The 260,111-nt window shown below is 33.4% G+C and overlaps 7 protein-coding genes across 14 annotated transcripts; 2 read left to right on the top strand and 5 right to left on the bottom strand.

The window, feature by feature from the left end:
• Nucleotides 1-1,911: 1,911 nt before the first annotated feature.
• LOC143250761 (uncharacterized) lies at nucleotides 1,912-13,691 on the bottom strand. 3 transcript variants are annotated; one of them, XM_076501722.1, is made up of 5 exons: nucleotides 13,547-13,597; nucleotides 11,231-11,270; nucleotides 10,004-10,044; nucleotides 8,259-8,296; nucleotides 1,912-2,630 (listed from the first exon to the last, which is right to left on the bottom strand). In XM_076501722.1, exons 3-5 carry the CDS (start codon nucleotides 10,023-10,025, stop codon nucleotides 2,142-2,144), a joined length of 549 nt encoding a protein of 182 aa, XP_076357837.1. In that variant the 5' UTR covers nucleotides 10,026-10,044; nucleotides 11,231-11,270; nucleotides 13,547-13,597; the 3' UTR covers nucleotides 1,912-2,141. The 3 variants fall into 3 exon arrangements, with proteins under 3 accessions (XP_076357837.1, XP_076357838.1, XP_076357836.1); XM_076501723.1 differs by lacking the exon at nucleotides 11,231-11,270 and having other exon boundaries at nucleotides 8,259-8,293; nucleotides 13,547-13,691; XM_076501721.1 differs by lacking the exon at nucleotides 11,231-11,270 and having other exon boundaries at nucleotides 13,547-13,690.
• A 12,453-nt stretch (nucleotides 13,692-26,144) lies between these two features.
• LOC143250759 (uncharacterized) lies at nucleotides 26,145-51,031 on the bottom strand. 2 transcript variants are annotated; one of them, XM_076501718.1, is made up of 4 exons: nucleotides 50,877-51,031; nucleotides 50,424-50,579; nucleotides 45,186-45,252; nucleotides 26,145-28,317 (listed from the first exon to the last, which is right to left on the bottom strand). In XM_076501718.1, exons 2-4 carry the CDS (start codon nucleotides 50,541-50,543, stop codon nucleotides 28,232-28,234), a joined length of 273 nt encoding a protein of 90 aa, XP_076357833.1. In that variant the 5' UTR covers nucleotides 50,544-50,579; nucleotides 50,877-51,031; the 3' UTR covers nucleotides 26,145-28,231. The 2 variants fall into 2 exon arrangements, with proteins under 2 accessions (XP_076357833.1, XP_076357834.1); XM_076501719.1 differs by lacking the exon at nucleotides 50,877-51,031 and adding an exon at nucleotides 50,710-50,817.
• A 14,503-nt stretch (nucleotides 51,032-65,534) lies between these two features.
• Dpm1 (Dolichyl-phosphate mannosyltransferase subunit 1) lies at nucleotides 65,535-98,339 on the top strand. Its single transcript, XM_076501720.1, has 8 exons — nucleotides 65,535-65,686; nucleotides 67,352-67,451; nucleotides 74,269-74,379; nucleotides 77,232-77,257; nucleotides 78,160-78,279; nucleotides 83,698-83,766; nucleotides 91,421-91,535; nucleotides 98,195-98,339. The coding sequence occupies exons 1-8, from the start codon at nucleotides 65,580-65,582 to the stop codon at nucleotides 98,297-98,299; spliced, it is 753 nt and encodes a 250-aa protein (XP_076357835.1). The 5' UTR covers nucleotides 65,535-65,579; the 3' UTR covers nucleotides 98,300-98,339.
• Nucleotides 98,336-113,633, bottom strand: RFeSP (Rieske iron-sulfur protein). The gene is made up of 3 exons (XM_076501717.1): nucleotides 113,308-113,633; nucleotides 103,451-103,594; nucleotides 98,336-98,944 (listed from the first exon to the last, which is right to left on the bottom strand). Exons 1-3 carry the CDS (start codon nucleotides 113,519-113,521, stop codon nucleotides 98,478-98,480), a joined length of 825 nt encoding a protein of 274 aa, XP_076357832.1. The 5' UTR covers nucleotides 113,522-113,633; the 3' UTR covers nucleotides 98,336-98,477.
• Nucleotides 113,634-124,245: 10,612 nt separating this feature from the next.
• LOC143251291 (protein spire homolog 2-like) lies at nucleotides 124,246-184,133 on the bottom strand. Its single transcript, XM_076502729.1, has 14 exons — nucleotides 182,986-184,133; nucleotides 173,374-173,408; nucleotides 161,282-161,521; nucleotides 154,807-154,932; nucleotides 149,947-150,018; nucleotides 147,779-147,934; nucleotides 140,166-140,252; nucleotides 139,080-139,203; nucleotides 138,389-138,477; nucleotides 135,807-135,921; nucleotides 131,556-131,731; nucleotides 131,062-131,163; nucleotides 129,700-129,854; nucleotides 124,246-125,002 (listed from the first exon to the last, which is right to left on the bottom strand). The coding sequence occupies exons 1-14, from the start codon at nucleotides 183,239-183,241 to the stop codon at nucleotides 124,246-124,248; spliced, it is 2,490 nt and encodes an 829-aa protein (XP_076358844.1). The 5' UTR covers nucleotides 183,242-184,133.
• Nucleotides 184,134-189,568: 5,435 nt separating this feature from the next.
• On the bottom strand, nucleotides 189,569-235,018 carry LOC143250757 (WD repeat-containing protein 89). Of its 5 annotated transcripts, none has more exons than XM_076501715.1 (14): nucleotides 234,699-235,018; nucleotides 230,059-230,233; nucleotides 226,711-226,802; nucleotides 225,724-225,808; nucleotides 225,014-225,063; nucleotides 213,071-213,182; nucleotides 211,170-211,233; nucleotides 207,703-207,834; nucleotides 204,017-204,109; nucleotides 201,845-201,895; nucleotides 198,748-198,830; nucleotides 198,367-198,469; nucleotides 193,076-193,153; nucleotides 189,569-189,967 (listed from the first exon to the last, which is right to left on the bottom strand). In XM_076501715.1, exons 2-14 carry the CDS (start codon nucleotides 230,163-230,165, stop codon nucleotides 189,914-189,916), a joined length of 1,104 nt encoding a protein of 367 aa, XP_076357830.1. In that variant the 5' UTR covers nucleotides 230,166-230,233; nucleotides 234,699-235,018; the 3' UTR covers nucleotides 189,569-189,913. The 5 variants fall into 5 exon arrangements, 3 of the variants coding, with proteins under 3 accessions (XP_076357830.1, XP_076357831.1, XP_076357829.1); XM_076501716.1 differs by lacking the exon at nucleotides 189,569-189,967 and adding an exon at nucleotides 190,245-190,374 and having other exon boundaries at nucleotides 234,699-235,013; XM_076501714.1 differs by lacking the exon at nucleotides 189,569-189,967 and adding an exon at nucleotides 192,444-192,542 and having other exon boundaries at nucleotides 234,699-235,013.
• A 3,770-nt stretch (nucleotides 235,019-238,788) lies between these two features.
• Nucleotides 238,789-256,774, top strand: LOC143251289 (tRNA-specific adenosine deaminase 1-like). The gene is made up of 8 exons (XM_076502728.1): nucleotides 238,789-238,877; nucleotides 241,857-242,038; nucleotides 242,691-242,762; nucleotides 242,963-243,017; nucleotides 251,783-251,913; nucleotides 252,842-253,229; nucleotides 255,038-255,262; nucleotides 256,618-256,774. Exons 2-8 carry the CDS (start codon nucleotides 241,882-241,884, stop codon nucleotides 256,772-256,774), a joined length of 1,185 nt encoding a protein of 394 aa, XP_076358843.1. The 5' UTR covers nucleotides 238,789-238,877; nucleotides 241,857-241,881.
• The last annotated feature ends 3,337 nt before the right edge of the window (nucleotides 256,775-260,111 follow it).

The raw sequence follows: 260,111 nt of genomic DNA, 5'->3' as shown, positions 1-260,111 counted from the left end.
AGCTTTGCGCGAAATTTAAAAACAAAACAAACCATCAAAAGTTTGAGAATGAAAATGAGCCGTGTCTTATAACCACGTGACCACTAGTTGAAAGTGGAGGATAAAAAAGAAACAAAAAAATAGCAAGAAAACATCAACAAACAGTAGATCTAATGTAAAAATCCATAAATATATTTATGGTTAAAAATGTAACCGCGGAAGAAATCAATATTATTATTCCTTGTGTATTTAATAAATTAAAGATGTGCAGGTGGAGAATATATTATTAATGATCAATGGTTATATGTGAAGAAAAAACAAACTTTGAATGTGGAAAAAATCCAAGACCTTATGCATTTAGATGTTTCAAATCCAAGATAATGTGTAATTAGATGTTTCAAATCCAAGATAATGTGTAATTAGATGTTTCAAATCCAAGATCATGTATAATTAGATCTTTCAAATCAAAGATCATGAGTTATTAAATGTTTCAAATCCAAGATCATGTGTATTTAGATGTTTCAAATCAAAGATCATGTGCATTTAGATGTTTCAAATCCAAGATAATGTGTAATTAGATGTTTCAACTCCAAGATCATATGTAATTAGATGTTTCAAATCAAAGATTATATGTAATTAGATGTTTCAAATCAAAGATCATGTGTAATTAGATGTTGCTAGTAAAGATTTTATAAACTTGAAGATTTAGCCAAGGAGAGTGTAGCATTACGAGTTCAAGATGATATATATTTAAAAGAGGTTACAGATGGGGAAGGGATGAAAGATATTAAGATTCTGAATTATGTGTAGTTACAAGATGTTACTGTTGTAAGATGCAATAATAAACACTCATGAATACATACACATGGTTGAAGGTACTGACGGAGGATTCACCATAACAAAAACAATATGGGGTATTGTTGCATCCTCCATCAGGAAGGTTATCTATGTGGGCACAGAGGTTTAGTAAGTTATATTCAAACGCTTTTGGAGCTTCATGCTCTATCTGGAAACTGTGCGTATTGACAATAGATCTGTAGCATAGTTCCCATTGCAAATCTCTGCTGTATCGATGTTATGTTCAGAATTCATTTCTATTTATCCTTGAGTGGTTCTCATATCCCACCTAGTAGAGGACAACCACGATTTCCCAGCGCTCTTTGTAGTGATCTGATGGTGCAGAAGTCCATAGGTTTTGTGTCCAGCAACTTCACCAGTTTATCTCTTGAGATGTCTGGTGATTGATAGGATATGTAGTAAAAGCCGCCATTTACCTACATGTGTTTTATGTCATTTTTCCAGACGAAGATCCTTCGTGATTATATTACCCGTGAACGACTTTTACCACCTACCTAGATATTCAAGGATTCACACCTGTTACAACCCGTTGCTTTTAGATTACCAGTGCTAGGGTTCTGATAGTTGCAAGACTTTTTCAGATGGTCATAGTTCCCCCACCCAGTTGATTCACAATCCTTTGTTTTCCAGGGCTAAATCCCCAATCGGAACAAACCTTCATGGCCGGAGTGTGTGTGAATATTTTGCATCGTTATATACCTTTCCCAGAAGCGATCAGTTATCGATATCACCACACTACGAAGAACCTCCAAACAATGCTGATATATGTGGTTCCATCGTGAATTTATATCCGCTATGGTTGCCACATTATGATAATGTGCTCAGCTATCTGCACGTGAATATTAATAATTTTACATTCTAAAATTTAATTAAATTCATTAAGTCTGGTGTTTTATTTTATACTAAATGACAAATTTCATTAAATTACTGCTGTTTTATAAAATGACCTCGTTGCCTAGTCCTTTGTAATGTTCTTTTGACTTTCTAGGTTTCATATTTGTTATTTCTTAACTTTAGTGAGTGTTGACGTTTATAAAGATGTTGTAACAACTGAAAGCAACATTAGGGTCTCAGTTTTCTATTCTGAATAAAGAAGATTTATTCACAATTCATAATCAAGCACGTGGTCGACATTATTGGGTATAATAATAAAACCAGTTAGTCAGCATGCTTCCTCTTTAACCGGGATTAATTTAATTAAAAAAATAAAACCCATTTATTGACATTTGCCTTCCCCCAAACCACCAAGCAGAGAAATCAAGCTTGTGTGATATATATTTCTTGTTCCATGTCTGCTTTTCTTTCTAACGTTTTTCTGGTCCTTTCTCGAGACGTAGTACGACTTCTGGATCTGCAAGAATACGTAAATCTGGAGGAAGAGCTGCAGGGGAAGAAATATCTATTTGAGACTTCCTGTTGACCAGAGGAAGTCTTCCTCCTGCTATCGAAGCTGCCTTTTCTATGTCCTGTTCTGTCAGAAAGAAAGTGTCTTCAAGACCAATGTTACCATTAACGTAAAAGAATTCTGGAGCTTTAGCACACGGTATCACTTCATCTTGAAATCCGCAGGTTAGAGTTAACTGGTTATAAAACGTAAGGTTTCCACACATGAAACTCCACTGCTGAACCTCAGATCGACCGTTACTATCAGTGACTGTGTGACAAACGTGGAATATTTTACAGTCGTTGTCTACGTCAGCATAATAACCATCTCCAGGGCACGAAAACGTAGTTTGAACGTTTCCAACAAGCAACTCTGCTCCATCTGGAAGCTCGTATGCTCGTCTCTTATACTACAAAGAAAAATATATTTACAAAAAAATACCTGATGAATTCTAGAGAGATCCAGTTTGTGAAATATACAACAAAGGTACAAATTCTACACCTTACAATTGAAATAATGAAAAACACGCTAAACTATTTTTAACTACCTTTACTTACGTTAAACATCCTATAAAGTAATCGACTAGGAGTTAGAAATATTCAACAAAGTTCAACAAGAAATTTTTAGCACCACAAACAGACCAAGAAAGAGCGAGTGGTATTTGAAATAAATTACAAAGAAACTTGCGGTGTATCGACAAGTTTAGAAGAGGCTAGTGGTGCTAAGAATATTTCAAAAAAGATTTAATTTGAAAAATATAAGCCAATAAGGAAACTGTGGTAAAATATAAACCAATAAGGAGACGGTGGTTTTACAAATAACAACAGGAAAGGATAGCATTGATAAACACAGATCACAAAGGGCTTTATGCAGCTACAAATAACCCAATAAAATGCCAATTGTTCTACAAACAGGATAAAAGGAGTCACTGGTGCTGCAAATAGGCCATCAATGGTTTAGCTGTGCAACAAGCAGATCACAAAAAATTAAATAGTTTTACGACAAGCCAGCAAAGGAACAATGGTGCTATAAACGTATCATAAAGGAGCAATTGATGATACGAACAGGTCGACAAAGGATAGTGAAAACGTGAATGCATGTGATTAACGAAAGTTAATAAGTAACAAAAATCTAGTCCTTACTAACCTTAAATAAAGGGAATAGTATTGTACTCTTAATCTTAATAGAAAATATTAAGAGGAGAAAGTGTTTAATATTTTATCAGCTTGTTTTATGTTTTGAATTAAGTACCAAGCTACACAATGAGCTGTCTGGGCGGACTCACAACGCTAAAAACCTGAAACATACAGCTGTTCCACTGGGGTGGGGCTATTTTATAATTTAATAACAAGTTTATCAAGATCTTACTAGTGATAGATAGTGACTAAGTTGCAAAACTAGAATCAGATTTTAGTTTTAACTGTGAAACCTAGGACCAGATGTCGAGAAAGTCTATCTGATTTAGAAGGTAGTAGTGACAACTTATTATTGTGTTTCCAAGAGAAGAATTAAAAAATATGACTATATGAATATACTATCACTTTAACTAATATGACATTTTAGCCACTTTCAAATCAGGAAGTTGTATCAGTGCTATATTCGAGATGCATTGGTTTAGAATATTGACAGAGATTTTAACGCTGGAATTTTTCAAAGAGCTAAAGAGAACGAAAAGTAATTTAAAAAAAAACTAGTTTCCTTAGTTAATATTGACAATTATATATTAGAATAATTTAATATGTCACCCACCTTATTCGACACTAATTTCCCAAAAAAGATACTGTTTACCATTGTTTTGCAATATGATGGGAAACGTGTGGTTAAATTTAAAATCAATTGTATGATATTAATTAGATACTTGTATTATCCACACTTATAATTAAGACGTATAACCAAATACTTTATTAAGATCAAATATTTACTTAAACTTACAGATGGTGTATTGAAAAAAAAAAGTCTAATAGTTATTTATAAATATCCATATTCATATTATGGTATTCAATATCTGCGTAGTTCACAATTACAAGAATAAAAGAAACGTCAGAATTTGGGAACATATCCACCATTGTTCATTACTTATCGATAATAGTGGTGATTGGGAACATATCCAGCATTGTTCATTACTTATCCATAATAGTGGTGATTGGGAACATGTCCACCATTGTTCATTACTTATCGATAATAGTGGTGATTGGGAACATATCCACCATTGTTCATTACTTATCGATAATAGTGGTGATTGGAAACATATCCACCATTGTTCATTACTTATCGATAATAGTGGTGATTGGGAACATATCCACCATTGTTCATTACTTATCGATGATAGTGGTGATTGGGAACATATCCACCATTGTTCATTACTTATCGATAATAGTGGCGATTGGGAACATATCCACCATTGTTCATTACTTATCGATAATAGTGGTGATTGGGAACATATCCAGCATTGTTCATTACTTATCGATAATAGTGGTGATTGGGAACATATCCACCATCGTTCATTACTTATCGATAATAGTGGTGATTGGGAACATATCCAGCATTGTTCATTACTTATCGATAATAGTAGTGATTGCAAACATATCCACCATTGTTCATTACTTATCGATAATAGTGGTGGTTGGGAACATATCCACCATTGTTCATTACTTATCCATAATAGTGGTGATTGGGAACATGTCCACCATTGTTCATTACTTATCGATAATAGTGGTGATTGGGAACATATCCACCATTGTTCATTACTTATCGATGATAGTGGTGATTGGGAACATATCCACCATTGTTCATTACTTATCGATGATAGTGGTGATTGGGAACATGTCCACCATTGTTCATTACTTATTGATAATAGTGGTGATTGGGAACATATCCACCATTGTTCATTACTTATCGATAATAGTCGTGATTGGGAACATATCCAGCATTGTTCATTACTTATCGATGATAGTGGTGATTGGGAACATATCCAGCATTGTTCATTACTTATCGATAATAGTGGTGATTGGGAACATATCCATCATTGTTCATTACTTATCGATGATAGTGGTGATTGGGAACATATCCACCATTGTTCATTACTTATCGATGATAGTGGTGATTGGGAACATATCCAGCATTGTTCATTACTTATCGATAATAGTGGTGATTGGGAACATATCCACCATTGTTCATTACTTATCGATGATAGTGGTGATTGGGAACATATCCACCATTGTTCATTACTTATCGATAATAGTGGTGATTGGGAACATATCCACCATTGTTCATTACTTATCGATGATAGTGGTGATTGGGAACATATCCACCATTGTTCATTACTTATCGATAATAGTGGCGATTGGGAACATATCCACCATTGTTCATTACTTATCGATAATAGTGGTGATTGGGAACATATCCACCATTGTTCATTACTTATCGATAATAGTGGTGATTGGGAACATATCCACCATTGTTCATTACTTATCGATAATAGTGGTGATTGGGAACATATCCACCATTGTTCATTACTTATCGATAATAGTGGTGATTGGGAACATATCCACCATTGTTCATTACTTATCGATAATAGTGGTGATTGGGAACATATCCACCATTGTTCATTACTTATCGATAATAGTGGTGATTGGGAACATATCCACCATTGTTCATTACTTATCGATAATAGTGGTGATTGGGAACATATCCACCATTGTTCATTACTTATCGATAATAGTGGTGATTGGGAACATATCCACCATTGTTCATTACTTATCGATAATAGTGGTGATTGGGAACATATCCACCATTGTTCATTACTTATCGATAATAGTGGTGATTGGGAACATATCCAGCATTGTTCATTACTTATCGATAATAGTGGTGATTGGGAACATATCCACCATTGTTCATTACTTATCGATAATAGTGGTGGTTGGGAACATATCCACCATTGTTCATTACTTATCGATAATAGTGGTGATTGGGAACATATCCACCATTGTTCATTACTTATCGATAATAGTGGTGATTGGGAACATATCCACCATTGTTCATTACTTATCGGTGATAGTGGTGATTGGGAACACATCCACCATTGTTCATTACTTATCGATAATAGTGGTGATTGGGAACATATCCACCATTGTTCATTACTTATCGATAATAGTGGTGATTGGGAACATATCCACCATTGTTCATTACTTATCGATAATAGTGGTGATTGGGAACATATCCACCATTGTTCATTACTTATCGATAATAGTGGTGATTGGGAACATATCCACCATTGTTCATTACTTATCGATAATAGTGGTGATTGGGAACATATCCACCATTGTTCATTACTTATCGATAATAGTGGTGATTGGGAACATATCCACCATTGTTCATTACTTATCGATAATAGTGGTGATTGGGAACATATCCACCATTGTTCATTACTTATCGGTGATAGTGGTGATTGGGAACATATCCACCATTGTTCATTACTTATCGATAATAGTGGTGATTGGGAACATATCCACCATTGTTCATTACTTATCGATAATAGTGGTGATTGGGAACATATCCACCATTGTTCATTACTTATCGGTGATAGTGGTGATTGGGAACATATCCACCATTGTTCATTACTTATCGGTGATAGTGGTGATTGGGAACATATCCACCATTGTTCATTACTTATTGGTAATAGTGGTGATTGGGAACATATCCACCATTGTTCATTACTTATCGGTGATAGTGGTGATTGGGAACATATCCAGCATTGTTCATTACTTATCGATGATAGTAATGATGTATAATGATTACTAACAGTCTTTTTAAGATTGTAAATAACGGTCAGAGGGAGAATTAGGATATTCTAATAGTCGGTTAAAATACTAGTGTGAACCAACAGGGATAGTCATCATTTAATTATTACAATTGTTATATAAGTTAACAAAGATAATGATGCTATAAACACATCTTTTAGAAAGATATAAGGATTCTAATATACAGACAAGAAGCTGCTGCAAATATCCTACTATAGAACTAGAGACGATCTCAGTAGATTGATAAAAGCTAGTTGTAATACCAACAGCTAAAAAAAAAAATGAGTTGGCGTTGCTACAAACAGATTGACTGGAAGCTAGTGGTGATACCAACATCTCTAAAAGAAGGGAGTTAGCGATGCTACAAACAGATTGACTGGAAGCTAGTGGTGATACCAACATCTCTCGATGCTACAAACAGATTGAGTAGAAAAGCAAAGGCTCAAAATGTAATGACGATCTATAAACAGATTGCTAATGGTAATATAAAAAAAAGGAGTTAGCGTTGCTACAAACAGATTGACTGGAAGCTAGTGGTGATACCAACATCTCTAAAAGAAGGGAGTTAGCGATGCTACAAACAGATTGAGTAGAAACTAATGGTGACACCAAAGGCTCAAAATAAGGTATTGACGATCTATAAACAGATTGACTAATGGTAATATAAACAGCTCAAAAAGGAGTTAGCTTTGCTACAACCATACTGACTGGAAGCTAGTGGTGATACCAACATCTCTAAAAGAAGGGAGATAGCGATGCTACAAACAGATTGAGTAGAAACTAATGGTGACACCAAAGGCTCAAAATAAGGTATTGACGATCTATAAACAGATTGACTAATGGTAATATAAACAGCTCAAAAAGGAGTTAGCTTTGCTACAACCATACTGACTGGAAGCTAGTGGTGATACCAACATCTCTAAAAGAAGGGAGATAGCGATGCTACAAACGGATTGATAAAAAAGAACTTATTCTGACAGAAATATATTAATAAAAAGGTTGGTCCTTCTAACATACGAGTTTTTTCTTGTGTACGAAAGTCTTGAATGAAAATAACAGAGCCTAAAGAAAAGATAATATTAACTAAAACAGACATTTTCACTTTTAAGCAATTTCTGTTAAAATAATAAATCAATGCTGCTTAGTAGCACAGTGCACTTTTGATAACAGATCGTATAACATTAGTAAACTGATCAATCACATTACAGCGTTTGAACAGAAATTGATATAAAACTTACCCGAGGGAAGGCGGTCACAGCGGCTATACTGCATGCTACTGTAAAACATACATTATTTATTACTACCTCAGTAAAATGTAAGAGTAATTACTGCTTTCTCATGGAGATGCAGTGATTACTATTTAATTCAACTGCATTATATTACTCTTTCATTCCAATGTAATTATTACTATCTCAGTCAATTTTAATTATTACTATCTCAGTCAATTTTAATTATTACTATCTCAGTCAATTTTAATTATTACTATCTCAGTCATTATTAATTATTGCTATCTCAGTCAATTTTAATCATTACTATCTCAGTCAATTTTAATTATTACTATCTCAGTCAATTTTAATTATTGCTATCTCACTGAAATGTAATTATTTTTCTCCAACTTAGTTTTAATTATTACTGCATCACTCAGACGTAATTACTACTATCAGATTCATCTATCAATATTACTGTATCACTCAATGTAATTATTACTATATCTATCTCATATAATAAATATCACTCAGTTGTAATTAATTTTACTTCGCTCAAATGTAGTTATTTTTGCCTCAAATACCATTACTGCTACCTTGCTCTTACAAAGTTATTAATATAACATTCAGATCTAATTATAAATATCTCACTAAACTTTAAATATCACAGCCTCATTGAAATATAATTATTACGATCTCACTTACATGTAGTCATATTATTTCCTTCTACACATAGCTGTAGAAATCAATTCACCAAAACTCACCCCAAAAGAAAGAGCACAACATTTGGATTTAGATATCAGTATAACTAATCAACTAAGAAAAAGCACAACATTTGGATTTAGATATCAGTATAACTAATCCAATATTGAAGTTTAATGTTTTTAATAGTTTTAGGTAAATTTTACAATAACAAAATTTGATAAACTGTATAGAGAGTTGTTTTAAAACAGAGTAATAATGGACTAATATAAATAAATAGCTACACTGTGGGCTTTGTCAGTCTTTATCACCAAGAAGTATTCTGTAAACTTAATAAATAATTAATAATGTATTGAATTAACATCCAGAAACACACTATGAGTCCACTAAAATCTCAGTGATGATTTACATTAACATCTGGCCCAGCATGGCCAAGCGTGTTAAGGCGTTAAGATATGCAATAGAACTGACCCTATTCAAGTGTTAATCGAAATCACAGCCAAGATACCAAGGAAATTATATACTTCTCAAGTTACTATTCTGCAACTTAGGTGGCCCGGCATGGCCAAGCGCGTTAAGACCCTCGACTCGTAATCCAAGGGTCGTGGGTTTGAATCCCTGTCGCGCCAAACATGCTCGCCCTAGCAGCCGTGGGGGCGTTATAATGTGACGGTCAATCCCACTATTCGTTGGTAAAAGAGTAGCCCAAGAGTTGGCGGTGGATGGTAATGACTAGTTGCCTTCCCTCCAGCCTTACACTGCTAAATTAGGGACGGCTAGCACAGATAGCCCTCGAGTAGTGCGAAATTCAAAAAACAAACAAACAAACTTCTTTCTAACAACCAGAACTTCAAAGTGATTTCAAATTTCTCTTTGTTTCTCTCTTTTTACCAAAAGGTTTCACTGTTTCAAAACGCTAGCCCAACACAGAGTTGCTATTGCTTTACGTACGCCTTGCATATTTAATACGTTTTATTATGTGTCTTTTTCTTTAGCAGTCTAGAGAGTGAATTTCAGCTGATAATTGAAGTAGCAGATGAAATAACATGTAGAAAGATAGTAGTGTTTTAACTTACCCAGAATAATCCACGTTCTCATCTCGTGTTTCAATCAATTCCTGTGAATAAATGCGTAACAAATTAACCTGATGAAAGTTAAGTAATTCAGAAAGACATAAATCATTTTCTTGACCCATGAGAACTGCTGTTGTAGAAACGGTTCAATCTTTTTTCTCGTAACAATTATAAAATACGTAAGGAACGTTCATTAGACACACCAAATTTTCTGAAAAGACTAAACATCTCCGTTTAGCTTGTTCTTAATAACTGTACAAATTATTTTTTATTAATTTGGTATCTGTAGTGTTACACAATAACTGATATTTTTTTTTTACTTATTTATCATAAAATAATCTTCTTTGGTCTTTCGAATATCGAATAGTGCACTAACACTCTCTACGTACAGAGTTATCTGGATTTTCTTCCCTAGATATCATCAGAAGCTAGATATGAAGAGCCACCTGGCACATTCGCTCTATCTTCGGTGGATGTGCCGCTTCTCAGATATGTAGAACGTCCCAAAATAAAAAACTGGCAAATAGCCAAAACCAAAATTTACTATTTTCGTTCATAATCGTCTTTCTTCAACGGCCTAACATCTATCTAGTTCCAGCATTAACTGTAATTATATCATCATTTGATGGAACAAAACAGTTTTCATGATATTTGACTAACTATTTTATTATTATTATTATATGCAAAGCTTACAAAGCTTTAGAATATACTTCATAACATAGTAATCAACGTGCGTCATCTTATAATAAAAGTAAACAAAAGTATTAGAAGAAGAAACATCTGAACTTGAAAAAACAAACAGACAACATAGATATGTAAGTGGACTTATTACTTGATGGGTTAATGTGATCACATAGTGGACTAAGATGTCTTGATCTTACATAGAGAGCACAATCCCTACAATACATGTAAAGATTTTATTTTTCATATCGTGGTCGAGACAGTTTAGTCCGCTATGTGATCATTAGCTGGATCAAGTAATAAGTCCACTTACATCCCGATCTTGTTTATTCATTTATTCAAGTTCGGAAGCCAGTCATAAATAACATTTTTATTTAGGGATAATTTCTAATACTTTATTATATTTACGTTACTATATAGTTTGTAACAGAAAAAGTAAAGTTAAATTTAACAGCTTGGTTGTTTTGCAATTAAACTCTAAGGATCTTTTTTTCTGCTCACTACGAGAATCCAAACTCAGTTTCCAGCAGTATAAATCCGCAGACATACCACTGTGTCACTGGGGAGCTAACTGCCTGGACGGGAACAACTGAAATAGTAAAAATATAGTTATTTTACTTTTACAATGTTTGCTATAAAGATGATCTCAAATGGACATTTATACGGACTAGTTTAATGTTCTCTTATGCCGTCTGATCTGTAGATTCAGATGTATACTGATAAAAGTAAATAAAGAATTCGTATACTCTACCATATGTTAAGTTTCCTTAAAAGTTACACTGTCTGCATCTCATGGTTAAAAATAATATTGATTCTAACAACCCTATAATGTTTAAAACCAGATTTTGCAAGAAACACCAATGCGAGCTAAAACACACAAGATACAGTTATAGAGAAAACACGGTATCTTTGTGGAATTCGGTTTACTCAGTGTGGAAGACAGAAAATAATAAGCTACACATTACAGGTTCTGTCTATTTTTTTACTACGAGATATTGATTTTAAAAGCAATGAATCCATACGTCGAGTCAAAATATTCAAGTTTTTCATTTAAAAAATAAAGCTCATTACACCAATATATTAAACGAATGTTGTGTACATATTTCTCTTTGGATAATTCACGTACAGAAAAGCAATATTATATATCGTTATTTTGCTTGGTTCAGAGGTACGAGCGTGGGATAATGGCTACCATGTTCTGAGGTTAAGTCTGTGGGTTTGTGGTTAGCGACCTCTTGCCGCAAAAAATGTGGTCTGTACTTTGAAGCTTTGGTGTGTTACAATAGTGACGGTCAAATCCTGCTACTCGATCAAACAAAGGTAGCCTAAGATATGCTGGAAGATGACATTGACTAGCTGTCAGCAGTAGACCCAAACTAGGCACAGCTATGCGCCGGTAGCCGTACTAAAAATATTCTAAAACAAAGTTCATATACATCTTGGATAAATAATTCCCTTAGCTGACAATGTTTAACATTTAGCAACTCATTTGAATCATAAACATAAATCTCAGCTGAAATATTTTCGTATCTTCGATGTATCTAGTATTGTTGTTGAGTTTTTTTTCAGCACTTCAAAGAAAACTGTAGGATGATAAAATGTTTAGGTAAAATATAAATATATTCTAGGGAAGCTTTTGACATATTTACTTAGCAAATTTAATATTATATCACTTCCATGGGTCAACATGGGTATCAGTCAGTGTGGAAAAAATTAGCGTATTAGTTGAACAAAATAAGATAAATTACTGTTCACACCAAATTAAGAATAATATTAGATTTCTATATCTGTCCAACTACTGGGATAATATCAACTATTATCATAATAGATGCATTTAAATTAGATATTTACTTACGCATCACAAGTCGTGGGGTAGACCTAAAGCTCTAGAATAATGCTAATTAATAATCTACCAATAGACACAACAGATATCTTTCTACTTAGTAGTAATGGATTCATGATGAGGAAACCGGAGTCTAATAATGAAGAAGGCTGAGAAAACATTTTATTTGCAAGATTCGAACGTTTCGGAACACACTTATTCCATCTTCAGAGAAATCTGAAACTCGTGTTACATAGATGATTGTTAATTAAAACTATAATATGATAATTAGTAGTTTACTTAGTTATTAACAGAAAGTGGTAAACGAAAGGATAAAACATAAGATTATAAACATATTGCAAAACAGTTGAGTTTTAAATGTGTAAAGTTAGAACAATTTTTTATCTAAAAAAGCTTTGTGAGTCATTAAGCGTCGAGCGGTTTCTAGTTATGAGTGAACTTTATTTAATGTAGAGTTCAAGGTCTTTAAACGATAGTCTGTGAACATTTAGGAATATCTAACAGAACCGACCGTTCACTACTTAAACCCGGCCGTTCACATATTAAAACCACAGATCACAATATTTCATATAATTATTTCTCTGTTATTACCACAGGATCTTCAGACCTTGAACTCTACATTAAATAAAGTTTACTCATAACTAAACATCGCTCGACCCTTAATGACTCACAAAGCTTTATTTATATCTAAAATTGTTCTAACTTTACACACTTAAAGCTCAACTGTTTTGCAGTATATCTATAATCCTATGTTTCATCTTTCCGTTTACCACTTCTATTAAAAACTACGCAAACTGGTGATTAATGATATTACAATTTTAGTTCATAATCACCTTTATAACATGTTTTTAAGATTTATCTGAAGATAGAATGAGTGCATTCCGAAACGTTTAAGTCTTGTAAATAAAATGTTGTTCGGTTTACAAACATCGTTATGTATATCAGGCCGTGAGATTAAAAACAAAACCTTGAGACATAGCTAGTTAATATTATATCAATAGACACACCAAATGTCTACTTACCTATTTCAAGTCGTGGGGATAAAACCGAAACTCTCAGAAACTCCCTCTGCTGTGACCAAACTGATGAATGTTCCCCATCGCATGTCTTTTTTATAACTGAACTCATCCTAGGGGGAAAGATGACGTCAGGGCGTTTTGGGCCAGCAATGAACTCAGAAATAGGTTGCTAAACATGAGAAAAAAAGAGCTACTATTAGGTGGTTATTATGTTGTGGACCTTTCCCTCAACTTAGACCAACGTGCTCACGATATTTGGTGGAACCTCCATTGTACACTTTCCACCAGATAAACAACATGCTGTTGACCTTTAACCTAATGAAACTCTGGCTGAAACCAAAAGCTAATAAAGTGGAAAACTGTACCTATCACTTATGCGTTTTAGGCCAAGTATGTCACACCTAAATATTTTTTTATGATGACACTTCAAAACTTTTACCTTCTTTACTGGTGATATTAAGGAAAAGCGAACTAAAGGACAATAACTCTGACTTGAGAACAGATAACTTTGTAGTCTTGATCAACCATAATTCTAGAATTTGATGTCCCACAAACTACTTTGTGCACTGGAACGGAGATAAGCAATTATAAGTAAAAAAGTATTAGGATTTTATAATATCAAATAAAGAGAAAAAATAATATAATAAACAATGCCCTTATTGTCTCTTAATGTGTGCTTTTGGTTTTAACTGACTAGTTTCAATTATAGTTCCAACTTTTAGATGTAACACTCATGCGCCAGATTTAATTAGATTGTAACAATTGAACGGTGTATTACCTTATTTATGTATAATACTTGAACGCCAGATCTAATAAGGTTGTACAAAATTAAAATTAAATTATGAACTCCACATATAACACTTTCCAGAACTAATAGGACTGTACGAAGTAAAGATAAGCTATAACCAACATATATACATACAAAAGTTAAAGACAAGATCTAGCACTATTGGTAAAAGGTAAGTTCGAATATTATTCCAGTGACTGTGAGCTAGAAATTACAGAACTGCACTGATCAAAAATTGAAGTACAATGTCAACATATGTAACAGTAAAACACTAAATCTATCATAAAATGATGAGCTGAATAATAAACAAAGACTTTCAAACATTACAGAAATTGTATACAGATATTTTATATTGTGAAAAAACAGCAAAACCTTTATATATATAAATTTGTAAGCTATAGGTTTGATGGTAAAGTAACAAATACACCCTAAATTCAAAGCTTTATATACAGTCGCTGCTACCTATATGTTTGGCAATACTGTAATAACTAAACAACAAATTTATGTCACTCAATGGGACGGCAATAAGTTTATGGAGTTATAGCATTAAAATTTGGATTTCGATTCCTACAACAGATGAAGCGAATAACCTAATGTGGATTTGTTCTAGAGAAAATAAACAAACGGATCTTTTTATACAATAGCAAAACACCACAATCGCAAACTAGTCAAACAGGCCCACCATGGCCAGGTGGTTAGGGCGCTCGACTCGTAATATGAGGCTCGCGGGTTTGAATCCCTGTCAAACCAAGGGTGCCCGCCCTTTAAACTGTGGGGAAAATATAATGTGACGGTCAATAGCACTATTTGTTGGTAAAAGAGTAGCCCAAGAGTTGGCGTTGGTTAGTGATGACTAGCTGCCTTCCATCTGATCTTATATTGCTAAATTATGGACGGATAACTGTATTCGTTAAACTTCAAGTTGAGACTTCTATATTTTACGTCTATAAGTTAGGTATGATAAAAATGCATCAACTAGACATTAAACTTAATCATATTAGTTGTTATCAAAAACTTAATTATAACTTTTGTAATCCAAATCTAATGACTCTTTAACGAATGGATTTTAAACTAAGACAAGTTATACGTGATAACGAGAAACCCACTTGAAGCAAAAATTTATCTCAAGACGGCTGGTGTGGATATTAAAACGACGTTATTCTCTACTTTATTTTAATAAAAGTTTGTATACCCATACCAACCGTCATAAGATACAAACATTACTACGATTCGTTAAACGTATTCGTGAAATACAGGTTGTTGTTTCCAAAAGTCTATTACAGTGTAAAAATATTGCACTCATTTTTTCTATTATGGGCCAAGGAATTGGCGGGTTCAAGATTAGAGCCCAATATGTCCAGGTTCTTCAGGACCCGTTTACAATTAAGGATTAGTTAGTTTTTACGTATACTAACGTACATTTATGAAGTGTAATAACTCTATACTATATGTGGATAGTATTTAAAGTACCACTTGCATCTAATACAATAGGTATATCAGTGTATTAAGCCTACTTACGAATCGTTAATGGTACAAAGAATGAAAGATCACAAATCAAATTATCTATCTTGTTTATATTAAGCTCAGAAATACTAGTTAGAAAGTCTAACATTCATTTATAACCACAACTTATGAAATGTGACAGATGTTTTACATATAGAAATACCAGCAGGACACTGAAGACGGAATCGTTTTATTTGAAGTGATACTTTGTATTTAGATAAAAAACACTCAGGTTCCAGAAAATGAATCACGTAACGTGGACTGATGCTTTACATTTAGGTGCAAAAATACTCTTACGACGAGAGACACTAGATTGCTTGATTGCTAGAAATGTGAAAACTATTCGTATTGTTAAAAAAAAAACCCATAAATGATGAAAACTTAAGTGTTGCATCGTAATTGGATATTAAAATTCTAATATGACTGTAGGAATTCAAGAGTAGCAATACTTTCATATCTCCATAATCTCCTCTCCAGTCTTCCAGTCAACCACTGTGACCTTTATTCCATCTTTTTCTATTCCCTCAGTATACATGTTATTTCAATTATGACAACATTCGATGATTTTATCAGGTTGCCCATGGGCTGTGTTTTATCAGTTATAGGTAGCCCGCTATCTCCTTCAATGATATTCCTTTATCTGTATACTGTAATATAGGTCATTATTTGATGAGCCTTCAAGTCTCTCAAGGTTTTGCCCGTTTCCCTTGGATGAAACTTGTCCCCAATCTTATGATAAGATTTCAGGGAGTCCGTCAGGCAATGCTATTCTCTCATGATCTTTCACTATTGCTAGTCGACCAAACAAGTTCGTCATCGTATGTTTCACAATATGTTCTGAATAAACAGGACCATCCAATTTTGGCAGCTGGTCATTCAAATATTAAATGTCTATCTCTCAACATGGCTTCTGCCATCTATTGCTGTTGTTTCTGTATGTTTGTTTCTGACATTTTCTCCCATGTGCTCTATACTGGGATGATAAAATTATAAAACGATTTTTGTAACAAAATTTGAGTATTACAATACTTTGTATTGGGATGTTACAAAACACTCATGCGACTGTGTAAACTGAACAATTTTATTCGTTGTGATACTTCTGTGTGAAGTATTGATACAGTTCTAGAAACTGGAATGGAGAGATGCTTTGTATTTGTGTATTGTTGAAGTTATTCATCACAAATATTACGTAATGTTTATCCTTCGCTTAACGTATATTTATTAGTCTTGGACACATTTTAATGTCCGCCTCGCAACAAACGGAAATGATTAATTTCTTTCTTTGGCTTTTTTATAAAATTGATATATTTCTAGTGTAATTTTGAATGACAAAAAATAATTTGATAAACTTTTTTTGTTTATAAATTGTTTAAACATTTATTCGTGTTGGTCGACAGTTTTTGTACACTTAGAAAAACCGAACTAATAAAAAATAAGATATATTACATATTTTGCTTCATTCCCTTTGGGTGTGGCCTGACATGCCCAAGTGGTTGAGGCCCTCAACTCGCAATCTGAGAGACGCGGGTTCGAATCCCCGTCGCACCAAACATGCTCGCACTTTAAGCCGTGGGGGCGTTATAACGTGACGCTCAATCCAACTATTTGTTGGTAAAAGAGTAGCCCAAGAGTTGGCGGTAGATGATGATGACTAGCTGCCTTCCCTCTAATCTTACACTATTAAATTAGGGACGACTAGCGCAGATAGCCCGCATGTAGCTTTGGCGTAATTCAAAACAAACAAACCAAATCTTTGTGTGATAAATTAGAATAGTAAAGAAAAAAACAAACTTTAAATGGTCTTTAGTACTCATTCTAGTGATGTATTTACAAGAAAAAGAGTTGCTGTGCTTACAGTAAAAAAAAAAAAGTTGTCATAATTATCATGAAATAATATTCTATTGTTTTCAGTTCACCAAAGGTTTTATAAGCTGCCCATACATAAGGGATCCAACATTAAAGCTGGTACATTCTTACATGTTGAGTTAAACGGATTCACATCCTTGTTGCTTGCCTTGTGTTATTAACCACTTTACCTTAGATAAGGATACAAACATAAACATACATATAGAAATCGGGTATTAATAGCATACATAATGTTGACTTGATTAAAATATATACCCTCAATTTCACCCTTTTTTTATTATTATTATTAAATTACGGCCTTTATCAACAACTCAATTCGTACTAGATGGCGCCTATGTTGTAACCAATAAGAACAATGTAACAAAACGAAGCGGTAAAAAACAAAGAAATTCGCCTTACTGAGGCACCTTTGTTCTTGCCCTCTCAAATAGAAGGCTTAATTTAAATATTCACCAAAAATAATGGAGCTTTTATAAAATGATGAGATCCCTTAATTTTAATCTAATTAATGCAACTTTATATACATTTTGATTTTCTAAATTTCTACAAATAGATTGTTTCTAAAGTCAGTCAAAATACGAATCTCCATTAAATATTTTTTGTTGAAAACGTAAAATAAAAAACACTCATGAAACAATGTGAACAATGACATAGTATGGCTTTGTTTCTTGCTCCTGTTAATAATCTAGCTACAAATAGATACGAAGGTTTCCTGCAAACTATACACTGAAAAATTGAAGACAGCGTAATTTTTTTGAAGCTACATCACTCGCAAAAGCCAAGCCTTAATCGATAATTAAAAAAAGTGAATTGCAGTAAATAGAAACACGAAAATATGTACAGGTAGTGCCAGTGTTAATTTTATTTCATAGGTGACGCTTTCGGTTACAGATCTTCTTCACACGGACCAATAAGTTATCCAAAATGTCATCTTTATACACAGATATCTCCGTAACTAAATCTTCAGATGTTGTTTTATCTGGTAAAAAACAACAACAACAAAAACTCAGTGATTTTTATTTTCTTCCAAATACCACCTTCTATGCTGACCCAGTTTAATGTCTGATCTTACCTTTATAAAGACTGCCACAGCGGTACAGCATATGCTACATGTTTAGTGGATTAACTGTTTTTGTTAAGCGCAAAACTACACAATGGGCAATTTATGCTGTGCTTACCATGGTAATTGAAATCCGATTTTTAACGTTACAAACAACCAGACTTTTGACACTGGTGGAGATGGGAGCGGAAAAACTATTAAATTTAAATTTAGTCTTATAACATTTAGCCTTTTGGGGCATGTGTTTGACGAAATAGACAAAATATATTTTTACTAATACAATTTTTACAATTTAGGTGCTTTTCATTTTAGTATGTTCCCTAATGGGACAGCATTAAGTTTACGGACTTACAGCACTAAAATCCGGGGGTCACATCTCTGCTGTAGACACAGCAGATAGACCAATGTGGCTTTGCTTTAAACGAAATAAACTCTTCATTTTGGAAAAAAAAATTGTGGTTTTTATAACTATAATGACTTCTGGACGTGGATAGTGGTTAGCGTGCTGAATCTATGAATTCGAGGACAAATATTTGGGCAAACATCAACACTTCACTCTATGCAATATTCAGGAAAAGTACACTTCATGTAATATTTGGGCGAAATGCAGTACTTGTTATAATAAATGCTTCAAGAATTACAGTACTTGATATAATATTTAGACGAAGTGTTTTACTTGGTATAACATTTTATCGGCATGCAGTACTTGGTTTAATACTTATGTTGACTATTTCTCAGTAACTGTGTTAATTACCTATTATTGTTGTATTAATAAGATGATATAAACATCGAAAATTTTCAGTAGCTATTTAGTTATACCTTAAAACTACTATTACACTTACAACTGTTTTAAAGCTACGACTGTTTATCGTATAAAACTTTCACTCTATCTGTTGTCACTTCTTTAAAGAATGCCATTGTTCAAAAGTTACTTGTTTATATTTATTATGCCTTGTCTAGTTGACTTAAGGCCTGTTGTAAAGCTCATTTCATATTCAAGTATTATTTCACTACATAATAGTACATAGTAATCAAGGGTTAATAATTGGCAGAAGTGTTGACTTTTGAAATGTGTATACTTTAGAAACGTTAATATTTAGTCCTTATAGATCCAGGACGTATTTTCGGGAGTTATTCCTTTAGAAATGGGACATATTTTAAAAGTTACTCCATTAAGTACTTTAACTGCTGGCAGATGTAATATTTTCCAAAAGTTATGTCATCATTCGTACCACATTAAAAGCGTCGGTTCTTGTCTGATCTCTCCGAAGCTAAGCAGCTGTGGGGCTGGTTAGTACTTGGGAGGGTGACCACCTGGGAATACCGGGTGATGCTGACATGGTCCGGCATGGCCAGCGGGTTAAAGCACTTGAGTCATAATCTCAGGGGCTCGGGTTCGAATCCCCATCACACCAAACATGCTCGGCCTTTCAGCCGTAGGGGCGTTTTAATTTTACGCTCACTTCCACTATTCGTTGGTAAAAGAGTAGCCCATGAGTTGGCGGTGAGTGGTGATAACTAGCTGCATTCCCTCTACCCTTGCACTGCTAAATTAAGGACGGCTAGTACAGATAGCCCTCGCATAGCTTTGCGCGAACTTCAAACCAAAAGTTATTTGGATGAGTTAAAGACTAGCCAAAAGAAAGAAATGACTTTCTCAAAGAAGCCACTTTAATACTAATCGGTGAATGCGAGAAAACCCACCTGTATGTTAGTAATTACCAAAAGGAGTAAAACGTTTTTAAAAAATACTGCTTTAGATGTCTAATAACTAACCCACAGTTTTCAAAAAGTTAGTTCTTTAAATGTATTGATGAATGTGGACGCAATGCTCTTTCAAAACTTACTTCCTTAGATAGGTTAATGGCGATCATGCATTTTTCCAGGAATCTATAACTTTCAATACGTTAATGACTATCTAAACAAAGTACTAGTACCTCGCCCCCAAAAAGAACATTTTCACAAAAGTCACTTCTTAAGTCGCGTACTCCACACAGAAACAGAATTTGTTTAGAGGTTACTTCTTTATGTTTACAATTAATGTAAGCCACCAAGTATTGTCTTTTGTATTCAGTTCTTTTAGAGATGATACTGTATTCATTTCTAACATTAACAAATTAAGAATTACATCTTTTGTACACCTTCCGGTAGAATTTTTGTATTCCATTCTTTTAAATGTCAACAAATTAAGAATTGCATTATTGTGCGACACCTTGTCTTATTCTTTGTATTTCATTCTTATGAAGAGAATAACGAATTCGTTTATAAGTTAACTGGCAAGAAGTTGCACTAACTGTGTTTTCTACAACTAAAGGTGATACTACATTTGTTTTTAATATTAGCTGATTGTGAACTACGCCTGAGATTAGTATCTATATTTTATTGTTATGAAGATAACAGTTCACTACGTTATTAAGAACTACATCTTTCTATATCACTTAATCTTGCTGTCTCTGTTGTTTCCTGTTAAAGATGTTAGCGCATTCGCTTTTAATTATAACTTATTAAGAATTATATCTTTGTATACCACATAATATTATCATTTTCGTATTTCTATATATTGTAGGTGATACAGCATTCCTTTTTTTTTCTTCAAGTCCCCCAATGGTATGTTTACAAACTTACACCGCTAAAAGCCGGGTTTCGATATTCGTGGTGAGCAAAACGGAGATAGCTCCATCTATATCTTTGTACTTAATTCCAAATAATCAAATTAAACCTTTTTTTAATGTTAACGTATTAGGAATTATATATTTACTGATTGTTTGTTTGTTTTGGAATTTCGCACAAGGCTATACGAGGACTATCTGTTTGTTTGTTGTAAATTTCGCGCAAAGCTACTCGAGGGCTATCTGCGCTAGCCGTCCCTAATTTAGCAGTTTAAGACTAGAGGGAAAGCAGCTAGTCATCACCACCCACCACCAAATCTTGGGCTACTCTTTTACCAACGAATAGTGGGATTGACCGTCACATCATAACGCCCCCACGGCTGAAAGGGCGAGCATGTTTGGTGCGACCGGGATTCGAACCTGCGACCCTTGGATTAAGAGTCGAACGTCTTAACACTCTTGACCATAGGACTATCTGCACTAACCGTCTCTAATTTAGCAGAGACAGAATAGAGAAAAGGCAGCTAGTCAACATCACACGGTTTCATATCATGATTTAAACCGTTGTTATATCTACTTTTTCTGTTTGTTTCGTTTTAAATATTTTACTTCCCAGGTCAGTATCACAGATTGCTTTAGATAAATGTTGTGTTGTAATTTCATGATTCATTATTTTGAGGGAATCAGAAATAAATTTGAGTTTAATATTTTGTCTTTCCTAAAATTTTGTCTGGAAATTTGGGCAGATAAGTGTGGCTACATGTTCCACAGTTTACTTCATATTGTTAACAAAATTAGACGTTTACCTTCAGGAGTGTTTTTTTAGCCGTGAGGGCAATATCAATGTGATGGTCAATCCCACTATTCGTTGGTAAAAGAGTTACCCACGAGTTGGCGATGGGTGGTGATGACTAGCTGCCTTCCCTCTAGTCTTACACTGCTAAATTAGGGGCAGCTAGCGCAGAGAGCCCTCGTGTAGCTTTGCGTGAAATTCAAAAGCAAAACAAACAACAAACATTCAGAAACTTTTTAGATTTATCAAAAATACGAAGTCAAGGTTTTGAGAAAAATGTTTGAAAGGAATGTTACCGTTTGAGTAAGATTGTTGCTGGAATATATTAGATTACTTGTGAAAGAGTAATGTATCAACAGAATTATACCGAAGTGTTTCCTTAATCCTTGTTTAAAGCTTTGAGAAAACGCTACTGGAAATTTATTGAACTAGTTACCATATCTCCTGTCTAGATATAATCGTTATTTAGGCTTGGTGTTCAGAGCCTTAAAATATCTCTTAATCTTTGCGTAATAAAACTTTAAGATAGACACGTATGAGAAGTCACAGCGGAAGAAACGCAGATAAGAACATGGACAAAAATATGTCAAGTTTTAAACAATTAACAGAAGTATCCAGAAGGTTGTAGATATTGTTCTAGAAGTAGTTAACCCAATGGAGACCAAATATGTTGATGTGCATAATTTAATTGATGACTTGTAGATGTTAAAAATTAAATATGTTATAGCTGAAAAAGTAAAAGTGGAGGCTTCTAAGCATTTGATTGTTTGAACTAAGTGCTGATTTCAAAATCAAATCATTCATCTCGGATTCACGAGGCGAACTTCCCACCCAGTGAATAAATTAACAATTTTTTGTTGTTTGAAATAATTACATTAGTGGGCAAACATAAATAAAAATCAAACACATGACTGAGCGAAATATCATTCATTGTATAATTGTTTTTCACGAATCATCATGTTCATTATTTGTCTGAACTCTTAAACTATTCCATATTTCCTGCAATTACAACTCTATAAGAAAAAAAAATCTGAGAGATCGATTCCTAAACGTAAAATGAAATATGCTTTAGATTTAAAAACCAGAAACACTACTAAATTATTTAGTGTATATAATTATACTACAAAGAAGGATAACCTGGTACTGGGTGTTCCTTTCCCTACCTAACTCTTTGTTTGTATTTTCCAATTAATACATGAAAACGCTTCTAAAATAAAAATACCAAAAGGTTATTTTAAACAACAAATTTAAAGCAAGAATAAATAAAAATTAACTGGTTAAACTTTCAATATTAAACGTAACTAAGTCATTTATGTATGTATGTCTATGGGTTTGTGTTCGTTGTTTGTATGAATTTCGGTTGTGGAAAAAAAATGAATAAGGTAACATTTTATATTTTCCATCTTTTTTTTCCGATTTTGACAGTAACAGAAAATACTTATTACTTTAACTTTAATAATTAATTATGTACGGTTAATGTCCAACAGTAAAATAATTAAGATTACCTTCACGTAGCTTTGTTATTTAGCTTCACTGATGTCCGAAATTAAATTATATGTATCTGTAATATATAGTAGTTTCAGAGAATACAGATAATAGATTGAGCGAAGCAAAAGTAAAAGACTTGAATACAACTGTAAAAGAATAAAATAAACCTTTATTATTACCAACATATATTTACCAAACTTCTGAGGCTACTGGATCTGGAGACAAACGTTAACACAGCCCACGATGGGCGAAATTGTCATTATTTTCGTTGCACAGTTAGATCAGAACGAAGGTTACTTGTGTGATACCCGATAAATGGTTCATCTACGCCACCAATCATTCCTATTATATATATTCGAGGAAAATAAGTTCAGCTCATATCAGTTTGTACATACTTCTAACACTCTTCAACTTGTGTCAATCACAATCCCAGAGAAACAATGATACAGAAATTCTTGATGATGAGAAACCCACTTGAAATAAAAATGTATCTCAGAACGTCTGGTATGGCTATTGATACTTTTATTTATAAGAAGAGAAGAACATTTCGACATCCCTAGGTCATCTTCAGGTTAAGAAAAGGTAATAATTCAAAAAACATTATACAGAAACTTGAATTGATTGTAATATGTAACATTTGTCGAAAATAGTTTTTAGCCCAAGAGTAGGACTTTTCACCATAGTGAAAGTAAACGATCGGCAGCATCAACCGACAACTACTGGGCTACTCTGTGCCAACGAAAAGTGGGGTTGACCATCACATTATAACGCCCACCCCAACATCTAAATGGGTGCGCAATTAAGCACAGTGTTTCGATCTAACGATCCACAGCATGCGAATTAAACACCCCTACCTAATACGAAGCCTGATGAGGACTCACAATATGCGGGTTCGAATCCACGTCTCATTAAACATGCTCACACTTTCAGCAGCAGGGAGTTTTATTGTGACGGTCAATCCCACTATTCGTTGATAAAGAGCAACCCAGTAGTTGGTGGCAATGACTAGCTGCCTTCCCTGTGGTCTTTCACTGCTATATTAGGGACGGCTAGCCCAGATGACCCTTGTGTAACTTTGAGCGAATTTCCAAACAAATCAAACCTAACACGAAAAACAATTGAAAGCTCCAAACTTGTGGTAGGTCACGAACCTAAGATTCGAAGAAGGGTAATTAAATGGAGAACAACAGAAGTTCAAATCAAATTTTTGAGTCAATATTAATTGTTATCATTTTTCATTAAATATATTACACTTGCTAGCATAAAAATTGACAAGTGCTGAAATATAATCACTTTGGACAGCGGTTAGAAATTCAAACTAACCCAACTTTAAAACAAGATGTGATCCCTACAACTGAGGTTAACATTTAACTTTGTCATAAATATTCTATGTGCTATCAATGAATAATGTAACCTGTGTTGTACACTGACGAAAATTTGATTTTATTTGGATGTGAGTTTTGGGTTTGATTGTTTTTTAATTTTGCGCAAAGTTACTCGAGGGCTATCTGCGCTAGCCGTCCCTAATTTAGCAGAGAGAAGGCAAATAGTCATCACCACCCACCGCCAACTCTTGGGTTACTCTTTTACCAACGAATAGTGGGATTTACCATAACATTATAATGTCCCCACAGCTGAAAGGGTGAGCATGTTTGATGTGACGGGGACTCGAACCCGCGACCCACAGATTACGAGTCGAGTGCTTTAACCACCTGACCATTCCAGACCATGTGAATTAAGGGTTTAAGTTCCATTGAAATCATAACATTGTATGACCTGAAAACGAGAATTAAAGTTAAAATTTGGGTAAATATTCCATAAGCTTACACACCAGTAATCTGATATAAGAAGCTAATGCAGCTAATCTCAGTTTGTTTTAATTACAGGTGTGTGTGTGTGTGTTTTCTTATAGGAAAGCCACATCAGGCTATATGCTTAGTCCACTGAATTACAGGTTCTAATTATTTTGAGTTAACAACATTGTACGATCTGAAAAACTGAATTTATTGTTTAAGTTTAGGATAAATAGAGTTTGTTCTACCTAGACATTAGTAGTTCAGTATAATACTTTGACAGTATGTTGAATTTTAATTCATTTGAATGGCAATTCAAGGTAAAAATACAAAACAAAAAACATCTTTCCAGTTGGTAATAAATCGAGATTGTAGCAAAAATTCGTTATTCCAGTTCCCAATTGAATGAACAGGGGACTGCTTTATTGTTACATTCCGAATAGTAGAATTAACTGTCAGTGATAATCGTATTAAGTGATATAATGGAGCTTGAACCTTGGACCTTCCTTCCACAGATCTTCACACTGAGTACTTAGCCGTGTTAGATCATGTGTTTCAATTGTCAAAGGAGACATCTGACCGTGTGTAGCAACATCACTGCCATCCTATACTGTTCGAAAATCAAATAATCCAGCAATGTTTCAAGTGCTGATATATTCTAAAATTTAATCGATTTATTACACATTATTACAGAACAAATCATATACAATAGCTTCCCCACATATTTATTTAGTAATTCACAAATATATAATACATGCAACACCTAAGACTCAAGATAGCAACAGTATATAAAGAGAAACAAACAGAAATATATATATATATATTATTAAACAATTACAGTTCGTATCCTCATTATGCTACGGTCGTACAATTAAAGCCAATTTCGATAAAACCTAAATAAATAGAAATGTCGTTGGCATAATTTTGTGGTTACGGAGGGCACGTATATTTACAATTGGTATGTATTGCTCTAGCATTATCACACGACAAGATAAAATTAAGCACTCGACAACATTATAAACTTCGTAATCGTGTTCCAACCTCCTGAGATTTATATACCTTTTAAAACCTCGATACAGTAAACCCCAATATTCTCATACTTACAAACAATATTGAATACTAGGAATTTGCTTCTCTTCTTAATAAAACTGTAGCGAATGGGAATCGTGTTAAGGGGATTAACATATTTAACGAGTTTCTCACTACCATTACGAAAAGTGGATAACACTTTTACTTGTTTTAGAATCATACATCGTAATAAAACTATTTAACCTCTCTTCCAGTTTAATTCTAATTAAAACTAAATGGTTAGTTTCCATTTATTAAAAATACAGTTAAATAATTTATAACTCGTAATAAATTCAGAGGAATGTTGGTGTTTATTAAAATCAATGTCAAGTCAATCATTTCATATTTACTGACGTAAGAGAAGTTAGTAAAAATATCATAGTCTCTTTTATTGTGTTTTTAATATATACATAAAAACCATCTATTACTCTAGTAATGTTATACAGAATGATTCATTGGAACCAGATGTGGAGTATTATAGATGTATAGCCCTATTATATTGTGAAGTGAGTAAACATGATTTGTTTTATTACAATTAATAACAACTACGCCAAGCCGATACAAAAGTGTGTGTTTTAAACACAGTAACATCTAAGCCTGTAAACAAGACATGTTTAATGTAGTGAATAACAAAGTGCATGTTTTGAACAAAATAACATCTGTATTTGTAAACACGACGTGTTTCATCTAGTTAATAACAAGTAGGTACACAAACACGTTTTATACAGAATAACGAACGTCTAAGCCTCTAAATAATACGTATTTCACACAGTGAAAAACAACAAGTCGGTACACAAAGTGGGTGTTTTAAACAGAGTAATGTCTAAGCCTAAATTTAAATAAGACGTTTCATATAGTGAATAACAAGTCGGTACACAAAAGTGTGTGTGTGTTTCACACAGCGAATAATGACTAATCCATTACAAAAAGTGCATGTTTTTCTCACAAAATTATTATTTCTTTAGCCTTACTGTGATGTCTCCTCGTCAGACCTAGTATCCTGAAGAATATGCTTTATGGAAAAAAAAAAGTCAATTAGAGGTCGTTTTTAGAATATCATGTGACAAACCAAGTACGAAAGAAGTTATCAAGTAGTAATGTAAACTAAACATTACAGTGACTAACTAAGAATGGAGTTATCAAGTAGAATGTGTAACTAAACATTACAGTGACTACCTAATAATGAAATTATCATGTCATAATGTGTAACCACAGTAAACTAAAATAGTATAGAACCACCATTTAGGAATTCTCAATAGTTACGTTTTCCTACTTCGAAACCGACTAAACACGTTTATCAATAACAACGAAAGGAAAACATTCTGAAATTTCCTAATAAACTCACAACACAACAATTGACCAAGGTCTATCACTTTAAAACTTATTTTTAGGTTTTTAGTCTTAAGTGTACGCCAAGAAAACCTATTAAAAATAAAATTCAGGTGAATCCAGTTATCAAGTGGCTACAGTAACAGTAATAACACGATGGCAGATGAATCGAGGAGATCTTTCTGCTATAAAGGTGCCAACTGATACAGCATGAATAATTATATCCGTTATCAAGGAACCTTCTAAAAACACGAATAAACATCATCTACTTATATGACTAACATTCAGTTTTGTTTTCATGTGGTTCTCGTTTTGAAACCACAATGGCCACCTGCATATGGTCCATATCCTTGCTCAACCCATCACTGTTCTAAATGTGTGGAGAAACAGGGTCATTTGCCAGTGTCCACACCGGTCTGAGTCATTAAGTCGGCGATGTTTTTCTCCAGGTCATCAATACGATGACCCATGTCATCTAGTATGGGGGTTAAGGTGAAAAAGTCACTGACATACTCGTTCAATAAATACATATTTGAACTCAAAACGTACTTTTATACACATAACACTTTTGACTTTGATACTGCGATATTTATAACACAAACAGTATATATATACACTTTATATTAGTGTAGCGTTATGTTGAATGGAAACAATGTGTATCAATATAACTTTTCTCCGAATGTTGCTATATACAAAACAGAAACAATATTTATACATACAACAGTTTCTCTTATTGTTACGATAGTTAGAATACAAACTGTATTAATATACTTGTCGCTGGGAGCCACGATAGTGCAATACAATTAAATCATGTGATATTCAACTCGGTATTCGGAGATTCACAACACAGCAGTTGATACATATCTATGTAATGATTACACAGCTTATCCAGTTTAAACTGGAGAAACTTATAACGCACGTGCACGAATTGAGAAATAAACATCATCTAAGCAACCTTCCGTAATATACTGATAAACACCACGCTCAGGTATACAGGTTATGATGTCTGATGTTTATTCTGAGAAACACAAATAATGGCATAGCCTGGTTTAATGTTTACCGTTTTTCATCATTCACGACTCAAGCTATGAAAATATTGAAAATTACTTCCTACTAAATTCCAATTGATTGTTATATGTAGAATATAAGTCCGTTTTGAATAATTTCACGACTGTAGCCACAATAAATTTATCCGAAAAGACTCGTATTTTGAACCTGATTCGTCATTGCCTTTGATGTCGTTCTCTCATGGAAAACCATGTGGTTACAGTCGTTAAATTATTCAAAACGGTTTAACTTACTTATATACTACATAAATACTATGTACATACTAGCAAAGTATTGTAAAATCGTACGTTATCTCAACACTAGATGAATTCAGTATAAAACTGTGATTTTTTTTATGTACTGATTTGAAGAATCATCATTTTATCACTCCTGTTTGGACCGCCATTTTGTCATACGTGAGCTGATTTTCTAAGTACCTTTCTTGGAAGATATACATTCATTTCTTTAGGGGAGGTCCATTCTTCTAGCTGTTTATTGAGGGTGCCTCATACTGAGAGCTTTCTCTCGCGGGAAAGATTCGTTTCACTACACAATACTCACTGTTAGTCACACGGGAGGGATAGGGGGTTATAAGGCCCCAGTAACATCGTCACTGACGAGCTGAGTGCCCCCTCCTTACCTCGGCCAGAGAACACCTGTCTCACACGTGGTTCCAAGAACAGTTTGTATGGCCTAAGGTTAGGATTACCACACAGAATTTACTTTTACTAGGCCATGGCCTTGATAAAAACACATACGTGTTATCCTTATGACCGTGAGTGTAGTTAAAGGTCAAGATCTTGATGAGAAACTTGCCCTTGGCCCCTTGTATGACTATCTTTCTTAATCTTAGATATATATATATATATATATATATTAAACATACACACATCTTTGTTCTTGTTTCATCAAACTGTACTTTCATTAAGCTTTTGATACATATTAGTTATTATTAAGTTCTTAAGCACAGAGCTACACAGTGGGATGTGCCCTGCCCACCGCAGGTATCAAAATTCAGTTTCTAGCGTTCTGAGCTTTCAAACATACTGCTGAGCCAAAGACTAAGAATAAAAAAAAAAAAGTTAAATCACATTTACATATTTATACATATGGTGAACTTTCTAATTTCGATAGGTCGTCTTATCTCTTCTTAAATTGTAAAAGACAGATACCCCTATCAAAAGAGATAGTGTCATTGTACCTTATTAACATACACACACACATCTAATTTAGAATATTTCCAAATTAGTTTGTTTCTTGAACTTACTAGAACTGACAATATAAATTATGACACTGACGCATTTCTGCAAAAACCATTTATTTCACGTGCCCATACTCCTTATTAACGTTAAAAGTACCAATAGATGTCGCATTTATTTATTTTTAATTATTTTTTCATATCATCTAGATATTCAATTGCTTTTGGATCTACGTTGGTTTAATTTTCTTTTTTCTTTTGGTTTCTTTAACACAAAGCTACAAAACGGTCTATCTACGCTGCACCCACCACAGGTATCTAATCCCGATTTTTAGCGTTATAACCCCTCAGACTTACCACTGAACCCCTGGAGGTATGTTGGTTAAAAGTTTTGTAATAATATACCAATAACACAGGATAAATATTAAAAATACCATCTGCATTACAAATACCCCCCCCCCCACTACCAATAGGATCCCGTTTGTATTTTACGCAGGAAATGGGGATTCTACAGAATTTTTGTTTCGCTTCTTTATATAGACAAGCATAAAATTACTAAAAATGATGAAGTATTTGCGCCCTTCTCCCCATCACTAACGGGTTTTCAACAATATAAAAACATGTTAGTAATTTCAAGGTTAAACACAGTCACGCTTATGAATATGCACCCCCTCCTCCAGACGCTATACTTAAAAACAGTATGTTTATTTATAACAGGCGGATCTAAACAGTATTTCATCTTTCACATGTATAAAGCGTCATCCAAACAAAATGCAGTAAACCGTTGAGGATAAGGTGGCACGTGTAGAATAGACTGACTTTCGAGATAAGGCCCACTGACACCGACGGAGATTAAATTGACAGGTACCGCTACTTCTCTGTTTCTAGTGGAAACAGAAATTCCGTTGTTTTAGAAAAGTGTCGAAGACAAACATGTGCATCCACAGATTTTTTTTTTCTGGGGTTGGGGGATTGAAAAAGTAACGTGAAATTGTGTTGTTGTTTTTTTTATAGCAAAACCACATTAGACCATCTGTTGTGTCCACCGAGATGAATCAAACGCCGGATTTTAACGTTGTAAGTCCGAAGACTTACCGCTGTCCCATCGGAGAGCTTCATATACATATTCTGAGTAAATAAAGAAAGAATTATGTTTTCTATTTTCCATACAACGACACGGTAAAGACTGGTGAAGGTGTTAATAATACGAAATCAACCACTCAACATTTTCCATCCTCGCGCGGCTTAGCAGTTGGTTTGTGGGACTAACTCGGTAAAATTCAATGTTTGATCCCTTTGGGGAAAGGCTCGGATATGTGATTAAAAAAAATGCTATTTTTTTTAAACTGATATACATTATTTTTGTTACTGAATAGTAACCAAAAGTTCCAGGTGACACGGATAAAATCACCAGACTACTTACTTACATATATATATATTAATAATCCAGGGCACAATACTTTTTAACAATATGCTACTAATGTCCAATGTTCATCTAACGAGTTTACTACGATGTGTTCAAAAAGATACTCAAAACTTCTGTCCCAACAGATGAATGTCCCCCTTCCCAATCCAGTGGCATGTCTGCAGACTTACAACGCTAAATATCGAGTTTCTATATCCGTAGTGAGCAGAGCAACAGAAATCCTATAGCGTAGCATAATGACTACACAAATAAAATAAAATATTTTAGTATTTAATATATTAATAAATTACTCAGTATACGTCATACTGTTACAGACACATTGTCAAATAGTATAGTGTAATTTACACAGTGCACTTCTCTGAGCCCACCTGTTTTGTTCCACAAAATATTTTATTATCTTGTAAATCAGCGATTCTCCACTGAAGGGCCGTGAGAAGCGCAGTTACGAGTCGCCAGGAGCCAAAAAATCTACGGATGCCCTAAATTAAAGTTTCATCAACTACATATGTGCCAAATAACTAAATGGGTCTCGGGGAGCGAATGGCTGAGAAACCAGGGTATAAACAATATCAAGTACCATATACTTGTATATGGTGCCTGATATGGAGAATAACACCTGCACATACTAAAAAACACACATCAAATTCATGGTTAGTTTGTTGTTTGATTGCTTTAGCGGAAAGGCACACAACAGACTATCTACACTGTTCGCCACTAAAGGAACTGCTCGAATTTCTGCACACACGAAACAAGAACAATGTGTATTTTGATATTAACAGCACTTTCGATAAATCAAATACACCGTGAGATACACAAAAGATAGAGCTAATAAACATATAAGCGTTTGGTTCGTTAGCAGAATTAATTTTATACGAAGGATAAAAACAACGATTTCCGACGTGTCCATACAAATGATTCAACCCTGACAGCATTTTGTTTTCTACTTTTAAGTTACTTCTTAACAATAATAAATCAAAAACGACACCCAATCAATAAAATGCTGTTAATTATCGTTTATCAAACTTAACGCATTACCGACAACTAATCCGGTTTCACTGTCATCTTATTCAACGTATTACCGACAACCAATCCGGATTCACTGTCATCTTGTTCAACGTATTACCAACAACTAATCCGGTTTCACTATCATATTGTTCATTTTTTTTTCCGTTTTAGGATATTTAGTTTATTCTAAAACACAAAACCACACAACTAGCTCTACGTTCTGTTGTCCACCACTGCTTTTAAACATTTTACGTCCTCATATTTACCGCTGAACCATCAAGGGAGGGTGATCTTTATATTCGTCACAATCAATCTGTATATACTGAATCAGAGGCGTCAGAATCTAGGTGCTAAATCCCCCCCAAAAGAAACACAAAGATATTACTAAATATATTTTGCCAGTTAACTCAACATACCGTGAGAAATAAGTTATTTTAATATCCTTCGCTTCAACAGTTAGAATTAGTATAACGTATTCATGGTTTACGTTGCCCAAACTGAAAACAAACGCGTAAAACACAAATTTAACAAGTTTATTTAAAATTCATAAGGGAATGGGAAATAAATGCAATCTCATGAGTATCGGGCCAAGTGACTTAATATATATATATATATATATATAGCAACTCTGTTCTACATATTGAAACTGTGGTGAAAATAAACAGTACTTGCTTTTTTTTTTGAAATGTTGTTAATATAAATCAGGAGATGTAGCTTATCTCTTTCCTTAGTGTCTTTCCTTGGTGTACTCTACAACAATCCTGCACATTTCTCCTACGTACTTTTGTTTCTTTGGAATTAAAAACTAAGCTACATAATGGGCTTCTGTGTTCTGCCCATCATGGGCATCGAAACCCGGTTTCTAGCGGTCTGAGTCCACAGACATAGCACTGTGCCAATGGGGGGACTACGTATTTATAACCACAACTTTTATTGAACAGTGGGAAGATTAAACGATATACGATCTTAACTGTTAGTATGGGCCCTTAACTTTCCATTTAAACTGTCTTTCTCTGTCTTTGGTGTGTGTTTTTCGTTTATATATATACAGGTAATGTTATCATTGGAAAAAACGTAGAAAATATTAGATATAGCTGAAATTCATTTACTTCCTTTTCATTATTTTGCTGTAGTAGTTTCGTTTCTAAAACAGCAAGGTGTGTAGTTATCACAATGTAACATAGCGCTAGCTTGCTGTGTCCTATTAGGCATCACTTTGGTGATACATAGACTGCTTTACTGAAAGGGATGAAGGTTTACTATATTTTATTAATGAAAAACCTTCATCAGAGACAAGTTTAATACTTACGGATGTGGAAAGTAGTAAGGTTTGTTTGTTTCTGAACTTCGCGCAAAGCTACTTAAGAACTATCTGCGCTAGCCGTTCCTAATTTAGTAGAGAGAAGGAAGCTAGTCATCACCACCCCCTGCTAACTCTTACACTACTCTTTTACCAATGAATAGTGGAACTGGCCATCACATTATAACGTCCTCACAGCCAAAATGACGAGCATGTTTGGTGTGACAGGGACTCGAACCTGAGACCCTCACATTACGAGTCGAGCGCCCTAACCACCTGGCCATGCCGGGCCAAGTAGTAAGGAGAACGTAAGACAAGGGCTTCCTGTTTCTAGTTTTGAAGGAACAAACTAAATAGAAATAGCTGCCATTCTGGGATTACACTAATTAAGTAACGGGTTTGACCGTCACTCTTTGTGACTAATTCAAGGCTCCAACGTGCGGAACACCATGTGTATATTTTTGTTTGTTTTTATTGTTGCAACATGAAGCCAACCGTGCAACTTACGATCCATAGTTCGAAACACGTTATAATCAGCTGCCCATGACGGCATCACAAGATAGAAGTTGCCTAGACTTCTTTTAACGGCTTTATTGAAAATTCTTAACTTTTTTTATAAGCTCTTACATAAGAAAAGAGGAAAAATCTATAGATAAATTGAATACCTAAATATACGGGGAACAGTGAGATCTTCCAAAAGCTTACCTATGATTGTACTAAGAGCCATCCCTCTCCTATAACATCCATATTTCCAGACATGACTTTACTTCGGGTTACACTTTCTTCAATCTTATTCAAAAGATTGTTTCCCATTTCATAACAAAACCCAAAGTTTCCCGTAACGTTGAAAGCGAGTGTTATACCCTGAGTGTAGCTTATGATATTAATGATATAGTCAGGCATGAAAATCATATACACACTTCAGGTTAAATGAAGAGGAGACTGAATTATTAAAATATGTAAATTTGTTCTTTCTCACAAAATAAGAACACACACACTTCACAAACAAGTATATCATTAATTGCCAGAACCCACAGTACAGATGAACTTCACAGTATTTGTCTCATGGAAGACTTTTCACTAAACTATTTCAACAGAACTGGTCTGAACATAGCCCAATGGTTAGCTTGCTGGACTATGGAGTTAACGTTCTACATTAGGTCTGAGTACAGACCAGTGGTTAGCTTGCTGGAGTATAGAACTGACGTTCTACTTTAGTTATGAGCGCGGTCCAGTGATTACCTTGATAGATTGTGGACTTAACGTTCTACACCAGGTATAAGTGCGGTACATTGGCTAGCTTGTCGGATTGTGGACCTGACTTTCTACGTAATTTTTATTTAGCTTATGATCGAGTTTATGGCGAATTTTGTCCCAGTGTGAATTTTTGTAACAGATTTCAAGGGAAAATGGTGATCTGTAATATTTTGAATAAATGGTAATTTGTTGTGTAATATTTTGTGGCTGGTTAATTAATCAGTACTTACATTGACCGTGAATTGTGAAGTATTTGTTGTGCGAGAGTTTTTTCAACAATAACTGAAAGAAATTATACCAATATCATTTATAATAAAATTCATAATAACTACCAAGAATTCTACAGGCAAGGAACTGGAAAATAGGATTCACTGAATGTTTAGAATCATAGTAACTAAAAAAACGTAGTATATCTATTAAAAACTGTAATTTCAAACAAAGAATGTAACATCAACAAACGTAAATTCAAAGGCGCCATCTTGATCACACAATAAGACCGTACTCTAAATCTACCCACTGTGATGCCAGGGTGCCTTTATGAAGCCGTGAGCTATCTCCGATGACATGATTTCATTGTTTCACCACTTTATATAACATCCTGTTACATGTCTAAGCAAACTATCTGTACGTCAGAAATAAAACATATTTTTATCAAAATATTAACAAAAAAAATACTAGAAACTAGTTTTAACACTTTCATGTCCTACAGTCTTTTGATAACAAATTTGCCTACACAGTTTAGGTTATACTTGATTGTTAAATTCTCTGTCTGATGACGACAAAACGTTGTTCTTGCACATTAACCTTGTTTATTACTCTCAAAGAACGTTCCTCATAACTCTTCCAATCCACCTACATTCCCATAACTGTATAAAGTAGATGAACTCACAAAATTCAGTGTGCTGACTAACCTAGTGCTTTACGATATAGAAACAGCACACACACACACACACACACACACACACGTACCAGGAGCAGTATTATTAAATACGTTCGTGATGCTATAAAATGAAGTTCATTAGAAGTTTCTAGATAAATAACCTAGTACAATTCTTTTAACTATAAATAAAATAATATAAAATATATATTATAGTATTTACGTAAAACATTACAAAGGACAAAAGAAAGTAAAAACTGACTTGATAATTAACAATAACAAAAATAAGTTCCATGTGCATACACATTACTCACTTAGACTGAAGGACCAATTGCTAAAAATAAATTTTGGTTTCCCAAAGCATTTAACCACAGAAAGAATAAATCATCGCCTTAAGCCTAATTCCTCTCTCATTCGTGACATCAGTTAAACATGCACAGAATGAAAACACGTTTAGGCTACACTAACGCCCCGAGTGTTGTGCTCACAGAAGATAATCAAAACTGAGATTTTAGTACTACAATTATATCCTCAAGCTTACCGCTGACCTAAAATAAAAATAAAAACACAATTAGTTAAACCTATTATACCGTAAAACAAAATATTTCACCATCTCATGCTGTTTTTTTTTCTCTTAAATTTATACAATAACTAATTTTCTTTCGCTACCTAAATTATATGTGAGGTTAGAAGAGGGAGTTTGCTTCAGGCGATGTTTCAACCTAGATTTTTTAAGTCGCTGACACATTGCTTTCTCTCTATTTATCATGTTTGGATACATACTGATCAATTTTTCATTAAAAATAAAATATGCGTCATTACATTATTCAAGACTTGTGTTCATAATTCACGAAGCTCGGCATGGCCAGGTGAATAACGCACTCGACTCGTAAACTGAGGGGCGTGGGTTCGCATCCCCGTCACGCCAAATATGCTCGCCCTCCCAGCCGTGGGGGTGTATAATGTGACGGTCAATCCCACTATTCGTTGGTAAAAGAGTAGCCCAAGAGTTGGCGGTGGGTGGTGATGACTAGTTGCCTTCCCTCTTGTCTTACACTGCTAAATTAGCGGCGGCTAGCGCAGACAGCCCTTAACTACTTTGGCGCGAAATTCATACCAAACAAACTTATCCACAAACATGTAAGAATATGCAACGCCACCTGTGCCATCTTTCTATCTCAGAAAAAAAAAACAACTTAAGAAATCCTGTGACATCTTGAACTATAATTTCAAATTTCATGAGAATCACCAAACCAAACTGAAGATATGCCATTTTTATTTACTTTAGCAATAACATCTCTTGTAAATAACATATACATGGTTTAAGTGAGAGTTGAACTATATTTACGTTTGTTACGGTGTAGCCCACTTTGACTCAGCGGTAAAACGCTAAAAACAGTTTCGATACTCACCAGGGTTACAGCACATTCTGTAGCTCCGTTATTAATAACAAACAAAGTAATAAGATTTTAGAATATAAATACTACACTGACAGTGAAACACACTATAAAAAATTGTTGTTATATTATAGCGTAAGTTATATTCATTTGTATAGAAATTCTCGCAAAGCTACTCGAAAATTATCTACACTAGCCACCCATAGTTCGGAAGTTATATACTAAAGGGAAAGCAACTTGTCATCACACCCACCGCCAACTCTTGGGCTATTCTTTTACCAACACATTGGGATTGAAAATCGCATTATAACAACAGGGCTAAATGATTAAGCATGTTCAGGAACAGATTCGAGCCTGAGACCATCAGATTGAGACTCGAGTGCTCTAGCCCCATAACGCCTTACAGCATAATCACGGGTTTTAATATAATATATATATGTGTGTGTATACCGTTCTTTGTTTGTTGTGGAATAACAGGACCATCAGCGTACATGAGAATACATCTTTAAGTTAATTTTAATGAAATAAATTGACAATTTTCATGAGATTATTCATTTTTACACCAACTACATTCCACCCCCTAACATACACACTGCTAGCCAAAATCTTAAGGCCAAAGAACATAAAGAAAAAATATGCATTTTACGTTGTTGGACTCAACCACTTATTTGAGTAGAGCTTCGAAAGATGAAAATAAGAAAAGGGAAAATAAAATAAAAAACTTTTTTAGCATTTAATAGGGGGAAATGCAAATATTATGAAATTAGCCTAAATACTAGCTGGTCAAAATTTTAAGACTATACTAAAAAGAAGTCCTAAAGAGGGTAGGAAATGCCCAACAAGAAGTCTCAATAGTGAGTTGCACGGCCGTCATTGCAAATAACTGCAAACATTCGCTTTCGCATGGTCAATATAAGCGTTTGCAGAAGGCTGGCTGGAATGTTATTCCACATGGTGAAGATGGCTTCACGAAGATCATGCACTGTTTGGAACTAACGTTCATTTCTATAGACTTCCCTTGCCATCCACCCCCAAAACATTTTCAATGGGGGTTCAGTTCGGGTAAACACGCTGAATGATCCTAAAGAATCACGTTATTCGCCATGAAAAAGTCCTTTGTCCTGTGGGCATTGTAGATTGCAGCATTGTCTTGCTGAAAGATCCAGTCATTTCCACACAAGCGAGGGCCTTCAGTCAACAAGGATGCTCTCTCCAACATGCCAATGTACCCAACTGCTATTTGACGCCCCTGTATAACCTGAAGCTCCATTGTTCCATGGAAGGAGAAAGTACCCCAGATCATGATGGAACCTCCTCCACTGTGTCGTGTATAAAATGTCTTCGGTGAAATATCCTTATCGTGCCAGTAAAGTTGGAAGCCACCTGGACCATCCAGGTTAAATTTATCTCATCAGAGAACAAAACCTTCGTCCACTTTTCTACGTCACATGTTTGGTGCTTCGCAGCAAAGTTTAACCGAGCTGTTTCGTGGTGTGGAAGGAGGCGTGGCCCTTGAAGACGTTTACGCTTTATAAAGCCTTTCTCTCGTAGATGCCGTCTTATTGTTCTTGAGCTGCATTCTGCGTTCGTAAGGGCCTTAAGCTGGGTCGACGATCAGCTGGTGTCTTGCTGGACAACTCGTCGAATCCTCCTGCTCAATGCCGGCGAAATTTTCTTTGACCGACCACTTGAAAGTCTCGTTCCGTATCCCTCAGTCTTTTAAAACATTTGCAACAGCAGTTTTACTTCGCGCAATCTCACCAGCGATGGCTCGTTAACAGAGACCTTGCTTTTGCAGCTCAACAATTCTGCCACGTTCAAACTCTGTCAACTTTTTAACCTTTGCCATGTTTTTACCCAATGTAACACAGGAGATGTTAGTGGGAGATGTTGACAACATTAATTCTTAACACAAATGACTAAATTTCGTTACGTGTTTACCGACTAACGCTTTGTTTCAGTATGGTTTTAAACTTTTGACCATCTAGTATTTAGGCTAATTTCATAGTGTTCACATTTTCCCTAATAAATGCTAAAGAAAGTTTATTTTTATTTTCCCTTCTCTTATTTTCATCTTTCGAAGCTCTACTCATATAAGTGGTTGAGTCTAACATCGCAAAATGTATTTTTTTCTTTATGTTTATTGGCATTAAGATCTTAGCCAGCAGTGTATATGCAACTACCATGTGAGTTCAGTTTACGAGTAGTGGCAATCGGGAATGGGTAAGGCATATTTTTTCCCATCCCAAACGCCATCTAGTTTCTTATCCTTTTCATCCCTATGTCTCAGTAAAGAGTAAAATTTTTGTTAAATAGTTTCTGCACTTTTTATAAGCCGAATTCCTGGCTGTCAGTGAGGCTGTTACTTCTAGATGCTTGAAAGTTTCGTGCACAGCCTATACAGAGGTTTACTGTTCGGACTGTAATTGATCCAACATATTCTTCAGGACTTCGTTATCAGTGAGGCTCTGGTTTGGGATTTCTTAAATATACACTTCCTGTTGGATTATAGACTATCAATGAGTTAATAAAGTTCCACGTAGTGCATATTACACAAGTAAGTATTTATGTGTGAATATATGGATAGGTTGTTATAAGTATTGGAAGTAATTTTTAGGGATGGGGTAAAAAGTTGGAAGAGAATCACGCTTGTCAGAAATGCGCATTTTACAATAAAATAAAGTAAGGAGATTTGCTAAGGCATGCACCCCCAAACAAATTTTTTTTTAAAAAATTGGTAATTCGAGTTTAATACAGTAAGGGGCACGATGTGTTGGAAATTAGGTACAAAACCAGAATCAAGGTTAATGGTGAAAATAAGTGTCTATACCCGTTTTATGTTCAAATACGCAAGAGTATTTACTCTTATATTAACTCGTCTTTCTCTGTAAAAGCGTTAAAAAAAAAATTGCTTACTTTTCTTGACAGTTTAACATCTATGTAAAAACGTGTAAAGGTGTTAATAAACCAATACAAAGGAACACCTTTATATTATATTATATAATAATTATTAAAATATTTAAAATAATACAATATTAAAAATAATATAATAATATAAAATTATATATTCAAACATCTAACACCGCCCTCTACATTCCGACACTCAGTTACACAACCCCTTTCAAACATATGGTCAGCTTCCAGTCAGTTACCTCTTTCTTTCTTTTTGAACCTGATGATGACCGAAGAAGGTCGAAACGTTGTTCGCTCCTCTACGTACAATATTTTCTTAACCCAAACGAGCCGTTTTACAAATAAAAATGGTATTTGCACACTTTTAATTCCTATTATATCGTGTTTTGTTTCACTAGGACGATATGCCTATCTGTATACATCAAAACTTGCAAATCTAAATCACCGTTTTGTTTTCACAGAAACAGGTGGTACTACAAACAAATTGTTGGGTTTAATCAGGAGTGACAAGCATGTATCGGATTTTCACAACAAACTCTAAACAACAGATTATCCAGAAGCGAGTATAAAAATATGGAGTGGAGGCGTTCTTCACGTATGCTCTGTTTGGTGCGGTAACATTCATTATCAAGAGATACTCGAGGGCTATTTACGCTAGCTGTCCCTAATTTAGCAAGGTAAAACTAGAAAGAAGGCAGCTAGTCATTACTACCCACCGCCAACTCTTGGGCTACTCTTTTACCAACAAATAATGGGATTGACCGTAACATTAGAACGCCCCATGGCTAAAAGGGCGAGCATGTTTGGTACGACGGGGATTCGAACCCGTGATCCTCAGATTACGAGTCGAACGCCTTAACCCACCTGGCAATGCCTGGCCGGTTTGAATATATATCCTCCTAAACGAGTTGTCCAAACTTGACATGCTAGTTTAGTAGTCCAAAATTAACCAAATTTATATTAAACTTTCCCCTTTAACGAAAAACTAAAATAATTTATGGAATAACTCTTTCAGTATATAACGGACTTACTATTACATATTTATTTTGATATCTCTGTTTGTTTCCGTTTAATGTATATTTAGAAATGCATGCAACTTATATTGCCAAATGTGTACTGAGAAAGTCTCATCTATTCCCTAAATTTGTAGAATATTCTCGAGTGTAGGAATTAACAATGTACGATGTGTGTGTGCGCGTTAAATATTAGTTATTGTCAGTATTATTGCCAACTGAAATTTTGAGAAGCTCGCCTAATGATTATAAAAGTTAGCCATCGCAACACGCGGAGAAACAGTCTTTTTATTGTTGGTTTGCTACAGTTAGTAATATTATACAACTCGGAAGCTATAACTGTGATAAACACTTATTAATCGGCAAAACTACAGATATCTGACAAAGAACGTTTAGAGACTTCGAACATTACAAACCGTTAAAGTTCACCTTTGTATTTCTACAAGGGCATTAAATATCTGCTTTGGTGAAAAGTCAGCTTGTAAACCGCATGAAGCCAGCCAAGAATAGAGCTAGCTAGATTCCCGTCAGGTTAATTGTAATTATGTATCAACATGATATTAATTCACTCATCATGAACCGTCGATAAAATGTTCAGTTCCAGACCAGACAGAAGACTCAGTATTGTTTGTTTATAATTTTTTTATATATGAACCATTATTTGTAACAACTATTTGTAATAAACAATGATAAATTATATTATTGTTTATATATTACCATATATGTGTTAAGAAAGAAAACTGTATCAATCTTATTGAATCTAAAACTTGATACATGTCAATATTCAATTAACTTCTAAATTAAAATTAAAATTTCAAATTATTTGAAATCGTAATACGTAACATAATACATTGGAGACTCATCCGAGATAAATTAAAATATGTAACAAGTAGCTATTGTAAATATTTGAGTTTAAACAAACTTCCCACCACAACGAAATTCTACAAAACAAAGATATTCCTGCTGTTTAAGTTCCCCTCTCTTATCTGATTCATACTATTTAACTTCCGGATCATACTAAGTTAAGAGTAAGCGTTTAAACCTTAATTAAAGAAGCAATTCATAATTAAAATATTTGTTTAAGAATTTTCTTGTTTTTTTTTAATGAAGGATACAGTTTTTCATATAACAAAATTCAAGTTTATTATTAAATTTAATGCACTGAATGTACCAAATTCAAACAGTATAAATCTTGAACACATCTCTACTGTGAAATGGGTTTCTATAAACAAAAAGTGACGCAACTGCTATACCTTCTCACTTTTAATCCACTTCTCGTCTTACAACAATTTTTTGAAAACCCTTTAAAATATTTTGATCATTTTAGCTAATTTCTTCATGTGTTCCGCATTTTCAAGGGAAAAAATAACGTTAAAAACCTTTTAAGATATTTAAAACATTAAAACGCAAGCCATCATGGAAGGAGAATTCACTTTTACTTATAGACTTTCACTAGCTTTGTCAAGTTTTCACTGGTACTTAAAAAAAATAATAATTTGCACATCAACTTAATTTTAAACCACCGTTCTCCATTTTATGTTTCATATAGTTAGTTTAATTTTAGGAGTGTCGCCTGGTTGATATGTAGTATGTTTACGGACTTATAACACTAAAATCTGCGAGTTTAACCTCCCATGGACTTTGTGTAGCTTTGCGCTAGAAGAAAAAGCTTTCAAAACCGTCTGCATAGCGCCATCTATTTACAAATTATTCACTGTATTCAGGTAACTCGTGTGTAAATTGTCGTTAGTTATGAACACCGCAGTTCACACGTGTAGTGATCTGCTGAACTTAAATACAATATATGCCCGAAAACTGTGACTGTAGTTTCCTAAAACTTCCGTCATAAACAATGTTACGTACATGCAGTTAATACTTGAAAATTAATTTTACGGAAATGGAATAAATCCGTGTAGTATTCAGGTCTTACCGTATGTACAACACAAAAAATATGCACTGGTTATGTCATACATTTTAACTCAATAGTCTAAGATGTGCAATAGAACTGACCATATTCAGGTATCAATCGAAACCACAGCCAAGAAACCAAGGAAATGATGTACTCTTCAAGTTACTATTCTGCAATTTAGGTGGCCCGGCATGGCCAAGCGCATTAAGGCCCTCGACTCGTAATCCGAGGGTCGCGGGTTCGAATCCTGGTCGCACCAAACATGCTCGCCCTTTCAGCCGTGGGGGCGTTATAATGTGACGGTCAGTCCCACCATTCGTTCCTAAAAAGAGCAGCCCAAGAGTTGGCGGTGGGTGGTGATGACTAGCTGCCTTCCCTCTAGTCTTACACTGCTAAATTAGGGACGGCCAGCGTAAATAGTAGCTTTGTGTGAAATTAAAAACAAACAAAGCAATTTAGGAACAACAAATCATGTATATGTGTGCTACTATACATGAATATGTATGCATATGGTTGTAAGCTATATTTTAATAATTTAAATGTTTGCTAAGGGATCTAATCATGATGATTATATAACTATATACACATTTACGTAACAAGAATGACATAAATATCAGTGACTAAATCAGTTAAGTATTCATGATGACGAGAAACCCACTTGAAGTAAAAATGTTCTGTACTTTATTCTAATTAAAGTTGTAATACCCATACCAGCCGTCTTGAGTATACAGTTAAGTATTCAGTTTATTTATAACGAATCCAATATTGATTCATCTAAATGTCTGTTAGTGTCTTAGGCAGTTATAGTTAATGTGTCTGTTTAGTCTGTCAACATGTTTATTATTTATAGATTGGTGAGAAAATTTAACCAGTAACTTTAAAAGTGTGTTAGGTTTATATTAGTTTTGTAGTTTCTGTTGAAACGTTGTTTGTGAATTAAGCCTACAAGTGAACATAGCACGTACTGTGTCAAACAATAATGAAGAAATAAATTAATTCATTAACATTATCTGGACTGTACTTGTCATTCATTTTACTACATATGGTGAAAGATTCCACCCAATGACAGAATTGTGTATAACGATGTGACTTAACAAATTTTATAAAAAAACGTGGTGTCCCCCTTACACTATCACAATACAGCTACCAAGCACTTAAAAAGTCATACAAAACGACTAATCTGAGATACCATAGTCTTAATGGTTTATACGTTACAATAAAAAAATTGATTTTTTTTTCATTTTGACTGTTGTTCCTCATGAGTGTCTTCTTAATAAAATATCTTAGAAACAGTTTTACAAACTTAACATTATAACACACGTGTCCAAAAAAACAAACAAAAAAGAAGGCAATCAGTGAATAATTGTGTATGATTTTAATACTTGTACAAAGCTACAAAAGGTATCTGCATTGGCCCTCCCTAATTTTCAACTAATCAGACAAGAGGGAAGGCAGCTAGTCAATGGCACCCACTAGCTAATGTAATCAAATGGCAACATTTGACTAACATATTTATAGTGTATGCACAACTGAGAAGTGTAGTGTGTGATTGTTCAAAAAAGGGATGTGAACCATGAACCTTTGGATTCAGTCTGGTATGATAACCACTACGCCTGGCACACACACACAGTCAATAAAGTTATCTTGGATTATAAATATACTCCAATTTAATTACAATGAGGACACAGTTAACTACTTTTTGTATCAGACAAAAACCCTAAAATGTTGATCTACAAGAATAATAAAGTATGGGAAGAATAAGAAATACATAAAAATGATAAACCTTTCAGGAAAGAAACGGCTTTCTGAAATCAATTACATTTTAATTATCATACATTAATTAATGGTCTTCAAGAAATAATTTAAAAAATATATTGATCTCCTTGAAGGGGGGGACTTCATTAGAAAGTTTAAGGTATGTATCTGGTTTATTGCATTATGATCCAAATAGTGATGTGGAGGTTAGAAACAAATACAGCAACTCTACTACAACACAAAGGATATTTCTTGCTAATATCTGGTCTGACATCACCTGAAACTTCTCTTGCAACTGATGCAGTAGGTCTTCTACCTAAAAATTTAAATAAATACATGTATACTAGTAAAGAGTTAGTTACATTTTTATTATGAATTAAATCACTTGTTTTTCAGAAAATAGTACAAAACTGAGAAGACATTTGATTCAGTACTGATGTAGTTAGTATGGTAATTATATTTTTATAAAAATTAATTTTTCAGTGTAAATTTATGAAGAAAATTGACACTGCTACCCAAAAACAATGACTTAAATACATTTCATAGCATAAATGGTGAGTGCAGATCACACATAAAAGAAATCAATAGTATTCATGTGAACATGTAGCAACAGCTTCAGAAATTTCTTCTTTTAAAATAATATAGATTCAATTTTTTTAATCCAATGTCTCTCACTAATGTACACATACACAAAAACAGTATATAAAGAAAACATTCATTTCAAGATAACACTCATTTTTCATGTCATGTCAGTCATTGTTATATCTACAATACCACATTTTTTTAAATATATGCATTAATTACATACTAATAATGCTATACATTTATTATCATATATATATAGACTTCAAGCACTACATTGTAAAAGCTGTTCATTGTAAACTGTCCGAAAGTATTGTATGATCACGTGCATCACATATGTAATGAACTGGCATTAGTATGAAGTAGAACACACTGAAATTTGATTGTTATATAGCAACATGCAGATTGTAAAGAAACACTTGTAAACTTTCTTAACTATGAGCCTGAAAAGTAAAAGAGGGGTTTGGAGTTTTCCTCTTCTCAAGAGTGTGTGTGCAAAAACAGCATTGTATGACCAATAGTCCTTTGTTGTTCATACCATATGTTACATTTAAGAGTGAGATAGACACAACAGACTCATCATCTGAGTCAGATAACCAATGGTGAACTTGTAATTTATGTTAAGTTTATGAACATGTTGCACATGACAATGATTTAGATGATATTTACAGTGCATTATGGGCATGTGGTGTTGTGAAACACATGGTCAGACTAAATGTAATGCCTTAAACATGAATGTTTCATTTAGCAAATAAAGCAAACTAATTAGTTAAGTGATTAATCAATAATTAATTTTGTTACTTATTTACATTCATCAACGATGGTAATTCTTTTTATAAACCAAGAACAGGGCTCAGTATATTTAATACCTTACATAACAGTTTATGACATGCTAAAAGTTAACTTACAATATCTTTGGAGGTGTTTATTGTTGTGCATGCCTAAAGAGAAAATGTGTTTCTTTTTAACAACACTTCCAAAAAAAACAACAATATTGAAACTATACCATAGTTCACAATTCAAGTGTTTTATATAATCTGTAGTTTTATGATTTTACGTCCATGAAGTGAAATAATTTGCTTGTTCAATATTTTAGTAAGTTCACTAATTTAATGCATGCACTTTGTTTGGATGTAATACCATGAAATCTTCAAGTTTCCTTGAGTCATAAGACCTAATGGCCAGTTGTTCTATGATCTATATGTCTAGAAAGGAATTGAAGCCCATCATCAACAAAAAGTGGAAGAACAACAGTCAAAGATTCTTCATACACTTTCAGTTTTTTCTTTAGATTAATGTTACTGTAGAAATGTTAGTTATCTTGACTTTCTGGTATGTTGATTCACAACACATTGGTTATCAAGTTAAACTGTTACAGTATTAGTGACAGTTTATTGGTCTACCTTATGTAAACAAAGGGTGATTGTAAGTGAATAATTTTTCAGACTAGATAAATGCAACCAATAATGTCTTTTAAAGATATGAATATTATATACCTTGTGTTACATTCACTATTACTGATAATACCAAAAACCATATTTGAAAAGTGAGTTCCAACATAAGAAAAATCAAAGTTATACAACTGGAGTGGAAGATATTGTGATTTAGTTGAAAGTGTATTAGTAATACTAAGGGAAAACAAGATTTGTGTTTTGCTGTGAATTTTACCAGTTTATGAGAAAAATAGTTGCTAAATTGAATCCTAGTCTTACCAGTGAAAACATGAGTAATGAATCTTTGTTCTCTGTATAATCCAGCAGCAGTAGAAAGAATCTTGTTTCTAAATGTTTAGGGTAATGGTGAATATAATTACTGGAAGCCTAGATACATGCTTACTCTCAGACAAAATTATTTCAGTCTTCAGATGGTAAATTTATTGAATGAAAAAGCTGAGTTATATCATAAGTTTTATTATATTTTTTCAAAGCTCTGTGCAATGACTGTACAGAGAAAAATCATTACACTTTATTTACTTGGTGTTTGAGGGTGACTAAAATAACTGGCCACCATCTTGTCCTTCTTATGTCCCATGCATTGATAAAATGGCACACCTCATACAAGAATATAAAATAATATGTTGGCCTTATAATCAATGGGATAATAATTATGATAGAAACAAACACTTGATGGCAAAGAGCTCTTCTCACTGGGAGAATGAAGTTATTATGATCTTTCATAAATCTGTTTTTGGCCTTTAATATTTTTTTATGTCAATGATTTAGATATTTTCTTAAGCTATAATAGTCCTAAATTTTCTGCTGACACTAAAATAATGGGAAAGGCTACTATTATTGAGAATTCTTAATGTGCAAGTCAAAATATGAGTACATAAAGATAAAAAGTATAATGTACTAAGGGTGTGGGAAGTTAAAACTAATTGTATAAAATAAGACATTTGTATTGTAGAAAGGAGCAAGAATTTAAGTATAATAACTGATATGAAAAACTTAAAAACATTTCAGTTAAGTATCTGCTGTGGTAAAATAAGCTAATAATTTCTATGTGCTTGTTTGTAAACTTTTTCTAGTATTTTGATGTTTTCTTCCTGTAGCAAAAAAATAAAGAAATTCATGCACCACACTTAAAATGTGGATTCTCCAGACACATAAGACTAATACCTTATTTTACCACAGCATATAAGCTAATAACATTATAAATAAGTCTGGTTAGACCACATTTAAGTGTGATGTATGAATTATGTTATTATTTTGCTACAGGAAAAACACCAAAATATTAGGAAAAGTTAACAAACAAGCACTTAGTAATTTACTTATTTTCTCTTAGTGTGTACAATTTAGAGGTAACTTGTGTGGATTTTTTTCTTGCCTATAAATAATCCATTTGTGACAAAATAAAAATATTTGATATTAAAAATTTAATATAGAGTAAAAAGAATAAGTTTTAAAAGCTCAAAATAGAGCTTGTTCTTCAGCAAAGTAATTTTGTGTTATAAAATTATAGATCAGCAAAGTAATTTTGTGTTATAAAATTATAGATCAGCAAAGTAATTTTGTGTTATAAAATTCTAGATCAGCAAAGTAATTTTGTGTTATAAAATTATAGAATATTTTTCCCAGTTATGTGGTTCATGCAGGGGCAGTTTATTTATTAGGCAGAGTGACTAGGACCTAGGAAAACTATGGATCCATGAAAATATTTCTTAATAGTTAATCTTTCGTTTACCTTTTACAGTTGATAAGGCCAATGAATAGAAGATGCCAAGGCCCTACTATCATCTTGATCCTGCACTGGGTACATGGATATGAACATGAAGGGTAACATTTAGTTTAGGTTATTTTTATTGTTTATTTTGGTACGGGAAGGGTTGACCTTAATGTGCCAATGCTCTTCTGTCACTTTGCTTGTTTGTTTGGTGTTATAGAAACTATTCCAGAGGTTAATAATTCAATGAGGTCTAGTATTGCATTAAACAATATATAGTTAGTCTATTCAATCCACTACCAAGCCAGAAAATCTATATGATAGCTCCAATTCCTCTACAATTTGCAAAAAACAAAAGCAACTGAACAAGCCTATTCTCACAATTTACTTTTTAAACCATAAATTATATTGACAGCCCCCTTTTTTTAGTTTCTCATATAATTAATATTCATCAGTCAGTCTTCCAAATGAGGTTAAATCAGTTTTATACCTGGTAACAACAACCTTCTCACTTTCAGTTTCAGTAGCTACATCTTCTAACATGCTATGCAGACAAGGAAACACTTGGTTCTTCAATGGTATCCTCCAAAAAAAATAGAAACCAACCCTTCATTTTCTAGAAAATAATGGACTCCCTTCTTGAACTTCTATAAAATGCTAGCCTCCACTAACAATGGCAACTTATTCTACAAGTGAATCATTCTGTTAGAAAAATAAAATGGTCTTAACTGGAGACTAGCCTGCCTTTTCAAAATCTTAAAACTTGTGTCCTTTTATCCTACTATCTTCAGAATATGGCACAAAAAATATGAAGACCTTTATCTTATCCATCCTCCAAAAACTTTGTAAGCTTCAATAATATTACCCTCTTACCCTTCTTTTCTCAAAAAAATACAAGAAATCATAATCTTTCCCAGTAACTTAACCCTTCTATCTCAGAAATGATTCTAGTCTTATAAACACACACTCATTTGAAGGTTTCATACTTTTCAACAATCAGACTCAAGATCTTCCCCTACAACAACACTAACACTCTTTCAAGTTTCATTATCTTGAATATCATTTTACAACTCTCAATACTGAAACAATTTTTTACACATTTCTACCCAGTCATTAAGTCCATCACATCTTTTAGAATATAAAATATTCTTCTTAGTATTGGTATTCTCAATAATTTATTCATCACACTTAAATCTAGCTAACTTAAAGCCCACGTTTCTATCAACACAAGACTCTAAAACATCAAAAAGAAAGGCTCTAATCAGACTGAACCGATCAGAAATTTATTTATTACCATCTACTGATCTCTAGTTCTAATCCAATGTTTAGAGTTTACATGTACTCCACAGAAATTTAACAAATTGCTTTTGTGTATAGCAGTTGTTGTTTTTTAAATTAAAAGTTATCAGTAACTTGACTTCATTCGCTCCACCTCCAAACCTTATGAAGAGACTCTTGACAGCTTCAACACATGTTATATATAATTGGGGCAGGTAGTTACACACTTGCTTCGTATACCATTTTGATATTAGTAGTCTGAATGACTCAATGCTACTTAGCACAACAAAATGAATACAAAAACCGGTCGCATTTAATTTTAGCACAGATAGTTAATAGTTAGGATTAAAACTTAATTTAAATTTTAAAAATTAAAATAAAAATTTTGAGGAACAGAATAAAATATCAATTATAAAACTGTCTTATAAAGGACAAACATCGTATAATTTAAATTATTTAACATACATATTGTGTTAAATCCTGTATGTTCTTTGGTTCTGTGAGCTGTTCTCCGGTTTTTGCGTTTTCATTAAGATCTGTTTTATTCAGCTCACTTCTTTGCGACGATCCCTTTTGTTCCGCCATGTTGATTACGAACTCTGCTTATAAAGTTACGAAGACCTACAGAAAGTAAACAAATATATTGAAAAGTTATATAACTTACAGAAATTAAGTTATTAACATATGTATATATTTGTTACGAAATACCAAAATTACGCTTAGGATTAAATTTCTTATCGCCAACACGCACAAAAGAATAATACAAAAAATGCTTTAGATATGTTGCGTTGCGAAATGGCGAAATTATTGAACTAACAAACCACTCGATAAAACCCACTATTCACTACTTCCAAAAAAACTCGTATATTTACTGTAAACTTTAAAATAATGTTATAAAATTATTAATTGCGTTCATACAGATGGTTTCGCGTTTTAAAAAAAGGGATTATTATGCATAATTTCATGAATGACTCAAATTGGTTTTTGTTGATGACAACTTCGATGGACTCGGAAGTGATCTAATGCAAGGGTTCCCAAACTTTTAAGACCTGCGGAACTTCACATCAGAGAGTAAAAAACATTCTGGAGCCTTAATAAAAAAATACACTAAAAATAGAAACAATCGGTCACTGGCACCAGATAAAGTTTATTTCAAGCTTTTATAATATAAATTTATTAACAACATCAATATTTAAAGAACAATTTTTACTTCTACTTGTTCAAAAATTTCTTCTTGCAAAATTTAAATCAGTAAAATTACAGTGTACTTATTTATTTATTAGTGGCTCGGATGGGCTTGCTTTTCTTCACAAAAGTAGTTCAATATTTGGAGTTATAGTTGATACCTGTAGGCGCAAATCATCTCAAATATTTATCCTGTTTCTAAATTTGATCTTTGTAGCTGTATATAGTGAAAGTGTTTGCTTAGAAAGATATGCTGTTAGAAAACACATTAAAAATTTCAAAGCTCTGTTACTTATTTCACGGTATTCTATAGCCATTTGAATCCAAAAATTGTGTAATTTCTTCCTGCTGAAATTTTGTTTTCAGTTGAAATTTCTATAAGCTGTTTTTTCTCTTTCAACGGCAAATCGTTGGTATTTGCAGAGTCAACAAAGGGATTTTGAACCCACAGTAATTTTTCTAAATGAGGAGGGAAGTAGTCCCTAACACTTGTACACAAATCACATACGTCCTGCAAGACTGAAACTTTTGCATCTTCACTTAAGGTAATTTCATTCGTAAGTAAAAACCACTGAGATTTTCAAAGCAATCAAGTTCTTCCATAACCACACATTCACCCCAAAGTTTTAACTTACGTTGAAGCCTTTCCATTTTACTCTGAGCTTTGAGGTACGTTACCCTGCATTGTAACATTCACTTCATTTATATAGGCAAATACGTCCGAAAGGTAAGCCCCTTTCTGTATCCAGTATTTGTCCCTTAATTTGTATGCAAATATAAAAATGGCATTCAGATAAAAAGAAACCTATCTTCTCACGCAGTTCATAAAACCGAGCAAGAACTTTTCCCCGAGAGAGCCATCGGACTTCAATATGAAGCAACAATTTTTTATGCAAACTTCCCATATCCTCAGAGAGTAAACTGAAGATACTTGCATTGAATGGTCTTGATTTGATAAAATTAACTATTTTTATGATATCACCCAATACCTCTTTTAAGCCTTCTAGCTTTCGTTTCATCGCAAGTGCGTGACGATTAAGACAGCAATGGATACTCTCGATGTTCTGGTTTTTCTTTTTTATTCGTGCCACTGCGCCTGGAAATTTTCCAATCGTAGCTGCAGTCCCATTAGTGCAAAAACTTGAGCAAACCTGCCATTAGATCTCATGTTCTTCCATAAATAAATCGACCAGTTTAAATATTTCTTCGCCTGTTGCTTGAGTAGGCAAAAGTTAGCAAATTAACGTGTCTTCTACAAAACTAGCTTCGTGAATATAGTGAACAAATACAAGCAACATCGCATAACCTGCGACACCTGTTGATTAATCCACCTGAAGTGAAAAAGTTGGATTCGTTTTTACTCGCCTTATTAACGCCGTTAACACTCCTACGAAAAGTGGAGCCTAATAGGCCCCAGAGCAACTTGAAAGGCTATTAATATTAGGCTAATAATTTTGTATTTAAATGAAATTGCCATTTAAATCCATTAATGAATGGATTAACGAGATTCCCACTGTCCCTATCTACTATCTAGCGAAACCACAGCCAGGGGAACGAGGCCCGGCATGGCCTAGCGCGTAAGGCGTGCGACTCGTAATCCGAGGGTCGCGGGTTCGCGCCCGCATCGCGCTAAACATGCTCGCCCTCCCAGCCGTGGGGGTGTATAATGTGACGGTCAATCCCACTATTCGTTGGTAAAAGAGTAGCCCAAGAGTTGGCGGTGGGTGGTGATGACTAGCTGCCTTCCCTCTAGTCTTACACTGCTAAATTAGGGACGGCTAGCACAGATAGCCCTCGAGTAGCTTTGTGCGAAATTTTCAAACAAACAAAAGCCAGGGGAACGGGCTTGGAGAAATCAGGACTAGAAACGTCTTTTCGTAGGAGTGTTAAGCAATTTGCTGGCATATCCTTAATTTTTCGAGAAACCGAGTTGTCAGAAATGGGGACAGAGTTAATGTTTTTAAGAAATTTCTCATTAGTCGTCCTCTCTACCAAATATTTTGTGCATGGTTTTATCAAATCTTCTGCAATTGTATGAGCTTCATCTGCTTTTGCAATAAGGTAACTAACACAATATGAAGCAATAAGAACACCTTTGTTGTTTTGATGAACAAACGAACGAAATGTAGCTTTCCTTGCATTTAATTGCAAACACTTTCTTTGGTATTCAATAAAACTTACATCATACTTTCTTTTCTTTCTTGTTACGGTACTTCTTGCATTATCCTGCGTTGAAATACGCCGATGAATTCGTATTAGGCCTAGGCCTAGGAAGATTTTTACTCGTATCAGATTTATATCTCAGAACGGCTGGTATGAGTATTAACACTTTTACTGAGAACAACGTTTCAACCTTCCCAGATCATCTTCAGGTTAAGAACGAGAAAGTGTTTAAATGTGACCGTTGACGGAAACGTCTTAGAGACGAGAGAGTATAAACGGATACCGGATTGTAAGGGGCGTTGCAGGTGGATGTTAGGTTATTAATTAGTATAGGTATAAAAATGTTCCTTTATATTGCTTTACTTTTCGTTTGAGTCGTTGTATAACTAGAGCTTCTTTGATTTTGCGTTTGTGTATATTTGTTTCCATATTTAATATATGGGTGTTTTCTATTATTACGTTGTGTTTATTTGATTTTAGTGTTCAAAAACGTGTGAAAGTGTTTTTTTTTTGTTCTTTGAATCTAGTTTCCATTTTTCTGCTTGTTTCTCCAATATAGAAGTTGTGGCAGTTGTTGCATTGTATTTTATAAATTATATTGGTGTTGTGTTTGTCAGTGTAAATTTTGCAAGGTATGGACTTGAGTTTTGTACATGGTTTTTGAATGAATTTGATGTTCACTGGAGTGTTGTGTTTTGTTATAAGTTGTTTTCCAAATATTGGTTATTTTTCGCCGATGTCGGGAACATATCGTATGCAGCAGTATAATGTTTTGTAGTTTGTTGCATCTTAGGATTTATTGTTTGTTTGTTGTTGGTCTAGGTGTGAGCGTATGATTTTGTCCACGGTTTTTTGAGGAAATTTGTTGATGCTAATGAAGTGTTGTTTTATTTTGTCGATTTCATCGTTAATTTTATCGGGTGAGCACAGCTTTGTGGCTGTGTTTATTTGGGTTCTTAATATGTTGAGTTTTTGTTTCGTTTCATGTGCTGAGTCCCAGGGAATGTATAATCCAGTATGGGTGATTTTTCTATAGATTTCTGTTTTGAATTGTGTGTCGGTTCTAGTTATTTTGAGGTTGAGAAATGTTATTTGGTTAGTTTTTCGTGTTCACAGGTGAACTAAATGTTGGGTTGTATCGAGTTAACGTGATTGAAAAAACTAAATGTGTGTTCTGTAGATGCGAATCCAGCAATTGTATCATCAACGTACCTGAACCAGTATAGTGGTGGATGTAAAGCTGAACTGATCACTTGTGATACAATCTATGTCATAAAAAATGTTGGCTAGAACTGGTGACACGGGGTTCCCCATACTTAGGCCATTTATTTGTAGGTAGTTTCGGTTATTGAACATGAAGTTAGTTTTGGTGGTAGTGAATTATATAATGGTTGCTAATTGGCTGCTGGGATGTGTATCAATGGGTTGGGGTCTTGGATATAAAGTTCTAAAGTTATCTTGCAGGTTTCCGTCGTTGGGACTTCTGTGAAGAGGGAGATTACATCAAAACTGGCCATTAAGGCTTTATGATTTAGTTGATTAAGAATATATTTAAAGTTAAAAGAGTCTTTGAAAAAGAAGCCGGCTGATGTTACATATTTAGAAAATGCTCACGCTATATATTTACCGAGATTGTAGTTAAATGATTCGTAGGTGGACATTATGGGTCATAGTGGATAATCAGGTTTGTGAGGTTTGGTGGTGTCGTATAGTTGTGGTGTGCGTGAGTTGGTGTCTTTCGTAGGTAAGAATAAATGTTTTCTGAGATTGTGTTGGTTTTTTAATTTGTAGTCGTATTTTGTTTAACTGGTTTCATGTATTTTTTATTGGATTTATGTTTAGTAGTTTAAATTTGTTTGTATCTGACAAGATGTTGTTCATATTTTAAATGTATTAAATTGTGTTCCTTATAATTTTATTTATTTCAAGTGGGTTTCTCGTCATCAAGAATCGTATCAGATTTATTACTGATATTCAGCCACTTATCCATTATAAGGGTAACAACAATTATTAATTTGTCTAAATACGAATTCTTATATCTTTGGCACTTTAAAGGCATTTTCACGGACACAAAATAGCTTCTTAATGAAAACTCGTTCAAGCGCTTGAATTTTATCATACAATGACATGGTGACCTAAGACCAGTGTTGCCATAACGATTTGTGGAAAAAGGCTAAACCGCTAGAATAATTTTATTTATAAAGGAAAAGGGTGACTTATTATATTTACATTTTTTTTTTTTTTTAACAGAATTTTAAAACCAGATCTGACGTGTGTCTAAATCTCGAACAAAGTGAAACGTGACGTCATGCGGGCGTATGACCTCATAGAGCTCATTGGTACCAAGTTTGTCTAATTAAACTACAACGAATCTAACATAACCTAACACTTATCAATTATAATTGTCATAAATATAATTATACTTTATATAAATATGCCTTGAAATTGAAACAATTGATACTGCATCTAATTGCATCGCAATGTTTCACATTTGGACAAGTTTCAGCTATGACTTTATGCTTCATTATGTTTCATTTCGTTCGAGATTTAGCCGCTAATCAAGACTTGCCTTTTAAGAGACAGTTGGCATCACGACCCAAGGTTGACTGATGTTTCATACGAAAATTACTAGGCTATCTTGCATCTCCAACAACGCATGCAATCTTGAAATGGTGCCATATCTACAAACAACCAGTGGTGCCACTGTCGAAGTTAATTGAAATTGTATTAACACTTTCACTGCGAGAACTTCCCCTAAGCTAAATAACATCGTCTGGTGTTAGGCAGAATAAAAGATTAAAAGGCTCATTACGCGAAAAACCTGTTTTATTAAAGATATATTTTACTTTTTTGTACAACGTATTCTGATTCAATTTAACAGTTTAAGAAAAAAATATTAGCATTCTAAAATTTCATCGCGGAGCCCAAGGGCTCTGAGGAAAATAACCATGATCCAATGGATGATATTTTTAAGATATTAAGAAGTCAAAGCTTTTTCTTTTTTCTTTTCTGTATTTATTTCTGGCTCTATCAACTAGAGATGTTATCACACATGAACGTATGGGGGAGGGGGTTAGGGTTCAGCTGAACCCCTATTTTTGTGATGTAAAATTGTGTTTATACAGTTATAGCGCAGTTATTATTTATTTTAAATATAATTTAAATTCTTCTAATAAAGCACTTTTTGGCTTGAAATAATCGTATTTCCCAACACCTTAGTTGTATCAGAATGATTTACATGCTGACTATGCCTCGCACAACATGTGCTGGCTTTTGATCTCACAAACTAATTAGAACCCATGTTTCAAACATTCTACGTACAGTCCTGGTTAGAGTCCAACTGTTTAGCAGCAAATATATTTATACTTACTGCCTTAAAGCTTTGGCTTTATTCATAAACAGTGTTGTATTTAAGTCATTGTTATAGCAAAAAATGTTAACATAGATAAGAGTGCTGGAGAAAGAGTTATAATGATATACTTCAACTTACACTTCCAACAAAGAAGGGGTAAAAACTGCGGATGATGTAATCCATATATTTCGTGGTGCATAAGGAATGATACCATGTGTGACTTCAGGAAAAAGCGCGAGGGGATATTTACCTTCTTCATTTTAACAGAAAATTGCTCGTATTATGATGTAAGCTAAATGTCATAGTTAAACTAGATATTTTAGCAATTTTTATCAAAACTAAATTTGTCCTTATGTTTAAACACACATGACACTTATTATTTTAGTCTATTGACTTACACCGTAAAAGCTGACCCCTTATATACATATACTTCCCCTTCTCGGAAATATTTGTTTGAGCTCTAATGAATGACATTAGGAAGTAACGTTTTTGTGGTTAAATATTACTATCACTTATATTTATAACGTTGAAATTTCTATAATCTAAATCTTTAATACAAGAGAGCAGTGAGTAATAAATTATGACGTTCAGTAGACTGCTCAGAAAGTCTAAGATTTGACGTCATGCATTGTCCTCTCACACTCCAACTCAGATTATGATTGTACGCCATTCCATAAAGCATTATTAGGTTACAAAGAAAGTAAGTTGAAAGATGGTCAAAGATTTATTAAGAGAGGATGGAGTTATTTCACGATAGAGAAAGATATGTAAACGACTTCAAGATACAGAGTCAGTCATTCAGCGTGTTAGCTGTGATAATTACTTTGTACAAGTGAATTTATTTCTTTTACCTCAGTTAACGTCCTTCGCGACGTAGACCTACAGCCTATTTACAGCAGTACAAGTATTCAGGTTGCAGAAACGTTAAAAAAGAATTAAAGTAACTTATTTTTTTTACACTAACTGGACCTTGAATTATTTGCACTAAATAACTTAAAAGAACCAACCTAATACACGTTACTACATTATTGTCAGGGGTGTCATTATTTGGTGAAAGTAAAATAAAGCTTTGACTAAACGTCAACAGTTGAAGTTGGCGACCAGGAGGTCAAGTATTAAGATCCTAGCTTCACTTGAGACAATGACATTATTAACAGCCATCGTATGAGCCAAGATAAGAATTTACTGACAGAAAACAAATCAAGTCATTCAGATATTGCCACTTTCAGTTTATAAATTTCATATGGAATTCCCTTTGAAAAAAAAGACGCTCACTTAGCTAAATTTTAACTTCTGGGTGCATCGAGATTTGGGAACGTCTCAGTCCTAGCACCTTGAGCTTCAAACGCTCAAGTTAGATGAAAAGTCAAAGCTCTTTTCCCTCCATATAAATATAAACAAAACAACACTATTAACTCTTTACCATACAAATGCAAAGTTAAACATTACAGTGACTGTATCTGTAGATTTTGTTTGTTTGTTTTGGAATTTCGCACAAAGCTACTCGAGGGCTATCTGTGCTAGCCGTCCCTAATTTAGCAGTGTAAGACTAGAGGGAAGGCAGCTAGTCATCACCACCCACCGCCAACTCTTGGGCTACTCTTTTACCAACGAATAGTGGGATTGACCGTCACATTATAACGCCTTCACGGCTGAAAGGATGAGCATGTTTGGCGCGACGCGGGCGCGAACCCGCGACCCTCGGATTACGAGTCGCACGCCTTACGCGCTCGGCCATGCGTATCTGTAGAAGTACATGTGCTGTGAATATGATGGATTGCCATTCAAAATGAAAGAGCGACGGACAAAAGGTGGGAGACAGCCAATCATGTCAATGTTTAAAAAATGAAAAGAAAGAGAGCTCCAAAAGTAGTGGTTTCTTAGGTGGGGTTGCTGAGCGAATACTTAGAAAATGACAATAATAAACATATGCATCAGATGGGAAGAGCTCAGAAACATTCATAACAATGTGATGACATTAAATAATATAGCTAAAGTTTGTGCAGTCACCCTGTCATTGATCCAAATTGTCCAAATTATTAACAAATGAATACAAAAAAAAAAAATCCAAGTTGAAAAGCGATGGAAAATTGCTGGGCAGGTCTGTAAAACATGATAATAGTCAGTAACTCCACATTTCTTGATGCTATAGATATAAATGCTATATATAGTCAGATACAGATAGTTTCATATTCAAATTCTATTATAATTTATATGCTTTTATTTTCACTGTCTTTCATTATTTTTGAAAATAAAAGCACTGACGATTTTCTATCAATATGAAAAATCTAGGTACACCTTAAAATGACCTTGTGATTGGGTTTTAGGTATTACTAAACTCAGGTTACTAACTGTTACCCTGACTCGTACAATGAGTGTTAAGACAAGATCAAATAAAGAAAGAGACAGAAAATTAAAAGAAGAGCAAGCATTTTGTGAACTAACTTCACGTAAAGATATGGATGTAAGGTCAGGCTAGCATCACGTATCTTCACAGTCTATAACCAGAAAATTATTGCACACTATGCAGCAGTCACAACACCAGAGGATGAAAGTTCAGTTCAAACAGAAGTGTTGTTCAATAGACACCAAGAACTGAAATATTCATATTAGGAGTTAATAGCAATAATTCTCTATCTAGTTACTGGAGTACAGTGGAAATGAATACTCCAACATGTCATGATGATAGGTGTTTGGAAGAGCTCTATTGGATGTGAAGAATAAAGATGTCATGCGTGGCCTTACCTCGGAAAAAGAAAAACTTGAATTGGATTGCGATAAAGCAAAAAGTAGCTGTGCTGTATATATTGATAAAATCGAATTCCATCAAGATGACATGGTACAGCTGAACGGTACTTGTTACAAGAGAGGCCAAAGTCGAAAGTTAAGTAGGTGTTCAGAGGAGAGGCAATCAAGTCAACAATTCAAACACCATGATATTTTTTGAAAGTGCATCAGTGAGAAAATGGACAACTGGGTAATTCTAGAGAAAAACATGCCAATGAAACCTCAACTGCAAAGGAGCCCAGAGCTCCTGTTAAGACTAATTCCAGAAGATCATTAAGGTTGAAGCTCCTCGTGGATTCATTTAACCAACTATCCAAGAAAACTTTCCCGAACAAAAGGGTAGCCAGTAACAACAATAAAAAAACAACCCATTCCTACCATAGGCTTTGGAAGAGAAATCCACCTAAAATACTGGGTGATTGGACAGGTTGGTGTTGTTTACTTTTTTATATTAGGACTTTCAAGGGATTTCAGAATCCAGAAAGGAGTCAGTATAGAGATGGCATTCTATAAAGTAATATTAGGTTAGTTAGAGAGTAAATTGAAAGGCAGTCAAATATATAATTAAGACAATGTTAAATTATGTGCAGGTATAGAGTAAACTAGTTAGTGTATTGGCTATTGTGGTTACTTTGTACAAGTAAGTTTTTGTTTTACGTTGTTTAAAATAATTTGTGATATAAGCCTACAGCAATTTACATAAGTGTACAAATATTCAAGTTTGTAGAAACATTGAAGGAGGAAATTAAGTAATTTACTATTGTTTCAAGGATTGAATGTTAAATTATTTTCATCAGATAAAAGAACTCACTAGTAATAAAACTATGCTACTACAAATTTATTTATTCCACAGAAATGTTATGAAAATTCATACTAAATACGATCTTAAGACTTACACAGTTTTCATCTCCTAACAAACATTTTTTAATAAGCTATATCTATAATTTTGTAATTTGTTTAATTCAAATGTTTGCTAAAGGGCACACGAATTTAAGATCAAGCAAGTTCTAAAAATATTTGCAGAGGATGGACAAAAAAAGTGCCTCCCCTTGAAAATCTTGCTAATTTGTTATATCTTTCATTAGATAACAGAAAAAAATATAAAACTGTATGTTTTTAGAACGCACTCTACGAGAGCTGTTCAAATGCGATCTTAAAATCCTAATTTAAACACCAGCTTTTGTAAATATCTGAACTTTTCATGATTTAGTTAAATATTCTCATAAAAAGTGTTGTGCACCTACTGTAGTTTCTTACATCTTGTTATTCTAACTAACCTACAAATTGATCAAAAAAGTTTCTCTGCGATAGTTTAACGTAAAAATGAAACTCAAAATAACACAAACCATTTTCACAAGTTAATATTTAGTCAATATTGCCTTGGATTTTAGTACTGTTTCACATCGATGTTACATGCTTTCAATGAGTTTGTGTAGATATTCCTGAGTGATTGACTGCCATCCTTCTTTGGGTACCCCCAAAAGTTCATCTTCAGTGTTTGGCTTGCGATCTTTCGTTAACTGGTTTAACTCAACCCATAAATTTTCAATCACATTGATATCAGGTGAATGGCATAGCCATTCCATTACATCAATTCTCTTATTTCTAAGATATGATATATTTTAACTACTCCACAAATAGCTAAGTAATTTCTGTATGGGTTGGTTAAGTGTTTGGGGTCATTATCTTTTTGATGGTAGAATTCTTTACATATAATACGCAAATCGCTGGGCATACTATGACGGACAAGTATCTGATGGTATTTGCGCTGGTCCATTATTTGCATCTATTTTGCAAATATATATTTTCCCCTCAACAGAAAAATACCCCAATCCATCACACTCAATGCTTCACGATAGGTGCTATGCATTGAGGTAAGTATCTTAAACATTTCTTCCGCCAGACGTAGAATACGCGCTTTGAACCAAATATTCCAAATTCCCTTTTCCAATTATCAATAGTCCATTTTTTACTTTTTAACAAATTACAGTCTCATGACAATATTTGGAGGTCAAAGTAAAAGTTTTTCAAACTACTACATAAACAAATATTTCATTCTCGTTGAGTCTTCTTGATTCTATAGATCTGGACACTCTTCTGTTATTTGGAACATTTTGGTTGTTTATCTCATGTTTTTCTGTCATTCGTATCTCGATATGAGCTCTAACCTCAAATGATAACGCATCACATGCCAACATTAATCCATTTTTTCATCATAGTGGGTCAGAACGTTGCCACTTGATAGAACTTCCTTTACATAACTAAATGTATTTTAACAGTCCACCCTCCATCTCCACGGAACTTCATCACACAGTAAGTTGTTGAGCGGTGCTAGATTTATTGAGATGTTCTGTACAAACCCTGGATAACACTTTACCATTTCTAAGAATATGTGCAGTTCTGAAATATCTTTGGCTCTTTAGCGTTTGCAACTACTTTTATTTTATCAGATAGAGGATGGCGTCCATTCATTTCATTAACAAGGCCGAAATAACTCACTTTGGAAGTTGTGAAGGAACAGCTGTCTTTCTTGGCATAAATATTATAATTCTGTAATCACTCCAATACCATTTCAAAATTTCGAAGATGTTTCTTGTTTGCCACTCGAAGCAATTATCAAAATATCATCAATAAAACAACACACAATTAGGATTTCCTCTAGAACTTGATCTAAGATGGAGGTAGATTAGAAAATATGTGGTGCTTGAATGTTTATGTTGAGATATCTTTTATATTTTTTTCTAACTTCACTTAAGCATATTCATTTGACAAGTCAATTTTACTTAACCGAGGACCTCCTACCAAAGTTGCAAATATTTCTTCAGCCATGAGAGGAGGGTAAGGCTGGTCCATTAATTAATTTTAACGGAAACTTTATAGTCACCATATCATTGAAGTCTGCTGTCTGCCTTGGGTACTACAACAATGACCAATCACTTTTTTTCTACTTTGGTGATCACTCGCTATCCTCTAACTTCTCTATATTTTTTCACTCCATCAGTAAGTGTATACAGTACAGAGCTAGCCTTATGGAACTTCGGGATTGCATCTTTCTTCAACTACATTCTGGCCTCAAATTCCTTCATTTCGCCTAGTTCGCCATAAAATACGAAGTGATACTTTTGTGGTACCTTCTGAAGTGTGCTCTTTCTTACTGATAATATACTCTCCCAGTTCAGGCGAATTTGTCTCATTCAGTTTCGTCCAAAAAATACTGTTCTCTGACCTCTACCAATGTCCAGTGACAGTGCCTTCTCTTGGTTTCAATATTTGACATTAATTTTAATTTGTTCAAGAAGATTAACTTTATGATTTGTGTAAGATTTTAGATTAATGTAGGTTCATCTAATGATAAATGCTAGACATATATGTGGTAAACACCTTTTGCTACAATAGAAACAGCTGATGCAGTATCATAAGTGAATGTCATATCATGCTTATAAACTTGTGTATCGACTTTGACCTCACCAGTAGTTCTCTCTTTTTACTTTACTTTATGGGGAGACGCATAACTCACTTTTTCTTTTGGTTTTCTTCATCAACATAATTTGTGTGACCTTTCCCTCGACCTAGGACTCTTTCTGGTTTCTCGCTTCCTCTGGCTGACCCATGAGGTTGATCTCTAGACTGGCTTTTACCTTGTTTATTTTTACAAGCCTTGTATTTTTCAATGCAAATTTCGGATCCCATCTGCGTCACTACCTTTTTTTTTTTGCGTATAAGTCATTTATTGATAGAGACATTTTTAGTAAAATACGGAGAACTAACAAAATGGGTGCTACCATCATGTGGATCATGCATATACTGCATTCATCCTTTAAAATTTAACTTTTACTTTCCAGCTAGATATTCTGCGGTGGTTCAACGCTAGGTTTGCAGACTTAGAATAATAAAATTTCTGGGTTCAATTTTCCAAGTTGAACAGAATATAGGCAGTTCATTTTATGACTTTTTGCGTCGACACAAACAGACCTAACTAAATAGCATTATCAGGTTAAATCACCCAGACCTCACGCTTTTATGAATAATAATAACACCAAGACACTGCCTTTTCTTTATAATATAAGCACCTTTCGTCCGAAAATAAGAAAACCATTTTCTAGTTTTTGTATCATAGCGCATAACTTAACACTTCTCAATATTGAAACACTTTCTTTGTTCTTAATTTGCCCCCCGCTAGTACAGCGGTATGTCTCCGGATTTACAACGCTAAAATCAGGGGTTCGATTCCCCTCTGTGGGCTGAGCAGATAGCCCTTTGTGGCTTTGCTATACGAAAAACACACACACTGTTCTTAATTTAAGCGTTTCAAAATAAAACAACAATCCTTCCACTTTTGCTTTCCTCCACAAACTGGCATAACATTAATGTTTTGGTTTTTCAAATGTAAACCTAAACAACTGGGTAAGATAATATTAACAACTTAATATTTTGTTTCATTATTTGATGTTTTAATAGTCTATTCTGTTATGCGCTGTATGTATATATAATGCTGGCCAAAATCGTAAGGCCAATGAATTTAAAGAAAAAATATGCATTTTGCGTTGTTAGACTCAGCCACTTATTTGAGTAGAGCTTGAAAAGATGAAAATAAGAAAAGGTAAAATAAAATAAAAAAACCTTTTTTAGCATTTAATAGGGAAAATGTGAACACTATGAAATTAGGCTAAATATTAGCTGGTCAAAAGTTTAAGACCATACCAAAAAGAAGTCCTATACAAAGTAGGAAATGCCCAACAAGAGGTCTCAGTAGTGAGTTGCACGGCCGTCATTGCAAATAACTGCAAACATTCGCTTTCACATGGTCAATATAATCGTTCGCAGAAGGCTGGCTGGAATGTTATTCCACATGGTGAAGATGGCTTCACGAAGATCATACACTGTTTGGAACTAACGCCCATTTCTATAGACTTCCCTTGCCATCCACCCCCAAACATTTTCAATGGGGGTTCAGTTCGGGTAAACACGCTGGAAGGTCCAAAAGAATCACGTTATTCGCCATGAAAAAGTCCTTTGTCCTGTGGGCATTGTAGATTGCAGCGTTGTCTTGCTGAAAGATCCAGTCATTTCCACACAAGCGAGGGCCCTCAGTCAACAAGGATGCTCTCTCCAACATGCCAATGTACCCAACTGCTATTTGACGCCCCTGTATAACCTGAAGCTCCATTGTTCCATGGAAGGAGAAAGCACCCCAGATCATGATGGAACCTCCTCCACTGTGTCGTGTAGAAAATGTCTTCGGTGAAATATCCTTATCGTGCCAGTAATGTTGGAAGCCACCTGGACCATCCAGGTTAAATTTATCTCATCAGAGAACAAAACCTTCGTCCACTTTTCTACGTCCCATGTTTGGTGCTTCGCAGCAAAGTTTAACCGAGCTGTTTCATGGTGTGGAAGGAGGCGTGGCCTTTGAAAACGTTTACGCTTTATAAAGCCTTTCTCTCGTAGATGCCGTCTTATTGTTCTTGAGCTGCATTCTACGTCTGTAAGAGCCTTAATCTGGTTCGACGATCGGCTGGTGTCTGGCCAGACAATCCGTCGATCCTCCCGCTCAACGCCGGCGAAATTTTCTTGGACCGACCACTTGAAATTCTCGTTCCGTACCCCTCAGAGTCTTTTAAGACATTTGCAACAGCAGTTTTACTTCGCGCAATCTCACCAGCGATGGCTCATTTACAGAGACCTCACTGTTGCAGCTCAACAATTTGCCACGTTCAAATTTTGTCAACTTTTTAGCCTTTGCCATATCTTTACCCAATGTAACACAGGAGATGTCAGTGAGAGATGTTGACAACATTAATACTTTACACAAATGACTAAATTTCGTTACGTGTTTACCGATTAACGCTTCGTTTTAGCATGGTCTTAAACTTTTGACTAGCTAGTATTTAGGCTAATTTCATAGTGTTCACATTTTACCTATTAAATGCTAAAAACGTTTTTTTTTATTTTCCTTTTTCCTATTTTCATTTTTCGAAGCTCTACTCAAATAAGTGGTTGAGTCTAACAACGCAAAATGCATATTTTTTTTTATGTTCATTGGCCCTAAGTTTTAGCCAGCATTATATATATCAACCGAAAAGGTGAGGTTATGATAATTTAGATATATATATTTAGAGGGTGTTAAAGTTGCTATGGAGGTCGGTGAAACTGATAAGTATTCAATTTTGCTTCCAACGTATAACGAAAAAGAGAACTTACCTTTAATTGTGTGGCTTATTTTAAAGTATATGGATGAATGGTAAGTGCTGTAATTGTAGTTAACGGCTTATATTCCATATTGGATTTTCGGGCATGAAGTCACAGTGTTACCGCTAAAGAAGATATAATTATAAGTTACTAGTACGAGCAAAAAGCCGCCATACGAGTAGTTGTTTATACTAGTAATTACTAATCGTAGTATTCATACCTTTTTTAAAAAAAATAGCAAAAAAGTGAACATTTTCTAAAAAAGGATTCGTTGTGGGAAGTACTGCACGGGAAAAGTATTCGGATTGTGATTATTAGTCACATGCAACTCGCTGCAATTCACAGGAAAATGATTCAATGTACAGAGCTAAACAATTTCATAATTTTATTGATATGTAGTGTAATGTTTTATATATACTGAAAATGAAATCCTTTACTAAAAAATAATAGTTGTTTTAAGAACTCTAGTTTTTCAGTATTACATTTTGAAAATTACATCAATAGATATAATCAAACCCTGATGTACATATATATGAAGTGTACAACGTATTTTAACTTAATTAGGCAAATTTTAAGTACTGTAGCTATTAATTAATTTCTATGACATTATGAACATGTTTATTGTTTAGTATAATACAAAGTTGTACAGAGCTTTTAAATCTAGTGGTACTGTATTAGAGTGAGATGTTTTATTCGTCTTTTGTTTTAATAGTTTAGTTGCAATTTAAGGTTATCAAAAATTCAAGGAGCTTCAAGCAAAACATTGCATTTGAATTACCAAAAGTTTGAAAAATAGAATCTGATAAAATTAGACTTGAATATTGGTTTTCACTAGCAATATTTAGTATGTTTTTTGTTTTTTTATTTATGAAAAAAATAATTAAAATACTGTAGGCTTAAATTATATTTGTAATAAGTTTAAATGTAACAGTTATTTACTACATTCACAAACAGTTAGGCACAAGATAGTTGCAGGAATTTACATTTATTATGTAGTGATGTGAGTTATCTAGTCCTTCAAAACAGTATTTAAAATATATTTTTCTTTACGTGCTTCCATATGTGTAAACAACTAGTGAACATGATCACATTACATCTACGATGGAAAGTTAATAATGTAGATAATGAATAAAAATGCTAAAGTGATCTTGCCATATTATCAAACTAACTTGTTAACCCTGCTTTGCCTTAAGAAATAGCATCTTTGTGTGGATTGGATGTTAGTAAGGTATAAATCTGTGATAACCTCATTTTTGCATCACCTGCATGTGGTATCAAATTTGATACTCTTGCACACATATATTCTCTACCATACCACTTGAGATAAAGAGTAACTTCTCCAGATATCATTAGTAAGGTACTATATCATATGCAGATATCTTCCATAGATATGTGTCCTTAAACTTGCATCCATGCATGAATGATCCTTGGAAAGAATTTGAAGAGTGGGGGGGGGGGGCATTGTCATCAGTGTATTACACAAAAACCTTTATGATGCAGGACAGTGGACTGTATCGATGACCTACACTTGAAGACCTTTAGTGAAAGAATATTGTGTAGTGAGATACAGACACTTATCTTTTTATCCCTACCATAAATTGTAAACATCCATCTTTATTATGGTATTAGAAATTATATTTAACTAAATTATGGCAAAGAACAACAACAATTAATTTAGGACTTTCTTTTAAGAATATTCATGCGTTTCTTTTCATAGTGGCTATGACTTTGAAATAATTATCATTGATGATGGAAGTCCAGATGGTACTCTTGAAGTAGCCCAGCAACTTGAGAAGATCTATGGGAAAGATAAAATTGTATGTTGTTTGGATGTTAATGATTCTTTGTATTGAAGAAACATTGTTTTTGGTTCAAAGTAGTAAATAACAAGATGTATTAGTCTTAAAGCTGTTTTTGTGTGTATATGTTTTAAATAAGAAATTTCTATTCTGTCTAAAAGAAGAAATTGTTGAGAAGACACTTGATAAAGAATATAGTAACAACTATGTCACTATACTTGAGATGAGAATCCTTTCTTTGCTATTAATATAATTAGGATCACATTTTACCTCAGTGTGAAAGACCTTTAACCAAAGGTGTACAGGCTTGGTTAGTTGGTTTGCTCTCTATTGGGGAAGGAATATTGACTACAATCCCAAATTTACTAAATGTATCCATATGAAATGTAGCAAACATTTATTAAAATGTAGAAGTATACAAAAATCATACGAGTTACAAAGGTACTGGTGTCAAGATATGTCTGTGAATTGATTACATTGGTCTCACTCAGATTTTGACAAGCTGGTAGTGCAAGATGACGCTCGTACAAAGAATAAAGATGCTTTTGTCCATCATGTAGTGTCCGGCATGGCCGGGTGGGGTAAGGAGTTTGACTTGTAATCTGAGGGATGTGGGTTTGAATCCCCATTGCACAAAACATGCTCACCCTTTCAGCTGTGGGGGCATTATAATGTGATGGTCAATCCCACTATTCATTGGTAAAAGAGTAGCCCAAGAGCTGGCAGTGGGTGGTGATGACTAGCTGTCTTCCCTCTAGTCCTACACTGCTAAATTAGGGACAGCTAGCACAGAAGTTTTGCATGAAATTTCAAAACAAGCAAACCATCATGTAGATGCATGTTTTACTTTCATAACCTCTAGAACCTCTGAATTACATATCTACAGCTTTTTTTTCATATTTCTGTTTGTTGTATCTAATCCTCCTCTATTATGAACTGTCACTAAATCAACAATGTAGAGTAAAATTAATTTTTGATAAACCTGGCATCAACTGCATAATGTCATGTTGAATGGTGTTTTGTAAAAAGTTGTGGCTTGTGCACCTTTACTCCCTAACCTACCAGTCCATATGCACATGGTTAATGTTGAACAAATAATCAGCCAGAGCTGTGCTCTTGATTTGAAGCTTAACCTGTTTTTTGAGTACTGCTTTCTACAAATTCTGACACATTGTTTTGAATTGTAAATCAGTAAAATTGTCTCATACTTATGAACCACCTTGATAGTACTCCAACAAATATGTATATTAAACTGATCTTTTTAAAATCAAATTCATGATATTCTCTGTAGGTCAATTCTTATTTGTATTTCCATAGCAGTATGAACATGTATTAGTATACTTTTATCAAAATCTTACCTTAACAGTTAAGCAACACCTGAAGTTTTTCAATGTGGTAAAATGTGTAAGTAGATACATTGACTGAAGTGCTGTTCTTGCCAGTAGTAACACTACAGTTATTTATTCTATTTACTATACTTTGAACATATAAGTTAAAAATAGTGAACAACACATATTTATATTAAAAACAACAAGCCTTGTAAAACTAGCAATAGTTTAGAATCTTACTGTATTCTGGATTAAAACAAAGCAAAAGAAATGTGCTCTAAATAGTATTTGTATTTTGTTAGTTGACCACTCCAAAGTATACTGATAAAGCTACAGAGACAGGGAAAGAAAACACTAGTATATGTATCAGTTTTTTTTGTATACTTTAAAAATATTTGTTCTGTTTGTAACTCGTGGGTACTCAAAATATAACTCTATTTAAGTCAGTTTATGCATGTATTTATTCTTGGCATAGGTATCAAGTAATGGTTCAAAGAATAATTTATGTTTTTATTGTGCATCTAGCCAAGTAAAAAGGAAAGTTCTTTCTTAAAATAATTCTCACAACATTACATTCATTGAGTATGATCTCTAACACACTAAATAACCCCTGTTTTAAATTAGTCCTTACTTTATACTTGTCATAGTTATTCTGGTAATAATTTAAACTGTAATGCATATCATTTTAACTCATATAGTTTTATAAGTTTATTTTTATTACAGTAAATAATTATAAGAAAGTGTAGTATCTTTTATATTGAATTTACTGGTTCATTTTTATTTTATTGTTTGACTCTTCAATATGAAGACTGTTTATACTTTGATAAAAAGGTATCTTGATTTAGAGAGAGACTTGCTACTAATTCTACAGAGTGCATCTTAGTCACAAAAATTGCACACGTTTAGATTTCTGTACTTAATTACATAAAAAAATAAATTTGCAGGATTTATTTATTTTTTGCAGTTGACAAATAAAGTATCCATAAAACACACAACAGGTAAAATCTGTAGTATAGGATGCTGCTCCAAATGACCACTATTTAGAAAGTTTAGGTGTTCCTGGAACATTCTAGTTTCATTTACTCTCTCATCATATTGTTTTCTGTCTGGCTATGCTGCTGTTGTGTACTACAGTTTTAAAGAATTATGATCAACAACAACAAAGAATAAATTGTAAGAGCAGTCTTTTTACTTGTACAAAATGGTTATCTGGTAATTCTCAGCTTTCATGATTGTTTTAAGACATTTTCAAGTAATAAAACCCAATTTTATTTCAAATTAAAATCTTGTATCATATTTATCACTTTTAGTGTTTATTAACCCAACCAAGATGTGTCTTCTTATGGTGATGGGCACGTCATCACATTCGTAGACTTGTATTCCAAATTTTACTGAACTATGAATTAATGAACATAATGCAATAAGTACGTTATCAACTTATAGATAATATTCCAAATTTTTTAGCATTATATCTTAGTTAATTTCTTAATTTAAAAGTAAATAATAAAAAAACCTAATTATTAATTTTTGTATATCTTATGGTATGTTCAGTGCAGTATTGGTTCAGATTAGATGCTTGTCTAAATACAAAATTTCAAGTTTCTTACAAACTTGAAACCCAAGTTACCAATATTGAAAACCTAGAATATATAAGCATCTTCTACCTTTTCTATTTTCTGAGATGTTATTATTTTTAGTGAATCAACCAAGATGACTCCACCCACCTCTTTCATTTTTGAAAATGCTTATGTATGCCTAATTTTCCCAGTGATGTGTAAATAACTAATTAAAAGCTCAGAATGCTTATGTGGTTTTCTGACTCTCTGAAAAGTATTTACACAGGAAATTCTTACTTCTCATGGTAGATTCCAAGTGATAAAAGAATTTGATATTGAGCTGAAAAATCATTTTCTTTAGACCCAAATGTAGCTTGGGTACTAAGCCTGATAAATTAGTAGATAAATTAATAAATGAAGTGATAAATTATAGTAATCTGATTTTTTTTTTTTTATTTCAAAATGCATATATAAAATCTGAGAATTTTGTTTTATGTCTGACACATGAAAAATTTGATTGGGGCTTAGCAAATTATGGTGCACAATGAATTGAGTACAAAGTTTGTAATAATTAGAAGGGATAATTGTTTTCTGCACCTCTTTTAAGAAGAGTAACTGAAACTTAAGAACTTATTTCTCTCTCTCTCTCTCTCTCTCACACACACACACACACACACACACACACACACACACACACTCATTATAACAAATGAGAATGCAGTTTACAAAATACTGCTCAACTATAACAAAGGGAAAACAGGTTACCTTGTAAAGGCCAGTTTTGTATTAAGTACAGTAACATGAGTATACATGTGCTGTGCTGTATTATTCAACTTCTATAATGTTAGTCAGACACTACTGAAAGGTCAATAAAATAAAAATATTAAATTTTTTATTTATAAATGATATTTTGAGATTTAAGCTATTTAGAATAAACATTTGTGTTTTTGTATTGTAATTGTAGTAATTCTAGAACAAAAGTGTAATATCTATTTCCTTTTTTTTTTTTTTTATGGTGGTTACCAGGTTGGATAAAATATAGTAACTTTATTTATTTGGTCTTCTAAGTATTAGTTGAGTTTCTTTATCTGTTTCACTGCATAATTGTATTTCATGGCCAGTCCCCAATCAATTTTATTTCTCCATCAAAAACATTGTAAGATAGCAGACTTTTTCTCTATTATTCATTTTGATATATAAGACACACTGATTATATTGGCATTATGACATCAATAACTTAAACTGATAAAAACACAAATATAATCAGCTGCTGTCTCTGTGGGTAGATTATGTGGATGACTTGTTTTGCCTCATGGCTGGGACCCCAACTGAAATTTTTTATACTGCTTATTCTCATAAATATCAACACACCTGTTGTCTAGCAGCAGTTTGTGGAGTGTTGTCATTTTCCATTGTAGAGGCAAAAATGTTTTGATGGTCATGGAGGAAGGTTAACCTCTGCTGTTAATGATGGTTAATCTTCTAACAACCATAGTTGTTTTCTGCACTGAAATTCTCACCACAATTAGAACAGCTTTATTCCCATTTCAATGTAAGGTTAAATGTCAGTTTTAGTTGTCTGGATCTTCTTATCCTTTGCATTCCTGGATGTAACACCTTGGTTGACTAAAGTGATGAGAATCATCCTTCAGCTCCCTTCACGGTTTTTTGATGTCTGATAACCAAAAATCCTTTGCTTCCAATTTCCAGATTTATCCTATATTTTCTTACCTAAAGCTTCAAGTTTTGTCCATGGGGGTACTATATAATGTGTGTGTGTATATTTTTGACTTTCCACATGTGCTGAATAATGTACAATAGAAGATCAGTCTATTTTGTACATTCTAATGATTTCAGTCTTGAGCATGAGTATTTGCAACTTATCTGTGGTCTTGAGTAATGTGAACAGCTTCTCTGGAAGGTTTGCTTCTGTTGTTTTGGTTTAAAATATATTGTCCCCTCAGTTCAAATAATTAACTGATTGCATGCTAGTTAAACTAAATTTTCTGGCCAGAAACACTCCAGAATTTTAGTCAGCTGTGTAGTTGTTTTTTCATTTTTCATGGATCAACTGGTTCATTTGACTTGTAACATTATCTTTTCCCAAGACTTTTAGACTTGACCTAATTTTTTCCAAAAATGTAATTATGATTAATTATACACAAACATTAATTTGAAAAATAAAATTGAAATGATTAAAAATAAACACTCAATATGAAAAAGAAAGTGAGGATCCCGTGTCTTGTAGAGAGAGCTTTGGTTACATAGCAAATAACAAAGTGGTTCCAGTATACAAGGGAGATGAATTTGAGTATCAACTGTGTAAGAATGTCAGAATTTTGTCAATAGTAAAATTGTAAAAATATGTATTTGAACATTGTAAAAAGCATTACAATCCACATCTCCTACAAGTTATGATTTTTCACTATTTTTAAGTGGATAATTTCTTGGTTTAGTATGACTGCAGGTTTAACATTGATTACACAGTGATATGAACATCTTTAGAATTCAGATGGACTATCTTAAGTTGCAGCTTGATGAAGATTAATAACAGATGAATTATGAAAGTATTTCATTCTTATTTATTCAGTATCTTCTGAGAATAGCAGATCTATTTGCTGTAATTTCCCTTTTTCCGAGCAATGAAGTAAGTTTTACACATTCAGAATTTTACTTTGTTTTTAGGCCCATTTTAATTATAAAACATAAAGGTGTTGGTATCTCCATACAACTGACATAAAATTTCTTGGTGTTCAAACAGTAGTTTATTAAATTTCTAAATAGCTAAGTTTCTTAAGTTCTATGGTAATATAATCCAAACACCAGGTTCTTTTAAATATCATTCCTGTGTGGATAGTTTAAAATTTGCTAGAAAATTTCACTTCAGTGTATTGATATTCATACAGTAAATAATCTAGAAAAGAAAGCTTTAATCAAAAAATTAGTATCAGTAAGAAGTAATTATGCTTATACTGAAATATGGTTATTATCAGTATTTTTTTTTTTTTCTGTGACAAAGATCTAGGGCATGAGCTATGAAACAAATACATTATTATTAAAAATAAGTTGTCTTCCATTATTTTGATAGCTAAATGTAACTAGAGTATTGTTCTACACTTTAGACCTTCATGCACAAACATCTTAATTTTGAACTATTGGTGAGGAGATTAATTTATCTTACACCTTACTTGGAAATAAAAAATTATGGATTTTAAATTTTAATTTCTTCTCAAATTTTAAAATTTTAATAAATAAGGAAGTTTAACTGTGGAAGTAGAAGGACTGGGGGAGACAAGTATAAATTTTGGAAGGGTAGGAGACATCATGTAATTTTATTTTTCTAACAGGGTGTTTGTCATTTTGAATGGGTGGCCTTCAGATGTTGTAGAGGCAGTAAATTTAAATAATTTTAAGGAAAAGCTTGATACGTATATAAGTAATAAGGGCTGGCTTTGTGGTTGTTAATTTAGTAAAGCGTATGGAACAGCCATGATGGACCATTAGGCCCCATGTTGTACCAAAATGTTAAGAAGTATTTCTTATCCTCTTCTAAGATACAATCATGACAGTACAAATATACAATACTTTAATACCCATAAATGCTGAATTATGTTCTGTGTTTTCTCTAAAGTAGTTTTTAAAACCATGAAATAGGCTGGCTTTGCATTGCATACCGTATTAATGATGATTGTGTTAAATGGAATTTTGAGTTACAGAAAATAATTATCAATCTAATTATAATAACCTTAAATTATATACTGTATTTTAGTTAGTTATGTGTTGCATTATTTTAACCAAGTGGGATGAATCACCGAGAAACAGTTGTGACATAAACGTGATATGGATTCTTAAATAAAATAAACTGTTTCATTGTGTGCCATTAGTAAAGAGCCACTGAAGTGATTTGTTTAATACAGTATTTAAATTAAAACAAAAGATTATGCCTTATAGGTTTTAAGGCCACGAGAGAAGAAGCTTGGACTGGGAACAGCCTACATTCATGGAATTAATCATGCAAGTGGTAATTTTGTAATTATCATGGATGCTGATCTGTCTCATCATGTGAGTTAATACACTATCACCCTGTGTTCCATTTTTATAAAAGTTTATTAAACTGGAGTATCTAAAGTTTGTAATTGATGTATATAAATTCACTACTACTGTTTGTTATATTTCATCATTAATTTTATTAAGCTGGGATTGTTTGCTGCTTAGTATTGATAACATGCAGTAAATTGAGTGCTGTGTTCTTTTCATTTATGCATATAGATCATTCATGTGGAATTATTTTGTTTTAAATAATATAATGGTAACTTCATTGCCTCTCTGTTTAATTTATATATAAATCATTCATCTATAAATGTTTCAAGCATATGTGAGTAATTTATTTCCACTCTGTTAAGTTTTGTGTAGAGGCCATTAACTGGGATTGTAATGTAGAACATACATATCAGTATGGTCTCTGTCACCCAGTATTCTGTTTTGTTCTGTTTACTTAAACTTCAACACTATCTATCACAAGGGTGGTTTATTCATCTCTACTGACGAACAATCACCAGATACAAAGAAATAAAGTAAATAATTTAATAACTTTATGATACAACTGTTGTCAAACTAAATAAATCTTACTACCCAGTTTATACTGGACACACACACACACACACACACGCCTTTTCGCTGATTCTCACGTGCTTCTTTTATAGTCTTGCACAAAATATAAATGACTTCGTTTCACAAGAAAACTGATGTTAGTGTAAACACTTCAACATGGAGTTTAAGTTGCATATCTGTCTTCAATCCACACTATTTAATGTACATTTCTTTCACATGAAGAATGCATATACATAGTCTTTACTTTGTAACACGATGCTATGAAATCATTTGGTTCCTTGTTTTAATGTTCTTACACTGTCAGGCTAGATGTATCTAGCCCACATGGTGAATGAGATTATGCAAGCCCACATATATAATTGTTGGGATTGTCTTGCCTATACAGCAGATGAGACAATTTTAAGTCATATTGCTAATGGTTAGACTGTCTTGTTCACTTGGCTTATTTAGTTTGTTCTGCACATGCTGTACAAAACCTGCTTAGTGAAGATCACCTTGTGAATGTTGTTTGTACTTAACTACTGATATAACAACTAATATTATCACACTGTAACACAATAACCAATCTTAATATATGGCACCTATGCTTCAGAGAAAGCTCAAACAGACGAGAGAATATTTGAAAAGCATTGTTAACAGACTGCATATGTCTAGGGAGTTTTAACATTTTTTTGGATAAAAATCTGCACAAACAGCTCAATATATCACCCAGGAAACTTCCTAGATAGAAACTTCCTAGACAGACGCAGTCCATTATCAACATCTTTCAAATATATGACAGTCATGTTGTATGTAAACCAGTTTAGTCTTTTTTTTCTTTTTTCATTTACATATTTTCTCCATATTGTACTGTAAATGCATTTACTAATCTACAACTGTTTTAATGTCATCAATATTCATTACTCATGCATGACAGGTTAGTCTTCTTATTGTACACATTTTCAATTTTATAATGTAAATGCATATAGTAATTTTTAACACTTACTTAAAAGTCAACAATATTCATTACACAAATTCCACAGTTTAGTCCTTTTTGTTAATTATTCTTGATTTTGATAGTATTACTGCATTTACTAATACATAAGATTTATTTCACTATGCTATTCATTTTACATGGCTGACACTATAATTTTATGTTTGAAACACTAGCAGCCAATCCAGTCTTTCTCTCCTCTCTCATGTATATATATCTTAATTTTTGCAACCAACTATAATAATACCCAGTTTCTTGCATTCATATTTGTTTTGTGTACAGTACCAATGACAGTGTAAGGAGTAGGTGACCTAGGTAACTTTCTAAAGTGGCACATTGCAGTGGAAGAGAGTTGTACAAATTGTAGGTCAGAAGGAATGTTGAGGACAAACGACATTATTTTGCATAAAATAAGGCAAAAAGAATGAGACACAACACTCCCTTTGCAGAGAATGAAAAACTTAGAAAATAACACACACTCTTTAATGAAAATTTTTTGAACACTGAATACAACAATTTATACTGAAAGTGTAATGACATTCTACCACCTTGTACCTCAAACAGGAACCATGTGGTATTCTGTCCTGCAAAATATGTAATGAATTGTCACATGCTCTGGAATGCGAGTTTTTATCCACTCAATCACATTCACATGTGATGCCATCAGGATTGCCAGATATCCATAAATAATCAGATAGTAGAAAGGTGAAAAAAGCCACATTTTAACAATGTCAGTAGAAACAAAACTGTGTGCCTTTTACACCTGTGCATTGAAAGCCATTGTTTCAAATAATCATATGACTTGCTCTGTGGACTTAATTTACCTGTATTAACCTGACTTTATTGTGCTATCAAGTGTTAAAATACAGTGTTTATATTTGCTGTTTCTTCATAATTAGTTTTATATATTTATAATATGTTTGACAGTATGACATTGATTTACTATTATTATTATTATTAGATATCTTCCTCATATGATCTGAATTGAAACTCTTACTTTTAATGAAAGTTAGTATTGTTTATATACTGCATATTGAGTTTTTTAAAAGCTTGTCTATCTGTGAATTACCTTGTGGTGCAGAGTTTTGTACCATTTGTTTTGTTTTTAAACAATTACTATAATGTGTCACAAATCATCATACAAACAGTAGTTCAAAGTACAGTTAATACAAACATAACTGATTTTTTTTTTTACACTTCATTAAAAGATATTTATTTTTGTCAGATAAAGCATTATTAAAGGTAATTGTTTTATATTCATTAATGCAGTACAGTTGATAAGAATGATGTTTAATTTTGATTAGATATTTTTATATTTTTGTACTTGCAGCCAAAATTCATTCCAGAATTTATCAGGTATGAATTTTATTTAAACTGTATTTTATCTTGCATATCAAATTAAAATAATATTAATTATTTTTATTAAAGTAACTAACATAATTAAGTAGTTAGTTTGAGTTAAAAGTTCAAAATAATGTATGCGAAAGAAAGATATTTTGTATCAAAGGCATAAATGTATCTTTCAAATTTATGCAAAGGAAACCACTTTTAAAGAGAAAGTACCTGTGAATGAAACATCAGAAAAATACTCAGTAATGAACTGTATTGATATATTAAATTGATTTTCATTCTATCTTTTTTTACTTTGAGTAGGAATATTAATACCTTTATCTGGTTGAGTAATTATCATTGCTAGATAAAATAATGACTTGTGTTTCATGCCTTGAAAATTAAAGCTGTTCGGGAAGTGGGATTGTTAATAGTATTTATGCATATATTCAATAATATATATCATTCAACTTCATGAACTTGCAGCTCAAGTATTGGAAAAAAACACTTGATGTTCACAGGAAAAGTGTATTAGAAATTCACTAAAAAGATTAAATTTCCAGGAATTAAAAACAGTGTTTTTTGGAAGAAAAGTGAAATAATTAATTAATTTATAAACATGTTGCATTGTTTAAAACTTATTTTTAATATTCTCTTCTTTAATCCAGAAAAATTCTTTGTGTGATACTTTGTAAAGTTTATTAAATAAAAACATATTATTTTTATCAGTCATGAGAGAATTTTTAGTGCTAGGAACCTTTTTTGTCAGACTGTTTTATGGTAAAATAACTCCAAAATAATAAAAACCTATAAATCACTGTAACAGTAGTTCTTTAGAACTACATGAAAAGTGTGCCATCTAGCATCTGTAACCAGAAAAGTTTCCTTTTGACAGTAATTTTTCATCATTTTATTTCACATTCTTAAAGCTATGTTTACTTGTTTCTTGTAGAAAACAACAAGAAAAAAGATTTTGATATTGTGTCAGGCACACGATATTTAGGTAATGGTGGTGTGTATGGATGGGACTTGAAGAGAAAGGTCATAAGGTATTTACTATATTTAAGTATCATAATCACAATACTTTCTAGTTCTGGAAATATGAAATTTTTTTTGTTCCATATTATACAAAACTCTTTTTTTTCTGTTTAGAAACTGGATTTTGGTATATTGAATTGCTTTAAAAATGATGTAATGAAATGTGACTTTTGTAAACACAATTTGTAAATGTAGGACTTTATCTATACTTATCACATTGTACACCACATTCAAAGAACAAAACCATAATGTTAGAAAAATAACCTTCATTCTAAAATTTCTTTCTGTTACACTTTTGATTTAATCCAGCAGTTACTGTCTGTTAGTGTCATATAATTACATTCAGTTGACCTGAAAATGGTCCTAGGAGTAACACCAAATTTTCCTATAAAAATGTTTGTGACATTGTACTTGCCTCTCTATACTTGTAAGATAAGCTATTTTTGTTCAGTACTGCTCTCTATATGCAAACTTTTTCATCACACATGCCACAAGTCTTTCACCTCCCCTGTGAAATTACTATGTTCCACCATGTCTCATGTAAATCATATGTCAGCTTCTAACCAATAGTAACATTTATATGCTCACATGATGCATGTGACTCCTCTGCTGAATCTTCATTTTGCATTCAGCAGCATTTGAGCTAAGAGAAAATCTTGTGCTTCCAGTGTGATAACTAAATTTTTTTTCACATGAAGTGATTCCTTTTAACTTTATTTTATACTAGTTAATTCTTGTTGTTATATTTCTCTACTCAAATTTTGTGAACATTTTCTTGTTATGAATTCCGAAATTCACACCATTGGCCAGTGTATTTTCTCAGGCTTCAGGTGTGGGCAACCTGATGGTGGATCTTTCTGTTTTTATGTATCGGGAGATGGAGCAATACATGAGTCAACTGTTGTCCTAGACATTGCTGAGGCTCCTCCTGAGACTGCTGAACTTGTTCAAAATGACGAGATTTTTATTGTCTTTTCTTGCCTCCTAAGTATTCTGTTCCTTACCAGTTTTAACTAGAAGAATCACCCAGCCATAATTTGGTCTTCACAAATTGTGTTTTAGGTTTAAAATTTTCTTTTCCATATACCTTGCTCATTTCATTGTTTATTACCTGAACACCCTTCCCAACTATTTTTGGTTTTTCTTCCTTCTCTGATATTTGGGTACATGAGAATCAGTTTGTGAGGGATCAGCATGCTGTGCTCCTTGAAGACTTCTGATCAGTTTGCCTTTTCTTGTCATTGTGCAGACTGTTTTTAGATCAGAAGTTGTTAGGCTCATTGTCACCTGTCAGTATCTTTCTTCCATACATCTATCAGAGACTCTCCACAAAAGTCCTTGGTAATTTTCATCTCCACTTTAGCCTGCATTTTGTTTTTGGTTCTGGTGTTACATACATGGTTTCTTTGTTAAGGACTTTAGTAAGTGTACCTATAACATCTTGTAGATTTATACCTTTTGCATCTTTTCTGAAATGTTGCATCTCTGATTCCATCCTAGAAACTGTTAGTCCCCTTGTGACAGTGGTCCACCAGCAATTAACTCATGCTTTTATAAACAGTTTGTCTCACTCGGACCCTCATGTTCATCCTTTATTTTCACAATCCTTATCCATTCCTTCTGATCAAGGTACATCTTGTTGATTTCCTTGATGACACAACCTCCATCACCAGCAGTACTAGTGACTACTGGTGGAAACTCAGCTGTTAGTTTCTTACTCACTGGAATCCCTTCATTGATAATTGATGGGTAATACTGGTTCCATCAGAAGGATTCATTATTCAATTTCATTTCATTCCCCATCTATCATTTCTCCTTGATCTGTTTTCTTCCCTTCTCTTTGAGATCATAGGGCCTGACAGTTCTATCGGAAGTTATTCAAGAAATATTTTTGTAGCAGGCAGTTGAACTAGTTCATAATTCTTTTGGGGGTTTTAATTCACTTCATTTTTCATCCCCAAGAAAACCAGGAATTGTTAGGTGGTTATTTATTTTATTTCAGCCACTTCATTGCACAACAACTGACCATGGAGTCTTTCTCATCCTAAAATGGGTATTTTCCTTAGGGTGGTGGATGATAAATATAAATGTCTCTAAGGCTTACCTTCACATCCTGATAGCATGTCAATCTTGCCCTTACCTTTTGGTTTGTACATCTGAGTGTTACTTACTTTGGACACTCCCTTTCTGACTTGCCTTGTCTTGTTACGTGTTTTTTTGCATAGTCCAAGCTTTTACAAATCATCTTCATGCTCTAGGGATGTAATTTCATTAATATATAAATAATTGACTCGTTCTAAGCAGAATTCAACCACTTGTACTTATCACCTCTTTTCTGTGGTGGCTAGAGTGGGTTGGTTTGTGAGATTGGAGAAGTCATTCCTTCCACCCACTCATTATTTTGTCCATTTGGGATCTTTTTCAATACAAATGGCAGTCATGCTCTGCCTTCTCCTTTATGTTGTTGTTCAATGAAATGTTTTGTTCACCATACTCTCTCAGCTCAGTCAGTTACTGTTTGAGGTTCTGTTGCTTTTGGGAAATGATCTTCCATGACAGCAGTGGTCCCTCATAATTATGTCCACATGAGATCCCTTCAACAGACATTTCACAAACAGTGGCACCTTGTTTGAGATCCTCTCCACCCCCCTTTATTTCCCTTCCTCCTTCCCTGCAAGACAATCTGCATTGGTGACTGGACAGAGCCCATGCATCAGCAGATGTGATACTTCCTCTCCTGCACCTGTATCAACATCTTTTCAGACACATCCCTTCAGGAATAGAGGACATATGTCAATCACCAGGAATCTTCGAGCCATTGGTTTGCAAACAAAAGTCTTGAATGTAAACATTTTCAAACTTCTGGCAGTATGTTGAACATTGCATCACTTCCTTCTTGCCCATCTCATGGTGATTTTTTATTTGAACAATTATGGTGGTGGCTGACATCAACCATCAGGGATTCCCAGAGATATTTTTTCAAACATTGGATCTATTATTCTGGTCCCACACAACACATTTGCCTTATCACATGTGTTGTGCCAAGTGCTTTCAATCTAGTTGCAAATCATCTTTCACACCATGACCAAATATGTCAAAAGTCAGTGGGCATCATATCCAGTCCTCTTGTTTTAATGAAAATTTACCATCAGTAGAATTTTTTTCAGTTGGATGTCTTTCCCACAGACATTTGGCAGTCAATGCCTTTTAGCTGAGATTAATTACCTAAACATTTCTTTGTGTACCCTTCCATCCACTTGCTTCATAGAATTCCTCTTGTCCACTTTACTCCTCTTCAGATCCATCTGATTGCTCCAAACTGGTTACCTCAACCTGGGTTTCCAAGGTTACATAGTCTGCTTCTATCACCACCTGTCTCTCTTCCATTTTCTCCCTCCTTTCTTTATTAACCTAAGTCTCACATTCTGCATCCTATTCTCCATGTCCCATATCTTTATGCCTGGCTTTCCTCATGTCTTTGGCTAGATGATACTGTCTCTCACATTGAGTTGCCTTCATGCTATCTTCATACAGCCATTTTCCACAGAAGTATACAAAGCCAAGTGATAGGTCTTCTGCTGTATTAGTTTGTTCACAAGGGTTTCCTGCTAACAAGTCTTTTGTGACAATTTCTCACCTATCTCTTTGTTCTCCTTGCTTTGTGGACATCAAATGGTCCTATCCTGCACCTTCCATTTCTTTACATTGTAAGGATTTTTTTTTATTTCCACTGTTCCTACCATGCTCGAGCATTTCTTCCAGACACCCTGACCTCCCAGGTGTCCTGCCCTTCTAGATTTAGACATTAATTTGGTCATCCATACCCTTACTTTACTTCCTTGGAACCACTTTCCTCATCTTAACCTGTGGTTGTTAATGGTGGGATTTTTAATAAATAGCCTTTGTTTGTTGTGTCCTTTGTATTTTTTTTTTAATGTTTAAAATTTACAAATCACTGTCACTTTTCTTAAAAATGTTATACTTAATGAGCTAAGATTTCTGCTACTAGTGTCATGACTTTTAAAGCATAAGATTCTCAGATTCGAGATGTAGCATTGAACCATTGTTTTTTTTTCCAACTTTGTTAATAGTAAAGAGTTTCCTGAGTGTTGTGCACATAAGGTATGTTAAGGTTTTGCTCAGATCCAAAATCACCTCAAACTATCATTGGCCACCTTGCACTGAGTCATGGTATCCATGGTCCTTATCAGGTCTTGGTATCTATACTAACAATTATGCCCCTAAAAGACATGTATTATGACAATAATTAAAGAATGTTTTGTTAGTGTAAGTACAAAAGCAGTATTTTTTAATAAAAATTACATTATTTATCATTACCTCATCTTTATTTTCACCCACGTGTTGAGTAAAGAATGACATGCATAGGTTTCACTGCTGTGTTTGAGAAGTGATCTTGAGGTTCTTACCTGTTTAAGGCCTTACTGATGACACCTTTACTATCAAATAACAATTTTCTATTCAGCCTTAGTAAAGAAACCTCACTTGTTCAGTTCCCTTGTCTGGCAGTGTATTAGATTTAACCATTGAACTTATCACAAGAGTTTATCACATGATAATATGATAAAGGCTTTGGGTAGTTATTAATTATTATTCTGACTTAATGAACTTTTTGAACCTTCAAATTACTAACTTATTTCTATACCTTTCACCATTGGTGGGATCTTCATATTGCTTGTGAAGAACATCCCCGGAAAAGTGTGTGAAGTCTCTTCTTTTTTTGCTCTCCCTTCCTCTTCTCAGTAGCTTAGCAGTAAATCTTAAGGCTTATAATGCCCAAATCTTTGTTTTGATATCTGTGGTGGGCACAGCACAAATAGCCCTTTGTGTAGTCTTGTGCTTAACTACAAATAAGCAAACAAATAAATCCTCATTTTGTTTAAAATGCACAAAATTAGTTTGATTGATTGTAATATTGATAGCATTTAACTTTTTGTGCAATTCATGTTATTAGGGGCCCTGTAACCAACAAAGGAGAGAGCTCGCTATGACCTGATTATTCAGCCTTTACTAGTATTTAGTAACTATGTAGCATTTTATCTTGGCTTGTCTTTATTAACAAATAGTGTCATATATCTGCCAGGTTCATGGTATTATTCTATGTCTGTATTAGCATTGGGTAGATTCACTATGGCAGTTATACCTCCTTTAAGAAATTTACTTGGTACACTGTTATATTTCAGTTTTTATTTAACATGTTTAGAAATTTCATTTTATTAATTGTACATCAGTTGTTCACATTTTAGTTAATTACTTGCCAATATCAGTGATTATAAGCTTTTAAGTTAATCATGACTTACACTCATGCAATAGTTTTAAAGATTTAGTAGATGTTTTCATGATAAAAATTGTTTTGAAATAAGAATTTATTAAATAAATTCCTCCTAAACTAGTCATTTGTGACCTTTTAGCCGAGGAGCCAACCTTCTCACTCAGATTCTTCTTCGCCCAGGAGTGTCAGATCTGACTGGTAGCTTTAGGTAATCAAATTTCTTATTTGTTTTAAAATATATATATTATTCAGTTAAATGTGGTGTGTCTTCAAGTATTGGTTTATCTTTCATCTTATGCATAGAAGTGCTGTAAATACTGCTCTAGGTTACAAATGATACATATCATATTAAGGTAGAAGGTACTTGTTTGTGAATTATCTTGTTTTAAATTCATGATCATTACTGTAACTGAGAGTTTTATAATAAACATAAAAGAAAATTAAATAGGCCAGTAGATATTACCATACATGATGGTCTCAGCACAACATACTCTCATAAGTTTATTTGGCCTCATATCATATGGATATAAATGTCTTATTTGGGCTCAGTTTGGAAGTCTACAGTCTTAAAGGCTTATTTCCTTGTAACATACACAGCAGTATAATTTATTGATCTAATCTTCTGTAACATCAGATTACACTAGCATTTAATTTCTGGCTTTAACTTTTGTTAACTCAAGCAAAGAATGGTATTTAAGTTTGTATATCTGGTTTCAGTACATATCATAGTTTCATTTTATTAAGGTTTAATTTTGTTGTATTGCATCATAATTTGTTTTGAAGTGATCACATCACACACATTAGAGAAAATATGTGAATCAAGTTCATACCAGGATTATGCATATTGTACTCTAGTGTGTGGTTTACTAACCTTACACAGTTGTTATAGTGCAGGGGTGTGCAACAGGCGGCCCGCGGGCCACAACCCGGCCCGCCAAGCCATTTAGTGTGGCCCTAGTTGTTGTAATCTAACCATGTGGCCTGATCTGTAATCCAACGCAAATGGAATATTTTTAAAAGCATCGATCCTACGGGATTCCCAGGCTTCGACTCGACAAACTTCTAAAATTATCTTTGCTAGAGAGGAGCAGGCCGAATTCGATTGGTCGGCCTCCTTAGGGCATGAATAGGTGACGTGCACTAGCACTATTGTCTACGACTCAACGTCATGTCCTGAACCTCGCCTTCGCCCGCTGGCGACAATTTTCCCTAACCTCTGCTGTCCGTCATTCATTATTGGTGAAAATTTTATTACCTTTTACAGTTACTACAAGAGATTGAAGGTAAATTGATTATTATTTAGCATATTGTTGTGACTTTACTGAATTTATTAAAATTTTGCTTTCAGATGCATCTGATTCTATGTACAGTGTGACCTCGTTATTCGCGGGGTTACGTTCTTTACCCTCCCGCGAATAGCGAAAACCGCGAATATTGGACGCAGTTTTAAAACGTATATGTATGCGATTATATACTATATGAAATGCTTCCCAAACACTAATGATACTTATACTCATTGATGCAGTAATAATGTAGCAATATTGCATACTGTTATGTATTTCACTAAATTGTACCGTGCGTTACCGGGCTGTGCTTTGCCGTTTGCGTTGTTGGGGAAGTTGAGGCAGTCAGCAAATAGCAGTCCAATCTTGTTTGGTGAAGACGACAATTGATAAAACGGCTTGATTGAGTAAATACAACAGAAATCTCCTCGAAAAGCCCTTTCAGTCTCTGTGACCTACAAAACGCAGTTCGCGCATAACCCGCGAATGGCGAACCGCGAATAGGCGAGGTCACACTGTATTTTGCTATTCTCAATTAATTTAAGTACCGGAAGGCTATGATCGGGATGCCAATTTAGAAACATGTGTTTCTGTCCATAAGAGGTTCCATGTGTAAATAAATTCTATGTTTTTTCTACTTTGCTATTTTCGTGAGAATAATTTTTGTTTTGATTTCAGGGCTAGTAAAATGTCAGCAGTTAAGAAACGAAAAATTGATGATGAGGGAAGGTTATTCAACAGTGAATGGTGCACAAAATATCTTGTTGTCCCACATAATCAAGGTGTTGTCTGCCTCGTCTGTCAAACTACAATTGCAGTCATGAAAGAGTACAATATTAAGCGACATTACGCAACTAAGCACTCCTCCCAGTTTGATGAAATTGTTGGTCAGGCACGAAAGGACAAAATTGAACATTTAAAACATCCATTGAAAAGCAACAAGGTGTTTTACCACTTTCAAGAAAAATTCAGAACTGGTGACAAACTGAGTTTTAAGCTTTGTGAATGTATGGCAGAAAAGGAAAGCCTTTCAGTGATGGAGAATTTATTAAAATTGTTTAACAATATTCACAGAATATGCATGTCCAGAGAAAAAATATTTGGTGGAGCAAACTAGCCTTTCCCGCTTTACTGTCTCACGCGGGACAAAAAATCTTTCAGAGGACATCAAAGAAACTTTGAAAGAGAGATTGAATTCGTGTGAAGCTTTCAGTCTGGCTTTGGATGAAAGCACTGATATCAATGACACATCCCAACTTGTCATTTTCATCAGAGCTGTTACTGCAGGCTTTGATGTTTTCAAGAGTTTTAGATATGGCAAGTCTTTCCTCCACAACCACAGGACAGGATATTTGTGAACAAGTGCTTAATGTTGTAGAAAAGTTTGAACTGAATCCTTATAAATTATGTGGTGTTACAACAGATGGTGCTCCTTTCATGACAGGTAGGACAAATGGATTCACCAAGAAATTTCTAACTGCAATTGGAGCACAAGACGTAGTTGTAAGCCATTGCATTATTCACCAAGAGAGCTTGTGCACCAAAGTTCTGGATTTTGCAGAAGTCATGAAAAATGTCGTCCAATGCGTAAATTATATTCGAACACGAGGATTAAATCACCGACAATTTAAAACTTTTTTAGATGAGCTGGACAGTGAGTATTCAGATGTTTTGTACTTCTCTGCTGTACGTTGGCTTAGTAGAGCTGCTACTTTGAAGAGATTTTGGAATCTGCGAGAGGAGATTAAGTTCTTCATGGAGAGCAAGCGTCAGAATGTGGACTTCTTGAGCAATGAGAACTGGCTGAATGACTTAGCATTCCTCACAGACATTACACAGCATCTGTCTGATTTAAACTTAAAACTACAAGGGAAAAGTCAACTTGTGAATAAGTCGTTTGAGCATATTTGTGCTTTTGAGAAGAAATTGGAACTTTTCCAGGTTCAGTTGAGAAGAGCCATATTGACCCATTTTACATGTCTTGCAACCAGGAAACTGGAATTTCCTAATCTGGATTGCACCAAATATGGAACCAGTGTACAAAAGCTGTGATGAGTTTGCAAACAGATTTCCAGATTTCAGACAAACTGAAATTAGATTGAAATTGTTCACTCAACCTTTGATTTGGCAGTGGAAGACAGTCCTGATGATTGCCAAATGGAACTCATTGAACTGCAGGCTGACATGGACACTAAAAGGAAATTCTCTGAAAACAGTTTGCTAGACTTTTACAAACTCTGTGTAATGCGTGAAAAGTTTCCCAATTTGTCCCGTCATGCACAAAGAATTGCCTCCCTTTTTGGTAGCACCTACTGCTGTGAGCAATTTTTCTCCAAAATGAAGCTCATCAAAGCCAAATGTAGAAGTCAGCTGACTGATGAACATTTGACCAGTCAGTTAAGAGTGGCAACCACTTCTGTCAAAGCTGATATTGACAAGCTCTGCAAGGACTCTAAATTTCAAGTGTCGCACTAAAATGATCACTCATGCAAAAATATAAAATATTATTGCTTGCATTTTGAGAATTTTTTTTAATTTATTGTGCATGTACACGAATAAGCTTGTTTTTTTAAGTGGCCCCGCTTGATTGATGAAGTTGGTTATATGGCCCACCGACGAAAAATGTTGCACACCCCTGTTATAGTGTGATACTTACAAAAAACAAACAAACTGGCATAGCCAGTGATTGGATTGCTGGAGTTTGTGCAGTAACTTTGTATAGGTAGTTTTATATTCCTTCTCAATAAGGTTTTAACAGTTAATTATATAACACTGGTCATCTACATGCTGAAACTGGCCAAACATTCTAACACTATTGTAAAAGAACAACAATAAACAGGATGGTGAAAGAGCATTACAGTTCCTTCTTATGATTTGTTGATGACAACATAATTTTAAATAGAAACTGGAAATTATCTTGCATATATCAGTTAAAATTTGTATTGTACATACTGGAAGTAAATACTGTCTGAAAATCTGTTTCACATATGGTACTTTTTCTAAATGAGGCTCAGCCCTACTCAGAATGTAGTATCATATATTAACTAATACATGTGTTGTCACATTGAAGATGAAGATACACACAAGTGACATAGAATTATTAAAGGTAAATTTTAAAGGAATGGTTCTTATCTGGAGAAACGTATCAGATTGAAATAATAATGTGCTTAAAATAATTAAATGTTCTGTTTTTTTTATTGTTATTAGTGCACGTATATAGCAGCTTTACAGTATAGAAGCAATTATATTAAATACGACTCATTTATAGACAGCACTGTGTTCTCTATTAACCTCCAGATATTTTCAGTCTGAACTATTCTCATCCATTATCACTGCATATACATTTTACCTGGTAACTTCAGCTTAACAAATAAAATAAAAGCTGTATTACTAATTCTTACTCTAAAAAATGTAAGTTGCTTGAATGAAATTAATAATTACAATTTACTCAGGGCTTAATTGTGAGATTTCCAGGTTTTCTATTGGATGAGTGACCTGTACAAGAGATTGTCCAGAAGGCTTTATTGGTTGTGTGAAAAAAACGAAACCAATGTGTAAATTCTGAAAAGAAATGATCCACTTACAATAGTATTAATGTACAAAGACCTTAAAGGAAACAAAAAAACAACCAATTGTAGGGATATTTAAGTTTTTACATCTTATTTCCAAAACGTACAATAAATTTTTAATTGGCAGTTTTGCATTTTTATTCAACTAGTTTTTGATACCTTATTTCCTGAGAAGTATATTTACTTTGGGAAATATAAGTTCCAACCATGCAAATGATACATAGTATTTTAAGAAAATGCACAGTCAATGAGCTGTGAAACATTTAAACAGAACAGCAACTTTGGTTTGGCCGATCACATGCAATGTTTTCATTGTAACCAGCTTAGGCTGCTTGCCAAGTACAACCTGTGGTAAGACTAGAATTGTATCAGAACTCTCACATACTACTATACCATTATATATACATAATGCTCGAGTACTGCACATGTACATGCATTCACACCACTAATATGCATTGTTGTTTATGCTCGGTTTTATTGACCTGGAGAGATGCACAAGTAACCTCATTTTATTTATTATTGTTCTGTTTTGTACTGATCAAGATATTCATAAACATTTTTCTACAGTTATTATTTTGTTCTGTTTAAGTTGTGGATTTTTTTGTATTTCTCCTGGTAGCTAGGCCTTCCATATTTCCTAGACTTAATTGGTAATATTTGTCTGACATTAGCCTTAAGCTTATACAGGGCTAATCGGAAGGTGAGGGTCATTGTTTCAACTGCGATTATTAATTAATAATAAAAATTCTGAATTTAATTTTGTAAGCTTGATAATTTTAATTTGCTTTCATTGCAAATTCTCACCTTCCCCAAGTGCACATATAAACATTGTGCAATACAATGTGTTGTAATGTAACTAATTGAGCTGTATACACTGTACTGTGTTACTATTCAGATCCATTGACACCCAGTTGAACTCTATACAAAATTTACATGCATAAAGCAGCACAGAGGTGCAGCTTGTCTACAACAAAGTATAGTGACTAAACCACCATTATTAACCAATCACAAAGGAAACTTTACCTCTCATTTTCAACCCTTTTGTAAATTCTACCAACATTTCTCTTGTACAAAGCACAATTTGTTTAAAATAAAAAAAAATTTTGTTGAGGTTCCTATTTTCAAGTTCATAGTTGAGGAATTAACTGATGACTTTGTTTGAGGATTAAATTCCACATTACATGTATAGTGTAAGCATGGATAAGTGTACAGTAGACTGTGATACTGTTATGAGTAAGAGTCTGTTCCAAGGTGCTTTTGTTCATTGGACAATACAGGGGTTTAAGTTGGTTCCCCAAAGAAGTTTTTACTCATCTCGCACAGCCATTAAAATTGAGCTGTCACATAATTAATCTGGTTCCCACCATAAATCTTTGTTCACGAAAATTGATGATATATGTAACACCTAGACCATTTTGTCTGTAATATCCTAACTAGTCTGAATCTTGGTATTGGGCAGAAGATCTCGTCAGAACTGTATATAGTATGATTGACGTAATATATTCGCTTTTGCTTTCACTCGTGGTTTCTTAGAATTCTATTAAGTGCATTTACCACCTCTGTTTTGTAAAATGAGAGGTTAATAATGTCAGATTTAGTTGTTAGACATACCTTATATTGAACTTAGTTTATTATTTTTCTTTTAATTACATTTGATTATAATTAGCTTATCAGTGATTCTTTTATTCATTATTTGTTTTTCTAACCTCATTAACATTAATTTTTAAATCTGAACTCTCCTGCTACCCAACTCTAGTTATACATGTTGTTATTTATCTCTCATATCATACAACTCAAAATGTGAGTGTCAGAATCATTTATTGAGCTTTCACTGGTCAAAAGACATTATTAGGTAGGGTCCTGCTAAGTTTCCATAAGCTAACATCATATTCTTTAAAAAGAAACTGTGTAATAATGCAGGAAGGAAACTTCTTGTGTTTTTATTTTATTTGTTAGATTATCTTTTGCTTTAGTTATGCTCTTATTAATATTTTTTACAACTTTTAACATGTATTATTTTTAATATATGATTATCTTTGTTATAAGGCTTATTTTTATTGTTAGCTTTGTATCTGAACCTAGTGCATGAAGGAAACTGTCAATGTTCATATTGTTTTGTTAGATATATATTTCTTTAATGTTGCTTTTATTAATAGTATTGGTTAGAACTTAATTTAAGGCTTATTTTGCATTGTTAGCTTAATACTTGGGCTTAAAATATCTTTAGAAAATCTCCTAATTTAGCCATACTTTACAGGATATTGTTGGGATTATAAATGAATACACTGCTAACTGCAAGGATACCCCACTGATAATACAATACATTACAATCAGTATAATTGTGAACAGTGCATAAAGTGAAATATATTCAGTACAAGGTTTATTTTAGTCCTGATCTATGAATGTAGTTCACTCTGATCAGAAGTTGTGTTAATCAGACAGCAACTGAGATTTTTAATGTTACTTCTACCTTTTTAGATAGACTAATTTGAGAAAGTGCTAATAAATTCGTAGTAGGGGCCTTTATTGCAATATGTTAGATGTTATAACTAAATTCCACATAAGTAAGAACTAGGTTTTCAGCATGGATACTCTTAGATCAGCTTACTATTTTCCTTACATAATTTGTTTTATAAGGTCAATGACAGCATCTTAAACACTAGTTTTTTTGTCATGTCTTGATACATACATAACATACCTGGTCACTTAATGACTTATGTTTTTCTTAATTAGCTTGTGATATAAATGTGTTTGTGAAAATACAGCTAGATGAATGGAATTGTATAACTTTATTTGTAGTGTTGTGATTAGTTATTTTATTAATTAACTAAAATTTATTTACCCAAAACTATCATTCTTCTCACTAAATATATTTTGTTAAAAAAAACAGGCTTGTGAATGTAAACTGAGGTTATTAAAATCTAAGCTGTAGCGAAATAGAATATTTTCTGTGGAATTTTGATAACACCAAGTGTTTTATTAACTTACCTCAGTCACCCTTTATTAACAGACTGTACAAGAAGGATGTTCTACGAAAGCTAGTAGACTCATGCATATCAAAAGGTTACGTGTTTCAGATGGAAATGATTGTCAGGGCAAGACAACGTGGTTATTCAATTGGAGAGGTATGTTTATTTTCTACCAAGTTAAATCTTAAGCTTTCATATAATGTGGAGAATAACTATAAACACTCAGCCATTCTGTTATTTTCAAGGTTTTCTGCAGAAATATAATTAAAATTAAAAACTAGTGTTTTGAACTAGTTGCACCATTGTTCTAAAAAATTTAATAATTCTACTGTTAAAAATCTTTGACACAGATAAATAATAACCTGAACTCAGTATTAAATCATACTTATCTAAAAGTATATAGTTTAAGAATAAGGAACATAAGCAAAATTATAAATTTTATAAACTTTTTGTAAAATATTTACTTAAGATCTCAAATCAGTTTTAATTGGTGGCTTTGGTACACATTCAACTCAAAACTACAAGTAACCTCTATTATAAATTAAGTTTTTTGTTTATATTGCCAAAATATACCTTGTCATACAAGCTGTTTTGATCAATACCAGCCACTAAAATGAAAGGTATTCAGTAACCATACTTCTTTATAAAGTGAGCCAAAATAATTGGCAGTGAAGTGCCATATTGTGCTTGTCTTGCACATTTTGTGAATGCTTTAAGAACTGCAGAACTAACGGTTATAACCTATTTTCTGTATCATTCATTCCCCCCCCCCTCACTGTGGATTCCTATATGTGGTGAGTGGGACCTCCCAGGGAAGGTTCTCTTTTTTTCGGTTTACTTCCTCTGGGATCTAAACATCCACCAACGTGTTTGCTGTGCATGGTGATCCGTGAAGGGGAAAAGATCCTGGTGGTGTAGGGGTCCAACCCTAACACACCACTTTGGCCTTGAATTCCTAAATACAGGCAGCCTTGGGGTGGCACCCCTAGGGTCAGTCGGCTGGTCCACTCAGGCTAGGCATAACCAAGTACCAGTGTTGGAAGTTCTCAACAGGTGTTGTGGACATTGTATCTGATGCTTGTGTTTGGGTATTGTGCTCATGAAACTCTGGCATTGCTGCAGTGTCCTTGTTTGGCATTGTAGTGCATCCTCTCATAGGGCTCCAAGGTGGCACCAAAATATTCCTTTTTTTTTTTATTATGGATCCTCCAAATAAAAATTTAAATAAAATAGTGAAAACTCAGTCCATGGGTAAACGACCTCATCTTGAAGATTCTGAGCAGCAATCTTCAATATCTGTAACACTTGTACCTCATTTTCTTATCCTACATTCTCTTTCAGACAAACCTTTTAGAGCAAATATCTCCCTTTTTCATTCAGAAGGGACTAGAAGGACTTGCTGGATCTCCAAAGTCAGTCAAAAAGCATCACTCTGGTGAAGTATTGGTGGAAACATCCACATTTCAACACAGTGAACTCTTCTTGCATTCAAAGGCAATTGGGGATATACCTATTGAGGTTACACCTCATGCTACTTTGAATTTGTCACAAGGAGTTATTGTTGAGAGAGATTTGAAGAAACATCCCTGAGTCGGATATTATCGCTGGTGTCTTAACCCAAAGAGTTTCTGCAGTGAGGCATATTTCCACTCAAACATGGAATTATGATGCTGACCAGTGTCTTTGTTTTAACATTTACATTACTGTGTCCACCTGCCACCATCAAGGCAGGTAATCTTAGTTGCAAGGTATGGCCATACGTTCCAAATCCTCTCAGATGTTTCCAATGTCAGCGGTTCGGTCACTTAAAGATGTTATGTCATGGTTCCCTGACATGTGCTTATTGAGGTGGCAAGGACCATGATGCCTATGAATGTAAAACAGACCCTTATTGCATTAGTTGCAATGGCTCTCGCCCATTCTACTTTCATTCTTGTCCTAAATGGTTGGAAGAAAAAGAGGTGCAGTGTTTGAAAACACTGTGTTTGAAGGCTTCTTATACAACATCTTAAACCCAAAATAAACCAATATAAAGGAACGCCTTTATACCTATACTAATATAATAAAATAAATAAAAATTATATATTCAAACATCTAATACTGCCCTCTACATTTCGACACACAGTTACACAACCCCTTTCAAACATGTGGTCAGCTTCCGGTCAGTTACCTCTTTCTTTGTGAACCTGACGATGACCGAAGAAGGTCGAAACGTTGTTCGCTCTTCTATGTAAAATATTTTCTCAACCCAAACGAGCCGTTTTTGCATATAAATTTCTCAACAAGTGGGTTTCTCGACATCACTGAATTCAAAACATTACTTATCCATGGCTCGAAAGTTGCTGTCCACCACTTCATCTTGGTATGCTGCTGCACTTCGTTCCACAACTACAGTGGGAGTGCAGACGGATGTCTGTGCCTTCCAAAAGAATTGTTCTCAAACAAAATGAATTTTTTTTACCTCCATGGTTAAAGAAAATAATGAATCACCATCACCACCCATCTCTGTCCCTAACATACATTCCAGCAAACCCCAAGATCCACTTCCTGTCGGTTTACATTCTAATCTGGATGATATCAAAACACTGATTGCTTCCTACCATCCTGCATGTCTTTCTTCACAGAAAACATTTCTGAAACCTGCTGATACAGTCACCTCTTGGCAGTTTTCTTTGTACAGAAATGGCAGGTTGTGCAATGAATGAGTGCATGGAGGGGTGACACTGTTGGTTGATCAGCATATGCCCACCCTGTCTTTGCCACTGAACACACCCTTGGAGGCTGTAGCCATCTGTGTCTCCTTTAGTCATACCATCACTGTTTGTTCTCTGTTTCCTGAAGAGACCTGTGATCAATCAGACCTTGATGCTCTCACTGAATGGTTGCTGTCTCCCTTTTTAATCCTGGGGGACTTTAATGGACATCATCCCCTCTGGGGAATTGCTGATATTGATGGGAGGGGTCACTCTGTAGAGTGTATGTTCTCAGATCACAACCTTTCTCTTTTCAATACTTGTTCTTATACTTATTTTCATGCACCTAGTCAATCCTTTACTGCTGTTGATCTCTGTTCCCCTTCACTGTTCTCCCACTTTTCATGGAGGGTTGACAATAACCCACAAGCCAGTGACTATTTTCCTATAATTTTGAGAGACTGGCCATGATTGATGCCATCTGACCTGCATGAGCTGGATCAAGCAAACTGGCTCTCTTTCACTGCTCTCACAGAACTTCATTCTGCCTGCCACATGGCACGGAAGGCTCAAAAACAGGCCTGGGATACTTTTTGTAGGCATTTCACACTCTCAACACCACATCGATTTCCAGCAAACCCATGCACATGCTTGGTGAGTAAGACATCAAAGCCAGAAGGACTCTTGGATTAAGTACACAACCAGCATATCTTCTACCACCAGTTCCAAAGTCATATGGGACAAGAATCAAAAGGTCAGTGGCCAATATGATTGTTCCCCTCTCGATAGCTGATACCCGAAGCATCACAGATACTCTAGGTGAAAACATTTGCTGAATATCTAGCACTACTGCTTCATCCTCCACCTTAGCCATCAAGACTTTGGCAGAGCAATCACCTCTTTCCTTTTGAGCTCATTGTCTCTATGACTGTAGTTGTCACTTTACACTAGTAGAACTCAAACTGGCCCTTAATCAGTTTGGCAGTACCTCGGTCGGACCTGATGATGTACACTATGAAACGTTGCACCATCTATGTCCTACTTCTCTTGCTATTCTACTGATTGTTTTTAACTGGATCTGGCAGGAGAATGTTTTTCCTGATGCCAGGCTATTGTCTTATCTTTCTCTAAGCCTGGGAAGGATCCCATGATTCCTTCAAATTACCATCCAGTTACTTTGACAAGCTGTCTCTGTAAGACCTTAGAGGATGGTTAATGCTCGCCTTGTTTGGTTTTATGAATCAAATGACCTCCTCTTGCCTGCCCAGTGTGGGTTCCAATGACAGAGCTCTACTATGGACCATCTGATTTGACTTGATGTTAATCAAAGAAGCTTTTCTCAAACATCTTGTATCAACATTCTTTGACATTGAGAAGGCTTATGACACGACATGGAGGTATGGCATTTTGCAAGATCTCCATTTATGTGAGTTACTGTTACAAACAGACTCTTATGCTGATGACTTCACATCTCATGTTAGTCGTCGAACATGAGGTTTATTGAGTGGCAGCTACAGAATGCCCTCAATTGTTTACTGAAGTGAACCACAGCAAACAATTTTAACTTCTCTCTTTCTTTTTTGTAGTATATTTAGTAATTTAAGTATGTGTGTTGGGCTAAACTTCTTCTATACTAGGTACTTGTTTTTTTAATTTTGCACAAAGCTACACAAGGGCTAGGTGCACCAGCTGTCCCCAATTTTGGAGTGTAAGACTAGAGGAAAGAGAGCTAGTTATCACCACCCACTGCCACCTCTTGGGCTACTCATTTACCAACAAATACTGAGATTGACTGTCACATTATAACACCCCACAGCTGAAAGGGTGAGCATGTTTGTGACAGGGACTATAGTAAGTGTCTGACTTGTTGGCAATAAATTAACAGCACACTTTCCACTTTTTTTTTTAAATAATATATATATACATTTCAAATGAGTTTGCACTTAAGTATAAAAATTCTTTGCACCATGAAGATCATAATTGTATCTTAAATGCTATATAGTTCTATCTTTGTCTAAAGTACATTTTATGCCAATTTAATTGCTTTAGAATTCAGTCTATTTTTTGTCTATTTGCATGCCAATAGTATCCACGTATAATTCATTTATACTGTCATAAGTTATTGCAGTTGTATCCTCAATTTTCAATAACTGTCTGCCTTTTATCAAAATCCACACGGGCAGGTCCAGTTAGTTTAGAACACCTTTTGACAAGACACATTATTCTGTTTTTCTTCAGAGTGTTAATACCACTCTAATATATCAACTACTAGGTCATTGTCTCTCATGATGGTTAACTTTGCATTTTCTGATTTTTTTCTGACCAAACTTCTCTTTCATGTGACTACTTTTACTCTGCTTTCACTTGTCTGGTTACAAGCTAATTATGTTTATCATTTAGGCCTTCTAGAAATCTTCAGTCTGAACATCAGTGGATTGCAAACACAATATTCAATAGCTTTAACAGCAATGAATTACAAACACATGATAAATTAATTATTGACTTTCCTACACTAAAGTCTTTCATATCTGTCAACCTATTTTGTCTTATTATATGGATATAAGCAATGAAAAGCTCAGGATGTTTCCCCTATTGGTTTTCTCAGCCTTTTGCAAAATCTTTAAATGACAAATTTTCTCTTCATGCTAGATTTCAAGCTGTAAGGTAAGACACTGATGAACTCAAACATTATTTAACAGATTCAAGTACAACTTGAAATAAATTCTAGTTGAATTGTGTTGTTTTTGTATATTTGATTTTTGTTACTTCAAAATTAATACATGAAATCTAAAACATAATTTTGCTTCACATCTTCCATGTCCAAATTTTGACAGGGCTTGGCAACCTCTGGCAAACAGCGAATAAGTAGAGTTCCTAACTATAAGAGAACTGGTTGCTGTACTTCTTTATTTACTGTTCTGAATTTTGTTTTTTTAAAAACTTCTTTGTAAATAGTAATGTATATACATCTGTGTTATAACTGAAATGTGACTGTATTTTACAATATAAGTCTATTAAAATACAGGTCACCTTATTAATTTGATACGGTAATAGTGAGTGCATGTATGTTATATGGTTGCAATAACTTTAATTTTAGCCAGGTATGGCTGAAAGGTTAATATAATAATAAAAAAAAATTTATATATGTATCAAGTGACAAGATTTAAGCTATTTAGACTATACATACATATTTATGCATTATAGTTTGTAGTAATACTAAAGTGAAAAGTTTAATTTATATGTATTTTCTAATTTTTATTGTGGTTACAAGGTTAGTCATATTGCCCCAACCTGTACAAACTTTCAGTAGTGAAAGTAACAGAACAAAGTATTTTCTAAAAATCACTAACTATTGGGAGATTATAAATATTTTGCAAACGAAATTTTAATCTTAGAATTACTTTTGCATTTTGGATTGTCAACGTTTAAAGAGAAAAGGCATGCAAAAAAAAATTTTTTAATCTTAATAAACATTTCCATACAAAAGCCTTACAATGTTTACTGATAATATGCAAAATTTTACGGATGTAATTATATCATGAAAACTAAAACGAGAACAGTCCCTGAACCTAATCCCATGCTAACAAAAGTTAATGAACTAAAAGTTTAGTTGAATGTTTTACCTCTGCTTTCAGATCAAATGTATTTAAAAATCCTGGTTTATTTTATCACATTGTTAGAATCCTGAAAAAGTATTAATTTTGTATATTTTAAAAACGTAGTTTTGAATTATGGATCAAAGGTGGGAGTTATAGATTAGTGACCACCATAATAGGCTTAAACTGGATATGTTTTAGGTTTTTGGTATGTTTTGGTATGTCCCGAGGTATTTATGATATTGTGGTATTTTATTTTAGAAATAAGATGAGGATGAGATGGAGCTGAATGTTTAAACATTGAAAAACAACCCTCAGTACTGTTTGAAAGTGAATAAAGATAATGTACTTGCCATAATTTCTCATACACTGTAGCACTGAGAAAAGCATACTAATTAACAAAGTACTTTCATTTCATATCAGTGTTTTAAGTCTTACACCCAATATGCGAACTTTCAACATTTAGTTCATTTTTACAGATATCTTATTAATTGGAATTTTTTACATTATTTTTCTTATCTTGCAGGTTCCCATTAGTTTTGTTGATCGAGTTTACGGAGAATCCAAGCTTGGAGGGAGTGAAATTGCCCAGTTTCTTTCTGGACTTCTGTATTTGTTTGCCACCACATAGACTCAATGAAATATTGTAAATAAAAACATTATGAACTTCATGTTTACAAGTTTTATTCTTGCATATACATCAATTACTTCACATCCTATTTAATGAAACTGGAAATTTAAATACTCTACTTTTTATTTCCACAAGAACCAACTCGTTTTAAATTTACACTAAATTATTACTATTCCAATCAGCCTACAACTAAGGTTGTATCATCTGTAAATTCATAATAAGGTATCTCAAGGTTTAAAGGGGCTGGACCTTTTCGGATCCGACCAGAAGCATCATAGTGAGATCCATGGCACGGGCAATAATAACCTCCATAATCTCCAGCATTAGCAATGGGAACACAACCAAGGTGGGTACAAACACCAACCAGCACCAGCCACTCTGGGTTCTGAGCACGTTCTCGGTCATGCTGTGGATCTCTGAGTGTGGACAGATCAACACTACCTTCTCTTTCTATCTCCTCTGCAGCTCTATGCCGAATAAACAAGGGCTTGCCTCGCCACTTAAAGGTCATGTTCTTACCCTCTGGAATATCCGAGAGTTTGATTTCTATCTTGGCTAAAGCCAAGACATCAGCAGAAGCACTCATTGTGCTGATGAACTGAGTCACCAAACTTTTAGCTCCATACGTGGCTCCTACACTTCCACCTGTTAATAACACAGTTCTGTCTTTACATATGCTAAACTTGTATATTTTTCTAACATACAAATGACTGAAATTCATGATGATAACTCATAGTTTAAAATTTAAGTTCCAAATCACCATTATTCAAAGTAAAATAGAAAGGGAGGACTCTTACTGAGCTTAGAATCGTGCAGTAGCGCGTAAGCCAATTTATCTGTAATGCCACAGAAAGCCATATGATAAATGTAATACTAAAACCTTGAAGGTGTCTTTTACCCTAAAGTTTCTTGTGTGATTCATGCTTCAAGATCCACTTAACTACTCTGAAAACTGTGTAGGAATGATGAATTAAAACTTTTTTATGAACTGTTTTCATGCCAGATATACGTACATGCAGTGGTAATTTTTTCAACTTTAAATGTAACAGGTAGGACATGCACTTTTGACTCACTGAACAGAAATGAATCAATTATATAAAAATTTTATTTTGACCCAATGCTCATTCAAGTTTATTATTAATTAGGTTTAGTAATGATTCAAAGTACTAACTTAATGACTTCACTCCACTCTATACAACACAACTATTTAAAAGCTATATATTCACAATACTATCTTATTTTGGTTTAACCATTTTTAACTTGCATTACTTATTTTGATTAGTTATGAACTGCTTCAAAAAAGCCTGCAGGTTTGGCATTGGGTAAATGATAACTCCAGCAGTGTTTTTTCATTCTAAAATAATGCTGTAAAAATTACAATTAATAGAATCGTGATCTATGCGAAATAGACAATGTATCTGGTAATCAAATATTTATCTGGAAATATTTGTAATTGCCAGTGTGTGCTCTAAACAGAGCACAACCTGCAGTCTCAAATGAAGGGAATATTACATCAATATTCTTTCTCAAACTGTACATTCAGAGCTCCCCAACCCTCTGATATTCTGGTAGCATTAAATTACACTTAGCTCATCAATCTCGCAAGTAGTCTCCAGATAATTCATTACATTTCAAAAGGTTTCTCTTTCTGCATCACACTCACCTTCTCACACATACAGCCAAATAATTATCTAAACTTGCAACTTCTGTATGTAAAGCACTGGTTGCCGTAAGCTCTCAACATTCATGAGGAAGCAAGATTATCATCTCCATTTTATTTCTCTTCAATCAGCAGCAACAGCAAGACTGTCCCACAACTCCAGCCTTAAATACAGCACCCACCATGTGAACAGCATCTAATACATGGGTACTCAAGTAGAGACATCTGTAATGTCACGTTGGTAGTCAAACTCTGAGTAATTCAAAGTTTCTTGGTAACTTTCCATGTTATAGGAAGATAATTTGCCTTAGTGATTCAAAAACCTGATCAAATCTGCCTTAAATACTGATTTACAGAATTAGTTATTCTCTACTTTTAACATAAATTCCACCTCTGAACTGTCAATATTTTGTCTAGCAGACTGATAAAAGACCCTAAGTTTGTTCCTTTGGTAACTATAACAGGACACAACTAGCAACTTATCAGTCCAATCTTTCATAGTACCTTCTGAAACACTAGGAGTTTTTTCCACACTGTTGAGAATTAAATAAGCTCTGATGACTAGTGGACGTTTCAGGAATACCAACTCAGAAGCATTTACCAAAGCCACTTCATTCAGCACAAGCCTAACACTGGCATATCTTGAATTTGAATATTTTATTGGAGAAAGAACACAATTTCTGTCCTTTCCTTCATTAGGCTCGTGTCCCTTCAAGACTTATTCTTTTCACTCTAAACCTGGTGTTTTTTCTACTCCAAATAAGTTTGGGCTGCCACTGACTTTACCTAACTCTTTATTAAAGCTACCTTATCTTTCAAAACTTTTGTACTCTGTTGTTAGGCTTCAATAATGGTCATTGTCCTCTCATACTGTTTAAGTTATTGTGCAATGGCATTCACAGGTGATGAACTGTTTCTGCAATTGCTATGATGAAATGAGAAATCAATAAAAACTACTGCACAGTTATATTTTACTGGCCATAACTTGTAATAGGGGATTTGGTCTTCTTATCATAGTGTATACACTGCTTTTCACTGAAAGAAAAATTTGCTTCTTTAAAATTTTATGAAGATACATCTGTTATGTTTATAGCTTTTGATTCATTTTTCTCATGCCACTTTATATTTCAAATATGCTATTCAAACCTCAATGATATTAATGGACCATTGCCACCATTTGGAAAAGAAAATGATTTGGTTATAAACATTCTATTGTCAATATAATCAAAGTTAAAATAATTATACTATCAAAACAAAGCAACAGTTTTATAAATTATTCCTGTACATGTAATCATTTTACTTTAAATAATGAGAAACTAACATTAAAATGAAGTTTCAATTGAAGATACTTTCTTTTCATAAAACAAAACTCAAACCATTACTACATTACTGAGCTGAAGTTGAAAAATGTGAGGCTAAAACATTTAAGGTTAAGGATGCTAAACAAACTAGTTACATTCATTTGTGTTGTATATGAAAATGGAAAGTCTGCTGTTCATATTTAACACATTATACGTCATGATTAATTACCAGACTTTCAAAGCATAAGAGACCATGTCAACATACTGATTCAATAGATTTTTTGATAAAAAAATTACAGATTATAGTGAAAACTGATAAAACAAGGATTTAAATTAAAGTTGCTTAACTACATTCACATGGTTCTTTATCCCACATAACTTACACATGTAAAAATATTTTTAGTCACAGTTTCTTACATTCTCTTTCTCAATCTTCATTTTACCTATTACTGCTATATCTTCAATTTTTTATACCTATTCTGATCATTCGTAGAAAAAACATTACTGAATATATTATGTAAAGAATTCTACATGCAAAACTACCTAAATGGCTTTAAATATGAATGTCTCTCTCAAGAAATAAACCTGAAATACATTAGTGAACAATGACAAAATTAATGATCATTATCACTGCACATGAAAGTTTGATCAGCAACCAACACTAACTTGTCTTTGGTGTAAAAAACTTTGGCAGATACCTTCTTACTGCAAATTAACATTAAAATAAAAGCAAGTAGGTGCTCAATTTCACTAAAAATATACAAGGAAAATATTCTACACTGACCTAACCAGCAATACAAAATTTAAATGAACTACACAATAATTTCAATTAATGTTCAGTTACATTTCTGTCTTACTTGTACCAAAAATTTGTGCAGTTGCAGAAGCAAAAAAGTGGGCAGTACTGTTGAAACAGATGTGTGTGTGTATATATGTAGACATACACACCAATCTGAGTGTATTATTCTTTTTTGAAGTAGCTTGTGTTACAAATACTTGTCTTTGAGAAAGAGTACTGTGTGTGTTCAGTGTCCAATGGTACAAAAAATGATTTGTAATTAAAACAGTATGCAGAACATCATCATGTTAATATCTTATGTAATCAATTTTCAGTTTTGGGTTTTAGCATCAGTTTTTTATTAAGAATGTGTGTTTAAATAGATATATAGCACAGTAGGGAAAGTTTTTGGTAGCCTTGTTGTCTCTTCAGTAAGACAAGACTTCTGATATGAAAGGAATAATTTGTGTAGCCTAAAAACTGGGGGGGTTAGACCCATGCCTAATAACATCTGAAAAAGTGAATTATTTGTACAAATTAGATTTTAAACCAGTTTAAATTGAAACAATATAAAAGAAACATACATACTCACATATATCTATCTATAAAAAATTGATACTTAAATAGTCAAGCAAAACCAAACCAAGAGGAAGGACTGCATTAAAAACAGCAAATCTAAACTTGTGATAAATGACATTTAAATGAACAGAACAAACCCAAACAAAAAAATGCTTCATAAGTTACAATAATCCCCAGGGTACAGGCTATAACATGGGATATAAAATACGTCCTGGGTTTTGGAGGGGAAACAGAACCCACACTGTGACGTGGATAACATTTTCTGTGAGTCTTAACCTCCATTCTTACAGTCTCAGATGAAGAAACACAAAAATAAATAAAAACATTTAAAAAAAGGCAAGTTTTAATTTAAGCAGCATTTTAAATTCAGTTTTGTTTGGCTTGTTTTGTTCTTTAATAAATATAAAATAAGTAATAAAACTTGTTCACCACAGAAAAATGTACACTAAAACTAACTGATTCCATTCACAAATGCCACTGACCAGCTTCAACCATTTAACCCAAGGTTTTATCCAGCTCTGCATTAGTGGCAGATTCAACAGTATTGTGAGTTCAGTCTGATGTGTCTAACCCTAACAGCTCATATATAAAAAAAGAGGGAACTTTATTCATGTTTATTTGTATTAAATACAAGTGCATTCCACAAACAAGTAACAACCATTAGGTAACTAAGCCTTAAAGTGTGAGACATTATAAAGAGGTTTATTTTTAGCTTCACTTTCAATGTATTTTTGCATGGTGGTTGATATGCTGATCACAACAGCCTTACAAGTTACTAGTTGGACATATCTACACTAAATCGATGAAAGTAAAACACGAAAACCAATACCCACCAGCCACCAATAAGTAACTAAACATTTTTCTTGATTCATCAGTATTTAATGAACTTTTGCACGGATCCTTGACACTATTCCTTCGGTATTCTGTGAAATCTGGGACTTTGATATCCGTGTGAGCTAGTCGGATCTGGGCAGGAACTACAGAAAAACAGCAATAAATATTTGAAATGCTTAGCTCAATCATCTCTTATGCAAGTTGTTAATTTACAAAGAATACTCAGCACAATTATTAGTATCATTTCAGTATACACGAAATTCTGAAGTATTTGTATAAAAATGTTTCTTTTTTTAAAAAAGAAAAGTACAATAACACAACTTTTTCTTAACACAATAAATATCACAAGTTAAGAACAACTCAGCAAGTGTTAACTTTATCACAAGTTAAGAACAACTCAGCAAGTGTTAACTTTATCACAAGTTAAGAACTTTATCACAAGTTAAGAACAACTCAGCAAGTGTTAACTTTATCACAAGTTAAGAACAACTCAGCAAGTGTTAACTTTATCACAAGTTAAAACAACTCAGCAAGTGTTAACTTTATCACAAGTTAAGAACAACTCAGCAAGTGTTAACTTTATCACAAGTTAAAAACAACTCAGCAAGTGTTAACTTTATCACAAGTTAAGAACAACTCAGCAAGTGTTAACTTTATCACAAGTTAAGAACAACTCAGCAAGTGTTAACTTTATCACAAGTTAAGAACTACTCAGCAAGTGCTAACTTTATCACAAGTTAAGAACAACTCAGCAAGTGTTAACTTTATCACAAGTTAAGAACAACTCAGCAAGTGTTAACTTTATCACAAGTTAAGAACAACTCAGCAAGTGTTAACTTTATCACAAGTTAAGAACAACTCAGCAAGTGCTAACTTTATCACAAGTTAAGAACAACTCAGCAAGTGTTAACTTTATCACAAGTTAAAAACAACTCAGCAAGTGCTAACTTTATCACAAGTTAAGAACTACTCATCAAGTGCTAACTTTATCACAAGTTAAGAACTTCTCAGCAAGTGCTAACTTTATCACAAGTTAAGAACTTCTCAGCAAGTGCTAACTTTACTAATCCAAAGCATTACACTCAAACTGCTTAGTAAAATGTTAATTATTGTTTGGGTTCTCTTAATATACATATATCAGTATAGGCAATACAAACTATGTATAATTTACAAACAACAACAGGACCCACAGCATATTATTTGTGTGATCTATAAAACTTCCTAAATACATTTCAAACATTTGTTTTCAGTAAGACTGTATTTTATGTTATTTTCTATATACCTTAACTATGTGGGGTCTGTCACTTGACCACCCTCATAAACATCATAAAGAAATCAGGAAATAAAAATTATGCTTTTTGTCGTGCTAAAATGACTACATATTATAAGTTTAATTGGAGTGACTTGAGTCTCATAATGCTATATATTTATTATTTTTTTATTATATTGACCTTCCACTTACGTCTGGGTAACATTACGAGTTGCATTAATGCAGTGCATATGCACTCATGTTACATATTCACTAATATAAAACTGAACTTTCCTATGTTTTAGTGGACTAGTACTTTGTAATATACAGTCACATTTCAATTATACATTATATATGTATGTAAAATTATTACTATTTAAAAATACTTGTTTTTCTTAAAATGTAGAACAATAAATCAATACGTGAAACAAACAATTGTTTTATCACAGTATAACCTTTGAACTTGGTTGGTGCTGAACACAGTTTACTAAGCCATTTAAAATTTCCTACATGGAGGATATCACACAAATTTTTGTAGGTTTTATTTATACACAGTTGAATAACCAAAAAAATCATAAAAAACCATACTGATACCATAGAATTTCACTATAATTTATTAAGCTTAGTAACTAAGATGTATTTAGATCTTATAAAATATCAAACTTCAAGCAGACTAAAGACACAACCCACCTTCTTGAAATCTTCATTTGAAAAAAAGGTGGTAGCTTTTTCACAGATTAAAATGGCTGGAAGAAAAACCTCTTAAGGGATACTCTAAGCTGTTTAGTTATTCATATGAAGTGTATATAAGGAACTTTCCAAAAATGGAACCACTGTGTTTAATTCAGTACATTAGCCATATATCAGCAAAATAAACAAATAATGAAGTTTTTATTTTATATTTTAGCTTATTAATATTAGTAATATGAGTTCCTAACTTGTTTAAAACTATAGACTTAGTATTTGAACATCACAAGCATCTAATTTTAAACAGAGCTGTATTTAACATACCATGTGGCTCACTGAAATCTATATTTAAATGTGTTATTTTAATAATTACTTTTAAATTAAGAAATTAATGTGTATATAATATTAAAGTTTGAATTATAATCTACAATTTGATTCCAAACCAACTGGCACAAATTTATAAAACAGTAGTTTAATAAAACAAATGCATTGACATGGCCGTTGACCCCTGATCCATCACCAAAGGGGTTAAAAATTCAGCAATTTTAGTACAGTAGTCTTGAGGAAATTTGTTATTAATTTTATTTTCAGGTTGTTAAAGGGTTTGTACTAGTTTGCATATTGGATACATTTCACTGTGTAACAATTTTAACAAAGTAAATTACTTTAATTCATTGTACCTAAAGACCAGATGTACTCCAGTTTCTCATATTGTTTTTGGTACACATTCCAATACTCAACTTGTATGCCAATTCTAAATCTGTTTCAACAATTTTAACTCAGTAATATTTTAAAATCAATACTTTATCAGTCTAATAATTAGTTAGTGTAATTTAAAAAGGAAACTGGAAAGTTCAGATATCCATTTCTACACAGTTCTATAGAATTTAATCTTTAAACAGGAAACTTGTAATATTTTTTCTTTCTATCCTATAGAATAACATTTTGCTAAGAAACTATCACTCACTGAAAGTATACTATTTATTTCTTGATTTTCAAGCATTTTCCTTGTATATTCTTGTCTGTTTTCATAGCCTTAACATCTTTGAGTAAAGATAAGTTTTGTAATGCAATATTTTCCTTTAGTAAATCTATACTGGCTTTCAGTTATGACAATTTTTCATTAGATCATTTCACAAAGTTCATTTTTCCAACTCTACAATTTTTCACAATACAGAAATAAAACTAACTAGCCTATAACTTACAGAGCAACACCTACTACACACTTTATAAATAGAAATAAAAATAGAAACTCTCTAATCCTCATGCACCTGCCTACTATCTACATACCTACCCAAAATGAATAAAGCTCACATGTATGATCTTTGACAACTTTTAAAACTCCACGGAAAGCCATGTCTGGTTTTGGAAATGACAGATGAACTCAATTGATTAAAAGTTATTTTCCTAAATTGAAAATATAATTCCAGCAATACTCACCTTTGCTGACACTTATAGCTATTACTTGACTGCCAGGTTTCTTATCTTTGCTCATCTTAGCAGTGGTCTGATTTTATCTCACTTTCTTCAATGTTTTATACCTCACTAAATTGTCCTTGGTAATATACATCTTGTGATGCTCTCCACCTATGTGAATGTGCCCTCTATCCTAGTACTGTATACAAGCAGCTCAAATAATCTGATTTCCTTCAGGGCTGATATTATTCCACCATCTCTTAGGTGGACAGTATCAGTGGAACTAAGTATTATGGAAATACATTTTCAATTTAGGAAAATGTTAACTTCCAAAACATACTTTTTCTGACACTTATACCTACAATCCCACACTGAGAAGGTGGAAGGGCCTGTGAGGACATTATCTGATAGGGGGAATCTCACCCTATCCAGAACAGGTATGCTCTTCACCCTGAACTTTGTTCCTGTATCCAGGATGGAATTGTACAAGAGTAACCATTACTACAGGCCAGCCCCTACCAGACAGCTGAGGTTCAACTACTCAGGGTTGGAATTAAGGGGCCTTGGTGGCTAAGAAAACTGGAGCACAATTTACATACAGATGTACTTTGGATTGGATCACAACCTATAGCCATGAGGTGATGTGTTCTGAACCACCAGAATCATGACCAAAAAATAAGCAACACCACAGTGCACAAACCTCCTCCTCCACCTGAAGAAGACAATAAAGCAACATGCCAGGAACATGTATGCCTTACTCAACCAAAGGAACAGAACACATCCAGTCTGGAATTATGAACATTCATCCTTCCACTTGTCCCAAATATTTTGTAGAGGATATGGAATAACTGTGCTCAACTAAGGACCCAGAATGAAACCACTCCACATTCAGAATTATGACAAGATAGTGGATCTCCTTCCATGAACAATATACCAAACCAATAATGATAAAAAAGAAGGGCCATACGTATCCCAAATGGACAGCCAAGCATCAAGTCTGAAACAGTGTTATAAGTAAGCACCCACATAGGCTGGTACCACTCCTAAAGACATGCAAATAAAAATATCCAGTGACTCAATTAGAAGGTAATGTGCCTTATTGAGTCCCGAGTAACAATGTTATGGAAAAGTGCAATAGGTAAACCAAGTTCCCTGACTTTTTAAATACAAAAAGACTAATGATCAGCAGGGATGGGCAGAATCCTCTTTAGCTTTACTCATTATAGTCTTTAAGTGTCAGTCAAGCACACCATGGTAATACCACCTTGTGAGTTCCCAGGTGGTCTTATGTAACATTTCAGCAGAGCCAGTCAGAACCAGTAGTAATTACAGCAAAATAGTTGCTTGTGTGGAATTGGTTTGATAAAAACACACCTACTGGAAAACTTTCCACAGAGTGGAATCCTGTAAAAACAAGATAAGCGACCCTGAAAGTAGAAATAAATATACTCACAGCTTTGTAGTCTAGAAAAAGTAATGAAAATAAATACAGAGCATAGCCAAAAACCATAAGATGAAGAGAGTGCCAGATCAGCAAATAATGTCAGATCCAAATACCAGTCTGCACAATGAGTTCCAGTGGAAAATTTAACCAGACTAGCAGTCTGGATACAAAAAAATCTCATTAGATGTGACTCACAAAAAGATACCTTATCTTCAAAGGCCCAGAATAAAGTGTTGTCTAGTATTTCTAATAGTGTAGGTGCAGGCAACCAAACAAGACCAAGATCGAAATCTGACTGAACACAGGAAGAAAATATGAGTAGATGCATCTGAGAATAGAAATGAATCCCTTTCCAATCTGATAGACTGTTGGGTAAGAAAAACCAGTAGCAAAAATGAGAAAGCAGTCTCTGCACAAACAGCACAAATTTCTCTGACTGGTGATGTCTGTAGGTCCACAGCCATGATAAATAAACCTTCAGCTAAAAGGAATGCATTGCATATGAGAATCAGTTCACAAACAGGTAGAGAGAAAGAACATGCAACCTTAATCTACCTGCTATGCCACTTGAATTATCCAAAACAATGAGAGAAACCTGGAGAGCATTGGAGACTCAAAATAATATGTTGTTGCAATATTAAAATGGTATTCAATAAAGTGCCATAAAGAATGGTGATTGTGAAGATGTAAAAACCTCTATCAAAGAGCCAAGTCAATAAACAAATTATAGTTGACACAACTGACTGAGAAGGGTTCAACCTCTTCTCAATACAATATTACTGATATACATTTCATTACTGTTAAGAAAAGTGCCTTTCAAACTAAAGCAGAAAATGTGACATGTGTCAACCTTAGAAAATTAAACCCTAATGCCATGTGAAATACAGTTCAACTTCTATACAGGTAGACTGAGCTTCTGAATAGCAAAGTGTACCATATCCAATCATGGCTGCCTCTGCAGAGAGAGCCTAAAAAGAAGTGGAAGAGTTTGAATGAATGTACTGTAAGGATCTACAGAAGCAGAAACTCAAGTGTAGCTGCCAATCTGGTGTTGTCAACAGAATCTAAAAATGGAATGGAGCAAATCATATTTGATGCCCTGGATAACAACATATAAAGAGTAGAAAAGGGTGATATTGGTAATCTCATCCCACCTACACAGAAAGTACCTACTGCCAGATCCAAAAATGAAGCACTAAAGACCAAACTGCCAGTAGATAGGTGATCCAGTGAGAGGCCAATCTGCCAATTAGTTGCAAAATAAGAGGCAGTCCAACCAAACTGTGCACTGCAACATCTATTCTGTCAGAAAAATCTGTTATGATTGAGACAATGTCCTACTTCTACAGGCATCACTCATCGAACATGAGAAGCTACAAAAGTGAGAAGACTAGTTTCACAATTTGAAAATAAGAAGTTCTAGACTACATGCCTACTTGATAAGAAACATAAGACATCACCATGGAATAGTCAGAGCAAAGCCTGGCAATGTACCCCCTTAAGAAGCTCCAAAAGCTCTGCAGCTCCTTGGAACCAAGCCCCTACAGCCCTTGAAGTTGTACAATACTCACTGATGCTGCTGGCAATCCAACTGAGCAGTGGGATTCTGTAGATATAGACAGAAATTATTCTGAGTACCAATATAACAAGGAGCTGATGTTGTGGGTCAGTACTCACAAACTGTAATGAAACTACGATATCCCTTGTAGAATCCAATAAAATTCAAGATGCCAACTACCATGAGAAGGAATGTAGAAGCCAAACACTGAGCCAGTCCACATGGTAAAAAGGAACCCAGCTCATCCTAAATGAAGCTGGTGATCCTGACAGTCTTCTAACAAAGTTAAGAGAAAGGAAAAAGTGGTGAAGATGCAAGTCTGTTCATTTACTCTGTCCTACAAGGGAACATAAACCTATATAAGTGAACTATAAACTCTCCCTCAGAACCCTAATATTTAAGGAACAAATGTAATATTGGATAGTTGGACAAATGACTCCACCTCTTGGTGGTAGACAAAATTTAAAAAAATGTCCACCAACATATTCAGATAAGACCTAATTGTTCCTTCATATAACTGAGAAGTAAAACTTCAAGCACAAACCACAAATATCTGTATATGGAGAAAAGAAAGACTAAAAATTCACTCCCAGACCTTTCAGTCATCAAGTACCATGCAGGATCAAAATAAAAACTAATCAAAGGCAGATTATCCAAAAGTAACCTCCTTTTCATTTTTCACAGGTCATTTAAAGAACATGGTGACAATCACTGACTGGAATGGCATTTTGAGAGTTAAAGTATTATCCTGTTAGGGCAAAGCAACTTTAGTTCATCTGCCATGTCCACCTTAGAGGATTGAACCATAAACTTACCATTGACCCATGGGAGGGAGGAGGGGTATAAACAATACAAGAAACTAAAAATATGTACACAAAAAAGTAAATTAATCTCTTGAAAATGTTGAGAATTGTCCTCAATTGCAGCCTTAGAGCCAAAAGACCACCACACATTTCAATATACAATAAAGATCAAACAATCTCAACTGAGATTGATCCTCCCTCCCTCAACTGTTGTGCAATGAGATATCAGGATAGAAACCCAATTTGCCTCTGTACCAGAAACAATAATCTAGAAATTCATACCACAATTGACTTGCCAATAGGAGGAAAAAACGTATTATTACAAAATCAACTAAGTAACACAATAACATTCAAAGTATCTCCAAAATACAGTAATACTGGAAAGCCTGTTAGTGATACTTTGCTAAGAAAAAGTGACAAAAATATGAATTAGGTGCTCCTTTACACTAACAGAACAGAAGGCACACTGATGTAGGTGTAGTGTTTCAAGACATACATCACCAAAGGCAAGTGAGAGGGGTATAAAAGACTAGAAAAAGTGAAAAAAATCATATCACTGATTAGATGAGCAAAGATGAAATGCTGGCAGTTGAGTAATAGCTACAACTGGCAGCTGAATTAAGAATGTATTAGAATAATAAATCACTTAAGAGCTTTGATTAATGTCACGTAAAATAATCTCCTATTGTTATTTCCAAAAGTGAATAATGAAACCATCCATTTAAAGAAAGTTTACTGATGCGGTAAACATCAATACTATAACAGTTATGATAGAACTAAAAGAGTGTTAAAAACAATGTTTTGATCATTTCTGAGAGATACCATAATGGTATCTAGATTCAAGATTTATAATGTTTATTTTAAGCTGCTGTTCTAGACTAATAATCCTTATTATTATCAGGGTTGGAAATCTGACCAATTACAAAAATTGATCAAACTTTTTTTTAAATCTTAACTGCAAATATTGAATATTACTTAATGTAAATTCCCAGAGTACAATTTGACACCAATCATACCACAACAACAAAATTAGTGCCACAATTTTGACATTGTGTTTATTAAGTAATGCTACTGTCATTGTAACAATTAACTTTTTTTTAATAATATTCCATTGTTATGAAAATATACATAACAAATTTAAAAAATCAAGTTTTCTGATTATTTGACTCAATTTGACCAGGCTAACAAACAACCAGAACCAAGAAGTCAGTTATGTTGGTTATCAATGCTAAGAGGGAAATTTTCACATAGGAAGAAATCTATTATATATTGTAAACCAATTTTAACTTAAGCAAGAATTGTAAATTTTGTACTTATATACTTATATTAGTGAAAATGTAATTATTTTTTTTCCCCCTTAAGACCTTATATATGTATCAAGATGTTTTGTTTCAACTGCATCAGTGCTAAACTTCAAGTTCTAATGCATATCAGATACACAAATATAAAAATATATAAACTGATCTGCAGTTTGGCATCCTACAAATAATTTCCTGTTACTATCCATTAGAACTTTTGAGTTCACTTCAACTACCAATAAAATATTACTAAAAGTTGATAACTAGCATACTGACATAATTTTATGCACCATATACCAAGAAACCAGCACAAATATCTGTCATACTAATTACAGGTAGTATCAGGCAGTCTATAATTACAGTCAAGTACCACCTTACGCAGGGGATACACATTATCCAGATACTATGTCTCTCAGAACCTTTGAATCTTACTAACTAAATATTAGTTAACCTAAATTTAAGTCTCAAGTAGTAATTTTAGGTTATGATTATTTTATTTGTTTAAAATTAAGCATAAAGCTACACACTAGGCTATCTGTGCTCTGTCCACCATGGGTATTGAAACCTGGTTTTTACTAATGTAAGTCTGCAGTCATACTGCTGTGCAACTGGAGTCAGGTTCTGATAAATATCCAGCTTTTTAAAGATTGATCATAACTGATAAGTGTAGTTCACCATCACTTGACAAAATTCTGGGTCAAACCCACACACACGACGTTTGAAGTTGGTTTCAATTTGCAGGGTTGATAGCCAACACATTGTGAAAAGCATAAAATTGCTTTCAGATTAAATCTCATTGTACCCCTATTTATTACAATGAAATGTATCTTAAACAATTGCATGGCTGTTCACATAAAGTCCAGAAACATCCAATGAAAAGTCAACAAATCATCATTCCATTGTAACACTGTATGGGGAGCTAGAGTTAAATTAGCATTTCTTTTTTTACATGACAAAAAAGGGGACTTGGCTGAACCCCTCCTGCATACATGCAGGTGTGCGATTTCTTACAATTTACAAACAACTGGACAAACTCTCACCAAACCAGGAATTTACTCTCCAAAACTTTCAAGAGGAAGCATGGGGTGAGGGTTGACACCAGTATCCAGCCCTGGCACGTACCATTAGGAAGTTTCATTGGGTTAGCATTCGAAAATTACCCTTCTACCACCCTCAGAGAAATATACCTTTTATGTGCATTGAATGGTACATAAGCTAAGCTAGTAAATATACTTTATACAATAAAACTCGGGGCAGTGAATTTATGTAAGAAAAAATAAATCTAATGAAAAAATGTAAAGGTAGACCATAAAACCCAATTAAATTTATATTAAGTCAAAGTTTTATCTCAAAATGTTTCTGTAAGGTTACACATATTAACAATGTTACATATACACAGACCTCCTATGCCTCCTGATTGGGCAAACAGCTCATGTTTTGGGAGAGACTGCGCAAGACTGTAATGGCTTTTATGTTTATCTGGAAAGGATGGGAAGGCTTTCTCAGAAGATAAAACTACAGGTGGAACAATAGGTTGCACTTGGGAAGCAACAGCTTGTGACGTCGCTTTTAAGTAGGTAGAAAATCCTGAAGATCGTGCAATAAAACTCATCATTTTCCTTCCAGTTGGTCAACAAAACCAAAGGCTGTCGAAAACACCGTTGCAGGTTCTATACCTACTCGCCTCGCAGCCTAACTAGTACGAGTCGAATTGTTAAGGTCAGCTTGTGACGGCACTCTGTCGGCGAAATTCAGAGACTTAGCAATGGAAAAAAAATCTGCGAGAATATATTTTTTATTCGAATATGTGGATTATACTCGTAAAAGCTCCACCTCCCAATAGCTCACTTTTAAGCCTGCACGCTTATAATTATGAAAACTGCGTTTTGATACTCTGAGTAAACAAATCACAGACAGCCGATCGTTTTAGCTTAGGCCGGGCATAGCCAAGCGCGTTAAGGCGTGCGACTCGTAATCTGAGGGTCGCGGGTTCGCATCCGAGTCGCGCCAAACATGCTTGCCCTTTCAGCCATGGTGGCGTTATAATTGACGGTCAATCCCACTATTCGTTGGTAAAAGAGTAGCCCAAGAGTTGGCGGTGGGTGGTGATGACTAGCTGCCTTCCCTCTAGTCTTACACTGCTAAATTAGGGACGGCTAGCACAGATAGCCCTTGAGTAGCTATGTGAGAATTTCAAAAACAAAACAATCGTTTTAGCTTTGCGCTTAACAAAAACGAAATCATAGTAAAGTAATACTCATGAAAACGAAACAACAACTTCACATCGCGATCACAACATGGCTGATAATCTACATTAGTAAATTATTGTAACCGGACAGTACTATTCAAATGAAAAAATGTCGATTGCTATTTGTTTAATTTTTCTGCAAAACTATTAAAGGGCTGTCTGCGATAGCTATTCCTAATTTTGAACTAATTAACAAATTTATTTGTTGTTGTTTTTTTTTAATTTCGCGCAAAGCTACTCGAGGGCTATCTGTGCTAGCCGTCCCTAATTTAGTAGTGTAAGACTCGAGGGAAAGCAGCTCGTCATCACCACCCATCGCCAACTCTTGGGCTACTCTTTTACCAACGAATAGTGGGATTGACCGTAACATTATAACGCCCCCACGGCTGGAAGGGCGAGCATGTTTGGCGCGACGGGAATGCGAACCCGCGACCCTCAGATTACGAGTCGCCCGCCTTAACACGCTTGGCCATGCCGGGCCTACAAGAGCAAAGCAAATTCGTCAAGTTAAAAAAAAGACTATAGCGATAAGGCAAGCAAAATCGTTTAGGTTTGTGATGAGGCAAGAAAGCTTGGCGAATTTTGGCATTATTGATAAGATTGAGGAAGAGAAATTAAAGGAGATGATGAAGTGGGTATATGGACAGCATGTTTAGATTGGTTCGTTCATAAGGATCGACAAAGTGCTGCATGCTACGAGAAACGTGGGACATAAGAAGTTAAAAATTCAAGACTGTCGTCTCGAAGATCAGAGATGATGACACCTGATGCTGATTTAAAAGAGTTATGTCGTCCTTCTTCGTGCACAGAAAATTAATCACATTTGAACTTGAACATTCTAACACTTTTTTTCAGGGAGGGCATTGTTAACTTAATTAATAACACATGTACGTCTAAATAAGCCGTGTGCCATAAGCAATTGAATACATGGTCCATTGAAAGGTTTATGCCAGATTGAAAATATATATATATATATATAAGAAAACAAATGAGGTCGTGAATATAAAACTATAACGCCATCTTAGGTCATTTTTCTGTTTTTTATTGCACCCTATTTAATTTCCCTGAACATCAAAACACCGTTCAAGTTGTTGTTGTATTGAATTAAGCACAAAGCTACACAATGGGCTACCTGTGCTCTGCCCACCACGGGTATCAAAACTCGATTTTTAGTGTTGTAAATCCGCAGACATACCGCTGTGCCACTGGGAGGATATTCAAGTTGAGAAGGAAGATCATGTGTACACAAACTACACACATGTGACATTTCTTCCTCTCGATTAATACATACAGAAAGGTCGTATAGGTATTCACAAAATGGATTTCACAGCTACATATTATTTAGAAACCCTTACTGAGGAAGAAGAAACTATATCACATAATTTTAAATATTCGTTGCTTCGAAAACACTGTAATAACACAAGCTGAAAAAGTAAAAGCAGAAGTTGTTTAGAAAAAAAAACACTTTAGTAAACACATCAATAATTGTCAGACCAATCATTATGATACTCGACTCATGACTGTCAGACCAATCATTATGTGCTTCTTGTGAGAACGCTCCTCTTCATGAATATCAACAGACTTTCCATACTATATTGTATCTTCTCCCTAAAATACACAACCCAGTAAATCTTGGTAGACCCACAGTTATTTTGCTTCCATCACAACATTCTTTGACTTGTAATCTGAGGGTCGCAGGTTCGAATCCCCGTCGCACCAAACATGCTCACCCTTTCAGCATTATAATGGGACAATCAATCCCATTTTTTGTTGGTAAAAGAGTAGCCCAAGAGTTGGCAGTGGGTGGTAATGACGAGCTGCCTTCCCTCTAGTTTTACACAACTAAATTAGGGACGGCTAGCGCAGATAGCTCTCGAGTACTTTTGCACTAAATTCAAACCAAACCCGACAATTTTAGCTCATCTACTTTTTGATTACGTTCACAATACCAGTGACGATCTACAAGAAACTACGAATTTGCAACTCGGATACAGATTAATTATTTTACTTACACTTAGCATAACATTGCTATATATCACATGAAGATAAGGTACAAAACTATTTTTAAGAATTATTTCGTAAACCACTCCTATATACTAAAACTTTGATACTATTTTATCATTTTGTTCAATTAATACAAAATCGCTTTATATTTTTATTTCACATAGAAGTGGATTGAAAACTGTAAAACAATACCTTGACAAAAGAAATCATCTAGATTCACCTATTGAAAGTCTGATCAGATTAGCTAAACTAATTCTATCGTTTAATGCCTTTTCTTCTGACAACAATTTTCATAAACAAGTGAAGGACATAGCCATAAAAACCAAAATGGATCTCTTTTATGCTAGTCTTTTGTTGGTGTACTGAAGATTGAATGTTTTGTAACTATATAGATGCCCGCTAAGTTTTACATTGTAGGCATATCATTAATGTCTTCTGGCACAGCTACATACATTAGTGATGAACTTGAGCTTTTTAAAATCCTTTTACCCCTCATTCCGATACACTTTTGTCTTCAGTTTCATTCTAAACCATCTTATTTACTGATTTAAATATTTCCATAATTAATGGTTGTCATCTCGCAAAAATCTAACAGACACATATAGTTACTTACATTTCTACTCCAGTCATTCTCCATACTTTATTGAAACCATTCTTAAATCACAACTAATCAATCAAGTAGTCTCCACAGTAATGATAATGACCAACATTATAATAATAAATCTATTGAAATTCGTATAAAAAACACATAACTATCCTACTCCTCTTCTTCATCAAATTAAAGATAATTTACACAAACACAATAAATGTTCAATTCACTTTTACAGATGCTGCCTGGATGTTGACCTCCCAACATTGCTACAAATATCTATGACTGTTTTTTCTAACATACACAGATTCGGAAAGGGAAACTGTTAACAGCTAATACACCCAGAACTGTAAAACAGGGTTTCCCTGAGGATTAATGACAGTATACAGAAGTGAACACCCAAAAGAGACTAGAGATACCAATAGTAGTCTCTCAACTGGTGAAGTAATGGCTACCAACTAGCAAGGAAAATGTTCCAATAGGCAGTTGTGATTCCCTCTCTGTTGGAAAATGTGCTGTATGTTCCAATGAACAGTTGTGATTCCCTCTCTGTTGGAAAATGTGCTGTATGTTCTACTAGGCAGTTGTGATTCCCTCTCTGTTGAAAAATGTGCTGTATGTTCTAATAGGCAGTTGTGATTCCTTCTCTGTTGAAAAATGTACTGTATGTTCCAATAGGCAGTTGTGATTCCTTCTCTGTTGAAAAATGTGCTGCAAGTTCGACTACGAATCATAGAGAAGCCTCGACATTTAGTGGGCAATCTGCACACAGCAACTCATCATTATGCAACGAAGGGGCAAAAATCTTACATCAGTTAAACTTAAAGATCCCTGAAGAACCTGCAATCCCACATCTCTGATGCAAGGGACGTCTCAGCTTGGTGTTGGTTGATGTTCTTTGGAGAAAAGCTAGTGTTGCTACCATAATGGTGTATGGTTGGGCATATTACATCATCAACATTTAAAGGTTATCTAAAGAAGATTTGGACCATATCTTGAAGAATTTCAAGCAGATAAATGCTTGGAATATTTGGACTTCGTGGCAAGCAATGCAATAGTTTATTATGAGTTTAAATGCTCATCCAAGCACTTTAATGAAGAGCAACCTTGTGACTGGGATACAGTAAGGATGAGTTGTGATGATATATTTTCTGAGAATAGAGCTGTCTAGTGGGCTGAGTTCAAGGTTAAAAAAAAGGTCCCACTGAGAGCTTGGATGTCGAAACACATTATTTGTGTCCTGCAATGAAGGTCATAACGATATCATTATAGATAAGTTTACTGAGAGACTGCCAAACAAGGCAAAGCAGTATCGACTTGGTGTGAGAGACATTCTCACTCTAACAGAAGCAGTATCTTTGATGACTAGGTTAAGACTATAACTTTCAACAAGATGAAACAAGCACAGATTATCAGCTCCAATGATTATACTTCATTCACAACACCCTCTTAAAGTTGCAGTACTATAGCAGACTTGTCGTTTGCCAAGCTGAATTTGCCATCAATACAACCTTGTGCTGTGTTATAGTCCTTATGAATGAGCGTAACTCTCTTAGCTCTCCCATGAACGTTTGCTGCAACCAATCCAAAAACTTTCTCTACATAGGTATCACATTCGCTGAAAGGACCAAAGTATATGCTTTGTTTGTAAGCTGGGAAGTAACTTCAAAGTGGATCGTTAAATATCTTGAAAGATAGGCAAAAGTTCACATTTTGTAAAACTGTCCAGTAGATGTAGTTGGGCGTCACTAGGTTATGGCAGTTGGTGTTTTGCCCATGAAAAACAAATGTGGCCAAAATTGTGTTTGACCATTAATTTTAAGATGCACAATAGCTTGCCTTTGTCAAACAATTTTGTACTTAGCCTAGTTCTCGGTGTCATCAGGATGAGTGAAACTTTAGGTGGATAAACATGGCTCGAATTTCACGTTCATTTTTGAGCCTCCATAAATCTGCTGGTCGCTGAGGTATTTCCTGAAGACTTTAAAGCACAGTTCAAAGTACCTGAAGAAATTCACATAAACCAACCATTTACTTTCAACAGCCAGTTATTTTCCTAGTTGTTGTCTTGTGTTTTCTTAGAGCAAAGCCACATCAGGCTATCTGCTGAGCCCATCGAGGGGAAGCGAACTCCTGATTTTAGCGTTGTAAATCCTGAGACATACCGATGTACTAGCGGGGGACTCTTTCCTAGTTGTGTAAAGAGTTGGATATGGTAAAGATGCCCACTTCACCATATTACCCCAGAGTGAGTAATCCAGACTATCACCAAATTTTGCTAATTTTTTAACTTCCAATAAAACCAACTGAGATTGACACTTATCATAACATCACAACAGTGTAATGTTCAGGAACAAAACACTTATCATAACATCACGACAGTGTAATGTACAGGAACAAAACACTTATCATAACATCACGACAGTGTAATGTACAGGAACAAAACACTTATCATAACACCACGACGGTGTAATGTACAGGAACAAAACACTTATCATAACATCACGACAGTGTAATGTACAGGAACAAAACACTTATCATAACATCACGACGGTGTAATGTACAGGAACAAAACACTTATCATAACATCACGACACAGGAACAAAACACTTATCATAACATCAAAACAGTGTAATGTACAGGAACAAAACACTTATCATAACATCACGACGGTGTAATGTACAGGAACAAAACACTTATCATAACATCACGACGGTGTAATGTACAGGAACAAAACACTTATCATAACATCACGACGGTGTAATGTACAGGAACAAAACACTTATCATAACACCACGACGGTGTAATGTACAGGAACAAAACACTTATCATAACATCACGACAGTGTAATGTACAGGAACAAAACACTTACAAAACACTGTAATACAGGAACAAAACACTTATCATAACATCACGACAGTGTAATGTACAGGAACAAAACACTTATCATAACATCACGACAGTGTAATGTACAGGAACAAAACACTTATCATAAAATCACGACAGTGTAATGTACAGGGACAAAAGTTAACTGTTTATTTCCTGTTCTCTGATCATGTTCATGTTTGGCTGAGAAATATAATTTCTCACGGATGTTACATATGGACTACCAATACAGCAGACGTATATGTGGTATATAAAAATACCATACATTTTCTATCTTGTATCAATACAGTGTTGTACTAAATACATCAGTTATTTCCAAGTATGTACACTTTTCATGCTTTTTATGCTTTGACACTGCACATTGTGGAAGAATATAGATATGTAGCAGTGTACATTAGTGTTAAGTTAGGTGGTATCTTGAGGTCATGGCTTTCCTTGTGTTTGAATTAGAATGATCAGTTACATGGATAGTACTAGTCACTACAGATAATCTAGTGCCATCTTTGAAGTGAGAAATGTTGAACTTAAGCAGTCTAGTAAATTATCTAAACTGATTATTTGGGGAAGAAAATATATTTAATCCAGTTAATCCAGAACAAGTGACAATTGACCATCTGTAGGAAATATTTTTATTTTTCTGTTATGTAATTTTTTATTTTACATTGTATTCAGTGTCTTTATTTCATTCTTATGATCTCAGTTATTCACAGAAATATGGTATTACATGGTAAAAATATTTAGTTGAATATCCTGAAGACCTATTTCAACACTCTAGGGGAAATCAGTGTAACCCTAACACACCACAGTTTTACAATATCCACAAAAATATGTAGAGTTGTTGAGGTCTCTGTTTAGTTGACACTTGAATTTGCATGTGAACAAGTAGGAAAGGCTGTCATATGATAGAAGATATACTATGATAAAGTGCTAAAGGAACAAGTATATAAATTTGAAAATTGGGTGTGACTTTGGCATAGTCAATGATTACTCTGTTCTGGTTGGACAGGTCTTTATGCTGTCCTCCTGAACAACATCCAATGAAATTGCAGCAGCCATGTGTCATGCCCAACATTCTTGAAACACATCAACAAACTAATGCCACATACAACCAAAACACTTCCTTTGCAATGATTAGAGCAGAAATCATAAAATGAGGCAAGTGAGTCAGAAGATAGTGAGAGCACTATTTTTATCTTCTTGATTCAGCTGATGAGAAATAAGATGCTTTTCTGGCTGTTTGAGATGAGTCATATGAGTAAGTACACATAAAGGAGGCACAAGATAGTTCCAGTGGTCAGCTACAATTCCAGTGATGACTTCATGATTAGTATGGTTAGGAGTAACTACAATAACACAAGTTAGGACAGTCACTTAATTATAAGATAAATAATTGAAAGGTGTCCTTGCTTTAAATGTTGTGTCTTTATGAAGGGCAGCTTTTTGATAAAAGATTAATGAGAACTAAAAGTCATGTGATCCTGTTTTTTAAGCTACCAAACAGAGGTCCACTGAAAAATAGCTACAAAATATCACATAATAGCTAGCTGATTACCACACACTTAGGATGGTCGATGTTAACAAATACAAAACCTAGACCATCATTGTTTTGCACAATTGAAGATGGTTAGTAGAAGTCTTTGCATAAATGGCATTGAGACCATTATTTTCTGAGCTATCAAGTGATTTTCTCAGATGGCATACTTGTACAACATCTTATGACAATTGCTTACACTAGTTAGCTGAGTACTAGTGACATTTCTCCAGAGAAGGCTGTGTAATATTTCCTAGACACATCCAGTACACATATAACTTCCATATGCATAATGAGGTATTTGTTTTCTAAGTTAATGCAGAAGATTAATCAGGCAGTTATGAATCTAAGTTAAAAAGTCTTTGTTTCACTGAATTTGTTCTACATTTATTTTCTATAATATCACCTTTACTGACGGAATCTACTTGGATGGTTTAGCTACATGTGTTAGAGTCTGTCTAGGTCAGTAAATCTATTTTATTGAAGAATAATGTACTTAGCAAGTGTTGATATATAATTTAGTGACAGTATGAATATTAATCTTGGCTAGAGAACTTTAGATGGAAATAACTGAGTAGCTTTAATACTGGCAATCTCTGGATAATACTGTTATTTTTTTAAAAACATAACTTTTAATTAGTGCAATGACAGGAATTTTAAACGAATGAAAAACTTGTATCTTTCATCAACATATGTTTAAAGCTTGTTAGTTGTTAAAAATCTTAAAAAATAAGATTTATTGTAGTTGCTTTATTAGTTTTTGTGAGAAAAGAGTATTTCAAAATCTGAGAGCTAATGTTAAAATTCTTGTAATTTAAAATAAAGATGCTTTCAAAACTAAAAATATAATTGTTAGTGTGTGTGATGTGTCAATAAATATTCACCAGTTAATGTACATCATAATGTTAATCTAATAAGAAGAGTATTATGGGTGATATCTGACAGGTATCAACTTAAATTAAGTGATATACATTAATCTAAATAGTATAAAGGTACATTAAATTTTTATGGCAAATTGAAATAATGTTACAGAAGGTTTTACAAGAAATACTTAATGTGCTGAAAATTACTAATGAGTATGAAACAATATTAATTAACTTTCAATAAAAGTAAGCTACCTATTTGGATCTAGAATAAAAATAAACATAGCTAATTAAATATAACGTTCTTACTTATAAAGATTACAGTGCATTGTTTCATCCATTGTTAAACACTTCTAAGCAAGTCCCCATGTTACATTTAAATCCCTTATTTTAAGAGAAATCTTTAAAAACCCCACTAGAATTTGTCACGTGACCCATGTGCCATTAATTATCTCATATTTGTCATTATTAATCTTGTTCAAGATAATAATAGTCATGCACTTACACATCTAGACAGTAAGTTTGATTACTTAACTTATTGACAAGTTCTTTGCATGAATGAAACAAGTAATAAATTTTCTCAACCTGTGACAGTGCCATGCCCACCTTTTATACATTTTTTTGGGCTTTTTTACCTGCATGTAGAGGTTACACATGCTGATGTAGAGTTATTAGAAATAGCTCCGTTTATACTATAATCTACCAAAAGTTATTTTGAAATTGGTTCCCAGCTGTCATCTGGTAAATGTAACTGCCTGTTGTATTGTTGTCTGCTTGGTTCCTAATAGAACTTAATAGTTTTTTCTTAGCTAAATATGTTATAGTTAGAGAAAAAGAGAGAGATTTAAACTGTATTTAGGTTTTACTTTTACATTTCAGTGAATTATATACAATTTGTTTTAGAATGTATAATTGAAAGTTTTAAATGTTTTTAAATATTCATAATACTTTGTGTCAGTTCTCAAGGCTTAAATTTTTGCACAAAGAGAAAGTAATTTTGCAGAAGGTTTGTGCACATCTGCTAAAGATATTGTAATTATTCCCCCAGTACACTGTTGACTTGTGCAGATATGAGTAATATCGGAAAGGAAAATGAAACGTTAAAAATTAATCATATGTGAAAAGACCTGAAGTTACAAATATAACCAAACAAAGATCTTTTAAAGTATGCTACAACAAATTAAAACGTATATGCATTACATATACAGTTATTGTTATGGTAGAAGAAATGAAAAATAAAATATAAACATTTATCTTAATAAAACTTTTGATATTTATTTATGAGGTTCTAGAGCTTATGAAATGAAAGAAAGCAAAAAAATAAATTAGGTATTAATAATTTTATGAATCATTTAAAAGTTTTAAAATGGAGATAAGTCTCTGGCAAAAACAGGAACTTCAAATAAAAAGTTAGAACAGATGAAAATTTCTTTAATTATTTGTAAGTTTCTTTGGCAAACGTACCAGTGGTTGAAAAGAGTGCAAAAGTTAAAACTTTTAAGAAAGGAATTCATTTCAGTAGTATAAATATTTGAATATTAAGAAAGGAATTCATTTCAGTAGTATAAATATTTGAAAATTTATGTTGACATTTTGAGACATTTTTATAGAATTATCATACTATATGGAAGTTTAGTCTCTAATGATGAAATAACAGATTTTACTGTAAAGCAAAATAATGTTTATTATTAGTTTCCCAATATCAGAAAATTAGAAATTTGTTGTACTGATTTTAAGGGAAGAAATACTCAAAATTATAGAGTTACTTTATTATCAAGTTTTTCAAATTATTAACCCACGATCTGTGAAACAAAATTTTTAATTGGTATAGTGATAAAAATTCTAATTAAATAAAAATAATTTGGCATATATATATACAGGGGGTAAAACAAAAAAAAGGGGCCCCTCTTGAAAATGTTAATTTGTTATGCCTTTTATTAGATAACAGAAAAATATGTAAAACTATATATTTTTAGAATGCACTCAATGAGATTTGTTAAAACATGATATAAAATCCTAATTTTAACACTGGCTTGTGTAAATATCTGAAATTTTTATGATTTCAGTTACATATTCTGATGAAAAAGTGTTGTATACCAACTGTAGTGTTTTAGATCTTGTTCCAATTAGCCTAGAAAACGATCAAACAAGTTACTTTGACATCCTATTTTTTAAAATCTTATTTCAGATGTTTCTTCTAGTTTGCACAATTATTATACTAAGAATACTTTGGCTTAAAGTCTTCTACATTTTTCCGACAAATAGCAGCATGATTTTCTCCAGCTAACACGACAGCACAAAATGTTTTGCAAGCATCACAAACAACTTCATATCGAGTTCTGTAATCATCTGTCAGTGCTTTAGATCCAAACGTCCAAGATCGTCTTAATTTTTTTTTTCTTGAGTTGCAACTACTCCTGTCACTTGGTAGCTTTTCACAAAGAACTACTGAAGTAACTTTCCTTGAATATGTTTCACTAATGTTTGCCATAACAAAATCATTTTGGTTTTTTGAAGATCCAACATTGCATAAGTTTTCTGATGATACTGCTGTTGTGATTAACTCTTTAGAAATATTTGTATTTTTTTTTGGTGTTTCACAAATTTTTCTTAAGTTATTAGTTGATCCAGAAGTTCTATGTACTTCCTTCATAAAACTTGATGAAACTGTTTCCTTTTCACTGCTTGTTATTGTTGCAGACTCAGGAACAGCTACTGTTTCCACAAATGATCCTTGAAAAGATGCTTCGTCTGTTAATGTCAGTGCAGATTTAGATCTTTTAGACATGGTTATGGTATTAAGAAAGGAAGGTTCTAATGAAAAAGGTGAAGTGGAATTAGTGTCTTGCTGAGCGACTGGTTGAAGATTATTTCCAAGGAAGGATGTTTCTGATGATACATTACTTGTTCTGTGAGCATAAATGTAATGAGAGTTTGCAGGCAATGTTGAACTCTGTTTATTAGTTTCATAACACCTGAAAAATAAGATAAAATAATTAATCTGCTAAAAATATTTTGAATAGTAATTTTCAGTATTTTAAGTCCCAAATTACAGGTTTGTTTTTATACTACTCATTATTGGTGGGGTCAACATGTTACATGATATTGAGTAATTTCTATGTTTTTGTTGTCACAGCACTCAGTATAAAGAACATACCACAAACATTCAGTAATATTACTCACTTTCTAAGGTAAATACATATGGAATCCCAGCAAGTAGTAATTACAAGGATTAATATTAGTATTGTTGATATTTATATACTTTTGTTTGGCTCGTATATTTTTGGCAACTCTGTAATCAACAGTCACAGACAACTACCAAGTTGATACAAGAACAGTTTAGAAACATGTATTTAAAACAAATTGATGAGGTTCACATATACCATATCAGTAATTATAGAATTAACCCAGTTTTTCATAACAAAACAGCTAAACTCCAATATAATATTTTCACATGTAAATGAATACAATTTATAATTTCATATCTTAAGTAGTATCTGTTCTTCACAGCCTTTAAAATAACAGCTAAATTTGACAAATTATAGGCTAAAAGTCTTAAAGGAAAATCTCTGTTTCAGACATACTATATTATAATACATTAAGTCCTGTGGGTTTTATATGAATATCAAACAGTTGTTTCCCATTTTCTACCTGACAACTGAGGGTAATTTTTCATTCCTTGTAACTTAGAACATTCATGAGTCATTATAAACAATGAATGTCTGCTTCAGAGTGCATGTATCACATGTGCAATGAAAAACTGAATTTTACATATTTTATAAGAAGCAAATATTCTATTTCTGTAAATATGCATATTTTATTGTCTAAATCATTAAAAATACATTATTATGGGTATTACAGATTTCAAAGCTTCAAGCTTCTAAAAAAAACAGGTTTTAAATGTTCACTAGAAGTCCTGTAAGTACATTTTAAAATAATTCTAGGTGATAATATCTAAAAGTACATCTAGTTGTAATAAATACATATTATTATACAATCCCTTTATATATATTAGTATATAAATTTTATTAAAAACATATATATGTTAATAATATATAATTCTAAATGTATGCAAGTATGAATAGTTTTTTCATATGTAATAGCCAATATCTAAGTGAAATACAAATTACACAACCTTTTTGTAATCAGTTAGAAAGTAAGACTCCTATACTGAGATCATCCTCCAATTGATCGTCCCAACTGTATTTGGTTTTAGTTATCAGGACTTCTGTTACTCTTCATTCTGATTTACTGTTATACCTTTATTATTCAATAGTGATTCAGTCTTACTTTCATTAATATAAGATTAAAACCTCATATAACTTTCAAACTTTTTCAGGACACCCAAAGGTTACTGATCTCTATTCTTCCACCAGGTGTTATACTCTAACTAGTGAATAGATGAAGTCCAGGATGGTAGTTAATCAAAAAACACTACAGATAGTTTTTCTGAAAAATTGTAATGTATTTTTGAAGAATGTAAAAGGATTTGTAAGAGAGCAGTAGGATATGTTCCCCAAGCTTATGCTGTGTCATGTCAACACTGCTGTTAGGGCCACTAATAAGTCATCATATTGACAGGTAACACATGACTTATTAAAAAACCTTTTCAAAGGTTCTGTTGAGTGATGTGACAATAAATGATATTACTGTAAGTTCTCCTTGGAATGTAGCAGAAAAGAGCTCAGATTTTTTAGTTAGGAATTGTTCATCTACTAATTGTTTTTTACTTATTTCTTTATTCGTTTGTTGTTAAGCACAAAGTTAATTAATGGGTGTAAAATTATGATTTCTAGCATTATAAACCCTCAGGCTTGCAGCTGAGCTACTGGGAACTGAATAGACTGTCTGATCACCTGTGATCATAGAGGTCCACAGTTTGCCATATTACTGTTAAAAATAAAATGAAATAGTTCTATGTTAGACTAAATTAAAATAACGTTTTATTTTAAAATTTCTAAAACACACATACTTACTTACATCAGTACAAATTTTATACACTGTAGAACCAGCTTCTACAGATAGCCCATAAGGAGTCCACAAAATTGTTTTTGGTGAATCAAGGGGGTACATAGTGAAAAGGTTGAGAGCCATTTCTCCAGAGTGTAATAAGATGTAGTCCATTAAATATCTTTTAAGCAAATATGAAGGTTGAATAAGCTGAAGAAAGTTAACCAAAAACTGCATTTAACAGTATTGGCTGTCTCTAGAAGTTCAAAGTAATGTTATTCAGCTTCAAACCATGCCTATAACCTCGAAAAATCAATTCTAAAAAAGTTAAGGTTAGCCCTCAAAAGACAAAGGCAAGTTTGTCTGCAACTCTACCACTGTGGAAGTCAACTGGAATGAGAAGTTACTTGGAACAATCCATTCCAGTCTATAATACAAATAATTAAATGTTGAAATCAAACCATGTTTTATATTTGACATGAATGGTACTGGCACCAGAAAAGAAGAAAGTGTTATAACTTTAGAGAGGTATGGATAGTTTGGTACAATACACCAGCAACTCTCTCACTATCTTGCAACATAATAACTGTACTACTGTGAAAGAGCTGCTTGTTGTGATAACGACACCACTAAACATTTCTCTGGCAATCCAACTATGCATCACTCTAATAAATCTTTAAAACTCTAAATTTTAAAATTATAATAGCACATTAAATCAATACACAGAAGTAAAGTGTAGAAAGAACAGATTACTATGACTATCACTGAAGCACCAGTGGAACAACATAGAAACCACAGGAAGTCAACCTATTTGAATTTCATTGAGGGGTCCTACAATTGAAGTAGAAGAGTGAAGCATGGCACTTTCAGCATCACCGAGTTACACAGAACTGATTACCACATCTTTAGATGCAGTGTGGAAAGTCAAGAGATAGTACTATTACATTGATAACTGAGTTGAAGAATCTGAAGATAACTTTAAAACATCAAAATAAAAAGATGCCTAAAAACTCTTATAATTAAAACTCTTGATAATCTTTAGATGCAAAAGTCAAGAGATAGTTGATAACTGAGTTGAAGAATCTGAAGATAACTTTAAAACATCAAAATAAAAAGACACCTAAAAACTCTTATAATTAAAACAAGTTGAAACACAGATTCTACTTGCAAAAAACACTGTTGTTGTAAGAGAATACAAAAGAAAAAAAATCAGTTCAGTTTCTGTTAATATGTACCCACAAGAGTACTATAACATTAAACAATTGTGGATAACTATGAATATGTAGGATAGCTACTAAAGAAATAACCACTGTGTAAAAGTAGAAATGATATAACAAAGCATTAAAGATGGACCAAGCTTGCTTAAGAAGAGTACCATGGATGATGTCCGGAAGCACCTGATTACATCCTAAAATATAAGACAATATTTCAAGAGACTGACTACAGAATTACAAAACACAGGTCACTGTTTCTAATAGACAGCATTAACTGATAAGAACTTGGATAAATAAAACAATTAAACAACTACCACTACACCACAACACCATCACATGCAATTGTAACCTGCCTAAAATTCTTAATCAAGGCTACTCTCTCCATTTGATAGTTACTGCACAGGTTTACCATACCACCCACTAGGTACATATTATTTACATATAATATCATCATTAACTGGTACTACATTCATATTAAGAATTAAGTTCACTTTTTAATTTAACAACAATAACCTCATAAAACTGAATTATGAGGTTCAATATATCCAATCTATTCATTAACACATTAACCTTTGAAACTCTATAAAAACACTGCCAACAATGTAAGAATGATAAGAATTCTCAAGAATGACATACCCAATAAGAGAAAACATAACTTTCTTATCAACACAACTTACTCTTAATATGAAGATAAATACTGCCAATGATAACCAAAAGGTTTAACCACAGACTCACTCCTACCACTAATATTCAGTAACCTCAATCAAGATGGAACAGTTTGAAGACTCAAATTCAAATACACTTAACACACAGAATTTGCCCCAGATATATTGACAATACATTATAGACATGATATCAGAATTTATGAACCACACAAACAAACAACAACAAGTTCAAAAAACAAAAAAGTAAGAATTCAGGAGAATAATAAACATGAAAGAATGTAATATTTACTATCTGCAACAGCTCCCTCTACCAAGGAAGAAGAAACAAAAAGTTGGAATTGTATGAAAATAATGAAGAAAGAACCACACACAAGAAAAAAATTATAAAAAAAATCTTCTACATCCATCTAAAAGATAGAATATTTAGTTTACCTTCAAGTTTAAATAATACACCAGTTTTTTAACAAGGAGATCCAGGATCAAATCCCAGCCCCTATCATCACAAATAGTCCCTTAGGACTTCTTTGAAAGAAATAGCAGATTATTAGCTGAAACACAGGATACAAATTAGTAAGTAGTCAGTTTCTACTAATAAACAAATTTGTAATCAGTGAATAATCACTCACAATTGTATAGGCTGTTACCATGATGGTGATAAATATACACATTGCATAACTATTTCATATTATTTACACAAACATTTCATATACTGTTATAAATTTTTAATAATAAAGTACAGATCTTTATGTACATTTCATATAACTAATAAACAAAACCACTCACCAAATATATGTACATATTCATAAATGTGTATATTCAATCCAACCCAAGAAGAAAACTTACGTAGTCAGTCTCATTTGAGAAGATTCCCTGCTTGACATGTCATGTGACAGTGATTCAGATAACGTCCACCTTGATTTTTGATTGCTGAGAGGTACAAAATTAAGCCATAGTTTGCAGATTTGTATTGTGGCCAAATTTCCTTCTGGAAACTCCATCTAATGTAAGAAAACAATAAATAGAATGTTCAGAAAGGGTGGAGATTCAAAGAATTTTATTTGAAACATTTATTTGTATGAAAATTACCTTAATGAAATAGAAAGTGGATAAAACAGTATATATAATTAACTGAAAGGCAAAGCAAAGTATCATGTTATTCAGTTAAAGTAGACCTATACAGTTATAAAAAACCACAGTTAAATTTTAGTCAGTCAGTAGTCAGTTAAATTTTGTTACATGGTTGTTTATTAGTAACTTAGCTTATCAATGCTGAAAAGAAAGTGTTAGCTAGTGAAAATTGAAAATAGCACAGTAAGAGTATAGAAAATGGTAATTTGGAACTATGGGAGGAATACTTTCTGATAACAACTGTTCTACATATTGACCCAGTAAGTGAACTCTTGTCTACAAAATAGTAGTTAAGGCAGACCACAGTGCTAGTTCTTCAGATTTGTAAGTGTAGAGTTAGAATTTTATCCTAATTTTTAAAAATAACTTAACAACAAGTCCTTTCAATATCATTATAGATTAAATCAAGGATCTGAGAGATTAGTTAACAATCAAATTAAAAGATGGCACATCTACAGCAACAAGCTGCCTCAGCTTTTCATTACAACTGAAAATTTTTAACATCCATGAAATAAATTCAAAGTTAGAATTCTGATATAAAATTAAAAACTAATTCACAAATAGTGCAAGAAAGAAATGTCACTGAGCAAGGGAAAGAAAAACAGATGAATGGCATAACAAAACTAAGAATGCTTTAAAAAATTAGGATAACTAAGTAGGGGGAAAACAATGAAACTCTTACACAAACAAAGCAAAAACGACAAAGTTATTCTGAAATACAAGCTACCCCAATGCTTTTCCTTTATGTTGAATGGGTACATCAGAAAGCATCTTACAGCAAAAAGAGAACACCCCTATTCAAAATTTACTTAAACAAAATGACTAGGCCAATTAGATTTATATGAGTTTAAGAATAAATTATTTTTCTGTAAGTATTTTTAAAATTTCTTTCCTATCTAAATTTTATAAGGTAATAATTAAGAGAAATTGTTGTTTAATTAAGATGGCCTTTAATTTTCTTCTTAAATGTGAAAGGGTTAAACAAATGATGCTAAATAACTAAACTGTAGTTTTTGTTATTCAACTGAAGTTTATTAAACTTTAATACAGGATTTAAAAAACAAGCTTTATATTTACCTTATGACAACACTTACGACACACTATTTGTTCACATAGTCTACACTTCGCTTTTCGTAAGCCCAAAATGGAAAATTTTGTTCTTCTGCACATAAAGCATATCTGAAATAAAATCATATAGCAATGAGGAAAATTGTTAATTTACTACATAACATAAATAGATGTTGAAAATAATTATGAAATATACCCAATCAGGCAAGATTATCTACTAAGTACCAGACTAATAGAGACTGCACAATAATTATCATGAATATTTTAGTAGAGGAACGTAACTTGGTCTTGATTCTAAGAAATATAACTTAGATTTACCATAGGGATATTAATATTCATAATAAATTATTTATGATTTAATCTTCTTCAAAATTTTGCTTATTTTCCCTCTAACTTATACAACAAAACTTATGTTTCATAGTTTAGATTGATTTTTCATAAGTTTTATTGATTTTTAAATGATTAAAAATTACATATTAACTAATTAACTATCATGTCTTCACCTTGCCCTCTGCTACTTCTTTATACAAGGGTTGGTTCACTAATAAGCAGTCCAGGTCTATCTTGGTTAGTACTTTTCGAATGTGGATTACCTCTCCGAGAGTCAATAAAGCATGCTTCCTTTGTGGTGAGCAACTGCAGCTGTAACTTTCTTTTTCCAATGATGATAATTCCAAACCTTGTTTTTAAATGCAATACTTACTGTTATACTTTTATTGAAAATAATACTTTGTAATTAAAAACAATATAACATAAAACTTATTAAAGACAACAAAGAGTTTGTTAGTAATCTAATCTGTCTCATCCATTAAATAAACCTAGAAGTCAGCTCTTATCATTCAAACTTTTATCAAGCTATCCCTTAAAATTACCTGTTTCATGAAATCTGAAGACAACCGCTTCCAAAGGCTAATTACCCTGTTAGAAAATGCAAAATATCTTAAAATTTAAACTTTATATTTGTGCCCTCTATACCTCTCATTTTCACCAGCAAGCATGAAAAAGAATGATGCATCAACATTATAAATTTGTTTAAAAATATTAAATATCTCAGTCAAATCCCCTCTAACTCTTCTTTTTTTTCAAGAACAGTTTCAATGATTTTTAACCTATCCTATTCTTTTCATCCCAAAAATCATCCTAATAGCCCTCCTCTAAACCCTTTCTAACAGTTCAGTATCTTTCCTAAGGTAATTAGAGAGCCCAGACATTAACTCTACAAGACGTAGTTTCAGTTTTGTCTGCTGGCATATATAAGCTTTAATACATAAGGGAACAATTATAATTTAGCATTCCCTGTTAATTACTGGTATAATACAAGATAAAATTATACATTTCTAGAGGATCACATTCATTAAAAGGAGTCTCTCTTTTTGGCATTTAAGGATAGGATATTTACATATAAAAACATAAATTTTGTTCTTTGAAAAGTTACTAATCTTGAATATTTTTATGTAAGTTCAATTACTCTTATTTCTATAAACCAATAGGAGGTAAATACGTTTTAAAATAAAAAGGTAACATGAACTAAAGTTTCTGAAGACAAATATGAAATGGCATAACAGTATGACATAAGAACTAGTGAACTACTAATTCATGTTTCTTGCTACAAGTATATTATTGTTTACTGCATATATTATACATTACACTATGTAATAAAATTTCTACCTTTCTTGTTCCTGAGCAGAAAGTGTTATTTCCCAATTGCTTATGCCTAAAATAAATGGAAAAGACCCATTTTTCTCTTCAAACCTTGTTTTTGTGACCTAGGAGCATATAACAAAAACATGATGGCAGACTATATTTGTAGGCTCATACTTGAAAGTGATTTACATTACAGTCCTAAATCTCTAAAAACTACTCACTTCTAAACATTTTTGTATAACTTTAGTATAAATACATGCAAATCTTGATTCATATATTGTTTTATTCAGCCCTTATGTAAATGAAAATGTGCAAATTTGTCCATTTTTACATAGAAAATAGGTTAATTTCTAAATTTCATTATCCAGGTCACAGAAGCAAAGTTTGAAGGGAATAATGGCCATTTTCTGTAATTTTACAACATAAGCAATTAAGAAATAGCACATACTATCCAGGAATGAAATTTGTGTTACATAGCGTTATCAAACAGCATGAACACAGCCACGTTGGCATCAGGGAATTAATAAGCTAAATAGATACACATTACTAATAACCAAAAAAGTAAATTAATTTATATCCAGGAAACTCATGAAAGAAAGTTTGCAATATACACTGAACTTAGATATACCTGTGATGACAGAGGATGGAAACAAGTATGCTATTTGCTTCATGAATTGCTGCAAGGTTTCGGATTTAAAAGAAGTGCAGTGGGAGGACTGTGGAGAAGTGCAGCTGAATCAGGTTTATGGTTAAAGTATGTTCAGAAGAGCAGGTAGACTACAGAGGAATTGAAGAAAGCACTGTCTGGAAAGTAGAGAAAAACTACCAGCAGGAGACACAGTACACTGCTGGTTCACCACCCTGAGGAAGTGCTTAGTTTTAAATGGTTGACACTTCCATTAACAAGTGGCACACAGCTGATGATCAAGCTAGTGTTAGCAATAAAAGCAACTAAAACCTTTAATTTTTGTGTATTAAATTTTAATATGTAGAAAAAATCCTTAATAGATTGATCAAGCTCTTCCATTATTCTAATTAATTCAGTAGCTACACTAAGGAGCAGGGAAGGTCTGACATTAAAAACAACCCTGTTAGGAAACCTGCCCCACAGAACCAGAGCTAGTGTGCCAAGGTTGGTTCTGCTAGCTTTTGAGTGAAGGTATGAAAACATATATTTAAAAAATTACAATTTAGGACCTTGATGAAGTTGGAGGACATATAATTCAATGCTAGGTTTGATCTTGGCAACCCTGCAGATGCACTCATAGACCCAATTCATACCTTGGAGTTATTCTTGATACATTTTAGCCCTCTTGATATTCCAAGTAAATAACAGTATGGAAGTTATACCACAGTCTGCTTGCTAAGTTTTGTTTGTAAATGTTATATATCCATGTAAAATTGAGTCAACCTTTAAACTTTGGATAGATTCATTTAATAACTATAAATATAATCAAAGTATTAATCACAAAGTAATACTAAATCTCCTACTAATTGAGTCATGTCATTAAAAGAGAATAATGAGATAGATATAAAATAGAATACAAAATGAGCACTTGGTATCACAATAAAACCCTGTTACTTAAGTGGGACAATCCTTTTAACCAGAATTCTGTATCCAACTGTTGTAGTTGAATCCATGTTACAGACTACTTTCCACACACAAAAAAATTCTAATCTGTAGCATTACAGTATTTGTTCTGAATTTATTCTTTGTTCTGCATATGTGCATGTTTCAGATAATTGTCACCAGGTTGATTTAATTCTAGTTTCTTCTGTTCTTGAGCAGACAATACCTGCTTTGTCCAAAGGGGCAGTGAAGCATTACTGCGATACTCATATTGTACAAGGCCATCAAAAGCAGTATTTTTGAATGGTTATTCAATTGATATCCAGAGGTTTCATATACAGAAATATTTTCTCAGTATATTCCAAGCAAAATATACATCTAATGTAACATTTCTAAGTTAAATTCCCCTCCAAGACTTACAGAGAGTAGAAAAGGTACCATCAAATTAAAAAAGGCATTCAATAATACCACTTCACTATAACAACACTTAACTACAATACTACCATTTAACTACAACATACTACAGTAATACCACTTAACTACAACATACGACAATACTACCACTTAACTACAACATACTTTAGTAATACCATTCCACTATGACATACTACAATAATAATACTAACTACAACATACTACAATAATACCATTCCATTACGACACACTACAATAATACCACTAACTACAACATACTACAATAACAATAATACCACTCAACTACAACATACTATAATACTACCACTTAACTACAACACACTGCAATAATACCATTCCACTATGACATACTACAATAATACCATTTCACTATGACATACTACAATAATAACACTTAACTACAACATACTACAATAATACCATTTAACTACAATATATTACAATAATACCATTCCACTACGACATACTACAATAATATCACTCCATTACAACGTACCACAATAATACCACTCCACTACAACGTACTACAATAATACCACTCCACTACAACATACTACAATACTACCACTTAACTACAGCATACTACAATAACACCATTCCTCTATAACATACTACAATACTACCATTTAACTACAACATACAACAATAATACCATTCCTCTATGACATACTACAATAATAGCACTTAACTAGAACATACTACAATAATAATAATACCACTCAACTACAACTTACTACAATACTACCACTTAACTACAACATACTGCAATAAAACTATTCCACTATGACATACTACTATAATAACACTTAACTACAATATACTACAATAATACCATTACACTACGACATACTACAATAATAATACTTAACTACAACATACTACAATAATTTCACTCCACTACAACATACTACAATAACACCATTTCACTACAACAATACCACATAACTGTGACACACTACAATAATACCATTTCACAATGACATACTACAATAATACCACTTAACTACATTATACTACAAAATAATACCACTTATCTACAAACTAAGTTTCTACTATTAAGTCACATGAAGTAACAAATGGAACAAAAAGTTATTTAGAAACTTACTTGATTTCCACCGTTTACTTGGTGAATTATACTGGCTTGAAACACACTCAATTGTTTTCCTGGTAGGTGTTGCCAGCAAGGTATAATCTTCATCATCACCTCCTTCCACCATATTCTACAAATTTTTAAAAAGTCACACTCAAAATATTATTATCATACTGCAATCTATATGTTCCTTCATGGCTCTCTTTGATTTTGTCAGAAAATGTGAAACAGGATTAAATTAGATTTTGCTTTTCACCTATGAGTGTATGAATGTTGCTAAATCATTCACAATAACTTATGTGCAGTTAAATTAATGCTATCACTGAATCAATCATCTTTCTTTGTTATTAACATCACCAAAATAACTATGACATGTCATATGTAGTTATTATTTATAACTAAACTGATTAGACCTCATGAATCATTAACTGTTCTCAGTGAATCTGTTATACCTTTTGTATAATTATTACTTTACCTAATTTTTCACATTTTGAGTATAAATTGGTGATTTGCAAGTATCCCATATCTTATTCTCCTATAGCAAATACTATATTCATTTTTCTAAAGTTCTACTTCAAAACACCCTAAGTCTGTTAGAGATAATGTTCTAAATGCAGCCTTAGCTCCAATCATGGAATTTGCCTATTGTTTCATGGGGCAGATGTACTGTGTCCTGTTTTATGTTCCATATGTGGGGCTTTTCTATCTCAAGGAATAGATATTTTTGAATCTTTGCAGCTAATTTTCTGTTTGGTCATACATAGAAAGAAGGTGATTTTAAATGTGCCTTTTGACAGTGATAGATTCAAACATTTATTTCTAAGTTGCTAGCGAACCCTGTCATTATTTCACTGTTTCTCCCAGTGCATAGATTATCATGAAATTTCATAAAATTTATCCTTTTATAAGTACAGTTTTCTTTTATTGAGTTCTATATATGTATAAACATATTTCAAATAAGTGGATCTGTTAGTCTTCAATGAAAAATAAAGATCCAAATGGCACTGTGACTAAGATGATGATGAAGGACTGTGTCCACCAATGCAGATACCACGATGGATAAACTAAGAAAAAAAATGAACTAATAATTGTGATAAGAGTATCTTTAGCTGTAAATGCAGACATTTTTATTTTTCATATTATTATAGAGAAATTATAGAATTTCCTAGTAGTTGAAAGAGACCATGGATTAAAGGAACCTGAAAACTACAAGATTCTCCACCTATCAGTTTTATATAATCTTTTATGGTTCTAATGAAATTGTAGTTAAACTTGTATGTCTTAAACACTAATGTTTTCAGATTTTGAACATTAGTGAAATAATTTAGTGTTACCCAGAGAATAAAAGAGTTCTTAACTTACTTACATTTTATATAAACATCAATTTCATATGAATTATCTCCTACAAAAATTGTGTTAATTAGAACTCAGAACTGTTGTATCCATAACTGGAACAACTAACTTTAAAATTAAGTTCTATTATCTTTAATTAAACTTAGAACTGTAATTAAAACCTAGTATTAAAGTCAATTAACTAAATTATTATTAATTTATCAAGTATATCACATTATTTTTTGCAGAGTTTAACAAAAGTGATGTAAAAATGATTTAACTGTTTTGCTTTGTAAGAAATAAAACACAGATAAAATATAAAGTAACTCCTAAGTAATTAATTTATTGTCGACATGTGAGGTTTTTTCTATAATTGTAAAGAATACTGTTTTTATCACTGCTTTATTTTTCTTCTGAATATGTGGTTATAACCATTACGATAGATTAGATAGAAATGTACCTACGTATTATATCTCACCTAGCTTAGTGGACAATCCTTAAGCTAATATCAGGAAAATCCCTGAAGGTAGAAATATACAAAGATATACTGATATAAGTTCCATGGTGTATTAAAGTACCATAAAATGAATTCTTTATTCTGAATATGTCCAAGTTTAACATAATGAGTTTGAGAAAATCATTAAAGTGATCAATGTTTCTCTGTTTTTCTTCAGAATGAATAATATCTGTTACTGACTTGGAAGGGACTGCTCCATCAAACATGTTTGTAAGGATATTGGCAGTAGCATCCTTCAAGTTGTTCAGGCAAAATCTAGAGATTATGGCCCTACCTATGTTGTGACCAGAATAACTAGTCATGTAGGTAATGCAAGCCACTCTGGATAAATACAATATTCCTGATGAATTAAGGAACATTGTATTCAGTCAGTCTGATATAGAACACAGTTTAAATAGTACTATGTGGCACTCCATCTTCAACAGTCAGTCCTGTGATCTAAAAATAATGTTATCCTGTGCAAGTTAGAGCAAATACACATACTGCATTTGTTTTTGGTGTTCAATAAAGACTGTTCATTTTGTAAAATATTTTGTTTCTAGTCTTGTTACTAAGTTAGAAAGAGATTTAGTACCATTCTGTAAGCAATATCTTGAGTAAATCTCCTATTATCTTGTAGATCTATCAGATATAGATCTAAAGTTAAACCTCTTATACTTCGTAAAGTGATGTAATATTTTACAGATAATTTTACTGTATTTATGAAACATAACATAGTTACCTTTAAGAAATAAAAAATCCAACTTACACTGAATCCAAACCAACTTCTTGGTCTTCCACAAGTTCTGCTCCTTAAATTTGAGCTGGTGTCATACATTTCTTTTCTGAATTGTTCAACTATGAGATAGAGAACCTCGTCTCATTCTGAATTAAGACTTTTGATAATTATTCACTTTAGCATTTAAAATACAAAACCTTTCCACTTCTGTAAGAAAAATATGATTCATTTTAACCTTAAAACCTTTTTATCTTATGAATGATAAGGTTTTGAAGACATGCAATTAAAATACTTAATATAATTTTTTCCCTTTGAATTGAAACATAAAGATTTAAATTATCTTGTTGCATTGCAAATAACGTTTTAAATAGCTCATTTTAATAGTTCTGGTTCACTGTGTAGAATCATAAATCCTTGAAATAAACACTATAAACGATGTGGATAAAGCTATAAAACACACGCAAAATATTCTGTTTATCCCATATCTGCTCTATAATCATTTCTCTAATATATTTGTTTTGGACATGATTTTAAAGTCAAACAGTTTATAAATACTTTCCTGACCAGGATTTTTACTTGGGTTAGTAAACATTGGTGGTTAAAATATATATGTAGATAACATAATTCTTTAAAATTGTATTTAATGCTGAAACCATTCGAGTCACATAGTTGTTTAACATTACAAGCAATAATTAGAACAACAGTAAAGAGAGATTCAAACCTATATCTTGTTTTGGACGAGTTGGCGTTATTTTCAGTTTTGGTGGCTCTCGTATGGAAGCCATGAGCTTTTCATGTGGACTGGTTATTTTTGGTACTGTAATGTATAACTTTCTTCTGCTAACCTGTAAAAAAATCTGAAATCTAAAACTAAAATATCAATAACTAAATTGTAAATGTGATGTGTCCAAAATATAAACAAACAATGAAATTAGTACCTACAAGGTTTAAAGATTGTGCTTACAGAGTTTAAACAGAAAATAATAAATCAGTAATAATTAATTTTAAATGTAATTTTTCTAAGATATATATTTAAATGACATGTTATGATCCATGTTTTATAGATGATGTATCTGATAAATGCATTAAGAAAAAAAAAAACAGAATCAAAATATTTTTAAACTAGTGCATAGGTACACACATTAAAAAGTAAATGACAGACATTGTTCAATGGCTTGGCATGGCTAAGTGGTTATGGCACTCAACTTGCAATATGAAAGTCATGAGTTCAAATCTGTGTCCCACCAAACATGCTTGCCTTTTCATCTATAGGGATGTTATAATGTGATGGTCAATATTGCTATTTGTTGATAAAAGAGTGGCCCAAGAGTTGGTGGTGATGACTAGTTGCCTTCCCTCTAGTCTTTCATTACTAAACTAGGAACAGTTAACACAGATAGCTTTTGCAGAGCTTTTCACAAACTTCCCAATAAATCAATGTTCAAAGGTTTTTAAGCTCTGCTTATAAAAAAACAAATAAAAATACTTGTTGACTTTAAAGTCTGAAATATATATAGCATTAAATAAAAACAAAGATGCAATATTTGAACATTCTTGATGCTATTTTGTAAAAATGTGATGACACTAATGTGGGTTAAGATTGTATTATAAAGTTTAATAGTTACTAAGAAATAATTTATACTCACAGAAGTTTATAGCATTAAAAAAATATAAATATGAACTACAAACAAACAACCAGTACTCGCAGAAATTAATTGGGAGTACTTCAAATGTTGATTAATAAGTTGATATCTATTCACTAAAATGATATAATTTTAAAATTAGTTTAAATATAGTTACTACTCACAGGTTTTAAGGGTGGTTTGGAGCGGATGAGTTCAAGTATTATGTCATGAGGATCTTTTTTCCTACTGTGAACAGTTTTTTCATTTACCTAGCAAAAAGTATAAACCAGTTCTGAATATAAATATGTACAAAACAATTTAAAACATCTCAATGTATATGTGCTACAGATAACAACAATAACCTTTAAAACTAAAAGACTTCTGATAAATATTCAACATGAATGAATCTAGGAAGAGATTTAACTACCTGAGATGAATTGAGAAAAAACAACATATTAATAGCACAAATAGTGATCTACCCCATGAACAAGTCATTTCTACAGACCTTGTACTCGTGTTGTAAAAAACGTGTTTAATGACAGATGTATCTCCTGCCCCTGTTGTAATAAAAATGGACAGAAAAAAAAGCAATGTGCTTGTATCAAGTTTTGCACAAAAATGGTAAAAGAGGAACAGAAATCCTTGAAATGTTAAGAACTGCCTTTAATGATGACTGCTTAAGTAAGGCTGCCATTTATTAGTGAATAAAACACTTCCAAAAATCAAAATTAAGTTGAAAGGAAAGAGATTTGATGACATTCCAACCATCCATAACAATGTGAAAGCAGAACTTAGTTACATAACAGTTGAAGACTTCCAGCATTGCTTTTGAAAAAAGTAGAAACACTGGGACAATTGTGTATTAGCTGGAAGAGATTACTTTGAAGGTGATAACATATAATACTGATGTAAGTACATTATTATTCAGAATAAAAGAGAAGTTTTAGAAGTTTTTGATCACACCTCACTATTATAAGATTAAAGTGCAGGGAAACTAAAGTAATTATTCGTTATGCAGACACAGCATTTGTTATCTTCAACAAACTTGATATTATTGAACTGAATGAATATAATTTAATATCAGATCATGAAACATGACAGAATCAATAAAATATGGATTACAACACAAATAAAGAAAAATTCAGAAAAAGGATATAATCAAACATTTGACAAAAGTATTGATATATATTAAAACATAGGATAAGTAATTGGATATAATACATTATGGTCATTCCATGTCAAATCATCCAGATTTTGGAAAATTTTCCAGGTGACCCCCTCAGAATGTCTTGAAAAAAATTCACATGTGCTCATCTACCCATATAATGAAAAACTGCAAACACTAGATCAATATCTCTAATAGTTTCTGGTTTACAGCTCTGTACAATTTTGAAAAAAATTATGAATCCCATTGAAATATTCTAATCAGCCTTTACCATATATTCTTACATCTCTGAACATGATCTTCAAAAAAATCAAGGTTATGAAAAATAATAAATTAACAGGAAGCCTAAATAAAATAATTGATTTATTTGAATTACACATTTGTAAAAAAAACCCAAAAAACACTGGTTGTTTGGGATTGTTGAGATCTTATTTCTGCAGTTAGTGTAGGAAACCATGGTCCTATTGATTGCTTCAGTTTTACTCAATTAATGTTTTACACAAAAATTCACTTCTGGTAAATACTTTCATTTCAACTGAATATATAAATGCAACAAAGCTCAATGGGGAAAAGCACCAAAAGTATTTGTCTATTTCTCAGCAAGTTGATATTAGTTTAACTTCAGATAAACAATACATCTGCAATATTTATTTAATTAATTATCACATACTGTATGACCTGTGACGTTTTTTCTTACATCATCCTGAAACATTAGAAATCTGTCCAAACACATTTGGTTACATTGCACAAGAATGACTAGATTCTTTTAATAATTGAAGAGGCTGGTGGCTTAAGCAAGCCTTCAATTGCCTATAAATAATCAAATTTTAAGTGTCTCTGATATGTACCTTGGGCAAAGGACCACATTCAGGGCATTCAGTTCTTTCTTGTCAATCAGGAATCAGTCCTGCAGAATTGTGTAAAGTTTGATCTACTTGAGTGCTTTGAAAAATGCAAAACTGTGGCAGGTATCAGGTCACATCATAACTTTATTCTACCAACAAATTGTATATGAGAAGGCTATCAGATGATGATGTGTACACAGTTGTAACTGTTGGTAGTAGCAGTGAAAGTGATGCTGCAGCAGCTCAAATAGAGTCTAATGATAACAATGACAATTATCAGCCAGGGAAATATGTGGCATGCATATACAATCATGAATGGTATGTGGGAAACATAAAAGATAGATCAGATAAACATTCCGATGTGTTGGTGTAATTTATGAAGAAATCAAGAAACGAACTCTTCTCATGGCCTGCAAGGTCACATAAAGATGAAAGCTGGATTCCTTTCCAACATATTCTTTGTCTGATAAGTGCACCTACTGTGCAAGGCAGTAGTGCTCACCACTATGTTCTAAGTCAAAGTGATCTCAATATAATCAAACTCAAATTTCAGGAATTTATTCAAGCTGTCTCAACAAATAAACAAATGTTTATTTGATGTTGTTCAGACTAATTTATTGCCAAAGCAGTTTTTGAAACATTTCATTTTCATGATTATTTCAGTTTGGCGTGACTATAATCTTTCTCAGTTGAAAATGAGAAAATGAAATATATAAATAAGGCAGCTATGCACATGTATATACACAATGTTTCGTTAAAATATTTCCATATAAATAATGAAGGAAAAAACAAAAATGAAAGAATAATTTTCAATAAATATTTACAAAATTCACATCAATATTAATCCTTAAACAGCATCAATTGATGATAATTGCCATTTAAGGGTAAATAATGGGACTTCTGAATGGGTACTTGGTACAAACCTATCCATGAAAGTGGACTTTGGGTTTTACATCCAGAATCTACTTCACTGGTTTGGAGGTGAAGAAGCTAATATCTAGCTAATATCACTATATATCATCACATATTCTAATAGCTTACAGCAAGCTGTCTCCAGCTGGTGCAGAAATTACTTCACGATTGTCTTGGGTTAATGTTTGAAGCTACTGATCAGTAGCTTCAGTATAGTAAATTATTGCCATCTAGGAGCTGTCAACTTGGGATGTTTTTCAAAAATCATAAAATATATAATTATTGACAGAATTTAGCTAACCTAACATTTTCTAGCTAAAATTATCATAAGTTAGAAATAATATTTGTGCTGTTATTAGAGTATACTTTACATACATTCTGATAAATCATAATTCCCTCACTGTATGTGCAGAAGTTATATGGCTTTCAACTTTTCTGGAAAAGATTATGAGCTATTTTCCATAGAGTTGTAAAAATTAAGCTAGATCAGGTAAGTGATTCTTGGAACACATATTAAATGTTTTATTTCTAGCAAAATCACTCAGTAGTTCAGAGGGTTGCATCAGCCTTGTTGAATGAACAGCTACCATCTGATGTCTTATGTAAGTTTATTGCAGTGACAATCTGTTCATTAGCTGGGAAAGTAAGGACTGTTAAGACCTTTGGACCCATTAATCTTTCATCAATAGATTGTCTTAATCAAGTAGTATTCATACAACACAGTTAAGACATTATAACTTACAATACCATTTTATTGCTCAGAAATACTATGCTTAGGTTATATGTAAGGCAAAGCAGGTTGGTTGGTTGGAGTTATGAGATCAGTTCAATGGGAAAAGGAATTTTCTGAAATACATGATTTACATTTGAATACAGTACAGGCTCACTTGTTTGCAGGTGCTATTAACTCAACTGTATTGAACAATGATTAGAAAGTAAAGGGGGCTACAACAATGAAAAGAAAGTAAGATGTATAGAGCAGTATAGTGTGGGAACAACGTAGTTTTAATGTTACGTTAAACATTAATATAATGCTATAAATTAAAGAAATAAAATGAAAGACTGCTAGCTGTGAGGTGGATACTACTGATTTATTAAGAGATTTGGATTATTTGATGAGCTGGGTGAATAAATGGCAGATGACTTTATTATAATAAATGCAAGGTAATGCATATGGAATATCACAAGTATAATATTGAAGAAAATAACCTTGAAAGTGCCATGAAAGAAAAATATCTTGGTTTTCTGGTTGATTTATCTCTTAAGGCATTCAAACAATGTGTTTTGCTAGTGGTAGGACAACTAACATCTTAGGTTGTATCAACAAAAATATTTAATACAAGTCTAAAAAATGTTATAGTATCATTAGTTAAGTCACACTTGGAGTTTTGCACTCAGCTGTGAGCTCCTAACCTCAGAAGGTACATTGAATTGTTGGAAAAGGTTCACAGGATGTTACTAAGATGATTCCTTGAATGGAAAGGTTAACATATTAATGCTAGGTAAAGACTGCTGAAGAGTTAGAAAGGATCTGATTAGTGCATTATCTTTTTTCATATTTAATGATGAGAATGATAGAAACAGGAAACAAAAATATAAATTTCAGCAGCTTCTTTTTTTCTAACAGAGTGGTTGGTTTTGGAACATGTCACCTTCAGATGTTGTGCATGCAGTTAATTTAAAGTACTTTTGAAAAAAAGACTGATAACTATTTGAATGATAAGGGCTGTTTTAAGATTTTATTTACAGTATCTGCATTCAGGAAATGTGAGCACACAACCAGTATATGCAATAACACATTCTTCTCCATCCTACTTCTCAGCCACAAACTTGAATGTGTGACAAAACACTAAGACATCATTAACATACATCAGGCATTTTTTTCCAATTGCTGCCCTTTCAGTATAAGACCCCTTAGCTTCTCAAAAGTGGTGGGCTCATTACACAGATCAAATGCCATTCATGCTAAAAGTAGTCTCAGGTCAGCTTGTGTCATATAGCATGACTTGGCAATATCTGGATACCACATTTAACATATTAAACCAATGGATTCCTTTCAGCATATCCATATATTCATCTGTAATGAAAAGGTATCAATGTGAGTTATCGCATTCACCCATTAATATCAATGCAAAACCTGATCATACCTTTCTTTTTCTGACCATCACTATCAGAGGCAGCCAAGCACTCTCTAAAGGTTGTATAATCTCATCTTGTATTTCAGATCTGGCTAAATCCTTAATGCTCTAGGAATGCCTTTGCAGCAACTGTTTAGTATAAAATCCATCACTTGTCTCTATGTAATGTTGTATGACTGTTGTTTGGCCCAACTGATCACTTTGTCTCATAAGTTCACTGACCAACTAGTCACTGAATTACTGCCACTGCATTACGCATAGACTGTATATACAATTCTTAACTAGTGATCTCAGTAGTGTTGACATCTGTGTATTTACTTTTGAACCCAGAATAATGGATGAAAGTCAAACCATTAGCATGGGTTACTTCCATTTTGTCTATTGTGTCAATGACTGTTTCAACTAGATAATTAATAATTCATATCAATGGAACAACACTTGGATTTCATCCTCATCAGCCAATGCTGCTTACTCTGTGAACAGGTGAAAGACCAGTTTATGTATGAGCCCAATAACTATATTAGTTGGTACCAATACAGTAAGCTTTCTCTGAAATAAGTCATGAAGCACCATTTGTGTATTTCATCTCCCACATACACTTGTGCAATCCAACGTTATTAGGCTTTTTTTGGTTGAAATTGAATAAGTATTCCATGAAACATCAGTTCACTTACCATACATAGTTGGTGATTGACATCTCTATTTACCAAGACAAACAAACATTGGTATTCCTCTTCCAAATCTTGAATTTGGCCTGATGAAGTGTTCCACCAGGTTGAACATCCAGCAGAACTCAGTAATGACTGTCTCACAGTCCCATAGTTGCTCTTCATTTAAATGCTCGACACATTCCTGAAATGTTTCAAAATAATCCAAATCCTCCTTCATTATATCTTTGAAAGCTGGTGGAGTGACCTGTTCCACCTCATTCATGGGAAAATTGTGATCATCACTAGACAACCTCATTTCCAGCCATCATCTGACTGTGATGTCCTTCATATCATAAGTATAGTATTGTAGGAGCTCTTATGAACCCACATACTCTGATTAGTAGTTTTGTTCTAAAGTGGCAAAATAATTAGGTGCACTTTGCAGCTCATCCATCAGTTATATTTGACCCTGGTTCATCTGTGATCCATGACTATTTAGGCAGTATACATCTCAGCTTGGAGAGGCTCACCACTCTGTCATGTGGCTGAATTGGTACCTCCAGTCACTTTCCAATGTTCTTGAGCAACTTTGATAAGAACTGAGGTTGAATCACTCTGATTGGCATAAACCATGGAGTCCTATACAATCCACCTTGATTGATTTAAAACTCAAAACACACCACCACAAGAATCTTCAATGCTTTGTTTTTCCCTCACTCTGAAACTGATCCTTGGGATAAGAGCATGGACATAAATTCTGGGACTCCTGAACATCGGCAGTTCTTCTTTCTGAATCCTTAGCTGTAGAAGACAAAAGTCATAAATCTTTACAGCATTGGCAAAAGTATAATGCTCAGGAGAGGATTTCTTCTAACTCCAAATACTCTCTTTAAGAATCAACTACCCTTAGTGACTAATGCTTTCTCTTGATACAAAGACTTTCCAACTGTGGAAAATGCTACTTCCCTTAACCAAGAAGCTTTTTTAAGTTTAATATCAAAGTGTTTAAGTAAAAGGCAGTACACATTTCAGTAGAAACAGTGAATGACACTACACAATATCCTATGGTCAAGGTACCAATATTTTATCTTTTCTATCTACTAAGTTGTATATCCTGATCAAACTTAATTAATCTTAGAAGAAAAATGGGATCAAAAATGTTTAATAAAATTAAATTTGATCAAGATATCAACTACAAAATGATTCTATGTCCCTGATTATCTGAGTTGTGAAAATGGATGAAAGAAAACATAACTGGACACAAAGTGAAACAAGAAATTGATAATCTTTATTTACTTTATACTGAAAACACAAACAAAGTGTGTGTAATTTCTCCTGACATTGAACAATCACTTCTTCTGGATTTTATATATTCGACTTTTCAGGCTGGATCCATGCACCAGATTGACTAAATCTTGTGTTCCTTACTTTACAAAAAACATTCCATTTACTATGTGTGACTAATTGTTTCTACATGGCTGGTAGTTTTGATTTGATGAGTTCATAACCTCTAGATATTACCTGAACTATCACTGAAGAACACTGCTGTTACATCATTACACAGTGTACAGAATTGAGTAGTGTCATCCACTGGCAGAACAGGTATTATACACTGAAGAATAACAATGAAACAAAGGCAGCTACAATGAAATCCAAGCTTTCTTGACTATATGTTATGTGAAACGTGCACAGATACAGAATAAATACTACAGTACTGAAAGAACACAGAAATGTATGAGATATTCATATATCACACATATATCAAATCAGAAACTGAATTCAATCAAATATTGAGTGAAATTATATCATATAGTAGATACAACATATTTTTATTATAATTAACTAACTTTTTAAAAAGAGAAAAGGATTAAATCATCATAAAAAAAAGAACAGAAGCAATTATAAAGAACATCACATAAATGAACATATCAACTGTCTTGTAAGGAAAACATATATTATCAATTTTAGGATATGAACCAAATGGTCAAAACTAATATTTATATTAAAACATCACCTAATAATTTCAGAAACAAAAGATACTTAAAAAACTGACTGAACAATTCAAATAAAATAAAACTATCCTACCTTAACTTTCTTTAGCTTGTACCGCTGAGTGCATATGTCTTCCAGCAACATTTCAAATGGAGTCAAATCATATTTTACAGGATGAAAGAGTAACTTAATCTTTTTCAGTTGAACACCTTGTTTCAATTCTTGTATAACATGCATCCATAATCTAGCCTAGACATAACATTTGGACAGAATCCTTTCAGTTAGTATTCTGAATTTTAAAAAATTTAAATGTACATTAGTCCAAAAGCAGAATATTAATTGAAAAGCAAAATTACAGGAAACATGTGTGATAACACTAAACTGTGCTTTCACAATGGTTTGCTTGCTCGAAGTTAAGTGCAAAGCAGCGCAATGGGCTGTCTGTGCTCTGCCTACCATGGGTATCAAAACTGAAATTCTAGTGCTGTAAGTCCAAAGACATACCTCTGTGCCACTGAGGGCTTCCATAATGAAACCTACATTTTGAAACTTTTGTTGCTTTGGTTGAGTGTACAATAATTCTGTTCTGCTTAAAATTATTGAACTGATCACTAACATAAAAATGTTGGTAGTTTTAAACATTAAAAGGGCAAATAGGAGCATTTAAAAATTGAGTTAGGGATCTGATATATTGGGTTGAGGAATAATTCGTGAGCGTTTTTTCAAGTTAAAAAAATATATTCATAAATGAAATGCTTTCGCAAAATATTTCATGTCATTTGGTAGATAATTTTTTGCTCTAATAGATGGTGTGTTTGATTTTCATATGTCTTTAATTTTTGCTTTCATTTTCAGCTCATTAAATGGACTGTCAAGTGGACAAAATCGAGCATTTTCGACACCATCTGCTTTTTGCATTTAATTTCTTGCAATTTCGTTTGAAACAATGCATACTATATACCTAGGTATTAAATGAAATAAAGTATCATAATAACTGTTTTGGGTGTAATGTGTTCATGCATTGAAGTATTGTATAGTCTTGCATGTAATGCTTGAATGAAATTATTTAAAAATGCTCACGAATTATTCCTCAACCTAATACATAAAAATCAGACCAGAAATCAGGTGCAGCTAAACAAGTCAAAAAGTAAAATTATTACATCAGAAAAAAGAAAAAACATATATTTAATAGATGTATTTATTTCATCCTATATTAACAAAAATTAATACCGATTCTGATACAAAATTAATAATTTATTATCATACAATATTATATTCATATAATTGATACAGATATTTAAATTATGACATTATTTAATAATAGTTAAATAACACAGACCTGCAGATTTAAACTTCATAAAAGTTATTCTGGTTTTAATGATGGATTTTCCATAATTCAGCTAAGCAGATTTTTATAATAACATTTTTTTTTCTATGATATAATGATTTTTTTTCAGAAATCAGGAAGAAAAATTCTTACTTAGTTCAAATTATTATTTCATTTACCACAATGAATAATTATTATTATTACATTTGGGTTTTAGTATAATTGATAAGACTCTCACATTATGATTGGTCTAGTGAAATGTATAGCAAGTGGTTGTCAACAATTTAAGCATAATAAAATGTGACCCGATTTAAATGATAATCATTCACTTATATAAAAATGTATATGACTTTTGTAAAAAATCTGTATGTGATAGAAAAAAATGGATATAATTTTTGGACTTAGCATGCAGGAATTACCATAGAACATGTAAAAATTGAAGAGAATAAAACCATCACAGGCCTGTGTAATTACTCTGATGCAAATAGTTGGTACATATGTATATCTTTTACTTTAGCTGTTACATATTTTAACAATTAAGATTATAATCTCTCTTAATAATTAAAGTACTGTACTGTTTTTTCTGGTGATAGTTAAATTATTACAATGTCTAAGAGTACTTTGGTCACTGCATTATTTTGTAGTACAGGGTACTTAAGTAACTATACTAAGGCAATTCTGATGTGATTTCTAACTGACTTAAATTTTAATAAGAATATGTACTTGTACCTAAGATTATGGTTTTAATTTTTTAAGCCATGAAATACTTATGTTGTTAAAATATATACATGCAAACCAGTTGTTTATATACGGTGGACTAATATTTTACAACATGGGACTTCAAATTCATAAAAACCCTATACTGGACTACCACTAATGAAGTATGGATGGAAGTGTTGAAATATTAATTCCATATTATCTTGAAAATACTTACCCAATTTTGAAGATGAAAATGTGCTGGCAATAGAGCCTTTCCTACTGTGTCAAAACTGTCACATCCGTTTCCCTGTTGATGGTAAATTTTGCAATTGAATAATTATCTTACAAGTTCAAATCTCAATTAACTTCAATTCCCTATTTATTCAACAAATCTGCTTTTATATTTCCATTTTTTCTCATTTTTGTTGTGCTTCAAAAATCCAAGTATTTATTTTTTTATTTTGAGTGGACTCATAAAAATATAATATACATATGATGATTTCCGGTGCTGTTATTTCACTACCTTTCTTTTTTGACAAAGATCTGGTTCTTAAAAATATTTTTACTGGTATCATATTTTGAAATTACCAGCATCACTTGTAATATAATACCATATTTACATTTGTCTATATTCACCAGCATTACTTATGCTGCCATGGTTGACTAGTCCTTGGTGGTATTACTCCACCCAGCACCTTATAGCTGTACGATTATTAACCTTCTTAGTTAGACTCCCAGTTTGTAAATTTTTGGTTCTTTCTAGCACCCCTTCTACCACAGTTATTACAAAAGGGTGGTTCTTACCATTTTTATATCATATCTTAAACTTTTATCTGCGTTATCTTTAACTTTCCTATCATGTTTACAAAAACATGCTTTTATTTAACCATCATATTTTTATTATACATGCTGCTTTGGTTCTTATCATTGATTCTAGCTTCTACTTTCACAAAATGTAATAACTAGTTCTTACTGGTCTTACTGCTATCTAAATTTACATTTATCTATTTGATAAGAAAGTAAATAAAAGATTAGTACTTAGTGTAACTTATGTGTAGAAACAGTCTTGTTCTTACGAGTACTATAATCATGTCATAATCACCATAATGTTAGTAAATATCTGATACATGTTATTTTAGATTTTAAGCACCATATTTTCAGATATTGCTTTTTACCAATTTATACTACTGTATACTCACTTGGTAATTCTTTATGGTAACATTCAGTAAACAGTGCTGTGCAAAAGTGTTATAACAAAGAATATTTTATCATTCTTTCCATTTCATAGGGCTAAGTCTTCCATGCCATTCCAGAATGTAAATTTCAACACTACAGTAATGCTTCACTGATCTCTGTTAACAACTGAATGAGCCAGGGTGAGAATACTTATCATTCAGTAGAATTTTCATATACTTCTACCAAGATTGTGCCATGAGGGTTTTGCTTGAATGAACATACTGATCAAATATAGGACCTAAAATAACTTTCATAATACCCCATTTGGTGTCTTAACTGTACAGAAAGAAGCTAGTATAAAGTACTGGTATATGATAGAAAAAAAATGCATTCAATAACACGTCACACATAAACCATGATAAAAAATACGTTTAACACTATATATTAAGTTTTCTTGTCATGTCATGGCCCAAAAAGCACAGAGTATTATTAGTAGAGCAGAGAGTTTTCATACGGGCTTTACCTGATGTTGGTTAGACTCTCTGACAAATTGCTGCAGACTTGAAATGCTTTCCAAACTCTATCAACTATACCCAAGATTGTGAGATCGAGACAAGCATATTGAAAATACAAATGGAAGTGGCAGAACACTGAAATCAATAACACTAATATTAAGAATCTTTCGTTTATGCAGCCTTCAAGACAGAAGGAAGATTGTCAGTGATATCAAGCGCCATAAACAACCATGTATCAAATGACAAAAAAGTGTCTAGATCTAGAGTATAAAAAAGACTCAACAAGAATGAAATATTTGGTAGTATAGCAGTTTAAAAAACCTTTAATTTGGTCTCCAACTTGTAATCCGAGGGTCACGGATTCGAATTCCCATCACACCAAATATTCTCGCCCTTTCAGCAGTGGAGGCATTATAATGTGACTGTCAATTCCACTATTTGTTGGTAAAAGAGTAGTCCAAGAGTTGGCAGTGGGTGGTGACGACTAGTTGCCTTCCCTCTAGTCTTACACTGCTAAATTAGGGAGGCTAGCACAGATAGTCCTCATGTAGCTTTGCGCAAAGTTAAAAAACAACAACTTAAATACCCTTTAAATCACTGGATGATACTTTATTGTAGGGCTCTTTACAGGTTTACACAGCTTGTAAAACACCATTGACATTTTACAGTAAGACTTCTTACATGGCTTGATTAACATTAGTACAACACTCTTTATATATTTTTTAATAAAGCACTCAGTGTCACAATGAAGAAAAAAAATGTATTACTCTACCTTTAGTCATTTTTGTGGAAACTATAGCAAAACCTTTTACTTAACTAGTGAAATATTTAAGGCTTCATACAACAAAATCCATTGAAGAACTTGAGAAATGTTTGAGTACTACTAATAACAACATTTCTTAAATACCTTTAAAAAGGCAATACAGAAATTTATTAAATCTCCTCACAAGAAAAATGTTTTACTAATTATGTAAGTAGTACCTCTGGTGCATAAATTCAAATATTATATATTGTTTACAAGAAAAACTGTGGTATTACATGCTCAAAAGTTTCACAAATTATGTAAATAATTGATACTGCACTACTTTAGAACTCTTTGTATGATTTATAAATCAAGTGAAGTTGGACATCAAAGTTATGTGCTTTAAACCAAGAGCTGCTGTTGGGGACACCATCAGATTTCAAATAATTTTATAAATTATTAATGTACGAAGCTTCTTGGGGAAGGCAATGAGTTTGTTGGTTTCGTGATCCTAGATAACATATGAGTACGAAATAAGAAAAACATGCTGAATGCAATTAATCCCACAATACTGACGTTTCGGCAGGAAAAACTAAAATTATTGAACGTATGGGTTTCACCGTCAATGAAAGATATGAAAGCAAGTTCGTACTTTAAAAATTGAAACAGATAACAGAATACTTTAATAAGAAAGGTCAAATATTTTATAACTTAGCTAACATAAACAACTATGTAGGTACCATACAAGAAAGATGAGGGGTCCACATCAGCAAGACGTTCTATCTGTTGTCATAGCTGAAATAGCTAGTTACAAATATTGTTATTCAAGTGTACTGAAATAATTTCTGTAAATTTCCATGATATTTTAGCATGTATATTGTTACGAAATTCTTACACTGACTTCATATATCACTAATGAATGTCAAACATTCCCTTCTGATAATCAACAGTAATTCATATTAATTAAAGATCCTACAAAATTTTACGGTCTCTCAATGGCGTGAAAATCACCGTTGTTAACCTGTTGACTGCCAAGTATTTCAGTAATACAACTCTAATGCTTCTTCATTTTGTAACCTTTTTCGTGACGCCATTTTGGATCGAATGTGAAACAATTTGTAAGTAAGTCAAACGCATGTAAGTTGCTGACATCTAGCGTTGAAGTTAGGTATTATTGAGAACGAATTAACTCGTCCTTGGCACTGTGTTACCGATCGGCTTGGACGAGTTATCTCGTCTACGGCACCGAACAGGTTAAAGATATGGTTCTAAACTTTAGAGCTATTCAGTTTCTCGATGTATCTTTCACTATGTGCATCGCTAAGATGATTTACAATGTCAGATAATATGATAATAGAAGGTAAGTTTGTTTGTTTTTTCATCTATGACTAGTGTAAGCTCTTCCAATATGATGGAGTAAACTGTAGACAGGGTGACGTTAGTGCAAGACGTCTATATCAGCTATCGGAAGGTCGTAATCTTTTTTATACAGGGAAAGGATGCATATTGCAAATTATGTCTCAAGCTAGCACGCGTGAATTTCTGTACGGCTCTTCTATGAATATACTATTAACAACGGTGATACAGTAACCAATACAAACTGGATAAAGATGGTTAGAATTACAAATGCATATGTGGAACTACAGTACGTGATCTAATAAACTGTGTGATAATCCATCTGACCATTTAAGTGCAACATCCACACAGCTACGTATACTCTTTGTTGATTTTTTTTTGTCTTGGTTTCTTTCTAACTCTGTGCGTAAATTCTGAAAATCCCCTTCACTCCAGAAGCCAATGGAGGCCACGAAAGAAAGTGAGCAGCCGGAGAGTAAATAAGAATTCATTTTATTTGTTTAACTGTGGTTGCATTCGATTCATACCAAAGTTAGAGTTTTTTCTGAATCTGTGTTCTATGGATTCTTTAAACTTTTCTACTGGATATAACTGTACCTAATAAATTGTTTAAGTATCATATAAACATAGCTGAAGATACACATAAACAAAACTGTTTTTCGCTCTTTTATTTTTCAAGAATTTAAACGGAACCAACCAAATCGTTTAAAACAGCTGAAAGTATACACCACTAAGTTTATTCCATATTTTGTAATTCAATAACATAATCGAATGTTTAGTATATCGTGATTCGATATCGAGTATTAATTGTGAAGCCCGGCATGGCCAGATGAGTTAAGGCGTTCAGCTCGTAATCTGAGGGTCGCGGGTTCGAATCCACGTCACACCAAACGTGCTTGCCTTTTCAGCCGTGGGGGCGTTATAATGTACGGTCAATCCCACTATTCGTTGGTAAAAGAGTAGCCCAAGAGTTGGCATAAAGAGAATTCAAACCCGGCATCCCCAGATAATGAGCCGAGCGTCCTAACCACACTGGGCCTATAAAGCACTCTAAGACTACAATGTTGGGTTTATATCAAAAATATGTGGTATTAAACTGCTGGCTAATATCTCCGATCACTTAAAAAACTCCCTAAACATTGCAAAAAAAAGATTAAAACCAGGAAAAGGTTGAACGTTTAAAACTAAACATTTGTAATAAATTATAACTGTATTAAAAATGTTTCATTCTCGTAATGCTTGATATTTTTAGTGTTAATATATTTTTTTATAATACTGTTATTCCTATGTATGTTTACTGTCGTACCTTTGAGTCATTGGATATTTTATGAAGGAAAGAAATTAGTTCCAGAGCTTCTTCCACTAGAGTGCGACACACAGCCGTATAATGAGCGTCAGCTTTGGAGGAGGACAAAAAGTGGCAGCTGCAAATCTGTAAAACACCGCAGTTTTCTTTAATAAAACACAATTTTGAATTTTTGTTGTTGCAACTTGAACAGAAATATTACCTTAACATTTTTAATACATTAACACTAATACTTCTGATATTATAAAAAAATATGAATGCTCTTTTTTTAAATTATGGATGACATGTTTTAACCTAGGGAACAGTGAAGCTTGGTTGGTTAGGACTATGAATTCTTAATAAAAATGTTTGGAGTAATAGACGATAGCCAAACTACAATGCACTGGCGTTGCATCTAGGGGCAACATATCATAATTCTCGCTCGTATAAGCCGTCCCTAATTTTGCACTGTAAGATTAGACGAAAAGCAGCTAGTCATCGCCACCCACCGAATAGTGGGATTGACCGTCACTATATAACGCCCCAACGACTTGAAGAGCGAGCATGTTTGATGTGACGGGGATTCGAACCCGCTACCCGTGTCGAGTGCCTTAACCACCTGGCCATACCGGGCCACCAATCATGGTGTCTCAGCTAATTCTACAGTCTGACACGTTAACAACTAGCCCTCATTTGGCCCATCAAACGAAATACAATGAATATCATATAAAATAAACTGTTTAAATACAGAAAATGGAATTTTCTGAACAATAACAACAAGCGAAGATGTATAGAACAAAGGTCTGTGTTATTATTATTATTTTGAAACAATGTTCAAAACAAAATTTCGGAAATTTCCAAATCTAATAAATAATCTAAAATCTTGTACAAATAATTAGTCATATTATATGATTTTAAGACAAATTATATGCTACGTGAAATACAAAAATCCACTTTTGTTAAGTGCGAGAAAAAAAATTGAAATAAGAGATATGCAGCCAGTCACTGATATCCCATGTTCTTTACGTCATTTTGTAGTGATATACAACCAATTATTGGCATCTCCTATTCATCACGTCACTTATTTGGTTAACTTTGTTAATGGTCAGATACTCAACCAACACGCGTATTAGCCCATTTCATTATGATCTTATTGTAAAGTACTATCAAAACGCAATTAACCGGTCATTCAACCCAATAACAAATTAAGTTTAAAGTTACTAACCATAGAAACCAGTTAAATTAGGTGGTAAAAAAATCACTGCTTAACTAAAAAGTTAACATATACAGCTATTCTTTCTCATTGAAAGAGCATAAGTGTTTGTTGTTGTTGTTTTTCAGTGAAATATCTTTGAACACAAAATGCAAATTTCGACAATTTGCATTTTGTGTTCTACAACCAATGAAACGAAGCTGGCCACTTTCACATTTTAGAAAGCTCGATTGGCTTTATTTAATCGAATAGTGGAATTTAATATCACAATTAAAACACTCCTAAAGAGCGAAGTGTATATAGCAGCTCGAACTTTGGGCCTTAATGTCAGTAGATCGATAGTTTAACCACTAATTCACGCACGTGCCAGTTACTAAAATACTCAAGTAGATTATTATTATAAGTAATTGAGCTCATTACAAAGCTCAATATAAGAAAATAACTATAACTTAACATTAAACAATACAAAAACATTATATGGTTGGATGATTCTGATCACAAATCACACGAATATCAGGATTCAACCGTCTAACCTTAGCATGTACAAAAGATTAGTCATTCAAGTAATTTCTGTAATCAGAGATACTAGCTTGTTTACCTGACCTAAGTGTAGATCAGGGGGTTCCCAACCGGTGGGTTCGCGAAGCCTTGGCAGGAGGGTCGCAAAGCCTTGGCAGGGGAGTCGCGTAGCCTTGTTAGAAGTAGCTTGGGATAACATTAATTTTATTTCATCAATTACATTTTCATGCTCTTACATTTTTTTGTTTCGGTGCAAAGCAAAACGTGTGCTACGTTAGTTCAATGTCATTAGGTGATATTATGGGTGTATGTATGCGTGCCTGTGTGAATGTGTATGTGTCTGCAACTGTATGTATGTGTGTACTAGTGAGTAGCGAGTATGTGAGTGCACGCGCATGTACGTATGCTTGTGTGTCTTTTTAGCTGTGATTAAGTGTGTGTGTGCTCGCTGTCGACACGTGAGTCACATGTCCGTTACTGATTGGTGGATGACGAATCGCGCGACTGGCCACGCTCCATTCCCTCCCAATACTTACCCCATCATTACTCTACCTGCACCCCCCACAAGCAGTCAGTGTAAGATCTATAGTTGCCAAAGCGTTCATTATTCAACATTTTTATTTTATTTTAACAAGGAGATAAGTAAGCAGTAGAGGTGAGTTGTGTCCATGGCTAAACGGCGCAGATACTCAGAATGCTACCTCAATATTGGCTTTACCACTGTGCTCGCCAACGACGGCATCGAGAAACCACAGTGTGTTTTGTGCCATGCTGTCCCGAGTGCAGAGTCAATGAAACCATCAAAACTCAAGCGTCATCTCAAGACGAAACATCCAGAACACGCAAAGAAGGGTTTGGATTTCTTTAAACGGCAGGAACGGTGTCTTAAAAGCCAAAGAATCGATAGAAGTGGGTCGTTTCACCAGCAGAGTGCAGCCGTAGTGGAAGCTTCATATGAGATTGCATTCGAAATTGCTAAACAAAAAAAGCCTCACACGATTGGAGAAACACTTCTTAAACCCTGCATGATGAAAGCAGTAAATCTTATTCTTGGAGAAGCCAGTGCAAAGAAGATGCAGCAAGTATCCCTGTCAAATAATACTATACAGAGGCGCCTTTCTAAAATGTCTATGGATGTGAAGGAACAGATTTTGACTGAAATCAAGGGTTCCCCTTTGTTCTCCATTTAGCTCGACAAGTCAACAGATGTAAGTTCATGTTCTCAGTTGCTTGTCTTCGTGAGATACATTAATTCAGGTGACATCAAAGACGAATTCTTATTCTGCAGTGCACTTGAAACCACAACAAAAAGCTGATGATGTCATGGAAAAAGTTTCAACTTTTTTTTCAAGACGAAGATCTTCAATGGGAAAACGTGTGTGAGGTTTGTATGGATGGGGCACCGGCTATGCTGGGATCGAAATCAGGATTTCAGTCGAGAGTGAAGAAGCTAGCACCTCACGCAAAGGGCATGATTCACCGATATGCTCTCGCCAGTAAGACTCTCCCCGCCTCTCTGCAGGAAGTGCTTGAATCTGTAATCAAAATTGTAAATTATGTGAAGACTCAAGCACTCAACACTCGCCTATTCAAAGAACTATGCAAACACATGAATGCTGACCACGAAGTCCTTCTCTTCTACACAGCAGTACGTTGGTTGTTGAAAGGAAACGTTATTAATCGTGTCTTTGAAATGAAAGATGAAATAAAGCTATTCCTGGAGACTCAAGAAAGGAAAGATCTTGTAGCTCACTTCGAAGACGAAGCATGGAATAAAAGGGTTGCGTACCTAGCCGACACTTTTGACCAGCTGAACAAGCTCAATTTGAAGCTTCAAGGAAGGGAAACACATGTTCTCCTTTTTCAAGATAGTCTTCGGGCCTTTGTTTTCAAACTGCAGAACTGGCGTCGGAAAACCAATCTTGGAAACATCGCTATGTTTGAACAACTTTGTGGAGTGACGGATGAGTCTCAGATCCCACTGGATCAGTTCCTCAAGGATGAGATTACCGAACATCTTCAGTCTCTAGAAAAGGAAGTCGAGCGTTACTTCCCTGAGCTACCACAGGAACAGGAGGCCCTGGTAAGGAACTTATTTTGTACTGAACTTGATGTATCCAGCATCCCAGATGATATCCAAGATGAATTTCTGGATCTAAGGAACGACTATTCAGCTCGTGATCTCTTCAAGATGAAATCCGTGACTCAGTTCTGGTGCGCTATGTATCAGTCATACTCCAAAGTCAGCATGATAGCTTTACGTGTTCTTATTCCATTTGCTTCTACCTACTTGTGTGAGGCAGGATTTTCCACTCTTGTCAATATAAAAACAAAGAATAGGAACAGATTGGATGTTGGAGATGACATGAGACTGACTCTAACAAACGCTCGGCCACAAATTTCAAAGCTTGCTGCTGAAATGCAACATCAGGCATCTCACTAGCTGGGTTGAATAGCTGTTCAAACCTATGTTAATATTATTTTAAGAAATATATGTTCTTTTTGTGAATTCAGGTTGGACGAATGTGATTTAATTTGCTAATAAATAATTACAGAATGTTTAAATATATTTTTTTAGATGTTTCTTTCCCTCTCCTTCACAGAAAATAAAAGAAAAATTAAGCTGCTGATAGTAAGCCCTAAGTAGGGGGTCACATGGGTTTCAAACTTTTAGGTAAGGGGTCGCGAGTGCCAAAAGGTTGGGAACCCCTGGTGTAGATGGATATGAAGTTTTGTTTCGACAGTTTTTATCCGAACTCAACCCCAATGTGCTTTGTTGAACGTAACAAATTAACAAACATCTAGCGTAAACTTCTGATACATAATGTTTGACGTCACTTTACGTAACAAAACTTTGTCAATTAGTTACTGAGAAAAATATTGTATGGCCTGGAATTGTGACAGCAACGGAGACCGCACCTATGCAAACTAGCACATGATAAGCTGTACTTTTGATCAGAAAAGACAATAAGTTCTAAGTTCACTCTTATCACCTGTATACAATGATATTAACTCTAACCAAATTATTAGCTGCATTTTAAAAATCCAGTTGTATTTCATTTTTAAAAAAGTTGGAAAACCGAATACTGCTTTACTTTATGATTCATGTTGCTTCAGTTATTACTGCTGGAATTTAAAAAGTAAGCAAACAAAAAGATTGTACTATTTGTTTGTTTGTTTTTTAATTTCGCGCAAAGCTACTCGAGGACTATCTGCGCTCGTCGTCCCTAATTTAGCAGTGTAAGACTAGAGGGAAGGCAGGTGGTCATCATCACCCACCGCCAACTCTTTTACCAACGAATAGTCGATGTGATCGTTACGTTATAACGCCCCCACGGCTGAAAGGGGAGCATGTTTGGTGCGACGAGGATTCGAACCCGAGACCCTCAGATTACGAGTCGAATGCCTTAACCCACCTGACCATATCAAGCCAAAGACTGTACTGCAAAAATAAATTTAATGTAAAAATACAAAGAAGCTTTAAAGGAAAAAAAAATATATATATATATACAGTTACACAACACCAGGACTGCTGAATAAAGAAGGAAAATTGTTGAAACAACGTATATTTGCAAAGGAAGATGTACTGGGGGAAACAGTTTTGCGCGAAAATGCAAAACAACCAATGCTCGTGACATTGCTACTCTGCCCTTGAACAAGTCACTTTACCTCCGAATTAACCTGTTAGCTCAGTTACTTTACCCAGTTTTTCAGCACGGTTTATAAATACCATCTCAGCATAGAAGATATTTTACCTTGACTTTGATACACTGTTATAAATGCCACGATTATCTTGAGAGAAAATAAAAGATGTCCATTTTTATTAATTCTTGGATGCTGCCAGTTAAACAGAAGTAAAGGAAGAATGGCTAATTTAAACTGTTTATTTCTCTTTGGTAGTTAATCTGTGCAAGTTCTATGTGAACTAAACGTGTTTTTGCGGTTATCAGCATGTTATGTATTTGCGTTCGTATACACGTGTATATATTTGTAAATCCATGTCCAAAGATTATTCCTGGTCGACTAATGTGTTTGAAGTGTGTTTGCATTTGTATATTTTAGATGCATATGTAAGCGCATATAAATATATACTTCTATTATTATACTCACTGCTTTAGTTCTATAACACTGAAAAAGTAAATAACATGTATTAACTTGGAAACTAAATACCACTAAAAAAGGCACCCACAACAAGTCTTACTCCACCTAACCCTGCCAGTAATATCCGCAGCATAATAAATATTATCCTTTTAGAAAAGTGATACAAGTCTCGTGTACACAAGTTCCATCCATACTCAACCATCGCATACCTCAAGCAGTTAGATAATGAAATGGGTATTCATGCTGTTATACACAAAGACATACCAGACAAGCCGTCGGACACAGCACCTATGGATTTCTGTGTGATCAGAACTATCAAAGCAGGTGCTGGAAAACTGTAACCCTCGTACCCTAGATAATTTAAGGAAGACAAACTAACAGTGTGCTTTGGACTTTATAGCCTTTTGGAATAGAAACTACGCTGTAGGGCTATTGTCAAGATGGATAGCTGTCAAATAAAACATGACAGGACGAGGTGACATGTACTGTAACGACGTGGTAATGTCCCAAAACCGTTTTTAACCTCTGTAAGCACAAATATATTATTAAACAAAAAGAATAAATTTTTAACAATCCGTTTCATCTTCATCATATCATACGATGGTGACGTTACACACAAATTTTTCGTATACTGTTTACTTGTATTCTAATTCCAATATTTACCTGCAGTACTTTGTCTAATGTCATTTTATCACAATCTTCAACTTCTGAATCAACCATATCATCTTCGTAATCATTTTCGATTCCTTCGTCAGCTTGTTTGGATTCTGTCACCTTCTCAACATCTGCTGAAGTCATTCTATCTAGTAGTTTCTCAAGATTGGGCGAGAGAGCTCGTTCCTCATCGGCTGCTAGGCCATAGTCCAAAGCATGAAAGACAACGAGACCCAACGAAGTTAAAAGCTATAAAAGTCGATTTTGAAAAAAGAAAAACTAATATATTAAACAATATAAATGACATAATCATATATCAAAATTTCAAACAAACAGATGTATGAATAAATAACATAGATTGAATAATAGAACTTTTAGCCATACTTACGTCAACCAAACATTGCCTCGAAGAATAATAAACCCAGGAAAACTTTAAACACAATGACTAAACAATGAATGATTATGTTACATCAGAAACACTGCAGAACAGTGCAGTGCAAAGAAGACATGAAAAACAAATAATAATAATTAAGCTGCACTTCAGATCAATTGGTTTGATTTGTTTTGAATTTCGCGCAAAGCTACATGAGAGCTATCTGAGCTTTTTGTTTGTTTGTTTGTTTTTGAATTTCGCACAAAGCTACTCGAGGGCTATCTGTGCTAGCCGTCCATAATTTAGTAGTGTAAGACTAGAGGGAAGGCAGCTAGTCATCACCACCCACCGCCAACTCTTGGGCTACTCTTTTACCAACGAATAGTGGGATTGACCGTCACATTATAACACCCCCACGGCTGAAAGGGCAAGCATGTTTGGCGCGACGGGGATGCGAACCCGCGACCCTCAGATTACGAGTCGCACGTCTTAACACGCTTGGCCATGCCGGGCCACTATCTGAGCTAGTCATCCCTAAGTTAGCAATGTAAGACTAGAGGGAAGTCAGCTAGTCATCATCGCCCACCATCAATTCTTGGGATACTCTTTTACCAACGAATAGTGGGATTGACAGCCACATTATACCGTCCCACGGCTGAAAGGGCGAGTATGTTTGGTGCGACGGGGATTCGAACCCGCGAACCTCAGATTACGAGTCGCACGCCTTAACATGCTTGGCCATGCCGGGCCCTTTCTGTAGCATAACTGTAATTATCATAACTCGTCAGGAAGACTAACAGGTAAGTACAAAAGACCACCGTCAGGCACCTGAAGTTGGCCTTTCCAGCCCTGGTTCCGAGTTATTTCACGTTATGGCCATTTTCAAAAAAGTAAAGTATTAAAAGTTTTAAAAGACTTGAAGCAAAATTTTAATAATAACTCACAAGGATAACTAACGGGTAGCTCAAAGAGCTGTGTTAGTCACCTGAAGTTGGCCTTTCCAGTCCTGGTTTCAAATTACTAAACGTTACGACCATTTTCTAATTTCAAATCGAACTAGATGGACTTTGATTCTTAACAGGGAATCACAATGAAAAAAGGTCTAATATATAAATTAAAAACATAAATGGCATTAAAAAGATTAATGGCCTTTAAAAACTAAAAACATTACCAAGGTGGACAGTGTCACCATCACCAATAACACTGTCTCATGTTATGGACAAACCTTGGGACAAAACATGTTTAAAATGGTGATGTCGTTGAGAGTCGTAACGACAGCAAGGAAGTAAAATGTGGCTTATTGTGACATGAGTGTTACACAGACTACACACTGGTGCATCAGTTCCAGATAAAAGAAAACGATAAGTTAAAAAACTGTGACCAATGCGTAGTCTAGTTGGAACAACTTCCTCTTTTCGATCCTTACAGAAGCAAGACGGCCAAAGTCCAATATAAGGTTTTATTTCGAAAAGTTTGTTTTCGCGTTGCTCACTCCCAAGTCAACTACCAGCTGGCACGGAGCCGAGCCTTGAATACAGGACCATAACCCATGTATGGAACAGGCACAGCGGTGATAGTGCCAGAGCAGATAGATTTAGCTGCCGTGTCGGCGAGCTCGTTCCTGCGAATATCAACGTGGTAGATGTTAAAGAGAAATCGGCCAGTCGGTTTTGAATATCGGCAAGAACAAGGTGTGAACTAACGTGAATCGATTCCAGGGCCAGTAGAGAACTAAGCGAGTCAGTATAAATAGTGCAGTTTGAGTACTGCTCAGCTTCTATGTGATTCAGGGCAAGAGAAATGGCGCAGAGTTCAACAGTGAACACAGAAGCTGTAGAGGGAATTATGCATGCAACCACCGAACCACAAAATACTATGGCAGAGCCCACACAGTCACCTGATTTTGAACCATCTGTATAAATAGGAATGGAAGAATGGTTCAAAAGATGTTCAGCAAATAACAGACAGTATTTCCAATCAAAAGTATCTGCTCTTCTCAGATGACTTAAAGATAGGTCACATTTGGGGACTGTAAGAAGCCATGGTGGGATGGGCTGACCAGTGGATTCAGCAATGTTATGCAAGGACAGACCCAATTTATCCAAATGCACCTGCATATGAAGGCCGAGAGGAGCAGTGGCAGATCGTCTGTTCTGGAAAAGCATAGCCCACCGAGGAAGAAAAATACAAATCCAGGTGGGATGCTTTGGTAAGGAATGAAGTTTCGAAACATATAGTAAAGACACTTGCAAACGGCGGAGGTGTAAAGAAGGTTCATGAAACTCTATGTATAAGCTTTGAATTGGGGAAGTGTGGAAAGTCCAGTGCAGAGCTGAAGACCTTGATGATGAATGGGGTCCAGCATCTTTAAGGCCGAGGGTCTGGCAGAGCCATAGACCAGTGGTCCATAGAGTTTCGACCGAATAAGAGCACGATATATCTTTAGCATAGAACATCGATCTGCTCCCCAAGTGGTGGAAGAGAGGACACAGAGGATGTTCAGTGCTCTTGTACATTTGACCCTTAGTTGCTTGATGTGTGGTATAAAGGTCAGATTATGGTCAAAGATAAGCCCAAGAACTTTGTCTCAGGGACCACAGGAAGCACAACTTCACCGTTGGCGGCAAAAGTGCACGCAAATGGTTTTGGAGAGAGAGAAATTACAGCCGTTCGCTGTGGTCCACTTCAGTAAAAGATTGAGGGCAGTCTGTAGCTGCTGCTCAATATACCTCATGCTAGACTACTGACATGAGATGTGAAAGTCGTCGACATAGAACCCGTTTGTAACAGCGATAGGGAGTTGTTAATTGATGGCATTAATCTTTATACTGAAAAGTGTGACACTCAAAACACAGCCCTGAGGGACTCCAAATTCCTGTATAAAAGAACGGGAATGTGTTGAAACCAAATGAACTTGGACTCTCCTGTCTATTTTTTTTTTAATGGGCAAATGGCAACGTAACCCATATATATGGAGGTTTTGCAAAATGCCATACCTCCATGTTGTATAATAAGCCTTCTCAATGTCAAAGAATGTTGATACAAAACTGTGGGATATCTATGAAAAGTATCTCATGCCCGTTCATGAGCCTTCCGTGCCGTGTGGCAGGCAAGATTCCACCACGAACGAGGATATCGTGGAAAACGTGTCGAAGTTTTAGGAATACATTGAGCAGTTGCTTGTATAATAGAGTCAGCTCCTGCTGCAACACAGTTGTCCATTGATGGCTTACAGATGGTAGGATCAAGTTCTGCAAGAGCAGTGAAAGAAGGCCAGTTTCCGTGATCCAGCTTCCACTGGGGTACTCGGGTCACGTAGCATCGACCACGGCAAGTCTTTCTCAAAATTGCAGGAAAATGATCATTACCTCGTGGATTATTGTCAACTCTCCAAGAAAAATGGGAAAATAGTGAAGGGGAGCAAACCGAGAGATCAATAGCAGTAAAGGACTGACTAGGTGTATTAAAATAACTATAAAAACCAGTATTGAAAAGAGAAAGGTTGTGATCAGAGAGTATACACTCTACAGAGCGACCCCTCCTATCAATATCATCACTTCCCCAGAGGTGATGATGTCCATTAAAGTCTTTCAAGATTAAAAGGGAAAACGGCAATTTTTCAATGAGAGCATCAAGGTCTGATTGATCATATGTCTCTCCAGGCGACAGGTAGAGAGAACAAATAGTGATGGTATGACCCAAGGAAACATGGATGGCTACGGTCTCCAAGGGTGTGGCAAAGACAGGGTGGGCATATGCTGATCAACCAACAGAGCCACCCTTCCATGCACTCGTCTATCACACAGCCTAACTTTCTGTACAAAGAAAACCGCCGAAAGGTGAATGTTTCGGCAGGTTTCAGAAATGTTTCCTGTAAGGAAAGACACACAGGATGGTAGGAAGCAATCAGTGTTTTGATGTCATCATTAGAGCGTAAATCTCGACAGTTCCATTGTATCAAGGTATGTAGGCGAATTGGGTGGAGAACTCTTCTGTTTATGACCACGTCTTTTTCCTCATTGTCCTTATTTGAGGGAGGTCTACTGACCTCCATGGGTCCTGCCCTGGGTGGATTGGGCAGGTCTTTGCTGTTGGAAGGGGATTCCAGTAACTGGGGACGTCGAGGACTTCATCTTGGGTTGGGAGAAGAAGATGTATCCAAGGAAATGCCTGTACCCAGAACCAAAGGTAGTGGATTTTGAGATTTGTTGGAATGTATATAAGGGACAGAGATGGATGTTGAAGTTGATTCATCAACTTTTTTAACCATGGAGGTCAAATGACTTTTCATTTGTTTTTAGAACGATTATTTTGGAGACACAGAGATCCGTCTGCACTCCCACTGTAGTTGTGGAACGAAGTGCAGCAGCATACGTCCGAGATGAAATGGTGGACAGCAACTTTCGAGCCTCAGGATAAGTAATGTTATGAATTGTTTTCAAACGCTGCACCTCTTTTTCTTCCAACCATTTAGAGCAAGAAGGAAAGTAGGACGATTGAGAGCCATTTCAATTGACGCAATGAGGGTCTGTTTCACACTCATAGGCATCATGGTCCTTTCCACCACAACGAGCACACGTCAAGAAACCACGGCATGACATCTTTGAGTGACTGAACTGCTGACACTGGAAACATTGGAGAGGGTTTGGAATGTGTGGCTGTATCCTGCAATTAAGATAACCTGCCCTGATGGTGCCAGGTGGACGTGGTAATGTAAATGTCAGAACAAGGATATTGGTCGGCATCGTAATTCCATCTTTGTGAGAGAAAATAGCCTCACTGCAGAAACACCTTGAGTGGAGAAACCAGCGAGAATCTCTGACTCAGATATGTTCTTCCAATCCCTCCCTACAATAAGTCGTCGTGATGAATTCAAAGTAGAATGAGGTGTAACCTCAATGGGTGTATCCCCAATTGCCTTCGAATGCAAGAGGAGTTCACTGTGTTGAAATGTGGATGTTGCCACCAATATATCACCAGAGTGAAGCTTCTTTACTTACTTTGGGAGCCAGAAAGCCCCCTAGTCCCTTCTGAATGAAAATGGAAGATATTTGCCATAAAGGTTTGTCTAAAAGAGAATGTAGTATAAGAAAATGAGGTACAACAGATGTTGAAGATTGCTGCTCAGAATCTTCAAGACGTGGTCGTTTACATATGGACTGTTTTTTCACTATTTTATTTAAGTTTTTATTTGGAGAATCCATAACAAAAAAGGGAAATTTCGCTGCCCACTGATCCCACCCACCATGGAGTCCTACGAGAGGACACACTACAATGTCAAACAAGGACACTGCAGCAACGCCAGGGATTCGTGAGCACTATACTCAAACACCAGCATCAGATACAATCTCCCCAACACCTGTTGAGAACATCCAACACTGGTACTTGGTTGACCCTAGCCCTAGTGGACTAGCTGAATGACCCAAGGGGGCCATCCCAAGGCCGCCCGTCTACAGGAATTCAAGGCCAACGTGGTGTGTTAGGATTGGACCCCTCAACCACCAGGATCCTCTCCTCCTCTTCACGGGTCGCCACGCACGACAAACACGTGGATGGATGTTTAGACCCTAGAAGAGATAATTATCGAAAAACGGCTTAAGTAAAACAAAGATAATAGGGAAATTAATCAAGTTTGTAAAATATCGGAAACGTTGATTGAGGATAATATCACTGATTGTTACAAATTCTAATCTTTACTTTTGATACAATGCTATCTAGACGTTCACAATCATTATCTATCGATATTTCAGTGTATCTTTATACAACTAATCGTGATTTACTTTCTTTTTAAGCACGATGTAAGAATCTATGTGGAAAAAATAACCATTTTTACAGCATGTAATCACTAGGAACACCATCTGTAGCCTACTGGTGCGATGGTAGCACATCTGTAACAGATACATGTTAAATCAGAGGGAATTCTCAATAACCATGGCACTTGAAATTACTTCAGGCAGGATTAAATAAGATTAATGAATAAGACCTTTTATTTCTCTTTTTTGTTTTTATTTGGTACATTTTTGTGTTCCAGCAATACCACGTGTGGAGCGTGCGTATATCCTATTCGGATTTAATACTCATCAGGATCTCTACAAACCTACTCTTAAATTGAAAGTATTCTAAGCAGGATTGGAGAAATTTAATCTGTGAGACCTTCGACACAGTCAAAAACATTGATCGAAATGGTTTGACCTTCTGAGTCCAGAATTGCAATTAGATATCAAATAGATGACGCAGCTGAAAGGCTGTACTCGAAAAAGTTAGAGCCATTCTATAAGTCGTGAGCCCGGCATGGCCAGATGGTTAAGGCACTCGACTCGTAATCCCATGCTCACTCTTTCAGCTGTGGTGGCGTTATAATGTGACGGTCAATACTACTATTCGTTGGTAAAAGAGTAGCCCACCAGGTGGTTGTAGGTGGTGATGGCTAGCTGCTTTCCCTCTAGTTTTACACTGCTAAATTAGGGATGGCTAGCGCAGATAGCTTTCGTGTAGCTTTGCCAGAAAATTCAAAACAAACCAAACTTTGAGTCGTGGTGTCGCAGCTAATAAAAAAATAATGCGATTCTCTCAAAACATCATGCCTATTTTATTCCGATATGCTAGCTATCTGAAGCACTGTTGTAATACTAAATTATAGTATTTCGAGACAAGAGAATGTGTTAATTACCTCGAAAATGATGTTTCCAGAGAGCATGAGCCTTTCAAAGTATTCATGTTCCTGTAGCATTTTAGCCCTCTTGTGGGCAACTACTTTTTTTATTCCCAGAAACCAGGGAAATGCGATAACTTTTACATTTGACTGATTTACTGTATATCTCGTTGAAGAAAAGCCCTATAAACCATTTATCATTGGCTTCAATGCGAAAAGCCCTTATCACGGTACACCCCCATACAGCATTTAGGAATAGGAAAATACACTGTTGTTCCAAAAACCAAATATGAATTTTAGGGAACTACCCTTTTATTTTTATTTGAAATTTTTAGATATGGTATAGGCCCGGCAAGGTCAGGTTGGTTAAGGCATGCGATTCATAATCTGAGGATCGCGGGTTCGCATCCCCGTCACACTAAACATGCTCGCCTTTTCAATCGTGGTGGCGTAATAATGTGATGGCCAATCCCATTATTCGTTGGTAAAAGAGTAGCCCAAGAGTTGGCGGTGGGTGGTAATGACTAGTTGCCTTCCTTCTAGTCTTCCACTGCAAAATTAGGGACGGCTAGCGCAGATAGCCCTCGAGTAGCTTTGCACGAAATTCAAAAACAAAACAGATATAGTATTTTATAGAATATATGACAATCCACAAATAATAACTTACCGGCTACCTGAATTTATATTTTAAAGAAAAGAAAATTTAGTTCCCTGAAATCGAGTATCTTTCTGTACTCACTTCTTTTCAATTCCTCAAAAATATTTACAACATTATTTTCAAGAAGCATGTTATTTTCTAAAAATATGTGAGTATTATTTTTCATGTAACTCCGCAGTTTCCGACTGAACAGATTAGCGAATACTGAATTTCAGGAAAATGTTATGTTTGTTTCAATAAAACTGCTATTCGCAATTTTTCGAATACCACCATGTACGGTATTATTTAATAGTATGAATCGTGAGGAAACAAAATTGCGGTTATAAAAATAGTTTAAAACCACCTTTAAATTGTCTGAATATTGACAATGACTATTTTACAATATTGACTACACAAAACTAAAGCTTAATGTACTTATAAATATATATATATACACACGCATGTTTACGGAGTGAAATTATTTTTTTCAATAAATTTTCATCTAAATAACGAAGTGACTTCTCCAGTCAAGCGTACAGAAAATAAAATGAAACGAATCTTACTGCCCTAATTATTTCACAGAACTCTTCAGTCTGGGGTCCAAGTGGTTCTTTTCTTGTACAGAAAATGATACAAGGATATAACAGAAGATGCGCTATGTTGGGCATATGACTATATTTGAGGGTAGATAGGTAAATATTATTACGAGTAATAAAATCGAATTGGTTATACGTACGCCCCACGCTTAGTATTGTTGGCGCACAAAAATATATCTTACAAAAAGGAAGGAAAGATGTATAATAAAAATATGCCCCTCCCCCGCTAGTACAACGGTATGTCTCTGGATTTACAACGCTAAAATGAGGGGTTCGATTCCCCTCGGTAGGCTCAGCAGATTGCCCGATGTGGCTTTGCTATAAGAAAATACACACACAATAAAAATATAAAGATAAATAGGCTTCGATAAATTCGTATGCTAGCAAGCTTATGAATATATGAAGTTTTAATGCTACAAAAACTGGGACACTGTCGCTCAGATTAGCACAATTAGTGATCTGCCAAAGTAGAAACAAAACTGTTAAGTTAAACCTGTTACCAGTTTGACTTTCTTGTTTCAATATTTTCATTGCATTAAAACTTTCTATATTATTATAGCTAGCTAGGTCACATATATATATCGATCCATGCTTGTCACTATGAAATGTAAGTTGTTTTTTTATTATATTTGCACATGCTATTAGCAATGACTTCTCATCAAAGCAAGGTAACTCAATAGATCAAATCTAAACCTTAACCCAGTAAATAATGTAGCTAATATAATAAAGCGTCTACTATCTATGAAGTAGCTCTCAAACTTGAAAGTCAACTCTCAAATAAGTGTCTTTTGAAAGTAATTTTAGTCCGGCTAAACAGCCAGTTCAGAGAGACCCAGAGATTCGGCCACAGCCATTTGTTATTCAGAACTGCTGACGAGAGGGTGGCCAAGCAGTTAAAACCACCTTACACATACAGTGATACTCATAACTACACATACAGTGGTACTCATAACTACACATACAGTGAGTGATACTCAGAACTACACATACAATGATACTCATAAATAGGCATTGATTGCTATACTTATGAAAAGTCTCACAACTGCAAGTTCAGGGTCTTCAGAAGTTTACCACTGCTCGAACTTTGAGCTTTATGAGTCACGCTACCCACTGTCATCTGAACTACACACAGTCTCTGAATGCTGAAAGAAGCCTAGATTATTGATTAATATATTTAAAACAAACTTCTCTTTAAGTTACTACAAAGTGGAAATATTTATATAAAAATAAAAAGCGCATATAGCCCTTCTATATCTTTGTATGAATTAAAAAAGCAATAATATGTAAAAAACAGCCAAAAAAATAGCACGTAGCGGATGAATATGTGTATACCAGAGGAAAGGCGTCGTAATTTTCCACGTTATCTTTACTTTCTGATGTTTTTTCTTCATTTTCAATTCTTTAGTTGGCTTTCAAATAAGTATCTGCTTCTAGTCAGCTCCTCTGCTCATGTTTGTTCAATTATCATTTAGGATGCTTTAACGTTTAAAGATTTGTTGTTTTAATTTTTTAAAAACCAGTGAATTTGTATAAACAGTGTAAATATTGCTTCTTTCATATATCTCACCATCAAGATGATTCTTTACGATAATCGAAAAACAAACTATTTTAATGTAAAATACATCATGTGTAATATTCATCCCAAATGTAACAGATCCTAAACGGCTCAGTGGTAAATTTGAAGGCTTATAACGCTGAAAACCAAGTTTCGGTACTTGTGATAGGTACAGCACAAATAGTCCATTGTGTAGCTTTGTGCTTAAAAACAAACAAAATCAACTAAATATTGCTCTGCACGAAACACAATCGTATAAAAGCGAGTTTATAAATTATCAAGGGGCTGTGTGTGGCCTAGTAGTTGGCGTTCCGTATCACAAATACGAGGGTTCATGGTTTCAGTCTCGTTTTCCATAAAATCATGTTCCATAGTTTTGGATTGTACTTGCATTATAAGAGTGATAATTAAACACGAATATTCGATGAAAATAGCTAAAGAGAATAAGCGCTGAATGCCAGTTGCCTTCCTTGGCAGGTCCGGTTACGAATGGCTACTGCAGTTAGCCCTTGAATAACTGTGAATAACACATGTTCTACGCCGGATATTGAGAATGAATATTTGACAACAGAATATATTTTTTTTTGTAACTTTAACTTTATTCATGGATTATAATCGTCATAAATCTCTTAACTGATCAAAACTAACGAAAGGAAGAGATATAAACATACTTGTTTCCTTTGTTACCATTCAAGTAAAAAACAATGACAGCGAGTATGAATCTGATGCATTCAGATGTACTTAAATTTACAAATATCTTGATGACTTCGTATCACTGAGAAATTACAATTATCAATCAGAACTGTATAATTTTGTACACAGTAATGCTCAAATATATCATCGTATATAGTACTACTTATAACTAGGTGTTAAGTCCAAAGTTTATCATTTCTAAAGGTTTAATCATACAATAAATATTAGTTGTTAATATTTGATCATGCACACTACACATTATTTCTCGATGTTTAAACGTAAAATATATCTTAACTGAGTTTTTAATTACGTGGTACACGTTAATTCTAGACCTTTAGCCAAGGAATGTACGTTATTTCTACTTTTGGTTACTTATCCATCTACAGTGCAAGAAATTTCTAAATATTTTCTTAACAGTTTTTAGATGTTAACTATACAAGTTGCAAATAGTTTTTAATCACCGTTACAAGTTATATCTGGATGTTTTATCACGTGCTATAAGTTGTATCTAGATGTTTTATCACGTGTTACAAGCTGTATCGAGATTCTCGATGTTTTATCAAGTGTTACAAGTTGTATCTAGATGTCTTGTCACGTGTTATATAAGTTATACCTGGACGTTTAATTACGTGTTACAAGTTAAATGTTGATGTTTAATGATGTGTTACAAGTTATTTCTAGAAAACACATTTACTTTTTATGTTTCAGAATGGCGCTCAAATTCTGTTGTATGGCTTAATTATACACAACTAGATATTTTAAACAATTACACGTTTCTAAGTGTTTACGCATACAAAACTCAATTGTTTTAGGCGTTTTAGTACACATTATCGTTGTTGCTGTGTTTATTAATAAAAAAGTACTCTCTATTAATTTAATCTATGTATATTCTTTATAGCAAACTGAACAGAATAAATTATCTGTAGATACTTATTCATGCTTCAGAAGTTAGTTACAGATGTTTACTTGTGTAGTTTCTAGTTATTAGTTTATACAGGAAAAGTTCTTTTTTTACCTTTCTGTATTTACCGGTGGGAAATGAAAGTTTCAACCTGAACGACAACTTACGTCACTAATGTGGCACATTATAACTAAATTACAATGCATATTATATATCTGGGTATCATGTACTGTTGTACATGTTATATCTACATTACACTAATCTAGTACTCATTATATCTAAGTGTTACTAAATGATAGAAATCTACTACATGTTACATGTACGTGTTACTAACCCATGCGCCTAATACCTAAATGTTAATATTCCCGTACGCGTTAGGCCTACAATTTACTATTTCACAACACATCATAATTTACAATACATTGATGTCACTAATCTAGAACATGTTACATCTAGGTCATAACGTAATAACGTTGATTAAAATTAGTTACTTATCAATATCAGTTATCTCTATTTGCTTAAATAGAAAATTGTTAGTCAAGGTTATACGCATGAGTAGTATATTCCTTCACTTACGAATGACCTTCTACTCACTTAAAATCATGGAGTGATAAAATATACCGCCAACAGATAAAATATAAGAGTGATAAAATATACCGCCAACAGATAAAATATAAGAGTGATAAATTCATACCTGACATTCATTCCTGGCTAAAGGTCTAGGACCGTCTGAAAAAGAACAATAACAAAACACATTGTCAAAACAATCTATGATAACTTACGTGAGTCAAAAAAATGTATTTTTTTTACATTACAAAATTAGTTTATCTTTCTAAAAAGTATTTTAAATTGAAATGTAAGTAGTAACTTACAAGCACTGTGAATATTTTAATCAGTTTTACAGTTATTATATTATGTTTATTGTAAATTCAAATATTTTCCTAAAATTATACAAATTCCACTTTCAATTTTAGTGTTTAATGTTTAGAAACAGTGCACGTTTATTGAGCAAAACCTAAACTTTTAACATTTATTGTACATCTTAAATGTAAATATATTGTTCCATTACTTAAAGGTTTGGGTTCAGTTTGTTTGGAATTTCGCGCAAAGCTACACGAAGGCTATCTGCATTAGTCGTCCCTCATTTAGCTATGTAAGACTAGAGGGAAGGCTAATGACTAGTCATCACCATCCACTGCCAACTCTTGGGCTACTCTTTTACCAACAAACAGTGGGATTGACAGCCACATTATAACGCCCCAAAGGCTGAAAGGGCGAGCATTTTTGGTGCGATGGGGATTTGAACCCGCGACCCTTAGATTACGAGTCGAGTGCCTTAACCACCAGGCCATGCAAAGTCTATACTTAAGGGAATCCACACATTGAGAAGAAAAAGACCTTTCTCATACTGCTCTAGTGGTTCTACAGCTTCAAATAAATTCTCTATTAAATTTGTGATATTATGTATTCAGAAGGTAATCTTCTCTCGTTGCTCCAGTGATACAGAACATTCGAAAAGTAAGTTTTCTTAACTAATTTAACAACGTCACACTTGCAGAACGTTGATGCACCAAATTACTGTAGTGATACTATATTCAGCAGGATGAATATCTAAATTATTTCATATTCAGTGTGGTAAAAGTCTTCAAATTATTGCTGTGGTATTTCAATTAGAAGATAAAATATCTTCACTGTTCTTGGGTTCAGTATGGTCTGGTAGTTAGTGTATCAGGCCGTGGACCTTAGAGTCCGTATTTCACGTCCCATTGCTGCAAAATTGCGCTCCGCAATTTGGAGCCATGCATGTGCTATAAAGAGTGATGGTCAAATCCCATCATTTAATTACAGTAGTCCAAGAGGTGGCAGTAGGCGTTGTTGACAAGCAATTTAGTCTGCCCGTTAAAATTTCGTTTTGTAGTTTTATGCGAACTTCCGAAAATAAATAAATTAGTATTTTATCGACTTTATGCACTCAAAGGCTAAAACATCCGTATTATTCTAGTTATTCACAAATCTAGAAGATTAAGCCTCTTAATTACAATTATCCATTATATGCTAGTATTTATAAATATTGAGAAGGATAAATAATTCTCCATTATATTCTAGCGTTCCTGTGTTTCTATATTGTAAAAAAATGAAATTTTTTGAGCATTCTGTGTCATTCTACAGTGGCTCCGTTAGCCAATAAAATTAGAATGATTATCTGTAACTTATACATATTAATATAAATTCTAAAATCAATTTTACTGAAATACCAGTAGTTACTCTAACGCATCACCCTATCTTCAAAATACACCGGTCTGGGTTAATTGCAGCATAACTATAAACCTGTATCACCTCCCCCCCCCTTTTTTTGTATCAGATTTTTATTTCTTGTGAAACACGAAGCTGTGTGTTGTGTTCACCATGGGTATCAAAAACTGTTTTTAGTGTTCCAGGTTCTCAGACCTAGGGTTGAGTCACTAAGAAGGGGGATGGTGGTGGTGAAATGAGCCTTGTCACTATTGTATCATTCTCGTCTTAACCTGAAGATGATCTAGGAAGGTCAAAATGTTGTTCTTTCCATATCAGTAAAATTCACATCTTTCATCTGCTTGAAGTTAAGCACAAAGCTACACAATGAGCAATCTGAGCTCTGCCCACAACGGATATTAAAACCAGATTTCTAGCGTTGTAAGTCCGAAGATATAACGCTATGCCACTGGGCAGCAAGAATTCTTTTGTCAATGAAAGATTTGTTAAACAGGCCTCATTAACAATAATAGATGAACCAGTGTCACAACATTTCTGCGACGATAAATATTATTTTTTACATTTATTTTCAGTTGTTTTTGAAGGCTTATTTCCATTAATACCACTTCTCACATTAACCAGTAAAACAGCCCTTACTCTCCCCTACTAAGTTTAAATGAAAGAAAGAAAAAAAGAGAGGTTTATTTCATGTAATGTTTTGTTCCACCTATTCCTCACCATATCATACTTTTCTATTTTATTTTTTGTTGTTTTATTTTATATATTTATTTTAAGGCCAGATATACTTTGATCTTTCCATTTTTATTCTCATTGTTTATATAACGTTTCTACTTTTTCTTTATAAGTTTTCCTTTCAATTTAACCATTTTGACTCTTAAATTTCAATAATGTTTATATTTTTATAATTTTTATATATTTCAAATTACAACTAACTTATGTTTGTTGACATTAATATATAATGAACTTAATCAGTGATGTCGAGAAAATCCACTTGTAGAGAAATATATATGCAAAAACGGCTCGTTTGGGTTGAGAAAATATTTTACGTATAAGAGCGAACCTGACGATGACCGAAGAAGGTCGAAACGTTGTTCGCTCTTCTACGTAAAATATTTTCTCAACCCAAACGAGCCGTTTTTGCATATATATAATGAACTTAATGTCTTTCTCGTAAAATCTTTTCTTACCCTCGAATAAAGTATTGCATCTATTTATTTTATATAAGTTTTTAATCCAGCTTTTATTTAACCTGTTGTCGTGTAAAGTGTCTTAACATAAAGAAAATGCTGAATCCCCTTTTCACGAAACCAATACATGAATATTCGTTAATAATTAACAAACAGTATGATACAAGTTAAAAAGCAAGTATTTTCATGTATTTTTACATTATTAAACAGATATGAATAATGTTTTTAACGTTATTGGTATATTTATGTGTGTAATATGCACTATTAGGAGGGTGGTAATTCTCGTGTACGAGGGTTAAACTGAGCATTAAACCATAACAATAGAGTGATTGACATATTGTGTAATACAGAATGTGAATAAATTGTATTCTACTCAGGAATAAACAGCTTTCATTAAAGAAAACAAGTTATAGCAAACGAATAAAATAATACCAGCAAGTGATCTCCATCTTAGGACAAAGACTTTGTCTGAGAACAAAAGCACATTTTTATTACAGCGTCTATTGACCTATTGTGCTATTTGTCACAGAGTATTGTGTGATATGTGGAAGAAAACAGATACAACTGTAGTAAATTCCCAACAGCAGAGCCAACTGAATGGTAAAGTTATGCTTCCAGGAAATATAAAGTCAGCACAAACCTGAAGAGGAATACTTTATTGATAGCAAGTGTTCATCAATGAAATAAATAGATCAATGGAAATTCTTCTGAACCAAAATAGAAATGAACAGCTACCACAAAACTAGGCTAAGAAAATGCGTCAAAAGAAAAACTACCAAACATGTATCCAGTGAAATTATTTGGTAGCTCTGACAGACATTCCATCATCTACTGGGTTTGTTTGACGCGGGCTTGAGACCCATGCCATTTATTTTTGTTAATGATAAGGACAAGAGTCCCAAATATTCTTTTTAAAATGACTGCTTGTGGATAAATATAACACTATGTAACAAAATTTTTACTTTTTCTTGTTCCTGGACAGAAAGTGTTATTTCCTAATTGCTTATGCCTAAAGTAAATGGAAAAAACCTATTTTTTCTCTTCAAACTTTGTTTTTGTGACCTGGAAGCATATAACGAAAACATGATAGGGGACTATATGTGGGGGCTGATACGTGAAAGTGATTTACATTACAGTCCTAAATCTCTAAAAACTACCCACTTCTAAACATTTTTGTATAACTTTAGTATAAATACATGTAAATCTTGATTTATATGTTGTTTTATTCAGCCCTTATGTAAGTGAAAATGTGCAAATTTGCCCGTTTTTACATAGAAAATAGGTTAATTTCTAAATTTAATTATCCAGGTCACAGAAGCAAAGTTTGAATGGAATAATGGCCATTTTCTGTACTTTTACAACAAAAGCTGTTAAGAAATAACACATACTATCCAGGAACAAAATTTGTGTTACATAGTATTATTTAATGTGTATTTAATTGCAGTTGCATTAGATAAAGAACGCCGTTTAGAGAAACCCGTGAATGAATATATTGAGAAGAGTGGCTAACTGTACCTATTATTGAAACTCTGAAGTAAAATTTGTTTACATGTTCAAGAATGACAGCTTCTGCCTAATCATTCATATCATAGGAGATACCTAAGTCATAGTCCCCTGCTGGTACAGCGTCAAGTTCACGGATTTACAACGCTAAAATCAGGGGCTCGATTCCTTCGGTGGACTCAGCAGCAAAGCCACATCGGGCTATCTATGACAAAACACACACACATTTAAGTAATTCAGAAGTTAAACAATGTCTGGTATCTTTTCATGGCTGTTGATGCCAGACTGCTAATCTTCCTTTTAGTAACATCAAAAGTCCTCCTATCAAATTACTATCAGCAACATTTTATGCACTGAAGAAACAGAGAAAGGTAACTTTAAAGAACCAAGCCACATTCCCTAATGTGTATTTCAAATTCAAAGCTACATGAAAAAACAACCATAATGACTTCTAAGCTTGGTAACTTATATTAAGTTGCCAAAATGTAATTTTTATAAATCGTTTATAAATCAGAATTAGGATAACTAATGAAACATTATTTATTTATTTTAACACCAATTATTATTAATTAACCAGAGCATTAACATCACACAAAACTATGGGTCTTTTGCCCAATACCAGGACTCATCATGGCGGGCGGAAAAGACTTTTTAGGTCAAATCACAGTCCTAGGGCGATATCTCACAAATTTAGACAATGGCCATAATAAATAAGCATGTACCAGAGAGAGGCCCCCTTCTAATACCAACCTCTACAAGCTTCTTTCTTATCCCTTAAAATAAGCTTATGGAAGCTGATACAGAAAATGTAACCAAACAAGGCACAATATTTATAAGATAATCGTTTTAGTATTTAACTTCTTCCTAGCCAAAAGGATAAGTTTAAATTCACGTCATTAGTATATTCAGTTTATCATGATTATGCCTGGTAGGTGCACATGCAGAACACGTACACCAAACTTTACAATAAAATGTATGGATATATCTAAGTAAAGAAACATTCCATCCTAGTTGTAGAAGGATTTTTTTTCAAGCGTGATATGTACGTCATATATTATGTTTATGTATAATCATTTAATGCATTTACTTTTCTAGTTAATCATCCGTAATTATAACCGAACAAAACTTGTGGTAACAGTACCCAAGAAAGCTTGAGGATATCCCATCTATCAAGCAAGATTCTAAACCCTAATTTTAAACAAGTTAACCATCATGGAAAATCAACGCAAGGGTGAGGAGGTGAATGTTTAAACCCACAACGTCTGTTAAAGGCAGTAGGAAGTGAGACGTTGTGTACATATGGAAGTACAATGTAATCTGTATAAATGTTCAGTAAAACACTTAACTTTATATGTAAAATATGCGTAATATAAAAACAAAGGTAAACTTCATAACCTTTCTAATTTTGACATCTTAAATTTTTCGGCACTTTTTGTTTGAAATTAAGTACAAAACTACACAATGGGCTATCTGTGTTATGCCCACCACAGGTATAGAAAAACCGGTTTCTAGCGGTGTGAGTTCGCAGATATACCATTATGCCACTGAAAGGGGGGTCACTTCTAATGTTGTACTCTAACCAAAGTAAATCATATAATGCATTTACAGGATTTTTATGTTCAGAAATAAAATATAATTTTCTTCTGGATCATAACATGTGAATTTATTAAGAATGAATATAATTATAAAATAAAAAAACAAGAAAGCAAGATTTACGAGGAAAATAAACTTTCCACTAAAGCTGAAGATGTTTTTCATTCTGTTGACGTTATATTCAGCAAGGACTTTGTGAGCTGAAAACGATTCTCCATGCTATTTTGTACTTCTGATGGTTGACCTCTCGTTATATCAATTTTGGGGTCTGCTTCCTGCTTGTATTAAGTCTTCAAGGCTTCACTTTACTTTGCATACCGGACTTTACATTATACTTCTGTTATGTCAAGTCCTCAAGTGCCAGATGAAGGAGAATGGAGGTTGAGAGTTTAACTGATTGAGTTTTCATCTGACCACCAGCTGAGGTTGAACTAAAATGGCTGCCATGGCATGAAGAAAATGGTGAACTATTGGTTTTGGAACTTTATTATTCTTCCAGAGATGGATGTTTCTCCTCTTTGAATCCACTACTCTCCTCTCAAACATAACAAAAATTAACACACCATGTAGAGTTCATGTTTCTTTCTTCTGAGAGAGTGATAATAGTAATAGCAGACATGATGGTAATACTGTGGATAGGACTTGTGTTAGCACCATAGCTAGATCAATGAGGATGGATTGGGTTATTCGGCAGATGTGATTGGTTGGTCAATGCTGCCTCTGATACTATCAGTTCCAGCAACAAATCACGAAATTACTTATCATCTGCATGATCAAAGTTGATCTCCTTTTACACCAAGATTATAAGGTTATTGCAGAAAATTCAAAGAACAAACGACATAAAATTCACCATTTAGTTTCACTCGCTAGTAGCAAGACAGCAGATGTAGTGTTGACGAAATTCGCCAACACATCCATACTTTCATCTGTGTATAGCAACAGATTTACAGCTATATTACATGCCTGGTCTGGTATTATCTAAAAACTGATCAGGAGTGATTTTTTTTTTTAAAACTGTAATTACTTGAACGCTGCAGAAAATGAGAAGGCACACAGTGGGAGCTTTCAAAGACCAGCGATTAAGATACTCGTATCACAAAAGCGCCAATTCTTAACGACTGGTAACGCTAGCATCCTCAACTCCCGCAGTTTATATACAATACAACATTATGATTTGAAATCTAAAATGAATTACTTAATACAAATTTTAAAAGAAAATAACAACAACAAAACATATGCAATGTATCTAGGCTTTTATTTCGAAAATTTGACCTGTTGGTCTCTATTGCTATGCCACCCTTCAAGACGTTTAACATCGTAACATTAAACTTCTCATCATGAACATAAATTAATAACTAATGTCATCTCTTAACATCAAAAGTGTGCCAGAAGTCGTTACACGGTAAGCTTCTTATATCACAATAATTTGATTGACACAGCTTTCAAAATATTCCAACAGCTGATAATCCTTTAGGGTTCTTTTTATTTGCAACTATATTCTTATCTCCTGTCGCTTCTCATTTTGTAACATTATCTACATTAGTTAGCTGATAAAATGTTGTAACTCTCTATAAATCATTAAATGTCACCTATAAGAAAACTATATGAATAGTTTTAACTCTTACATTTTTTAATGAAGTGAAATTTTTAAGCTATTTTTACACTATGATTTTTCAAAACGTCTCAAAAATTTTCACTGATTGCTGTATGATAATACATTTTATAGCGTAATGGAATAAATTAATACACTCGAACAGACTAAATACGGAGCTGAAAATAGTTGACTATTTTTCTTCTTTTGTCCTCCTACGAGTTGATGGTAGGCCTACGATTTCTCCAGTGGCACAGCGGTATGTCTACCGATTCCCACTACTAAAAACCGGGTTTCGATACCTGTGGTGGGCAGAGTACAGATATCCCATTGTGTAGTTTTATGCTTGATTCTAAACAAACAAACAATAGGCTTACGAACGTACAACGATAACTTCGAACTACAAAAGAACAAAAGCCTGTATTGCAGCTGTTTTAGAGTTGTCTTATTAAATGCTTGTGGATTAAAACTTTAAAGGGTGTTAATAATATACAGTAAAGATTCTCGGAAATAAATAATACATAATTACCAGCTTATGTGAGTAAAATGATTTACACTAGGCAATACTACCTTTAGAATATACAAATCATTTCATCAGATACTTTTTTCATTTTTTGAGTTTAATTAATGATTTTTTTTCTCAAATCCACATGTTAACTTGATTTTGTTTTGTTGATCGGAACATCGTACCTTGTTATTTTGGTTTGCTTTTTTTGGTGAACGAAACATCGTACTAGACCAGAATGTGTCGATCACCTGGATATGATTTCACTGTAATATGTGATTTGTAGCCCAATTGGCCGTTAAGCCTAATAACAAATTGACCTGATAAGTAAAAACAAACTAATCTATTTTCATCAGATAAGCATCCTAGTTAGGCCCGGCATAGCCAGGTGGGTTAAGGCGTTCGACTCGTAATTTAAGGGTCGCGGGTTCGAATCCCCATCGCACCAAACATGCTCGTCCTTTCAACCGCGGGGGCGTTATAATGTGCGGTCAATCCCACTATTCTTTGGTGGTGATGACTGGCTGCCTTCTCTCTAGTCTTACGTTGCTAAATTAGGGACGGCCAGCGCAGATAGCCCTCGTGTAGCTTTGCGCGAAATTAAAAAAAACAAACAAAAACACCCTAGTGGAATAAGAACATTTTGCTTATTCTTTCTCTTTGAAAACACATCATTTTTATTTTTATTTTAGAAATTTCTTTTAATATTATTTTAAAATTTGATTATATTCAAGCGTATTCCACAACAAGGATAACGAAACTGACCACTAGAAATATTTAGTAAGCTTTTATGGTGTATTTAATTAATTTTTTTTCGAAATTTTTGTATAACGCTGCTGAAAGGTCTGTGCAAACACAGACGTGGCTGGTTTTGAGCCGATTAATTGGAGAGAAGGCAGCTGTTCAAACAGTTTAACTGCTTTCTTATAGCGCACCTGTGGTCTCAAAGAGCACAGCACGTTTTTGCGAAAACAGGCTGAGAAACGTGTGTGCTTTTTCTTATAGCAAAGCCACATCGGGCTATCTGCTGTATCTACCGAGTGGAATCAAATCCCTGATTATAGCGTTATAAATCCGTAGACTTACCACTGTCCCAGAGGGGGGAGACGGGTTGGGAGACATGAATCATTGGATTCACAATCCAAGCACACCAATCGATTGGCCACTTTCGGCACCCTTATTTAACGACCACTATTGAACATACGAATAACATAATACTTTTCGAACCTAAGTAATTTTTTATTATTATATGTATGAGAATATTGATGTTATCATTGGTCAGTTTGTTTATCACTTTATTTTTTAGAACAAAACGATATCGGACGGTCTTTTATACCCGCCCCAGGTAATCAAACCGAGATTTTAACATTGTTAAGTCCGTAAACTTACCGCTGTCCCGCCTAGGATCTTATTGCTTAGACAAAATGTCAAACTGATAGTGTTATTATTTTTAGGAAATACTCGGTGAAAAAATAACAAGAGCGTAACAAATTGTTGGATACATGCTGAGTGGCCAACATGCAAACAGGCAGTATTAATATAAAAACTAAACACACATACATATGTAGTTCTCTCTAGCACTAGCAAATTAGTCTACACACACAGAAAAGAAAAATTAGCAACATAGATTTTTAACAATACACAAAGACGTAGTAATTTGACACGATAACTTACTTGGTGGATCAGACCATTGGTCAGTAGACTTATGTATGGATCCGTCAACAGCTAGTTGAAGCTGTGACACGTTCGTTATACAGAAAACGTTACTCCCTGGGGTATTCCACCTCGTTATAAGAAACTTTACTGCTTGATAAAGCACTGCCCAGGCTTGTTCCTCACTCAAGGGTGCATTGAAAGCATGAAGAATGGACGACAACTTAACGCTGCGATGCTGGGCAATGTCTGATTCCAACCTCTTACTTTCCGCCATCAGAAAAAAAAATATTTTTGCGAGATTTGAAGGTGATTCGTATTCACATACTGATTTGTTAAGTTATCCTACTTCTCAGTATCTGCTTCGAAATTCTGGTTTACTCGTAGGTTATACCTTTTCAACCTTTCTCTTTGAACGACTGAACGTGAGATATTTAGGCCAATAATTGATAATAAAACCCAATTAAATTAATTAATGTAAAAGCAAAGAGGACGCACGCCTCTTATACCTTGTAGCTCATGGCTAAAGTTCCTTCCATCATAAAATAAAAATAGCGCTAACCACGTGAAAGGAGTGCTATGTGTAGGCTGTAAAACAGATAAGATTAAGAGCCCTTGTGGAATATTTTTGAAGTGGCTTAAACATACATTTCAAAATAGAAACAAATATCTAAATTCCCACACAAAACCTCTTTTTCACAAAGTTTATAATACAAAATATAGTTCAGTCACACACACACGCAAAGAGATACTTTTATTTGTCGAAAATTATCGTTAATATTATTTGTTGGTTTAGAAATAAGAATTTATAACTCAGTTAAGTTTACTTTAAAGAAGGGCCATAGTGGCTTACCTGCTGCGTCTACCTCAGACAATCAAAAAATGGATTTTAGCGTTGTAAGCTTACAAACCTCCCACTGACCGACTTGAAACAACTAGGGTAAAAAAGAGCCTTAGGTAATTGTTGCAAAAAATAATAACAAACTTGAAAAAATAGTTAAGTATTTAAACTAACAATTACATAAAGAGTATAGTTTAAGATTATCGTAATAAATGTTATTTAAACCTAATCTTTAAATAAGGGAATAAAAATAAGTTAAAAATAATTTTATGAGCTTTGCTTTATATATTATTATTTGTATTTTTGGCCAAGCATAAAATAAAAGCTTCCTCTCAGGTTCACGATGGCTGCAAAATAAAATATTTATCGCCCCATCTTTTGACAGTTTTGAAAATAAAATCCAGTGTTAAAATAACATAAAAAATATATTTTGTCAGTAATCGTCATTCACACTGGTTAATCAGTTTTTAATAGGTGTATTAAATTAATAAGCTAAAATAGCACTGCTAAAAAATCTGGTTTCGATATCCATGGTGGGCACCTCATTATGACTGTTTAAGCTTAACAACAAAGAAACAAAACAAAATACCTACAAACATCTCATCGTCATTGACAGAATGTAGAACTACTTACAAATTGATGATACAGTTACATAAATACTTGTGCGTTTGAAGTGTACCTGTTCCAAAAAGTAATCAGATGTTTAGTCACAGTATCAGCTTGTATGTAGACGCCATTAGGGTGCATCCGTTTACAGCAAGACACAAAACACTCCACTTGTAGTGGGTCCAAAATGTTTCGAATTTACCTCCGAGAGATGAGTTTTTTTTTGTTTTTTTTAGAAGTTAATCATGTTTCACACTGTCGCAAATAGGACATGCATACTTGTTTGTGAAAAATCTGGAACCACATCCAACTTCATTCATATGAAATACAGTGCATATTACAATAGTGAATTGTATTATAGACAGGAATAAACCATAAAGACCTTACTGTCCTCTGTATCTGGTAGAATGCCACAATTGCTAATGATCACTTATAAGAATCATATCATGCTTGGGGCCTCACGTTGGCGTAATTGATCCAACATGTTTCTACGAAAATGAGGAATTGTCTGCACTTTCACTTGACCTCAATCTCACACATGTATGAGATGTTCTTTATGAATACGTGTCGCATATCATCAAGTGACGTTCGGTACTATAGATGACCTGGAAACAGCTCTTCGAAACTTTTACAGAAGTGATCTAAAATTCTGTACTACCTTATAAATACTCTGGGTTTTAGTACACATTACTGACGTCAGGCTTTTCTAGACGTTCGTAGTAATCGTATCTTATGATAGAATACTATCATACTATCAGCGATGGTGACTCGTGAATTATAAAGATGCAAACCCACTTCTGATCAAGTATGAGCATTTGCTTTTCAGATATTCAGTTTACATTGAAAAAAACGTAAACTGAGGGATGATTTTCGTTATTTTATACCAGAAGTTTCGCCTTGTGATAACTAAAATAATAAAATCTAAATTGTCCTTTAACTGTTTTATGAAAACGGTATTAAGCATTTGCAAAACACAAGTTTTAGAAATGGTATGCAAGGAGCGAGAGTCAAAATGAACTAAAGAAATAAAAATGAACAGTTAAAACAGAGTTCTTCATCACTGATAAAGGGTATGTTTTTATTTAATTAGCAAGCTTATAATTTAGTTGTGAGACTTCAAATGATGCTGGAACAAAAAACAGGAAAATATCAGGTCTACATAGGACAAAGACGAATGCAAGAATAATACATGTTGCTGTAATTGGATAAGACAAAAAGCAATTGATTACCATATTGCTAATTCAACCAAGCTTCTAGTATGGTGTCATCCAAGCCCTTTCAGAGGTTCAGAGAGGCCTCTTACTATTATAATAATAAATGATGGCACATGAAAACAAAATAAGACAATCATTAGCCTACGATAAAGGTGAAACATAATTTGAATATTTAATTTGCAGCTCTAAGCTGATTGGAAAGTACACAAAATTAGTTGAGAAACTTAACAAACATCAAAAAACAAGTGTCTAAATTTGAGTCCCGGACGAAATGGCTCTTTTGGTACGTATCTAATTAGCTTTCTTATTACCCAATCTTTAGATCTTTTATTTTGATAATCATTTACTTCAAATATTCAAGGGTGATAATAACTCACACGATCTTGTACAAGTCTCTCTGCCACCCACTTTATTGAATATAGGTTCATACCAGTAAAACACGACACAGAAAAAAAGCCAAAACTAGAAGTATGTAACCTTTCTTTAATGTAGAAGATAACTGCAAGTTTATGGTCTTTGCATATCTGATATACAAGAGTATCGTCAACAACACGTAGAACACCTTCATGAAAATTAAAAAACTAAATATTTAAATAACTAAAATGTATTATGATGTTTCATATTATTTTAACAGTCTTAATCTATGTTTAAAGAACGGTCTTATATTGTTTGTTTTGAATTTCGCGCAAAGCTACTCAAAGGCTATCTGCGCTAGCCGTCCCCAATTTAGTAGTGTAAGACTAGAGGGAAGGCAGTTAGTCATCACCACCCACCGCCAACTCTTGGGCTATTCTTTTACCAACGAATAGTGGGATTGACCGTTACATTATAACGCCCCCACAGCTGAAAGGGCGAGTATGTTTGGCGCGGCCGGGATTCGAACCCGCAAACCTCAGATTACGAGTCAAACGCCTTAACACGCTTATATACTAGATTCTCATACTCAGAGAATAACTGTCGCACAAAGATATAATTCATGAGAATACAGTTTATCAGCTTGTTTTCGTAGTTATTGGTTATTTGAACTTATTTTTAAATAAAGGATTTTATTTTTTGAAATTTTGTAACACCTTTAGGGTAGTTTCATGAGTATTTATTTCTACAACGATAATTAATATACATTCGACAACAAAATAATGTTATTTCACCATACCCATAGAACAAATAATTAGTTTATACAATTATTCTAATACATTTTAATAATGTATTAATAATAATGTATTATTTAATATTTTTTTAAAGTTTTTCTCATCAATGCGATTTATCTGCACCTCCACAGAGCAATAACCAGTTAACCAAGACGACTTATTATTTTTATCTTCTCTGAATTTACTAGTTTAAAATTGTAAGGTTAATTTTATTTTTCGAAATGTGGATGTTAATAGACTATGTTAAGATTCGATTTTAAACCAAGGTTAAGGTTAAAGCAACATTTTATATAAAAGATGAGGGGGCTTGGAATCAGCGTTCCTGTGTTACCTTGCAATCATTTCACTCTTCATGTAAAATAATCTATGTAGTTTAACTATGAACTATCTGTTCATATTAAAATAAACTGTTTGTGTTTCTTTCTGTATGTATCAAACCCATCATACCCAGGTGGTTAGGGCGCTCGACTCCCAGTCCGAGAGTCGAAAGTTCAAATCTCCGTCACACCAAACATGTCTGCCCTTTCAGTTGTGGGCGCGTTATATTGTGACAGTTAATTTTACTATCCGTTGGTAAAAAGAGTAGCCCAAGAATTGGTAGTGGTTGATGATGACTGGCTGCCTTCCCTCTTATACTGCTAAATTAGCGACGGCTAGCGCAGATAACCGTTTTGTAACTTTGTGCGAAATTCAAAAAACAAAAACAAATTGCATGTAACAGTTACAAAATGTAACTGCTAAAAAATTATTGTAATTGGACTAAATGTGAGCTGACAGGTACAAAAATTCCACGCGATCATTTTCAAGAACGAGAGATTGTGACGTCATAAGTTGTAATGAATGAATGAAAAAGAGTAAGAGGTATAATTAAATAAAGTATTATAGAGCAAAACAGGTTTAGATTTTCGCACTCACTTTATAGTGTTTTAAGTCTTTTACATGTACTACTTGTTTCAAACGCAAAGGGCGTTTTTGAGGCAACAGGTCATGAAATTGGAAGTTATTAAACGACTTGCACTGATAAGTGGGGAAGCCTAATAGTTTTCCACGTTGTGCTTAACGAATTTTAGTACAGAATGATATCTACTGGAATATGAAGTCAAAGACAATGGGCATACGAAGAACTTTTGCCAGGAGGGGTGGGGGGATTTAAATGGAAATCAAGGCGACGGAACCGCTTTGAAAGTCTTATCATTACAGTCAAGAAAACAATCTCCACATCCACAACGTTTCCGAATATCTTCAGGCGACTTCAAAGTTTAACTCAACATTATTATTCATGATTAAAAACTCTTGGTTAATTTAAATCCCTTATAACCTAGTACCATTTTGCCGCTATCTGTAAAACCCATATTGCTCACTAAGTATAATATTAAGCCTGAATTACGAGAGCAATTATTTCTGAGAGCCCCTGGTTGTCTGTCAAGCCTGTTAGATTTCAATCAAAACACTAATAGGTATTTAAAAGTAGTGGTCTAGAGAATAGGCATGATCCCACAGTCAGATGTGTTGGGTTTAATAGTTGTAAGGTAAGTTTAAGCCATACTGCAGACTTGTATTTATATATACGATACATCCTTCATAAAAGTAAATTTTTGTCAACTCCGATCACACTGTGTTAGGACTAAACTCGTGCTGCGATACTGGCAAATCTGTGTCCGTCTCTGCTGACCTGAGTGAGAATTGCCATGTCCAACATCCAATTCGTTGTAGTAAAACGTTAATATTATATTCTATTTAGTTGAAGGAAGTGGCAATTGATAAATCATATATGGGGTAATCTAGCACCCAACTGCATATTCTATACTTTTATTGTAAAATTAATTAATAAGGCAAATGTAACCTCTAGTTTACAAGTAGTTAAATACACTGTACCCATATATTATGAAAAAAGCTGTTGATTGTGACATGTGGCTGAAATCTTACTAGTTATCATCAACATTAATCCTTGATTATAGTCTTAATGTCTACCAAAAAATATGCCCACCTTCATGACAACCAGACTTTTGGATGAAAGGTCCTCTACATTTAAAAAATATAATTTCTTGAAAAAGGAGGAAACAAAACAAAATGTTGAGTAGATAAAAACTTCAAAGATTCCTCAAAGTTTACTTTTTTTCATTCACTTGTGATTAAAATAGATTATTCTTGCCAATTTTGTAAATATTACCAAAATCGAATTTAAAAAGTCCTCAATATAATAATTTTGATAACTTCAGTTTTAACTAATTCAGTACCTGTTTAAATAGTGAAACCCTAGTGTCAAGGATCTTACTTTATAATTTGCTCTTAGGAGGTTTTAATCATTGTATTAGAAGTAAAGATAGTCTGAACTTTTAGTAGACAAGTAAAAACCTCTAGTATGAAAAATATTTGTCTTCAGAATTTTTGCTTTGGATTATTTGGTAGTTTTAGGTTATTTTGATACTTGGTTAACACATTTTATTGAGATGAAAAGTTCAGAATTAACGTTTAGGATTTACTATTTTTCTTTGGAATTAAAACTATTTGATATATTCAAAGTGTTTAATTAAAATAAGGTTATCTTGATACACACCTTGCCATTACAAACTCTCATCCAAACCTAAGCAAAGGTAGCATGAGTAATGTCATCTATCATCACTATTCACTGTTAGGATGTGAGTATCCAGTACAATCAAAGACATTTTATACTGCTTTCAAGCTATTGTTATTGTGTTTTCTATTTAAATATTTAATATAATAATACCTACCATTATTTTACTTTTACTTCTTAAAGCCAGCAGGTTTCACATATCATTTATTTCACATTTCAATTTTAGCAGCTGTATTCCCATTTTTATTATCTTTTTGTTTTATATCTATATTTTTCCTATCATAAAAAATTATAGTATACACATATTGGTCAACAATAGGATTTCAAATATGGTCAATGCATTTTCTCTGTGACAAGGGATCTGAATACTTTGTAATCCACAGAATACATCAATCAGTGTTGTCATACAATATCAAACTTCCAACATTTTGATGAATGTGAAATAGTATTTTTTTCTTAAATAAATTCATAAAAATATTGATTTAAAGGTTCATCATGCATCGTAGACACAAAATCTTAATGTCTATGATGTCACGTGGCTTCAACTGTTAAACTTTTTGTATTCTTAGTACGGTTGTATCCTGTATTTGGAAAGCTTTTCTTTAATTCCAGACAGAGCCTGTAATTTAAAAAAAAAATTTTTTAATTTTCAAAAGAGATGTCAGTTATCTTTGTATTATAAACAATGCTGGAAAAAAATGTACATTTTTTGTGTTCTAAAATGCTGCATGTATATCATCTCACACATAAAAGAGTTATCTCACAAATAACCTAATTTGAACTTGTTTACAATTTAAAACATATGGAGAATGTAGTCTCTGGAACCCGATAAACAACAACGTATTTATAGTTACATTGGTAAAGAAAACATCACTAGTACAAAGACCAATATTATTCATCTTGTATGTCCAGGAAGAATATAATCTGTTTTAACAGGCCAATGATACACAGCTTGCTTGTAGTTCTATGGATAGGAAGGCATATCATTTCTTTGACAGTCTACTAATACCCAGCTTGTGTAGAGTTCTACAGTTAAAAAGAATTTCCTTTCTTTAACACCTAATAACATACAGTTTATTTATAGTTCTATAGATAGGGAGAAAATTTCTTAAGCAGTGGAATAATACCCAGCTTCATTACATTTTCACAGCTATAGAGAATACTATCTTTCTGTAAAGATGACCCCTTACACACGTGTATGTGTATTAGAATTTATTACCCAGAGTTGGTTGGCTTGATTACCATCATTTTTATTGTGGTAAATAAAAGGGGCCTAACAGTTTACCTGGCTGTTTTGTTTTAGGATTTTTGTCAAAAAGGAGGATAAAATAACACCCTGAATATTTCTACTTTTTTATAGTCTTTTGGCTTTGAATTAGACACACAAGTAGTTAAATTAAAAAAGACAATCATTACTTATTATAAAGTAGGGTATACAATTAGCCCCTACTGAGATCATTAGGGATTATAAAACAAAAGAAAAAAAGGGAGGGAAATATTCTTATTTATACAATTTCTACTCCTTTAACAGGTACACTCAACTGGTTTTGTTTTTTAACAACTTAGTAATACCCAGCTTGTTTAAAGTTCTGTAGCTAGAACGAATATAATTTCTATTAACAGTCTAATAATACACAGTTTGTTCTTAGTTCTACAGATACAGAGCTCATAATACACCTATTAATAACTAACTTGTCTAAGAACTCTATTGGTAGGGAGAATTTAAATTTAACATCAGTATGCAATTTATTACAAAATTTCCATTCTAGTATTTAATGTCACTAGAATCTGACATAATACAATATTCACTCACTAACAACATTACATTTATAAAGTACCTGGAAAAACTACTTAGTAGCATTTCTTTAAATGTTGACATTAACACATTATAGCATTCAGTCATTAACAACAATACATTTATAGAGTATCATGAAAACCTACACAACAGTGTTTAATATCACTTGATATTAACACATCATTCATTCATTAAAAACATTAACATTTTTTTTCAATAACTAAAGTCTTCTTTCTAAAATGCTACAATTTAATGAAATTACAAGTTAAAATAACATATGGTGACATTACTTGCAATAGTATATACCTTTTATTCTAGTGGGTGGGAAGAGTTCTACCATATTTTGTTGCATAAAAAGTAAAAGACATCAAGGTACATCAGTACATATATTTAAGTTGTATGCACATTCTTAAGAAAACCATTTTCTTGTTTCAGTAGAACTTCATGCACAGTAGACATAATAAGTTTGAAATTTTTAATGGGCTGGAATTTCCTGTTGAAAGAAGAGGAGACATTTTTTTTTACTTCTATACTCAGGACTTTTACAGGTCCAGAAGCCAAAATGTCATCTTTTCTTTCAACAGTTAGTTGCAGTCTATTAAAATTCTCAAAACCACTATTATCTTTATTTTTCTTCTTACAAAACAAAGAGAAATAATTTGTTCTGTGTTTAAAAGAACTACAACTCTAGTTTACTTGGAAGAACAATGACTAAAAAAGTTGGAAATGTTTTCAAATATTCATAGATGATGATATAAGTAGTGAATGAACTTTATTCAATAAATTCTAATTACTCAGATTTTGGAAACTATAGATTCTAACTAGATTAATTATAAATGCCAGTAGCGTAAAACTGTCAAAATGAGAATGCAAGCCACGAAGTGTTACGTATGATAATTATGCATTTCAAAAATACAAGTTACTGATCGTATAAAAAAAATCTGTCATGAAAACCAGTCTTTAATAATGTTCTTCCCTCATTGTGATGATAGCTTGATGTTAAAATAAAACACAGTAAAACCTCACTAACATACTCTTTCAACTCAAACATGACTGATGGATCATCAGCAGGTCAATGACAAAAAAAGGGGATCCAAATTTTATTGGATATTCAGTAAGCCATAATTTCTTTTAATACCCCTAAAAAAGGTCAACTTAACCATAAAAACTCTATTAAACAAAGAAAATATTTATATCAAATAACACTAGCTTAGAAAATATGTTTCAGCATTCCACTTATTTGGAAAACACACTTTAGGTATCCTAAATAATACTTAAAAAAAATATGTTTAATGCATTCCACTAGCTAAGAAAATTAATTTAAGGCAACCCACTTACTATTATGGAGAAAGATAATCTGTTCAAGGATCAAGAGTGCATCTCCACAACAAATGTAACTCTACATACATAATTATTATTATTTTAGTTCTATAAAGAATATTTTTTGTATATCAAACACCATAATGTTTCTTGTTTACAAGACAGTTTGTTTAGAAAATTAGGTGTGCTATACATATAATAAAAATTACCTTAAAAACACTTAATGTTGACTGCTGCAGCATATTCTCAGATAAAATAACATTAACCTTTAAAGGAATCACAGCTGTAATACACCTTTAAATTACTGAGACTCTAACCATAATTCCCCATTAAAACATTGAAGTCGGCAATTTGTATCACAGGCTACAAATTATCTTGAGTAATTTCAGTTCCATGCATTGAATATTCTTTTCATTTGTTACTTTCAAATCATTATATTTTCAACCTTTTTAAGATCATTAGGCTAAACAAACTTAAAAGAATGCTGATCTATTTGTTGAACAATTCTAACTTTTAAAATCATTGCAGCTTCAAATCAAACATTCTTTCAGAGAACATAAACTGACTTGCATGATAAAATTTTATCTTAATATAATTATAATTACAAATTACCTTGAAGTTTTCAGAAGAGGTTTCTTTTATCCATACACATATCCTGCCATCTTCTGCTCCAGTTAAAATTGTTTGACTCTACAATAAATGAAATACTTAGGAGTAGAAGAGTAATTTTAATTCAATATTTTTTTTTCTATAGTAAACATATATATAAATCTCTTTAGTAGCTTAGAAGAACAGGATCTTTCATATCAAAAGGAAACGTTACACACACCAACGTATTACCCTTGGTAACACATAAATACATGATTTTTGCTACTTCTGTAGTAAGTTTTCAACCTTATCTGAAACTTCCTATTAACTGACCATGTTACAGCACACAAACAATTCAATTTGAACCATGCACAATAAAGTTTCTTAACCTTTTTGCAATGGGTCAGGAATCAAAAGCCATGTCATCTCCTTTGTTGAATTGCATTAAAATTTTATGAATTTATATCAACAAGTTTAAAATCAAATTGTAGACTATAATTCAAACTTTAATATTATACAAAGTTAATTTCTTAATTGAAAAGTAAATATTAAAAGAACACATAAGTAGAGATTTTAATGAGTAACATAGTATGTTGAAGGCAGCACTGGTTACAATTAGATGTTTGTGATGTCAAAACACTAAGTTATAGTTTCGTGAAAATTTAATTATGATTTTATAGTTATTCAACTGTATATATGAAACATAAAATAAAAATTGTTTGATATTCTCCATGTGTGAAATTTTAAAAGGCTTAGCCACCTATGTCCAGCAGCAATTGAGTTCAATTTTTCTACATTTTAAAATAAAAGTTTAATCATTTATTTCTAAATAATAATCCATACACATATACAATGTATAATAATTGAAATGTCACTGTATACTACAAGATACTAGTCCATTAAAACATAGCCAAGATATGGAAAACTAGAGGTCAGTCTTATATTATTGGATATGTAAAAAAAGTGCACGTGTACCACATCATTGCAAGTTATGTAATGTTAACTAGGCATGACTGTAAGGTCAATATAATAATAAATATACAAGAGTTATGAGACTTAAGTTACTTTGATTGAAAATTTGTATTTTCATGTAATAATATGTAGTCATTCTTCCATGAAAAAAAAGCATAATTTATATTTATTTCTGTATTTTTGTTTATGATGGTTATGAGGATGGTTAGGTGACAGACCAAACATAGTTAAGGTATATAGAAAACATAAAATACACTCTTACTGAAAACAAATACTTGAAATGTATATGAAAGGTTTTACAGATTATCTAAATAGTACTTGAGATTTTTGGAAGGAATAATAGTTTTTCATCATAACATGAAAGCACCTTACACTCAGACTAGTAACAAAACAGTCTTGATATTTTCACAAACAAATCTTTAGCAAAGACATTTTATTAAAAAAATGTGATTTCTTTGTGTAAAAAAATGTAATCTTTGCTAAAAGCCAACCAAATTTTATGAAGATACATATGTTGTATCAGAACTTATAGTGTAAATACTTAACGTGTCCAAATGTGTAGACAAACTTGTGTATATTATACCAAGCCCATTGTGAAAGGGTTAATTAATAATATCTTAAGGTTAATAATTCAGTTTAAGAAAATATAAAAGTGTCCTACTTTCAGTGTTTTTGACATAAATCTTAACACCTTTACCTACCCTCAATGAAGATGGATACACCTATCAAAAACAGTTGAAGTTTAATAATATTATTTATCAACTTTTTCAATACTTTTTATTATTAAAACTAAATCTCAGATGATTTGGAATGGAATATTACTAATATTACATGCAGCAACTAGCAAATCATTAACAGATTACAGCACTTGTAGCTATACAGAAAAATTTACAGGTGCATAGGACTTAATTTTCTGCAAAATATGTAACTTTATATTATATATTATTTTATGGGTGGAATTGTACAGGCTTCTTGTTTAATTCTGTGCCATTAAAATTCCATTTGTTATATAACAGCAAAAATTGTAAGACTTTAATGTTGTTTAATTATTAAAACATGGTCGTTAATATAATGTCTGAAGAAGTTTGAAAGAAGGCTTTCAAATAGGGATAGAAACCTTACTATACAAATATGTTTACCTATTTTACCCATGTTCATTTGATTGCACAAACAAATTAAATAAATATAAAATTAAAAAAAAACAAACATTTGATGTCTACTGCTTTATTAGACTGTCATCAAAATCTACAAAAGCATAAGAGAAAAGATAATCAAAAAGCAACAAATATGCTAATGAGAAAACTGGGCACAAAATTTTGCAAAAAAAAAAAAAAAAAAGAAAAAAAAAAGGGGGTGACAGAATATAAACTTGACCAGGTTTATTAAGCCCAACATGTGTCAGGCTGTGTCTAAACTGACTAAATCCTTTAACAGTGGGGAGGATTTGATCATTTCCAACTGTATCATGTGAAGACTACAAAAACTATTATATGGCAGAGGAAAATCAGTTTTAAGTCCATATATTTCAGATGAAAACAAGAAAGCATAGTTTAAATGCAAACTGTACAGAGTGAAGCAGTTTTAAGTCCATATATTTCAGATGAAAACAGGAAAGCATAGTTTAAATGCAAACTGTACAGAGTGAAGCAGGTGATGCAGGCTGATAATTCACAGTAGAGTAAAATTTCATGAACAAAACCATATAAGGCACTTGATCCACATACTTAAATGTTGTACAATCCTTTGCCACAAGCTGCAAAACAATAGTTGGCAATACTTTTTGCTAAATTGTATATATTCAAACAAGATGTCTTCAAGCAATATGTGAAGTCTATGCTATAGTAACTTCAAGTGTGGGATTCCAAGGATTCACATAGCACACAGTTATCCCAATAATTAGAGACTTGTAGACCCAGTATGTAAAGTATTTAAATTTATGCATGTTGAAAGAAAGATACAAGACTTGGTGTGATGTTGAAGCAAAAATTAACACTGTTTATTGGAAAATGTGTAAGATTCATATATTAGCATGTACTGTAGGCCTATCATATTGGTGAAGTTAAAAGTGAAATAACTTGAATTTAAATGAAAGAAATTAAATTGTACTTGACAGTCGATTGGTATCAACTGTTGGTGAATAAACAAAATTAAAAGAAGTGTACACAAGAATCAGATAGGGTGAAAGAAACAGTAAACAGAGACAAGACTATTAACTGTCTGAAGTCAGTTCTGATGAGCTGGACTACATCACTATACTTTGTCTAAGATAATTATAATTCCAGTAATACCCAATGTACTGAATGCACAGCTCAAGTTTTCTTCTCCTCCAATTCCAAAGGAACATTATATTACTAGCCTCTTTAACTTTGATCACTCTTCTGAATGCAAAGATTTGTTCATTCTATCCTTGAGTTACAAGGCTGGTGAAACTCCCCATAGTTTGTTTGTTTGTTTTGAATTTCGTGCAAAGCTACTTGAGGGCTACCTGCACTAACCGTCCCTAATTTAGCAGTGTAAGACTAGAGGGAAGGCAGCTTGTCATCACCACCCACTGCCAGCTCTTAGGCTACTCTTTACCAACAAATAGTGGGAATGACCATCACATTATAACACCTCCATGGCTGAAAGGGCAAGCATGTTTGGTGTGACATGGATTTGAATGCCTTAACCCACATGGCTATGCCATGCCCTCCCCATAGTATTCCAACATCTTTTAAAAATTGTTTAGCCAAGTATCAAAAATTAATTGGGATGGTTAATGAGATTTCATTAGGAATATCTCCAGTCTAATCCACACCTCCAAACAAATGTTTCTTCTCTCATCAATCAAATTCTTAATATAATCTCTGATGATTCTGTCTAATTCTGTATGTGAATGATGTAAAGTGAAGAATACTTTTAAAAAAAGTGCATTAATGAAATCAGGAAATGTAACAGAAATTCATAGAATAAATTTCTCCAAACTGCAGTAACTCCAGAGATAAAAATAAAAAAATGAGCATTAACAGAAATTATTCAATCAGCTTACTAAGATACTTTATTAACAAATACCTTTGTAATACTGTATACATCATTTCAGCACCAATAAGAAGGACTGTAAATCTTGATGTTGATTTAGTCACAGATAATGATGTATTTTTGATGTAGTGATAACTTGAAAGGATGAACATAAGTATTTACTATTATTTTAATGTCTTTTTGTTTCAGTTTAATATATATTTAGAAATGTACATAACTCATATTGTGTATTGTGCAAATCCCACCTGTTCTATAAATTTGTAGAAGATTCTTGAGAATAAGAATCAACAATGTGTATTTTATGAAAGCAATGACATATCTTCGACTATAGTTGGGCCAACTACACTTTCTAGAACTTCGTCTAAAGATTATAAATCAATGTGCCAAGAGACAGTTTTAGAATATTGTTTGGTCACCAAAGTCAGTGTACTCTAAGACTTAGAAATTATAACTATATGTACACAACTCATATTGTTAAATGTGTATTGTGCAAGTTCCACCTGTTCTATAAATTTGTAGAAGATTATTATTATTTTCACACATACTACTAATTAAAAAGTTATTTTTAATGTAGCTGTGCCACACAAGATATTCAGTAGTTATCTTTCATACATATTAGTTTTAGAACAATTACGTAAAAAATAGTTTATACTTTTACAAACAAAACTAATTTAGTTTCATATTTGTTAATAATAGTAATAATACATCATTAGTAAACCCCATACATCACATTTCATGTTATCAGTAAGCTTCAAGTTCAACAAACATTTAAATCATCAGTAAACTTCATAAAAAAATGAAGATTTAATATAACAAGTAAACCTTACAGAAAATAGATATTTAACATGAGTAGTAAACCTCATCCAAAACAAACAATGAACATTGTGAATATTTTCTACAATTTGATAAATAAGTAAATCAGAATTAGTGAAGACCAATTGTTATACATGTACTTTTCATTTGGTGAAAACAATTCTGCTTTAAACTGTCAGTATGGACTAGTGTTAGATTACCACAAGAAACCATCATAATAGGTATTTAGGCTAATTCTGTTTTCTGGGCAATTTCTTATTTAGGAACTCTAATGTGATGCAATATAGCTATATGTCTTTGGTAAGTAATAAACTATTGCATTATAATTATACTTATCGTAAGACATTAATGTTAGGCCTATTACATTTGAAAACTACAGTCTAAATTTAAATTAATCAGAAATTACTTGAATCAGTTTTTAAAACTACCAATAACTATGGTAATCTAAAACACAAACTATCTTGTAGGAGCAACTGGAATAAAAATGAATTAGGTTTATTTAAATACTATACCTCCTCAATCAACTGAGCAGCTCGAATTATCCCTTGGTGACCACCATTCAGTATAGAAAACATGTTATTTTCCTTACTGACAGCCCACAACAAACATTGTCCACTGTGAGATATTTAAAAATAATCTTGAAGTTATTTTCAAAGAATTTGTTTATTTTTTAATTTCATTGGTTAATTAAGTCAATTTGTTTTTTATACATTTGCAATTGAAATTTCAATAAAACGTTCTCTAACAAAAAGCTGGTATAATTGATATCTGATAGTAAATTTACTGATAAAAACATGTTATATAGATTATTTAGAGAAACTGGATAATGTCTGTCTAGATTTCCTTATTAAGTACTTTAAGAAATAAAGAAAGAATAGTGTTATGGATATTACCTGGCTGTTCCTGTGAGTAACTGGACAGAGTTTGGTTGGTTGTCAGGAAAAGTTTTCACTAAATAATCAACATTCTCAGTATTCTGTATAACGATGAAAAAAGCAACTTCACTCAAGTGGTATTAGTATTATAGAAAATATAACCGATTTCTCAATTTATCTTTAATTACCTTCTGACTAGGAAATAAAGTCCAACATTATATCATAGTGCTAATAAAATTTTGTAATTTTCTTATTAATTTCTTTTAAGTGTTGTTAACACATTTTCAGTTAATTTGTTTGTTTTTGAACTTCATGCAAAGCTACACAGGGCTATCTGTGCTAGCCATCACTAATTTAGCAGTGTAAGACTAGAGGGAAAGCAGCTAGTCACTATCACCCCCTGTCAACTCTTGGGCTACACTTTTACAAATGAATAGTGGGATTGATTGTCACTTATAATATCCTCATGGCTGAAAGGGCCACCATGTTTGATGTGAAAGCGATTTGAACCTGTGACCCTCAGATTCCGAGTCAAATGCCATAACTGCCTGGCCATGCCAGGCCTTTAAAGATAAAAGTAAATTTTCCAGACAGGTACTAACCTCTCCATAGAACAAAAAGCTAATACCCCATACAACTGTGAAAGAATTTCATGCATGCAGCAAAATCATTTGAATGAAATTGAAACTCCCATAAAAAATAACTTGAACTGTCTATGATGCAATCAGCATTATTCTATAGCCCTCTACTAAGAGAAGAGCAACACATACTTCAAGCACAGTATACTATTAACATTTTGTGAATACCAAAAGTTCCTTCTTGACAAGGCAATAAACACACACTGGGAATGTGGGTGGTTCTGTGGAGAGGTGAATATTCATGTGAACACATGAAAGGGTAATGAAAAATGTCAACTTCAGAAATACCATTAACCTCTCCACAGGGTACATTGAATACCACGCTGAGAAAATTATGAAGGGACTGGTGAAGATATAGAAATTAAATAAATGAGCTCATGAGAGTGGAGACCAAAAAGGCAGAATCTTGAAATGAAGGGGGGGGATCACAAATACATCAATAAATGGACTCTCAAAATGGGAACAAATTGACAGAAACACCAGAAGCTATAAAGACCAGACTACAGGGAGGATTTGATTGGTGTGAAACATCCAATCTCCCACTAAAGTAAAAACTTCCAGAAAATAAAAGGCCAACAATTTGTTGCTGTCATGAGCACAAAAGCAGGGCTTGAGAACAAAACAGAAGTCCCATGAGTGAGAACCAATCTATCAGTTGATGAAACATACAACAGTGATGTTCTTAAGATTTATACAGAAAGGATATCTACATAGAGGTAACAAAGAGACTCATTGAACTGCCTATATCTTAAGGTCATTGATATGAAAAATCCACTCCACAAAATACCATAAACAGAAAATATGAAGGTATCTAGTACTGCAACCTATTTGGCTAAAGAGGCATCCATGAACAGATGCAATTCCAAGCTTGATGGAGGAAGGTTGATGCTTAGTGTCATAAGGAAAAAGTTAAAACCACGAAAATAGCAAGAGTTAAAAGAAAAACGACAATGGATCACATATCATATTCTACTGACTTGTTAGAATCCACTAAAGGGCACACAAAAGGACATGTTCAGAGGGAGAAGGGGCATGACAGAAGAAACATTTTTTAAAAGACAGAACCTCATGTATAGGAATAAAATGAGATATGAGAGCCTTGAAAACTACAGTTCCTAGCTCAGTAATGTGCAAGATAAAGACTGAATCTAGTCAACAAATAAAAGTGACAAAGACTTCCATGAATCAGGTGCAAAATGAGAGCTGATACGGACTTAGTAGCCTGACTCACAAACCCAAATAAGCAGACTTCTGAAAGAGAAAAGACCAGAGCAGGTAACGTTTCTCAAAACAGGGCTAGGAGAATGAACTCTAAATGAGTGCATTCTTTATGTGAAAGCCCTCAGAAATGGAATGGAAACAGATAGGTATTTTCCTGGAGAGAAAATGAAAGTTCCTGAGAGAAAAATTGTATGACCCATGAATTTCCTACAAAGTAAGTCCACAGGTGGATAAAGTGACCACTGAGTGCCATGACAGAAAGCCTCTTGGGGTGGGGGAAGGGGACAACACCAAGAAGGAACCTCAAGACAAGGAACACCCCAAAAAAGTACTAAATTAACAAAGGGTGCCAAATAAAGCTTCCTTAGGTAAAATTGGGGGATTCTAACTTCAGAAAATAAGCCATTTAAATAAAAGTGTGAATGCAAAATGAGGTGAAGACTGAAGTCAGTAAACAAATAATTGATGGTAGCCTAACTTCCACATGAAAACTGTATACAACCAAAACAATTTTTTGGATAAAGAGCCAAGCTCTATTCTTTATTTTTCTAGTAATGTACCTGTTTTAAAATTGGTATATTACTATTTCCAATCATACTTAAGTTATAAGTTGGTACAAAGACAACTGTACAATCTCTTTTTTCCACTGACTTAGACTTCGTACATTATTCAGTTTTTCATTCATATTATTTATTACTATCCAGTTCCAAGTTTATTTCAGATTACATACAATTTGATGAAATGTAAGATTATTAGCTCATTAAAGTTATTGAGAAGGACCTAATTAATTGAGCTCAAAACCTTTGATGTGCTAATTCTTCTGTTCTTATTAAGTCTGTCAACATGTGTGTGCAAACCAAACAAATGAACATCTCCATCATTTGACCTTTAACTGAACTATTAATACCAAAATAAGAAAATTATATAAAACTTGTATGAAACTGAGATGAACAGTCATCATAACAGATGAAATTATTGATTTTCATGAATATTAACACAAGCAACATTTGTAATGGTTACTTCATGTAAAAAAACACTCTTACAAAACATAAGATTAACATAAATAACTCCATTACACAATGCAAATCATTAACACATGCTAAATACATGACTAAAACAATTATTCCTCCTATAGAAAAATATATTTAACACACAATGAAAACTTTTACGTATCACATTTTACAGAAACAATTACCTAACATAAAAGATAGAGATATTTCAATATGTGACATAACACCTTAAGACATGAGCTATACCTGAAATGAATGTTTCAGCTGTTCTCTTTTTACAGTGAACTTGGGGATGACCTAGAGAAAATAAGGAGATTAAAGAATTTCAGTTTGCTTTATGTTGAATATTTTAATGTGTTTAAAATAGTGAACAAAGATGACTGATATGTTAAAAGATTTTTAAACAACTTCACAGGCCTTTTTTTTAGCTTTCAGATATTATTACTTTTAAACTTTCCTGGAGTAAAAACTCATTTTTCCTTTTAAATTGTAATACTAAACCGTAAGCTATTTACAACATTAGTTAACAGGGTAATACTGAACATTCTTGTAAATTCCGAATTGTAGAACTATATTACAATTCAGTTGCTTAATAAAGCAATACCTACCACTTCAAACTACAAATTTGTTTTCAAATATAAAACTGTTTTTCACTAGCTTACTACTTAGGAATATATTTTAAGGTACCACAAACCCATTAGTCTCGAAAACTAATTTTTTATTTCATTTCACGGGTATAATTCCAGTTAATGTGGTTTGAGTAAATATTTGATTTTTTAAGTTTAAAAATGATGTGTTATGTATTAAAAACCTACCAACATGCCTGAAAAAACAACTTAAGAGAAAAACAAAATTGAATTTAAAGTCAAGTTTCAGTCTTAATTATAAACACAATGGATTGAGGAAAGGCAATAAATTTAACCATTATTTAGACAAAAATGAGTGCTAAAATTAGCCAATGAAGTACTAGAACAAGAACCATTGTCGAATTTACCTAAATAAACACTGAGGCCAAATACAAGTAGCAAAAGAGGTTCTAAAGACTAATCATATCAAAATATTTTTTTTTTAATCCAAAAATTTATCAGTTTCAAGGTAAAATTAAATTCTTTAGATGTCAGAAAAATAACATATTAAAGCAGCCATCAGTAACAACTTCTGCAAGGATACAGTCAAACAGTTATAAAATGTAATCAAGTCATGAAGTCTTAATAAGAACAAAATATCACAAATGAAACTTTCTTTTCAGAGCAAAATTGAAGTTTTCATTATCACGAAATAATAATATGATTATAGTTAGACTACTATAAAGACTTCCACTCTTTATTAAATATTTTCTTATTTTAAGCAATTCATAATTACCACAATGTTAATTTTACTTGCTTTGTGTAAATAAAATTTTTTCTTGAGTTCTTTAAAAGCTTTACTTCATAGAATAGTTGGCTTCGATTTTAGTCATTTCTTTTTAAAGCAATGTGCTTTGTATAAAACTTTTCAAAAAATTAAACACATTTATCTTTCTTACAATAAGAAAAACAATATCCTTAAAACACTATATTTGAACACATTCTTTGAATTTTATTACTGATTCTTTCATTTTCTGTTAAGATTTATTTTGCAAGTAAAAATAAAATAATGATGTGAAAACAAATTTAAATATTAACTCTTCTTTAACCCTTAAACAGCAGGAATGTTGTAGGTAGCAGCATCAATTGATGATGGTTACTGTTTAAGGGTTAATGTGTTTGTACACTGTTCTATAAAATAAATAACTTATGTGTAGCATATTAATATATTAACTGCCATTATAAATAAAAGCGACTTATTTTCAAAAGCTAACCTAAATATTTCTATAGAGCAATAAACATCAAATCCAGCCAATGTTTTAATGAGAAGCATCAGAAAGAAATTTTCTGAGTATGTGTGAGAATAGGAAGAAAAAAAACTGTTTATTTTATTTCATCATTTAGAAATAAACTGTTTAAGATGGCCATTTTTAAACATCAAAATAGAAAATGTTTTAATTATCATACCTGATAATTATTTTTATTCCAACAAAGATAAAAATGCATCTCTATTAATGTTCCACTGTATGCTATGATAATGAAAGGTAAGCCTACCAGAGACTCAATTCTTTCAATTTTACAGTACATAACCACTTTTTCTCATATGTATTGCAAATAAAATGTATAATCAGCTCTTATAGTACTGTGGCTCAATCTGAAAATAATAAACAAAAGTAGCCTCACTTTTCTATCTATATATGATTCATCAGTGATCCTGGTAATATATTTTGAAAAAAAAACAACAAAAACATCTGAATCTTCTGTGGGTAGTCAACAAGAATGTGTTAACATTATATCTGCTTGCCAGTTGAAACAATCTTATATAAAGTACAAGATTTTTGATAAAACTTACATCATCATTTTCCCATAGATACATATTTTCATCATGGGTAATGCATGAAAGCTGATCTTCATGGTCATTTTGACTGAGCCATGCTAACGTGTTCTGTTAGAAATAAACCATTTAATAACTGAAATCAAATTTTATTTCTATTGAATTATGAAACACAAGATAAGCTCAAAATTTTATATTATAAATATTTGAATTCTAATAAACTAAAGAGATGAAAACAAATTACAAGGTTTCTTTCATTAAAATAAAAAATTAGTTTTCAAAATACTATTCACTTTTTATCATGCAAAAACTTATTATATATCAAGAAATAGAGCAAATAGTTACTCTCTTGATGTACCACAACAGAGTTGCAGAGTTTAGAAATAATTAACTTTTAAGTTAATAAGTTGCTAGGAAAGAATTTCATACCAAATTTTGAAGACTTACCTTGTTTTGCTTGTAACTTGCAACTACAATTAACCAATTTATTTCAATAACTCAGTATCTGACAGAATAAGTCAAAACTTTTAATAACATAAAAAAATGTAACTGTGATAAAAAATTTTAAGGTGTGAAAACCTTTCTTAAGCTGGTGAAGCATTATTATAACTAATTATATTTGTCATAAGATATTAATATTAGGCCTATTATATTTTTAACAAATTCTTTACTGACTCCTCCTCTTCTGAAAAAAAGCAAACCCTAATGGACTGAATAAAGAATGTAGTGTTAAGAGATATAATAGATACTATCAAGATACTACATCAAAAATTATCAGCAAAAATCTAAAAGTACTGTTATAGACTATGCCTAAAATAAACCCATACATATACTAAGACTAAAGACATATGTTAATTCAGAGGTTCATAGATGTCAGAGAACTAATGTAAATATTTTAAGTCAAAATGATGAGAAATTTCACTTAGTACTGCATCTCTAAGAAAACTCTCAAGCAAATTTTCCACTAAAGCAACTTAAAACTCCATGTAAAATATGGATTAAATATCTAGATATTAAGTAAATTTATCTATTTTGTATAATGTTTACTAAGGACTTAAAAAGTTAAAATCCACATTACCAGATTTATTAAAATAATGTACATCACAGGCTTAAAAAAACGAACTTTCAAAAGCACACTGCCATCCCTCTTCCCATGAAGCAAAAAAACAAACAAACAAATACTAACCAACACTTTGCTGTCAAATGCTGCAAATGGTTACTTGAAAGGTGCAATCTGTCAGTATTCACGCAAGTGAAAAAGAATGTTAGGATTCTCAGAGTAAAGAACTTATCTAGAAACAAATGGGTCTTCGTGGAAACAAAATTCCCTTTGAATTAATTTAATTACTTGGGATACTGAAACACATACAAACAGAAACCTACAAACTGAAGAAAGAGAATGATATTTGTAAACTTCTTGCACCTAAATTAAGTCATTTCATGTAGAAACTGAACAGACAGAAATTATTATGTATTACAGATGATTCCGAGTGCTTCACTACAGATCAGTTAAGTATTGAGAATTGTATAAATTATACTGTTTGATGTCAAAATTGGGAATTAAACTGCTGTAAATGAACATTTACAAAAGTTAAGCACTTTGATGTAAAACTTTGAAAAAAGAGACTGTTGTATAATGCAACAATTTGATAAATGAAATGTGTGTTTGACATGAAACATAGATATTACTATTGGCTAAATTATTTATTCCTGTTCTAAATTCACCCACTTCCAATGAGTTTACAGAAAGATTAATCTTCCTTTGCTTAAGAAATGAATAATACCAATCAATACATATTGGTTGTTTCAACATTGAATCTTTATTCACAAAAATTCCTACAAAAATGAAATAAATTTTCATCACTAACAGTTGGAGGAATTGCTTAAACTTGCCCTCAAGGACAACTACTTTAATTTCAATGGTTGATAATGTGACCAAACAGATAGAGTGGCAACGGGGTTACTTTTAGGGCTGATTCTTGCAAACATATTTTTTGTTGTCATGAGCATTCCTGGTTAGAACATGTCCCACTGAATACAAAGTGACATTATATAGAAAATGTGGATGATACATTTCTATTCTTTAGAATTTACATCAAACAGTATTTAGATTATTTAAATTTGTAACACCCTAGTATTAATTTTACTTGAAACTGAAAATGGTAAATTGTCTTTTCTTGGTATACAAATTATCAGATTAGATAACCACATGACAACATCCATTTGTCATAAAAAACATACAGCGTCATGTACTCAATTTGACAGTTTTATTCTGAATTCCTTTGAATATAGTCTTATACTCAGTCTTCTAAATAAAACATATAACATCTATTCTAACTAACTCACTTTTCATACATAAATCCCCACCTTACAGAACATTTTAAGAAACAACAGCTATCCCATAGATTTTAAGTTGTAACATGCAAGTTCCTTTCTCACAAATTTTGAACTCCTCCCAAAAAACACACACTGCTAATAAATACCCAATAAGATTTATTGTTCCTTTTTAAGAGAAGCAAAATTTCACACATCCCACATTTTAAGAATAATGCAAACATTTTATTCACAAGCTCAGCTACAAATGGCATTTAAATCACCATTCAAAGTTCAAAATCTATTCTGATCTAAGGACCTATTACCTTCCACTATATCCTCCAGTATCTTGTATATATATAAATGCTTGTGGTGACTGCAATAAAACTTAATTGGCAAAACTATATGCCAATTACACCTGTAAGCCTGTAAATATGTAGGAGTATCATGTGGAACTGGTAAAAAAAATTATAAAACCCACAGTTCTCTCACATAGTGAAAACACTAATCACTCTGTCTCAATTACTAATCTGCGTAACTGCATCTGGATCATCACAAACAGAACTTTTGATTAAAGAAAGTTTATCTATTTTAAATGAATTCCCAAATGTAAATTATAGCACCACTTCACTATAACTGAGTCTGTTCTAAATGTCTATACAATATTGATGCATTATTCTATTATCTGCTCATCAGATTGTCTCTTAATTCACTTCATACTTTTACACTGTATTTTTATTACTTTTATAAAGTGTTTAAACTTTATAATATGTCTGTACCTAATAATGTACCATGTTCTGTATAACTTGCTGAAGATGGATTATGCGTAGTACGAAACATCCAAGAATTAAATGTTTGTTACTGAACAGACACGTCAAATGTTTGTTGTTGTTGCTGTCGCCCTGTTATTCATCATTGAATTTTGATTTAAGTCAAAAGAAACTTTTAATATGTTGTTGAACCAAGTGTTTACTAAAATATATTAACACCTACTTCTTGTTTACCTATTTTTATATAGTAAGGTACGCATGCACTTTCAGGACAGAAAAAAACTGAGTATTATTATAATAGGTAAACAAAATGTAAGAGATGTAGCTCTTAAATATCAAAATGAGAGTAACGACTGACTGGCTTAGTTTTGTCACATTAATTATAAGATATCAGAAGAAGAAAGTTAAAGTATTATCATTGGAAACAAAACTTTAGATGTAACAAAGAAGGAAATGACAGTTTTAGAGGTAGATCTGAAACTTACATTAAGGATTCAAAAGTAACAGAAAAATAGAAAGAAAACTACAAAGGTAAAATGACACTTTTAGAGTAACTATGTGTTAAATGACAATGATAAACAACAGAACTAAAAATTTATCATTGAAATTCTGATTACTTACAACAGAAGAATTACAATTTAATGTCAATTGTAAAGCATCTTCTTCTGTGGCTTCCTTAACATCAAAGATGTTGACAAGTCCATCAGTTGATCCAGAAGCTAAAACATCTCGTTTAAATGGATGGTATCGAACCTAAAATATCATGTACGAGTTCACATGTGAAATAAATATCTTTAACTTTCTGACTAGCTTGTTTAATGCTTAAAAACTTATAGCAAAAATGTTTAATATTATATGTTATGTTGGTGATTTATCTCATTTTATGACAAAGCTTTATTCACATTACACTGCAATAAACAGAAAGATTCCATATAATAATAATAATACAAAACAAGAGTAAAACATAAATGATACCAAACAATGATGAGAAAGTCAGCTTAGATGACAGAATATACAATCCTGGATTTAATTTTAAACAGAATGAAAGTTGCACAACTTGACAAGGTTTCCTTTTATGGTCTAATTGAAAAAAAAAAAAAGAAGTATTTTATTTGAAATTTCCAGATTTTACCTTTGACAAGTCCTGATACACAGAATTTATTCACTTATCATTCTTAAAACCTCTACCTAGTATTTTCAAATCATATCAGTAATTTGATAATTTTTTTGGTTTTAAAATGTACAAAAATAATTTACTTTCCCATCCACTTCAGACAATAAATGAGGCTTAGCAAGTATGATGCATGAATATAAATAAATTATGTAACACAAGTACTAGAAATCTTTGTTTTCTACATAATTTTTATTTATTACTCTATGTTTCAAGAAAAATAATGAAAATTTAAACATTTATAATTAAATAACAATGTTTAATGCTGTAGTGATATCGTAATACAATGAGTATTGTATAGTGAAGCCTTAATATGATTGTATTAATACAATTTATGTATCTTCATGAAATTTGAGAAGATTTCAGTGAATATTATAAGCCTTTAGTACTTGCACAAAAAATAAGAATATCTGATAAAGTATTTTTACTAAAAATTAATGATTTAATAAAATCAGATGAGTATTGAGTATAAGTTGTCCTTGTTACTTTTATCTAAAACATTACATGCAAAGTAATGTAACAAATTAACAAGAACAAAATAGACAGATATTAACTTTATTATTTTACTTCACTTGCCAGCTGCCATTTAGACGATCAAACCTAAAACTGTGAAAAAATACTGTAAAGTGTGAAGTTACTAAATTAGACAATGTTAGTAATACAGACAATAAATTACAGTAAAAAAAAAAAGTCAAACTTCTAACAAGCCATTGGCAAAACTTCTGTATCTAGATGTGTATTGTATGAACTACTATGATGTATGCACCCCTAGTAATAATATATAATGTTCATAATCACCTACTTCATAGACCTATACTGCTAAATTCTGGTCACCAGAAAGGATAACTCCACATACATACCAAGTTTATTGGATCAACCCAGACTCTGTACAGAATTATATCACAAACATTTTCTCACACTTTTTTTACTTTAGACAATGTTCATTGCAACCACTTAAGTGCAATATAAAATACGCTGGAGCAAACAGTTACAATAAACTGTGAAAATTTTCTGGAAATTGTGTTGCATGAGTTTATTCTCTATCAAATGTGTCCTGTTGTGGTGTTATATAAACACCCTAACTGCAGAAGTAATGATTTAATGTTTTATATATATATATAAAACACAGAAAAGAGATGTGAAAAGGTAGAAGTAGAAACTGTCACAGGAAGTACTTTGTGATCAATACTACAAAACATAGAAAGTACTACTTACTTCATGAGGAAAGTAAAACTGACTGACCTTGTATGGAGTTAGTGTTGAGAAAATAACAAGAACTGTGAAAATTTACCAAAAGAAAGTTATAAAGGTTAAATAAATGAAACTTCAAAATTTTCAGATGAAGAGAAATACTTTTTATCTTAACATTAAAATCACTTTGCTCTCAGAGCAGTCAGCACTCTGGCTCAATATATTGATGGACAAATTTTCAGTAAAAATACTTAATTAAAACATTTTTTGTCTACACAAAATTCATAATATTTACAAATAGCATGCAAACTGTCATGAAGATACATTAATCAGCTTAAAAAATACAGTATTAAAACTCTATTGGTGACTTTGGGTTCATGAGGTCAGTGTAATCCACCAAGTCTGTAGCAAAAGAGTTGTATATATTAGAGTTGGGTGAAAATTTGCTCAAACATAGTAACAAATATGATAAATCATTTGTGACTTACTGCAACTGTTAGTGTACTTCTTGTACAGTGTGAATACATGTTGTGTTATGTATTTTCGATCATTATATACAAGGTTTGAGAAAACATGTCCTCTTTGACTATACTTACAGCTTACAACTTAACAGAATGTTTTTAGAAAATCTGTCAGGCTTTTTTTTTATTTAGCATACCTCAATGAAAGATTATCAAATTAATGGCAGGAAGACCATTATTCTTTTTTTAAATCCAAGACTGGTTACAATTTCTGCTGGTTCAGATTATTTGTTCCAGATTCCTTTCTTATAATAATTTTCAGTTAGTCATATTTGATGCCTTATAACCTTTTTTGAAGTTGACACAAATTCAAACCCCTCTTCCCATGCAATACCTTTTGTCATTTTTCAAAACTTATGAATATCTAAATTGCACAACAAATTATTATGTATTTCATTATATGGAAATGCTAATGTATTATATTACAAGTCTTCTAGTTAATATAACCGTTTTCTTTTTTCTGAAATGTTAAAAAAGATCACACTGTATTTATTCTGGTTTAAATATTCAAAAAATGTTAATGGTTAGTTGATTGGTTTGGTGTTTTATGGCACAAAGCAGCTAGGCTATCTGTGCCAAACATCTGGTAAAAAGTTAAAATTAAAGTAAATTTAGTAAAATTCATGAAAGAAAATTAAGATGAAACCAAACCAATGTTTACATATAGTCTACAACAGTAAGAGAAAAACTACAGTAATACAAGTTGTAAAGGACTTTCTGTAGCATAACTGTAATTATCATAACTCACCAGGAAAACTAAGTTTTCAAAGTTCAAAAACCGTCAGTCACCTGAAGTTGATCTTTCCAGTCCTGGTTCCAAGTTATTTAATGTTATGGCCATTTTCAGAAAGTAAAGTAATAAAAGTTTTAAAAGACTTTTAGCAAAATTTTAATTATAACTCACTAGGATGACTAACAGGTGGTTCAAACAGCAGAGTTAGTCACCTGAAGTTGGCCTTTCACGTCCTGGTCAAATTATTTGACATTACGGCCATTTTCTTATTTTAAATCGAACTAGATGGACTTTGATAATTAAAAGGGAATCACATTAAAAATGTTAATGTCTAGTTCTAATTGTCTAAACATTTGTTTTTCAGAAGTAAATCTTCATGATACAAGAACTTGTTCCACTGTAAAGTATCAAAAATGTATCTATTAAAAACAAATTATTTCAATCAATTTTAATGAAGAAAATGCCTTCTTACCTCAGTGATATCATCTGTGTGGGAATCCCAGTAACCACCTAATAATTGTGAAGTTCTCACATCCCTGAACAGGATAAGTAATTTTAAATACAGATACATTATATATATATGTAGTTTTATTTTTTATAAATGATAAATCTTTTACTACCAGCCAAACTACATTGGCAACTACAGTTGGAGCCTAAAATAGGAAGACAAAAACACTAAAATGATGAGAACAGATAAATTCTTTAGCAAAGTGCAATTTCAGACATGGAAGTTCTGATGAGCTTGAAGCTTTTCGTTTTCATAACAATTTATAGCATTTGTATCTAATATTTAGTATGGAAAAGAAGTATGCTTCTGTAATCTATACCACCTAAATGATAAGCCTAACTAAAAGCCAAATACTCTAAAATGTTCCCTTGCTATAAAATGAATATACAGAAGTGAATATAGTCAAATTCCACATCAGTTGGTCTTTAACATTTAAAAATATATAAAGTTCCTTTGAATACTATTTTCCCAAATGGATTACTTTATAATTTAAGACAAATATTTTACCCACATAAATACTTTAACTTGTATCATCCAAAATACTGAGTACAATGGTATAATTTTTAAAGATGACTAATCTTCCATTGTTTCATTTACTTTTGAAAAATATTAGAGTAAGGATCAAAATACCTTTACTGTGAACATATAGAATTTTACCTTCTATAATTGTGAATTCTTCCAGTTTTCATAAAGTTTATGTTCTTAACTGCTCCAGCAGTGTAATACATTTCAACAAATGGATTTCAAAATTAAGTAAACCAATTTTATTAGTGTATAAATGTTTCTGCATGATCTACCACAGTTGTATATGTGAATAAGATTACATTAGTTCAGCTATAAGAATTCTAGAACCATGTCTCACAATGCATATTTAACATCATTTGTTCCAACGTAAATGTATAACTTAATTCTTCAAAATAGTTAAGAATTTTATTTATTTTTTAAATTGTTAGGTGTGAAAAATAAATGAACCCTAGTACTGTGTTACTTAAAACTTGAGATAAAAAACAGAAATAATCTTTCTTCATTTTTATTTACAATTGTCATTAAATTTTTTTTATTATAAACTGAAATATTACAACTACACTCTTAACAACATAAACATTCTCCCTTAAAATAAACCTGGGTTACATGCTTAAAACTACAAATTACTGTCAACTGTATTGTAATATTTCATCACAAAGGTTTTTACAACATTTTAGTTATATATAAAATGAAAAGAGATAATCATCTTCTACTTAAATTTAAATGTTTTAAAAGTACATTAAAAAAGTTCAGGAAAAATTATCTTAGATTAAGTGAAATGTCCTGGAAGTGTTCCAAATATTGAAAAATAAACTTAAATAGACATGTTAATCTGTTAACAAAATCCAATGTTCCTTACAGGTTGTGTAACAAGTAGCTTCTGACACATTTTTATGCCTAAATCTCCACTCTATAAACTTAGGCCAACTGATTTTGTAGAAATAAAATCAACAAGAACATTATATTCTATAGTAAACAGCATGTAGCTGTACATAAAGAATGAATGATGTGTGTAAATAAGGTTGTCCCTTGTTCACATACGTTTATATATATGAATATCATTTAATACTGTTGACAAATTTAACTATTATTATTTAAACCAGAAATAAAAGAAAGAAAAAGAAAGTAACATTAAAATTTAAATGCTCTATACATATTGACATTAGTAAGTCTATAAGTCTGAAATGAAAATTTAAAAGGAGACATAGCAAAAAGATTGGTTAACGTACTGAATATTAAGACTAGTAAAACATCTCTCAAGATCTGTTACTTTTTCAACTTGCCTTGTATGGGATCATATAAAAATCATTTTTCTCAATAACACTTACAATAAAACTTACCAAAATAATAAAAAGCTATCTTCAATGATAAGTTCAGTCCCACCACAAACAAAGGTGTCACTTAAGTCAACATCAAAACAGCTAATAGGTTTTACTTCATTGTCACTAGTGTCTAAAATTGATAAAAGATTTACACTTTTGATTATTAAATGATGATATTATTAAGTTGTTTATAAACTAGAATTTCAGTCCAAAGTTTTATTTAAAAAATTAATTGTACTTATAATTTTGTAAACATTTTTACAATTCAGTGGTATCAAGACTTTATAAAAACTTTTACTTACAACAAATGAAACTGATAATGTAACTGCAAATTACCATAAGTAATAACATTGTTAGGCATTAATTTAAAATAAAAGTACCACTATTTGAAAAATGATTTGATTAATTTCCATATGTAATGACAGATGACATGCAGCTTTTTCTTTACTTTCAGACTGTTGCTGATGTACTGTCTTCCAACACCTTTTCAAAGTGATGATTTAATTTATTAAATGATCCACGAAATTATTATATAATTTTATCATTTTAAATTAATTGTACCATGCAATACCATATTCATATGCTAGTTTTTCAGTTGATTCACTGATGACCTTCCAAAGTTAACAGTTTCTTAAACCAAAAATATATTTCCAATAGAAACATACCTCTACTCACAAAAAGCTTTTTAGAATTATATTGCCCTCTATCAGTGCAAAGTTTCACTAGCCACTAGTCTTCATGCATCTAATTATCTCTGCGTACTATCACACAACTTATTATGCAACTACCCTCCACCAATATGATTGTGACACTATCCCTATCATAACTGGCACCCTCTCTAATCTTGCAGCTGGTAACCACTTTGAGATTTGTCAGATTGTACCACACTAAGAGTGGGGATGATGGGTGAGAAATACATTTTCTATTTAATTAAATGTTGACTTCCAATGCAATGTCTTACTTCCTCTTACAAAAACCTGGAATCCCATATTGAACAGGTGGAGGGCCAGTGAGAAGATGATCCACCTCAAGGAATAATCTAAAATAAATCTATGGTGTATAAGAAGGAACTATAAAACATTTTCATTGAACACTGCACCACTTCTAAGCCAGATATGCTCTTTGATCATTAGTAATAAGTCACAAAAAAGTGTTTTTTTCCTTATAGCAAAGCCACATTGAGCAATCTGCTGTGTCCACCAAGGGAAACTGAACCTTTGATATTAAGAGTTGTAAATCTGTAGACTTATTGCTGTCTCACTGGAGAACGTTGCAAAAAATGACAAAAATAAAGGAGTGACCACAAGAAAAATTACAGAAATAATGGAACACTCCTCAATGTAGAGTAGCTTGGGTGTGACAAATTGTAGGTGGGAGTTAGACTTCAACCAACATCTAACAGCATCTGGAATTGTACATAAATTCCACAGTAGGAAGAGAGTCCTCTACCTTTCACCTCAAGAACAGGTACTGACAGGGAAGAAGAATATTCATACCAAGAATCTGTCACTGCAGGACAATAACCTTGGCAAACACACCAACAGCAGTATGCCTACCATTAAAAGTAGTAAACTGTCATGGAAGAAGAACTAACATAACAGTAAATAAAGGAAGCTATATCCAAAAATCTGGATTCGTGGCTTACACACATTTATAAATAATAAGCTGACTACTGATCCAGATCACCAGCATAACACTAAATGGAGTGGTGTGAAATATGGCAAGGACACATGGAAGGAGACATATATAGGAGAACACAGGTACCAACCAAGCCAATCCTGACTGAGAGCATCGACTGTTCCCACCAGAGTATGAGTAACATGACACCAAAATCAAGGAAGTGGCATACTGAGAAGAGTGGATAAAGCATCAAAATCTGGGACACCTCATATACACACACAATATTCAGAAAAATGTGAGGGGCCACAGACCACTCTGTAGGGAGATTCTTGTTGGAACAGGGTAACCAATTTGCAACCAGATTTATAGCAGATGATCACATGCCCACAAAGTAATGTAAAGGTGGTGGAATTGATTGATTGATTTAGTGTTTTATGGCACAAAGCAGCGAGGCTATCTGCACCAGACATTCGGTAAAAATGTAAAAAAAAAAAAAAAATGAATGTAGTAATAGACATAAATGGAAATGAAGGTAAAACAAAAAAGTATAAAACCAATGTTGACACCTAGTCTACAATGTTAAGATAGAAGGCAGAGTATAAGAAGTTGTAAGGTATTTACTCTAGCAAAAAGGTAATGATCATAACCCGCCAGGAAGACTAACAGGTAAGTTCAAGAACCATCGTCAGTCACCTGAAGTTGGTCTTTCCAGTCCTGGTTCCGGGTTATGTGTCATAGCAACCAGTATCAAAATGTAAAAGAATAGAAGTTTTAAAAGATACATAGCAAAATTGTAACAATGAGTAGCCAAATGTCCAGTAAAAAGATAAAGTCAAGTAAATGGAGTAAAATATGTAAAAGTAAATGAAGGTAAAAACAAAACAGCAATTAAAACAGAAAATGGTGTAAAAACCAATGGTGACATCCAGTCTTCAAAGTTGTAAAATATTTACTCTAGCAAAATGGTAATGATCATAACCTGCCAGGAAGACTAACAGGTAAGTTCAAGAACCACCATCAATCACCTGAAGTTGGTCTTTCCAGTCCTGGTTCTGGGTTATGTGTCATAGCAGCTATTATCAAAATGTAAAAGAATAAAAGTTTTAAAAGACACTCAGCAAAATCGTAATAATGAGTAACCAAATGTCCAGTAAAAAGATAAAAGTCAAGTAAATGGAGTAAAATTTGTAAAAGTAATTGAAGATAAAAGCAAAACGGCAATTAAAACAGAAAATGGCATAAAAACCAATGTTGACATCCAGTCAACAAAGTTGTAAAGGACTACCTGTAGCAGAATGGTAATGATCATAACCCGCCAGGAAGACTAACAGGTAAGTATAAAAACCACCGTCAGTCACCTGAAGTTGGTCTTTCCAGTCCTGGTTCCGGGTTATGAATCAATATGGCCAGTACTAAAAAAGTAAAGTAGTAAAAGTGTGAAATGATATGCAGCAAAGTATAATAACAACTTCGCCAGGACGACTAACGAGTAGTTCAAACGGATAGTTCAAACAGTAGCGTTAGTCACCTGAAGTTGGCCTTTCCAGTCCTGGTGTCGAGTTATTTAATGTTCTGGCCATTGTCCAATGTCAAATTGAATGAGAGAGATTAAAACTGTAAAAAAGGAACCACAATTAAAAATTGTAATGAATAAATATGCAACACTTAAATGAGATTAAAAAGATTAATGGCCATTAAAAAATTAAAAATATTATCAAGGTGGACAGAGTCACCATCACCAATAACTCTGTCCAATGTTACAGACTGACCCTGGGAAAAAATATGTTTAAAATATTGCCGTTGTTGAGAATTGTAACGATGGCAAGAAAGTAAAACGTGGCTGATAGTGATTTGAGTGTTACACAAACTACACATTGGTGCATCAGTTCCAGATAAAAGAAAATGATGAGTTAAAAAACTGTGACCAATGCATAGCCTAGTGAGAACAACTTCCTCCTTCCGAACTTTACGGAAGCTAGATGGCCAAAGTCCAATTTTGGGTTTGATTTGAAAAACTTTGTTGTCGCGTTGCTCACTCCAAGTGGACTGCCAGCTGGCACGGAGCCGAGCCTTGAAGACAACACCGGAATAGGCATAGGAGTGATGGTACTGAAGCAGACATATTTAGCTGCCATGTCTGCAAGCTCGTTCCCGTGAATACCAACATGGCCTGGTATCCAGAAAAACTGGATTGAAAAAGCTGCTAATGAGAAATGGGCCAGTCGGTTTCGAATATCAGCGACAATAGGATGTAAGCTAACGTGTAGCGATTCCAAGGCAAGTATAGAACTAAGCAAATCAGTATAAATAGTGCAGTTGGAGTTCTGCTCAGCTGCAATATGATCCAGGGCAAGAGATATGGCATACAGTTCAGCAGTGAACACAGAAACTGTAGAAGGGATTCTGCACGCAACTACTGACCCATAGCATACCATAGCAGAGCCCACTGAATTACCTGATTTGGAACCATCTGTATAAATGGGAACTGAATGATTGTTTGAAAGATATTCATTGAATAAAAGACGGTACTTCCAATCTGGAGTATCTGTCTTTTTTTAGGTGACTGAAAGAAAGGTCACATTTGGGGGCTGTAATAAGCCATGGTGGGATGGGCCAACCTGTGGAATCTGCAATGTTATCCAAGGACAGACCCAATTCATCCAATTGCGCCCTGATGCGAAGGCCAAACGGAGCAATGACAGATCGTCTGTTCTGAAAAAGTACTGCCCACTGAGGAAGGAAAACACATTTCCAGGTGGGATGCTTTGGTAAGGAATGAAGTTTCGAAGTATATTGTAAAGATAGTTGCAAACGGCGAAGGTGTAGAGAAGGTTCATGAGATTCAATGTATATACTTTGAACTGGAGAGGTATGGAAAGCCCCAGTGCAGAGTCGAAGTCCTTGGTGATGAATGGGGTCCAGCATCTTTAAGGCCGAGGGTCTGGCAGAGCCATAGACCATTGATCCATAATCGAGTTTCGATCTAATAAGAGCACGATATACCTTTAACATTGAACAGTGATCTGCCCCCCCAACTGGTAGAAGAGAGAACATGGAGGATGTTCAGTGCTCTTGTGCATTTGACCCAAAGCTGCTTTAAGTGTGGTATAAAGATCAGTTTACGATCAAAAATAAGCCCCAAGAACTTGGTCTCCGGGACCACTGGCAGCAAAACTTCACCGATATGAAGTTCAGGATCAGGGTGAATACCCCGTCGATGGCAAAAGTGCATGTATACAGTTTTGGAGAGAGAGAAATTAAAGCCGTTGGCCAGAGTCCACTTCTGTACACAATTGAGGGCGGTTTGTAGTTGCCGCTCAATATATCTCATGTTAGACGACTGACATGAGATGTGAAAGTCGTCGACATACAGCCCATTCGCAAGAGTGAGAGGGAGTTGTTCAGTGATGGCATTTATTTTTATACTGAAGAGTGTAACACTCAATACACAGCCTTGAGGGACTCCAAGTTCCTGTACAAAAGAACAGGAAAGTGTCGAACCCACACGTACTTGGAATCTCCTGTCCATGAAAAGATTTTTTAATAAACATGGGTAGATGGCCACGTAACCCATATGTATGGAGGTCTCGCAAAACGCCATACCTCCATGTTGTGTCGTAAGCCTTCTCTATGTCAAAGAACATTGATACAAGATGTTGGCGGTTGAGAAAGGCTTCTCTGATAGATGTTTCAAGACGAATTAGGTGGTCTGTGGTGGAGTGCTGTTGACGGAACCCACACTGGGTGGGCAAGAGGAGGTTGTTTGATTCAAGGAACCAAACAAGACGAGCATTAACCATCCTTTCTTATGTCTTACAGAGACAGCTCGTCAAAGCAATTGGATGGTAGTTTGAAGGAATCTTGGGATCTTTCCCTGGCTTAGAGAAAGGTAAAATAATAGCCTGGCGCCAGGCATCAGGAAAAACATTCTCCTGCCAGATCCGGTTGAAAACAATCAGAAGGACATCAAGAGAAGCAGGAGATAGATGGTGCAGCATGTCATAATGAATATCATCAGGTCCAACAGACGTACTGGCAGACCGATGAAGGGCCATTTTTTAGTTCCACCAGGGTAAAGGGACAATTATAGTCAAAGAAACAGTCAGTTCGAAAGGAAAGAGGTGATCACTCTGCCCGAGTCTTGATGGCCAGGAAGGTGGAGGAACAAGCAGAAGTGCTAGATACCCGGCAAAAGCTTTCACCTAGAGTGTTAGTGATGTTCTGAACATCAGTCACCTCCTGACCATCAGAGAGTAAGATCGAGAGGGGTACAGAATTGTAGTGCCCATTAACCTTTCGAATCCTGTCCCATATGATCTTGGAACTGGTGGTAGAAGATATGCTGGTTGTGAACTTAATCCAAGATTCCTTCTGGCTTTGACGTCTTACCCACCTAGCATGTGCACGGGCCCGTTGGAAAGCAATCCGGTTTGAAAGTGTGGGATATCTACGAAAAGTATCCCAGGCCCGCTTTTGAGCCTTCCGTGCTAAGTGGCAAGCAGGATTCCACCACGGACGAGGATATCGTGGAAAACGTGTCGAGGTTTTAGGAATACACTGAGCAGCTGCATGTGTAATACAGTCAGTTACTGCTGCTACACAGTCGTCTATTGATGGCTGATTTACGATGGCAGGATCAAGTAGCGTAGTGTGGCATCGACCACGGCCAGTCTCTCTCAAAAGGATCGGAAAATGATCACTGCCTAGTGGATTACTGTCAACCCTCCATGAAAAATGGGAGAATAATGAAGGGGAGCAAACTGAGAGATCAATAGCAGTAAAGAACTGATTAGGTGCATGAAAGTAAGTGGAGGAACCAGTATTGAAAAGAGAAAGATTGTGATCAGAGAGCATCTGCTCTACAGATCGGCCCCTCCCAACAATAATAGCACTTCCCCAGAGGGGATGATGTCCATTAAAATCCCCTAGGATTAGAAATGGAGATGGCAACTGTTCAACGAGAGCATCAAGATCTGATTGATCATATGTCTCTCCAGGGGACAGGTACAGAGAACAAACAGTGATGGTATGACCCAATGAAACACGCATGGCTACAGCCTCCAAGGGTGTGTTGAGCGACAAAGACAGGGTGGGCACGTGTTGATCAACCAACAGTTCCAACCCTCCATGTAATCGTCCATCACACAGCCTGTCATTTCTGTACAGAGAAAACTGCCAAAAGGTGACTGTATCGACAGGTTTCAGAAATGTTTCCTGTAAGGAAAGACACACAGGTTGGTAGGAAGCAGTCAGTGTTTTGACGTCATCCAGATTAGAACGAAAACCTCGACAGTTCCATTGTATCAAGGTGACCATTTTTAATGACGTGTAGGCGAATTGGCTGGAGAACCCTTCTGTTTACACCCATGTCTTTTTCCTTACTGTCCTTATTCAGGGCAGGTCTGTCGACCTCCACAGATCCTGCTCTGGGTCGATTGGGCAGGTCTTTGTTGTTGGGCGGGGATTCCAGTGATTGAGGACGCGAACGAATAATTGTTTTGTCTCTTGTGGTGGGAGAAAAAGATGTATCAGAAGAAATGCCTGTATTTGAAACTGAAGGAGGTGGATCTTGAGGTTTGTTGGAAGGTATGGGAGGAACAGAGATGGGTGTGGAAGTCGATTCATCAACCTTTTTAACCACGGAGGTCAAAAGGCTTTTCATTTGTTTTGAAAACGATTCTCTTGGAGGCACAGAGAGATCTGTCTGCACTCCCACTGTAGTTGTGGAATGAAGTGCAGCAGCATATGTCCGAGATGGAGTTGTGGACAGCAATTTCCGAGCCTCAGGATAACTAATGTTATGTGTCGTTTTCAAACGCTGCACCTCTTTTTCCTCCAACCATTTTGGGAAAGAATGAAAGTAAGAGGGGTGAGAACCATTACAGTTTACGCAATGTGGGTTCATGTCACAGTCATAGGCATCGTGGTCCTTGCCTCTACAACGAGCACACGTCAGGGAACCACGACAAGATGTCTTTGAGTGGCGAATCTCTGACATTGGAAACATCAAGAGGGTTTGGTATGTATGGCTGAACCCTGCAATGAGATAACCTGCCTTGATGGTGGCAGGTGCACGTGGTGAAGTAAATGTTAAAACGAGGGTATTTGTTGGCAGTGTAACTCCATCTTTGCGAGTGGGGATGCCTCACTGCAGAAACGCCTTGAGTGGAGAGACCAGCGAGAATCTCTGACTCGAACGTTCTTCAAATCCCTTTCAACAATAAATCTCGTGAAGAATTCAAGGTAGCATGGGGTGTAACCTCAATAGGTATATCCCCAATTGCCTTTGAATTCAAGAGGAGTTCACTGTGTTGGGATGTGGATGTTTCAACCAATATGTCACCAGATCGAAGTTTCTTTACTGACTTTGGAGAGCCAGCAAGTCCCTCTAGTCCCTTTTGAATAAAAAAAGGGGACATTTGCTCTAAAGGTTTTTCCGGAAGAGAATGTAATATAAGAAAATGAGGTACGTGTGTTACTGATATTGAAGATTGCTGTTCTGAGTATTCAAGACGTGGTCGCTTACCCTTTGACTGTTTTTTTACAATTTTATTTAAATTTTTTGGAGGATCCATAGGAAAAAGAAAAGATTTCGGTACCCACTGACCCCACCCACCATGGAGCCCTACAAGGGGACGCACTACAAAGTCATGCATGGACAATGCAGCAACGCCAGGGTTTCGTGAGCACTATACCCAAACACCAGCATCAGGCACAATGTCCACAACACCCATTGAGAACTTCCAACACTGGTACTTGGTGGACTCTAGCCCAAGTGGACCAGTCGATTGACCCAAGGGAGGCCACCCAAAGGCCGGCCGTCTACAGGAATTCGAGGCCAAAGTGGTGTGTTAGGGTTGGACCCCTCAACCACCAGGATCCTCTCCTCCCCTTCACGGGTCGCCACGCACGACAAACACGTGGGTGGATGTTTAGATCCCAGAGAAGGTGACCAGATAGAACAGAACCTTCCCTGGGAGGTCCCCTCACCACGTACAGGAATCCACACCGAGGGGAGGTGGTGGAAGATCCAATATTTCAAAACAGAGAGTTATGGATCAAGTGTCCCTTCCCTGGTGACATACGAGACTACTGTAGAATTGTTGGAGTGAACCATTACCAACCACCCTAAAAACCTTGCAAGAAGTGAAGAAAAACCTGAAGAACAGCAAGAAGTTTCTAAATATAGACATGGAGAGAGGACTCAGAAAGAAACCATTGCTCCAAAACCTCTTGAGTGATAAAGTACACCTCCTCCCACACACAAAAAAAAACCAGAAGAAGAAGCACCTGTAAAAGATGACATTTCACTAACATTGTACCAAATCAACCACCATCAGAAGCTGGCCTGTAAGGGAGGGGGTGAGGAAAGGAGGATACCAAACAAGGCTCATTGGTCTATTAATACCCATTGATGATGGTGCATGAGGGTGTTACCAAGAGGAATGAAGCCATTTATAGAAACCTGTGTCCCAATAAGAGAAAGAACATATTACACAATAGGAGGAGAGGATGAGATATTTCATATAAGATAATCCAGGAACCTTAACTCCCTTTCATGTATCACCATGCACAGCAAACATGTGGATGGATGTTCAGATCTCAGAAGAGGTAATCTCCTTCAGACAAATCCTTGTCTGGGGAATCCACAGCAAGAAGTTATGGCATTAACTTTGGTGTCAAACTGTAAATTACAATTCAAATTTTTATATTCTACATTATTTAACTTCTTAATTTAAAAGTAAATATTCAAAAACACACCTGAAGATCAATTTTTATGTCATGTGTCACTGGTTTACATTAAATGTTGATGATGTCAAAATACAAAGTCTATAGTTTTGTACAAATTCAAATTACTGATACTGAAAAGTTGGAACAAAAAAATAAGAACCTCATATCTTTTCTATTTGTGGATATATTACTCATACACTGAGTTAAACACAGCAGCTCTGCTCACTTTTTCCATTTTTTTGAAACAGTCCCTTATGTATATTTTAATATATGACATATCAGTAACCAACTGTAAGTTCAGAATGTTCCCAAAGCGGTTTTTCTCCGCCACTTATAAATATAACGACACTGTTTCTTTCTTTTGAAACAAACATCCATGTTGGTAAGCTGAGTATGTAGCATCTTTGAAATTTGATATTTTTTAGACCCAAATATAGCTAAGTTACTAAACTTAATAAATCATAATGAAATTCTACAGTATTGATAAAGCAATTTATGAGTTTTTGGGTATTCAAATGTATATATAAAAGCTAAAAAAAATTTTCCACCCTCCTTCTTTAAGCTTAACAATCTATGATAAGCAGTAATCAAATACAAAGGCTATAACTAGAAGAGATAGTTGTTTGCTTTACTTCTTTGTTTATTATTCTGTATTTATGAAAAATAAGTAACACTTATTTCTATGTAGTAATAATATATATGTATACACATATATATAATGTATTATAATTGACATGACTGTATTTTACAAAATACTAGTCCACTAACACACAGCCAAGACAGGCCATTTTATGAAGAAAAGTTTTATACTCTTGTGCCTTGTTATTCTAGCTTTTATAACATTAGCCAGCAATGGCTTGAAGGTCAATACAATAAGACTAATAAACATATATAAATGTATAATGTTATCACATTTAAGCTATTTGGACTAAACATTTGTGTTTTCAAATAATGTACTCTTCAAAAAAAGAAACGCAAAAGGCAAAATTTGAGACAAATTGTTAACAAGTTTATTCCGGGGTAGTACTGTATAACATGTGTGAAACTTTGCACATTCACTGTTGAACATCCAAAGTCTGCAAAGGCGAAGTCCACGCTCACTAGTTGAAGTTTAACGTCACTCAACGTCAATAACGAGTATGCCCCCCGTGAGCATCAATAACTGCTTGGCATCTCCTGCCCATGGAAGCGATGAGATGACGAATCACATCCTGTGGAATGGCTCTCCACTCATACTGTAAAGCTGCTGCAAGTTGAGGTAGAGTCTGCGGTTGAGGTTGTCGCTGTCGCAGACGTCAGTCCAACTCGTCCCAAAGATGTTCGATGGAGTTTTAATCTGGTGATCTGGAGGGCCAGGGTAAAACGTTGATGTTGTGGTGTATCAAGAAGACATTGGTGAGTCGGGCTGTGTGAGGACGGGCGTTGTCATGTTGAGAAACGTCGTTGACGTTCACCATGATGGGTTGCACGTGAGGCCTAAGAATCTCGTCGACGGTTGCGTACGGTCTGATCGGAAATCCTACGCAGCCCTGGTATGGTTGAGGCAGTAGATGTCGCAGTGGTGGTCCTATCCCGAATGTGACTTAACCGGATGTAGCGATCTTGTGCGGGGCGTGGTCACACGAGGTCTGCCAGATCGTAGACGGTCACAAGTTGATCCATATTGTTAGTGAGGATTCCATAGCCTTATGATGGTGCTTGGGTGGATATTCACAGCTCTGGCAACATCTGATCGAGATTCGACTGCTTCCAAGCGACCAATGGTGTTGTTGCGTTGTGCTTCAGTCAGTCTTGGCGTAACTGTATTGCGTGTCTGTGGCTTAACACTGAGTTATGGAAACCGAGAACCCGTCACTTTTATAGGGATTTTGCACATGTTGCACTTGCAGAACATGCAGATCTCTCAAACAAATTTATTGGGCACGAATGCGTTTTGGTGAAAAATCCAATGTTTTCCTCCGTTTTCAAAGTGCACAACTTTTATGGTCATTTTGGTCCGACAATTAGTGCCTTAACACGTGTAACATCACATACTCTGAGCTTGTAATGTTATTACATATATTTCTCTTTAAAATAACAAAAATATCCCTTTTGCATTTCTTTTTTTGAAGAGTATAGTTAGTAATCACTCTAGAAAAAGAAAAGCGTAATTTATATTTCTTTCCTAATTTTGTATGATGGTTATGAGATCTGTCAAATCTACCAAACACATACAAAGATTTCATAATAAAAATAACAGATAAAATAAATATTCTTTCATAAAAAAAAGCATTTGATAATTATCTGAATGTTATAAACATTTCACATGTGAAATATGAAAATCCTCCAATGCATAAAAATATTTTTAATCTTAATATGAAAATTACTCTACATGTTGGATAGTCAACATTTTAAAAGAAAAACTTTTATAACAAAATCTTTGATCAAAAACCTGTTATTTTATGGACAAAAGCCTCATAATGTTTTCCAACAACCTGCACAATGTTGTAAATATATGCATACATTATCAAAAATCACAGTATAATTATTCTCATAGATACTTTTGTGGTTATGAACTGAGTGGATTCTACCCAACCTGTAATTGTTGAAGATTTGCTTGGTTTTACTCACCTTTTAACTCTTGAATTGGCTTGTTTACTTCTTTCCTGAGGTCCCAACAACTATCAGAAAAAAAAACAACCAAAAACTTACCACTGAATAAATAAAAACATGAATTTATATCCCCAAAGAGAACATAAGCTACAAAAACCACAAACCTCACAGAAACAATCTGTTGACAACACATTTCATGGTTCTTTAAAAGTAAAATATCTTGCAATTTTTTTGGTTATTTGATATACAATCACTTATGTGATAAGAGACAGTAAATGTTATGATGTTATAGAAATCTTCACACAAGTGACTGCAGCCATGCACCCTCCAACTGGTTATATTTGAAATTAAATTTGCTTTCATATTTTACAGAAATCACTCCAAGAATATAACAGATATATCTACCCAAACAGGCACATCCATTCCATTTACAGTTACATTACATTCATAGTTTAACAATTGTTTAATATTTTAGTACCTGGCACTATGACTTGAAGAGAGGTAAAGACAATAAAAAAACAGAGTTCTTAAAATGTTAAACATAGTTTGATCACTTCTGTATCAAGTTACTGAAAACTGAAAGGTGGAAAGTTGTTCTCTTTTGTTTACCTTTTTTATTATCAGAGCTCACTTTTATCCCTCTTGAAATCATGATTATTTCTTCTTGAAGTATAGTTGCCTAATTCAACCAATCACTTTGTTAAAATTATTATTGTATCAGTACTTACCAAATTTTTCCATCACTATAAGAAGACCATAAAATTTGAGGATTTTCATGACTAAATCTAATCCCAGTTAAACCTTCTCCATGTTCTAAAATAAAGAGAGAGAGAATTTCTGACCAAAATAAATAATCAAAATAAAACCATAAAAAAAAGAAATATATAAATATTAATAGTGCAAAATAAAGGATTTTGTACTAATATTATAAGTGTTTAATAAGTGTCTTCTTAAAATCTGATTATGACAATGATAAATATGTAATGTCATTAAGTTCAGGTAAGAAATGCCAAATTATGTACTAACTCAACATTAGAAGCTTCAGTGAATAGAAAAAACATGTTAAAATACTAATATAATATTAACATATTGATAAGGATTGAGACACTTATTGTTAATGATATTACTTTATAAGAAAAGTATTAATTTACCATAATATTTTCAAGCACTATTAAGTAAGGTGCAACTTGGAACTTCAACTATATTTAATAACATACTCTCAAGTATAATATGGAATGGTGACTTGAATAGTATGACTACACTGTTTGCTAATTTAGTAATAAACAATAAAAATACTTTGTTATTACTGTTTGCATTACAAGAATAATTTCAGTAGTTACCTATTTTGATTGTCTGGGTGACATCAATACTACTAAAGTTTTGATTACTGGTGTAGTATTATTAGCATATTGCTGTAATTACTGATGCGATATCAGAATTATATCGTTTTGATTAACAGTCTGATTCAAGAAGTAAACTGTTTTGATCACTGGAATGTTATTGGTAACATACTGGTTTAATTGATGGCATGGCATGAAAAGTGTATTGTTTCAACTATTGGTGTAATATCAATAGTTCATTATCATAACTTAGTATAAAACAATCATACTTAATTTTTCTATTATTTACAGTATAATGTATGAGTTTATGAAACAGTAACCAGTTTTGTTTTTTATAACTTTAATTCTTTTCTTCAGGTCTGCAAAAGTACATACTTTTAATAGAATCTGTTTTCTGAAGTCCTTCTAATTTAAAAAGCTGGATTTTTCCATCAGATAAACTTGATGCCACCAAAGAATTTGAACTCCTGGATTTAGCAAAAAATAAATAAAAAAATTAAAATATCATGTTTGTACTTCAATAAAAGAAAAAGTTTGCTCTGAAATAAATTATAACCTTTTCCTCTTTGTAGCATTTGAATGGATATATTTTTCCAAAAAAACATTTATGATGAGTTAACTATTGAAAGATAGAAAAATAAAAAAATCTTGCATATTAAAATTGGGAAATGTTTTGGATCACTAGCAGCATGTTGTTAAATCCTGTAATGATATGTAGCAAATATACTTTAAATATACAATGTTTGAAAATATGTAACTTTGTAAAACAACTTGAATTATTAAACTTACTGTATAGGTTTTTGAGCCTCTAAGGTTCATTCAATACCATTATTTAACTTATGAAATTTAGACACACATAATGACTGGTATACTGTTCTCTCTTTAGATAAGTCTTAATGAAATGTTCAGAGCCAATTTACTTAAAGAAGCACTGCTATTTTGTTTCCATCCAAATCTCAAACTCCATTGGTTTGTCAATGACTGCAAAAAGAGATCCTTTTTACTAATAACACTATGTAACACAAATTTTGTTCCTCTATAGTATGTCTTATTTTTTAATTGCTTATGTTGTAACAGTATAGAAAGTGGCCATTATTCCCTTCAAACTTTGCTTCTGTGACCTTGATAATGAAATTTAGAAAGTAACCTATTTTCTATGTAAAAAGAGGCAAATTTGCACATTTTCATTTACATAAGGTCTGAATAAAACATATGAATAAAAAATTACATGTATTTATATTAAAAGAATATAAATTAAAAGCTATTTAAATTTTAAAAGATTTAAAATTTGTATAATATAAAATCTTATTATTCAAGCAAGCAAAAGTTGTCCATCTTATCTTCTAGAGTTTTCTTGCAAAGCTCGCAGAAAATAGGGTACCCAGGGTTTGTCTTGATCCCCAACAGGCATGCTGAAATATGCCTTGTAGGCTTCACACATTTTAACAGATGCTGTCACAGAGTACTTTTTCGCTCTTTCATTGATAAACTGGCTACATATGTAGCAGAATACATCTGGAGAATGCTTGCAGTTTCTTGATGCCATCTCTGATAAAATCAGATAGGTCTATGTGTTAACTTACGCAGTTAAAACTAAACTGAAGTGGTAAGTGGTGAGCCCCTGTATATATATATTACCATGGAAAGTTCTAGAAAATTCTAAAAGATTCTTGAAAATTCTCGTAAGTTCTACAACATTCTAGAGAATTCTTGTGAGTTTGAGAAAATTCTCTATCAGCTACTCAGCACTGAATCTACCTGGAATGTTCTGGAAAATGGGTAAATTTGAAATTTCATTACCCAGGTCACAAAAACAAAGTTTGAAGAGAAAAATAAGTCTTTTCCATTTACTTTAGGCATAAGCAATTAGGAACAAGAAAAAGTAAAAATTTTGTTACATAGTGTAATTTTTCAAAAATAAAATACACCTCTAATGTAAACAAATATAATGCAAAAAAATTTATATAAAAAAAAGTTAATTTGAAATAAGTGGAAAGATATCTAGAATACTATAACTTTTGCACAGACAAGTTTACTCTCACAAGGTAGAATAAAATAGCATTTTGGAAAACACAATTCCATTTTTATATAAAGTGAAAAATATTAAAATGGAAAAGATTTGAACAGACACCAAAATTGTTAGTAGTAGCGACTATATGTAAACAACAGGATAAGGCTGACAATTATACATAACACACTAAGGTAGTATCTGGCCATGAAATCAAATATCACATTTTAATGATTCTGATATTTTTATGTATCTTTGTTTTTGAGTAATATGACCTGATATGACAGTTGCATAAATCACTCTGATTACCTCTCAATATCTTTTGTTATTTATATGTATCACTACTGTCAAAGGCACCTCAGGAGCAGAATAGCCGGAAACACTAATTTTGACATTTTATTGAGTAACGACACTTAACCTGAACAACTTTAAATTAATCAATATTAATAAATTAAAGCAGAAAAAATGTTGATAATTGGATAGTTGAAATAATGAAAAACAATTTTATTTAGTTGATTATTTTCATTATCATAACTTAAATTAATTGATCATTCTGCATGACACTATATTGATGTAGTTGACATTCACAGGTAGATTATTAATTGTTCAGCTCTACTTATGAAGCAAATTTTAAGCCTGCTAACCTTAAATCAGAAATATAATCAAAAATGCTACATAGAGAGCCCTGACAAAATAAACATGTTAACATTAATTCAATGTCACACAAAGGGTTTTTTATAAATAAAATAAAGATAAGAAACTTGGAAGGAGAGTTGAGACTTGGCAAGTTAGTAATGTTACCCTACATGTAGCACAAGCAATAGTGCCCAAGATAATTGTTTTACTACTCAAGCATCTTTCAGTGACACAGAAAGAAATTCAAGGCAAAAAGTTAGATGCAACAAAATATACAATCTGTATTAGGCAAAAATAGTTGTGTAATTAATAGGGTACATGAAGTTGAAAATGGATAACAATGATATACATCAAACAAAAAAGTATCTGATGACCAACAAATATCTTGACAAAAACAAAAACTAAACAAGTATTGGTATCCAAAAAATGTTAAGATGGCTAACACAGCCAGTCCCATTACATTATGAAATAACAAAGTAAAAAAAATCCAAAGGCAATCCAAACATTACAATGTGTTGACAGTAAGAAAATATATAAGCAACATAAAAGAAGAATAAGTAATAATATGTTAAGCATATGACCTTCACCATACCTAGAGCTGACAAAGCCTTTTGCCCAAAGTATACTTCAAATCTTGTGGTCAACCATCAAGAAAGAATAATAGAGGAGGAGGAATAGAAATATGTGAAAGAAAATATATAATCACATTACAGAAGGTTACATGAAAGCTGTTGCAGAGAGTCAGAAAACAAAAGATCCACAGGTGTGCAAAAAAATTATATCATTAAGCTTGTATTTACTAAATCATCACTAGGCTGTGAAGAATAATTGACAATAAAAAAACTTTTTCTGGTACGAGGTGATGCTCAACTCATTGGTAAATTGAGATAATTTATTTTAATCTTTTAGGAAAATTCTACAAAAAACAATTATTCTATTCTTGACTTTCTTTTGTTTTGTATTTTATAATTTTCACACAGATGAAGAACCAATGACTCTGGCTGATAAGCTCTTTCACGTATATGTCTATATTTTTCAAATACAATAAGAATAATTTTCATGATACTTCTTCCACATACCTGCTAATGACCAAGTCTAGAATATACAACTCTTCTTGGGCTTCTCCTCTCATACTGATTGAACTTGACAAACTGTACTCACTTTCAACTGTATCACTTGTGCCCATGGTAAGAGATAAAAATAAGTAATTCAACAAATGTTTGAGGCAACTGCTTTGAGACGATCTATTGAAACCTGCAAAGAAACCATTAGGTCAGTTTCTTTTCCGTGGTCTTTAAATATCTAAAGTCTCTTATTCACTAATTTTTCCACTAATTAGTTGATTGAACTCTTTTTCAAATTTAAAGTGTCTCAAGGAGAGTGTTTAACACTTCCAATTGTCCAAAGGATGTTTCCTCCTATCAACACCATACCTTGTTAAAATTAATGCTCTAGCACTAAAACAAGGCCTGATGTAGTTTTCTCCAAATTGCTTTTGTGTGAATTAAAACAAAAATCATACACTGATCTAATTTTTGTTATGATTAATATGAATAAAGAAATACATTTTACAAAAATCATTGTTCCTCCATAAATATAAGCAGGGGCATAGATCCTGGGGGGATGGAGGGTATACATCCCCCTTCATTTTAGGTGGGGGGTATGGTGCATACAATCATCCCCCCTCATACAGTTTGGTCTGTTGAATTGTTTTATTGCATCACAGGCCTACAAATTGTGTGTTTGTTCTTGTGATTCTCGTGTTCTTGCCAATCGAATTACATAATTAGGCCTAGATGTAGGCTTTTTCAGTAGTCGAAATGTACATCTTTAATATAGGCGTGCTTCTAAGCTTTTTGATCTAAGCGATAGTTCGTAAGTATCAATCAGTAGGCCTAAGTATACATGCAAGTATCGTGGCAACAAGATTACTCTGTGACTGCATGTTTACAGCTTTCAGGTTCACATAATCAGAGATTACCAATTTGCAAATTGAACAGTCCACGTAAGTGGTTGCAAAAATCATCCACCCCATCGGGCGTAAAAAATCTATGCCCCTGTATGTAAGCACAATACTGACAAAGACAAAAACATAAAAAGCAGGTTTATGATTAGACATAATAAATATGCAATAATCCCTGAGCTTTGAGCTAAATTTAAGTCTTCATGTAGCTATAAGAAAAATTTAAAGTGCTTTAATTTAATTAAAACACTGTGTAATGATGGTATTACCAAAAAATTATATACAATGTGCACCCATAAAGTAATAGAAATAATGTACTTTTAATACTTTATCATTGGTAGTAATAACACTGTATATTGATAAATAAAAGGGAAACTCATGTTTTGCATATAAAACTTTCTTTTAGTTACAGTAGTTTGCATTTGAATTCACAGAGTTTATAAAATGTAAAGGCAGTGGTATGTACTTAAAGTAATTAAAACAGTTTAGTGATCTGTCTAAACTACTTGCACATGAAGTTAGATATGTAGAGTTCTGAACAAATCTATATTTACATGCAAGACATCAAGGTCAAAACTATTCCACATGTGATACACACTAAATACCTCTAGTTCAAAAGACAGTTTGAGACAATATTATCAAAAATGACAAACAGTTTGTTTGTAATTAAGCATTGTAGGTATGTAGAAATACTGCTGTGTGTCACTGGTAGGCATGACAGACAGACTGAACTAATAAGAGATATTAGATCTAGCAATGCATTCAAAACCTTGGTATTATGGAGAAATATTAAACTCACAGGGTGATGGTAATTAGTAGTCAAAGTGTAAATAAAGAAGTGAAGTAATTCACATAAAAACTACTGTCTGAGGTGGGGCTCACATGGATGATAGCTCTATTTCCCAAACATCTTTCCCTTTGCAATGTGCAGTACCACCTACATCCACCCTCCCTTACACATGTGGTGATATCATCTGTACTTAATTACTCTTAATTTTGTTACTGACAGATTAATTAAGTTTATAAAGCTTTCCATGCTCACATGGTAACCTCATCCATACTTCCTACATTTTAATTTCATTTTACATAGTTTAATAAAGTTCAAAAAGCTCCCTACATATGCATACAAATTACTATTTTAATTATAAAGATAGAACACATAATAAATGAAGGAGGTCCTGAAAGTGCCTTAAGTAAACTGTATATTATATTCTAAAAATTATAATAATAAACATGTTTATTTTTAATAAAGCATCACTAATCAACTTTTGAAATAACAAATGATAGTAGATAATATTATACTAAATAATACACTTTGCACTAAAAAACATTAAAACAATAAATGTAAAACTATAAGCTTTGTCAAACACATACACTTGAATGCTTTAGCTCAATGTTTATGTTACATGAAAAGAAAATAATAAACTTGAGTTAATGGTAGTTGCTAGATTTTTATGATTTAGAAGAAACAAGAGATAATTGGAGACAAATGATATACCACAATTTAAGAAGTTTTAAGTTGACAGACAGATTTGAAAATTTACAAAATACAAGAAAACTTAGGATTTCACTAAAGAAAAAAGAAATTACGAGATCTAAAAAGGCTTATGAGAAACTACTGGTTAATAATGTCAAACAGTAAAGTTGTTTGTTTGTTTTTTTCAGTATGTTAAAGGTAATTAAATTGTTAAAATTAGGAACTAAGACCTTAAAAGATGCTAATGGCAAAGTTTTTGTTAAAAATTAGATATGTGAGTTTATAGATGTTTTCTTGTATTATGTTTTAGAACAGATGATGTTAGCATTATTCTTGAAATATGTGAAATAATGATCTGAATCACATAGATATTAATCTATTGATGGTAAGAATAAAATATTTCTAAATTAAAAAAAAACAAAAAACACCAGAATCAGACAAGGTTCTTCTCAGTGTTTTAAAGGAGGCAAAAGATAATTTTTGGTATATTTATAATCAATAGATAGGTGTTCAATGATTGAAGAATTGCAAATTTTAGTCATATTGTTGATAAGACTGCATTAATTTGTCTGTGTTTGAAGTACAAAGCTACACAATGGGCTGCCTGCACCCAATTTATGATATTGTGAGTCCACAGACGTACATCCGTGCCAAAAACTATATTTTTGTAGTAGGAAAAATTCTGGCGTATAATAAAAGAGGCTTTACAAAATCATTAAGAAAATTTACCAAAGGCAAATTTGCCTTTCTACTTCTTTTTATTTATTAAGATGTTATCTATTAGTGAGACATTCAAAAATTGTTTTGATAATTTAGCATTCAAAAGGCTAGAAAATTCACAATGATAAAAGATGGAGGAAGACTACTTGTCTTATTTTTAAAGTGATAAAATGGAGTAAAAGCAAAAGGTTGTTACTATATAATAATGGAGCTAAGTCAAATTGGTCTCTTGTTACTGGTATAGCTTTTCTGAGGACAGAGAATAGGATGACCAAGATAAGTTGATAAGTTAAACTAATATTTGACAAATTACCTTTAATTAGAGAAAGTGCAAGGTGATATATTTGGGTTATATTAACTTGGTTTACAAATTTAATATAGAGACATAGAACAGAACCAATTCAATACCATGACTGAATAAAAATACCTTGACATAGTGGTGAATTCACTTAAACTATCAAAGCAGTGCTCTGTTGCTAACATTAAAGCTACTATGAATAGCAAAATTGTAAGGGTTATTTGTAAACATGCTGATTAAAAGTCATGAGGTAATTCTCTGTATATACTAATCACTTGAAACAATGCACAGTCTTGGTCTCCTACTTAAGGAAGGATGTTAACCTTGAGTTATTTTGAATTTTGTGCAAAGCTACTCAAGGGATATCTGCACCAGCTGTCCCCAATTTAGCAGTAACAGTCTAAAAGGAAGGCAACTAGCCAAAATCACTGCTGCTAACTCATGACCTTCTCTTTTACCAGCAAACAGTGCAACTGGCTATCACATTATATTGCCTGTTGGCTAAAAGAGCATACACGTTCAGTATTAACTTTGGAAAAGATTCAAAAGAAAGCTACCAGAATAAGTAGTAGGACAGTTCCAGAGAAAAAATAATCTTAACAGGACAAACTAAGCTCATTCTATTTTCTCTTTAAAAAGTAACCTTATTGAAGTTCAAAAATTATCCACATAATTAATAGAATAAAGACATGATTTCTTTTTGCAGTATCACAAATATAAAAGAACAAAAATACACAAGTTTAAGATTTGGAAAAATATAGAACAGCCTCCAGTTATGATAGTTTTATTTTTATTACACAGCATGGTTGGTGTAAGGAATGAGTTGCTATGAGTATTAGCAGTAAAAGTCAGCACTTTAAAGGAGTTGAAAGAGAAATTTGATAATTTTCTAAAAAAAAAAAATTGTTTTCGTTTCTAAACAGTGAGTGTGCAAAGACAGCCTTTAACTTTTCATTTAATTGTTGACAGACCAAAGATCCTCCATTGTATGTAAGTTACACAATAAAAAATATTTTGGCACCTAAGTTTAAGATGTTATTTTATCATTAATTTGATGGTGTAAAAAATAAAATATCATAAAAAGAGTCACATTAATTACTCATTTTCTAGTTTTAGTCTTTTATTTCACAATTTTTAATATAACTTATAAGTATTATAATTTGTAAATGTGTGTGTATTGCATTCCATAAATTCTACTTTTAACATACAGGGAACTTTATTGCTTCAAGCTCGGAATAAATTTCAAACAAGTTTTACTTACTGAGCCGTCATAACTCGCACTGAATCATAGCCAGTTTATTGTTATACTAAATTCTGCACATGTCAATTGTAAAGTTTGCAGAATCGATGCTTATATTGATATTTAAAACAACAAGACCACTTTTCACTTCAAACTAGATCACAGTTATTAAAAATTGTGATAACAGTTACCCGAAGATATAAGGTGTTCACTCATAAAAGGAATATACAAGTTGCAAAACACCAGTTTAAAGCTTAATATCACTATTCACACACGATCTTTCACCTAAGTATATCAAACACATGTATACCATACCGCGCCATCTTAAGGTTATCTAATATGTTAATTGTATAAAAAACAAAAACAGATTACTTACAGCTTATATAGATTATAGATGCAATAATTTATATATATATATATATATTAAAGCTATTATTGTTATTTTCAAAAATTTTAAATATATTGTAGTCATATGCAAGATAAATTTTTATTTGAACTTTTAATGAAAACAATCTCGCCATTGTAATTAGAAATAAATTGAGTATTACTTAAGTACGTTTTCAAATGAAATATATAACTATAGTGAATTTAGCTTTGAAAAATGAAATGAAAAACATGACTTCTTTTTAATATGCAAAACTGCCTAAAATAAATTTTTATAAAGCAACATGAGTGAAACACTTAGGCAAAATGTTATGTGTGGGTTGATGAAATGTTACCAACTATTTTTATTAAAATGTGATTTTAAACAATTTTCGTTTAGCCTCTTTCAATGCAGTTTTGGTGTAATCACCTTGTCCTGAAAACCGTTGAAATCGTTTAGCTTTACGTGCCTTTGTGTCTCTTGTTCTCGATGACAGATGACTATTCTGGTCGTTTGGATACTGTCTCAACTTTGTCCAGCACTTTAAGAAGGGATCAACGACTGCATCATCCCTCACTGGCCAAGAAGGTAACATGTGTACGTTCCATCCAAAGTATGCTGTCAGAAAATTGTCAATCACGTAATGAAGCTATTGTAAAGAAATTAAATGAGATACTTTTATAGTTTTTTTGTTTTTTATTTCAACGTGAATACTTTTCTAGGTATTCGTCTAAAGAGAAACACTTTGATGATTTGTACATTGATCAAGTAGGGACAGTGTCTAACTGTGCATAGTAGTCTTTTGTAATGTAAAAAAAATGGGTTTTTAGTCCATATGTTTGAGATTTTAGAAAAAAGACACATACATTAAAAGAACTTGCATTATTTTAAATATTTATTTTAATAAAAATTACATCTAGAGTTCGATTACCCTCAGTGGATTCAGCAGATACCTCATGTGGCTTTGCTATAAGAAAACACACACACACTCTTACAAATAGAAGCTGAATACCTGAAACTAACAAATGACTGATGTATTTTCTGAAATAAAGTGACAGTTGTGAGTTCTCTCCATAACACAAAGATAGTATTCAGTAATGGTCAACTTCAATTTCTATGATAATTCACAAAATTATCAGCAGTGGCGTGTTTAGGTAGGGGATAGAGGGGGGTCATAGTCTTAATGGGGCCCATTAATAATTTCATTCTATGTACAATTACATTGGATAGGGACCACAAAAATTATTAATCCCTGCATCCATACAATCTTAAATCCGTCATTGTTGGTCATTGTAAAAACCCACCTGGCATTTCAAGCAGATATACACAATGGCATCATGTCAGGTTTTGTACAAGTCAGTGCTTTAGTTATATGTACTGATATTTTGTAGCACTTGACCTCTCCTTATGGAACAAACAGATCTAGCTCTTCGAATTTGAGAGTAGTCAAAAGTGTAAAAAATAATTTGTCTTCAATATTTCAATCGGACATGTTGTCTACACGTATACACTTCAGCCACGTATTTGTTAAAGCACCAAAACAAAACTCACTATTTGCCATTACCACTTTTGGTTTTTTTGTACATGATAACTTACACGATTTTGATCAAAAAAGTCAACTCTACTTATCCCTTCACTGCATTTCGCAAATATGGAATGTTATATTACACCCATCTTGTTGTTTTGATGCTGGACTATAATGCTTGCAAGCTTTTTTGGAAAGTACCAAATCATCAGTAAAGTTGTAGCAATAGCGACTTGGCTGTTATTATGCTATCTAACTATATTATACCAGCAACTGTATCTTTCAAAACATCAAAATAACATCCTTTTCTTCTTTTTTAGTTTCTTGAATATCACATTGTTTAGACGATCAGATAATTTAATTCAATAATTTTGATGCCGTAAATTTTTTGGTAGTTGTAGTAGTAGTGTGGTAAATACATTATTAGCAAATTTATCCCTATATAGAGTTACTTTTTTTTTAATAATTAAGCTTTCAAGAGTGACAATTTCTTTTCGCTGCTCTTTGCCTTCTTATAACTTAAACTTCATACAATAACTCCCAGACACATAAAGGAACTTAAATCCTAATTTTATTGGCTTTTCTCAAATAAGCTGTTTCAAATAATGGTGACCTATAACCTCGTCAAAGCTCCAAGTGTTTGGAATGGGGTGATAGAAGAACTGGATCTAGTTACTGAAATGAACACTTTATCCTTGGAAATCTATCTATCGACATTGCATTAGCAGTTGCAAAAGTGTTCACATCAGTCTCGCTTGCTCTAGACATTTTTTTTTTTGTATGGCAGTTGTACAGAAGCAGATAATAACAGTCTCAAAAACTTTATACAAATCTTCAACAGTTACAATGAATGTAAGATCTAAATGTTATTGTGTATAACGAACATATTCCTTACAAATACACAAACAAAGCTGTTCATCCCAAACATCTGAAATACTTTCACTGATTTAACATGATCAATCAATAATTCTGTGACAATAGCTGGAGGAATACCATCTAATGAAAGTTTATAAACAGCATCTCGTAGAGTTTCTGTCTGAATCCCACCAAATCAGATTTTACTGCATCAATAAAAGCTGTTTAGCACTTTCTTGAAATCCCGGCTGCAGTAGATGCAGAAGAATCTTGGACACTGGAAAAAATAAAGCTGTATAAGTAAAGGTGCTTGAAAATTTATGCAAACTGTATTCCGTAAAAGACTATCATATGAAATATCATACTATAAATTTTAAATTCCTTTATCTCAACTACAAATAAATGCGGAGACACCACATGTTTACTGGAGTACCCTACAAAGCTAAGTATTCACAATTCTAATAACTATAATTGTAACTAAAAAATCACATTTTTTATCAAATTTCCTTGTTTCTGTAAACTAGAAAACTGAATAAAAAAATCTGAAACAGTGTCACATAATATTAGACACTCAAAACTACCTTTCAAATAAAAAAAACATTCTTCACACACGCCATGCAATGCAAGTTTGGAAGGACCTCAAGCTTGATCTATTTTTGGGTATGACATATCACACAATGGTTCTTTGAAGGCTAATAAAAACTCTTTTCATCTTCCATTACAGGTTACAATCTCCTTGTTTTTCAAACAGTTTGAAACTTAGTCAATATAAAATGTATTTTATTTAAAAGTTTTCTTTAAGAAGGCTATCTGCGTTAGTCGCCCCTACTTTAGCAGTGTAAGACTAGAGGAATGGGAGGTAGTCATTACCTCGCAGTGGTAACTTGTGGGTTATTTTTTTTACCACTGAGATTAACTATCATATTATAATACTCTAATGGTTGAAAGGTGAAGCATGTTTGATGCAACGGGGAATCGAACCCGTGATCCTCAGATTACAAGTCGTGTGCCTTAACCACGCGGTTATACCAGGCTATTTAAAAATTAGAACAGAAAATAAAGATAACAAATTAAATAACGTTGAAAGAAGATAAGTAAATTGAATAATAAGTAACATAAATAAAACAAAACAGAAAATAATTTATTATATTAAGGAGGACTTTACACTGAAAAACGGTATATCATGGAATGTAGAGACGGAAACTCTTCGTACTTTAAGCTTATGTAACATCAAATTGACAATTTTATAAGCAAATCTATATTTCTTATTTTAGTGAAGAACTTATATAAGTTTTAAACTTTTATTTTTTGTTTGTTTTAGCGCAACGCCACACAAATAGACTCCAAATTTTAATCTTGTTAAGTTCACAAACCTATTGCTGAGCCACTAGGGGACACTGCTAAAACACTAGTGATGAAGGAGTTCAGCTTTCAATTTTAATGTTTTAAACTTCAGGTATATAGAGGTGTTGATTAATTTAAAATCATATGAATATTCTTATGTTGTTATCGTGGAAATAATGTTAATAGTAATTGTTTATTATAATTATTTTGTTTTCTAAAGCACAAAAGTAGTATTATCTAGTATTGGTGTTTCATGTGTCATATGTAATATTTTGGTTGATTTGAGGTTTTACGGCACAAAGCAATTAGGCTATCTGCGCCAGCATTAATAATAAATACGTTGACAGTTATTGTTGAAAATAAGTAAAACGAAAGCTTTCATTATGTTCGAACGCATTGGAACCATAGTTTGTAGCATAAACTAATAAAACATAGATTTGCAAAATATCGCTAGCTGTATTTTTAAGTCGAGAATGTGTTCTTGTTTTATATATTTCCACTTAATAATGTGAGTGTGATACATTCTGTTACTGTATTAGTATATATAGGAATTAGGATTGAACTTAGGTAGGATAAGTGATACTATATAATAAACTAAATAAATTGAGAGTTTTCAGGCATATTTTCTTTTGTTCAATAAGAAACAGCAAACGTAGTAAATTGTCCAAGTTTCTCCATATCTCAATATGAGCTTCATACATATGTATGTTTTCCCATTTTAGTACACATACCTTTAAGATTTTCTTTAAGAATCACCAGCCAAAGACAGATGACATATATAGATTTCTTATTTTGTCCTATTAGTATTAATGCCACATTTTCTTTACCTAAGCTATCATTGTCATTGAACCTTTCTCTTTCTCTGAAAATCAACTTGCTGTGGTGGTTTGACAAAACCCATATGGGAGTGGGTGCACAACTGCCTTCTCCACACCTTGATGTCCATCTTTTCAAAGTCACTTCCTGACACAGATAGGGGGTTTAAGTTGATCACCACAAAGCAATGGTCTGTTGGTCTGTGGACAGACTGGTCTTGCATATCAATGCTTTCAAACTTCTGGTTGTTCATTAGATGTTGTATCATTTCCCATTCTTTTACAGGTTATCATCTGGTAATGGTTCATTTTGAAAACTAATGTGACCACTCATACCAATTAGCAAAGGAGTGCTAGGTCCAAAGATATTTGTTTCTTTTTCATGTCCAGACTTAATCTTTCCCTTGGAGTTGTCATTAGATTTAGTTATTTTCAGAGACATTTTTCCACCCCATTGGGAGACTTCCCAATTGAATGTATTTACTATGGGCCTCAATACAAAGTTAACCCTCTTTTTGGTTCTTCGTTCAGCATTCACAGGCTCTGGCTGTTGATGCTTCCAGCCAGGATTGGTCTCACAGATATTTTTATATGTACCATATCATCCATTTGCTTCATTGAGTGGTTTCTCTAGTACACACTACATCATGCTGGATTCTCCTGATTGCACCTCATTGACCAACACAACTCTGGTTTCTGAGTCTCCAAAATCTATTCTTCTCAAGACTTGCCTCTTTTATTTTGTTTCCTTCCTTTTTGCTTCATACTTGATTTTCCACTCTTCATACCAATCTCTCTGTCCTGCAACTTCATACATGGATTTCAGCTAGTCCTTGGCAATGAGATCTGACTTTATGAGGCATTTCACCTCCATGGAAATTTACCAGAGCAAGTGGGAAGTCTTCCACTCTTAATCTGTTGACAAGGGATTTCCTGCTATCAGGTTTTCAGTGGCTCAGATGGAGGAATTTCTCACTTGGCTTTTTGGCTGTGAGTCTTCAATCTCTCTGATTTTCATATATAGAGTTACACTCTACCATGCCATCAGTTACTCAAGACACCCTGAGGTTTTTAGTTTGGATATTCTGCCTGTGCTCATACAGTCATTTCAAACTCATAGGCATCCTCCCTTTCCAGAATGGGACATTAATGTGGTCCTCTGTACTGTGACTCTCCCTCCATTTGAACCACTTTTCTTGTACTCTTTGTTTCATTTGTTCCTTGAGACCTATTTCCTTTTCCTTTTGACTTGCAGGCATCTCCAATTTTATTTATTTACCCTTTATATTTTCCATATCGTTTCATCCAACCTATTTTATCCTTTATCCTAATAGTTCCTTTTTTCCTAACACTGTGGCAGCTCAAGAAGGTTATTCCTTCTTTTCTCCAATTATGCTACCTTCTATCTTCCATTTTTACCATTGTCCAGACCTTCAACTTTCAGTAGATAATTCCTCACTATTGAAAGATCAAAACTACAGCTTCAGGTTCAAGTCTGTTTGAAACAGTAACCTGAGTTTCATTCACATATGAACCTTCTTTCTTAGCCTTCTTGCATTGCACATCTTAGTAAACCTATTAGTTTCCTCCCTTTTTTTTTATCTTGTTAAGAACAATATTTATTTGAAGATTTTCTGCTTCTTTTCTTACTTTACTAACTCCCTCATCTTACCTTAGCTCTCTAATTTTCCTCAAATTAATCTTTAACCTTTTTGATCATTAAGAAGCTTTATAAACAAATTCCAATGAGTCATTCTGGATTTCCTGAAAACTACAACTTATGATTTAAAATAAGTTAGGCATTAATTAAAATATTTCACTTTGAGCATAATCGTACATTAAGGAGAACTTTATATGCGAAAACGGCTCGTTTGGGTCGAGAAAATATTTTACATAGAAGAAACAACGTTGTTCGCTCTTCTATGTAAAATATTTTCGACCCAAACGAGCCGCTGATATAAATTCTCAACAAGTGGGTTTCGACATCACTGATTAAGAAGAACTTTGCATTGAAAAACAGTATATCATGGAACATAGAGATGGAAACTCTTCATACACTAGACTTTCATTAACTAAAACTACAGTATATGTAACGTATGTACATATCACAGAAATTCAATGATAAATTAAGTTCTGTCTCTTAGAGCATAAATATATATATCTATATGTAGTAGAAAGTGAGGAATTCATTAGATATTTTCTAATTCCTTCATGTTAAGCATTATTGTAGGTCATACATGTGTGAAAACTAAGTAGTGGCATTTTGTTGTTGACAGATTGGTGGTCTGTTACTTGCAAGCTATGAGTGACTCAGCTGAAAATGTATCATTTGCAGATAAACTTGCAAAGTTGTGTTACAGTCGTTACAAATCTTTGCCTAAAACTGGAAAACCTCAGAAGGGAAAGGAGTGGACACACATGTCAGCAATAGTGATTTCTTCTGATTTTCTACCAAAAGGTAATGTCCATTAACATTATATGGTTGAGTTAGTAAGAGCATTTTGCCAACTGCCTTTTTCCCATTTTCAGGAGTAAGAAAATGAATACTAGAGCTACAAGTGTAAGGAAATTATTATTATGAGATATATTGTTTGTTTTAATTTTCATTCCTGAAGTAATAGTCTTACAATAACAATAGAAATGTAGGAAATGAAAAATATTGTAAATATTTGTTTGAATTTTGCATCACCAGATGGACACAAGTGGATGGTCTATAGAGGAATGGATACTGCAGGTTTTGAATTTTTGGTTACTACTGTTCTTACTACCAGAAATTTTATTGTGATATTTATAAAGCCTGGTTTACTACTGGCTGATAAAACTTCTAATAATTTATATAGAGTAGTAGCATGACCATTTTGAACCCAACTAAAAAGTTGATCCTACTTCCAGTAACTTCTAAATAGTGGCCATTGTGAACTTTTAAACATGTACAGATAATTAGCTCCCTGCAACTTCTATACTGTAGTCAGAACTATGTTTAATCCTAGCTAACTAAATAACTTATTTTCAATAATTTCAAGGTATTTACACACTATTCATGTAGTGATATACAGCAAAATAAAGATATTTAGCTCATATATAAATTTTCTCTTTTTTTTTTTTAATAGGTCATGACATGAAGGTTGTTTCCCTTGCCACAGGGTCAAAGTGTCTTGGTCCATCCCAACTTAGTTGTCAAGGTAATGTGAAATATAATAAAACAGTTATGCAAACTCCACAAATTCTAGTTTTAATATATGTTTTAGGTCTGTATATGGTATTCAGAATGATTGTTTGGAGAGAAAAGCTGATTAAAGGCTGCTACTTCATTAAACAAAACTGATTAATTGATATCAGATAGTTTCTTCTGAATCCTACATATTTTGATTCTCTCCGCCAGGTGCTGCCATTAGTGATAGCCATGCTGAAGTCCTTGTAAGAAGACTTTTCATTAGGTAAACTACAATTAGGCTTTTAAGTTGCAATTATTTATATGTCAAGGAAAATATTATTATCCAGGCTAGTATACTTCTTTATGAATATAGAAAACATTTTTTTTCTTATATCAAAATTTTCCTGTTTCTTTCTAAGTAGCTAAATTAACACAAACTAAAATGATGACTGGTGGTTCTGTGTTGTGAAATGCATTTGAAATTATTCCTGTGGTTTTTCATACCCTCTTTTACCACACTTTGGTATTTCTCTCTCAGGTCCAGTCTTTTTCTTTCTTGGTCTTTAACTGCTCCTTTTCTATTTCCCTTCCTTCTCTTGCCCGTTGAATCATGTGGAGCCAGATTGGCTCCCCTGACCTGCTTGTTGTGCCTATTCATGGATCTCTTCCCTTTTTCCCTTATTCCATTACTTTCTCAAGTTAGCATGATTGGCTTGCATTGTAGATGCTCACAGACTATTATTTCATTGTATTTGATATGCCACCTTTTTGCTCCTCTTACATCTCTCCTTTGTCAGCTTTAGAATGAGCTCCTCCTGGTGGGTGTGTGGATGCTTTTGATACATTTGTCTCCTCTACACCTTCAGGCTTTATCTCTCTATGGATTTTATCTTCCGCAGGTCAGTGTTCTTCTATCATCCCACTGTTTTTGAGAAAAATAAACATTATTTCTCTTTCAGAGCTCCTTTTGTGCTCTTAGGACCCCTCCAGGTGGCTAGTAGTGCCTCTGTGAGTATACTTATTTTCTGAAATCTGCATTGAGCCAGGATAATGAAAAGCACTCACAGTGTCTGATCTGGTTCTGTATATGCTCATTGTAAGATGTGCACTCCACAAGACTATTTGAGGTAACCATTTGGTATATCTGCAAATTTTCTCTTCTTATCTGATCCAGACTATACCTATTCCACAAACTATCATGGAAAAAGCAAGCACCAGAGGCATGTTTTAACCTCTTCTCTGACTTTTCAAAATAAGATTTTGCTGTCACCTATTCCCTGTGTCTAATAAAAGACCTTTCCAAATTGAAGGACCTATGAGAATCTGGAAATTTTCTCCAGGTCTACTCACTGCAAATTTCACCCCTTCCTTCTCAAGTGGAGCACCAGTGATGCTTGCCACTTACCAACCCTAGCTACTTGAGTGGCAGACTATGAAGAACTATCACCAGTTGGGCTTGTTTGCTGGGGTGATGTACAATTGAGTATCAGTACAGAAGGAGGAGGAGCAGTGGTAACTCTGTTAGTGTAGTGTAAGCCATCCCTCATATGGCTGTGTGTATATCTCTGTTAGTGTAGTGTAAGCCATCCCTCATTAGTGTAGTGTAAGCCATCCCTCATATGGCTGTGTATATCTCTGTTAGTGTAGTGTAAGCCATCCCTCATTAGTGTAGTGTAAGCCATCCCTCATGGCTGTGTGTATATATGTATATCAGGTCGTCCCATAAGTAATGTTCGAAAATTTAATACAGAAAGTGCATCATCATTTCTGTCTTTGTAGAAGGCTTTAATGACTAAAATATGGAGTACAATGTGTAAAAAATGTTGAGACAAATAAAAGAAACTAACCCAACTCTGCTTTTTCAGATCATTAATCAAATAAACCCTTTAGAAGATGGATGTATCTGAGGAGCTTATTAGGCATATACTGCTTTATAAGTTTAAAAAGTGCAATAGTGCAGCAGAAACTACATGAAACATTCAAGGTGTTTACGGTGTTGAGTATCTCAATGAAAGAAAATGTCAAAGGTGGTTTCAGAAGTTCAGATCAGGTGACTACAGTTTGAGCAATGTACCACGTTCAGGTCACCCTGTTGAGTTTAATGATATCTTGCTGCCTGCTGCATATTGATGAAGATTGTACTGTAACAGTTGAAGAACTAGCACAGAAGCTGAATTAAATACATTCAACAGTTCACAATCATCTGCAACAGCTTGGAAAGATGTGAAAACTTGGAAAATTGGTCTCCCATAATTTGACAGAAGCCATCCTTAGAGCAAGAGTTAACATTTGCATTCTCTGCACTCTCATGAACGTAACTCAACTTTCTGGACAGATTAGTGACTGAAGATAAAAAAATTGATATTTTATTAAAATGTTAAGCTCTGCATACAGTGGCTCAGTGAAGGTAAACTGGCTAAAGCACAGCCCAAAATGGACCTCCACCATAGGAAAGTCTTCTTAAGCATTTGGTGAGACATTGTTGGTGTGATCCACTTTGAGTTGCTGCCACTCAGTGTAACGATTACATCAAACTTCTATTGTCAAAGTTAGAGTGCTTGAATGTTGCACTGAAAGAAAAGAGACCTGCTTTGATTAATCATAAATATGCTATGTTACACCAGGATAATGCACTGCCCCATACAGCAAGGATGACATCTGCAAAGATTGAAGAACTAGACAGGGAAAAACTTTCACATCTTCCCTATTCTCCACACCTTGCCCCATCTTTTTTATCATCTATTCCAAAGTTTACAAAAGTATCTTGATGAAAAAGAGCTTGGAACACATGAAGATGTCATAACTACCCTCTCAACATTCTTTTCCTTCAAACCCCAAGAATTTTATAGAAGTGGCTTTCAGAAGTTTGTGAATCATTGGCAGAAAGTAATTAATAATAATGGAACATACATTGTTGGTTAAATAACATTAAAAGCAATTGAAATCTTTTCTCTTTTTCTGAACCTAAAATTGGACATTACTTAAGGGGTGACCTGATATATAACATGTCACTTGTGACTTCCCCCGAATCTATTCATTTGAGCTGAGATGAGTACACACAATGATGCTGTGCTCTCTTCCTGCAGCCAGAGTCTGTTCACTATAATGTAAGCAGGCACATTCTATAATACTGTGTCCTCCTTGTGCAACTAAAAGTCTGTTCAGGTGAGATGAGGTGTTAATGCACTATTATACTGTGTCCTTCTCCTGTAGCCAGTGTCTTGAAACAAGATGGGTACATACTGATCTCTATGGCATGACAACTGTGCCCTCCTCTCACAACTGGTGTCAATTCAGTAGAGATAGAGGGAGTTAATACATGTGGAGGTATGTAGCCCTTTTATTTAAGGAGGGCTTTTGCTGCATAATTATATAATTAATGCAAGTAGCACAATTCATAAACAATATTAGGAGATTAGTTGGGAGCTTGAGGAGGTGAAATACATTCTTAGGTAAGGAAAATGTTAACTATAGGAAGCCTTCAGATAATTTGAGATGTTTCAATAAATGTAAAAGCAAAACAGAAGATTTGTTTGTTTGTTGTTAAGTACAAAGCTACACAATGGGTTACCTGTACTGTATCCACCACAAGTATCAAAACCCATTTTTAACATTATAAGTCTACAGACTTGTTTGGGTTTAAAAAAGAAAAAGCTGTTTTAGAGAGAGAAATAGGTGTGTTTCATAATCTCAGGCTGATGTTAGATAATTTTTTAAAACTTCGAAAAATAACTATGAAAGTGTTAGTGGTTTTGTTTTGAAAACATTCAGTTTACATACCAAGAATAAGATCATGTGATAAAATTGACACATGTCGCACAGCTATAAAAAATATGATGAATTCATTAAAAATTTAACAAATATTAAAATAGAAGACATGTGAGAAAGTGTTATAATGAACATACATTTAATATATATATACAGAAGAGAAGGATTTTAATATAGTGAAATTCTTTCTCTTGACTTCATAACAAATCAGATGTTGTCATGACATCAAGAAAATAACTATGATTAAAATATAATGTCATCGTGCTGAACTTAAGTGAGACTGCATTATTAGAGCTTTGTCCTGAGAATGTAAACTAATGTTGTTTTCTGAGGATTGTTATTCTGTTTGTGGTAGAAAACAAGAGCCATTACAGATTAAAAAAAATAAAATTTCCTAATATATTTGTGGTGTAGAAACTATTTTTACAAAGTTATTATTCATATGGTTAGTGTATATGATGCTTCTTTGAGTACTGTGGATATTTCTTTTCATATTGCACATAAAATGTAAAATCATTAAACTTGATATTTACCTTGCACTTTGCCTGATGTTTACAAGGTGTTTAAACATGTAAATAAAATTGAGTAAAAATATTTTCATATTACTTTTATGTAAAATGGTATTATGCGTTGTATAAAACATTAACAATGAAATAGAAACAATTTTCTTGCCCTCATTTTAATTATTAGCTGTTGATCACAAATAAAAAATCCATCTTAGTTAGTTTTGTGATTTTGAAAATCTCGAATTGTATTGATGTAAACTGTAAGCACAATTGTTTTGTATGATCTGGTTTAAGAGAAACTGGAGATTTACTGAGTTTCTCATAGCAGTGAATTAGGTGTGCTAATGTCTTATTTTCACTTCAAGTGAAAACTTCACTAATTTATACACGTAAATGTAAGGTCACAAATGTAGTGTAAACAAGCAGTTAGAATGTGTGAAAAAAATGTTTTCTGTAAAATTTAAATCTTATTGAAGTGTGAATTATCAAGTTTTTAAAATTTTGAACAAAAGAATTACCCTGATACAAATGTCATGTTTTAAAAGAACTACAATAAAAATTCTAAAATTCTCTTTGCCTTTTTTAAGAATGTTGGGTTATTTTGTTTTAGACTTGTGATACTTACATTGCTGTTACATTTTGTAATGTGCTTCTGATACAGGAATGTTTATATTATCACTTACTCAGGAAGTAAAACTAAAAGTAGGAAACACATGTAATATCTAGTGCTTACACTAGCATTGTTACTTATACAAGTTTAATTTTCCCATATCAGAGTAGAGCACTAGATGAATTTCAAAGTAGTTACCACTGTTTTGTTATGACAAAAAAATTATATCACAGTTAATCTATAATATCTGTGTTTTAAATTTAGGAATATAATTTCTATTTTTCCTTAAATTTACCTTCCAAAAATTCCAACAGTGAGTGGTAAAATGCTGATGCCTTTTAACTTAGACATTCATATTGTTGTTTGGCCAAGGGAAGTTTTTACATTATGTGATGTGTGTGTGGCTAACATATGAAATTTTCTTCACTGTTTAATAACAGTTTAAGCTGTATAAAAAATACATATTAGGCTCATGTGGATAATAAGTTATTATTGAGTGTATTAGGAAGTTACTTTGAGTCTGAAGTGATGGGGTGTTATTTGTTTATTTGTTAGTGAGGTAGGTAGTTAGGTAGTGTGATTATTGAGTTTGGTTTTTGATAAAATAATAAAAAATATGCCATAATATTTATGTAGGAAGAGAATTATCAAGTTATATAATATTGCATGAGCATTTATTGTAAATTTAAGCCTATCAATGAACATAAGTTAATTAACTTGTAGAGCTTTTGATTAAAGAAATGAAGTATTTTTGTTACCATTAAGTGGACAAGATTTTGCATTCTTTTCACCAAATAATCCAAATGAATCTACTCAAAAATCATACTATTAAAATATTGATGCCAGGGGTGGTGTTATTGTATTGAAAATAAAATCAAAACTTTAAGATATTAAAATGTGCTTGAATTAAGATAAAACATTTCTGAAGATGAAGAAACAATGGAAAGAAAATAAAGAAGTAAGAGGCAGAAAATTAAAATTGGATTAAGAATAAAAGAAAACTTAGTAGAAAGAGACATAAGATTTACTGAGGAATTAAATCAAAGACAAATCTGAAGAAGCCATAGAAAATGTGCGGATTGAATATGAAAATGCCATGAAGATTTACAGAAAGATAACAACAAGACTAGTGAAGAAGGGCAGCAGTGAAGTACAGAAGGATTTTAATGAGAAAATTGAAAAAAACTTAAAATTTACAGAAAAACATCAGTGAAGTTCAGAAGGATCATAACAGGATCAAAGAAAATATAGAAAATGTAAAAAAATAACAATGATACTTTTGTAAGGCAAGATGGTCTCTTATATTTCTACTATCATTATTTTTTTAAATTATTTTCTGACATCATTTATCCTACCTAACAGAAAAACCAGACAAGTTTCTGTAGACTGCTGATTGTAAACAGCAATTCATCAAACTGAAGAATAAATAAGCTACTGTTTGTGTAATATCATACTGAACTCATGAAGGCTTACTCATAATACAGATTTCAAGTTATTTCTAGTATAGCAGAAGAAGAGACATGTAATCATCTAGTATATCAAAGCAACAAAGTTTGTAGAAAGGAAAAATCCAATTTTGAAATATCTAAAGAGTTTTTACTTACTTCAATCACAATCTGTAAGGACAAAAGTTTTATAGATCAAGCAGCATTGAAGTGACTGATGAATTTCCACAATCCAGAAAGTCGCATAGCATGATAACTCTGTAAAGTTCATGAGTACTACTTCATTACTGTGCATTGCCTTAAACAGGATCATGGAAATGCTGATTTATTATTTTGATAACCTTGTATAACCAAAGAATGTAAACAGTGTGAGAAGAAAGAAGTATAACATGACTGATCTAAAGTGGAACAGAGCAGAACACAAGGTGAGATGTCCACAGATGAGGAAAAACTAATGTGGTTTTACAGTCAAAGGCTTAGGCAAAGGATATCAGTGTTAAATTATTTAGTGGGTCAGAAAGGCTGTGGAATAACCCTCATGGCAGAAATGGCAAAATACAGTCCACAGTCAAAGATTTAATAGGCAGAGTGGGATATGTTACACTTATAAGAAGGTTTATTATGTTGAAAATGGAAAATAGCATTAGGCAGAAATTATTATTTCTGTTGGTACTTCCACAATTACTGAAACCAAAAGCATTCCACATCCCTTTAACAGATAGATATGTAGGAGTTAGTAAAACACTGAAGAAGATGAGTAAATGTTTTTACTGGATTGGATGTTTAAAATTTCTTAGGGATTGGCATAAATCATGTAAATTGTGCTGTATGTAAAATTATTCTTGAAAGAAATAACAAGAATTACAACAACATAAAAAAAATTGAAAGAGGTTTGCTGTCAATGTACTACAGCAGTAGTAATAAATGTATCTTAGTGATAGTGGATTATTTCACCAGATGGTTGAGACATATGCTATTTTAACTAAGATCTAATAACTAGCGAGGAAGCTTGTCAGTGAATTTGTTTCAAGTTTTGGGATGCCTATGGAACCTTGCTTATATCAAGGAAGTAACTTTGAATCATCCTTGTTTTAGAGAATTTGTCAAACACTTGAAATAAAATGATCAAGACACCAGCTTTCATTCCTTTTTATGTTGGAATAGTGGAGAGATGCAACAATGTAGTTTTAAGTCAGCTAACTATTTATGTGGGTGAACTAAGAAAATATGTGATCAAGAACTTCCATTCATATTCATCAAACATGAGTATATGAAGCTATAGGCAATACACCAATATAACTGATGATTGGAAGATAGCAAATTTGGACCTTTGTACTATCCAGGGTATGAAGTGAAATTTAAAAAAACACACCAAACACATTCATTACTTTATCTAAGAAGGATTCAAATTAGTTAGTGATAAGATGAAAAGCCAGTATTTTACAAATAATTATATGACAGTATTTCATTGTTGTGACATGATTTATCAACATTGTAAGAAAGGACAATCTCCAGAGTTATACAGATGCTGGAAAAGACTCTTGCTGTATTCAGAAGAATCAGTGATGTAGGTTGTAGGACAAATGGTTTGAACCAAAGGTCATCCACTGTGGTTATCTTTGGAGGTGTATTGGCAAGACAACTAGTTAATTTCATCATGTTGAAGAGCCTGAAGTTCCTCAAGACTACTTCCAAAGTATCAGCAGGTGTGGAGCCACAAGCTGGTTCCTTAACATTCTACCCCATGTTAAATCCCTGGTAACAAGAAAGTTTTGTTTCATTTGTCAGTACTTTGATTGTGCTTTGTTTCACAAAATTAATGCTTTGATTATTGTAATGTGTGCATTTATGAAAATATAAACATTGTTAACTATGGAAGTTTAGGTACCATTATTTTAATTGTGAAATAGAACTGTTTAAAGGATTTCATAAGCCAATGAGGAGCAGTGTTTTAGTCTGTTTTAAATAAGGTAAGAGGGGGGTTTTATGTAATGAGATGTTTGACTTAATGTCTCAAAGTTTTAAAAAAAATTTGAAACAGTTTGAATAGTATAAAATATTAAATTAAGCTAGAGTAGGTGATCATTTTTTATTGAGCCTGTAGTAATATAATTTGATTGAGTTAGTATTTCAGTACCATATTTGTGTTTCAACAAAATATTAAAAAAAAAACCATATGTTATATAAAGCAAGAAAATTAGCAAGTTAGTGAGATTGCTATATTTATTAGTATTTACCTCAGGCTTAGGCATGTTAGCAAATATTAGTTAAGCTAACTTGAATAACTTGGAGTTGAAGAAGTAAAATTATTATATTATCATTAAGTTAACTGGACTTTATAACAAAAGAATCTACCCAATTATATTATACCATCTTGAAGACAAGAGTACACTTAATTCAGTGTTCATAACTTCAGTACAAGAGTAAAATAGCAAACACCCAGGTAATGTCAAGCCATGTTAGAGTTAAACAAAAACATTAATTGAAATGCATTTATAATTTCAGAACTTTTAAAAGTACAACAGGTACTGATTAAAAGTAATTTGTGATTTTAAGAATAAGAATGTGAACAACAACTAATAAACAAAAATGAGGTAAGAAATCATTTCTGTTTCATGTCAATGTGTTTTTTGAATGAAACTTATGTGAAGAAGACTGTATAATTATTGATTTTTGAACAGAATTATATAAATTACATCTTTAAGGGCTCTTTTGTTAGATACCTATACCATCAACTTCATGAAGTATTTACTGGAAAAACTTCTGAACTCTTGGAACCCACAGAGCATGAGGGCATATGCCAAGTAAAGCCGGGGATGAAAGTTCATTTCTTTATCAGCCATACTCCATGTAAGAAAGATTAGTATTTTGTTTTTGATATTAAGAAGTACATGTGATAGTTAATATTGAAATGTAAAGCTGATTATAAATTAGACTAAATATGATTGGTATTATAAGTGTCTGATAAAACTGAATAATAATTTTGCTTCCAACGGATATTATTGTATTATTAAACTTCAGTGAAATAACACCTTGTAGCAATATTTCAGGAACATTATTCATCCTTCTGCACAAGAAATAGCTATTACTTTGTGCCATTGGCCATGAAGACTTTTGTGACTGCTACAAGCCTTGAAAGAAGCTTCCATCTCTCTATATGTGTATTAATGTGCACCATTCTTTATTGTAATCATCATTAGGAGGAAGGAATAACCTTCAAGCACAGTAATCCCCATGAGCACTAACATTTGAAAAAAGGGTCTTTCTTGATGAGGCAAAAGAGATGCACTAAAAGTTGATAGGGATAGGGAGATATTGTATATAAAGGATGGGTGATTGATTATATGAAATACATTTTTAGGTTAAAGAAAATGGTAACTTTAGAAATGTTACTTGCCTCTACATAACAAATAACTAGAATCACATATTGAATGTTGTAGAGGAGCTGGTGCTCTTAAGCATGTAGTTATTTATTCTGTTTTAATGTAATTAAGTACTTTCATCAGCTATGATTTAATGAAAATGTATGGATGTCATAGTTTTTTTGTTTCTTTGTGATTGTCACACATAAATGATTGAACAGATAAAAACATGGATGCTGGTTTCTAGTAATTATCAGTTGTGTAATATTTTGTATGAAACTAGAAATTGACCAGGAAGTCAACAAATTGCAGTTTTAATTAAATTGCATTTTTTATTTACTTTCTTCGTGCTCTCAAACAATAAGCATGCTTTTATTTTACATGGTCATTCATTTTTGATTATGTAATTGTTTCAGGTGGAGATGCCTCAATCTTTCCCAAAATGCATGACTTTTGTGATCAGGTAAGATCACAACACGGGTTAAAACGTAAAAACTCATATGAAAGTCCTCCTGAAACAAACAAACGTAATAAAACAGTTTCAACTTCATGCAGTCCTATTAATGAAGCAGTCCAAACTGAGAAAATAGATCATTTGAGTGATCATGAGACTACTAACTTGGCCTTACTAAATGATGGTCAGGCAAGCCAGACAACTGTGTTGGATACTACAGATGTTAATAAAGCAAATCTGACAGGTGTTGACTGTCGTGTATTAGACACTTCCACTCTACACCATTCAGACACTCAGGAGGGCTGTCCCAAGAAGGTTGTTACTGGTCAGGATATATTTGATATCCACAGGTGAGTTATTTGTAAATATTGAGTCATTTTGTTTTAATTCAGAACAAATTGTGTCTAATATAGGTTTAGTTGTTGACATTTTTTATTATTTATATTGAAAATGCAACACAACATTAAAAGACAACAAAGGACCTTTTATAAGTTGTAACTGAAAGTTTCACAGTTTTGTACTCATGGCTTTTTATAGAAGTTTACAGGCTTTTAGTTAAAAAGCATCAACAGAAGCCATTTTATATGACTGTTTCAAGCCAGAAAATGCTAATGCTTTGTCAGAAGAGTTAGAAACCTTAAATACAATAAGCAAGTGTACTATAACTGTATAATCATTATTGTTTTACATCACAAAAATGTGCAGTGCAGCCAAACACACCCACTCCACCTGTGTACTTGCATGTTATTTACTCATGTTTATTTGTTAATGGTATGTACATGTTTATAACTAACCAAAAGGTAATTTTCTTTATTCCATAATTTTGATATCTTCATGATAACTTATTTTGGTAAAATGTGCTATTTCTCATGCACATTTTATTGAAGTAGGACTGAAGTTAGTGCTGTTTTTGAAATCGTTTTTTTTTCATAGGTCAGTTAGAAAGCCAGAAAAATTATAGTAGTTTTGGAGTGTAATATTTTAGTGCATGAGTTAATGTTTGTATTTTGAAATACATATATGAAAGCTATATGAATTAATTTTTGGTCAACCAACTTACTGAGAAAAGTTATGGATAACTAAGAGCGGCTTCCAAGAGCAAAAGGCCTCAATCCTGAAGTAAGTGATGAAATACTTAACTTGTAATGTATATTGTTTTTTTATCGATATATAATTTGTAAGAAATGTAGCTAAATTGTAAAAATTAAAAACTTCAGTTAGATAAAAATACGTAAATAAAAAAAGGAACATTTATAGTGTATATAGTTACAGTTGTGCATCATTTTATGTAACTTGAAATTTTGTATCTTAATGAGAAACCCACTTGAAATAAAAATGTATCTCAGAATGGCTGGTATGGGTATTAACACTTTTATTGATAAGCAGAGAACAACATTTCGACCTTCCTAGGTTAACCTGAAGATGACCCAAGAGGGTCGAAATGTTGTTCTCTGCTTACCCATTTAATACCCATACCAGCTGTTCTGAGACACAGTGAAATTTTGTTTGTCCTAAACTCTTCATATTTCCACTGGGTGACTTATTGCTATTTGGGAGTTAAAAGGCAACAAAGCATTAAATGAAAACAGTTATAAATTGCTTTAAGACTGAGACAAATTTGAATATATAATTGTAATTTTCTTTTACAGTTTACAGTCACTGTGTGGGAAAAAAAGAATTAAATTTTTTATATCTTTTACAAGGTTTAAATTAATTAAGTTCATGTGATGTTAAAATGGGGAGAAAAATAGATAAAATATAAAGTTCTTATGTAAAAAAATTGAAATTTGTCAAACTTATTTTTAGCACTATGTATGGTAATGTAGATATATGGGTGTGTTTGGCTAAGGATTCCTATAAAAGTAGGCATCTGCGACTTGGTGATAAAGTCAACAATAAAGGAATAGCACATACTCCACTTGTTTTTAAAAGAATACATATATTCAAAACAAGTTAAAAATGTATAATAACATTGAAATTTGTTAAGATTCAGCTAATGTTAATGACTTGTAAAGTAACTATGAGGAACCCAGTATCTATGAAGGTATAGAAACTCTTTCTGAGACTGTATATATGTATGATTATTTGTGTTAACTAAGATGTCTGGATTTTCATGATATTATAAAATAAATTAAAAGTACTTAATTTGGATTAAAAGAACAGGAGCAAAGTGTGTACCTGGAGATTATCAAGATTCCCAAGGAGAAGGAGTTGACTATCATGTGACTGGAGTTCTGAGGACCAAACCAGGTCGAGGAGAACGAACTCTGTCACTTTCATGTAGTGATAAGATGGCCCGATGGAATGTATGTGGTCTCCAGGGGGCCCTTCTGTCTCACTTTCTTCCACTTCCTATTTATATGTCTTCTATAATCATTGGTAGGTAAGTTTTCATTAAATATTTTAATGTATATTTTATTTCATGGCTTTTGAGTTTTTGGTAAATCTTGTTCCTTGTATCTATTCTTAAGAGCTAATGGGTGAGTTTTACAAGTTTTAATTAAACTACGTTGGATGTATTTTTTATCAGTACTTGTATACAAGTGCCCATTAGACCTTATAGTGAATTTATATCATTGTTGTAGCATTCACAAGTGTTAATTAAAGCTTACAGTGATTTATAACACTGTTTAGTAAGTCTGGTAATGAGTTTATAGTATTCTTGGTATATGTTCATTATTATAATGGATCTTATACCATTTTTGGTAGACAAGTTTTCATTTTAAATCCTATACTTTGTTTTGATCAAAATCAGTGGGTAAATCCTCAGATCTCTTAGTAAGATAAAAGTCATTACATACATACAATAAGGTAAGCTTGGTGTAACCTTATTATTTTCTATAAGTGATTTTATGCAAGTATTTATTAAATATTTTATTGTTTTTTTATCATAGGTAGATTGTATGTTTTAAGTATATAAAATGTTCTTTATCATGTTTGTAAGTTCACCTTAACAAACCTTGTAGTGTATTTTATCATTTCTAATTAGTAGGTTTTCAGTGAACCATTTAGGGTACAGTTTATCCTTAAGTAGGTCTTTAACAAACCTTATAGTATATTAATCAGAAACAATACTTACCTCTCCACAGAACAAGAAGCTATTACCTTACAATTTAACCAAAAGGATGTTTTGTAAATGTTACAAGCCTTGAACAAATCTCCAAACCTTGCATGTACTGATATTTGATGAACTAGTCTATGATGTAATAATTGTTAAACTATCCCTCCAACAACAGGAAGATAACTTCCACATCAAGAAAACCCCATGAACACTAGTTTCAACAAATCATTCTTTTCCTCAACACTACTGTGATTAGATGTGTTTTTGTGGTGTGATTTATGGACTTTTGCATTTATTTTTTTTACCTTTGCTACCATATACAGTGTTGTCTTGCATACCTTAGTCAACTGATGCTGAGAAATATAAAATTATACACATTTCCAGTAGAACTTTAATCCAAGTTATATTAATGTGATTTTCTTCTTAACCAAATTACACAATTTTGGGAATGTGTTCCAGAGTCTATAATATGGTTCATTTAACAGTTAACTTGGTTTCTGGAATATACTGTATTTGGATGCAATTCTTTCAGAAATTCACATACCTCAATTTTATCTGAGAGACCTTCTTAGTGTATCATTCCTTAATTACAAATTTTTTGAGAATGTCCCTTCGACTTTGTAATTTCAATCTGGGGCAGATTGTTAGAGCCCTCTTTATGCTTCACGAACCATCAGGTTTTCATCCTCAATAGCTTTATGGGGTTATCCTTTCTCTCCTACTCCTCCATTTCTTGTTATTGTCCAACCATCCATCTGGACTTTTCTGGACCCACCCCTCAAGAATGGTTTTATGAGAGCTGTCAAAGATCTTTCATACATGAACCAACTTTGATTGTCCCTCTGTTAAGATTGATGGTTTTATTTATTCTAAGGTGAAGGATTCTTCTCAGACTATGGATGATCAAGGTTAATTTCTCAATGCTTTGTTTCATATCCCAACTTGTCTGCCACTCTCTCAGTTCAAAGTCCTGTTTGTTTTTAATCAGGTCTGAGTGCTTTTACATCAAGGCCTACACTTACTTCTACGGTAGATTGGCATTTGCTTTCCCTATCTAATGAAGCATCCTCTGTTGCAACATCCCTTCTCCTTAGGGAGGGCTCTGCATGGCCAGATGGTTAGGGAACTCAACTCGTAATCTGAGGGTTGCAGGTTTGAATCTCCATCACACCAAACGAGTGTCACTTTTTCAGCTGTGGAGGCATTATTAGGTAACAGTCAATCCCATTATTCCTTGGTAAAAAAGAGTAGCCCAAGAGTTGGCAGTGGGTGGTGATGACTAGTTGCCTTTCCTCTAGTCTTACACTGCTACATTAGATGGCTAGTGCAGGTAACCCTTGTGTAGCTTTGTGCAAAATTCAAAATAAACCAAACCTTAGGGAGGTGGTTGGTTAGGCTTCCAGGTTAGTCTTGACCTCACTAAGTGTATCTATTGCCTGACAGTCTTTGTCAATCTGTATGTGGAATGGATTCACCTTTCTTCTTTATGGCATTGAGACTTAGAGCTTCTGATTACCAAGTGCAGGTAACCCTTGTGTAGCTTTGTGCAAAATTCAAAATAAAACCAAACCTTAGGGAGGTGGTTGGTTAGGCTTCCAGGTTAGTCTTGACCTCACTAAGTGTATCTATTGCCTGACAGTCTTTGTCAATCTGTATGTGGAATGGATTCACCTTTCTTCTTTATGGCATTGAGACTTAGAGCTTCTGATTACCAAGTGCAGGTAACCCTTGTGTAGCTTTGTGCAAAATTCAAAATAAACCAAACCTTAGGGAGGTGGTTGGTTAGGCTTCCCAGGTTAGTCTTGACCTCACTAAGTGTATCTATTGCCTGACAGTCTTTGTCAATCAGTCTGTGGAATGGATTCACCTTTCTTCTTTATGGCATTAAGACTTAGAGCTTCTGATTACCAAGTGCAGGTAACCCTTGTGTAGCTTTGTGCAAAATTCAAAATAAACCAAACCTTAGGGAGGTGGTTGGTTAGGCTTCCAGGTTAGTCTTGACCTCACTAAGTGTATCTATTGCCTGACAGTCTTTGTCAATCTGGAATGGATTCACCTTCTTCTTTATGGCATTAAGACTTAGAGCTTCTGATTACCAAGTGCAGGTAACCCTTGTGTAGCTTTGTGCAAAATTCAAAATAAAACCAAACCTTAGGGAGGTGGTTGGTTAGGCTTCCAGGTTAGTCTTGACCTCACTAAGTGCATATTGCCTGACAGTCTTTGTCAATCTGGAATGGATTCACCTTTCTTCTTTATGGCATTAAGACTTAGAGCTTCTGATTACCAAGTGCAGGTAACCCTTGTGTAGCTTTGTGCAAAATTCAAAATAAACCAAACCTTAGGGAGGTGGTTGGTTAGGCTTCCAGGTTAGTCTTGACCTCACTAAGTGTATCTATTGCCTGACAGTCTTTGTCAATCTGTATGTGGAATGGATTCACCTTTCTTCTTTATGGCATTGAGACTTAGAGCTTCTGATTACCAAGTGCAGGTAACCCTTGTGTAGCTTTGTGCAAAATTCAAAATAAACCAAACCTTAGGGAGGTGGTTGGTTAGGCTTCCAGGTTAGTCTTGACCTCACTAAGTGTATCTATTGCCTGACAGTCTTTGTCAATCTGTATGTGGAATGGATTCACCTTTCTTCTTTATGGCATTGAGACTTAGAGCTTCTGATTACCAAGTGCAGGTAACCCTTGTGTAGCTTTGTGCAAAATTCAAAATAAACCAAACCTTAGGGAGGTGGTTGGTTAGGCTTCCAGGTTAGTCTTGACCTCACTAAGTGTATCTATTGCCTGACAGTCTTTGTCAATCTGGAATGGATTCACCTTTCTTCTTTATGGCATTAAGACTTAGAGCTTCTGATTACCAAGTGCAGGTAACCCTTGTGTAGCTTTGTGCAAAATTCAAAATAAACCAAACCTTAGGGAGGTGGTTGGTTAGGGGCTTCCAGGTTAGTCTTGACCTCACTAAGTGTATCTATTGCCTGACAGTCTTTGTCAATCTGTATGTGGAATGGATTCACCTTTCTTCTTTATGGCATTGAGACTTAGAGCTTCTGATTACCAAGTGCAGGTAACCCTTGTGTAGCTTTGTGCAAAATTCAAAATAAACCAAACCTTAGGGAGGTGGTTGGTTAGGCTTCCAGGTTAGTCTTGACCTCACTAAGTGTATCTATTGCCTGACAGTCTTTGTCAATCTGGAATGGATTCACCTTTCTTCTTTATGGCATTAAGACTTAGAGCTTCTGATTACCAAGTGCAGGTAACCCTTGTGTAGCTTTGTGCAAAATTCAAAATAAACCAAACCTTAGGGAGGTGGTTGGTTAGGCTTCAGGTTAGTCTTGACCTCACTAAGTGTATCTATTGCCTGACAGTCTTTGTCAATCTGTATGTGGAATGGATTCACTCTTTCTTCTTTATGGCATTGAGACTTAGAGCTTCTGATTACCAAGTGCAGGTAACCCTTGTGTAGCTTTGTGCAAAATTCAAAATAAACCAAACCTTAGGGAGGTGGTTGGTTAGGCTTCCAGGTTAGTCTTGACCTCACTAAGTGTATCTATTGCCTGACAGTCTTTGTCAATCTGTATGTGGAATGGATTCACCTTTCTTCTTTATGGCATTAAGACTTAGAGCTTCTGATTACCAAGTGCAGGTAACCCTTGTGTAGCTTTGTGCAAAATTCAAAATAAACCAAACCTTTTAGGGAGGTGGTTGGTTAGGCTTCCAGGTTAGTCTTGACCTCACTAAGTGTATCTATTGCCTGACAGTCTTTGTCAATCTGTATGTGGAATGGATTCACCTTTCTTCTTTATGGCATTAAGATGTCAGGAGACTTCTGATTACCAAGTGCAGGTAACCTCTTGGTGTTAGCTTTGTGCAGGAAATTCAAAATAAACCAGTCCTTAGGGCCGGGTGGTTGGTTGGGCTTCCAGGTTAGTCTTGACCTCCACCCTAGGAGTGTATCTGGCTATTGCCCACGGTCAGTCTTTGTCAATCTGTATGCGGAATGGGTTCACCTTTCTTCTTCTTTATGGCATTGAGACTTAGAGCTTCTGATTACCAAGTGCAGGTAACCCTTGTGTAGCTTTGTGCAAAATTCAAAATAAACCAAACCTTAGGGAGGTGGTTGGTTAGGCTTCAGGTTAGTCTTGGACTCACTAAAGTGTATCTATTGC

The sequence above is a fragment of the Tachypleus tridentatus genome, chromosome 5 (assembly GCF_004210375.1).
Source record: "Tachypleus tridentatus isolate NWPU-2018 chromosome 5, ASM421037v1, whole genome shotgun sequence".
Taxonomy (NCBI): domain Eukaryota; kingdom Metazoa; phylum Arthropoda; class Merostomata; order Xiphosura; family Limulidae; genus Tachypleus; species Tachypleus tridentatus.
Note: the sequence above shows the minus strand (reverse complement) of the source record. Positions and strands in the feature narration are given on the sequence as shown.

Coding starts and splice junctions, on each gene's coding strand:
- LOC143250761 (XM_076501721.1), bottom strand. CDS start 10,025: ATGAGAACGTGGATTATTCTGG. Junction 8,297..10,003: donor GAGAACGTGGATTATTCTGG/GTAAGTTAAAAC, acceptor TATGTTTTACAG/TAGCATGCAGTATAGCCGCT. Junction 2,631..8,258: donor CTGTGACCGCCTTCCCTCGG/GTAAGTTTTATA, acceptor TTTTCTTTGTAG/TATAAGAGACGAGCATACGA.
- LOC143250759 (XM_076501718.1), bottom strand. CDS start 50,543: ATGGCGGAACAAAAGGGATCGTCGCAAAGAAGTGAGCTGAATAAAACA. Junction 45,253..50,423: donor TACAGGATTTAACACAATAT/GTATGTTAAATA, acceptor TTAAATTTTTAG/GTAGAAGACCTACTGCATCA. Junction 28,318..45,185: donor AGACCAGATATTAGCAAGAA/ATATCCTTTGTG, acceptor TAACCCCCATAC/TAGATGACATGGGTCATCGT.
- Dpm1 (XM_076501720.1), top strand. CDS start 65,580: ATGGAGGTCGGTGAAACTGATAAGTATTCAATTTTGCTTCCAACGTAT. Junction 67,452..74,268: donor TCTATGGGAAAGATAAAATT/GTATGTTGTTTG, acceptor TATGCCTTATAG/GTTTTAAGGCCACGAGAGAA. Junction 83,767..91,420: donor GATCTGACTGGTAGCTTTAG/GTAATCAAATTT, acceptor CTTTATTAACAG/ACTGTACAAGAAGGATGTTC.
- RFeSP (XM_076501717.1), bottom strand. CDS start 113,521: ATGATGAGTTTTATTGCACGATCTTCAGGATTTTCTACCTACTTAAAA. Junction 103,595..113,307: donor CCAATCAGGAGGCATAGGAG/GTCTGTGTATAT, acceptor GTTTTTCTGTAG/TTCCTGCCCAGATCCGACTA. Junction 98,945..103,450: donor TAGTTACTTATTGGTGGCTG/GTGGGTATTGGT, acceptor TGTTATTAACAG/GTGGAAGTGTAGGAGCCACG.
- LOC143251291 (XM_076502729.1), bottom strand. CDS start 183,241: ATGGCGGAAAGTAAGAGGTTGGAATCAGACATTGCCCAGCATCGCAGC. Junction 154,933..161,281: donor CATTAGACAAAGTACTGCAG/GTAAATATTGGA, acceptor GGTGTTTTACAG/ATTTGCAGCTGCCACTTTTT. Junction 131,732..135,806: donor AAGTAAACGGTGGAAATCAA/GTAAGTTTCTAA, acceptor TTTAAAAACAAG/GTTTGGAATTATCATCATTG.
- LOC143250757 (XM_076501714.1), bottom strand. CDS start 230,165: ATGGGCACAAGTGATACAGTTGAAAGTGAGTACAGTTTGTCAAGTTCA. Junction 198,470..198,747: donor TTACTCACAGGAACAGCCAG/GTAATATCCATA, acceptor AATATCTCACAG/TGGACAATGTTTGTTGTGGG. Junction 192,543..193,075: donor CCTCTTCTGAAAACTTCAAG/GTAATTTGTAAT, acceptor TTATGTATGTAG/AGTTACATTTGTTGTGGAGA.
- LOC143251289 (XM_076502728.1), top strand. CDS start 241,882: ATGAGTGACTCAGCTGAAAATGTATCATTTGCAGATAAACTTGCAAAG. Junction 242,039..242,690: donor TTCTGATTTTCTACCAAAAG/GTAATGTCCATT, acceptor TTTTTTTAATAG/GTCATGACATGAAGGTTGTT. Junction 251,914..252,841: donor CTTTATCAGCCATACTCCAT/GTAAGAAAGATT, acceptor TAATTGTTTCAG/GTGGAGATGCCTCAATCTTT.